We start from the raw sequence: 288,358 nt of genomic DNA, 5'->3' as shown, positions 1-288,358 counted from the left end.
AGAATGGAGTTGCTTTGTACTTTGGTTCCAATTCCAATTGTTCTGTTCTGGCTTCCCAAGTAACCAAATGCACACTTCTAATGTGAGGGCCATTCTTTTAAAAGGATCAGAAATTGTTCTCAGTTAGATTCCTCCATTGAATGCATGATAATGGCTTTGCCACAGCTTTGTGGAAAGTCTGAGACAGTTCAAGTATTGAGATGATGGCCCATACTTCAACTCAGTCTGCTCAGCTCACTTGGTGCCTTCCCTTGCAGGTGGCCCAATGCCAACTGGACAAGGTTTTCCTGGAGATTAGTGAGCTGTGACATCTCTCACTGGGCAGGGCAGTGTTTCAAGTGCAGCCTCTCATTCTTGCACAGTGAGTGACTCAGAGATCGTTCTAGTCAGAAACTGTGTGAGTGAGGAAAGCATTGGTTAGCAATTATATGGGACTTTAGGATACATGGGACTTCACATCTGTGTATGCTTGTTACCATTTCCACCACCCCTGTTCAGCACCCTTTCACCTGCAAGTCCCTCTGTCCATCCTTTCTCTTAGTAGTGGGTCAAGTGTTTATTGTCTTGAATTCTTTTTTATCTTACAGTTGGTTCTGGAATTCATACTCCAAAAAGAAACATCTAATAATACTGAGCTTCACTTCCCCACCTGCACACTTGGCAGAGTCACTTCAGCTCCTTCCATTTTGTTGCAAGTATACAAGAGAACCATTTCCTAACATCAGATTGGCATTTCTCTGAGCACCTGGACCACATCATCTTCAATCATCTATTGATGGGACTTAGGTTGATACAAAGACATGGGTCAAATACCATGCAAATTGGGTTTTCATACCCTTAGGAAATGCTAGGAGTGATGTCTGTGGAATTTTCATTTGTAATTTTGGCAAAAGTTTTTGGACCATTTCTACAGTCTGCACATTTATACTTCCTACCTACAGATGAACCACATCCTCACAATCTTCATCACCTTCAATCTTGACATAGGCCTGTGCCATCAGATGAGATGAAGGTAGGAGACAGGTGAGATCTGACTTTTTGTGGTAATTTTAAATTATATTTTTCCCAATAATAAGTGATATCAAGCCTGTTTTATGTACTTGTGAGTCAACTATATGTCTTCTTTAGAGAAGTGTTCATAATGTAGTTTGTCTAGGGAATTGCTTGTCCTTTTGTTGTAAATTGTATCATATATATACATATATATTTTTATTTATTTGAATGCTAATTCCTTCTCAGATGTCTGACATATAAACATCTATAGGTTGCATTTTATATAGTGGTTTCCTTTGTTGTATTAATTTTTAAAATTAATTTTATGTGGTTCTATTGATTAATTTTTACTTTTGTTTCACTTGCCATTGGGGTTGAATCTTCAAATGCTTTTTTGGTGTTGTATCTTGTAGTGCTCTAACCATTGTTTGTTCTCAGATTTTTATCATTTGGGAACTTATATCTAAAAATCTAGTCCAGTTTTAGTTATTTTAATTTGTGGCTTGGACCACTTCCAGCAGTGCTCAGGAATTACTCCTGTTGGCACTTGGAGGACAATATGTGGTACCTAGGATCAGACTGGGATTGGGTATATGCAAGTAAGTGTATAATGACTGCATTCCTTCTCTATCCCATAGTTGTTTTTATGTTTGATATTTAATAGTGATATCATTTTATTTTTTTGCATACAAAAGTCTAGTTTCTCCTGCACCATTTGTTAAAATGCTTTTATTTCTATTTTATATGGACTTGGTCCCTTTAGCATAAATTTTATGTTTCCGTATGTATGAATTTATTTCTGCACTCTGATCTCTTCCAGTTGTCTGTGGATATGTTTTTATTCTATATCATGATGTTTTAGTTTTGATCATATTTCTCCACCTTTCTTTTCTCAGAATTGCCTTGGCTATATGTGATTATTTACAACCTCCCCATGTGTCAGTAGTCAGTTGTGGCATCAGCTGCTTTTCTCTAGGGAAGAAAATGAACTTTAATCTCTGTCTAAACTGGCTTAGAACCCAACAGATCATGAGAATCCATCTCAGAATGGCAGCCAAAGAATCCAAAGCCATGTTCCTCAAAACAAAGATTTACATAGTTATCATTTTCTTTTTTTATTTTTATTTAAACATTGTGATTATAAACATGACTATAATTGGATTCCAGTCACAAAAAGAACACTCCTCTTCACCAGGGCAACATTTCTACCACCAATGCACCCCATATCCCTCCACCCACACCCACTGCCAGTATTCAAGACAGGTTCACCTACCATGTTGTCATTTTCTTAAGATGAAATAACTGAATCAAAAATGAGATGATTCAGATGTAATAATTAGTTTTAAACAACTCAATTGTTTCAGATAAGTTCTTAATTTTAAATAAAAAAAATCCAACCCACTTTCTGAAAGACATAGGGAATTAGTCCTGGTCACAATCGGCACCAGCCTGCTGTCTGTGCCTTCATGATATGAGGATTCAGCTCTGGTTCTTGTCCCTGCTCTCTCCCAGATGGCTCCTGATTTTAGCATTCTCAGGGCCAAATCTGGCCACTTAATGTCTCTCTTATTGCTTCCCTTGCTCCTTTGAACAATTGTCATAATCATGTATAATCATAAATATTTAGTTTTCTCATTGAAGGCAAGTAGAAACTGAAGTGAATATTCTACAACATTAGATTTGCCCACAATTTCTTCTGATATATATATGAGGTTTTAATCCCATGATAAAATGGTTTCAAGCACAGGCTGTGTTCAGATTTCACAAATTTTCAATCTGTATTTATTGAATACATAGCCACTGAAAGAGATCCTTGTGGTTATTTCCAATTGGAGAATTTCCAAGAATCTCCATAATGCGCAGAAACCATTTTGCTGCACTGATTCATTTTCAGAGACATTAAAAATACATACAAATTTTCACAGAAAATTTGCAAAGTGGTATTTCCTTCAGCTTTCAAAATCAAGCCAGTTCTCATGACTTCAGACTCTGCTCTGAAGAGTCTTGTTACATGGACCTGAAAAGGAAGGGAAAAGATGGAGATGAAAGAAAATGAAAGAAGCTTTATCTTTTAAAAATAAATCGTAAAAGTGTTCTGGGCCAATCTCTTCTCTGGAAAATACAGAGAAGATGCCTTTTTCTCTTTACAACTGAGGGATAAAATATGTATCTGAAGACCAGATGTGTTTTCGTATTTCATACATGCCCTTAAGTAGCATCCTTTTTTCAAATTTTTCTCAGTTGGCTTTAATAAAGTTTAGAATAGTGTATTTAGACACTAAAAAAAATAAATGCAAATCAAATATCTATCTTGGCCACAAATTGCATTATTTCCCTCCAATGGTAACCTATTCTCAAGGTGCTCATGAAAATATTATACTAATCAAGTTGTGCTGATTGATCACACATTGCTGGCATAAGATTTGACCCTATGCTCTGAGTAGTGGGCTTCAAGAGTCAAGCTTTCATCAGGTGACTAGACCAAAAGCTCTGTTGCTTGTCTTCTCACTGTTTGTTGTTGTTGTTGTTGTTGTTGTTGGTGGTGGTGGTGGTGGTGTGTGTGTGTGTGTGTGTGTGTGTGTGTGTGTGTGTGTGTGTGTTTTGGGGGAGGATAAAAACACCTGGCAGTGCTCAGGTGTTACTCCTGGCATTGCACTCAGAAATCACTCCTGACAGGCTCAGGGACCATAGGGGATGCCAGAGATCAAACCCTGTTCCTCCCCAGGTTGGCCACATGAAACGCAAATGACCTAATGGTATGCTATTGCTCTGCCTCCCCACCCAACAAATAACTGTTTTTAAAGAAACGTGCTTCCTCTTCTCACATCCTTTCTTTCTGGATACCCTTTTATACCCAATTGTTTGCCCCTGCTTTTTCTTTGGAAAAGATTCCCACCTATTTTCCTACCTTGCTAGTGAGACTATGTTTAGTAACTTGATATTGTTCTAACCTGGGAATCTCTGAGAGTCACATCCAAATGGAGGAGCTCTTATTCCTCCTTCCATGACCCCCATTCTTCAATTTCATCAATCAAGTCAGCCTGTAAAAGGGGCACTTTGATGAACAAGTCCTTCTTACAAGTTGACTCTGAACTTTTTGTTTTGTTTTGTTTTGTTTTTTTGTTTTTTGTTTTTGGGTCACACCCGGCGGTGCACAGGGATTACTCCTGGCTGTATGCTCAGAAATAGCTCCTGGCAGGCACGGGGGACCATATGGGACACCGGGATTCGAACCAACCACCTTTGGTCCTGAATCGGCTGCTTGCAAGGCAAACGCCGCTGTGCTATCTCTCCGGGCCCCGACTCTGAACTTTTAAGACAAATTGTTATTCAGAGTTAAACAGACCTGAAAAGGTGCATGTCCCATCCCCTATTAGAGTACCAAAGAATCTGGGAGCCTGGATAGAAAGGGAATTATTTCCTTATAGTAATGTGTCTGATTTTATTTGCTATTCTTAGAAGATCTTGAAATGATTCCAATTTGCTGTTGGTCTCTTTTGGGATTGTCTGAAATTTTTTATTTTTATTTTTGTTTATTTATTTATTTGGGTTTTTTGGCCACACCTGGTGATGCTCAGAGGTTACTCCTGGCTATGCATTCAGAAATCGCTCCTAGCTTGGGGAACACCAAGGGATCAAACTTCGGTTAATCCTAGGTCAGCCATGTGTAAGGCAAATGTCCTACCACTGTGCTACTGCTCTGGCCTCTGATGATGACATTATTTTAATGAATTAAAGTGAACCAGTTGGATTTAGGTGCCTGCTGGCTCCTGGTGCTCCAACACCTGCTTTTATGTGCTGTAGAATCTCTTGGAGATAGGACTGTTATATCCTTCCTTTCACAGCCAGGCCTACGGTTTTACTGCCACACTTGGGGACTGGCAGGGTGGCCAACAGGACCCAGAGTATTCTGAGTCAGACAAGAGAGGGAGCATGAGAGAGGCCACAGCTTCTTCAGCTTTTGTGCTATCAGATTTGTGGGAAATTCTGCCCAGTACCAACTCTGGAATACAACTCAGTCAATGACTCATTCCCTGGCTTCATGAGCAGCCTGTCACACCTGCTCTCTGGGGCCTGTGTCGTGCCTGAGAACACCAGAAATATCTGTGCTTTGGAGTCACTAATGTGAGGCCTTAGATACCCAGAGAAATATAAAACCACTCACACAGCACCTACAACTGGTGCTGACAGAAATGAAGGGCTTCAGAGAAGGATCCTATTTGACTTGCTGAATTTCTTATTTAGATTCTCCATGGCTGATGAGAAGGTGGAACCAGTGTAGTCAACCTGTTCTTTCCTTCCAGGCTCAGATTTACACATTATAGTTCAATTCTCAAACATAGTCTCTTTTTTTCCATGACTGAGCAGGAGGATGTAGAAGAATCAACATAAGGAAGACTTTGTTCTGGATGATCATTCAGAGAACAGCTCATAAGAGCTGTGACAGTCATAGCCTGATCCTGGCTCCCTTTCAGCCACCACCAGGCCAACCAGCTCAGAGCTTAGAGCATTCAATTATCATGGCAGTACTTCTGGTCATTTCCTTTAAGGAAATTTACTTGGACATTCAGTATCTTTCTGGTTTCTTGCAGAAGACTTGGAACAATGAGTAGGCTTGTGCATCTGGTTTCAGCTCTGATTAATATCTATGTCCTTAGCACAGAGCAGTGATGTGCTCCTGTCCCAGGTTGGCACAGAAGTCTGGGTGCATAGAGTAGAGTGATGGGAAAATCCTAATTTACTAAAGTTCACAAACACTTCTAAACAAATTCTGAAGAAAAATGAAAACAGAAGAAAATAGCTTTGATTTTTACCCACAGACAGAAGCTGATGTGAAATGCATTAAGTGGGAATTTGGACTCTTGAAAACAAGATTAAATGAGAAGGACAACAAGTTTAACTGGAAGTCTTCCATGAATCTTTAAGTAAAAGCCAGCAGGATGAGGTGGAGCTTTCCAATGAACCAACATAGTTAGTTAATGTTTACTCACTAATCATAGGAAATGCTGATACTTAGAAGAATTGTATATGTTAAATTAAGTCTTACTTGTCCAGAGATGGATAGTAGGAAGGAGGGGGAAAGGGAAGAGAAAGAGAACAGGGAAGAAGGAAGAAGAGAAGTAGAGAGGAAGGAGGAAGGAAGCTGGTTTCACCTGTCCGCAGTTAGCTCAGAATGAATGGGGGACAGTTTTCTGGGTGGGAACAGGATGCCTTAAGCAGTGCAGGGGGGCCTCTGATTCTTTCAGGGACACTCACTGCAGTGTGCAGATTTTATGCTCTGGCTGTGGCTCCAGTTTCTTTGGCTGCTGGTTGTGATACAGTTGCTTCAGAAGCCAGACTGGCCAGAGTGTGCCTACATACAAGGCATGACCACTTGGTGCTGGCCAGTAGGAGGGTCTGCCCTCTCCCCCAGACAACCTAGTCTACTCATTTTTGCACACAGAAGTGAGGGGGCAAGAGAGTGTCATAGTGAAGAGCAGAGGTCAGCAACGTTTCAAAGAACACAGCATGAGGTTGAAGGCCAGAACAGTTGGGGATTTGACCACGTGTTGGTCATTTTAAGGGGGGATTTAGGGCAGGAGAATTTCCTCCCCAAAACTACTTCCTGGCTCTGCTTCTACCCTTATTGTCTATATTGTCTGAGTTTGTGTGGATGCTGGGAGTGGGGCTCCATGGGGCTGGCCCCTGACTGCAATCGAAGACCTGAGCCTTCTGGGCACCTCTTGCTTGAGACTTGAATATGGGAGTTGGAGTAAGGCTTTGACCAGGACTGTGTTAACTGTGCACAGCAGGGCAGCCAGCACAACTCTTCCAGACTCCTCTCAGCTAAACATCGGCCAACTGACCATCTGGTTACTGCTTCTCACTTTCTGTGGCCTTCTCCTAGCTCATTACACTGCATGTAAGAAGACCAAGCTGCACTCCTTGTTCCAATCACAGCAGCCTCCATCTGTCTGCTTGCAACCACCTGACCAAGCCCCAAACCTCTCTGCAACTTTGTCCATTGAACCTAGTGAGCTTCCCCTTTGTCTTAGGTGAGCTATGTTGCATTCAACCCTCCTGGCTTCTCAGCCTGAAAAGACAGTGTAAAGATGAAGGAAGACTATGGAGGTTTCTGATTTGACAGCTTGGTCCTGGGTCTGGAACTCTCTCTGTCTACTCTGGATCTACTGCAGATGTCATATCAAAGAGTGCTTGGTGGTGCCAATGGCAAGTGCAAGCAGGAAGATGGAGGGCCTAATATCACAGGGTTCAGATCTCTACTTTGTGTTACCTGCTTTGCTTACATGTTCTCCAATTAGCAAGTGACAGTCAATCTGCTACTAGGACTGTCCTGACACAGTGATGGCCCAAACCTACATCTACACTGATTCTGCATAGTTGTTCTTCAATGCCACATTCTAAATAAAGTAAGGGCCATGGCTTTGTGACTCACCACAATCTGTGTCCTGTGCCAGTCACTAATCATGGTCATTAGAGTTGTGCACTGGTGGTTCCTGTAATGTTGGCTCCATATCTCTGTCTGATGTCACTGTTGTATGTCACTGCGATGTCACTGCCTGATGTCATAGTGATGATGGCACTATATGATGGTAATGATGCCACAATGTCACTGTCACTAAAGTTACTGCTATGCTGAATTGTGTGATAATGTCATTGCCTATATGTCCCTGCCAGAAGCCACAGCTCTGTTCCTGCTTAGTGTCACCGTGTGATATCACCACATCACTGGTGTCTCTGATGTGACAGCTACCCTGTGCTGTCAGTTGTGTTGTCTGTGCTGCATGCCCAAACAGCAGCTCTAGAATCTGTTAGGTGCCCAGGGATTTGGTGATTTATTTTTATTTAAACAACTTTATTACATACATGATTGTGTTTGGGTTTCAGTCATGTAAACACCACCCATCACCAGTGCAACATTCCCATCACCAATGTCCCAAATCTCCCTTCTCCCCACCCAACCCCCAACTGTACTCTAGACAGGCTTTCTATTTCCCTCATAAATTCTCATTATTATGATAGTTCAAAACGTAGTTATTTCTCTAACTAAACTCATCCCTGTTTGTGGTGAGCTTCATGAGGTGACCTGTTACTTCCAGCTCTTTTCCTATCGTGTCTGAAAGTTGTTATTGCAATAATGTCTTTCATTTTTCTTAAAACACATAGATGAGTGAGACCATTCTGTGTCTTTCTCTCTCTCTCTCTCTCTGACTTATTTCACTCAGTATAATAGATTCCATGTACATCCATATAGGAAAATTTAATGACTTCATCTCTCCTGACAGCTGCATAATATTCCATTGTGTATATGTACCATATTTTCTTTAGCCATTCATCTGTTGAAGGGCATCTTGGTTGTTTCCAGAGTCTTGCTATGGTAAATAGCACTGCAATGAATATAGGTGTAAGGAAGGGATTTTTGTATTGTAGTTTTGTGTTCCTAGGGTATATTCCTAGGAGTGGTATAGCTGGGTCGTATGGGAGCTCGATTTCCATATTGCTTTCCATAAAGGTTGAATTAGACAGCATTCCCACCAGCAGTGGATAAGAGTTCCTTTCTCTCCACATCCCCGCCAACACTGCTTGTTCTGATGTGTGCCAATCTGTGGAGTGTGAGGTGGTACCTCATAGTTGTTTTGATTTGCATCTCCCTGATGATTAGTGATATGGAGCATATTTTCATGTGCCTTCTGGCCATTTGTATTTATTCTTTGTCAAAGTGTCTGTCCATATCGTCTCCCCATTTTGTGATGGGAATAGATGTTTTTCTCTTGTAAATTTCTGTCAGTGCCTTGTATATTTTGGAGACTAGCCCCTTGTCTGATGGGTATTGGGTGAATAGTTTCTCCCACTCAGTGGGGGGCTCTTGTATCCTGGGCACTATTTCTTTTGAGGTGCAGAAGCTTCTCAGCTTAATATATTCCCATCTGTTAATCTCTGCTTTCACTTATTGGAGAGTGCAGTTTCCTCTTTAAAGATGCCTTTAGTCTCAATTTCCTGGACTGTTTTACCTACTTATTGTTCTATATATTTTATGGTTTTGGGTCTGATATCAAGGTCTTTCATCCATTTGGATTTAAACTTCATACATGATGTTCGCTGGGGGTCTAAGTTCAATTTTTACAAGTGGCTAGCCAGTTGTGCCAATACCACTTGTTGAAGAGGCTTTCTTGGCTCCATTTAGGATTTCTTGCTCCTTTATCAAAATTAAGTGATTGTAAGTCTGCAGAACATTCTCTGAGTATTCAAGCCTATTCCACTGATCTGAGGGTCTGTCTTTATTTCAATACCATGCTGTTTTGATAACTATTGCTTTGTAGTACAGTTTAAAGTTGGGGAAAGTAATTCCTCCCATATTCTTTTTCCCAATGATTGCTTTAGCTATTCTAGTGTGTTTATTGTTTCATATGAATTTCAAAAGAGCCTGATCCACTTCTTTGAAGAATGTCAGGGTATCTTTAGAGGGATCGCACTAAATTTGTACAATGCTTTGGGGAGTATTGCCATTTTAATGATGTTAATCCTGCCAATCCATGAGCAGGGTATGTGCTTCCATTTCCGTGTGTCCTCTCCTATTTCTGGAGCAGAGTTTTATAGTTTCCTTTGTATAGGTCCTTCACATTTTTAGTCAAGTTGATTCCAAGATATTTGAGTTTGTGTGGCACTATTGTGAATGGGGTTATTTTCTTAATGTCCATTTCTTCCCTATTACTATTGGTGTATAGAAAGGCCATTGATTTTTGTGTGTTAATTTTGTAGCCTGCCAGCTTGCTATATGAGTTTATTATTTCTACAAGCTTTTTGGTAGAGACTTTAGATTTTCTAAGTAGAGCATCATGTCATCTGCAAACAGTGAGAGCTTGACTTCTTTCTTTCCTATCTGGATTCCCTTGATATCTTTTTCTTGCCTAATCGCTATAGCAAGTACTTCCAGTGCTATGTTGAATAGGAGTGTTGAGAGAGGACAGCCTTGTCTTGTGCCAGAATTTAGAGGAAAGGCTTTCATTTTTTTCCATTGAGGATAATATTTACCTCTGGCTGTGGTTGATGGCCTTAACTATATTGAGAAAGGTTCCTTCCATTCCCATCTTGCTGAGAGTTTTGATCAAGAATGGGTGTTGGACCTTATCAAATGCTTTCTCTGTGTCTATTAATATGATCATGTGATTTCTATTTTTCTTTTTGTTAATGCTGTGTATTATGTTGATAGATTTACGGATGTTAAACCATCCTTGCATTCCTGGGATGAAACCTACTTGATCGTAGTGGATGATCTTCTTAATGAGGCATTGAATCCTATTTGCCAGGATTTTGTTGAGGATTTTTGCATCTATATTCATCAGTGATATTGGTCTGTAATTTTTTTTGGTAGCATCTCTGTCTGGTTTAGGTATCAAGGTGATGTTGGCTTCATAAAAGCTATTTCGAAGTGTTCCTGTTTTTTCGATTTCATGAAAGAGTCTTGCCAGGATTGGTAGAAGTTCCTCTTGAAAGGTTTGAAAGAATTCATTACAAAATCCATCTGGGCCTGGACTTTTGTTTTTGGGGATACATTTGATTACTGTCTTGATTGCCTCAATAGTGATGGGTGTGTTCAGATATGCTACATCCTCTTCATTCAACCTTGGAAGATTATAAGAGTCCAAAAATTTATCCATTTCTTCCAGGTTTTCATTTTTAGTGGCATAGAGTTTCTCAAAGTACTTTCTGATTACCCTTTGAATCTCTGCCATACCAGTAGTGATCTCTCCTTTTTCATTCCTAATACGAGTTATCAAGTTTCTCTCTCTCTCTCTCTTTCTTTGTTAGTTTTGCCAGTGGTCTATCAATCTTGTTTCTTTTTTCAAAGAACCAACTTCTGCTTTCGTTGATCTTTTGGATTGTTTTTCGGTTTCCACTTCATTGATTTCTGCTCTCAGCTTTGTTATTTCCTTCTGTCTCCCTATTTTTGGGTCCTTTTGTTGAGCACTTCCTAATTCTATGAGCTGCGTCATTAATTTATTCAGGTATGCCCCTTCTTCTTTCCTGATGTGTGCTTGCAAAGCTATAAATTTTCCTCTCAGTACCGCTTTTGCTGTGCCCCATAGGTTCTGATAGTTTGTGTCTCCATTGTCATTTGTTTCTAGGAAGGTTTTGATTTCCTCTTTGATTTTCTCTCAGACCCACTAGTTATTTAATATTAGGCTGTTTAACTTCCAGGTATTAAAGTTTTTCTTCTGTGTCCCTTTGTATTTCACATATAATTTCATGGCCTTTGGTCAACGAAGGTAGCCTGCAAAATTTCTGTCCTCTTGATATTATGGAGGTATGTTTTATGTGCTAGCATGTAGTCTATCCTGGAGAATGTCCCATGTACATTAGAGAAGAATGTGTATCTAGGCTTCTGGGGGTGGAGTGTCCTGTATATATCTATTAGGCCTCTTTCTTTCATTTCTCTTTTCAGGTCTAGTATATGCTTGTTGGGTTTCAGTCTGCTTGACCTGTCAAGTGTTGACAATGCCATGTTGAGGTCTCCCACAATTATTGTGTTGTTATTGATATTATTTTTCAGAATTGTCAATAATTTTATTAAATATTTTGCTGGCCCCTCATTCGTTGCATATATGTTTAGGAGAGTGATTTCTTCCTGCTGTACATACCCCTTGATTAATACAAAATGTCCATCTTTGTCCCTTACAACTTTCCTAAGTATAAAGTTTGCATCATCTGATATTAGTATGGCCACTCAAGCTTTTTTATGGGTGTTGTTTGCTTCAATAATTTTACTCCAGCCTTTTATTTTGAGTCTATGTTTGCTCTGAGTATTCAGGTGCATTTCTTGTAGGCAGCAGAAGGTTGGATTGAGTTTTTTGATCCATTTAGCCACTCTGTGTCTCTTAACTGGTGCATTTAGTCCATTGACATTGATAGAAAGAATTGTCTTGGGAGTTGGTGCCATCTTTATATCAAAGTTTGGTGTGTCTGTTGGTCAGTCTTGTCTTAAAGTAGGCTGTTCAGTTTTTCTTTTAAGAATTCATTTGTGTCCGTAAAGTTTCTGAGCTGTTGTTTGTCTGTGAAACAATGTATTGTTCCTTCAAACCTGAAAGTGAGTTTTGCTGGGTGCAGTATTCTAGGCGAAGCATTTATTTCATTGAGCTTTGTCACTATGTCCCACCACTGCCTTCTGGCTTTGAGTGTTTCCGGTGACAGGTCTGCAGTAAATCTCAAGGATGTTCCCTTAAATGTAATTTCTCTTTTTGATCTTGCTGCTTTCAGAATTCTGTCTCTATCTGTGGGATTCGTCATTGTGACTAGGATGTGTCTTGAGGTGTTTTTTCTGGGGTCTTTTTTAGTTGGTACTCTTCGAGCATGCAGGATTTGATCTCTTGTATTCATTAGCTCTGGTAGTTTCTCTTTAATGATGTTTTGAGTGTTGATTCTTCCTGGAGATTTTCTTCCTGGGTCTCTGGACTCCAATGATTCTTAAGTTGTTTCTGTTGAGCTTATCATAGACTTCTATTTTCATCTGTTCCCATTATTTGAGTAATTTTTCCATTGTTTGATCATTTGCTTTAAGGCTTTTTTCCAATTTCTTCTGCTGTATGGAGTTGTTATTCTTCTCATTTTCCAGAGTACTAATTCTATCCTCAGCTGCTGTTAACCCGTGGGAAAGCTCACCCATATTTTTCTTCAATTCATCTACTGAATTTTTCGGACCTGTTATTTGACCTGAAATTTCAGTTTGGAGTTTTCTGATTTCTATCTTTATATTCTCTTGATTTTATTAGTGTTCTCTTCTATAATTTCTTTGAGTTCTTTGAACATCTTCCATATTGCAACTCTAAACTCCTTATCTGAGAGACTGACTAGTTGGTTGGTCATGTTCAAGTCATCAGAGTTGACATCGTCATTCTCTATGTCTGGTGCTGGCCTGTGTTGTTTCCCCATTGTCACACTTGTATTGTTGGTTTTTCTACATGTTGTGGTTGTATTTTTTGACTAAATGATATGCACAGACGGGAAGTGACGTGGAGTGGCCGTGCTCCTCTGGCTCTACCCTTTCTGGGCTTGTAAACTCACCTCCAGGGTAAGGAGAGCCATCTTCAGATGAGCCACACACAGGATGAAATCAGGCCGAAAATGGAGCACAGCACATAAGACAGGCAGATGGGGTGCTGACATCTGAGTTCCAGCAGAGTTCAGTGGTTTCCCCTTTCTGGGCATGTAAGCTCAACTCCAGGGAAAGCTCCAGGGAAGATGAGCCATCAGCAGATGGGCCACACACAGGATGAAATCAGGCTGAAGTTGGAGCACAGCACAGAAGACAGGCAGATAGGGGTGTTGGCATCTGAGTTCTAGCAGAGTTCAGCGGCTTCCCCTTTTTGGGCTTGTAAACTCACCTCCAGGGAAGGCGAGCTGTCCACAGATGAGCCACACATAGGATGAAATCAGGCCAAAAATGGAGCACAGCACAAAAGACAGGCAGATAGGGGTGCTGGCATCTGAATTCCAGCAGAGTTCAGTCTCCAGCCCAGTTCTTAGTGTGATTTTTTCTTCTTTTTTCAATGGCATTCTTTCCTTAGAAAGAGCACATGGCCGCGTAGCAAAGCAGAGCTGCTCTTCTGGAGCCTCCTTTCGGCCCACTCCCAAGAGGGTCAAGCGACTGGACAGGAGACAGACACACACAGGCAGAAGTCACAATTTCTCACAGTCAGGCCCCACTGGGCAGGCGTAGTTTCATAGATTTTCCCAGCCTGACGTCACAAACAGGGGACCTGACTTCTACAAAGTACAGCTTATAGATGGTTTTCACATTGTGAAGCAGTTTCTTGGTTTGCCCGCCCTTGAATAAGCCTCTGGGAGAGCGAGTTTTCTGGAGCCTCTTTTCGGCCCACTCCCAAGAGGTTCAGGTGACAGGAGAGGAGACAGACACACACAGGCAGCACTCTCAATTTCTCACCGTCAGGCCCCCGGATTTGGTGATTTTGAAAATATTTTCTATTTCCAGATCAGCAAGATGGGAGGGTATGGCTTAGTTTTTTTCCAGTGATTTCTGAGATAAACTGACTCATGAAAACAATGGGGAACATGCAAACTTGTGTCCAGAAGGTATGTGTTTGATTTCCAGGTCACCTTTGTTCTCCTTGGATATTTTTCTCTAAGATTCTTGGATTCTTTCTCTCTCTCTGCGCATTAAGATTGGCCTGCAGGGTTCTGCAGCAGTGAACAGCTGGTGCTTCTCATATTCCACACCTGTGTAGTGCTTCCTACATAGGTCTGAAAGACTTGATTCCACCTGGAGGCATGTGTCCATGGCAACAGGGCAGCTCCCTTTGTTGCACTCTGGTTCCTGTGCTCAGCACTCTTCATGCCTTTTACTGTGGATAGTAAAGATTAGAACAATAGCTGCCATGGTTACCAGCACTTTTTCTTCGAAGAGATCCCAGAATAAAGTCATTTCTCTAATTCCAACAGGACTTCTAAATAATAAGCAGTGAAAGTGAAAGGAAAATTTGTGACAGCATCCTCCTCTCTGAGATAGTATAGCACTTCTTATTTTGGAAGATTTATGGGGGTGGGCTTGGAAGGAAAAAGTGAAAAAGGGTAAAGAATATGGAGAAAGAAACCAGAACATAAAACAATCATTTGCCACATTTTTTAAATTTATAAATAATTTAATTGAATCACTGTGAGATACAGTTATAATGTTGTTCATGATTGAGTTTCAGTCATAAAACATCCTTTACCAGTGCACATTTCTCAGCACCAATGTCCCCAGTTTCCCTTTCCTCCCTCCCATTCCCCCTACTGCTTCTATGGCAGACATTTTTCTTCTCTCATTTTTCTTTTAGACACTGTGGTTTGCAATAATACTGTTACTGAATGGGTATTATGCATATCACTTTATCTCCTTTCAGAACTTGGTTCTTGTCCAGAGTGATCTTTTCCAACTATCATTGTCATGAGGGTCCCTTATCTTCCCTCACTATACACCTGTCTATTTATAGTAAACTTTCTACTATTCACAACAGCCAGAATCTGGAAGCAACCCAAGTGCCTGAGAACAGAAGAATACATAAAGAAACTGTGGTGCATCTAAACAGTGGACTAATACACAGTTTAGGAAAAATTGAAGTCATGAAATTTGTTTACACATGGATGTTTATGGAGAGTGTCATGCTGAGAAAAATGAGCTGGAGGGAGAAAGATAGACATAGAATGATCATTTGCCATATTATATAAAGAGTCCTAGGAATGAAATGGCTCACAGTGCTCCTGCTTATGCTTACAAGGTGGCTAAGCACTCCACACACACACTACATTCAGCTTTCTCTTTTCTCTGCCCTGCAAAGACTGCCACTCCATCCCTCCTGGCACACACACACTTAAGGGCATGGCACGGCTGCAGAACACTTCTGCCTTTTAATACTACTCCCAGTCCTGCAGGTTCCACAAGTGATGCTGTTGTTTTATCCTGAGGTCAGCAACTTGACATTTTCCTAATAGCACCTAGGAAAGCAATGACAGGGGAACTCTACTGAGACATGCTGGCTCCAAACATCTAGCCTGAAGCTGAGTTTGCTCCAAGTGGAATGAGCAGAATCTACAGTGTAATGTCACCTCTGGACATCCTCAGTGTCACTTAGCTGAGGGTCTCCAACTGGTACAAAGCCACATTCTGGAAATTGCCTGCTGTCCCAGTTATGTCCCATTCTCTGATGCTGGTCAGGCTCTCAGAACATAAACTGCTGTGTTCTCAGTGCTGTCCCAGTTATGTCCCATTCTCTGATGCTGGCCAGGCTCTCAGAACATAAGCTGCTATGTGCTCAGTATCAAATTAGGATTGGGGCATATGGTCTTGCAAGTTAATGTCACTGGAAGTTTGGGGACCACGTTGTTATTTATGCCACAATTTGCTGTCTCTTGAAATTTGAAACATTTGAAATCAGGTGTGGAGTTTACTACTAGTTCTTTTCACAGACAGCCTTCTAATCCTTTCCAAGCAGAGTAACTTGTTTGCACAATCTTATTATCTTCTGTGCCTGGGTCCCCTCAAGTTTATCAAAAAGTGGCTGATGCTAGAACTGATGTTTAAATGTATGTGAGTGGAATGGTTTCTTATTTGGGTTGTGGATGCAGACAAGCCTTTGATGTGTGGATAGCTGTAATGCATTCATTCCATCCTGGCAAACATGTAATGAGCAAGCAGCTGGCTCTTCTGTATTCAACTCTCCAGTAGGCTATGAATATAAATGACACATTCTTTCTTGGAAAATTCTTTGGGGAGATAGCATAAGATACTGAATGTATATTTAATATTTTACATAAATACAGGATGAATAGAGCCAGAGTAACAGGGCATGGAGAGTTGGAGAGGGAGATTGCTCCACCTAAGCTGTGTGGAGGACAAGCTGTTCCCCATGGAAAGGCCATTTGCACATTCTCCAGATGCTTCTCTGTAAGTTGTGCCACTTCATTGCAATGCTGAGATGAGGCCAAATGGGTATGGAGGAAACATGCTTCCTCTTTTTCCTGAATTTTGGTCCTGTTTTAGGGAGAAGTGCTTTCTCTCCTATAAATGTTCAATTTTATTTCCTCTGTATGTACACATATGTATATGTGAGAGATGTGTGTGAACCTTGAAAATAACTTAGATAAAATATAAGGGCATTTAAAAGATTGGTTGAGGACAGAACTGTCAGCACTATGAGCACCAATGGGCTCACCTTTCATCTTATCCATCTGTCTACACACCATTCATCTACTCATTCATCACACACATCCACCCATCTATCCATTCATCCACCCACCCTCCCATCCATTAATCCATCTATCCATTCACCTACCAACTCTTCCACCCATTCATTCATTCATTCATTCATTCATAATCCATCCATTAATCCATCTATCCATTCACCTACCAACTCTTCCACCCATTCATTCATTCATTCATTCATTCATAATCCATCCATCTATCCATCTATCCACCCACCCAACAACCCATCCACCCATCCATTCACCCATCCACCCACCCACCCACCCATCCATCCATCCATCCATCTATCCAATCACCCACCCACCCATCTATCCATCCATCCATTAATTGATCCATCATATTCCATCCATCCATCTACCCATTCAAACATCCATCCCATTTATTTAAACATCCAGCCAATAGGTATTTTTCAACTGTTCTGTATATTAAAAATTATTTTAGGGGCCGAAGAGATAACATGGAGGTAAGGCGTTTGCCTTTCATGCAAAAGGTCATTGGTTCAAATCTTGGTGTCTCATATGATCCCCCGTGTCTGCCAGGAGCAATTTCTGAGCATGGAGCCAGGAGTAACCCCTGAGCACTAAACCACAAAAAAGAGTTAAATTATTATTATTATTATTATTATTATTATTATATATTTTTTGGTTTTGGGGCCACACCTGGCGGTGCTCAGGGGTGACTCCTGGCTGTCTGCTCAGAAATAGCTCCTGACAGGCACGGGGAACCATATGGGACACTGGGATTCGAACCAACCACCTTTGGTCCTGGATCAGCTGCTTGCAAGGCAAACGCCGCTGTGCTATCTCTCCGGGCCCAAAAAATTATTTTATAAGAAATATTATTCTATGATAAGTTAGAAATATTATTCTATAGAAATATATACAAATAGACAAAATATAGAAATATTTTATAATATTATGCTATGAAAATATTCAATGAAAAGTTATCAAGGTCTTTATTTTATTTATTTATTTATTTATTTATTTAATTTTTTTTTTTTTTGGCCACACCTGGTGTGCTCAGGCTTTACTCCTGGCTATGTGCTCAGAAATAGCGCCTGGCTTGGGGAACCATATGGGATGCTGGGAATTGAACCCAAGTCCCAGATCCATCCTGGGTCAGTTGCATGCAAGGCAAAAAGCCCAAGGTCTTATGTGTGTGTGTCTGAGAGAGGGGGGGAGATAGAGAGAGAGAGAGAGAGAGAGAGAGAGAGACAGAGAGACAGAGAGACAGAGAGAGAGACAGAGAGAGAGACAGAGAGAGAGACACACAGAGAGACAGAGAGAGACAGAGAGAGAATAGTAAAGGTTTTTGGCCAATTTCTCCTTTTTTAAAAAATTATTTTGACAAAGTGGATTACAGATCTTTTATAGTAATTTTTAAGTTCATAGTGACATTGAATCAGGGGCATTCCCACCACCAATATTATCTTTCCTCCACCCCTGTTCCCAGCATGCATACCATATCCCTCTCCTTTACCCCCCAGGTTTCTAGTATAAGTGTGTCAAGTATGTTATAGATTTGGGTGTTGAATCTGTTGTCATTGGCTTTGGATTTGGCGTTTAAGTCTGATCATTTTTTTATTTCTACTTAGAGTTCATACGACTGTCTGGTCTTGGTATCCTCCATTATATCTCCCTCAATTTGTGAGGTGGAACAAGATGGTTCAAATTATGTGGTTCTGTTTGAAGATGAGAAAAAGATAAAATAAAATGGGGCAAAAATCAAACAAGCAAAAAAAATGGGAGAAGTCTTTCTAGAGGCTATAAATACCAGTTTAAGAGAAGAAAGAGAAAAAGGAAGAAAAACACAACAACAATACTAAAAAAAATGTTTTTTAATTAAAACAAAAAACTTGAAAAGCACCACAGCAATAAAGACACCAACCACACAAGGTCCTTATTTTGAAAGCTAAACAATTTGAAAACTATGATGATTAAAACTAAAGCCAACTGTGCGTATTAACAGCCTTCAGTGCCAGACTAGGTGTTTGAGACCAAAGATGAGATGTGAAAGAGAAGGAGTACAGGACAGAGCAACAGATCCTTAGACAGGTGAGTCTTAGACCCACAGGATTTTTGGAAGAGTCAGGCCCAGAGGTAATTGTGGAGAAGTTTGTGGTATCTGACAAGAGTGACATTGAAGAATCCCACAAGCCAAAGGACCATTGTCTACTGACTCGGGTGAAAGATGTTTGTGAAAAGATCAGGATGGGAAAATGACCATCCCTCTGGCCCTTGTTCTGGGGCTCAGTCATAAGCAAACAGTTATAGACACCATTTTTAGGAGTTCTGTCCCAGTCCATATTTCTCTGCCTGAGCACCTGAGCGTGGGTTTAGGGGTAGAGGAAGAGTGGTGGAGCTTCATACATTGGGACGTGGGAAGGTGGAAAGGTGAAGCAGACACTGTAGAAAATAGACTATTTGGGACCTGGTGGGATTTAGTGGAGAGACCTGTGTGTGGAGAGACCTGTGTGAGGCCTGTGTTCTAGCTTCTGTACTGTGAACTCACATGTGCACACACAAAAGGGAAGTAGACTGTTATCTTAATGTTTATGCTTAAAAAGGGAATCCTAGAAACCAGATGTTCACCCAGTAGAGAAAAAACAACCCCAGCCTAATTATAGAAGAGAAATCAGGGGCTGGGAGGTAACTCAGCAGTTGGGGGAGATCCATGTTTGAACTTGGCACTTCATGGCCCTGAGTGGGACCAGATTTACAGCACCACTGGGAGGAGGAGGCTCTGGACCCTACCAGCAAAGCAGCTCCATGTCACTGGTTCTCACATTGAATCATGCATAAGTTATGCAAACAACATAGGGTCTCCTGAGCACTTCTTGGGCACTCCCTCCCCCCAATCAGTGAGAGAAGTGCAGGGGAAGCTGTGCTCAGGGCAGTCAGAAAAGATTTGCTTGTGCAGCTTTGGGCTCAGAAAAGGTTTGACACTGCCTTTCTGTCTAAAGACGCTGTACCTGGAGGGCACAATCTGCCATCCTGCTGATGCAGAACATGTAGTTGCATGTCAGACTAATTTATGCCAGAGTTCAGCCATAGGGATGCCTGCGAAGCTTCTGCTCCCTGCTGCTCCCCAGACCACCCCCTGCCAGGGTGGTCAGTGTAGTCTCAACCACATTCCTGAGCTTTACAAACTACCCTTTATATAAGGCTTCTCTGTCCTGTGAAAGATATAACTAAGTGCAGAGGTGAGGGCAGGAGTTGATTGATGGCCTTAGAGCATCCATAAGGGTGGGGGTAAGGTCATCTGTGCTATGAGTAAAGGCTGCAGTCTTTGAATTACCTTCATTGAAGAATGTGTTTATGTCTATCATATCATACCTTCATTACAGAAATCAGTTCAGAACTCTAAGAATGGATGGTCCTCTGTCAGTCCTCAGACATGCACTAAGTAAGCGTCATTTCAGAGAAGGCAGATAGAAGCCTGGAGGGTAGAACTTTCTATAACTTAAATGGATCCCAGCCAAGGAAAATTCCCAGAAAATCCAAATAGATCTATGAGTGCTTTGGTTTGCTTAGTCATTGTCCTGTTGAAGGGCATCTGGGCTCTGTCCACCATTTGACCATTTGGGATAAAGCTGCTATAGACATGCATACACCAGGCATGGTGTGGTATCTATTTTCAGTTCTCTGGAATGAATGCCCAAGTGTGTCAGTGCTGGGTCAATTGGTGGCTGTGTGCTTCACTAGTTAAAAACATGGCAGCTCATTTTCCAGATTGACGGTGTCCTTTTGCATTCCTGTTTGCAGTTCCTGAACAATAAAGTCTGTCTCTATTCCCCTCCATTCTCACAGTGGACACAGCTTATTTTTACTTCAGTCATTATGACATATAAAAAAGAAGACAGACTATCCTAACACAATGTGAGAATTTCTAATGTGGACTTAAAGTTAGAGTTCAAAGAAAACACATAGCAGAAGTCCCTATTCCCATTCTAAGTGAAAATGTAAAGGAGTCTTCTGAGAGAAGCAGCTAATTAAGAATGGAATAATAAAAAGTGAAGCCAAGCTATCCCAGAGAAAAGATTAAAGGACATCTTGCAGTGGAAAATGTCATATGTGCCAAGCTCAGAGATAAGAGGGAAGAGGGAGCACTGGAAAATTGGAAAAATGCAAATTTTGAGGGCTGGTATGAAGCAGTTTGAGAGAAGATGGAAAGGTGGGCAGAGAGGTGATAGAAAGGAGGGGGTGGCCTGCAAGCACCAGGGCTTCAGAGAGGGGTTACATTTAGGAGCCTCTAAACAATCGACTCCTTTCACCAGCTTGTATATCCACATTTTACATATGAGCAGAAGAACTGGAATGGAGGAGCAGAAATCAATGATTAGATGTGGCTTCTTTGTGACAAAAGAGCTCAAGGGTGCCAGCTGAAATGGGCTTCAGAGATGAAACTCATAGCCCACTCCTGGGCCAGTCAAGTTGATCTCCAGCTTGCTGCTGGCAACCAAGTATCATTGACCCAGTCCCTTTAATAACTCAGTTATCACTCTCAGAAGAATGGCAGAACTGAAGAATTGAAGCAGAACCCATTTATCTCTCAGAATGAAGCCTCTGTGCTCCCTGGATCTTTTCAGAAAGGCATTTGTTGTTTGAAGCAAGTAAACAGCCAGTCAGGAAGATAGCTGGTGTGCTTGCACTGTGCTGCTAAATGAGTTTGGGGATTGTATAAACAGTTCTTGTTTATTTGGTGATGGTGTTGCTAAACACAGAGAACAGATGGAAGAAAACCTAAAGAGCAAATGCAGTTACACTGTTCAACATGTCTTTTCTTTTTTATCTTTGAACCACACCCAGTGGTGCTCATGTGGTGCTGTCCCCTAAAAAATTACTCCTGGCAGGCTTGGGGCACCATGTGTAATATAGGGGATCAAACCCAGGTTGGCCACATGTAAGGCAAGTGTCCTACCCCCTCTACTATCATATCAGACTTGTAATCAACATGTTTCTTTGACCACCTCTTCCCCACCACATACCAACAATAAATTTCATCTCCTCTCCAGCTGAGGAAACAGTTTCTGAGGGATTCAGAGATGTGCAGCAGCTTCCCAAACGCTGCACAGGAAGAGGTGTCAGTCACAATGGAGATCCAATTCTAATCCAAGAAAATGCAGCTAGATCTTGTTTTTACCTTATAAAAATTCCTTTGTGATCTAAATGTCTGAATTTAAAAGACAAAGAATTTTTGCAGAGAAGCAGCATCTATAGCATCTCCTATCCCTGTCACTGAGGAAACACTAATACCTAAGACCTACATTAAATTAATCCAAAGCATTCTCTCTTCATATAAATGATTCTCACTGATTGAGTCCTCCAATGCCACACAATCTGCATACTCAGAGCAACTTGAACAGACTATAATCATGGAACTCAGTCACAAAAGCAGTATTAGGAAATATTTTGCACAGGAGGAAATGAATAAACACCATTTTCCAAGCAAGCAACTTCTCAGAAATGTTGGGGCCTTCAGCAGCCATGACAAAAAAGGGGGGGGCATTTCTCATAAGTACCAGGACAGGTGCCTGGAAGGCAGAATTTCACTTCCTGCAGATCTCTGTCCAAAAGCCCAGGATTTTGTTTTCATACAGCTGTGAGAAGAGTTCAAAGGAAAGCAGTGGCTATCACTCATCTTGGGCAAATATGGAAAATGGTGCATCTGCATTGCAGGCAGGAGCTAGAGGCATTGAGTTGAAGTGACAGAGTTGCCATGGCACCCAGTTCTCCTACATCTGAGCATCCACCAAATATTCTGAACATGGATACCAATGGATCCACTCACCAGGTATGCTACAGTGTTTTCCCCTGTTGTACCTATTTATAGTAGCTGAAATGCAGCAGTCTCCAAGGTACCTGCTAGCAGGACACTGATAATAAAGATGTGATTGTTTTTACTGTGAAAATAAAAGTTAACTACCAAAAATAAGATGAATTATTGCCATTTAAAGCAATAAGGGGGGACTTGCAGATAAACAATGTCTAAACAATGACTCATGCAAAGCAAGTGAAGCAAGAAAAAAGAGAAAATTTTTAGTGGATTCTACACACATGATGTCTGGACATAGGCAAAACAAGGAGACAAATTGTGGCATGGTTAATCATACTGTTGTCCCTGAGAAGTTATAGGAAGGATAAATGAGCAAGAATATAAACATGTGTCCCCAACATATATTTTATTTCTGCCCACGGTCCTGCCCACAGTCAGTGGTGCAGTGCAACATTCCAGCGTCACTTGCTTTACTTGTCTAAGTCACATGAACAGGTAGGGACTATGGCATCACTTTCTCAGAATCTCCTGAGCATCGCTCTGGGCATATTTTAGTTAAGAGAAAATACAGGGCCTGGAAGACAGTTGCCAACAATTCAAATGTCCCATGGCATTGTTACTTCTGTTCCAGTCCAGAGTATTCTGCCAAATGTTGTCAGAACCTGGATTAGGATTAGTCACTTACAGGGACCACTAGGACAGGGCTGAGGGGCCTTCAAGGCATGTCCAGGCAGGGAGGAACTCTGGGGGTCCCAGCATCCTGATCCTACTCTATGTCAATGTCTTTAAGAAGAGAATAGAGTGCCAGAGAGACATGTACCTTGGAAAGTTCTGTGTCCATCAAGATGACTCTAGGCAAAGTCAGCCACCTTGTCCCACAAGGGGCCACCTGTGCACAGGCACAGATCTTTGAGGCGGACAGTCCCTAGAATAGATGGAGCCAATTGTCCCTAGGGGGCCAGCCAGAGTTTGCAATGTACCTCCAGACTTGCCTGAATAGTGTGAGGATAACTGTGTCCCTCAGGGGTAAGCCGAGGGCTACATCTCTAGTCACCACGAGATCTAAACAATGTCAGGACAGGGAAGGGCTTCTGGAAAGAACATTGCTATTTCCTCTGGTCTTTTCTAGAAGAATCAACAGTCAGTGGTTCCCCTATATCCTACCCATACCTGCAGAACTAAGAGGAGGGAATGGGATGTGTCAAGAAGGAACAGCTAGTGGCCCTGTCTGGTCCTCCTCTGCCCGTTCTTCCTCCCTCCTCCTCTTCCACTTCCTCCACTTCCTGCTCCTCTTCTTTTTGCTCCTCCTCCTCCTTCTCCACTTCCTCCTCCTCCTCCTTTTCCTCTCAGCCAAGTTTCAATGTCACTTCCATAGGACAGTCCTGCATTTTGGTGCTACCAATGCAAATTCTAAAGATAGGAACTGGAGATATTTCCCAATACTCAGCTGTTCTGTAAAGTACAGAGGAAGAACTTATTAAGGAAGAAAACAGTCCTAAGAGCATATGCAAAACACTGCATGTCCTTGTGCATAATTATAGTTTATGAAATACCAACATAACATAAAATTAACATTTCTAATATAAAACAACATAGTCATGTTTTACCTACAGAACACAATAGTTTATCAAGTCAAACTAAATGTATTACCTGAGCCTAATGTGAAATATAAAAATTTCTAAGACTTTCTTGACTTGGCATAAACATGTCCAAGTATAGTTTCATAAGTAAGACATGGGAGAACTAGGATGATGAGGAGTAGCATGGATTGTTCTAGCACAAGTCTCTGTGGCACAGTGCAGCATGTCCTGTGCTAGAGAAAAGCCTGTGTTTATGCTTCACCATTGTCTGCAATGTGGCAAACTTTGCTGAAATGGTGTCAGCTAATGTGATGCTAATTGATGTGTGACTAGTTCCTTCTGGGTTGCTTATCTACCACCTACACTGTGAACCAGAATATTCTACTTCTATATCTTGATGTGTGATGTCTCATTTGCAATAATGTGGAAAACTCAAAGAGGCCCAGATAGGATCAAGCTATCCAAGACTCTCATGGGACCATGGTACTCTCTATAACTTGCTTTCTGAGGTCACATAATTTGTCCTATGACTGCTGGTATCACCTCGGGCATCTAATTTCAGCAGGACCCAGGCATATGAGGGGTTAGTATAGGAATTTACCAGCATCCCTCAGTTGTGTACACTAGACTTCTACTCTGAAGGATATTTCAAACATTTACTCACACACATGCAAATCAATGTGGTTCATTCACATAAAAATTTAAGTGCACACACATGCAAACTCATGTGAACACACACAAGTACATACCCAGCTGTTACACACACATCCACACATGCACACATGCAAACACACACATGAGTAAGCTTGTATGTCAGCCCCAGGTGCTATCTTTCATCAAGCTTCTCCAGGCTGTTCTGTTCCTTCTGTCCTGTCACAACCCCTGTACTAGCTGGTCTTAGTTCTATTTGCAAGAAACTGGGACTCACTCCCATGGGCACTTGTGTGTGAGAGGCCTGTAGAGGTCACTGGTGTGGACAGGCCTTGAACATCGTTTGGGTAATTGATTTTTATGTCTTCCAAAATACTAGCAATCCAAAACTTATGTAGTACATCAGCACCATATATGTGCAAGTATGTGATGCATACATACTTTCCTTCCCTGGATCTCCACTGTCACAGTGGCCAGCAGATAGATGCCTCTTTAGTCAGGCCAACCCATAGTGATCAAACCTGAATGTGAAGCTCCTGAATGTGGACAATTCCACATAGTGGGCAATTCTTTCTAGACTGGAGGTGGATGCCAGATCCTTCTGGCATTGGCCCCAGCTGGTGCCCTCTCAGCCATTTAAGCTGTCCAGGCCTAGATCTGAGTCCTGAACTGAACTTAACAGTTCAATTCAACCTGAAATAGTGCTGAACAGTTTCCTAGCCTGGCACTGTCCACATTGCCACCAAGAGCAGCCCAGGTAGCTGTGGCCCCAGTTCTTTTGCACTGAAAGTGGGAAAGAAAAGTTCCATTGGTCCCTCTGCAGCCAGGTCTGGCCAAAGAGCACATGCATGTCTGTGTTTGGACCTTGGGCTCCCCATGTAGCAGCCCACACAGAGAACTCTTGTCACTGTGTGATGTCTGGAAGAATCAGAGGAGGGGCAGAAAGAAGAGGTGATGGGGATTGGGAGGAAACACAAGCAGAGGAGAAATTGGAGGGAAGATGATGGGGTGGAGAGGAAGCAGAGTGAAGGGCACCTGCTTTTCTGCTCTTGGCTACAATGGCTGAGTGAAAGGAGATCAACAGTTGTGGAGCTATTATTCTATATAGATCTCAAACTAAAGCCCCAAAAGAAAAATTTCTCCCCATTTTCAGCCACAGTACTACATACTTTCAAAGTTGGATCCTACTAATACCTCATGGATCAGAACTTCCCAAATCCCCCACAGATCTCCTCATGACCTTTCTCTGCAGGAACAGGACCTATAGAGTTCACTCACCACAGCATGTGTACCTTATCTAGTTAACTTGATTGCAAAAGAGAACACGGCACTATTTTATATTTCCTGTCACTATTTTGAATCTGAAAGCCTGTACCCATAGTATATAAATAAGTCACAAAATTCACAACAAAAAACCAGACCCATATAAAAAAAAAAGGGAGAATAGCTAAAAAGACACTTCTCTAAAAAAGGTTGCAGATGGCCAACAGAAGCATGAAAAATGCTCATTATCAATGGAATGTAAATGAAAATGATAACTGGGCCATTGCTTCACATCTGGGAGATGTGAAGATCAAAAGGCTAGAAACAACTAATATTGGCAGGGATGATGATGAGTGGAACCTGAATACTGCTGGGAAAATAAACTCACCCAGTTTTTATGGAGAACAAGTTAACACAGAAATTCCACATATTGGCATCTATTCTAAAAGCATGAAAACATTCATTTGAACATCTTCATGTTCTGTTTCTGTACCACTTTGTTCTATACTACCTTTGTTCCCTGTATCACTGCTTATGATAGCCAAGACCTGGAAAAGCCCCAAATGCCCAACAGCAAAAGAGTGGATCATTAAAGAGTGGCATATATGCAATAGAATACTACTCAGTGTAAGAAAAGCTGGAATCTCCCCAATCACAACATGAATGGTACTGAAGGGATCCATGCTAAATTAATAAAAAAGAGGATTGAGTGAGAGCACAGCAGATAGGACATTTGTCTTGCATTTGATCAAACTGAATTTGACCTCAGGCATTCCATATAATCCCTGGAATCTGTCAGGAGTAATTTCTGAGTAATTTTGAGCAGAGCCAGGAGTATCTCCTAAGCACTACTGGTTGTGGCCCCAAAACAAAGAAAAGAAAAGGGAAGGGAAAGGCAAGTACCAGATTGTTTCATTGTTATATGGGATGTAAATAAACAAAATGAGTTAAGAGACAAAGTTTAATTTATAAGATAAATTTAAATTTTGAAAAAATATGTACTTACCAGAGAAGGAGAAGAGTTTGAAATAAGGAAGGGTTCAGTGGATAATATTGTGGATGATACTGGCACTTGGATGGTAGGTATGATGTGATAAACTGAAGATGTGATAAACAATAGTCCAAAAACATACAGCCTTGAAGGCAAATAGTACCACAAATGAAGTTTAAAAATGTGGGTCACAGCTGTCATATTTTCTTTAAATATGATTTTACTTGTTTGCCAATTAAATTTGTTTTTTCTGTAAAATATAATTAAAATTGAAATTATTTTCCCCAGAAAAATATACTCATGAACGAATCTATAAAAGTCCTAGAATTCTAAGAATAATTATTCTTAGAATAATTGATTTTGGAAGACAAATGCCTAGATGTGTACAACTACTTAGTTAACGTACCCTCCTCACTGGCGTTTTATCAGTTACAAGGTGCTTGTTCCCATTGAAATGATTGGGTGGAACATTCTAACAAAACTGGAATTGGACAACAATTTGGGAAGTGGTGGTTTGTGAGTGAATGTCAGTCACAAATGAGCTAATATTTCTTTTACACAGGGATTTACTATATATGCTATTTATGACTCATTGCCAACATGTAAGTGCCAGTCCTGCCACCACAAAGATCAGTGAGTTGGAGTGATCGAGGATCTCCTGGCCACCAGCTGTAGTGTGGGCAGGATATCTACACATTGGCCTGAATTCTGCAGGAGAGCAGCTAACAGAGGAGGAGTACTGAACTCAGACTCTTGGCAGGGGACCGGTCCTCCTGGCCTTGGTTGCAGGTGGGAAGAGAAGAAACATTTGCTCTCTCAGGCAGAGGTGAGCATGTGGCTTTATCCTGAGAGGAACCTGGTTCAAACAAACATAGAAAACAGGGCCAACCATATGCCAGAGATCCTGTGTTGCAGTGGGGATGGTAGTCTAAAGTGGCTGTTTGCCTCTGGTTTTCTCCTGCCTTTACCAACCTTTCCATAAAGCTTAAATTTCATTCAAAAACAACACAGAAAAGCTAGAGAAACTTTCATTACTATGAACTCCATGGAAGACTCCAAAAGAGTCTTGCTTGGGAAGTTGCTCCTTGAGCATTAGGAAATGTTTGCCCTGTGGTCCAGCATTCTACTCTTCATGGCTTCTTAGCTCATGCTGCCAGTTTCCTATGTATTATTTCTACTTGTTCTGCCCATTGTGGGGGACACTTTAGTTTCCCAACTACAAGCTCTGCTCCTCTGTCTCAGTGGCCCATTGCTCCTTCCATACTTGAGGATTTACCAAGTTCTTTGTGTTGTGATTGGTGCCACTGTTGATTGTGTCAAGTGTGTGCATGAGTGCATGAAAGCACATGCGCTTGTAAGAATAATAGAATCCCAAAATAGCACCTTCCAAAGGATTTGGTTTGATGGGTTTAGATAAAATCTTCCTCTGTCTGATTGTTATCCACAGCTAGATGATATGGCTAAATTCTATTCCTTAGTAATCTTGTTTGCCCTGTTGCTTCTATACTGCCACCTCCACCTAATAATGTGGTCTAGACTTCTGGTTTCAATGTCCTGGCCTGGGACTTTACTCCAGAACCTGAATCCCAGAAGCCTTTAACTTCCTGGTGTAGTTCTGCATCCTTGTCTTTTTTTTTTTTTTCCTTTTTTTAAATTTTTTAAATTTATTTTTATTTTGACCAAAGTGGATTACAAATCTTTCACAGTAATTTTTTAGGTACATAGTGACATTGAATCAGGGGCATTCCCACCACCAATGTTGTCCTCCCTCCACCCCTGTTCCCAGCGTGCATCCCATATCCACCTCCTTTACCACTCAGGTTGCTAGTATAAGTGGTCCCCTCTGTGTCTAGCATGTTGTAGGTTGGGTGTCGAATCTGTTGTCATTGGTTTTGGATTTGGCATTTAAGTCTGATCATTTTTTATTTCAACTTAATGTTCATATGACTGGTCTGGTCTTTGTACCCTCCATTATTTCCCCCTCAATTTGTGAGGTGAAATAAGATGGTTCAAATTATGTGGTTCTGTTTGAAGAAAAGAAAAAAAGTAAAATAAAATGGGGCAAAAATCAAACAAGCAAAAAATGGGAGGAGTCCTTCTAGAAGCTATAAATATCAATTTAAGAGAAGAAAAGGAAAAAGGAAGAAACAACAGCAATACTAAAAAATTTTTTAAAGAAAATCAAACAAAAAACTCAAAAAGCAACAAGCACCATAGCAATAAAGACACCAACCACACAATAACCACGGTCCTGGGGTGGGGGGAAGGGAAAGCACACACACAAAAAGAAGACCCACGGGAAAAAATAAGCAACCCTGCAGGATGTCTCATGCTGTGGTGACTGCTCCTTCCAGCAAGAGACTTGTCACTCATCCTCTAGTTTAAGTGTCATTTGAGAGAAATAACACCTCATCACAAACTCAACACTTGAGTGAGATTGGTGAACCCTTGTAATTTATAAGTTCCTGGTTGTTTATGTGCTCTGCAGGTTGTCATGAATTATGTAAGCATTCACAGGGAATTTTCTCCAGAGTAGCCACACTTGCACACAGCTGTTTATGGGCAGGCCTCCAACATATGCCTGTGGCTGACTGTGAGCACACATCAGGCCTTTTCCCAATGTGTCCACAGATATCCATGAATATGCATCAGGTTCCTTCCCACACATGCACACAGATGTCCACAGACATGTACTGGTCTATTTCCCATGCACAGCACAGCTGCCCTTGAATGGCCATCTCTTCACTGGTGGCTCTAAATTGGCAGGAAGCTGATGTGACATGGCCTGCTCATGACTCCTGTTCACCCACTATTCATGTGGTATCTTCCCTCTGTGCCTGCAGTTTTTCCCTGGCAGGGGGAGCTATGCCACAGGCTCTTGGGATGAGCCCCACATGTAGGACAATTCATTCCAGCTCTGCTCATGAATGACTCTTGAGCCACTTTCACAGAAGCTTCTGGGAAGATCTGTTGGAAGTGAGGAGAATAGTCCCAACTCTCTGGTCACTTCTGTGCTCACCAAAGGGTGTTGCCTTCTGGAGTTCAATGAATTCCAATGTTCAAACCTGATCACTCCAGACTGCTGGCTGATGTTTCTGACCTTCTATTTCACCCATTTTCCACCTGCAATAGGACAATCCTAATATTAGATATCTTGTCTGAGTGAAAAATAAGTGGGACAAAGGCATATTTTGAAAACAAAAATGGCCATAACCCAATCTCTGGAGGAAAGGGCAGGCCAAGCCTCTGCCCTGCTAAAGTCACACCTGCTGCATCCACAAACTATAACAGCCACTTTGCCCATGGTCCTCCTTCACCACTCCTCTATGACTCTGTGCAGAGACATCAATCTGACTAAACCAACCAGGGCTTTTTTGGACCTAGTATGGGACCCTCCCTATATTTTCTCATACTTTCTAGAGACCCGACAGCCTAAAACATGCACCATAAAAGCTGCAGTATCAGTAATAATGCTTTGAATTCCTTGATACACAGCTCAAATGTAGTTGTACAGAACTTCGTTTTCATAATATTGTCATCCTCATAAGAATACACCAATTTAGAAGCCAATGTGTAGCAAAAGTCACATAATGTTCAGAAATAAACAAAATAACCAAATGGTCAGCTAGAAATAAGTGGCTACTAAAACTTTTGTCAATGATTTAATGACCTCCTCCTCCTCCTCCTCCTTCTCTTCTTCCTCCTCCTCCTTCTTTTCCTTCTTCTTCTTCTTCTTCTTACTCCTCCTCCTCCTTCTTCTTCTTGCTTCTGCATTTTATTCTCTATCTTTTTCTTTTCTTCTTACTCTTCTTTTCATCAATTTTTCTTGTCTTCTTTCCTTCTTCTGATGTTCTGTTTTTCTTCTCCATCTTCTTCTCTCCTACTTTTTCTCTGTTGTTTTAATATAAATTAATGAGTCCTAATGTTGGTAGAAAGTTGGTGAGGCCTTTCTTGGCTTGGCCAGGCTCCTGCTGCCCTTATGCCTGGTAGGTCTGAAGGTTGCAGGGTGGGGATGAAGAGAGTCACAAAGCAGTCAGATGAAGTTTCAGGAGTCAGCCATCTTTATTTCACAGTCCTATCTGCCATGTACATTTCTTCACATGGCTTCTATGCTAAGCCTTTTCCTAGCAGCTACTTCTCTAATCCTTCTGGCTCTCTTGGCCTCTGTCTCCCTGTCAGCTGCTTTTTTAGGCTTTCTTGCTGACTAATTCCCCTTGCTGATTTTACTGCTGATGCTTCTTTGCTGATACTTAACTGCTGAATCTGAATCTGATGCTGAATCTCTTTGTTGAATCTTGCTGTTGATTCTTGTTTCTGCTTATTCTTCTCTCTCTAACTCTCCTTTTTAAAATAATTTTATTTATACAATTTGATTACATATATGACTGTAGTTGGGTTTCAGTCCTATAAAGAATGAGACATTCTCATCACCAATGCCGCAAATCTCCCACCTCCCTATCCTCCCCCCACCACACCTGTAGTTGAGACAGTCTTTCTACTTCCCTCATTTATTCACATTGTTATGATAGTTGTCAGTGTAGTTATTTATCTAACGGCACTCACCACACTTTGTGGTGAGCTTCATATCGTAAGCTGGACTTTCCAGCGTTTATCTCTATTGTCTCTGAGAATTATTAAAAAATGGCTTTTATTTCTCTTAAAACCCAGAGATGAGTGAGACTATTCTGTGTCTATCTCCCTCCTTCTGACTTATTTCACTCAGCATAATAGATTCCATGTACATCCATGTATAGGGAAATATCATGACTTCATCTCTCCTGATGGCTGCATGATATTCCATTGTGTATATGTACCACAGTTTCTTTAGACATTCATCTGTTGAAGGGCATCTTGGTTGTTTCCAGAGTTTTGCTATTGTAAATAGCACTGCAATAAATATTGGTGTGAGGAAAAGGTTTTTGAATTGTATTTTTGTGTTCCTAGGGTGTATCCCTAGGAGTGGTATAGTTGGATCATATGGGAGCTCAATTTCCAGTTTTTTGAGGAATCTCCATATCATTTTCCATAAAGTCTGGACTAGACAGTATTCCGATGAGCCATGAATGAGAGTTTCTTTCTCTCCACATTCCCTCCAGCACTAATTAGTCTTGTTCTTTGTGATATGTGCCAGTTTCTGTGGTGTGAGATGATACCTTATTGTTGTTTTTTTCATCCATCTCTACCCCCTAGACAGCCTCCTTTACCTGCCCATTCTAGGTGTGGGCACTTCTGATCATTCAGGTGAGAAAATAAAAAGTTGGGCGAGGGGATATTCACACTTCTTCATCATTTCTTATTATCAATGTCCTTCTCCATCTTTTCTTTTTCCTCTTTTTTCCTTCTCAATTTGTGTCTTCTCAATCTTCTTGACCTATCAATCTCTTTCTCCTTCTTCTCCTACGTTTTCTTTTCTCAATATGATTCTTTTTCTTTTTTCATCTTCTCTCCATTTCTTACTAATTTTATTTTATCTTCATTTTCTTCTTTTCTTCTCCCTCTTCTGCATTTTTCTTTTCTTTTTCTTCATCTCAACTTCTCTACTTCCCCTTATTTTTATTTTCTTCTTATCAATTTTCTTCTTTATCTTACTTTTCTTCTCCATCTTCTTCATCTATTCTTTTTTCTTCTCTTACTACTTCTTTTTCTACTTTTTTACTTCTCCTATGCTTCTGCTTCTTCTCCATTTTCTTATCCTCTCTGCCTTTTCTTTTTTACTTCTTATCAATTTCATTTTCTTATCCATTTTCTTCTTCTCCATCTGCTGCTTAATTTTCATCTTTTTTTTCTTCTATAAAAAGTCACACTAAACAAAGCCAGCCTTAAGCTCTATTTTAGAATGTTTACCTCCATGATGGAGTGGCCATAGCTTCTTGATCTCTGTGGAGTGTGGGGTCCTCTCTCAATATGCTTTCAGGATACTCACAACACCTGTGCTGGTTCATATATACATACATTTCTGAACAGGAGTCAGACACAGAAGGAAGGTGGACATGTGAACCATCATTCTCAGCAGACAGGGTACTCAGCATAGATCATTTTATGTGAAGAACCTATTTGTTATCCCATTATGTGTTACAGCTGATGTCCCTGTAGTCTCTGATAAGAATCTTCTGTCTACATTCTATACCTTTTCTGTAATTATGGCAGCTGTACTCTGTCCAACAATGTTACCTGTGAGTATGGAGGACTCTTTCTGAATGGAAACAGCATCCATTGTGTGGCGTGGGACAGACAAAGCGGAATGGGGTGTATCAACACTCAAGCGTCCCATCAGAAGAAACCCAGGAACTAGCAGAGTTTCCAAATGTTCATAAGTCCCTGGTGTAAGCTGACCACAACAGGGATGTAATGTGGTATCTGACCTAAACATCACAGAGAGCCCTCCAATGGTGGTCCTGGCTGGCAGATCTCAAAACCTCACTTCCCTGTGGTCTAGGCTTGTACCCAGTTGCTAATAGACAAACTCACTCAAGCCTGGAGGCACACTTTACACCACTGTGCAGATTCTTGTGTGATATGTCCTTGTTAAGCTATGGTCCTCTCTGACCCTGACACCTCACACAAGAGCACAGCTATAATTAGCTGCAGATTCCAGAGAGGAAATGTGCACATACATACATGCACAAATATACATAGAGAAGCCACACACAAACACTCATGTGCACAGACATGTGCAATATACACACTAGCACACTCACACATATGCCCTCAGGAATACATACACAAGAAGGATCAGTGCATATGATCATTCAGGAAAGCCAGTGACTATTATACAAAAAAGAACCAGTTTTCTCGGTTCACACCAGCTGAGTCCTACTTTGTAACTGGGGCATGGACAGCAGTTTGAATCTGTGAGCAAGTAAAGAAGCTGCAGCACACATGCCTCTGCCATCTTTCTCAAGACCCAGCAATGGACAGAAATGCTGGCATCACACTTGGCAGTGACACTAGTGTTAAGGAGTTCATCGTTCCCATTTTGGAAGGAATCTGCAATGGCCTTCCACTCTGCTCCTCCTAAAAGCAGGAGTAGGGCCACCCATTCTTTGATGACTAGCTACTACAGTCACCTCCTCGCACTTCAGCAGCTGGTCCCACATCAATGTATGGTGTGGGTATGTGCAAGCTACAGCTCAGATCTCCACAAAGTCTCCAAGGAAAGAACTTTGTGTGCCCTGACAGATGGTGAGTGGTACAAATGCCCAGAGCCAAGCTGCTGGCAGCTGGGTACATGGGGCTCTCCTCACTTGAATACAATTGCCTCTGGTCAGAAAGTAGGCAGAAACTACAGGAAGGATAATAAATGCAGAGGGGTATTTAGATGGAAAACCACCATATTTCTGTACCAGAGCTCAAATATTTGCAAGCTCCAGTGCCAGTGTATGTATATCTGCCATGAACTCAATTTACAAAGCCAAGACTTTCAAGAATTAATTTGGCAAAACCTGTTCCAGGACTTTACACTGTAACTGCAAAATACTAATTGAGGATAATGAAAGAGGATGAGGACAGAGACTTAAATAAATGGAAAATCAAACCAAGTTCACAGACCAGATGACTAGTGTTTGAGATTGCAATTCTTTCCATAATATACTATAGATTCAATATTAAGTCAATCAGAATCTCTGCAAGATTTTTATTGTGTTTGAAAAGCTGGCTCTAAATGCTATGGAAATGTTAAAACCTAGTGCAAAGGCAAAATCCTTATTACTGTCCTAAATGTTTCATCACAATGTGTCTATGAAAAGCACCCTGTCATATGAAACAGTTAGGGGCTATTATAAAAGACTTCTGAAAGCAGACTTTTTACTTTGCCAGGGTACTGTATCAAACTAGAAATTAAAATATGTAATTATTAGATAAATCTTTCAGATCCAAATGTATCTTAACTTTTATACATTGAATGTTCCCAAAATTTCAAAATATGAGAGAATAAAGAATTTTTATCATGAATGTGTTCTTTTTATTCTTATAACGTTGTGATCCTATTATAAAAAAGAATAAATATTCTCTCAGAGGTGTATTTTCAAATGTAACCTAGTTCCCAGATCACTCATCTTTTGTTCAAGCTATTTCAGCTGTAAGTCATTTCTGATCCTACAGTGAATTGAGCATAATGGGATAGAAATATACTGTAAATGGATTCAACATGAAATGGTGCCTGCAGGTAGATGGGCAACAGGTCCAGAGATGATAGATACATTGATAGAATCTATATAATTTAGCTCCACATAAAAGCTCTCCTAATAGTTAACATGTAATAGTAACTTTTCCTTAGAAACCAGAACTATCAGAGAAACCAACTCTGTTTGGAAAAGTAAAGAAGTTTCTTGTCTGACATGCTTAGTCCCTATAGGCAGCAGAGATTGTGGAAAGTGGGACGTCCTTTCATTGGAAGCAGTATTTAGGTTCCCTACCAAGTAGACATGGCTGGAGGTCCCTTGGGGAACCCATCTTCTCCAGGTTCTTACTGGAGTGCGGAGGGACAGTTCCAGCTATGAGGCCAGGCCAGGGCTCAAAATATGCTTCTTTGCAACTGTCATTCCATGAAGGCCATGACAGATCATAATGGCCAGACTCATTGACCTTATGCTGGGTGGCACCATGTGCGGGCTAAAAATATAGTAAAGGTATAAAGTGTACATCTCTGTGTTCATGTGCATAAGAAACAGAAAACTTCAATCATCATTTTCTTTATAAATACAAAGATTAAAATATAATAACATTTATAGAAATAGTACCTCTGATGAAGGGATGGGTGTTGAACATTGTATGACTAAAATGGTGATTTAATTAAAAATGTATTAAAAATTAAAAATAAATAAAAATAATAAAAAGAAATTTAGTGTCTGCTTGGTGGCATTAAAATTTGACAAAGGCCAAACAAGGACCAGAGTACAGTGGGTAGGTATTTGCCTTACATGTGGCCCACCTGTTCCCCTGAGCCCTCCTGGAGTAAGTAATTTCTGAGCACATAGCCAGGAGTACGGCCTGAGCACCACCTAGTATGCTCCCTAAACAAATATCACTTTAAAAAGTGGCAACAATTAGAAAAATGTACAAAAAACAAATCTGGGACATATTGCTTCTTCCCATTCAGCCATTCGTACAGTGAAACTGGTGCCTCCCTGAAGACCATGTGGCTGGAGTCTTTTACTGAGCTGATGCATCCATGCCCTTAGTCTTAGATCATGTCTTCTCCCAGAGTGACGTGTCACCAAAATATTTTAGCATGTGAGTCTAATGACAAGACTAATGACAAGTGAATCTAATTCACAAGAACATATGCCTTTCTTCTGAATATGCATTTGTTTAAATTACTCTGTTCTACAGGGCTATCATTATGAATGCTCTCTTTATCTCTCCGTAATACCATTGTGTACCAGTTAAATTTTCCATGACAATGATAGTTGGAATTAGTCACTCTGGACAAGAGCTAGGTACTGAAGGGGGATAAAGTAACATACATGACATCTCTTCATTAAAAATATGCAAACAACAGTGTCAAAATGGAGAGATAAGAGAGAAGTAAAATGTCTGCTCCAGGAGATGCCATCTCGGCACCTAGGTCCTGGCAACATTGGGGAGAGAATGAGGGCAAAACCAGGGAAGAGAGGGGAAACAAATTTGCCTGGGAAGGCAGGCTGGAAGTGCGCAGGAGAAGCCATCTCAATGCCTCAGTTCCCAAAGCTCTGGGGACACAGTGAGTCCAGAAACCAGGGAACAGACAGAAAAAAATCAAACCTAGCCAGGACAGGCACAAGAAGGAACACTTGTATGATACCATCACTATGCCTCTCCCACCACTGGGCTGCATATATACACCCTGGTCATAATGTGTCTGTCTGCCCTACAAACCCCACTGAAATTTAAGATTACACCAGACAGTCCTAGGCAGAGCCGGCCCAACTCGTTCCTTGCTTTGAAAATATAAACCCCCCCAAACCTAACTAATTAGAGTCTAACACCTCTACCAAACTTGGGTAAATACCCTAAAATAGACCTAACTCTAACCACCTCCTAAACAACCCAAATGGGCCATTTAAAAAATTCTGAAAACCGAGTACCCTAACCCACCCTTTGTTGTTGGTATCATGTTTCTGTATTAAAGATCCTGGAATCTGCATATCTTACATTGCAGTCAGGATGGTGCAGAGCATCCTCTCATGTCACCTCACAATTAAAGGGCAATGCAGAGAACCCTGTCCTGTAAGCAGGTCGTTGTTGTTGTCAAGTCTTCTTAGTGTTAAGGGAAGTCTCTTTTGAGCAGTTCGATGTTAAAGCAGTGGTAGGGTCCTCCCTGGTAGAGGATTGCTACCAGGTGTTGTTATAAAAAAACCTTGGATGTTTCGTAGATAGCTTCCCTGGTTCAGGGATGAATGGAGGATGCCCATTCTTCTGAGGCCTGTGCTTGGTCATTATATCAATGGTCAGGGTGTGAAGTCCCATTGTACTACAAGATTTGTGTGTTCCAATCTCTATTAGATAAGAACTTATTTGTATGTATAGTATTTTCCCATTTTAATGTGCCTATGCAAACAAGGAATAACGCTACATGGCGTTATCGGCACATATGGGGGCCATAAGAACAAGTCCAACAATCCCCATGACATGGTCAAATCATAAACATTTAACTGAGGGACTCTTTCATCAAAATTCCTTATTGAACAGCTCATAAAGAGAATAAAAGATAAAAAGTGAGTAGAATCGTCACTGTAAAAGAATACTTAGTAAGAGTTATAGCTGTCAAAGAAAATACACATAAAATATTCAAAAGACATATGTGTCGATTTTATGTCTTTTGAAATAGTTGGGGGTTGTTAAATCCAATGCATGACTTTGGTCTGTGAGACAAAATCAACAGTTTAAAGGGATACCTTAACGATCTGGAAAAACAGCAGCAAAGAAGCCCAAACACAATGAGAAGACAAGAAATAATAAAAACCAGAGCAGAAATAACATTTAGAAACTAAGAAAACAATACAGAAAATCAATGAGACCAAGAGTTGGTTTTTCAAAAGAGTAAACAAGATAGACAAACCCCTGGCAAGACTCACCAAAAAACATGGGAAAACTCCCAAATAAATAGGATCACAAATGAAAGCAGAGAGATTACAACAGAAACCCAAGAAATTGAGCACATCATGAGGACCTATTATAAACAACTGTACTCAATTAGGTTAGAGAACCTAGAGGAAACCAACAGATTTCTGGAAAATTACTATCTTCCAAGACTTGATAAGGAGCACATAGAAAGCCTAAGCCACATAACTTGAACTATCAAGTTCTGCCTCTCAAACAGAGGGGGAAGTAAGGGAGAGTACCAAAACCAAACAGATGTATGTTTACTAAGTAGTAAGTTAGACACAGAGGGGACCACTTATTTTAGAAGACCCGGGGGTGAGGGTGGGGGATATGAGATGCAGGGTGGGAACTGGGGTGGAGGGAGGAAAAATTTGGTGATGGGAATTCTCCTGATTCTATGTTAATATGTACCTAAAATAGTACTGTCAAACATATGTAAGCCAATATGATCAAAATAAAAATTTATAATTAAAAAAAGATACACAATCCACTGTGAAAAAAAAAGAAAGCCTAAGTAGGCCATCACATCTGAGGAAATTGAAACAGTAATTAAAAAACTCCCCAAGAACAAAAGTCCAGGTCCAGATGGTTTTACAGGTGAATTCTATCAAACATTTCAAGGAAAATTACTACCATTGAGCCTCAGGTCTTCCAAAACACTGAAAAGACAGGAACCCTTCCTAACTCCTTTTATGAGGCTAATATCACACTCATTACCAAAGATGACAAAGACAAAGCCAAGAAAGAAACTACAGACAAATCTCACTAATGAACATTGATGCAAAAATCCTCAATAAAACCTTAGCAAACCAAATCCAATAAGACATCAAAAAGATTATACACCATTACCAAGTGAATTTCATTCCAGGCATGCAAGGATGTTTCAACATAAGCAAATCAGTGAACATCATGCACCACATCAACAAGAAAAACAAAAATCACATGATTATATAAATCGATTCAAAGAAGATGTTTGACAAAATCCAACACATTCATGATGAAAATATTCAGCAAAATAGGAATGGAGGGAACCTTTCTCAAGATATTTACAGCTTTCTATAAAAAGCCCACAGTCAATGTTATCCTAAATGATAAAAGCTAAGATCAGGAACTATGCAAGGATGTTCACTGTCTCCACTCTTATTCAACATAGTTTTAGAAGTTCTAGCAATAGCAATCAGACAAGAGAAGGGAATCAAAGAAATCCAAATATGGAAAAAGGAACTCAAACTATCTCTTTTTGTAGATGACATCACGATATACATGGAAAACCCTAAGGAGTCCACAGTAAAACTCCTAGAAACAATTAACTAATACAGCAAAGTGGCCAGCTACAACGTCAATACACAAAAGACAGTAGAGTTCCTCTACACAAATAACAAAGTAGAGAATAAAGAGATTAAGGACCAATTCCATTTAAAATAATATCCAAAAATATCAAGTACCTAGGAATTAACCTTACAAGAGAAATGAAGGACATATACCATGAAAACTTCAAGACACTTCAGAAACAAATTTGAAGAGGACATAAGGAAATAGATGAACATCTCATGCTCATGGGTAGGTAGAATCAACATCATCAAAATGTCTATCTTATCTAAACTTCTATATAGAGTCAATAAAATCCCTATTTAAATTCAAACATCAATTTTAAGTACTTAGAACAATTAATTATAAAATTTATATGGAACAACAAAAAACCCAGACTAGCCAAATACATACTGAAAAACAAGAAGCTGGGTGGCATCTCTACTTAACCTGAAGCTTTACTGTAAAGCCATGGTGATCAAAACAGCATGGTACTGGAACAAAGACAGAGTCTCAGACCAGTGGGGAATATCCAGAGGCTGGAGCAGTGGTGCAAGTGGTAAAGTATCTGTCTTGAACACGCTAGCCTAGGATGGACCACAGTTCAATACCCCAGCATCCCATATGATCCTATAAGCCAGGAGCAATTTCTGAGTGCATAACCAGGAGTAACCCCTGAGAGTCACCACATGTGGCCCAAAAACAACAATAATTACCAAAAAAATATAATAGAAATTTTTACACTCAATACATCAGATAAAGTACTGATATCTAGAATATACAAAGCACTCAGAAAAGTGAGCTCTAAAAATCTAATAAAGCCATAGAGAAATGAGGGTCAGGACTCTAAGAACTTAAGAATGATCACTAATGTCTGTATTTATGTGGGCATGAGTTTATAAACAGTGGACTCTCCTCTGAGTGCCAAACCTAAATTGTAAACAATCCATACCTAAAGCCCCTCCTATATACTATCCGTCCTTCCCCCTTCAGAAAGCCCCTCAATCATGATTCAATATTACTACTTATTTAACTCTCTTCACCCTCAATTTTTAACACTTTAGCTACCGAGACTGACCTTCTGCCCCAATAAGCCATCACCCAGCTCCCAAAGCAAAAGGACACCCTCTCAGTTCTACATCTTGTGACTCAGCAAGAAACTACAGCAAACATTCCTACTGACTCATGCTGTGTGGTACTTTTTCTTGACCCTCTCAAATGTGGACTGTTGCATAATCCTGGATTCAACTCCAGAAGGACCCCAGTGCAAGGACTCTACCTGATCCCTTTCTGCTGCAAATCATTTATCAAACTCAACAAAATCAGGGTGTGTGATGAAAATGTGCCCTGGATTTCACCCCCCACAAGAATATCTAAAAAGACAATGGGTAAGTATATATTTTCTTTATATGTTTAATACCTCTATAATAATACCTCTGAGTCTGCTTATCCCCAAATGTAAGGTAGCCTCTTACATCCCTGTATTTTCTCCAATTACTTTTTATTTATTCTATTATATATATATATATCTTTTTCTCTTTAACTCCACCTGTTTTGGTTCTGCTTAGTATGAAAACCTACAAGAAAAAGTCTTGTCTGGGATAAAAGCTGAGGTCAAAACCAAGGCACAGAGATTGTGTAGCCTGTCATTCTTACCCCCAAATGCACCAGCAATATAACATGGCACCAAAAAAATGGGGGAAATTTTATGTATAGAAATAAGCTCTTATCTACTACATACTACCCAGACATTTAATAATACAGGGGCTCCTCCCACCCTGAACATGTGTCATGTGGACCCAACTTAGACTATGTGATCAAACAGTGACTGTCCAATCCTGAGCCCTAGAGCTCAGACATAGAACAAACACAGTTCCCTGCAACAGCATCAGGACCCAAACTATCCCTGGGAAATTCCTAATATTGCACTAGCACCAACATGCACCAGTTTTGATATGACATTTTGACAAAGAGGAAATGACAACAACTTGATCTAAGAGCAGGTTATCCTATCTAGTCACCTAATGGTAAGATGAAATCAGAAGACACAGCATTCTTTGATCTGTGCAAAACAAAGATCAGAAGACTGGCCTTGACAACCATGACTGTGCAGAACTTATCTTGGACCAATAAGAAAGACCCTAGCCTAGGCTTCAGCCCAGGATTTGTACAATAAGCAAGATCTCTAATTCCAGAGGTCTGACTTTGATGACTGCAACAGAACAGATCTTCTGAAAACATAATGAGGCCTCTATCCTAGGCTTGTCCTAGAATCTGTGCAAAAACCAAGACCACCAATCACAGAAGACTGATTACAGCAACAGTGATGTAACAATTGCTAGAACCCTAAAGAAAGATGCCATCCTAGGCTTTATCCTATGACTTGTGCAAATACCAAGATCTCTAATTAGAGGCCTGATTCTATCAGCCACAACTGAGTAGGAAGCATCCTGGCACCATAAAAAAAAATTTTTTTTTTTGGTTTTTTTTTGTTTTTGTTTTTGTTTTTGGGCCACACCTGGCGGTGCTCAGGGATTACTCCTGGCTGTCTGCTCAGAAATAGCTCCTGGCAGGCACGGGGGACCATATTGGACACCGGGATTCGAACCAACCACCTTTGGTCGGGATTCGAACCAACCACCTTTGGTCCTGGATCGGCTGCTTGCAAGGCAAACGCCGCTGTGCTATCTCTCCGGGCCCCATAAAAATTTCTTGAGGTGTGAAAAGGAGCGTGTATGGAACCTGTAGTTATTCCCATGACAGTATGCTTCAAGTGCAGAGAAACCCTGTATCATTTAGACCAAGGGAATTCCTTTTTTTTTTTCTTTCTTTCTTTTTTTTTTTTTGTTTTTTTGTTTTTTTGGGTCACACCAGGCAGTGCTCAGGGGTTACTCCTGGCTCTAGGCTCAGAAATTGCCCCTGGCAGGCACAGGGGACCATATGGGATGCCGGGATTCGAACCACCATTCTTCTGCATGAAAGGCTAACGCTTTACCTCCATGCTATCTCTCCAGACCGGGACTTCCTTTCTAATTCCCCCAATATTTAGTGTGCCTATGTAAAAAACAAAACAAAACAAAACCCCCCCCCCAAAAAAAAGCCATGCCACATCAGCCCTCCTTCCTTTTCTTTTTCTTTCTTTCTTTCTTTCTTTCTTTCTTTCTTTCTTTCTTTCTTTCTTTCTTTCTTTCTTTCTTTCTTTCTTTCTTTCTTTCTTTCTTTCTTTCTTTCTTTCTTTCTTTCTTTCTTTCTTTCTTTCTTTCTTTCTTTCTTTCTTTCTTTCTTTCTTTCTTTCTTTCTTTCTTTTCTTTCTTTCTTTCTTTCTTTCTTTTTCTTTCTCTTTCTTTCTTTCTTTTTATTTATTTATTGTGGTTATTGTTTGGTTGTTTTATTTGTTGCTGTGGTGTTTTTTATAATTGTTTGTTTTGGTATTTGGTTTGATTTTTGTTTCTTTGTTTTGTTTTTGTTGTTGTTTGTTTTTTGTCTTTTCTGTTATGCTTTTCTTTTTTTCCCTTTCTTCTTTTTAAATTGATATTTATAACCTCTAGACGAACTCCTCCTGATTTTTTGTTTGTTAGTTTTGTTTTTTTATATTTGTTTTTGTTTTTCTTTTTTCATTTTCTTCTTTTCTTTTTTTCAAACAGAACCACATAATTTGAATCATCTTGTTCTTCCTCATAAATTGAGGGGGAAAATGTATGGTACCAGAATCAAACAGTTGTATAAATATTGAGTAGAAATAAAAAAATGATCAAACTTAAACAACAAACCCAGGGTCAAAGACAACAGAATTGATAACCAATCTTTAGCAAGCTATACATAGAGGGGACCAGTTATACTAGCAGTCTGGGGGGCAAAGGAGGGGGATGCTTGGAACAGAATTGGAGGGAGGACCACACTGGTGGTAGGAATACCCCTGATTCAATGTCACTATGTACCTTAAATATTACTGAGAAAGACTTGTAATACATGTTGGTTACTTATATAAAGAAAATAAACAAAAATAAAATGAATAATTAATTTTTTAAATATTTATTTCTGTATCAGTGTAAATTTCTAAAAAAATTAAGATTGCATCTGTTTGTATAGTAAAGCAAAATAAATCTTTATATGCTGTTTAAGTGCATCTAGTATTTGATATGTATTATGCATATGTGTCTGTGTGTATATGTATACCTGAGTAGCAGCTAAAGTTCTTAAATATGAACAGCTTGACAGAACTGGTGCTCTGGTAAGTCCCCGAGAATTCCTCCATGACACTATCTTCCTGTGGAAACAGTAATCCCTGGTTAAAAAAAAAAGTGCTTATTGCTGGGGCTGGAGTGGTGGCACAAGCGGTAGGGTGTCTGCCTTGCACGCGCTAATCTAGGACAGACCACAGTTCGATCCCCCAGCGTCCCATGTGGTTCCCCCAAGCCGGGAGCAATTTCTGAGCACATATCCAGGAGTAACCCTTGAGCTCTACCGGGTGTGAACCAAAAACAAACAAAAATGCTGATTGCAATAATTGCAACTGTGGAGTGAAGCAGAAAAATAGGTCCTCCTGTCTGTGAGAACATAGCAGAGAGTAAGATTTAAGACACTCAGTGATGAGAACTGTGTTGTGTATAGGTGGCACACAGACACACGGCTGCTGCTTATAGAGCTGTGGGGAAAAAGAAAAAGGAAAGAGTGAAGAAAATGTTAGAATCGGATTCTCTGCAGAAGATTAGTAACTTGATCGGCTATAAATCTGAGCTGTAGAATTCTGTAGTGAGCAGAAAATGAAACATAGGGAAGGTGAGAATAAGAGCAGGGTTTGGGGCTTCCATTACTTCTTTTTTGTATTTACTCATTTTTTCAACAAATGTATAGGAATTCCTGTGCAGAATGTAAAGAGGGGGCTAGATAGAAAGTGACATTAAGAGCAGAACAGAGCATGCCAGCCTGGGCCTGTACATGTACAACTGTACAATAATACAGTTGGTGATGAGGGCAGATAAATATGACTTTGAATGAATCTCAGAATATCCATAAATCTAAGTAAGCAGCTGTCACAAAGGAACAGCAGATGAACTGCCTATCCCTGTGATTATGGGATGAAGCAGCAGGTAGGGGCAAAGGGACAGAGTTTCATGGCTCTCTTGAGACCAGGGTGAAGCTAGGAAGGGCTGGGACTTACTGGGGTGGGCTTCGTGTGCTGTTTGAGGCTGGGGTGCAGTGGGTAGAGGCAGTGTATCACTGGGAAAGTATTCAGATCTTATTCCAAGTTCTGTATTCAGAAATAACTTTGGATAGGGTTTGGTGGACCATATTAAATGCTGGAAATCGAACCCAGGTCAGAAGCATACAAAGCCAGTATTACCCTGTCTTCTGTAATATTTCCCTACCCCTCTCATCTGTCCTTTGTCCTTTTTCTCTATCTTTATTTAAGCACCATGATTACAAATATGTAGAAATAACATCTCCCTTTCACCAGAGCAAATTCTCACCACAAATGCCCCTACTTCTTTCCCTGCATGTATTCTAGACTGGCATTCAGCTTCTCTCACTCACTAAAATTGTCATGGTAGTTCTTAGTGTAGTTATTTCTCTAATGCACTTCATTATATGTGAAGCCAGTCCTTCTGGTCCTCATCTCTATCGTCTCTGGGCATTAATTTGATAATATCTCTTATTTTTATTTTCTGTTTTTAGCCATTTCTTTTAGGATCTCATCTTTCATAGCATAGTTTCTCAAAGTAGTCGCTGATCTCCCCCTTTTCATTTCTAATCCAGTTTGTCAAGTTTCTCTCTCTCCATTTCTTTGTGAGTTTTGCTAGTGGTATATCAATCTTGTTTATTTTTTTGAAGAACCAATTTTTGCTTTTGTTGATCTTTTGGATTGTTTTTTGGGTTTGCACTTCATTAATTTCTGCTCTAAGCTTTATTATTTCCGGTTCATTTTGTTAATTATTTTCTAACTTTATAAGCTGTGTCATTAAGCTACTTATGTAGGCCCCTTCTTCCTTCCTGATGTGTGCTTGCAACTTTGATTTTGAGTTTGTATTTTTTCTAACTATTCAGATGTGTTTCTTGTAGGCAGCAGATGTTGGATTCAGCTTTGTATGTGTGTGTGTGTGTGTGTGTGTGTGTGTGTGTGTGTAACAAATTCTTTTTTTGTTATAATTTTCTTTTTTCCTTAATAATATCTTTATTTAAACATCTTGATTACAAATATGATTGTGATTAGGTTTCAGTCATGTAAAGAACACACCTCTTCACCAGTGCAACATTCCCACAACCAATGTCAGCTTTTTGATTTATTTTGCCACTCTGTGTCTCTTAACAGGTGCATTTTAACCCATTGACATTAAGAGAGGTAATTGTCATCGGATTTAGAGCCAACTTTGTGTAGAAGGGAGGTACCAAGACCAAACAGGTGTAAGACCACTAAATAATAAGCTAGGTACAGAGGGGACCACTTATTCTAGCAGCCCCGAGGGTGAGAGAAAAATATATGGAAGGTAGGACAAGAACGGAGGTGGAGGGAGGACAATTCGGTGATGGGAATTCCCCTGATTTTATGTTAATATGTACCTAAAATATTACTGTGAACGATATGTAAGCCACTATGATCAAAATAAAAATTATATTAAAAAAAGAAGTTTAGAATAGTGCTCGCTTCGGCAGCACATATACTAAAATTGGAATGATACAGAGATTAGCATGGCCCCTACGCAAGGATGACATACAAATTCGTGAAGTGTTCCATATTTTTTTGAAAAAAAAAAAAAGAAGTTTAGAATAGAAATATGGAGAATCCTCATGAAAATCAAAGAAAACAGAGCTCTGGCTGAACAAAACACAAAAACAGAAATAAAAAAACTCCAAACTGAAATAACAGATCTAAAAAACATGGTAACTGAACTAAAAACTCTCCAACAGGGTAACAGACCGAGGGCAGAATCAGTCAACTGGAAGACAAAATGCACAGCAACTCCTTGCAGCAGAAGAGATTGGAAAAGAACCTGAAGGCAAACGATCAGACAATAAAAAAGTACTCAAGAAATGTGAACATATGAAAATAGAAGTCTTTGATAAACTCAACAGAAACAACTCACTGGAGTCCCATAGGCCCAGGAAGGAGATCCCCAGGAAAAAATCAACAGTCAAAGACATCATCACAAAGAAACTCCCAGAGTTAAAGACTGCATGCAATTATAGCAATGTGCATGAATGAGGTAAGTGGAAAGCCTGTTTAGAGTACAGGTGGGGGTGGGTTGGGGAGGAGGGAGATTGGGACACTGGTGTTGGGAATGTTGCACCGGTGAAGGAGGGTGTTCTTTACATGACTGAAACCCAACTACAATAATATTTGTAATTAAGTGTTTAAATAAAAATATTAATAAAAAAAACACTGCATGCAATCAAATCCTGCATGCCCGAAGAGTACCAGTTAAAACAGACCCGAAGAAAAACACCTCAAGACACATCCTAATCACAATGATGTATCCCACAAATAGAGATAGAATAGAATATTCAAAGCAGCAAGATCAAAAAGGGAAATTACATTCAAAGGAGCATCCTTTGTAACAGACATGTTACAAGAAACTCTCAAGGCCAGAAGAAGACAGTGGCGGGATACTGTGACAAGATTGAATGAAATGGAGGCTTCACCTAGACTACTACACACAGCCTGACTCACATTCAGGTTTTAAGAAAGGATACATACCTTCACGGATAAGCAACCGCTCAGAAACTTTATACATGCAAAACCAGCCTTAAAGGAAAAACTGAAAAGTCTACTTAAAGATAAGACAGCCCAACAGACACACCAAATTTATACACAAAGATCACATTAAATCCCATGGCAATCATCTCCCTCAATGTCAATGTACTAAATGCACCAATTAAGAGACACAGAGTGGCTAAATGGATCAAAAAGATGAACCCAACCTTCTGCTGCCTTCAAGAAATATGTCTGAATAGTCAGAACAAACATAAACTCAAAATGAAAGGCTGGAAGAAAATCATCCAAGCAAAAAATACCCTTAAAAAATTGGGGTGGCCATATTAATATCAGACAACACTAACTTTAGACTCAGAAAAGTTGTAAGGGACAAAGATGGACACTTCATTCTAATCAAGGGAACCAAATCAGCAGGAACCAAAAGTAGGGAGACAGAAGGAAAAATAAAGCTTAGAGTGGAAATCAATGAAGTGGAAACCCAAGAAACAATCCAAGAGATCAACAAAAGCAGAAGTTGGTTTTTTGAAAAAATAAACAAGATCGATGGATCATTAGCAAAACTCACAGAGAGAGAAACTTGATAATTATATTGGAAATAAAAAGGTGGCGATCACTACAGATATTGCAGAGATTCAAAGGGTAATAAGAGACAACTTTGAGAAACTCTATGCCACTAAACATGAGAACCTAGAAAAAATGGATAAATTATTTTTTTTTAATTTTTTTTGCTTTTTTGGCCACACCCATTTGATGCTCAGGGGTTACTCCTGGATAAGTGCTCAGAAATTGCCCCTGGCTTGGGGGAACCATATGGGACACTGGGGGATTGAACCATGGTCCTTCCTTGGCCAGCACTTGCAAGGCAGACACATTACCTCTAGCGCCACCTCATTGGCCCCTGGATAAATTCTTATAATCTTACACGGCTAAATAAGGAGGACATAGCATATCTAAACATTCCCATCATTATCGAAGAAATAAAAGTGATAATCAAATGTATGCCTCAAAAGAAAAGCCCAGGCTCAGATGGATTCACTAATGAATTCTTTCAAACCTTTCAAGAGGAATTACTACCAATCCTGGCCAGGCTCTTTCATGTAATTGAAAAAAATGGGTACACTTCCAAAGAGCTTTTAAAAAGCCAACATCACCTTGATACCAAAACCAGACAGAGATGCTGCCAAAAAGGTAATTACAGACCAATATCGCTGATAAACACAGACGCAAAGATTCTCAACAAAATCCTGGCATTAGGATCCAACACCTCATCAAGATCACTAACTACGATCAAGTAGATTTTATCCCAGGAATGCAAGGATGCTTTAACATCCATAAATCTATCAACATAATACACAACATCCACAACAAGAAAATTAAAATCACATGATCATATCAATAGACACAGAAAAAGCTTTTGATATGGTCCAACACCCATTCTTGATAAAAAAAAAAAAAAAGCCCTCAGCAAGATGGGAATGAAAGGAACCTTTCTCAATATAGTTAAGGCCATCTGCTACAAGCCAATGGCAAATATTATGCTTAATGAAGAAAAACTAAAAGCCTTCACTCTAAATTCTTGTACAGGACAAGGCTGTTCCTTCTCACCACCCCTATTCAACATAGTACTTGCTGTAGCGATTAGGCAAGAGAAAGATATCAAGGGAATCTAGATAGGAAAGGAAGAATTCAAGCTCTCACTGTTTGCAGATGACATAAAAAACCCTAAAGATTCTACTAAAAAGCCTCTAGAAACAACAGATTCATGTAGCAATGTGGCAGGCTACAAAATTAACAGACAAAAATCAATGGCATTTTTATAATGATAGGAAAGAAATGGACATTAAGAACACAACCCTATTCACATTAGTGTCACACAAACTCAAATATTTTGAAGTCAACTTGACTAAAGACATGAAGGACCTACCCAAAGAAAACTATAAAACCCTGCTCCAAGAAATAAGAGAGAACATGTAGAAATAGAAACATATACCTTGCTCATGGATTGGCAGAATGAACATCAGTAAAATGGCAATACTTACCAAAGCATTGTACAAATTTAATAAGATCCCTCTAAAAATTCCCATGACTTTCTTCAAAGAAATGCATCAAACACTTCTGAAATTCATTTGGAAAGTAAACTCCCTCGAATAGCTAAAGCAATCCTTGGAAAAAGGAATATGGGAAGCAGTACTTTCCCCAACGTTAAACTTATTACAAAGCAATAGTTATCAAAACAGAATAGTATTGGAATAAAGACAGACTCTCAGATCAGTGAAATAGGCTTGAATACTCAGAGAATGTTCCCCAGACATACAATCACCTAATTTTTGATAAAGGAGCAAGAAATCCTAAACGGAGCAAGGAAAGCCTCTTCAACAAGGTGTGTTGGCACAACTGGTCAACCACTTGCAAAAATGCGAATTCAGACCTCCAGCTAATGCCATGTATGAAGGTAAAATATAAATGGATTAAAGACCTTGATATCAGACCTGTAACCATACGGTATATAGAACAACATGTAGATAAAACATTCCATGACATTGAGACTAAAGGCATCTTTAGGGAGGAAGCAGCACTCTCCAAACAAGTGGAAGCAGAGATAAACAGGTGGGACTATATTAAGTTGAGAAGTTTCTAAACCTCAAATGAAATAGAGGCCAGAATACAAAAGCCACCTACTCAGTGGGAGAAATTATTCACCCAATACCCATCAGATAAGTGGCTTATATACAAAATATACAAGGCACTGATGGAACTTGACTAGAAAAAATCTAATCTCATCAAAAATGGAGAGAGAAATGAACAGACACTTTGACAAAGAAGAAATACAAATGCCCAAAAGGCACATGAAAAAAATGCTCCACATTCATCAGGGAGATGAAAATCAAAACAACTATGAGGTACCACCTCACACCACTGAGATTGGCACACATCACAAAATATGATGCCATTTTGTAAGAACCACATGATATAAAGCCACATGCTAGGTCCTCACAAGCCTATTTCTATTGGCCCAGCCCAAGGCTACCTGGCCATACCATGTAGCCTATCAGGGAAGGACGAGGGATTAGTTGGAATGTACCCCTAGACAAAAGCCAATCATTTTTAGGATTATCAGAAAGTTGGAACCTCCCTTTATCCCTTCTCTATATAATCTTCATCATATCCTTGGGCGGGACTCATCTCCTTTCGGGGGATGGCCCTGGCTGGCCAGGCTGGGGGATCTTGTTGGCAGATGGATTAAGGTATTAAACTTTATTCCAGTTGTGTGGTCTTGTCCTACTCTGGAACCCTACAGTTTTCACACATTGAGCTTACTGTGCTTTTATACAACTTTTTCATTCAATTTGTTCTGCTCCTACTGAGCTGTTAGAGCTGTGACATTTAGAGCTATCTCCTGAAACTAGGACTGAGATGATGCAGCATCTTGGCATTTATTTGAAATTAGTTGTGGAGCTGGACCCTTTTATACCAAAGGAACTTGGGGGTAGGGTGGGGGGAGATGCTGGGCCTCCAGGCAGGGCAGTGTCTCAAACTTCTGCCCCATAGCCTGACTGATCCTGATATTTAATTCTGGATACTGGGCCTACCTTGGACAAAGTTTAGTCACGGAACTCAATTTTTTTTTTACGCCACAGGAAATTGGGATGAGTAAGCTGCCTGATTAGTGCAATACTTCCCAGGGTAGAGCAACAAAGCTGAGGCTGACACTAAGGAGTGTGATTCCAGATCCTTACCTAACCATACATCTTCAGAGCCATAACAACCTCCCCTGTATCTTGTGCTTGAGAAATGTGTTGCTTCCCAACCCAGCAGGAGCAATCACTGGAGCAGGGCAGAGTTCAGTCCTGACACATATTTTTACTTTGTTGACACAAACAGGGATTTCAGAAAGAGATCTTCATAGTGTGTCCATGAGGGAATGAGTGTCTCTGATTGTGTGCGTACTCAGCTGTTCTGGATGCAGGGAGTGAGACATGCACCAGGAGGAATCAGCTCAAGTTGTTGCTCTGAAGGAGAATATTATAAGGTGCATGAGCCAACCTGGTAGAACTGGAGCTCACAGACTTCACAATTCTAGTTCTGCTGAATACTCATATTAAAAATGCCAAGACAGCAGAGTGTTAAACCTATTAGAGAGAAAGAAAATCCCAAGTATTTTGAAAAAATGGGGCTGGAGAGATAGCACAGCAGTATTTGCCTTGCAAGCAGCCGATCCAGGACCTAAGGTGGTTGGTTCAAATCCGGGCGTCCAATATCATCCCCTGTGCCTGCCAGGAGCTATTTCTGAGCAGATAGTCAAGAGTAACCCCTGAACTCCTCTGGGTGTGGCCCAAAAACCCTCATTTAGCAAGGCCAACCCCATCACTGATGAAGTTCCTAGAAATTGTGAAAACCTCCCAACTCCAGCACACCGGCCCAATCTCTTTTATTTTACTTAATTTTTTAAAATCTATTTTTACTCTATTTACTTATTTTTTTCTCCTCTTTCTTACCTTTTGTTCTCCATCTCTTTCCTAAGCTATACCTATGTTAATTATTTATCTTAATTAAACCATTCCTTAAGAGCTCAGACTCATCTTATTAACATCAAACCTCTAACAACAATTTAAGAATAGATCACTAATGTATGTCTTTATGTGGGCATGAGTACATAGACAGAGGACTTCTCTCTGAGAGCCAAACCTAAGTTGTAAAACAACCCATGCCTAAAGTGTATATAGCCCCTTCTATATATTATGCCTCCTCCCCCCTTCAGAAATCCTACTATCCCTTCACACCACCAATCTTGATCCAATATCCCTCCTTATTTAACGTTCTTTACCCTCAGTTCTTAACTCGTTAGGTATTGAGACCTACCTCTACCCCAATAAACAACCACCCAGCTCCCAAGTGAAAGGACACCCTCTCAGCCCCACATCTCATCCCCTGGCAAGAAACTACAACCAGTACTCCTGCTGACTCATGCCCTGTGGCCCTCCTTCTCATCCCCTCCCAATGTGACTGTTGCTTGATACCAGATTTAGCTCCAGAAGGACCCCTAGTGCAAGAACTCTACCTAACCCCTTCCTGCAGCAAATTATTTCTCAAACTCAGCAAAACCAGGGTGTGTGATGAAAATGTGCCCTGGATTCCACCCCCCACAATAATATCTTAAAAGATAATGGGGAAGCCTACATTTCCTTTGAATGTTTAATACTTCTATAATACTACTTCTTAACCTATTTATTCCCAAATGTAAGGTAGTCTTCTACATCACTTTTTTCCTTAATTACCTTTTAAATTCATTTTATTTATTTCTTCTATTTTATACACACACATTTTTTTCTCTTCCTTCACCTGTTTTGGTTCTGCTTCATACAAAAATCTACAAGAAAAAGTCTTGCCTGGAATAAAGCTCAGGTCAAAACCAGGGCAGAGAGATGATGTAGCCTGACATTCTCACTCCCAAATACACAAGCAATATAATAAAGCACCATTTCTTTTTGTAAAGACATACTAAAAAGAGGTTAATTTTTATTTATAAAGCAAGTCTTATCTAGGGATAAGAACTCATACATTTTACAATACAAGGCTGCCTCCCACCCTGAACACATGTCATGTGGACCCAACTTAGACTCCATGTGGTTAGACAGTGACCATCCAATCCCAAAACCTAGATCTCAGACATAGAACCAACACCCTTCTCCACAGCAGCTCCAGAAATCAAACTCCCTCTGGGACATTCTTGATACTACTCTGACACCAACATATGCCAGTTTTGATATAACATCCTGACAATGAGGAAATGGCAACAACTTGATTTAGGAGCAGGTTGTCTTATCACCTAACGATATGATGAAATCAGAAGACACGTCATCTTTGATCTGTGCAAAATACAAGATCGCTAACTACAGAAGACTGACCTTGACAACCATGACTGGGCAAAACTTATACTGGGACCAATACTTAGCTTATGACTTGTACAACAAACAAGATCTCTAATTCCAGAGGTCAGACTGAGACAACTGCAACTGAGCAGAACTTCTGGAAATATAATGAAAGACTCTATCCTAGGCTTCATCCTAAGATCAGTGCAAAAACCAATATCACCAATTTCAGAAGACTAATCAAAACAACAGTGATGGAACAAAACTTCTAAAACTGTAAAAAAAGACTCTATCCCTGGCTTCATTCTATGACCTGTGCAAATAACAAGATCTCTAGTTACTGAGGCCTGATTTTATTATCCACAACTGAGCAGAAAGTTTGCTGGCACCATAAAAAGACCTTGGGGAGTGAAAAAGAACATGTACAGAGCCTGTAATTATTCCCATGACAGTGTGCTTCAAGGGCGGAGAAACCCTGTATTTCTTAGGCCAAGGGAACTCCCTTTCTAATCTCCCCAATATTTACTATGCCTATGCCAAATAAAAGCAAGCAAACAAAAAAGAAAACAAAGAAGAAGCACAATTTATTTTTCTTTTCATTTCAGGATCATGGTTATTGTTTGGTTGTTGTTTTTATTGCTGTGGTGCTTTTTGTTTTTTTTTTTGTTTGATTTTTTTGTCATTATAGTTTTGTTTTATTTTCTTTTCTTGTTTGTCTGTATTTTTTGTATTTTTTGTCTTTTTGTTATGTTTCTCTTCCTTCTTCCCTTTTCTCTCTCTCTCTCTCTCTCTCTCTTTTTTTTTTTTTTTTTTTGATTTTTGGGCCACACCAAGTGGCGCTCAGGGGTTACTCCTGACTATCTGCTCAGAAATAGCTCCTGGCAGGCATGGGGGACCATATGGGACACCGGAATTCGAACCAACCACCTTAGGTCCTGGATCGGCTGCTTGCAAGGCAAACACCGCTGTGCTATCTCTCCGGACCCTCCCTTTCTTCTCTTAAATTGATATTTATAAACTCTATATTGACTCCTCCCTTTTTTATTTTTATTTTTTTTGCCTTTTTTCCCCTTCAAACAGAACCACATAACTTGAATTATCTTGTTCTGACTCATAAATTGAGAGGAAAAATGGATGGTACCAAGACCAAATCCAAAGTCAACATTAACAGAATCAATACCCAATCTATAATAAACTAGACACAGAGGGGACCACTTACATTAGAAGCCTTGGGGGCAAAGGAGGGGAATATGGGATGCATGCTCACAACAGGGGTGGAGGGAGGACAACACTGGTGGTGGGAATTCCCCTGATTCAATGTCACTATGAACCTAAAATATTACTGTGAAAGATTTGTAATTCACTTTGGTCACAATAAAAATTATTTAAAAAACACTTATAAAATATAAAATTCTTATAAATTATCCTTGTTCTTTTCTACCTATCTACAGACTGGTACAATTTATGACTCAGTAAAAGGTAAGATAAATATATCATGAATAAAGATAATAAAACTGCAAAAAATGAAAAAGAATTGGTTTATGACATGGAAATAAATTTACTCCATCCAACAATCAACTTTATCAATAATATTTTCAGAATTAAATATATGACAAGTGGAATAGTTTTGGCAACAGACCATCTATTTCAGTGTTTGGATGCAGAAACACACAAGGGACTATCAAGAATCTGTACAGTTCAGACAAGTTCAGAATCTTACCAGACAGCGTAGGGTTCTGGTGAACTTTCCAGGCTCTTCTATTAGGCAGATAGGCTGAATATAATCTTTACTTAATTAGCTGACATAAATATATGACAAAAAAGTAAAAATAATGATTCAGTATAATAAATCCTTCAGCCATTCTCTAACATGTCAAGAGCTTTCAGTATAATAAATTCTTCATGTCATTCTCTAACATGTCAACTCCTGAGAATCAGGGCTCAGTTGGACAACTGTCACTTCAATCTAGCTATGTGTGCTCAGGATGTTTATTGTATTGGAGTTAATCCATATCCTGTGCCAGAAGTTTTGATGAAACTAATTCTGTGTGTTCTTGTAAATGAGTCTCACATACTTACCTGGAATAAGTACCTAATAAAAAGCTTTTTATAAGTATTTAAGCCATATATATATACAATTTGGCCAGTACTTTGAGTATTACGTTTTTGTGCGAAATAAATCAGTCACTGAGATGTAGGCAGCTCTCACAATGATATCTGGGGCAGTCAGGCATGGTTGGACATTCATTCATTCATAAGGATGTACCATCTGCTCATGCCAGTGTGATCTTGGAGTCAGCCAAAGGGCAAAGAGCACATAGGATGGAGGAGCTGCACTGTTTGAGGAAGACTGGCAGTTATGAGAAGAACCTTTCTAGACACACACACAGATGAACACACTTGCTTGTGCACACACACATACATAAAAATACTGCTGAGATGCACCTGCTGGGGGCTGGTGCTAGCCTGCAGCCTATAACTGAGGTACTTTCTGCCCTGCTCCTGCCATCTATCACCTGGCTGTCTCTGATGTCTCAGTATATCTGTGAAAAGAGCAACAGTGGCCACAGCTCAACGTGAAGTCTTGAGACAATGAAGCCTCTACGGCCCCTGCTCAGCCTGGGGCCACTACAATAGGCTAAGGGGTCCTCAAACTTTTTAAACAGGGGGCCAGTTCACTGTTCCTCAGACCATTGGAGGGTCTGACTATAGTAAAAACAAAACTTATGAACAAATTCTTTTTTTTAATTAATTTTAATTTTGATCATAGTTGTTTACATATTGTTGACAATAATATTTTAGGTACATATTTACATAAAATCAGGGGGAATTTCCATCACCAATTTGTCCTCCCTACACCTCCGTTTTTGTCCTGCCTCCCATATGCTCTTCCCTCACCCTTAGGGCTGCCTGAATATGTTGTTCCCTCTGTATCTAGCCTAATACTTAGTAGTCTTGCACCTGTTTGGTCCTGGTGCCTCCCTTATTTCCCCCTCTAACTGAGGGGCAGGAGTAGCTAGTTCAATTTACATGGTTTTGTTTGAAGTAGGGAATAGTAGTAAACAGGGGTAAAGGTCTAATATGCAGAATATGAGCGGAATTCTTCTAGAGGGTCTCCTCCTCAGAGAGACGATGGAGAAAAAGGTGAAACACTCCACCAGTACAAAAAGAAGTGTCATATATCCAGTGAGGACTCCAACAATAACGCTAAGCACCACAAAAAAAGAAAGAAAAAAAACCCGCCATGGTCTTGAGATAAGAAACATGGCAGAGCATATAATGAAAGAAAGGAAAAGAAAAGAAAAGAAAAGAAAAGAAAAGAAAAGAAAAGAAAAGAAAAGAAAAGAAAAGAAAAAAGTGTAAATGAGGGCAATAGTTTCAATAACCACATCAGAGCAAAGAAGTCAACCAAAAATAGGTAGGTAAATACAATAATAATGATAATAAATGAAGATAAAAATAATATATATAAAGAGATAAATAATATTTTGTGTTTTGTTTCTTTCCCTCCTGCCTTGGCACAGTAAATATTGAGGTCATTCCAAAAGGAATTCACTTGGCCTAAGAGATATGGGGTTTTTCCGCCCTTGGAGCACATTGCCACGGGATCAACTATAGCCTCTGTTCAGGATCCTTTACTCTCTCGGTGGTGTTTTTGAGTTGTTTGGAAGACTTCTGTTCCATCCTAGGTGATACAATCAGACCTCTGTATCTATCGATCTCAGTATCTGCATAGTTCCAGGGATGTGGCTTATGATGAAGTCAGTCTTTGTGGTTCTAGAAGTTTCGTTCTCTCAGTGTCATTTTAATCCATCTTCTGTGGTTGGTGGTCTTGGTCTTGGCACCTAGGATAATGCCTTTCCTTGTGTTTCCAGAAGCCCCATTCCGTTACAGTTGTCTCTGCCAGACCTTTGGGACTGGGGATCATGGTTGTTGTGCAGGTCGTAGTTCAAACCCTAGACTAGGGCTTTTTTATTGGTCCCAAGATGTATACAGTCTGGTCATAGTTCTAGTAGCCAGTCATCTGTAAATCGCGATCTTGGTTTTTGGACCTAACAACGGGTTGGTTTTTCGAAAAAATAAACAAGATAGACAAACCACTGGCAAAACTCATCAAAAAAAAGAGAGAAAACACCCAAATCAGTAGGATCACAAATGAAAGGGGAGAGATTACATCAGAACCCCAAGAAATACAACATATCATGAGATCATATTATGAACAACTATACTCAATTAGGCTAGAGAACCCAGCAAAAATCGACAGATTCCTAAAAAAAATACCATCTTCCAAGACTGGAAAAGGAAGAACTAGAAAGCCTAAATAGACCAATCACCTCAGAGGAAATTGAAGATGTAATTAAGAAGCTCCCTAAGAACAAAAGTCCAGGCCCAGATGGATTTACAGGTGAATTCTACCAAACATTTCGAGAAGACCTACTACCACTTTTCCATAGGCTCTTCCAAACCATAGAGAAAACAGGAATTCTCCCCAACTCCTTTTATGAGGCCAATATCACACTCATTCCCAAAGATGGCAAAGACATCACCAAAAAAGAAAACTACAGACCAATCTCACTAATGAACATAGATGCAAAGATACTCAACAAAATCTTAGCAAACCGAATCCAGCATTTCATCAAAAAGATCATATATCATGACCAAGTGGGATTTATACCAGGAATGCAAGGTTGGTTCAACATACGCAAATCAGTCAACATTATACATCACATCAACAACAAGAAAGACAAAAACCACATGATCATATCAATCGATGCAGAGAAGGCATTTGACAAAATCCAACACCCCTTCATGTTAAAGACACTCAGCAAAATAGGGTTAGAAGGAACCTTCCTCAAGATAGTTACAGCTATCTATGAAAAACCGACAGCCAACATTATACTTAACGGCGAGAAACTAGAAGCATTCCCACTAAGATCAGGAACTAGGCAAGGCTGTCCACTCTCTCCACTCTTATTCAATATAACCTTAGAAGTCCTAGCAATAGCAATCCGACAAGAGAAAGGAATCAAAGGAATCCAAATTAGAAAAGAGGAACACAAACTATCTCTAATTGCGGATGATACGATGATATACATTGAAAACCCTAAAGAGTCCAAAGTAAAACTCCTAGAAATAATTAGCCAATACAGCAAAGTGGCTGGATACAAAGTCAATACACAAAAGACAGTAGCGTTTCTATATACAAACAACGAGGTTGAGGAGAGAGAGATTAAAAATACAATTCCATTTAAAATAGTATAAAAAATATCAGGAATCAACCTTACAAGGGAAGTGAAAGACCTATACCAGGGAAACTTCAAAACGCTTCAGAAAGAAATTGAAGAGGATCTAAAGAAATGGAAGAATATCCCATGCTCATGGATAGGTAGAATTAACATAGTCAAAATGACTATCCTACGCAAACTACTATATAGATTTAATGCAATCCCTATCCAAATTCAAACACCATTCTTTAAAGAAATAGAACAATCATAAAATTCATCTGGAATAACAAAAAACCCAGGATAGCCAAACACATATTGAAAAACAAGAAGATGGGTGGCATCTCCTTACCTAACTTGAAACTATACTATAAAGCCATAGTAATCAAAACAGCATGGTACTGGAACAGAGACAGGACCTCAGACCAGTGGGTCAGAACAGAATTCCCAGACATAAACCCCCAGATATACAGCCAACTAATATTTGATAAAAGAGGCAGGAACTTGAAATGGAACAAAGATAGCCTATTCAACAAATGGTGTTGGTACAACTGGAAAACCACATGTACGAAAGTAAAAATTGACCCATACCTCACTCCTTATGCAAAAGTCAACTCAAAATGGATCAAAGACCTTGAAATCAGACCCGAATCTATAAAGTTAATCGAGAACAAAATAGGCAGAACACTCGAAGACATATATATCAAAAAGGTCTTCGAGAATGGAGCACCAATGGCAAGAACTTTAGCATCAAACATAAACAAATGGGACTACATCAAACTAAAAAGCTTCTGCATGGCGAAAGTAACCTTACTTAAAGCAAGAAGACAGTTAACAGAATGGGAAAAAATCTTTTCACTCGACATACCAGATAAAGGGCTGATATTTAGAACATACAAAGCACTCAGAAAGCTGAGCCCCCCAAAACCAAATAAAGCCATAAAAAATGGGGAGATGAAATGAATAGACACTTCTCTGAGGAAGACAGAAGGATGGCCAACAAATACATGAAAACATGCTCACCTTCACTCATGAATGAATTCTTATGCACACTGCATATATGTTATTTTGCAATGAAGAAACAAAACAGATACAAATACAATATGTGGCCCGTGGGCCATAGTTTGAGGACCACTGCATGCTCAGGGTCCACACTAGTGTCTCACCTATTTCTCTTGCCCATCCGCAAGAGGAGCTCTAGGAAGAAACTTCTGTGTAGGCTCTGCCTTTGAGAAATCTCATGGGAAAGTCCCAGGCTCTGATTGGTGATATGTGAGCTAGGCAGAGGCAGCCACTGTGGCAATGGACTTAACATGAGGAGGGATCATGAGGGGAGAAGCAGCTCAATTGGTTCCTGAGGTCATAAAACTACTCCTGACACTCATGTTGTGTTGACCCCCTGTCCCACTATGAAGAACCTAGCAGTTAACTTCCCTGACCAGTGTGGAGTCAGACAAGGAGTGATGGTGTGAGCCCATCCCTGGCTAGCCGAGCAGAAGACCCACTTGGCCAGGTCAAGTGGCATTGGTCATTGGCATCCAGGAATCCTGTCCACAGGTGGTCCTTGCTCTTATCCCCATGAGGACCTCACACAGGTGCAAGAACTGTAGGACTTGTAAGAAGGCATGGGCATTCCCACCTACTGTGCTGAGTCCCTTACATTTTACTTTCTCCAATGTCAAAGCAGACAGATGACAACAACCAAGTCTACAAATATTTCCAGTCTCTAAATACCAAGGTGGTTGTAATTTATATTCCAAAGACTAAACCATTTAGAGGCACCTTTTAGCTTTGTCATTGAAAGATAGAAAGTGCATATAATTGTGTTTGTAAAGATACTTTTGTCCAATAAAGAAACATTGACTAAATAAATTATTTTGCAATCGAGAGATAAATGTTTACAATATTGGTTTGTCTGTGACAGCCAGAGCTGAGGGCCAACAGGTCTCTTCCAGAACAAGGGGGCTTCTCAACTCTCTCCCTCTCCAGGAGAGTCTTCAGAATCATGACGTTAGTGCCTGAACCTGTGCCCAAACAGACCAGATTACAATGAACATAAGGAAAACTGATTATTCAGAAATATTGTTATTAAACATTTGCAGAAGAAATCAGGTGACAGTGACTCTGAGCTACAGTGGCATTAGATAAGAGCCCAGCAGGGGGCCCATTGCATCCTCTTTCAGAGCAAGAAAAGTTGAGTCTTTAGTCTTAACCGTCCTTCTAGTGCACACTGGGACTCAGACACCAGGAGTTCCTCCTAGGGGCCAGGCACAGAACCTGCTGGCACCAGTGTGATGAATGGTGAATGCAAACTGGCTGACTGGACATAAGTCATCCCGACATCCAGAACTGATGGACAGGACACAGAAAGCATCAAATCCATTGGCCAAGGAAACATTCTGCACCACAAAGAAAATGATGGCTAGAATAAGAAAGATTGCCTACAAATTGGGAGAAGCTATTTGGTACATGGTCACACTCATCAGATAAATGATTGATCTCCAAGATATATAAAGCACTGGTAGAATTTTGAAAACCACTTAAACCAAACCCATTAAAATGTGGGAGAGGATAAAAGATGAAATGAACAGGAGCCAGAAAGATAGCAAAGCAGTAGGCCATTTGCCTTGCAAACAGCTGATCCATGACGGACAGTGGTTCTGTGGTACGAATCTCGGTATCCCATATGGTCCCCCGTGGCTGCCAGTAGCAATTTCTGAGTGCAGAGCCAGGAATAAACCCTAAACGACACCATATGTGACTCCCCCCCCCCAAATGAGGGGCTGAACACTAGCGCAGTGGTATAGCTCTTGCCTTGCACGCGGCTAACCCAGGACGGACCTGGGTTCAATCCCTGGCATCCCATATAGTCCCCCAAGCCAGGAGCGATTTCTGCTCACATAGCCAGGAGTAACCCGAGTGTGACTGGTGTGGCCCAAACGCCTGCTCAAATAAAGCATAAAGATGACCAAGGGGTAGGTGAAAATATGTTCTGTACCAGTATCAGGAAATGCAATCTAAACAATGAGATATGAAATATCACACTGAGACTGGCAAAACCACAAAGAACAAAAACAGTCCTGGTGTTGATGTGGGGAAACAAGAACTCATTCACTGCTGGTGGAAAAGCGATGGTCTAGTCTTTTTGTAAACAATGTAGACACTCTTCAAAAAACTAGTAATTAAACTTCCATATGACTTTTACAATTCTGAACATCCATTCCAAATGCCCAAGAAATCTATTCATAAGATATATATATGAAAAAAAAATATCCAAATGTTCAAGAACAGATAACTGGATAAAAGAAGTATAGTACATATGTGCAAAATGGAATACTACTCAGATATAAGGAAAAATGAAATCATGCAATTTGGGGCCAGAGAGATAGCACAGTGGTAAGGCGTTTGCCTTGCATGCGGGACATTGGTTCAAATCCCGGCATCCCATATGGTCCCCTGAGCCTGCCGGGGGCGATTTCTGAGTGTAGAGCCAGGAGTAACTCCTGAGCACTGCAGGGTGTGATCCAAAAACTAAAGGAAAAGAAAAAAAGAAAAAAAAAAAGAAATCATGGGGCCGGAGAGATAGCATGGAGGTAAGGCGTTTGCCTCTCATGCAAAAGGTCATCGGTTCGAATCCCGGCGTCCCATATGGTCCCCCGTGCTCGCCAGGAGCGACTTCTGAGCATGGAGCCAGGAGTAACTCCTGAGCACTGCCGGGTGAGACCCAAAAACCAAAAAAAAAAAAAAAAAAAAAAAAGGAAATCATGCAATTTGCTGCTATATGGGTAGAGCTGGAGTATCATGCTGAGTGCAGAGAAAGGTAGAGGGACAGAAAGAATGACCACATGTGGGATGTTGAGAATATATGTTAGAAATAAATTATCCAAGTCAGCAGAAATTGGCTTAAAGGAGGAAAGTTAGCACAGGGATTGTGAGGGGTGAGATAAAGTGATGGAGGAAATTGGATATGTGGGTAGAGGTAGTGGTGCTGGCATGAGCTCATATAAGCTCATATATCCTACTAATATCAAAACACTATGTCTTAAAAAATATTTCCGAAGGAGTTGAAGAGCAATATACACAGGGAGAAGCTATGCCATTCATTAGCATCCTGAGATCTCCGGGTATCTCAGAGAAGAATGGCTTAACTTGCTTGATCTTGCACAAAGATCCAGGAGGGCAACAAATACAGTCTTAATTGGGAAAACTCTGAATATTGTTTCAACAAAGTAAGATTACATTTCTTTCTTTCTTTCTTTCTTTCTTTCTTTCTTTCTTTCTTTCTTTCTTTCTTTCTTTCTTTCTTTCTTTCTTTCTTTCTTTCTTTCTTTCTCTCTCTCTCTCTTTCTTTCTCTCTCTCTCTTTCTTTCTTTCTTTCTTTCTTTCTCTTCTTTCTTTCTTTCTCTTCTTTCTTTCTTTCATCTTCTTTCTTTTTTCTTTCTGTCTTTTCTTTCTTTCCTTCCTTCCTTCCTCCATCCCTCCCTCTCCCTCTCCCTTCAAACTAACAGAAACCTGTACACTGGGAGAGGAAGTGGAATGAACAAGATTTTCATTAGAGAATTTAGGTGGAGGAGCAAATCTCACACTTTTCTCTAGGACTAAGCCCACCCTTAGTTCTATTGCTGCAGAGACACATTTACCAGACACACATTTAATAAAATGAGTGCATTATTCTCCAGCGAAACTTAGCTTGTATAAGAATTCAGGGCTTTGTAGGCTGTGCTGACCCTCTACTCTGCTCTTGAGGGGTGTAACTTGGAATCATAACATTGGAGAGGGCAAAAGAATTAATCCCACAAAATCAGCATTGTCCTCCCACCTCCACCTCTTGCCTGCCTGTGTTATAGTAAGTGAACCACAAGTACAGAAATCTCCATAGATCTCATATAGCTGTAGCTGGTATGACTACAAATGTTCCAGAGGATTTTGGTTTCTGTCTCTACCAATTTATGCAGCTTAATTTTACTCTGTGATTTATATATTGTCATAATCCAAGTCTTGTGTAACAGAAATAGAAATGAGTTTTGACTTAATTTTGTTGTTTTTTTTGTTTTTGTTTTTGTTTTTTGTTTTTTTTTTGGTTTTGGGTCACACCCAGCAACACTCAGGGGTTACTCCTGGCTCTATGCTCAGAAATTGCTCCTGGCAGCCTCAGGGGACCATATGGAATGTCGGGATTCAAACCATTGTCCTTATGCATGCAAGGCAAATGCCCTACCTCCATGCTATCTCTCAGGCCCCTTGACTTAATTTTTTTTAATATTAAAATTCAAACACAATAATTTACCAGATTGTTCATAAAACATGTTTCAGGCATTAAATATTCCAACACCAATTTCACCACCAGTGTAACCTATCCTCCATCAATATCCTAAATTCCACCCACCCTTCAAGCCTGCCTCCTTAACAGACACAAAGAAAATTGTGTCTTTAAAGAAAAGAGGGCTGGAAGATTCAGTTTATGACATGAAGCTCACCACAAGAGTGGTGAGTACAGTTAGAGAAATAAGTACACTGAGAACTATCATAACAATGTGAATGAATGAGGGAAGTGGAAAGCCTGTCTAGAGTACAGGTGAGGGTGGGGTGGGGAGGAGGGAGAAGGGACATTGTTGATGGAAATGTTGTACCGGTGAAAGGGATGTTCTTTATATGACTGAAACCCAACTACAATCATGTTTGTAATCAAGCTGTTTAAATAAAGATATTAGAAAATAAAAATAAATAAATTTTGAAATAAAGACTTAAAAAAAGAAAATTGTGTTTTAACAGACACAAAGAAAATATTGATTTAACATCAAGATGGCAAATGGTATTTTTATCAAAAATATACCAAAAAGAAAAATGTGTGATAATTGTTATATCTCATAATGGTGCTACTAAAGTCATTGCCTAAGGACTTCCTGTGATGTTTGGTGCTAGTGAGCTTCTCTACAACTTTCTAATAAAATTTGCAATACTCTTACTGGTAGGTCAGTACTTTGAAATTCGGTGACATATGCAACTGTATAATCCAGGAACTTTGAAACTGGGATTATTTGGTGGATTGCCAATTTAAAGAGGTTCACTTGTGGAGCTGTGGAGACAATTTTAGAGACTATTAGATGTGAATCTATGCTGCTGGGCCTTCTGGCAGGGAAGGAATTGGCCCTCCCTATTCCAAGAAGGTCTCAGAGTTCTCAGCTTGAGAAACAGTCTACCTGGGTCTGCTTAAATGGCTTGGTGTTTGTTCAAGATTAGTTGTAGAGCTGGGCTATTTCTATGCTGGAGAATTCCTGGTATGGGTGGAGCTGCTGGCAAAAAGGGGAACCTACCTTCTCTTATTCCAAAAAGGCCCCATATTTCTTACCTCAGATACCAGTATCTGATATCTGAGGTAACAGTATCTCAAATACTGTTTTAAAAATCTTATGGGTCCAGAGAAATAGTAAGTGGGGATGGCACTTGATTTACATTTATCTATACTGGATTTGATCCCTAGCATTCTAGATAGTCCTCTGAGCCTGCTAGGAGTAATTCCTCAATGTAGTTATGAATAAGCCCTGAGCACCAACAGGTTGACCCCCAACCCCAAAAGTTTAAAGGTATATTATAGTCCATTGTTTCTTAAAGAAGAATTTTAATGTTTTCCTTATATTCCAATGTTAGGAATAGAACTAGAGAACAATTACCATTCATAAAAACATTCCATGGAAAGTATTATATTTAAATATTAAGTATACTTATTCCATTTTATGATAAAATATTTTGTTTTAGAGGCTGGAGTGATAGCATAGCGGTGGACTTGCATGCAGCTGACCCAGAACGGACCTGGGTTGGATTCCCTGGTATCCCATATGGTCCCCTGAGCTTGCCAGGAGCAACTTCTGAGCACAGAGCCAGGAGTAACCCTGAGCGCTACCAGGGTGACTCAAAAACCAAAAGAAATTTTTTTTGTTTTAGGTATTTAGCTTTTAATTTTCACAAAAAAACATATTACTGTGATAACACAAATAAATCTATATGTTAAAATGTGTTATTATGTCTGTTTCCTGATTCCCATAAGAGAAAAAAAAACTCTGAGTATATTTTCATGGTGAGGAATGATGAAATTGGGTGATAGAATGGGGAGTCACAGTCCGATCTAAGATGAATCCTGTTACAGGAAGAATTGGAGTGGCATGGTATTATAGAAAAGTGTACAGGAGGAATAGCCCAGGGACAGAAAAGTAGAACTCAGCCTTGCTTCCACTCAAAGATGTGGTTTCTACATGCTGAGGATTTCCTGTGTTTGTGAAGAAGGCAGGAGAAGCAGATCACATTTAGACAGAAGTTCACAGCATTTCTTTAAAGAAGAAAAACTACACCTACACCTATCGTGCAAGTGCTACCTTTGATCCCTCTTAATCTAGGGTATTAAAGACCAATTTTGCATCATTAGATGAAACTATAGCTGCCGAGATAAATTTTTCCCCAGTAAAGAAAAGACAATGACTTGTGTTCTAATAGTAGGGTGTAAGAGACTACAATTGGAAGAATCATGTTCACCCTAGTCAGTGTGCCTGAAAGAAAGAGAAGCACCACAAGAGGAAGGGTCTTCCAGTCATGGCAGCTGGGCTCTACCCATTCACACAGACTCAAGAAACTGAGGCAGAGAGAAAGACCTTTAATATACTCCTCTTTGACTCAGAAGAGCCATGTTCACTCCAGGCAGTTTGCCCTGAGGGAAAGAGAAGTAACATAATGAGAGGAGATTCTTCTAATCATCCCTGCCAAGCAGTCCCAAGAATTTACTTCACTCCATGGATGTACATTTATTCTAGTCAATGAGTCCCACCACAACACATTAAAAAAAAAAAACAACACCTCACTGCAAATGTCAAAATAAGAAAGCATCGCAGAACCCCACCATGCTTAGTACATAAAGATGATAGCTATGAAGACAACTAGTATCAGACACACACACACACACACACACACACACACATCCCCCTGAAACATCCCCCGTGTTAACACATCCTGAGGACTAGGAAGGCACCAAGTTTATAAAGGCTCTAATTGTCAAATTGCCAAAGAGGGTTTTTTTTTTTTAAAGCTGTCTGCGATCAGAGGAACTTTTTCTTTTTCTTTTTTCTTTTTTTTTCTTTTTTTTATTTTTTGGCTTTTGGGTCACACCTGGCAGCGCTCAGGGGTTACTCCTTGCTCTATGCTCAGAAATCTCTCCTGGCAGGCCCAGGGGACCATATGGGATGCCAGGATTTGAACCACCATTTTTCTGCATGCAAGGCAAATGCCCTATCTCCATGCTATCTCTCCGGCCCCACAGGAACTTTTTTAAAGCAGTCTGTACTCACACAAAGGACGTTTGAAGAAAGTAGCACCTGTAAGAAAAGATGCTTGAAAAAATAACCTGTACTCACAGGCATTAGGATCCTGAAAAAAACCTTGATTGCCTGTCTATGAGACATTAGGAAACAAAGGGATGTAGCAGAAATATTAGTTGAGACATACCTTCAGCTGACATTCTAAAATTACTCAGGTTTAATATTTACATGGATTCAAATATTCTTTATCTAGTAATTATTACTCACTTTTCTTAGCGGTTCTTTTAAAAAATACTCATTTATATAAACACACCTTAGAAGAAACATTTGCATAGATTCTAGTATTTTTATTTAGTCTTACAGAATAATTACTCACCTTCAAATATAACTTTGCTCTTAACCTACATGAAGCCATAATAGGACTTCACATTTCAGGCCCCAGTTCAGTATGCATAAAACCAAAACAATTCTTAAGTGACCTTGTTACTAAGAAAATACTGATAGCAAGAAGCAGCCTCAAAAGTAAAACTATCCTACATCAGAAATATACTTTGAACAATTTACCTCTAGGCCTTTTTTTTGGGCAAATTAGCCTAATGAGCTGTCAAGAAATTGAGTATAAATATTCCATCTTGTTCCTTGAATAAACAGAACAGAACTTGGTCTGTGAATCCCCCTTTGATAAGAACTTTGGAGAGAAAATGTTGAGAATGTTCAAAAAACTCAAAGAAACCATGAAATAGACAACCAAAATAAGACTCAAGAACTTTGAGAGTAGAAATTAGAAAACTTCCATTTAAAATTACAAAACTGAAAAACATGGTAGGTAGAACTAAAAACTCACTAGAAGGCCTCACCAGCAGAGTAATAGCTCCTTAGGACAGAATCAGTGAGCTGGAAGATAAGCTGAGTAACACTTTCAGTCAACAGCAGAGGTTGGAAAAGAGTCTGAAACAAAAATATAGAAAAATCTTCAAAGTAAATTAACATATTACAAGAGAACTTTGAGATAAATTCAACAGAAACAATAAAAGAGCCAGAAGAAAACTCCTATGAAGAGGCAATAGTCAAAGACATTATTGCTGAGAAGTTGTCAAATTACATGCACCCACATCCTGAACATATCCTGAACCACACCCTGCATGCCAAAAGTGTACCAGATAAAAGTGATCAAATAAAAGCACCTAAAGGCAATCGTATTCACAATGATGAAAATTATAGATTGAGATAGACTATTGAAAGCAGCAAGATCATAAAAGTAGATTACATACAAATAAATATCCTTTAGATTCACAACAGTTTTATTACAAGCAACCCTCCTGGCCCAAAGGTAATGGTATGATATAGTGAAAAAATCAGTGAAATGAATTGCTCACCAAGAACACTTCACCCATAATTCAGGTTTGAAGGAAGGACACACAGCTTCAAGGAGTAACAATAGTTTAGGAACTTCACAGATTCAAAACCAACTTTAAAAAAGAAGTGAAGGAGATATGTTAAGGCAAGGAGACCTTACAAATATACCAAACTTCTACAAAATGATGGAACCAAATTCCATAACAGTCATGTCTCTCAATGTCAATAGATTAAATTTACCAATTAAACAACACAGGGTGGCAAAATTGATCAGAAAACTAAACTCAACATTTTGCTGCCGCAATAATACCCATTTAAATAGAAAAATCAGATTCAAAGCCAAAGGTTGGAGAACAGTTCTTCAAGCACTAGTGAAGAGTGTGGTACATTTTATGTCTGCAAATCATGAGAAACTTTATAATTGTTACTGTTCCCACAGTGTTAAGGAAAGTTAAAATCAGAAGACCCTTTGGGCTCCTCCAGCAGGGATGGCTGAGAAAAGATCTCAAAGAGAGGTTGGTTCCTTGAAAACTATGGGTGGTATTTTCAAGCTTAGTAATAGTTGCAAACGTTTATTTGGAATCTCCCTGCTGCTGTGCTAAGTATGTATATAGTTGAGCATTTATCTCCAAATGACAAAATTAGTACACTCAAATATGGCCTTGATTAAATATCACTTTACCTGGGAAAATCAGTATAAAGAAAAACATAAAAATAACTTTGCAATCTTCAAAGTGTATTTAATCTTTTAAAAAATATTCTGTAGGGGCCGGAGAGGTGGAACTAGAGGTAAGGTGTCTGCCTTGCAAGCGCTAGCCAAGGAAGGACCAACAGTAGTTTGATCCCTCCATGTCCCATATGGTCCCCACCCACCCAAGCCAGGGGCAATTTCTGAGCGATTAGCTAGGAGTAACCTCTGATCATCAAACAGGTGTGACCCAAAAAACAAACAAACAAACAAAAGATGTTCTGTATCTTTAAGCATTCTGCTCACTCTGATGAAAGGAATCCTTCATAGGAACACCTGGCAAACTTGCTAATCTTTTAATTTATATAAGAATTGACATCCAAGGTCCAGCCTGGGAGTAAATATTTTTGAGATGATAAAATTTGCTCTTTTTTTTCCAGGGAAGCCACTGGCTCAACTCCCCTCTGTCTTTTAATTGGAGCTTATCATTCAAGATGTTTGTAACCCACACTAAAGGTCTGTGAATTGCCTTTTGTGAAGAAACTTACTGATCAAACAGTATATACTGATAAGATTTTTGCTAACCAGAAAATACAACTTTTAACCTTGCAGAAAAACAGATGTAGGGAGTCTCTATACTTAAAAGTCATGTTTATGGAAAAAAAAAAGAAACACACCCCCTTTTTAAGAAGTTGCTGGTCTGGGTATTTTTTCCTTTTTTTTTCTTCTTGTTTTTGCTTTTGTTTTTGTTTTTTTGGGGTTTTTTTTTTTTGTTTGTTTCCTCGTAGCTGATGGTTTGAGGTTTTGGTTATTTTTTTTTTAATTTTTTATTTTTAATTATGAGAACAAGGATGCAAAGAAAGAGGACAAGGTAAAGTTACAGTGGAAGGACAATCAACCATAACATTATTCTCAGAAGTCCCCTTGCTAATATCTTAACTTTGAAATTTCAGCCAAAGAACATTAAGATAAATAAGACAGAATCCATGTACAATTACTTTGTCCCTCAAGTCCCCAAATTGTAACACATTATAATATTTCTTAACAGCATACAAGGCAATCTAAAGCCATAAAACTTACATAACTCCTTAAACATTACAGGCATAGTATTTTTTTACATTTCCATATACATGCATATTAGCTTAAGTTAACCTCAAATTTTAAGTGGGTTCTTTTTAAAGAATAGAGTCAAAGGAGCACAGTAAAATGGTGTTAGAGTGGCAATTGTTGTTTGCATAGGCCCATCAAAATATGAGGGACATGGAAAGAAATAACCTTGGCCTAAATACAAAGAGACCCGACCCCTGTAGTTTCCTGGCACAAGACCAACTCTCTAAGCTCCAGGCAAGCTAGATCGTCCAATCCAAGACATTGTCTGTAGTGCCAACACACTTTTATTTTTCACACAGTCTCTGTTGTTGGTATCATGTTTCTGTATTAAAGATCCTGGAATCTGCATATCCTACATTGAAGTCAGGATGTGGAGCGTCCTCTAGTTTCACCTCACAATCAAAGGGCAATGCAGGGAGCCCTGTCCTGTAAGCAGGTCATTGTGGTTGTTAAGTCTTCTCAGTGTTAAGGAAGTCTCTTTTGAGCAGGTCGATGTCTGGGCAGTGTAGGGTCTTCCGTGGTAGAGGATTACTTCCAGGTGATGTTATAGACAAGCCTGGATGTTTTGCGGATGGCTTCCCTGGTTCAGGGTGAATGGAAAATGCCCTTTCTTCTGAGGTCTGTGCCAGGTCAATGTTCAGGGTGTAAGGTCCCCTTGCACTACAAGATTTGTGTGTTCCAATCTATATTAGATAGGATCTTATTTGTATGTATAGTATTTTCCCATTTTAATGTACCTATGCAAAAAAGGAGCAATGCCACATGGTGTTATTGGCGCATATGGGTGCCATAGGAACAATTCCAACAATTCCCATGATATGATTCAATCATAAGCATTAAACTGGGGGACTCTTTCACCAAAATTTCTTGTTAAACAGCTCAAAAAGATAAGATAAAAAGTGGTTAGAATCGTCATTGTATAAGACAACATTTAGTAAGAATTATAGTTGTCAGAGAAAAAACACAAAATATTCTAAAGAAATACGTGTCCATATTATGTGTCTTGAAACAGTTTGGGGTTGTTACACACAATGCACGGCTTTGGTCTGTGATTAGGATTGTACACTACTGAAGTAAAAAAGAGTAATGTAGGTTAGTGACGTTTGGGGTGGGGTTAGAGAGTTGAGTAAAAAAGAGCTTTGTAGGGGTGTGTGAAAGGGCAGAATAAAAAATGAACATTCTAGATATGCAAAACATACTCTCAATAAATGAAGTATGCGCGGGGGCATGAGCCCCCATGCGGTTTTGTAGTTTTTGGATGCATAGGGAGGAATTTCTCACCCCCTGCCCCCAGAGCCCAATTAACCAGGCGTGGCCCTAAAGACCCGCTTGGTGTGGGGGGATCTTGTTCCCCTGGACTAAGTGGTCAGCCCAGGGGGCCTATGGCTAGCTGTCCTGCCCAGAGCCCCCAACATACCAGTCAAAGGCACCAGAAATCCTTTTTTATTATTTTTGTACTTTTGTTTTTATTCTCTTATTGGTTTCTTATATAGCTGATGGTTTTTGTTTTTGTTTTTATTCTTTTTGTACTTTTGTTGTAACTCCCTTATTGGTTTCTTGTTTCGTTTCATTTTGTTTTGTTTTTGCCTTGTCTCATTTTGTTTTGTTACCTTTTTCTTCTTTTTTCTTCCCCTTTTTCTTTCCCCTTTCTTCTTCTAAATGGATATTTACAGCACCTAGACAGACTCTTCCCATATCCTTTCTTATATCTCCAAAAGAACCACATTACTGGAATTACCTTGATCAGCATCATAATTGGAGGGATAAAAATGAGTGGTACCAAGACCAGACAGTCGTATTTTCATTTGGTGGAAATAAAAATGATCAGACTTGAATATGAAATCCAAAGTCAACGATAACAGAAACAATACCCAATCTACATCAAGCTGTACAAGGTGGGAACAGTTGCACTAGCATTACGGGGCAGGGGTTAAAGAAGGGGGAAAGGTGATGCATGCTGGGAACAGGGGTGGAGGGAGGACAATTCTGGTGGTGGGAATGTCCCTCATTCATTATTACTATATGCCTTAAATATTACTGTGAAAGATTTGTAATTTATTTTGCCCACAAAAAAAATAATAAAAATAAAATAAAATTTATGTTTAAATACATCACTGTAGCATTCAACAAACAATTCAATTCAGATTCACCCCCACAACTGAGTGTCTCTGTCATTTGCCGAATCCTGCACTCACTTTCCTGGGAACCCTAAGAGTTCCATGAAGTGTCTGGACTAAGAAGGCCTTGACAAATTGTGAAACATGGTTTTTAAAGAAAGTAATTTTAACAAATGATAAAAGAAAGAAATCACTCTTTGCCATTATGCTATTCTTTTAGGGGGAAGAGGCACACCTAGTGATGCTCAGGTCACACCCCTGGTGGGCTCAGGGAACAACATGGGTTACTGGGAATCAAACCCAGGCCAGCTATATGCAAGTCAAATAAATGGTCATTTTATTGTACAGCCCCAATGTGCTTAAAGCTCTTAAAGCCAAATCAGTCTTTTTCCATTAATAGAAATATGTTTCTGTTTACAATAAAGGGTAAATCATTTCCTGCAAGTCTTTTGCTGGATTCAAAACACACAAAAAATGTGTGTGCAAGGTTGATTATATCTAGAGCACACTAACCCCATTAGCAAGCTTATTGCAGAAGCAGTTGTGAAAGCCCTCCTTTCCTCACTGCCATCTGCATCATGTTGGGATACTATTGACTTCATATTTTCTCCTTCTGAGCTGAATCATCTGTGATTCACACTTTTTAACATTTTAAATCATTTTTATTGTGACCAAAAGTGAATAACAAATCTTTCACAGTAATATTTAAGGTACATTGTGACAGTGAATCAGGGCCATTCCACCACCAGGGTTGTCCCCTTTCCACCCCTTTTCCCAGCATGTGTCCCATATATCCCTCCTTTGACTCCCAGAGTGCTAGTGTAACTGTTTCCTGCTGCAGACGTCTTGCGTCCCAAAGCAAAACCTTAGTGAGGTCAGAAAACCTTCACGGGAAGAAAGCGGGTACATGATGGACAAATATGAAATATGAAATAATTGAGACCATACAGAATGCATTGTATGGGGACCCACGTTTGTGAGACGAGAGACAAACTTTACTTTTCAACTGATGACATTTTAAGCACAACTCTGGTATGCAAGGTATTTCCAGGGGAACAAAGGGCAGAGGATAAAAGAAAGGATAATTTCTTACATATCAAAGTAGTACCTGGCCCTAGGAGTCATTACTGATGTATATTAAGGAATAGCAGGAAATTCTGGTTTTCTCCTGATAACAATATTCTTAACCTGAGGGAAATACTAATCTAGCTAGGGGCTAAGACCCATTTCCTATGATCTGGTAATAGAAAGAGATAAAACTAAAGAAAGGAGTACAGAATTAAACCTAATAAAATAGCCTAATTTTACACTGGCCAAACCTGTTTGTAAGCAGGTATTCAAAGTGACAGGGAAAGTCCCTGGGCAAAATCATTCTGATGTGGTGCTCAAAGGCAGGGAGAGAAGACCATTGTCTTGAAGATGCTATGTTTGACTTGGCCTTAGAAAGCAAATAGGCTGACATAAAGAGAGGTATCTGGCTTGTCTTTGAGATGCAAATATACTTAGCCAGCAGAGAACTTCTAGCAATTTTCTTTGGTACTGAAATTTCTTTATGACAGCAGGATAACTAACGCCGAATTTCTGTAGTTAGCAAAGGAGACAAAGTCAAATAAATAAAAGTAAAGAGATAAATAATGTCACAGCCATGTCAGAAATATAGCCAGTAATCCACGCAGGGGTTATGATTGACTTCTGCAATGGGCCTTCTGGCTGAAATATTTCTTGAAGGAAATCAGGCACTGCACCAGGAAAGCCAAAAGACACATCTGGAGTGTGCCTCCCTTGATAATGGAGACATGCATGCTGCATGCCTCTACAGTCCCCCTTGTTGTAGATAGGGTATCGATTATTGTTGACTTTGGGTTTGGTGTTTAAGTCTGATCATTTATTGTTTTCACTCAATGTTTATATGGCTGTTTGGTCCTGGTACCATTCACTTTTATTTTCCCCCTCAATTCAGGAAGCAGAACAAGGTGATTTAAGTTGTGTGGTTCTGCTGGAAGAAGCAAGAAAAAAAGAGAAGAAAAACATAACCAAAAGACCAACAAACAATAAAAAACAAAAACAAAACAAAAAACAGTAACTACCAAGAAAAGAAAAAGTACCCTGCAACAAAAAATAATCACCAAATAATAATAACTACAAGAGTGAAAAAGAAAGAAAAGAAAGAAAAAGGAGAAAATAAAAATAAATAAAAAGGAAGGAGTGCTGGTGTGGCAGGCAAGGTTTTGTGCTTCCTTTAGAAAATGTGTAGCCTGCCGTTCTTACCCCCAAATGTACCAGCAATATAATGTGACACCATATGCTTTTGTATAGGCACAGTAAAAAAGGGGAAAACTTATGCACAAAAACAAGATCTTATCTTCTAGGGATAAGAACCCATATAGTTTTTTTGTTTGTTTGTTTGTTTGTTTTTGGGGTCACACCCGGCAGCGCTCAGGGGTTACTCCTAGCTCTAAGCTCAGAAATAGCTCCCAACAGGCCCAGGAGACCATATGGGATGCCGAGATTCGAACCACCTTCCTTCTGCATGCAAGGCAAATGCCTTACCTCCATGCTATCTCTCCAGCCCAAGAACCAATATTTTTATAATAAAGGGGTGCCTCAGGGAAGCCATTCAAGAAACATCCAAGTTTCTCTATAACATCACCTGGAAGCAATCCTATACCATGGAAGACCTTCCACTGCTCAGACATCGACCTGCTGAAAAGAGACTTCCCTTAACACTGAGAAGACTTAACAACAACGACCTGCTTACAGGACAGAGTTCTCTGCATTGCCCTTTAATTGTGAGGTGAAATGAGAGGACACTCCGCACCATTCTGACTGAAATGTAGGATATGCAGATTCCAGGATCTTTAATACAGAAACATGATACCAACAACAGAGACTGTTAAAAATAAAAGTGGTTGGCACTACAGAGAATGTCTTGGATTGGACAATGAAGCTTGCTTGGAGCCTAGAGTTGGTCTTATGCCAGGAAACTTCAAGGGTAGGGTCTCTTTGTATTTAGGGTAAGGTTATTCCTTTCCATGCCCATCATATTTTGGTGGGCCTGTGCAAACAACAATTGCCACTCTAACACAGTTTTACTGTGCTCCTTTGACTCTAATCCTTAAAAAAAAAACCACTTAAATTTTTGAGGTTTACTTAAACTAATATGCATGTACATGGAAATGTAAAAAAATACTATGCCTCTAATGTTTAAGGAGTTACATAAGTTTTATGGGTTTAGATTGCCTTGTGTGCTGCTAAGAAATATTATAATGTATTACAATCTGGGGACTTAAGGGACAAAGTAATTGTACATGGATTCTGTTTTATTTATCTTAATGTTCTTTGGCTGAAAGTTCAAAGTTAAGATATCAGCAAGGGGACTTCTTCTGAGAATTATGTTATGGGTGATTGTCCTTCCACTGTAACTTTACCTTGTCCTCTTTCTCTGCATCTTTGTTCTCATATTAAAAATAAAAAATTAAAAAAATAAAAATAAAGGGGTGCCTCCCACCCTGGATATGTGTCATGTGGACCCAACTTAGACTCCATGAGTTTGAACAGTGATCATCCAACTCCGAACCCCAGATTCCAGGCTTAGAATCAATATAGTTCCTGGCAACAACACCAAGAACTAAACTCCCCCGGGGAAATTCCTAATACTGCTCTGGCACCAACTTGCGCCAGTATTGATATGACATCTTGACAACGAGGAATGGCAACAACTTGATTAAGAACAGATTGACTTTTTGCACTCCAGCATGGTTTGATTTCAGAACCAAGACTATTGTGTGGTGCTTGTCTTAATTGCTGTAGTGCTCACTGGATGTGTAATTCGATATTTCTTTCTGTATTGATGTGGTGTTTCAATTACCTTTTTCATGTCCTCACTCAAAATGAGGTTGAAAGCCTCTAGAAGGACTCTGCTCATTTGCACCTTATTTGATTTATTTTTCTTTTTTCTTACTTTTTACTCCATTCTATTGCTTTTCTTTCCTTCAAACAAAACCACATAACTAGAATTATCTAGCTCCACCTCTCAAATAGAGGGGGAAACAAGGGAGGGTATCAGGACCAAACAGATATATGATCACTAATAGTAAGCTAGACAAAGAAGAAACCACCTACTCTAACATCCCAGGGGATGATGGTGGGAGATATGGGTTGTAGGAAGGGAACAGGGATTGGGGGAGAACAAATTTGGTGATGGGTATTCCCCGATTCAATGTTAATATGTACCTAAAATACTACTGTGAAAGATATGTAATCCAAAATGATCAAAATAAAAATAAAAAATAAATAAAAAGAACAGATTGTCCTATCTGATTCAGTTTTTGGAGTAGTTCTGGCCTGGAGATGAGCTTGGGAGCTATCCATCAGCTAGTGCTGAATCTATCCCAAACTGAGCCCTCAGGCTCTGGGCTCTTTCAGTCCAAGGAAGGAAGATGATCCTCTCTCTGTTTCCAGGCCCAGTTCTGCTGCCTTGGGGGTGTTCCACAAATTCCTCTGCATAACATATGGTTTTCCTGTGTTCTGAAGAGTGATTGTCCTGGGTCCTGTGGGAGTCACCCCAGGGAGCTATGATGGGAGGTTCCAGCTCCCAAAGTTGGCACCTAGTATTCAGGAGGGGGGGGGGGTCTCTTTATGTTGATAATGCAAATGAGAACCAATGTGCTGAGTTATCCAGTGAAATTTGCACTGGAAGGACCTGGCCAGTAATTTAGAAAATTCCTGGGTGGCCATTATGGACAGAATCAACTAATATTCGTCACTCAGAAAAACATGATCCCAGGTAGTTGGTGATGAGAAAAGCAGCATGATCCTGGACTACAGAGATGCATGGGTGCACAGATATGTTTTGTCCCAAAATTATTCCCCCCAGGACCCTGGGAATGGATGTCTACAGAACTGTCCAGCTTTTCTGTCCAATAATATAGGTGGAATTGTCCCTTTTATTAACAGACATGTACTGTGGGGTCAACAGAGAGCCAAGAAGAATAACATTAAACACAAACACAGAGAAGGATGTCAGAAAACACAGAGAAGGATGTCATCAAACTTGGTCATGTAGATAGACATCAAACACAGACAAGGGAAGTATTTTAGCCAACATAGACATTGTGAAGGATATCCACAAACATGGACACAAGACACATGAACATCAATAAACATAGACACAGAAAGGACATCAGCAAACATGGAGATGAGGAAAGATATTAGTGAACACAGACACAGGGAAGGATGTCAACAAACACAAACATGGGAAAGACATCAGTAAATATGAACACAGAGAAGGACATTATCTAATACAGACAGGAGCTGTGGGACCTCTTCAGGGGAGCTGTTCTTTTTTTTCTTTTTTTTTTTTTTTGCTTCCACCCAACCAAAGGACAACACTCCTGGGGGCATAACTGAACATACTGTCCTATGTCCGGGACTGAGGCCAAAAGGGCTCTCACTGGGAAATGACGTTAGTCTATGATAAGTTGGTCCCTAGCCATCCAGAAGCTCAGCTGCTGGGCAGTTCAGTGAGACCCTTTTGAACTTGGTCCTGCAATATGGTTTGTTATGTTTACTTCTGTAAGATTATATTTTATATTACATAAGATTCCAAATTCTGAAAGTCTGGAGATAACACTTACTTGTTCTGCACCACACAACTAATATTCTGCAAAGCCTGTGATGGAGTTCACCGGTATCTGCTCTTCTCGAGACATTGGGTTCAAGTTCTTACAGTTTTTCTCACTGTTACTCATATTATATCACTCCTTTTGATTGATCTTAAAGGTCATTGATTATGATCTCTCATATAAATCTAGTTTTTATATTAATCTCTGAGATTTCTATTCTGCTTTTGTGTCTACAGGATAAATTGTAAAACATGTTGTTCCATCTCTAATTTATGATATTTTATCCTGCCTCTTCATTTCTTATCTTGCTAAAACTTTTCATTTACTTTTATTTTCTTGGAAAAAAATTTTTATTTAAAGAAAATGCATCACATACTGACATAACTGATCATAATACATTTGTTTCAAAATAAGCAAGAGCAAAGTTATTGAAAAATAGAAAGAAAATAGAAAGCAAAACTAAAAATAAAATGGAAGCAAAGAAAAAAGAAGAAAAAGTTTAGTAGCAAGTATATTTGTGAAAATTATTGGATCTCCAATAAAGTCTTTAATACAATAGCAGAAGGTTTAGTAAGCTCTTTTTTTTTTAAAGATAACAGAAGGGACCAGAGTGGTGGAACAAGCAGTAAGGCGTCTGTCTGCCTTGCCTGGGCTAGCCTAGGATGGACTGTGGTTAGACTCCCTCACGTCTCATATGGTCCCTTAAGCCAGGAGTGGTTTCTGAGTGTATAGCCAGGAGTAAACCCTGAGCATCACCAGGTGTGGCCCAAAAAAACAGTTATTTTTTTTTTGACCACTTCATTTACTTTTTAAGTGCAGCAGAGCTAGCTAAACTATAGGATTTGTATGATAGTTGATTTTAATGTCTTCTTACCCTGCAATGTTGCCATTAGTACTTATTACTTTTATTTTCCAAAATGAGTTGATAACTTTTTAATCTAAATGCCAAATCAGATTAAAACATTTTGGGTGTGAAATTGGCATCAACCCTGTAAGAAACTCAGTATTTTTAGGGATATACCTGATGAGGCAATACCTGTGAATGCCCATGTTCCAACCATTACTGCTGTATGGAGACTCTGCACAGATAAAGTGTGGGTTGACATTGTGGATTAATATTTGCCTGGTAGTGGGAGTTATATCTAGTCTACACAAACAATTATGAGAGATACTGTCTCATTTCCCCTTTTTCTCTGCACTTCCTTCAACCTGAGAATCCTTTCAGCCTTCCCACCAAACTACCTCTCAGCAGCCAATTCTGCTCCATATTCACACAGCTGTGCTAAGACCCCAGAAGAAAAGGAGCTCTTGCTGGGTATCTGGACAGGATGGAGGGGGCCCCAGGAAGGACGGGGCAAGAAGAGAACTGGGTAACTGAAGTTTCTCTCTGAAATAGCCCTGCACTTTTTGGTACCTGGTTTTCAGCTCCATTGCTGTCACCATGTGTCCAGGCCAGATGGGGAGAAGACAAGGCAGGGAAGGGACACAGAAACTTAGACAGTGTCTGACGTCTGACTAAATTTCCCTATTCTGCACTCCAACTGATGAGGACTTCTCCTGGGGCTCATCCAGACCCTGTTAGCACCTGACCTTGCTTATGTGTCTGCTCTGGTCTGGCAGATCCTGTAAAAGCCAGCTCAGAAGCCAGATAATGTTTGTAGTCATCAATGGCAAGACTCCATAGAAGGGGCCAGCTATGAAACTGTAGCACTGGGCTTAAAATGCCTCATCCTACAGATTCCCCTTCCACCACCGTATAGTAGCACATTCAATATTTTCCCCCTGAAGCCCTGTTTGCAGAGGCAGCTATCTCAAGATGCAGCATGCATTTTCAATAGATTATAAAACATGGATCTTAGTAAAAATTTTATTTACTGTTTTTTCTTTAGGATTAGCTGCAAAGGAGGACATCAGAATGAATAACTCATGTTCCCTTTACTCACCACTTGCACATCTCTGCAAACAAGATGTTCTACTTGTTTATTTTATTTGAGATGGTAACACAGGACAACATAAAAATGTTTGGGAGGGGTATTTCTACTAACCAGCCATCTTGATCCTATTCATTGTGCCAGACTTGGGAGTGTTTTCTTTCTTTTGGACCTTCTTTAAACCCATCTCTGATATTACCCTTGAAAGATGAAAGTCCTCCTGGCCTTCTGCCCCTGACACCCTCAGGTGTGGAACTGGTGAGGTCTTCATCTCATCATCTGGACTTCAAAGTATAAACAGGGCCTCCCCAAACTATCCTAACTCAGCACAATTTCCATCTTTAACAGGAAAATTGGCACTGATTTAAAAGGACAGACCATGATTAGTTTTATTTTCCTAAAAAATGTCATTTTGGGGGCTGCATAGATAGCATGGAGGTAGGGCATTTGTCTTGTATGCAGAAGGACAGTGGTTTGAACCCAGGCATCCCATATGGTCCCCCGGAGCAATTTCTGAGCATAGAGACAGGAGTAACCCCTGAGCGCTGCCGAGTGTGACCCAAAAACTAAAAAAAATTTTAAATTTTTGGAACAAGAGTAATTTTCCAAAGGATGACTAATGAAGCAGTTGGAGTACCCCCTCCCCCAGTGCTCAAATCTACTCTCTCTTGTCAAACAAAATTGAAAACAGACAGTCCTTTCTCTTTGCTTAATTTCTGTACTCCAGATTGTTCCACTGTGTTAGGATTCTATTAAAAATTTGTAAAGAAATGATTAATACCGTGTCTCCTTATTAGCATCAACCTACTAATTCACCTTAAAAACTCCCTGCATACATTATCTTTCTATGCTGAACCCCAGGAGTTGTCTAAGACTGCACTCATTATCAAGTTAATTTGCAGAGAACTAGTGTCTTACCCTCCCCTTTGTTCAGGAGAACCCTCCAAACAGATGTTCTTTTGCATTTATATACAAGAATAGCATTCACACTGGACTTGCCTGCTGAGAGGGCATGAAAGGAGGAGTGAGGCAAGTATGTGATCAGGTGAGTGGGGGAATTACTTATCCGATCCTTCTTACCTTTTCACATTGGAACAGGAGAGTCTTACCAATAGTTGTGTCGAACCAAATCTCAAGAAAATCCTGAATTTACTCCACAAGTGAAGTGTGGCATTGGAGTTGAACATTTCCTCTCACTTAATAACTAACATTCCTCTTCTCCATTAGCAAATATGATTCCTAATAAAGTGATCAATATTTTATTTTTGAATCAAAAATGATTCAAAAATTTGCTTGGAAAAATGTTGTTCTATTGGTTTACTTTAGGTGAAAATGTTTACTTATCTATATTTATTTATTTACTTATCTATATTTATTTAAAAGGCAGAGCTAGCTTTGTGGCCATTGTCACAGGACTGAAGAAAATGAAGCAGTGGCATTGCAGCAGCTACTGAGCAGTTGGCTCAGCAGAAACCAGAGTTCCCCCACAGCCTGTGAAGCCTCCTTTCCCTTGAGCTCAGAGAATGAAGACTTTCCACCCTCAACTTTATAAAAATTTGCTATTGGTCTTCTGTGAATAAACATTATATATTGTTTGTTTAGATTTTTCTGAAGTATTCTTCAGAATACTCATTTATGCAATGAAATTGTGAAGAGTGCAACTGTACAAAACTAAAACCACAGGACTATACATAGGACATTTAACTTGCACACAGCTGACCCAGGTACAGTACTTAGCAGCACAGTCCCCTGAGCCTTTCCAGGTGTTGGGGTTGGGATTAGTCCCCCTCTCTCGAGCGGCGTCTCGAGCGTTTTAAGGAGAGCTGAAAACCATGCAAATTTGCAACACTGATTTATTTCTGGTGCCAGGGTGGCACCAGGGTCAGTGCCGAGGGATGAACCTCAGAGCAAAGACTCTGAACCATTACTTAAGCAGTGTTTTTATAGAGCACTTTTCCAAAGGGACAGTATATCTCATGGACGTAGTTGTGCATTTCATTTGTTACATATTACTGAGGAAAACAGTACAACTCAGTTAAAAGAAAGAGATATTTAGCAAACAAAGAAACAATCATTTAAAACTGAACAGACCACCACTAGAAGTTACACAAAGAGACAACTGCTAAAACTTAACAAACCACCACAAAACTTACATTTTTATCCTATAGGAACATATTAAATTTAAGGTTTTATTTCTACTTTAACAGATGGAGGGGGAGGTGGTCACCTTTACTGAAAGTTTTGCAAGCAAAGATAACAGAAAGCATGAGCAAATTAGGTGTACACTGAGTAGAGCCAGCCTGTGGCTTTGAAGGTCAGGAAACAGAACACCTTGAAAACTTAGGGAAACTCAAACTTAAACTATACGCATTTATAAAAAGCAAAAACTTCTTGTCCCTTTCACAGGTAAGTTCTCCCAAAATAGAACCATTAGTATGCCCTAAGCACCATAAGGTATGCCCCCCCAAATCTGAAACCCCTTTTAAACCTGATTCCTCCTTACACACAAAAAGGCCCAAGGTGGCTCTTTCCAATCGGGCTGTTCTGTGATTTTCCAGAGACCTGTTTGCTCCCTTACCTCAGCAGTAATCTGGATTCATTTAGTTGTTGGGATCTGACAGAAGCGGAGTTGCCACAGGTCTGTGTCCACACTCTGCTCATCCCTCACTTTCATCCCTTCTTACCCTGGAAGCTTCCATGAGGTCCCCCTTACCATTCCCTACTAGCTTCTGGTCAGCCAAATGACAAGAACTGGTCCATATCAATGCACTGATTTTAGTTGGGTACTCACCTTTGACCCATGAGGGCCTCAAAGGAAAAGAAGATGGAGATGGAGAACTGGAAGGAGAGAAAGCATCTGTGAGGATCGAACCCTTGCAGCTCTGTAAGGTATTCCTTCCCCCAACACATTTATCTAAGATTCCTTTTGAGATGTTAATCCCACTTGGAGAATCAGTCCTACCCTGACCTGAGATGGGGCGGGCTATTTTGAATAAAGCATAAAAGAATGTCTGGGAAAGGCAGAGGAGGAGCAGCAGCAAGGGAGATAGACAGAGCTCCTGAGAAAAAGACATGAGTTAGGCAGACATGGCACAGAGGCTCATGGTGAAGAAAAACTGTGAGAGAATAAGGCAAGCTGACTCTGATAAAACTTTAACTGACTGCTTGTGAATTATATCTCTGCCATTATCCTGCAGCATCAGACCTGTCCTCCTGACAGGGCAAGAGGCACCATGCTGGGGACAGCCTCACCCACCATGTGGACTTTAGACTTTATATTTTATATTTAAATCAACACAGCTCTTCTACCTTCATGGATGTTCCTCTCCACCATCCCAATCCTCCCAACTATACACAACAAGCCATCCAGCCATGCCTGAACTCCCTAGCCATGTCAGTGTACCCCCAGAGATGCCTATTCTCCAAACAGTGTTTCAACCCTTCACCCTGTACCTCCTTGTGCCTTGCTGTAGGGGAGGTACAGAGGAAGATCCCTGACCCTCATCCCTCATCCCATTTGTGCTCCCACCCCTTACAAATCCCAACATGCCTATTCCTACCTTACAGCTGGTGGGAACATCTATTCTGACCCTGGAGAAGGACTCATTCTCCAGCAGAATCTATTTTGATCAATTTATTTATCTTTGAAGGAACCCCACAGATTAAAAGTGGATTGGATTGTAGGTTGAACAATGACTGATTCCATAGTGTTCATAAAAAGCTATTCATGTTTTAATGACAGCTGCAGATTACAGAAACTGAGTCACTTAAGCCCATCAATCACACCTTATTTAAGTGCTTGCACTGGTATCTGAGAATTACCTTGTCTTTTTTTTTTTTTTTTTTTTTTTTTTTGAAATTTAGGTCTCAGCTTCAGGAAAACATCTAGTGAAAGAAACTTAAAATTTTTGTCAGTATGTGATTTTTTCCATAATAATAGCAAACATAGTTGAAGTTAGACTGAAGTTGCTAAATTTACATATCCAAATTTTTAAATAAAGTGCATTTTATTTTTAAAGTTGCAGATTTATAGTACTAGAAAAATCTTGAGAGTTACAAGGCCATCCCACTACCATGAAAACTCACTCCCCTGTATCTTCCCTATGGCCTCTAATAACAGTCATTTTAACTGATTTTCTTTCTTTCTTTTTCTTTTTGGGTGACACCCAGATGCTCAGGGGTTACTACTGGCTATGCATTTAAAAATCGCTCCTGGCTTGGGGGACCATATGGGATGCCATCCTAGGTTAGTGCGTGCAAGGCAAATACCCTAGCACTTGTGCCACTGCTCCAGCCCCATGATTTTCTTTTTTTATTAATTTATTTAAAATAATTTCAAAATTACAAACATGTTTGCACTTGGACCTCAGTCATAAAATGAACAGCCATCTTCATCTGTGTGATAGTCCCACCACCAATGCCCCCCATCTCCTTCCTCCCTCACCCCCTTTCAGTATTTGAGACAGGTATTTTACTTCTCTGACTCATTACCATCGTTATAATAGTTTTTAGTGTAATTATTTCTCTAACTGCACTCACCACCCTTTGTGGTAAGCTTCATATGATGAGTCCATCCTTTCAGCCCTCAGTTTGATTGTGTCTGGCTATTATTAAAATAATGTCTTTTATTTTTCTTAAAAATTATAAATGAGTGAGACTATTCTATGTCTATCTCTCTCCGTCTGACTTATTTCACTCAGCATAATAGTTTGCATGTCCATCCATGTATAGGAAAAATTCATGACTTCATTTCTTATGATGGCTGCATAGTATTGTGTATATGTATCACAGTTTCTTTAGCCAATCATCTGTTGTTGGGCATCTGGGTTGTTTTAAGATTCTGGCTATTGTAAATAGAACTGTTGTGAATATAGGTGTGCAGAAGGCATTATAGTATTGTGTTTTGTGTTCCTAGGGGAACCACCCTAGGAGTGGTATAGCTGGATCATATGGGAGCTCAATGTACAGGGCTTTTGTTTTTGGGCCATACCCAGAGACATTCAGTGGTTACTCCTGCTATGTGCTCAGAAATAGGTCCTGGCTTGGGGGACCATATGGGAGGCCGGGATTCGAGTCACTGTCCTTGGATCAACCGAGTGCAAGGCAAACATCCTACCACTGTGTTATTTCTCCGGCCCCCTCAATGTCAAATTTTTTGAGAAATCTTCTTATTGTTTCCCTTAAAGACTAGGCTAAATAGAATGTCATGGGTATCCTTAGAGGAACTGAATTAAATCTGTAGAATTGATGTTTTTATATCTTCAGATCCACAGTGAGACTGAGATCAGATCCATACTGAATTGATTATGCATTATTTCCATTTTATTTCATACAGGGACCTTCCCATCATGTTATATGCAGGATTTCCTTTTCCCCCAAACTCCATGAAAAACAAAAAGTGGTTTCATATAATGTAATTTCCTGCCAGAATTAGCAAATTTTAATGAGCATCTACATTTTTATTGCATTCTCTTTTTTGAGACCTTAAAATTTCTACATATATATGTATTTATATACAAATATATATACACACATATATATATTAAGCTGCAGAAAGGCTGGGCCTTTGTAGTCATACTCTCAGTTTGCAAGGCCTTAGGTTATATAGAGGCACAGTCTGTTACAGTCTGATCCCTGCATAGAGACAGGACAACAGCAGCCAAAAGTAACAAGTCCCCAAATGTCTCTGTATTAGCCAGCGTAGATGCTGATAACTTCTTAAAACTTTATCAAAAACTTTGATATAAAGCTAACTTATCTAATTTTACTTTAGTTCAGTTAAATATCAATTTAGCAAATATATTAATCAACAGACTTAGGCCCCTGATCTAGAGAGAGTGCAGGGTTTAAGGCAATTATCTTGGTAGCAGTCAAGTCAGGGTAGAACCTGGCACTTTATATTGTCCCCCAAGACCTACAAAGTGTGGTCCCTGAGTGCAGAGTCAGGAGTAGGCCTGGAGAATTGTTGGATGCCACTCCCATAATGGACTTATGGAAACATATTTTTACCTTATTTTTAAGATATAAGAATAAATTAAATTATTGTTTCCATGTTATAAAATAACTACTAATCAGAGCCACTTACGTATGCTGATCTGAGGGCCTGTCCTTATTCCAATACCATGCTGTTTTGATAACTATTGCTTTGTAGTAAAGTTTAAAGTTGGGGAAAGTAATTCCTCCCATATTCTTTTTCCCAATGATTGCTTTAGCTATTCTAGGGTGTTTATTGTTCCAAATGAATTTCAAAAGTGCCTGATCCACTTCTTTGAAGAATGTCATGGGTATCTTTAGAGGGATCGCATTAAATCTGTATAATGCCTTGGGGAGTATTGCCATTTTGATAATGTTAATCCTGCCAATCTATGAGCAGGGTACGCATTTCCATTTCCGCGTGTCCTCTCTTATTTCTTGGAGCAGAGTTTTATAGTTTTCTTTGTATAGGTCCTTCACATTTTTAGTCAAGTTGATTCCAAGATACTTGAGTTTGTGTGGCACTATTGTGAATGGGGTTGTTTTCTTAATGTCCATTTCTTCCTTATTACTATTGGTATATAGAAAGGCCATTGATTTTTGTGTGTTAATTTTGTAGCCTGCCACCTTGCTATATAAGCCTATTGTTTCTAGAAGCCTTTTGGTAGAGTCTTTAGGGTTTTCTAAGTAGAGTATCATGTCATCTGCAAACAGTGAGAGCTTGACTTCTTCCTTTCCTATGTGGATTCCCTTGATATCTTTTTCTTGCCTAATCACTATAGCGAGTAATTCCAGTGCTATGTTGAATAGAAGTGGTGAGAGAGGACAGCCTTGTCTTGTACCAGAATTTAGAGGGAAGGCTTTTAGCTTTTCTCCATTGAGGATATTTGCCACTGGCTTGTGGTAGATGGCCTTAACTATATTGAGAAAGGTTCCTTCCATTCCCATCTTGCTGAGAGTTTTGATCAAGAATGGGTGTTGGACCTTATCAAATGCTTTCTCTGCATCTATTGATATGATCATGAGGTTTATATTTTTCTTGTTGTTGATGTTGTGTATTATGTTGATAGATTTATGGATGTTAAACCATCCTTGCATTCCTGGGATGAAACGTACTTGATCATAGTGGCTGACCTTCTTAATGAGGCATTGAATCCTATTTGCCAGGATTTTGTTGAGAATCTTTGCATCTGCATTCATCAGCGATATTGGTCTGTAATTTTCTTTTTTCGTAGCATCTCTGTCTGGTTTAGGTATCAAGGTGATGTTGGCTTCATAAAAGCTATTTGGAAGTGTTTCCGTTTTTTTGATTTCATGAAATAGTCTTGCCAGGATTGGTAGTAGTTCCTCTTGGAAAGTTTGAAAGAATTCATTAGTGAATCCATCTGGGCCTGGGCTTTTGTTTTGCGGCAGACATTTGATTACCATTTTAATTTCATCAATGGTGATGGGGGTATTTAGATACGCTACATCCTCTTCCTTCAACCGTGGAAGAGTATAAGAGTCCAAGAATTTATCCATTTCTTCCAGGTTCTCATTTTTAGTGGTGTAGAGTTTCTCAAAGTAGTTTCTGATTACCCTTTGAATCTCTGTCATATCAGTAGTGTTCTCTCCTTTTTCATTCCTAATACGAGTTATCAAGTTTCTCTCTCTCTCTTTCTTTGTTAGGTTTGACAGTGGTCTATCAATCTTGTTTATTTTTTCAAAGAACCAACTTCTCCTTTCGTTGATCTTTCGGATTGTTTTTTGGGTTTCCACTTCATTGATTTCTGCTCTCAGCTTTGTTATTTCCTTCTGTCTTCCTATTTTTGGGTCCTTTTGTTGAGCACTTTCTAGTTCTATTAGCTGTGTCATTAAGCTACTCAGGTAAGCTCCTTCTTCCTTCCTGATGTGTGCTTGCAAAGCTATAAATTTTCCTCTCAGTACTGCTTTTGCTGTGTCCCATAAGTTCTGATAGTTTGTGTCTTTATTGTCATTTGTTTCCAGGAACATTTTGATTTCCTCCTTGATTTCATCTCGGACCCACTGGTTATTGAGTATGAGGCTGTTTAACTTCCAGGTGTTAAAGTTTTTCTTCTGAGTCCCTTTGGAATTCACAAATAATTTCAGAGCCTTGTGGTCAGTGAAGGTAGTCTGCAAATTTTCTATTCTCTTGATATTATGGAGGTATTTTTTATGTGCCAGCATGTATTGTATCCTGGAGAATGTCCCATGGACATTGGAGAAGAATGTGTATCCAGGTTTCTGGGGATGGAGTGTCCTATATATATCCACTAGGCCTCTTTCTTCCATTTCTCTTTTCAGGTCTAGTATATTCTTGTTGGGTTTCAGTCTGGTTGACCTATCCAGTGTTGACAAAGCCGTGTTGAGGTCCCCCACAATTATTGTGTTGTTATTGATATTATTTTTCAGATTTGTCAACAGTTGTATTAAATATTTTGCTGGCCCCTCATTCGGTGCATATATGTTTAGGAGAGTTATTTCTTCCTGCTCTACATACCCCTTGATTAATATAAAATGTCCATCTTTGTCCCTTACAACCTTCCTGAGTATAAAGTTTGCATATTATCTGATATTAGTATGACTACCCCAGCTTTTTTATGGATGTTGTTTGCTTGGATAATTTTTCTCCAGGCTTTTATTTTGAGTCTATGTTTGTTCTGACTATTCAGGTGCGTTTCTTGTAGGCAGCAGAAGGTTGGATTGAGTCTTTTGATCCATTTAGCCACTCTGTGTCTCTTAACTGGTGCATTTAGTCCATTGACGTTGAGAGAAAAAATTGTCCTGGGATTTAATGCCATCTTTATATCAAAATTTGGTGTGTCTTTTGGTTAGTCTTGTCTTAAATTAGGTCTTTCAGTTTTTCTCTTAAGACTCGTTTTGAGTCTGTAAAGTTTCTGAGCAGTTTTTTGTCTGTGAAACCATGTATTCTTCCGTCAAACCTGAAAGTGAGTTTTGCTGGGTACAGTATTCTAGGTGAAGCTTTCATTTCATTCAGTCTTGTCACAATATCCCACCACTGCTTTCTGGCATTGAGTGTTTCTGGTGACAGGTCTGCTGTAAATCTCAAGGATGCTTGCTTGAATGTAATTTCCCCTTTTGATCTTGCTGTTTTCAGAATTCTGTCTCTATCTATGGGATTCATCATTGTGACTAGGATGTGTCTTGGGGTAGTTTTTCTGGGGTCTCTTTTGGTTGGTACTCTTCAAGCATGCAGGATTTGATCACATATATTCTTTAGCTCTGGAAGTTTCTCTTTAATGATGTTCTTGACCGTTGATTCTTCCTGGAAATTTTCTTCCTGGGTCTCTGGGACTCCAATGATTCTTAAGTTGTTTCTGTTGATCTTATCATAGACTTCTATTTTCATCTGTTTCCATTCTTTGACTAATTTTTCCATTGTCTGTTCATTTGCTTTAAGGTTTTTTTTCCAATCTCTCCTGCTGTATGGAATTGTTATTTATCTCATCTTCCACAGCACCACATCTATTCCCAGATTCTGATGATACCCTGTCCCAGAGCTTATCCATTTTGTCATTCACTTCGTTTACTGAGTTTTTCAGTCCTGTTAGTTGACATGTTATTTCAGTTTGCAATTTTGTGATTTCTGTCTTCATATTTTCTTGGTTCTTATTAGTATTCTGTTGAACTCGATCCATGGTTTCTTTGAGTTCGTTGAGCATCTTCCATATTGTTAGTCAAAAGTCCTTATCTGAGAGGTTGATCAGTGGGTTGGTCATTATCTGGTCATCAGAATTGTCATCTTCATTCTCTATGTCTGATGCTGGCCTGTGTTGTTTCCTCATTGTCACACTTGTATTGTGGGTTTTTCTACGTGTTGTGCTGATATTCATTGGCTAAGTGATGCAGGTAGCACATTCCTCTGGCTCCACCCTTTCTGGATGGGTCAACTTACCTCCAAGAGAGGGTGGTCCTCTATGGATGAAGCCTCACACAGGATCAAGTCTTAGGCCCGAGCATGCAGCAGAGAAGACAGTCCAGAGAGAAATGCTGGGCTTCAGTGATCCAGCACAGTTCTTAGTGTGATTTTTTCTTCTTCTTGTTACGATGGTGTTCTTTTCTTAGAAAGAGCGCACAGCTGTGTAGCAAAGCGGCCGTGCTCTGCTGGAGCCTCTTTTCGGCCCACTCCCAAGAGGTTCATGCAACAGGATAGTAGACAGACACACACAGCTCTATGATGTTTTATTGTGTATCTTATGTAGCAATTTATTTTCAAACTGTATTATCTGCTGAAATGTTCTTGTGTTTTGTTTAGAGAAGTTTATGAAAAGAAACTTAGATTTCTAAATTTATTAATAGCACTTGCTGTAATAATGCTAAGAATTTTCAAACTATATGTGTATCTTCAGAAAAGTTCTAATGTTTATTTATGCTTAGAGAAGTCTAGAAAAAAGTTTTGTGATATGTGTAAGATATGGAAAAGACTGATTATTTTTTGAGAATTGTATACAATTTAAACTTTGATACTTTAAGTTCTTATACAAAGTTCCCAGAGGTGGAAGCTGAACAAAAGTTTTGTAACTTCTCTTTTTTTTTTTTTTTTGTAAAGTAAAAACGGTGGAAAATGTAAGGTATCCCTCCCCCAACACCCTACACTGTCTGTTGAAATGTTAGTCACACCAGGATTATAGGGTCGTCCCATCCCACCCTAACCCAACCCTAGGTGGGGATCTAGAGGATAAAGAAAGGGGTCTGGCTTGAGGGAAGGGAGAAGAGAAAGGCAGAGAGCCTGAGGAGAAGCATCAGAGAGAAAGCTGCTTGGAATAAGCGTAGCATAGAAGCCTTGTGGGAAAAGCATTTGGCAGGTAGGGCCTTGGAATAAAGCTGGCTAAATTTCTGATAAAGTTTCCAATGAAACTTTAACTGAGTGCTCTGAATTATTTCTCGCTGCTAGTGCCTTGTGTCTTCAGACCCCTCCGCTGAAGGGGCTAAAGGTGCTGTGCTGTGCTGTGCTGAGAAAGGCCTCACCCAGACACGGGGACATTAGCCGTTATATTTTATATCAAGTTAATAACTGAACATGGACAGAGGACCCGAGAACTCAAGAAGACCTCAACAGGACTGTGTACAGGGGACTGTTAAGGGTTGAGTACAGAGGTCTCCGGAGTTGTCTGAAAGACAGAGCAGATGAGACAGAGCAGAGCTGTCCTGAATTCCTTTCAGTTAAGGATGAGACTCACCTCATTTGATCCCTGAGGGATCACGACATATTGTGTCATCGTGGCCCATGGCAAAAAGGGTCCCAGCCACTGAATCAGGCCCAGCATCAGGGCCAGGCTAGGGGGCTCCCTTTCATGGCCCAGACCCTCCAGCCCGAGGCTCTGGCCACCTGTGGGGGCAAGTGCACTTCCTCCGCCCCTGCAGGAGCCTAGCCCAGCCGGGAAGCACGTGGCATGGGCAAAAAGTCTGATCTTGTATTTGATATATTCTAGAAAAATACAAAATAAAAAATAGATGTGTGGTGCTGAAGAAAAGACATGTGTGGTGATGATGAAGGTCTCATAGTGGTAGAGTCTGCCTACCACAGGGCACAAGAGTATATTCTAAATCGTGAGAAATGTTACACGAATACATTCCCAAACTCACAAAATTCACCCAGATGAAAGATTTGAGAGAGCCTCCTGAGCAGCACTGGGGGCTGGGGGGTGGGGGGGCGGGACCCTGGGTTGGCTGCGCCGCTGGCCTTCCCCACGGAGGTTTGTCTCGCCGCCTCCACCCGCGCAGGTCCCCGCCGAGCTGGGCGGAGCCGAGCTGGAGGCAGCAGCGCCGGATCCCAGCGGAGCCTGAGCCAAGAGGAGCCCAGGTCCAGAGCGGCGGGGACGCGCGCCCGTGGCCTGGGCCACCTCGAGAGCAGGCGGCGTCGGCGGGGCCAGGTACGTGAGCGGGTTTCCGTTCGGCGCGCCTCGAGTCGCAGCGGGGCCGCCGTCACTGGGCTCCAGGCCCCGAGCTCCGAAGTTAGTTTGTGGCCCCGCTGGTGTGCGGGCGCCGGGCGGGCGCAAGCGGTGCGCGGGACTCGGCGGCGAGAACTGGGGAGGGTCAGCTGGGGAGGCGGCGGGGTGGGGGAGAGCCCGGAGCCGGCTCGGGGCTGGCTTGAGCCGAAGCTTGCCTGGCCAGGGGAGGACGAGTTGGGCGTCTGGTGTCGCCGCGGCGGCCTTTCCAGTCCGCCCCAGCGCCGCAGCGTTGGCCGAGGTCTGGGTGCCCCGTCCTGGCTCTGCGTCCTCCTGGAGCCGGACTCGGTTGCGTCCGCTTGCTTCCCGGCCCCGCAGAGCCAGGCCCTAGGTCTGGGATGCTGCAAAAGCGTGAGGAGCTCCCGTTCTTGCTGCAAAAGAAGCTGCGCCACGCGGGCACAGGTGCCCTGACCCATTTCCATTCGTTTCTTGATTGACACGGAGAGGCACTCAGACACGATTTCGTTCCAGTCGTGCCGGCTCCTAAGAGGAGTGCTTTTCTGAGTGGGTGGGCACTCCTAAGCCATTGAGTGATGTGTGGAAGTGTCATACGAGAAAGGGGTGCAGGACTCGGCCTGAATGGGAGGAGGTAAGAGCACACCTGATTTCAAACTAAGGAGCTGAACCAGCAGGTAGCATTGCCCTGCTGCCCCCACCCTCCGGACTCCCCTCAGCAGTGAGGATTCCTGTAAATAGATGTAACCAGGAGTTAATCAGAATGACTCAGAACCCTTCTGAGCCTTCAGAACACTCTGCTGCATGGCTGATTGCTGAGGATGCTGAGCCCTGGCTGCCTGTCCCCAGGCTGTGCATCAGGTCCCAGGCCACTGTGCCCTCCGACAGCACATGTGAATGTTAACTAGAGTTCATGAGGTGAACAGGGCTTGCATGACTGTCTCTGAAAAGTCCAAAGGGTCTGTGCAGTGTTAATGTGTGCCTTCCAGAGTCCCTGTTCCCCACCTGCTTACCTCATCGTGTGTGTGTGTGTGTGTGTGTGTGTGTGTGTGTGTGTTTGTGTGTGACTTAGGGTCTATTGCCTGGTGGCATAGGTTACTCTGAAGGCGGCATCATTTTCTCTTTCTGAGCGTCGCGCTCAGAGCACAGTCCTCCTCCTGAAAGGCCTTTTGCTGGCTGCCTGATGCCTGGCAAGCAGCCTATTTCATCCTTTCCCACCTTCAACTTGAATCTTTCCTCTTATCCCTTTCCAGCTCTCAGCTCAGTTTATATGACCAGCACTCCCATAAACTCACTGGGGCTCTGTGCTAAAGCCTGTCTCCTGAGGATGCAAGCATGGATCCATCTCTTCCATCTGGCAAGTTTTCAGCAGAGGAACTGCCCCCAGTGAGGTGGGAGATTCACTTTGGCTGAGGTGTTTGCTGTCCTTTTCTGCTGCAGTCTACAAGTCCTGTGAGCCTCTCCTACAGGGCCTTCTTGGAGTTCTGTGGATGTGTCAGGATAGATCAGGCAATTACCCTGACCCGGGAGAGCTCAGGTGCTCAGAGTCTTGTGCAGAGCTGATTGGCGCCAGACACGGAGTGCTAGGGCATTCCAGAATGGTTTTAGGGAACCTTGTGCCATAGGGGAGCTGAAATTTCTGGAGTCAGAGCTGAGTGATGCAGAAGTTCAGGTGTGGGTTGGGATGAGTCTCCCTCTTCCCTGCCTGTATCGCGACATGCATTCTACTCTCATTTTTTAACATTGGCATGCTAATTGTTAGTGTAGTTGTTTCCCTAATAGCATTCACAACACCGTGCAGTGCTAAGGGGTTATTCCTGGTTATGTACTCAGGGATTATTCCTGGTGGTGCTTGTAAGTTTATATAGGGTGCTGTGGATGGAATTTGGGTCACCCTCACCCATGGTAAACACCCTCCACACTGTCTTTTCACTCCCACCCCTACCCAGTATCTTTGAGACAGGCTCTGTACTAGATCAAGGCCAAGAACCTCTTGCAGCCTTCAAGCCAGGTAAGCTTCCCTGTGGGTCTTGGGAGAAATCATTCCTGAGGTGTCAGACCCTGGACCTCGACTCTGGTGTCGGGAGCCGAGGAGAGAAGGACATTGTATCCCACAAAATGGAATATTTTGCCCTTTACTTGGGATACGTTCCACATTCTTTCTTGTGCCCCTTAGACTCTGCTGTTGAGCCATCTCCACCCTCTGACACTTCCCATCACTACCTGCTCTCCAGGGGGAAAATAATTGACAAGAAATTTAGCCCAGTCTGCTGGTCTGGTTCAGCTCTGCAAGCCTCTCCCAACCACTGGGCTTTGCCACTGCTCTTGGTATCCAGCACATACCCTGACACCCTGAAGTCTCAGGGAACATCACTGGGGCCACTCCCTAGCCTGTCTTCACTGGCCCTTCTGGCGTAGACCCATATCCTATGCTCAGGTACTTTAAGCAGCCTTGCTTAGCCAAGCTTCCTGCACGACTTCTGCCTGGTCCCTGCTTTTCTGTTCAGGCCTGACCAGCCCTTGTCGCTTGGGGTTTGTACTCTCTAGAGAACCAAGCATTTGTGGGGTCTGGTTTACAATAGCTGAAGCACACTTTGGGTCAGCTATATCCACCTTGCTTAACCTGGTCATTCCAGGCACAGTGCCCCAGCTGCCAGAGCCTGGATATCTGATCACACACCCTGCTGAGCTGTTCTGTCCCTTTCACAGTCTTGGAAGAAACCATGAGCATATCAATTAGTCCTACTTCTGTCCTACTTCTGCCCTGAGTCAGGTCAGGTCCCGAAGACACTTGCAAACACTCACAGACACTTAACCCTGCCCTTACTCCCTTATAACCCACTCAGAGCTTCAGGAAAATGAAGTTCTGCCCTGTTCAGCCCTGGTTGGCAATGCAGTATTCAATTCTTTCTTAGAAGCCTCTGCTCTACCAGGTGTTGGATTACGGGTCCCATCTAATCAATATTCATATGCCACCCTAGGGTGTGATCTGGTGATGGGATTATTGGATTATTCCCTACTTGGTATTCCTCACCCACCCTAGGGTGTGGCCTGGATCTTGCAAATATAAGCATGGGTTTCAGAAAGAATGGGGCTCATTTTCCAGTCTTCCTCCACTAAGTTGCTTTCTTTCTTAGGAGAAAGAAGGCTTTTGTGATGGGATTCCTGGCTTGAGTGATGGATTTCCTGAACCCGTTCTTTTCACTAGATTATTTCCTGTGTCAGCATTTGCTTCCAAACCTGGAGCTCCATTTACAGTCAGGTATAAATGAGAGTGGTGCTGCCATGTCATTGCACTCATGGCCATGGCACTCATGGAGCATCTGGCCTCTCCTTATCCTTGCCAGCACCTGGCATCAGCTCAGGTTATGCTCTCGTGGTACTTATGTTGTCCCCTACTGCCCTCTGCTGGCAGAGGTTGAAGGAAAGGAGCATGTAGTTTCAGAGGTTGGTGGGGCTACCCTATTCCTCAGGCCTTTCCTTAACCTCAGGAGGGGACCTGACCAGTGACTTCAGGAACCACCAGCCAGAAGCAGCTACAGTAATGGAGATTCTGCACAGAAACTTTCTGTCAGATAAGTGCAGTCTGATCTGAAAACCAAGGTCACTTGATCAGGAGAAAGATGGGACCTTCTGAGAACTGGGGTCTACTGTGGGATTCACCTGGCTGTCAGAGCATCCACCTGTGAGCTCACCTGACATTCCCCTGCATGGAGCATCTGTTGGGCTGTGTGGATCTCAAGCACAGGGCTGCAGCACACCAGGACCAGGGTAGTGATAGTTTTGGTGGCAGTGGGGTGTCCCTGTCACTTCCTATTTGTTACCTCACTGAGTCAATAAAGTGATCACCATCCCAGGTATGACAGGGAGCCCCAATCTTATTTGGGCTTAGCAACCTCTAGGTGGGTGGTGGCCCAGTTGGTGGGTCCTGCCCCCAGGTGTCTATGGTGCTTGGAGACAGCAACAGAAGACCCCTGACCATGATCCTTGCAGAAGCCGTCCTCCGGGGGCACTCCTGCTTCCTCCTACCATCTTCCATTATCCCTGCACCTATCAAGGGATTGAAGTCCTTTGTGTAAGGTGACATTTTGATGCATGGACACTGGCCTGACTAGAACTTGACATTCCTTGTCAAGTTGTATTGTGTCTTTGGTTTTTTCTTCAATATTTATTGCTAAAGAAAAACTGTAAACTAGCAGCACTAACTTTAAAACTTTAAACAAAGTTCAGAAAATCATAGCTTAGCAGGTAATCAAGCTAAATCACAAAGGTTAAAATCTTTCAAAACTGGATTCCTCCTCCTCATCTGTATGTCCAAACAGAGCTTCAGCTGTATCTGATGTGAGAGTCTAAGCATAGACATTGCCATCATTACTTAGTTCACAGATATCATCACTGTTGTTGGTCTCATACAAAGTGCAGAATATTGTGGGTTAAATAGTTCAGTGGTATACAGTTCAGATCAGCAACTTACCTCTTCAGCTCAGCCATGATTGTGGACTGAGCAGAAGCACTGTCCCCTCCAGGAGATGGTAGAAGACTGGAGACTATGTGCATTTGATTTGGTTGTGCGCTGATTCAAATAACCTGTATGCCCTGAATACAAATTTCATGCCAAAAGAACTCAGCTTATACTCGAGTATACATGGTATTTAGCTTTACTCCAGTTATGTGGTCTCATTCTTTGACTCTGGACTCTAACATTTGGGGGCTCATCTGGGATCGAATGATGATACTTCAGCCACCAAAAAGGCTGCCTAGGTCCTGTGAACATACAATGGACACCCTCAAGGTATGTGAAGGCCTAAGGGGACTGAACTCTGGTGGGGCAAAGGGAGAGAATGTATGCATTAGAGGCTGCAGGGATGCCCTAGTCTCCCAGGGGGTCAGCACTGGGGTAACATATAGATGGGTTCAAGTCCCATAAGGTGGAAATGTGCTAGCACCACCACTGAAAGTGATATATAGATTTGAGTCTGATATGGGATTTCATGGGCTCAAGTGCCACTAGGTGTTCCAGTGTCTCTCTTTGTGTCCAGCACAGAAAGTGATGTGTAGTTTTGAATCTCATTTGGGACCTTATGGGTTTAACTCCCACCAGGAGTTCCAAATACTCTGTGTCTCTGTTTTTTTTTTTGTTTCTGTTTGTTTTTTATCTTTATTTAAACACCATGATTATAAATATGATTGTAGTTTATTGATTTCATTCATGTACAGAACACCACCTTTCACCAGTGCAACATTCCCACCAACAATGTCCCAAATTTCCCTCTTCCCCACTTCACCCCTGCCTGTACTCAAGACAGACTTTCTACTTCCCTCATTCATTCACATTGTTAGGATAGTTCTCAATGTAGTTATTTCTCTAAAAGCACTCTTGTATTCTGGGCACTATCTCCTTTGAGGTGCAGAAACTTCTCAGCTTAATATAGTCCCATCTGTTTATCTCTGCTTCCACCTGTTTTGAGAGTGCTGTTTCCTCCTTAAAGATGCCTTTAGTCTCAATGTCATGGAGTGTTTTACCTATGTGTTGTTCTATATACCTTATGGTTTTAGATCTGATATCAAGGTCTTTAATCTTTGGATTTTTGGATTTTACCTTCATACATGGGGTTAGCTGGTGGTCTGAGTTCACTTTTTTGCAAGTGGCTAACCAGTTCTACCAAAAGCACTTGTTGAAGAGGCTTTCCTGCTCCATTCAGGATTTCTTGCTCCTTTATCAAAAATGAGGTGGTTGTATGTCGAAGGAAAATTCTCTGAGTACTCAAGCCTATTTCACTGACCTGAGGGTCTGTCTTTATTCCAATCCCATACTGTTTTCATAAGTATTGCTTTGTAATACAGCTTAAAATTGGGGAAAGTAATGCCTCCCATATTCCTTTTCCCAAGGATTGCTTTAGCTATTCGAGGGTGTTTATTGTTCCACATGAATTTCAGAAGTGTTTGATTCACTTCTTTGAAGAATGTCATGGGTATCTTTAGAGGAATCGCATTAAATCTGTACAATGCTTTGGGGAATATTGCCATTTTAATGATGCTAATCCTGCAATCTATGAGCAGGGTATGTGCTTCCTTTTACATGTGTCTTCTCATTTTTTGGAGCAGGGTTTTATAGTTTTCCTTGTATAGGTCCGTCACATCTTTAGTCAGGTTGACACCAAGATATTTGAATTTGTGTGACTCTAATGTGGATGGGGTTGTTTTCTTAATGACCATCTCTTCCATATTATTATTGGTGTATAAAAAGGCCATTGATTTTTGTGTGTTAATTTTGTAGCCTGCCACATTGCTATATGAGTCTATTGTTTCTAGAAGCTTTTTTAGTAGAGTCTTTAGGGTTTTCTAAGTAGAGTATTATGTCATCTGCAAACAGTGAGAGCTTGACTTCTTCCTTTCCTATCTGGATTCCCTTGATATCTTTTTCTTGCCTAATTACTATAGCAAGTACTTCCAGTGCAATGTTGAATAAGAGTGGTGAGAGAGGACAGCCTTGTCTTGTAACAGAATTTAGAGAAAAGGCTTTTAGTTTTTCTCCATTGAGGATAATATTTGCAACTGGCTTGTGGTAGATGGTCTTAACTATATTGAGAAAGGCTCCTTTCATTCCCATCTTGCTAAGAGTTTTGATGAAGAATGGGTGTTGGACCTTATCATTCTCTGTGTCTATTGATATGTTCATGTGATTTTTATTTTTCTTGTTGTTGATGTTGTGTATGATGTTGATAGATTTACGGATGTTAAACCATCCTTGCATTCCTGGGATTAAACCAACTAGACCATAGTAAAAGATCTTCATGATGAGGCATTGGATGCTGTTTGCCAGGATTTTGTTGAGGATCTTTTTTTGTTGTTGAGGATCTTTACATCTGTGATCATCAGGGATATTGGTCTGTAATTTTCTTTTTTGGCAGCATCTCTATCTGGGTTTAGTATCAAGGTGATGTTGGCTTCATAAAAGCTATTTGGAAGAGTTCCCGTTCTTTTAATTTTATGAAAGAGCCTGGCTAGGATTGGTAGTCGTTCCTCTTGAAAGGTTTGAAAGGATTCATTCATGAATCCATCTGGGTTTTGTTTTTGGGCAAGATTTTGATTATGGTTTTAATTTTCTCAATAGTGATAAGGGTGTTTAGATATGCTACATCCTCTTTATTCAACCGTGGAAGGTTATAAGATTTCAAGAATTTGTCCATATCTTCCAGATTCTCATATTTTGTGGCATAGAGTTTCTCAAAGTAGTCTCCGAATACCCTTTGAATCTTTGCAGTATCTGTAGTGATCTCCCCCTTTTCAAGTTTCTCTCCTCTTTCTTTGTGAGTTTTGCCAATGGTCTATCAATCTTTTTTATTTTTTCGAAGAACCAACTTCTGCTTTATTGATATTTTGGGGTTTGGGTTTCCACTTCATTGATTTCTGCTCTTAGCTTTGTTATTTCCTTCTGTCTTTCTATTTTTGGTTCCTTTTGTTGATCATTTTCTAATTTTATAAGCTGCATCATTAAGCTGTTCAGGTATGCCCTTTCTTTTTTTCTGATGTGTGCTTCAAAGCTACAAATTTTCCTCTCATGACTGCTTTTGCTGTGTCCCAATGATTCTGGTAGTTTGTGTCTTCATTGTCATTTGTTTTCAGAAAGATTTGATTTCCTCTTTGGTTTCATCTCGGACCCACTGGTTGTTAAGTAGTAAGCTGTTTAATTTCCAGTTGTTAAAGTATTTCTTCTGTGTCCTTTTGTAGTTCACATCTAATTTTAGAGCTTTGTGGTCAGCATAGGTAGAATGCAAAATTTCTATCCTCTTGATTTTTTGGAGGTATGTTTTATGTGCCAGCATGTGGTCTATCCTGGAGAATGACCCATGTACTTTGGAAAAGAATATGTATCCAGGTTTCTGAGGATGGAATGTCCTATATATGTCTACTAGGCTTCTTTCTTCCATTTCTCTTTTCAGATCTAGTATATTTTTTGGGTTTTTAATCTGGTTGACCTATCAAGTGTTGACAGGCCTCCCTTTAATTATTGTGCTGTTCTTGATATCCTTTTTCAGATTTGTCAACAATTGTATTAAATACTTTGCTGGTTTCTCATTGGGTACATATATGTTTAGGAGAGTGATTTCTTTGTGCTGTACATATTCCTTGATTAGTAAAAAATGTCCTCTTTGTCCTTTATAACTTTTCTGAGTATAAAGTTTGTGTCATCTGATATTAGTATGGCCACTCCAGCTTTTTTAAGGGTGTTGTTTGCTTGGATGATTTTCTTCAGCCTTTGATTTTGAGTCTATGCTAGTTCTGACTATTCAGGTATGTTTCTTGTAGGCAGCAGAAGGTTGGGTTCAGTTTTTTTTATCCATTTATCCACTCTGTGTCTCTTAACGGGTGCATTTAGTCCATTGACATTGAGAGAGATGATTGTCGTGGAATTTAGTGCCATCTTTGTGTAGAAGTTTGGTGTGTTTATTGGTCTGTCTTGTCTTAAATTAGACCTTTCAAAATTTCTTTTAAGGCTGGTTTTGAGTTTGTAAAGTTTCTTAGCTGTTGCTTATCTGTGAAGCTATGTATATGCCCTTTAAACCTGAAAGTAAGTTTGGCTGGGTGCAGTATTCTAGGTGAAGCATTTATTTCATTGAGTTTTGTCACTATGTCCCACCACTGCCTTCTATCCTCGAGTGTTTCTTGTGACAGGTCTGCTGTAAATTTTAAGGATGCTCCCTTGAATGTAATTTTCCTTTTTGATCTTGCTGCTGCGCTGTCTCTATCTGTGGGATTCATCATTGTGACTAGGATGTGTCTTGGGGTGTTTTTCCTGGGGTCTCTTTTAGCTGGTTCTCTTTGGGCATGCAGGATTTGGTGACATGTAGTCATTATCTCTGGTAGTTTCTCTGTGATGATATTTTTGACTGTTGATTCTTCCTGGAAAGTTTCTTCCTGGGTCTCTGGGACTCCAATGATTCTTAAGATGTTTCTATTGAGCTTATCAAAGACTTCTATTTGCTTATTCTTTGCATAATTTTTCATTGTCTGATCATTTGCTTTAAGGCTGTTTTCCAATCTCTTCTGCTCTATGGAGTTGATATGCATCTCATCTTCCAGCTCACTAATTCTGTCCTCAGCTGCTGTTGCCCTTTTGGAGAGTTTTTCCATAGTTTTGTTTATTTTTTTTTTTTTTGGTTTTTGGGCCACACCCAGCGATGCTCAAGGGTTACTCCTGGCTGTCTGCTCAGAAATAGCTCCTGGCAGGCACAGAGGACCATATGGGACACCAGGATTCGAACCAACCACCTTTGGTCCTGGATTGGCTGCTTGCAAGGCAAACGCCACTGCACTATCTCACCGGGGAGTTTTTCCATAGTTTTTTAATTCATCTACTGAATTTCTCAGACCTATTATTTGACCTGATATTTTAGTTTGGAGTTTTCTGATTCCTATCTTCATATTCTCTTGATTCTTATTAGTGTTGTTTCTATACTTCTTTGAGTTCTATGAACACCCTCCATATTTCTTCTCTAAACTCCATATCTGAAAGACTAACTAGGTGGTTGACCGTTATTCAGCCATCAGAGTTGCCATATTCATTCTCAATGCCTGATGTTGGTCTGCGTAGTTTCCCCATTGTCATGCTTGTATTGTGGGGTTTTCTACGTGTTGTGGTGGTATTCATTGGCTAGGTGGAGCTTGCGTGCTTTTCTGGTTCCACCCCTTGTGGAGTGAAGTCTCAGGTCAGGACAAGTGAGTCCTCAGGGGATAGATGACAGAGAAGATCAAAGTTCCCAGGCTGAAGCAAGCAGAGGAAAGCCTCAAAATGTCTGCCATGCTTAAGAGGCCCAGCAGAGTCAGCTGTATCCACTGTCTCCAGGCAAAAAGACTCACCTCAGGAGAAGTGAGCCCTCAGAGGATAATGCCAAAGAGGATCAAAGTTCCCAGGCTGAAGCAAGCAGGGGAAAGCCTCAAAATGTCTGCCATGCGTAAGAAGCCCAGCAGAGTCAGCTTTATCCACAGTCTCCGGGCAGGAAAGACTCACCTCAGGAGAGTCTTAAACCAAAACCCTCATTACTGCTTGCCTTAGCATAGCCTTAGTTACCTAATTTCTTTTTTTGGGGGGGGGTCACACCCGGCAGTACTTAGGGGGTACTTCTGGCTCTATGCTTAGAAATCGCCCCCGGCAGGCTCGGTGGACCATATGGGATGCCTGGGTTTGAACCACTGACCTTCTGCATTCAAGGCAAACAACTTACCTTCATGCTATCTCTTTGGCCCATGTTACCTAATTTCTATGATTAAAAACAATAAACAAATTAATCTTAATGAGAGTGGGGATGATCATGTGCTCACAGAATGACATACAGACACATACACACAGATACACAAATATGTGAACATTTGCTCCCACAGTCATATACACAGTGATAAGAAACATGTGAAAAATACCACATATGCAGATATAGTCATATGCACAAACTGATAACACATGCACACATGCATGAACATGTGAAGACAGTCACATGTACACAGTGATACTTTGAGACATGTACATGCAATGCATGTTCACATGTGCATGCAAATATATGCACAGACACAGGCAATGCACACATGTACACATAATCTACAGTTTCTACAGACATGCACACACATAGATATACAGATGTATATCTATGTATATGCTCCAGTCATGTGAACATATACAGATACAGATATGAGCACACATGCTTACACATACAAACACATGTACATGTGCACACAAATCCCATGAACACACTAATACATACATGTGGAACATGGAGAATCCATTCCTACACGTACACTCACTCAGGCCTACACATATTCACACATTCACACACATACTCTGCATGGGTGCACCCACAATCACACATGCATTATATACTTCATATTTTTCATGGGTACTTTTAGGCTAACATACAAACTCATGCAAATATTTGCATATATACCCATGCACACATATACGCATACACACATGCACAATGCACTCATAAAAATTTCACAAACAGCCCCCAAACCTAGTCATTTTCAGAATCCACACCTGAAAAAATATAAAAAAATATATCAAACACATGTACTCATGTCTGTATACCTACACTCAGATCATATCTTACATACACATACATGAACGCACACCTCCACACCTGGTTGCTTATACTCATGCCACATTTATATCCTCTGTAGTCTTCACACATGAACACACACGCTCATTTTGACATTACTGCTGCTGTCTAGGGTGACTTGGATTTGAGGCTTTAGGCACTTCCTACACATCCAGTGAGAACTTCATATGCAAGACTGAACTCTCTCTCATCCCCTTGTTACCTGCTACCTGAGGTGTGCATGTTCACATCTGATGCCCATTTTTGTCAGGCTTCTTTATTTCAGAACATAAAGCAGTATTTTCCTAGTTTAACTTACCTATTTTCTTAGTGATAGATATTATTGCGAAAAAGAAAATTTTAATTTGAGAAATTCAGTTTCCTGTTCCTTTGAGAATGACTCACCTTAATGTGTCTTACCACACACATAGAAATTCGCTGCATTTTTCTATAAGCTTCTTAATATGCTAGTTGAGCCACATTAAGTGGCCATATTAAGTGGTTCATATATTAAGTGCCAAATTAAGGAAGTGTTTTTTGGGTAAGGTCAAGGGGGGATGGAGGTGCTCTTACATACAGTTATCATGAAAATATTTTTATTTTAGGGCCCGGAGAGATAGCACAGTGGTGTTTGCCTTGCAAGCAACTGATCCAGGACCAAAGGTGGTTGGTTCAAATCCCGGTGTCCCATATGGTCCCCTGTGCCTGCCAGGAGCTATTTCTGAGCAGACAGCCAGGAGTAACCCCTGAGCATCGCCGGGTGTGGCCCAAAAACCAAAAAAAAAAAAAAAAAATTTATTTTAGGGCCACACATAGTGGCTTACTTCTGGATCAGGGATCATTCCTGGTAGGATTTTGGGGACCATATAGTGTGCCAGGAATTAAACGCAGGTCTGGTGTATGCAAGGCAAAAGCCCTTTTTACTTAGGACCCTGTGAAAACATTTACTAAATCCCCTGCCCCACACTGTTTTGGTGCCTGGATCTTACAAGTGCAAAATGAAGCCAATTTTGGGGTTCTTTCTGAATGTTTTATTCTCTTTAATCAATTCATCTGTGCCACTCAGTTGTGAGTGGACTTCAGCTCTCCGAGTTCTGGGTTCTGTTGGCAGGTCAGTCCCTGCCAACCTTCTGTAGAACTGACCTGGTGCTTTCTTCCTGGGCATTCCCACATGGGTGCCCCAAGTGTGGAGGAGCATTTGATGCTGCTAGAGTTTTTAGCATAAAGCAGCCCCCAATATTCTTTATTTTTGAACCACACCTGCTGCATTCTGCCCACATGTCTCCTTACATATGTTTACGTGTTTAATTGATTTATTTTTCTCTCTGATTTCCTTGTTCTTTGTGGCAGTTTAGTTGGTTTTAGAGTACCTATTTTGTCATCTGCAACCTGGCCAAATCACAGTCTTATTCTGTCACTGCTTTGATGCCAAGACCATCACCTGATAGGTGAGCAGTGTCCATGGCTTTTCTTCCTCTGCCTTATATAGCTTCCTTCCCATGCCACCCAGCTGAGGTGTGGCGCAGTACATAGGGACTGGGTTATGGAGGTCATGGCTTCTTTCCAGGATGAGAGCCACTATGTGATTCTCTCTCCTGGTGACCCTGACTGTGGCTAAAGGAAGCATGACATCCAGTTGAGCAGCTCAGTTCCTGTCTGTTGAGAACTTGGCCATGGCTCCCATTCTGTGACTCCCATTTGTTTCTAGGGCCTGTTACTCAAGGAAATATTGACCTTTGTCGTGCTTGGTCAACTCTTCAAGTAGCTTCTATTGGTAGGGAAGGTCTCTCAATCTGTTCTGGGCAGTGTGTGGGTTGGTGGTTGGTGGCAGCTGCCTCAGGAGAGGAGGCTTATAGTGTGTTGTCAGAAATGTCATTATTGAGTGTTTCTTATCTGTTCCTTTTCCTGCTTTGCTTTGTAGTTGAAGCTATATCTGAGCCAGGCCTGCATGTCCCGGGGCCTCCCCTGCCTGGTGCTCACTGGCCCTGGGAGCCCATTATCTGTTCTCAATGTTGTTCTCCCATTGTTGTTTGGAATGTCTCCCACAGCTCATTTATTTGCTGGGCTCATGTGAAACCTTCCTTTTTTGGGCTTGGCTTTGGCATGTTCTTCTGACCTGACCTTTTGCAAAGGAGAGCACCTGCCTCTCACTCAGGCTGCCACTGTTCCACTATTGTGGGTGTAGAGAGGGTTGTATGCAAGTCACACACTGGTCCCAGGGTCCCTCAGTCCTTTGACTGGGGAAAGACTTCCATGGCTGTCATTTCAACCTGACGTAAGAGTAACTGGATCAGATTTTAAATCTGAAACAATTTGAGACTTTAAGTCTTTTACAGCTAGTGATGAGAATCTGGGAATTTGTGTGTGCCCTAATCCTGCAGAACTCCTAGAAAATCCAGAGTTCCTCTTTGTCACTAATCTTTTCTGGAACATTCCACCTTAGCTGACTCCCACTGCTCAGTGATTATTGAGTCCTCTACATATTCTATTGAGGCCAGTGTTGTGAGTGAACTTGTGGGCTGGTGTGCAGGGAGGAGGTCTAAGTCCCACTCTGACATCCATTACCTCACCTGTGCTCCTCACCCATGCTTCTCTCTACTGTACTCCCCTGTGCCCGGTCTTCTATACCCACTCTGTGCTCCCTCTCATGTTCCCTCCTCTTTATCCCCTTCTGTGCCTCCTCTTCTCCTGGACAGAGGAGACTACATGTGCTCTCCAGTGCCCAAGGCAGCTGTAGGGGAATCCTTTGCATTTGATGGGTGGGTTTGTTTTTACATTGATGTCCTAGGTTACCAGATGTATTTTTATCCATGGCTCTTTGTTGTAAAAGCTTTTGCGTTGTCTTTCAGTACCAGAGTGTGTAAACTCTCTTTAGTAGTCCACCTCTGTGATAATTGCTGAACACAAATGCATATTAAACATGGAAGATATTTAGTCACTTAGATCTTCTTCACAGGGACCTAATAAACAAAAAATCTCATAAGGGAATTGGTATTTACAGTGTTTAATTTGCAAGTTGGTCAGGGTGGTTCAGAAACATTGTAATGAAAATATAAAGCATTAACAGTAGGTAGATTTTTAAGTATGAAGCTTCCATCAGTTAGATATTTGTTTGTTCATTCAGTGCTTTTGCTGGAATGCCTGGTGGACACAATGCAGATATCTTTTTGGGGCAGCAAAATACATCTGATTTAGGGAGATAGTTAATTAAAACTCTCTAATTATATGTGTTCATCAGCATGTCCTTGGTGGGTGCTGAGAACACTTGACTGATTTCTATTCTTGATATCCCCAGCATTGATTCATTTTTCCAGTGGTGGTGATAGGTTGATAGTGCTTATATTCAGGCATGCAAATAGCTTTTCTCTTTCAGGTAAGTGAGAGAATGTGGCTATGTTGCAGGAGAGATTGTGTGTAATTTAGCTGTGGTGCAGGTGCTAGTCAAAATGAAATATGCATGGTTACATGACAAAGACTGTTCCTTGGGTTTGAGGACATTCCAGTGACATGCATAGACTGATCCCTGCTTGCCACTCTGAGGCACATAATAAAATAAGTGGGGTGCAGCAGTGGTTATGGGCCAAGCCACTCACTATCTCTGCTGTGGTTAGGGAAGTATTTTCTGCTGGGGACCAAGGCCTCAGATGGAAATGCATTCAGGGTCTATTATTGAAACTCTTCTTCTCTTCAGATTGTGTGGAAGCTTCCTATTCCACACCAAATGCCCATCCAACTGCAAATTCTCCTTAGCTTCCTGAAGGGCTAGGTTAGACTGACTCTGATTTGGAAGGGGGTCTACTTCTAGGGGCTTCAAGAAGAACCCTGGGGTCATTTTTCTGCTCAGAGTTATGGTGCAAGGGAGCATATGTCCTGGGCATGGGCCATGCAGAGACCCAACAGAATCCTAGTGCATCTTCAAGTTCACTCAAATAAAAGGTGGTTTGTAACCCTACCCTGCATTATTCGTGTAACCTTACCTACAAGTAAGACCCTCCCACTTCTGGGAGGGGTTTTGGGGAGATTACAAAAGGTTTGGCCTCAGGGGCAAAAAGGGACTTGCATGGATGGAGAAGGAGCAGGAGAAGAGCTGGCTGAAAGACAAGTTAGGATGCAGGGCTGAATAAGGATCCAGCGTAAATGGTTATGATAGGCCACACCTGTTGGCTAGGGCATGAATAAAGCTAATATTTCCTGGAACATGTCTGTGGATGATTTCCTCGCCTCAACTGAACCTGCTGACTTAAGGGAGTTGGAGAAACACGTGTCCTGGGCTGGAAGAGAAAGGCCTCCATCTACATCCATCACCATCCAGCTCCATCCAAAGGGCCTCTTTATTATTTAATTCAACAGTAGTTGGAGAACAGAAAATTCTTGCTGTTTCCAGGGAATCAGGGACTAAGCCTTGATGAAACGTTTTTGTTGTTGCTAAAAACACACTTCTTTAAAATAAAATAAAAATTTAGAAAGATCTTTTCTTTCCTAACATCCACATATGTAATTTCCCCCTTTTCTTAGTATAGACAATAGAAACAAGTGGTCCCAACAATGAATACAATTTAAGGGTATTTTAAATAGAATACTTTGTGATCACATTAAAAACCATGGTCATAAAATAACTGCTGTTCTTATTTATATATAAATTATTAATGTGATTTCACTTTTATTGATTTGTGAAGTTGTTTTTTCTTGCTTGTAGCTAGGTTAAGAGCTGTTCTCTGCTCAAGAAACTGGAAAATGTGAACTGGTTTGGAAACTGAATTTCTCTTTATCATTTTAAATGGAGATGTTTCACATATAGAATATTGTCTCTTTTCCTGTTGATGTTTGTTGTCATGGAGAGGTGTGTTAAGGTATGCTTGCTAGTCAGTGGAGGTGGCCTGTGTACTTAATGTCCCATAGGCACAGGTTGTGCAGCCTGGAACTAGAGACCCATGTGAGCTTGAAGCTAGATATCTGTATGAGGGTAGAGCCTGAAGCTAGAGACTTGTATGACTTTCCTGCTGATTCACTGGGCTTTCTCCCAAGAAAAAGGGAGAAGAGGCATGCAAGAGGCATGCCTCATTGCATAAGACAAGGTGGGTCAGTAGCTCTGCACACAGTCCAGGGTTGGTTGGATGGTCTCTTTCTATATTCAACAATGGCACCCTGGCTCTGTTACTCAGAGCCAATGCTCAGGGCATATTGCTGGCCTGTGACCAGGGCAGTGAGATCCTCTAGCTCAGTGGTCAGCAACCTGCGACACTTGAGCCACATGTGGCTCTTTACACTTTTAATTTGGCTCTTCTGTGTGCTGGGCGGCAGCTCCAGGAGTCAGGACTCTGCTCCTAGCTTCTGTCAGTGCCCACCCTGTGTGCAGCCCCTGCGGTCAGCTCCACACAGCTCCCGTTGGATCATGTGGTATGGAGGTGTGTGACTTTCTGTATGGCACCGTGGCGTTGAGGCAGCATCCTCTCTGCACTACAGACTGAGGAGCAACAGGAGAGAGCCATGTGTGGGTCAGTGGCTGCATCGTGGTGCCTGGTGAGTCACTGTCCAGCCTTGATCCCGTCCCATCCCCTCCTCTGTGGGATAATATTTGTATTGGGGCCCTGTGAGACAGAGCTTCATGCATTTTTTTTAATCTAAGAGCCAGCAAAATAAGTTAGTGGCCAGGTTCTTAGGTCAATATATAACAGTAACTGTGAGGAGTATTTGAGTGAAGTCTGCTTAAAATATCCATGATGAGCCCCACTAATTTTATAATACTATTTACACACATAAGATGCCATATATGTGTCATCCACAAATCCCCCCTTATGCACGTCATCCTCAGTTCCCCCATAAAAGGGCATCATCTACAGATCCCCCATAACAGTGCGTCATCCACTGATAAATACCAGTGTGTCTTCCACAGATAAATAACAGTGCATCATCCACAAAGGTCCCATAACAGTGTGTCATCAAATTATTACTTGTTTTATGTGATTAAGAATCCTGGTTTGGTGTTGGTGGCTTTATTTTAAAATGAAACATTTTTATAGGTGCCCTGTTTGACATGGCTACAAAGAAAAAAACAACAAAAAATGGAAGATGAAAACCGTGAATTTAAAGTGGAATGGTATACCACTCCTAGGACTATACCCTAGGAACACAAAAATACAATACAAAAACCCCTTCCTTACACCTATATTCATTGCAGCACTATTTACCATAGCAAGACTCTGGAAACAACCAAGATGCCCTTCAACAGACGAATGGCTAAAGAAACTGTGGTACATATACACAATGGAATATTATGCAGCTGTCAGGAGAGATGAAGTCATGAAATTTTCCTATACATATATGTACACGGAATCTATTATGCTGAGTGAAATAAGTCAGAGAGAGAGAGAAAAACTCAGAATTGTCTCACTCATCTATGGATTTTAAGAAAAATGAAAGACATTCTTGCAATAATAATTTTCAGACACAAAAGAGAAAAGAGCTAGAAGTTCCAGCTCACCTCAGGAAGCTCACCACAAAGAGTGATGAGTTTAGTTAGAGAAATAACTACATTTTGAACTGTCCTAATAATGAGAATGTATGAGGGAAATGAAGAGCCTGTTTAGAGTACAGGCGGGGGTTGGGTGGGGAGGAGGGAGACTTGGGACATTGGTGATGGGAATGTTGCACTGGTGATGGGTGGTGTTCTTTACATGACTGAAATCCAAACACAATCATGTATGTAACCAAGGTGTTTAAATAAAAAAAAAATAAAAAAAAATAAAGTGGAATGGACTGAGTCTTTCATGTTTCAGAACATAAATGGCTTTCCAACCTGTCTTATTTGTAAAGAAAAATTGGCGCATAACAAAAAAAAATCTAATTTGGAGAAACACTTTACAGCAAAACACTTGTTCTTTAGTAATAAATATCCTGTTGGTGATGCAAGGAAGAAAGCAGTTGAGGAACTTCTGAAGAGTCAATAAAAATCAAGTTCTGTGTTTAATCACTGTGTGCAATCTTTAAACTGTTAATTTTGCAAGTTTTGTGGTTAGTCAAGAGATTGCTTAAGAGAGGCAAACCATATACAGATGGCGAATACATAAAACAATGTTTTATAAGTGCATCAGAAGAGTTATTCAGGGATTTTAAGAACAAAGAAGAAATTCCAAAAAAAATTAAAGACTTGCCATTGTCTGCTAAAAAGTGAAGGACAGAACAGCCAAAATGTCTTCCAATATAACCAACCAACAACTTGATGATATTAAAGTGGTTTCAGCTTTATCAATAGCAGTTGACTAGTCTTGTGACTTAAATGATACAGCTCAAGTTTCACTTGATTTATGTCAGCTATAGGTCCTAAAGAAGAACTTTTAGGATTATTGCCACTGAAAGGTCAAACACGTGGAGAGGATATAGCAAACGTTGTAATTGGTTGCATTGAAAAATATCATATTCCACTTGATAAAATTGTCTCAATTTCAACAGATGGGGCAAAAAGTATGACCGCTGTAAGAAATGGATATGTTTCTATTATGAAAGAAAAAATTAGTCATGAGATACTTACATACCATTGCATCATACATCAAGAAGCACTTTGTGCGCAGATATTTCCAGAAGAAATATGCAAAGTTATGGAATTAGTGATTAAGGTGATCAACTCCATTGTAGCTAAAGCTCTTCATCATCGCCAGTTTAAAGAATTTTTAGTTAAAATGGAGAGTGAGTATGTGGATCTTCTGCTGCATAACATGGTATGTTGGTTATCAAGAGGAAACACTTTGAAACATTTTGCTTCCTTATTATCAGAAATCAAAGCATTTTTTCTCTAGAAGGGTGTTCACTATCCAGAATTAACAATCAGTGGATTCAAAAACTGTATTTCATGGATGATGTTACTGTATATCTAAATCAGCTTAATAATAAACTACAGGGAAAAGGAAACACAGTTTTTTCAATGTTAGAAGAAGTTATTTTGTTTGAAAACAAATTATGTGTTTTTGCTCAAGATTTTGACAGAGAAACTTTGATTCACTTTTCAAGCCTGTTAAAACATTGCCAAGAAAATAATTCTGATATTGACATTGCCTATTTTAAAACTTTTAAATATGAGGGAAGCTTTTCTCAAGAGGTTTCAGGATTTCAGAAACAGCAAAGAGACATTGGCTTTTGTTAAAAAACCTCTGGATGTCACTGTAACGGAATTAAATTTTTCTTCCTTTAATATCTACATTGGCAACTTTGAAATGCAATTTCTGGATTTAAAAAACAAAGAACTGTGGAGCTCAAAACTTGAATGTCTTTGTGCTAATTTAGAAAGATTAGAGAAACACAAATGAGAACTTAGTTCACAGCACAAGTGGTCTGCTTTGTAAGACCTGGAGAAGGAAGATATGTTGATTTTTAACACCTGGAATAGTATTCCTGACTCATATAATCAACTAAAAAAGCTAACATTTGCTGTTCTTTTCTTGATAAGGTCTACATATTTATGCGAACAATCATTTTCAAACATGAATCTTATCAAGAGTAAATTGAGAAATTGTCTCATCAATGAGAACCTGGAATCGTGCCTAAAATTAAAGACAACATACAAACCTGACTTACTCAAACTATCCAAGGAAATGCAAGGCCAATGTTCACATTAGTGCTTGTGACTTTGTCATTGTCAGAATGTAATTTTCTATACATTGTAAGGCAAATTTTATGGAATTTAACATTATCAATAAATAATATCGTTCTAAAGTTTTTGTTTTATTTGTTGTGTTATTTGTATTTGTGTCCTCCCGACCTATGTGGATACTTGCGTGTAGGTTATTCTCAATAAAAACTTATTGAAACTAAAAACAATGTACCATCCTATGTATTTTCTGTTTTAAAAATGTGGCTTTCAGGCCGGAGAGATAGCATGGAGGTAAGGCGTTTACCTCTCTTGCAGAAGGTCAGTGGTTCGAATCCCAGCATCTCAGGCATCCCCTGAGCCTGCCAGGAGCGATTTCTGAGCATAGAGCCAAGAGTAACCCCTGAGCATTGACGGGTGTGACCCAAAAACCAAAAAAAAAAATGTGGTTCTCAAAATAAATTTCAATTGTGGTTTTGGCGAGATTTGGATCAGTTAAAAAAAAAAAAAAGGTAGCCAACCATTGCTCTAGCTCATCCCTAGCATGTACAGGTGCTAAAGTGATAGTAGTAGTAGTAGGGTGAGCCCAGTGAAAAGTCCTATGTACACACTCTAGAAGAAACTTGGAAACATCCTGAGGCCTGTTCATGGCTTATTAAGTGACACAAAGATACAACCCAAAGACAGATTACCACCTTCAGAGGATCTAGGGCAGTGCTTGCAGTGTCTGTGCAGCTGGTGACACCCACTCAGCTGCTGTATCAAGTCCTGGATGTGCCAAGATGAACTTATTGCAGACGAGTGGTTTGGAATACCAGCGAACAACTTTATTTCAGTTTCCTTTCATGTTTGCTTCTGGAAGTGCACGAACACACACACATGCACAAACACCACAAAAGCAATAACACCATCCACCAATTCCCTGAATGTCAGTATCCTTCATATTATAAAGTGATGAAGGTTTCAGGCCATTCAGTTGATAGTAAACATCATCTATTAAGATCAATGTGCTCTGCAAAGACAAGCAGCTCTAACATGAAAGGGAGATTCCTACTCCAAATAAACTAACACCCCATTTTTGTTTTGCCTTTTTTTGTTTGTTTTGTTTTTGTGACTATATTTGTCTAGTGAAATGATGCCTGTCTGGTTCTGCACTTATCTGAGTTCAGGAGAAATACAGGGGCAGAATTTTAGCTCAAGTGCCATTATTCTTAGCTTAATTAGCACCAGATAAAAACCTTAATCACTCTGCTTTCAAACTGTAAAATTAGTAGATTATATAACCCAAATAAGGTACATTCTTGTTGGCCCTTCAAAGTAGTTCACAAACACTTGCTAATTAATCTGCTCACAACTCTTTCAAGTGACACTCAGCACAGAATTATTGCTAGGTTCAGGCTAGATTTGTGAGAAGCTACCCAGTGCTCTGCATCCTTTTGCTCTCTTCTGAAGGCAGATCCTCACTCTGTACCCCAGAGTCCTGTTTTCCAGCTGGGCCCTTGGGGTACTAAAGGGTAAACTTGGGGGCCTCTGCCTTTCTTGCCATTTATCTCTAATCTTTCTTCCAGGCAGCAGGAAATTTCTCCTCTGCTTCCTGTACTGAAGCCTTCATAATCTTTTGTTCTGTGTACTTTCAGAACAGGAGTGACTGACTGTTCTTATTTGACCCAGGGTACGGGAGTAATCTCAAGGTGCTGAGAGATTCTGGGGGACCTTGCAGAGATGTTTTCATGCTGGTGGTTCAAACAGTCACTGAAGCAAGATGCCTCCTTGCTAGGGTCAGAGGTTGCCAAAGTGTTGCAGACAACAAGCCCATTCACACCTCAGACAAGTCTTCTGGGAGCCTGGAGAATGTTCTGGGCCAGGATCTAGCATATATGCCTCAGGGGAGTCTGAGGAGTGCCTTGAAGAATCAGGGGGCATCCCTGTACCTAGGATTAGACTGCAGCTGGGCAGCAGCTTCTTCTGAAAGCTGAAATTTCTTGACTCTCACACACCAGTACCTCCCATGAACTGGGCAGAACAGGAAGAATCCAGTGTGGTCTGATGTGAAGCTACATCTCACCAGCTTTGTGTCCTTGGTTTTTAGATGTGTGTCCAAGCACATTGGAGAACCAGCCCCTCGACAGAGGAGAAGATTCTATTGTGTCTTCTCTCTCCCCACATCACCAGTCCTATTCTCTCCCCAAAGGCATAGATGAAGCAAAGGGCTTTTCAGAAATCTTCCTCCAGACTGGATTGGCCATAGCTCTACTGTCCTACCCTGGTCTTCATGTTTCCCAGCTGCACTCATAGTTCAGAACAGAAAATACATTGTGTCAGGGGCTCCTAGATGGACTATGTGAATTGTGGATAATTTTTTCCTCCAACTTTGGAGAATCGAGGTTTCTATTCATTGCTCGCTGAGAGTTGAAGTGAGGCAATCACAGGTAAGACTCCATTTAGGGTCTATACACTGTTTGCAGTGACCACTGGATGAGGAGATGCCCTCACACTGTTCCATGGGCCACCATAGACTCCTGCCTATATGCACTTCTGGTGAGTCTGAGAATTCTGGGATGCTCCAAAATTTCTAGTAAATTCTAGTTACTTACCTGTATGGAACAAGTTGAGCTGGGATGAAGCTCATGTCCTGTTTTTAGTGAAAGCAGGTACTTGGAGTAAATTCAAACTACAGTCACCAGTTTGCCTTCATTTAGACACAGCTTCTGTGTTGATAATGTGTGTTTCATACACCTACTCTGATTCTCACATACTATAAATAGCAGAGAGCTATTCATAGCTACAATTAGGATCTTCAAAAGATATCAAACTGCGACATTGCTTAGAATAAAACAGGCTTATAGATCAGCAGACATTTGATTTTAAAAGGCAGATGCAGTCTTCATTGTGGGAAGTCTACAGTGAGTATGAACATGTATTCTGGAACTTTGCTTTCTCTCCAGACTAGGACTAATGTTTTTGATTTCTTGGAGATGATATCTGCTCCTCATACCGGGAGTGGGCTGGGACACCTCAGTGCACAGCCAGGGGCTTCCTTGATATATAATAAAGTGATCATAACATTCTAACAAACCCCAAATTTAGAGATAACATTTAAGGACCAAAGCAATGCAAGCTTCATGACATAGATTTATGGGTGCATGTATACATGCATGTAAGCTGCATATTCATGTTCAAACTGCAGCTAATTGTTTTTTTAATTCTTTATTTAAACACCATGATTACAAATATGATTGTAGTTGTATGATTACAGTCATGTAAAGAACACCCCCCTTCACCAGTGCACGATTCTCACCACCAATTTCCCAGATCTCCCTCCTCCCCACCACACCCACACCTGTACTTAAGACAGGCTTTCTATTTCCCTCATTCATTCACATTGTTATGATAGTTTTCAGTGTAGTTATTTCTCTAATTGCACTCATCTTTCTATCTGGTGAGCTTTATGTCATGAGCTGCACCTACATAGGAAGATGGGGGAAATAAGGGTTGGGACTGATGCAGTAAAAGATTAGAAATGAGCTTTGTAGGGCAGTATCAAGGTCACAATACAAGATGGATATTATGCATATATAAACTATATGCATACAATACTATCAATAGGAGACCAAGGAGAAAAATTTCCAGTGACTGTCACAACATAAACCAGTGCTAGAACGGCCTGCCCTCCTCCCAAAGTGCATTCTTTAGGGAGAGGTAGGGGGAAAGCCTGATGTCCCTTATAGAGTCCACCTGGACTGGCACCCAGGGAAGGCCTGGAGTCAGGGGAGAAAGAAGGGGATGGCTGGGAACCTGCCAAGCCTCCCAGCACTCCCAAGGCTAGGGAGAAGACTTCCAGCATGGGGACTCCCCAAACCCCATACCTGGCAGGAGCTGGCCTCAAAAATCAAAGGGGAAACTGGAAGCCAGATATGCCCTCCCTCCTCCCCATGCACCTCCCCCCTGGAGAACGGAGGGAGGGGGAAGGCTGAGGGCCCTTAAGAGTCCATCTGAACCCACTTCTGGCCATCTGAGCTGGCACCCAGGGAAGGCCTGGAGTCAGGGGAGAAAGAGGGGGACAGCTAGGGGCCTGCCAAGCCTCCCAGCACTCCCCAGGCTAGGAAAAAGGCCTCCGGCATGGGACCTCCCCAAACCCCATACCTGGTAAGAGCTTGTCTCCAGAATCAAAGAGGAAACTGGAAGCCAGATATCTGCCCACCCTCCTCCTCATGCACCTCCCCCCTGGAGTACAGAGGGAGGGGAAAAGCCTGAGGACCCCTAAGAGTCCACCTGAACCCACTTCTGGCCATCTAAGCTGGCACTCATGGAAGGCCTAGAAACTGCAGCTAATTGTACTCCTCAAACATTTTTAGACAATTTTAGGTTACTTATAGTGATAAATATTTGAAATAGGAGACTAGAGTATTTGCCTAACATGCAGCTGACCTGGATTCTGTCCCTAGCACTATATATGGTCCTCCAAGTTCATCATGAGTAATCTTTGAAATGCAGAGTTAGGAATAAGGCCTATACACTGCTGGATGTGAAACAATGTGCTCAAAAAGCGTGACAGAAATATTAATTATTCTGCTTGGGTCTGGAGTAGAAGGACAAGGCCACACCACTGGAAGAAATTTAAATACTTTAATCTGTTTGCCAACAAGGGCCCCATACTGGAGTCAGGGCCATCCCCTGAAGGAGATGAGCCCTGCCTAAGATCATGAGGAATATTGTATAGATAAAGGATATAGGGAAGTTCCAGCTTTCTGATTATCTTTAAAATGATTGGCTATTGTCTAGGAGTACCTTCCTTTGTTTGTTTGTGTGTTTTCTGTTTTTTGGGTCACACCTGGCAGCGCTCAGGGGTTATTCCTGGCTCTATGCTCAGAAATTGCTCCTGGCTGGCTCGGGGGGCCATATGGGATGCCAGGATTTGAACCACCATTGTTTTGTGTCTAAGGCAAACACCTTACCGCTGTGCTATCTCTCTGGCAAGAGTATCTTCCTACTACTCCTTTGTCCTTCCCAGATAGGCTCTCTAGTATGGCCAAGTAGGTTGTGACGGTGTTAAAGGAAATAGACTTGTGAAGGCCTAGCAAGTGGTTTACACTACGTGGTTTTTACAAAATGGCATCTCTCCCTGTTCAGAACCTGAGAAGAATCCTGCCTTGTGACCTTTAAAAATGGCATCCCTCCTTGTTTAGAATTCAGGTTCCAGCAATTCCAGGTAGTATTTGCATTTCCCGTGTTTTTCTTGGCCCACTGTGAATTCTGCTTAAATTCCAATATTTTGGTAGATTCTGTTTCACCCCATTTTGCTTCTTTACCTCTCAAACAAGCAGAGACCCTTTTTAGATTCCTTGGTTATACCTGAATTTTGGAAACCTTTAAGGAAGCAATGAACTCCCATGCAACCTGATGTTGGGGGCAGGGAGGGTGAAGGATACCTGCCACTGTAAGGCCTCAGGACAAAGAGACCTGCATGGAAGAATTTGGATATGCCTTTGGTATTTATAACTTACCTCAGAACTCAACTTGCTTTATTTCACAATAAAATGAAATTTTCTAAATTCAGAGTTGTAGGTTAAGAATTGTATATTTAACACATGCAGATGATACTCAAATGACTTGAACACCATTTTTGAGTGAAGGTGGGTGGGAAGAAGGGGATCAGTTTAGTGTTAGGGTGTGTGTTGAGGTGGGTCTGTGTACATTCTCAGTCTCTTGATCTTGAGCAGTTGCACTTTATTTTTTACAGTATCAGAAAGCCCCATTCTCAGGCTGTTTTCTTCATAGGTTCTGCTCTTTTACTGCAGACCAAGGAGGAGCAAAGTTTCTTTCTGAAACACTGCATGGATGCAGGACAGAGGTTGGATGGAAGCTGAGCAAAAGCAGAAGTTAATCTGGTGGAGTCTGTGTGGAACTGTCTTCAGTTCAGTATTTGCTGTCTCCATGCAGTTGGCTTTGGACATGGCCATTTCTGTGCTATTTCCATCGCTTGACCAGTCTGCCTGAAAGGCTCAGCTTTCTGTGCTTCCACTTACCACATGTAGAATGACCTCCATCTACATGGACAAATATTCCTAAGATGCCAAAAAAAAAAAAAAAGAAAAGAAAAAGAAAAAAACAAAGAAGTAAATGGGGCTGGAGCAATAGCACAGTGGTAGGGTATTTGCCTTGCATGTGGCTGACCCAGGATGGACCTGCGTTCAATCCCCAGCATCCCATACCATCCCTCGAGCCAGGAGTGATTTCTGAGTGCATAGCTAAGAGCAACCCCTGATCATCACCAGGTGTGGCCCAAAAACGAACCCGCCCCCCCAAAAAAAGAGTTGGCCAGGAAAATCACTGCCCAGGAGTCAGATGCACTCTGTGCCCCAGTCCTTCCTCATTATGCAGGACACAGGAAGGACAAAGCTTTTATTTTCCTCTGGACAGTCTGTATCTGCTTCATTCTCATACTTGCCATGCAAACTGGAGCATGTACAAATTGCAGTGAGCAGGAGGTCCACCGTCCTTGCTCCAGTCTTGTTGAGACCACTCTGCACCTCATGTCTTTGAAGTAACCATATACCCCTCCACACATGGTCTCATCCCTCTGGAACTCAGAGGTTTCGGTGCATGTACACATTCCTCATCCCAAGCTTAGGGATGCTGTGCACCCCTCCATACACATTCTCACTGGAAGAGGCTGGTTTTGAGCAGTTGGCATGTGTGTAGGTGATTAGAATATTTGTGGGACAGTTTCTCTTGGACTTGAAAAAGCTGCTGACATCTATCCTGATATTAGAGGAGGTGCAAAACTGGGAACAGAGATGCAGCATTGAGATCAGGGGTGCAAGCTGAGTGAGAACAGGGAGTGCAGGGTATAGGGTTGAGATCCACAATGTAGGGATTAGATCAGGAGTGCAAGGCTGAGCGCAGCGATGTAGTGATGAGGGATAGTGAAACAGAGTTGAGGCAAGGTTTTGGAGTAGAGGGCAGCCATTCTTGGCATGTGCCATCCCTCCAACTCTGCCATGGATCTTGGGTGGTGCAGGTACCTGTGTGAGCAGGAATCTTGCTCATGGCTGCTGGTTGCTGAAGACAGCCTTGGAGACACTGGGTGATATGTCAAGCTTCCTCCCCTCATCTATGCTCCACAAGATTTGCTGCTGTGGTTCTTCAGGACAGTGACTGTCACCAGCCCATTTCTGCTCTTCTACAAGTGTCATTTGATATTGAATTTCATTTGGGAAAGTTTCTGTTCATTTCAGCATTAAGAAACAATCCAGAAATCTTCTAAGAAATATACAATCACATGCATTTAGATGGGCATGATTGTTGCAATGCATTCACAATGACATGCACAAGTGTAGGTGGGGACATATATAAAATGACAACACATATGGTAGATGTGCACATATGTACAGAGAAGTCCTGAGGAAAAGCAAGTAAATATGTAAATATGGTGCATTGTGCAGGCATGTGCACATGCATGTACAGAACTGATATATGTGGGCAGGTATGTACCTACAGGTACATGTGAGGTCTTGTGCAGGTGTGTGAACACATGTACAGATGGTGCCTGTGGGCAGGCTTGTGCATACAGATGGGACGTGAGGGCAAGTATGTGCATGTGTGTACAGATAGGAACTGTGGACAATTGTGTACATATGTATACAGATGGGCCAGTGGGCAGGCATATGCATAAACATGTGTAGATGGTGCCTGTGAGCAGGCATGTGTGTACAGGTGGGTCCTTGGGGCAGGTGTATGCATGCATTTATTCAGTCATTCCAGCAGATATGCAGCTTCTCAGCCTCACAGAGGCATTGTGGAGAGACCTTATTAGCCCAAGTCTTTCTTGCATGTTAGGACTGAAAGGGTACCCTGGGAGAAGCCCTTCAAGTGGCCTGAAAACCCTTTTGTTGTGCATAGGGCCTAGTCAGAGAGGTGTGGTCAGTATCAAGGAGTGAGTGGGATTAGGACTGGGAGAGGGCTCTGTGAATGTCATATGGGAACCCTCTATTTGTCACAATCCCAGGAAAGGTTTAGGGGGAGACCAGTGAGGGTCAGGGACCAGGAAGGGGGCATGTAGGGGAGGAGGTTAAGGGGCCAGTGGGGGTCAGGGGCCAGGCAGTGGCAGAAGAGTGTGGGGGTGAGAAGTGTGGGGTGTGGTTCACTCACCACCCATTCTGCTGCAGGTCAGAGTGTCTGTTCTTCATCACTGGGTTAGGATACTTGTGTATGCTGTGAGTGTCCAGTAAAGTATCACAGTGCTTTCCTATGCTATACTGGGACAGAATAGAGAGAGACCCCTGGAACCCTTTGCTCATGTGTCTGAAGATTCCACTGGTCTGTGCTTATCCATATATTGTTTGGTGATTGCCAGGTTGTGTTGAGTGGACAGACACCATCCTCATGCTGTTATCTCCTGTCACTGGCCTCTGTGGGTGAGATGCTGTGAGTGATTCTGCAGGTTCATCATTGGTAGGTGGCTGGCATTTCTGCAGAGGGAGTAATTCCATCACCCACAAGCTTCATGTAAACCTGTCAACTCTACTTTCTCATGCCCCCTCTTTATATCCTCCTGTTCCCTGTTGCTGAGCAAATTGCAGGCATTTCAACTCGATTTTAAGTGTCTGATTTTATGAAGCCAGTGTAAGTAATTAGTAAGAAAAAAATCGCATTAAACATTCGCATACCCTGAGCAGTTCCATTCGGGGTATGCAGATGTTTAATGCAATTTTTTGCGATTTTTTTTTATTGAGAATATTCGGTAAGCGAAATCCCTTATGCGGCCCTGCCTCACCCCGACTTTGCCTCCTGCGGCCCCCAGGGAAATTGAGTTTGAGACCCCTGAGTTAGAGGGAGAGGGACAGACCTAGAATGATAGTACTCGTTTGTAGTATAAAAAAGTTTGATAATAATACCCAAAGACAATAGAAGCAAGGGCTAGGAAAATTGGTCTATGGTATGAAGCTTGCCACAGGACTTTTAATGGGGTGGAGGATTGCCCTTAGGAAAGAGTGGGCACCATTATGACAGTGATAATTGGGAATGGGCATGCTTGACAAGAAATAGGTACTAAAAAAAGGTAAAGTGATATACATAATAAACTTTAGTAATAATCTTTTAGTAACAACATTACAAATCACAGTGCCTAAAAGGAAAAAAAGGAGGGGTGAGAGAGATAGGAAGAGAGATCTGTCAGAGGCAGAGAATGTGCACTGATGAAAGGATGGGTGTTGGAATGATGTGTTCCAACTGAATCTCAATCATGAGCAACTTTGTAACTGTGTATCTCTTGTGGATTAAATTGAAAAAAAATTAAAAGGAAGTACTGGGTCAGAGCTATTAGCACAGTGGGAAAGATGTTTGCCTTGCACACGGCTTACCCAAGTTCTATCCTCTGCACATCATATGGTCCCCTGAACCTTCCAGGAATGACTTTTTAGCACAGAGCAAGGAACAATGCCTGAGTACCACTGGGTGTTGCCCAAAAAACAAAAAAAAGAAAGAAAAAGAAAAGAAAGTACAAAGTACTTCTCTCCTCCTCCGCCGCCTCTTCTCCTTCCTTCTCCCTTTTCCTCCTCTTCTCCCTTCTCCTTTTCTCTCCTCCTCCTCTTCTCCCTTCTCCTCCTCCTCTTCTTCTTCTTTTCTTCTTCCTTCTCTCTTCCTCCTTCTTTCTTCCCCCTCCTCTTCTCCTCCCTTCTCCTCCTCCTCTTTTCCCTTCTCTCTTCCTCCTCTTCTCCCTTCTTCCTTACCACCTCCTCCTCCTCTTCCTCCTCCTCCTCTTCTTCTTCTTCTTCTTCTTCTTCTTCTCCTCCTCCTCCACCTTCCTCCTCCTCACTCCTCCTCCTTCTCTTCCTCTTCTTCCTCTTCTCCCTTTTCTTCTCCCTTCTTCTCCTCCTCCTTCCACCTCCCCCCTCTTCCTCTTCTTTTCTTCTCCTCCTTCTCCTCCTCTTCCTCTTCTTCTTCTTCCTCCTCCTCAAAAAAAAAAAAAGAAAGTACAAAGTAAGGTAGATTTGGGAGATACTCAGAAGGCATAATTTCAACCATTTAAACCATTATTTATTTGTTTGTTTATTTATTGCTTTTGAGCCACACCTGGCAGTGCTCAGGGGTTAGTCCTGGCTCTGTGCTCAGAAATCTCTCCCGGCAGGTTCAGGGGGCTATATGGGATGCTGGGAATTAAACCTGGGTCCATCTCAGGTTGACTGCATACAAGGCAAACTCCTTACTGCTGTGCTATCACTCTGTTCCTAGCATTTTTAAAATATGTTTTTGGTGACATATGTAATTGGGTATTTCTTCAACTTTGTCTGAAGAAGAGTGTTAATAAGACTATTATTTTACACTCATCCAAAATGATATATGCACACCTCTATCCATTGCTGCATCCAGTACAATAGCTAAGAATTAGAATCAAGCTAGCTGTCCCAACAACAGACGAGTAGATCATGAAGACATGATATGTATATATATATATATATACACATACATATACATACATACACACAATGTGATATTACATAGATGTAAGGAATGATGTAATCATGCAATTTACTGCAATATGGATGGATATGAAAGACATGTTAAATGCAGTAAGCAAGAAAAGGAATATACAGGATGATATTACTTATATGTGGTATTTAGAACTGGACAAAGAAATGCAATGGCTTAAATGATGACTGTCAAGAACACTCTAGGCCCCAGAATATAGTGAGGAGAATGAAAGAAATTGAGTGGAGGAGTAGAAAGACACATATGAAATGATAGGAGACAAGGACGTAGGGGTCTCAGGTACATTGGTAGTGTTAAAAAAGGACAGAACAGAGTCAACAATGAAATCATGAGTCCCAAATTTTAACAACCAAACTTAAAATGTCTGTCTGTAATGGTGACAAACTGGGGCAGGAGTGGTGGCATGGGATGGACTCTCGGAATCAAGGGAGACTGACACTGGTGGTGGTAATTGGTGCTTAAATATTGTATGTCTAAAACCCAACAATGAAAAACTTTGTTAATGACAATTGTTCAAATAAAAAGATAAAAAACACTATCATTTTACAGGGGTTTTCTGAGACCTCAGAAAGCAGAACTTCCAGATACCTGTTTATCTAGCTTCTTTTTTTCTTTATTTAAACATCTTGATTACACATATGATTGTGATTAGGTTTCAGTCATGTAAAGAACACCCCCTTCACCAGTGCAACATTCCCACCACCAATGTCCCAAATCTCCCTCCATTCCACCCCACTTCATCTGTACTCCAGACAGACTTTCCAGTTCCCTAATTTATTCACATGATTATGGTAGTTCTCTGTGTAGTTATTTCTATAACTGTACTCACCACTCTTTGTGGTGAGCTTCATGAAGTGAGCTGGAAATTCCAGACCTCCTCTCATTGTCTTTGAGGATTGTTGCAAAAATGATTTTTATTTTTTTTTAAACCCATAGATGAGTGAGACTATTCTGCGTCTCTCTCTCTCTATCCCTCTGACTTATTTCATTCAGCATGATAGATTCCATGTACATCCATGTATAGGAAAATGTCATGACTTCATCTCTCCTGATGGCTGCATGATATTTCATTGTGTATATGTATCACAGTTTCTTCAGCCATTTGTCTGTTGAAGGGCATCTTGGTTGTTTCCAGAGCCTGGCTATTATGAATAGTGCTGCAATAAATATAGGTGTGAGGAAGGGGTTTTTGTATTGTATTCTTGTGTTCTTAGGGTATATCCCTAGGAGTGGAATAGCTGGGTCGAATGGGAGCTCAATTTCCAGATTTTGGAGGAATCTCCATATCGCTTTTCATAGAGGTTGAACTAGATAGCATTTCCACCAGCAGTGGATAAGAGATCCTTTCTCTCCACATCCCTGCCAGCACTGATTGTTTTCACTCTTTGTGATGTATACCAATCTCTGTGGTGTGAGATGGTATCTCATAGTTGTTTTGATTTGCATCTTCCTGATGATTAGTGACCAGGAGCATTTTTCATGCGCCTTTTGGCCATTTGTATTTCTTTTTTTTTTTTTAATCAAAGCGTCTGTTCATTTCTTCTCCCCATTTTTTGATGGGATTAGATGTATTTTTCTTGTAAAGTTCTGTCAGTGCTCTGTATATTTTGGATATTAACCCCTTATCTGATGGGTGTTGGGTGAATAGTTTCTCCCACTCAGTGGGTGGCTCTTGTATACTGGACACTATTTCTTTTGAGGTGCAGAAGCTTCTCAGCTTAATGTATTCCCATCTGTTGATCTCTGCTTCCATTTGTTTGGAAAGTGCAGTTTCCTCCTTGAAGATGACTTTAGTCTCAATGTCATGGAATGTTTTACCGACGTGTTGTTCTATATACCTTATGGTATCAGGTCTGAATCAAGGTCTTTAATCCATTTGGACTTTACCTTCGTACATGATATTAACTGTGGGTCTATGTTCGCTTTTTTGCAAGTGGCTAACCAGTTCTGCCAGCACCAATTGTTGAAGAGGTTTTCCCTGCTCCACTTAGGATTTCTTGCTCCTTTGTCAAAAATTAGGTGATTGTATGTCTGAGGAACATTGTCTGAGAACTCAAGCCTATTCCACTGATCTGAGGATCGGCCTTTATTCCAATACCCATGCTGTTTTGATAACTATTGCTTTGTAATACAGTGTAAAGTTGGGGAAATTAATGCCTCCCATTTTCCTTATCTCTAGGAGTGCTTTAGCTATTCGAGGGTGTTTATTGTTCCAGATGAACTTCATAAGTGTTTGAGCCACTTCTTTGAAGAATGTCATGGGTATTTTTAAGGGGATTGCATTAAATCTGTATAATGCTTTGGGGAGTATTGCCATTTTAATTATGTTAATCCTGCCAATCCATGAGCAGAGTATGTGTTTTCATTTCTGTGTGTCCTCTCTTATTTCTTGGAGCAGGACTTTGTAGTTTTCTTTGTATAGGTCCTTCATGTCTTTCGTCAAGTTGACTCCAAGATATTTGAGTTTGTGTGGCACTAATGTGAATGGGATTGCCTTCTTGACATCCTTCTCTTCCCTATCATTATTGGTGTATAAAAAGGCCATTGATTTCTGTGTGTTAATTTTGTAGCCTGCCACCTTGCTATATGAGTCTATTGTTTCTAGAAGCTTTTTGGTAGAGTCTTTAGGGTTTTCTAAGTAGAGTATCATGTCATCTGCAAACAGTGAGAGCTTGACTTCTTCCTTTCCTAATTGGATTCACTTGATATCTTTTTCTTGCCTGATCACTATAGCAAGCACTTCTAGTACTGTGTTGAAGAGGAGTGGTGAGAGCGGACATCCTTGTCTTGTACCAGAGTTTAGAGGAAAGGCTTTTAGTTTTTCTCCATTGAGGATAACATTTGCCATTGGCTTGTGGTAGATGGCTTCAACTAAATTGAGAAAGGTTCCTTTGATTCCCATCTTGCTGAGAGTTTTTATCAAGAATTGGTGCTGGACCTTATCAAATGCTTTCTCTGCGTCTATTGATATGATTGAGTGATTTTTATTTTTCTTCTTGTTGATTTTGTGTATGATGTTGATAGATTCATGGATGTTAAACCACCCTTGCATTCCTGGGATGAAACCTACTTGGTCATAGTGTATGATCTTCTTATGATGAATTGGATCCTATTTGCCAGGATTTTGTTGAAGACCTTTGCATCTGTATTCATTAGGGATATTGGTCTGCAATTTTCTATTTGGGCAGCATCTCTGTCTGGTTTTGATATCAAGGTGATGTTGGCTTCATAAAAGCTGTTTGGGAGTGTTCCCATTTTTTCAATTTCATGGAAGAGCCTTGCTAGGATTGGTAGTAGCTCCTATTGAAAGATTTGAAAAAATTCATTAGGAAATCCACCTGGGCCTGGGCTTTTCTTTTTAGGCAGATGTTTGATTACAGTTTCAATTTCCTCAGTAGTGATAGGGGTGTTTAGATATGCTACATACTCCTTACTTAACTGTGAAGGTTATAAGTGTCCAAGAATTTTTCCATTTCCTCTAGGTTCTCATGTTTAGTAGCATAAAGTTTCTCTAAGTAGTCTCTGATTACCCTTTGGATCTCTGCAATATCTGTCATGATCTCCCCCTTTTAATTTTTTTTTTTTTTGGTTTTTGGGCCATACTCTTTTGATGCTCAGGGGTTACTCCTGGCTATGCACTCAGAAATCGCCCCTGGCTTGGGGGGACCATATGAGACGCCAGGGGATTGAACTGCTGTCCGTCCTATGCTAGTGCTTGCAAGGCAGACACCTTACCTCTAATGCCACCTTCCCGGCCCCCCCCCCCATTTTCATTTGTAATATGGGCTATCAGATTTTTCTCTCTCTCTTTGTGAGTTTTGCCAATGATCTATCAATCTTGTTTATTTTTTCAAAGAACCAACTTCTGCTTTCGTTGATCTTTCGGATTGTTTTTTGGTTTTCCACTTCATTGATTTCTGCTTTCAGCTTTGTTATTTCCTTTTGTCTCCCTATTTTTGGTTACTTTGGTTGGTCATTTTCTAATTTTTTGGGCTGCGTCATTAAGTTATTCAGGTATGCCCATTCTTCCTTCCTGATGTGTGCTTGTAGAGCTATAAATATTCCTCTCAGAATCGCTTTTGCTGTGTCCCATAGATTCTGTTAGTTTGTGTCATCATTATCATTTGTTTCCAGGAAAATTTTGATTTCCTTTTTGATTTTATCTTGGACCCACTGGTTGTTCTGTAGTAGGGTGTTTAATTTCCAATTGTTAAACTTTTTCTTCTTTGTGCCTTTGTAGTTTACATCTAATTTCAGAGCCTTGTGGTCAGCAAAGGTAGCCTGCAAGATTTCTATCCTCTTGATTTTATGGAGGTATGTTTTATGTGTCAGCCTGTAGTCTATCCTGGAGAATGACCCATGTACATTGGAGAAGAATGTGTATCCAGGTTTTGTGGGATGGAGTGTCTTATATATATCTACTAGTCCTCTTTCTTCCATTACTCTTTTCAGGGCTAGTAAGTTTTTGTTGGGTTTCAGTCTGGTTGACCTATCAAGTGTTGACAGGGCTGTGTTGAGTTCTCCCACAATTATTGTGTTATTATTGATGTCTTCTTTCAGATTTGCAATAACTGTATTACATAATTTGCTGGTCTCTCATTGGGTGCATATATGTTTAATAGTCTGATTTCTTCCTGTTGCACATATCTCTTGATTAGTACATAGTGTCCATCTTTGTCCCTTACCACTTTTCTGAGTATAAAGTTGGTATCATCAGATATTAATATGGCCACCCCAGCTTTTTTGAGGGTGTTGTTTGCTTGGATGATTTTCCTTTAGCCTTTGATTTTGAGTCTATGTTTTTTTCTGACTATTCATATGTGTTTCTTGTAGGCAGTAGATGGTTGGATCCATCATTTTGACCCATTTGCCACTCTGTGTCTTTTAATTGGTGAATTTAGTCCATTGACATTGAGGGAGATGATTATCATAGGATCTAATGTCATCTTTGTAGATACATCTGCTGCGTTTGTTGGTCTCTCTTGTCTTAAAGTAGACCTGTCAGTTTTTCCTTTAAGGCTGGTTTTTCATTTGTGAAGTTTCTGAGGTGTTGTTTATCATGAAACTATGTATTCTTCCTTCAAACCTAACGTGAGTCGGGCTGGGTGCAGTATTCTCGGTGAGGCATTCATTTCATTCAGTCTTGTCACAATATCCCACCACTGTCTTCTGGCCTTGAGAGTTTCTTGTGACATGTCTGCTATAAATCTTAAGGATGTTCCTTTGAATGTAATTTCCCGTTTTGATCTTGCTGCTTTCAGTAATCTCTCTCTCTGCGATTTGTCATTGTAACGAGGATGTGTCTTGGGGTGCTTTTCTTTGGATCTCTTTTAGCTGGTACTCTTCAGGCATGCAGGATTTGATTGCATGTAGTCTTTAACTCTGGGAGTATCTATTTGATTATGTCTTTGAAAGTTGATTCTTCCTGGAGATCTCCTACCTGGGTCTCTGGGACTCCAATGATTCTTACGTTGTTTCTGTTGAGTTTATCAAAGACTTCTATTTTCATCTGTTTACATTCCTTGAGTACTTTTTTCCATTGCTGGTTCGTTTGTCTTAAGGTTCTTTTCCAATTTCTTCTGCATCTCATCTTCCAGTACTCCGATTCTCTCCTCAGCTGTCGTTACCCTGCTGGCGACACCATCCATGGAGGTTTTCAGTTGAGCTACCATGTTTTTCAGATCTGTTATTTCAGTTTGGAGTTTTCTGATTTCTGTCTTTGTGTTTTGTTCAGATCGATCTATGCTTTCTTTAAGTTCTACAAACATCTTCCATATCGCTTTTTTAAGTTTCTTATCTGAGAGGTTAATCAGATGGTTGGAATTTTTTAGGTCGTCATTCTCTGTGCATGGTGTTTGCCTGCGAGGTTTCCCCATGGTCACACTTGTAGTGTGGTTTTTCCTGCGTGTTGTGGTGGGTTCATTGGTAAGAAAGATTGCGCAGCCGTGAAGCAAAGTGGAGCGGCTGTGCTCTTCTGTTGCCTCTAGTTGACAGTTTTTTGGGGATGCGCTCTCTAGGCCTCTGAGACCTTCAGGTATTCAAGAAACACAGACAGGCACAGCAGAAATTTCCCTTGAAGTCCTCAGAGTCTATCTAGCTTCTATTTGACCAAATCATTATTATTATAGAAGATAAGAAAGTTAAAAATTTCAGGGTCATATTCATTTGAGTCTCACTGAGTCTCACTTGTTTAATTTGGGAAGTTGTTTACTCCTTTGCCTCACTTATATAATTTATCATTTTCTACTTTTGTCCACTTTTTTATAGCAGAAAAGTTCTTTTCAGAGAAGAATACTAAGTTTCTAAATGTTTGAAGGCCTCTTTTCCGAGTCTTTCTTGCTTGTATGTTGCTGGTGGCTTCTGTCTGGCAACACCAGCTGGACTTCAATGAATTCGCTTCAGAGAGTGGGTAAAACACGGGCAGGTGTACAGTGACATATGAAATATGACGAAATGAGAGACCACACAAATGAAATATATGGGGACCCACATTCTGGCAAGGGAGTGACAATCTCCAAGCTAGGAGTATGAGAAGAATGCTCACATTTTGTTTTTTTGCAAAGTACAGAAACTTATTAGTGTACATATTTAGATCTTTTAAACAATACACATAGCTCTAGGTGATTTGTAGTCTTAGAATAGAATACAGTTCGGTAAGAAGCCGAGAGGCTAAAAGAAAGGCAAATCTTTACATTTCAAAGCAATTCCTCTCTGGCCTGGCACTAGTTGTCATACTGCTGTAAATTAAAAGATTAGCAGGAAACTAGGTTTCCTAAAACAAATTCCCTTTACCTAAGGGAACAGGTTTCTAGCTTAGGGACTAAGACTAACTTCCTAAATTCTGGTTTTGAAAGAGAAAAAAGCTTATATGAAAGTGGTACAGAATTATACCTAGTAAAATTCTATAGCCCAATGCTATTCTGGCCAAACCTTATTTGGAGTGTAAATTAGTTAGCAAGTATTCAAAGTGACTAAGGGAAGTTCCTGAAGCAAGGCAAATCCTTTCTGTCACAAACTGCTATGTGTTTAAAGACTAGGAGAGAAGAATTTGGGTTTTTGTTTTTGTTTTTGATGCTGAGTATTCCAGGAAAAGATAAATTTAATCAGAGCTATATTGCCTGTAAAAATCCTTATTTTAGGATGAGAAAGGTTTTAATATGTACACAGCAGAAGAGAGCATATATATTTATCAATTAAATATAATAAAGAAAGCAGAATGTCAGTTTCATTAACAAAACATCTCATTCAATTATCCACACTGAGAGGGAAGATTCAGTTGGCCTATTGGTAAGAGATATCAGGAATCTTCCAGCCATCCACACTTGAGGGAAATACTTCTCAGTGGCCCTGCTGGTAATATTTCCTCAGGAATTTTTAATCAGCTACCCACGCTTAGGGTATGAACCTCCTAGTGGGTCTTCCAACTGACTTCTTCTAGAAATATTAAGATTCTTATTATGTTAATGCTGTGACACTTGCTCTTATATTTTTCAGATTAACAGCTTTACATGGACACAAAACGCTGCATCCATTAGGATTGGACAAGCCTTCCTGTTGCTCTTGGCAATTAAAGATGTTGTTGCCGTGGCGACCATGGATGCTGCTTCCCCTATTTGGTTGCCTTGGAGGTAAAATCCTCTGTTTCTGCTAAGTTGAGGTCATAGCTCTCCTGGAGTCAGATGTTAACTAATTTAAAAAAAAAAGAAATAATTTTCCACTTGTAGCAAAGACAAATTCTTTTATTCCAGTAGAAATTTTTAATTCTGTCTTTTTCATAATTAAATTCTCATTCACTCCTGGGTTTTGCTGATATCCAGAGCAAAAGCAAAGAAACCTAGATAGAAACATGAAGTGAGCAATTTACCACAGTCATTCAGAGACAGAAATCACTTCCCTTCTGTTAGAGACAGCAGTAGGACAGCAGGTGACACCCAGGCTTCTCAGCTTTCTCCAATGAAGTTGTTCTTTCTCATCTTCATCTGTGTTCTGTTATTCAAAGAATTTGCAACTTTTTAAGAAAATTCACTTAATAGAATAGACTGCTGGCTTGTTTTGCTTTAGAAAGGAATTAAGAAAACACGTGAGCAGTTCTTATTAAGAATGTTGTAGTCTGTTTTAAGATTCACTGCTTGGGGCCCATAAATGGCTCAGTGATAGTGTCTGGCAAATGTGAGGCCACGAGCTCAGTCTCCAACACTAACCTTAGAGCTGAGTACAATCCCAGTGATGGCACTGCCATTTGGACACCTGGAACCCCAGCAAGCACCAAAGTGTGTGACCTTGTCAATGAGGCAAGATGCAGAAAGGGAAAGGAAGAGATGTGTCTTTACAGATTACTTGGTCTAGCCTTTACTGTTTCCTGCAAAATGAAGGAGATCATTCTCGAATGGTTAGTGTGGAAGCAGTATGCTGCTCTCTGCGAGTTGGCATAGGTGTATGGAAGAGGGGAGGACTGCAGAATCAGCTGATGGTGAAGCTGGTGCCTAGACTCTAGGTGCCAGTTCCACAGTATGGCAGATGTTAGTTTGGCATCTCTGGGTATGAGGTGCTGTGTTAGGATAGGTTCTTTTCCTGGAGTGCCCAGATGATACGAGTTCAGATCTGGGAAGGTTAGTGCCCTCTTCCCTCTTGAAGATTCTATCTCCCCCACCACACAGTTTTTTCCTGAGCCCTGGGTGTGGGAAAGGGACAAACCACCCTAACCTAGGGCCTCCCTTCAGCTCAGGTCACGTTTTGTTATAGTACAGCAGAGTTACCATTGCCTATGAGAGTGTGAGTATATGTTTTCTGCAGTGTTAGCACTGAGGTTGTGCTCCTGAAAGTGTTAGTATGGATGTATGTCTGTGAGTGTTTGTATGGGTATTTGAGTGTATGAGAGTAAAAGTGTGTTGGTGTGAGATTGTGTGTTTGAGTGTAACTGTGTGTGGTTATGTATGAGACTGTATGTCTGTGGACATGAGTGTGTGTGAGTGGATTAGTGTTTAAATGTGTATGTGCATTTGTGACTGAAAATAAGTGTGTGATTTTTAGTATTATGAGAGTGATTAAATGTGAATGTGTGTAAGTGTTGTGCATTTGTGAGAGTGTTGTGAGAATGTGTGAGTGTAAATGTGTGTCCCAGGCATTATGGGTATGTGTGAGGGTGTGCTTGTGTATCCAGGCACTGGAAAAGGTGTCCCTGAGAGTGCTTGTCCATCAAGGTGGGTGTACTGGCCACTGGCTGAGTTGTGACACCATCATCTCATCCCTGCTCAAATGCCAAGTTCAGGAGAGGAGATTTGACCATTTGTGTCCTGGGAAGTCCCCAGGTGTGGCATGGTCTCACAGCCCCCATAGGAAGCTACACAAAGTCTTGTTCCATGCTGTGCCCTTTGCAGGTGGCCATGAAACCATAATGCCCTGCAGAATGTTGGTCTCCTTTAAAAAGGTGCAGCTTCTGTGCTTCCCTTCAGGGAATCCGAGACACAACACTGTTCCACCTTTAGCTGGAATTTGCCCTGCTTTGGTTTGCCATGAAGGCTTAAGATTTTCCCGTGATTGGTATTTTGTCACTGAGTTCAGTGTATTTTATGAGCAAAAGCAAGAGCTCTGCTCCAGGAAGACAATAGCCAAGGTGAATTGTGGTTTTATGCTGAGCATGAGCTTTGCAAAGATGCTAACTCTCTCCCTGTCAGTGGCATTAGATGGGCCGCTTTGGTCTCCCTTCTTTTGGTGCTGGTTTTGACTTGTGCTTGTCTCTCTTGCAGGTGACCTGCTCTTTCAAGGGCCGGTGTTCACCCATGAGCCTGGCAACAATATGGTCCCCGTGGGCTCAGAAGACAAGACCATCACGCTGAGCTGTAAAGCCAGAGGCAGCCCTTCCCCACAATACAGGTACAGGGAACAGTGTGTACCTCACAATACTCTGTGCTTCATAGATTCATGCTGTCAGGGCTCAGTGGATGGCAGGTGCATGTGGAGACCCCCCAGAGCTGAAAAGCTGCCTAGAGTGTTATAAAAAGCAACAAAAGAAAGAGAAGAGGTGCTAGAGACCAACCTTGCCTTCCTACATTGAACACCATTAGCATAGAGCAGCTTCCACCTCTTGGATACTCTGTGATGATGCATGGAGGCAGAGGCTAAGGGATGGGGCCAAAGTGGGTTCCAGGCAGTTCTGCAGCTCCATGGAAGCTTCTCTTAGGATCATTCAGGGATGTGTGGACCCTGAGTCCCTCTTCCTGGGCTCATGCTACCTAGGAAATTAGCTTTTACCAAAGCTACTTTGTGGGGTACTTTTTTCCTGCTCCCTCAATGCCATTTTCAGTGATGTATAAAGCTGTACTTATGTGTTGTGGGGCAGACAGGAATTGTGGGTACTGTGTCTGTTCAAAACCAGTTTGGCTGCTTCTCTGTTTTCCAGTGAAATTATGACTTAAGGGAAACCTGTAGATTGCCTTTAGTAGGCAACTTCTTTTCATTGTTTGTGAAATGTGTGTGTAATTTACTACATAAATTTGGATTTGTATGTAATTCTTGATAACATACCTATTGTGGGCATGAAATTAAATATTCTATGAAAGTATTTAGAAACCCGAGCTTCAGAACAAGATACTTAGATGGTCTTCCATTTCATTGTCTGTGTTTCTAGAGTTATTAAGTGTAGAAGTACATCCAACTAAAGACACCTTTATTATTCTTGAAGAGATGGACACATTACATTGATTAGAATTTTCTGTAGGTTCATATTTTTATATCAGGAATAAGTAGCCATTCACTGAAAGCCTCGAATGGTAGAGAATAGCCAGGAGAGATAGGGAAGGCTTGTCTTCAAGTGTAGGCTCTTTCTTGGATACATATCTCATTTGCTTCTCTCTGTCTCTGCCTTTTTTTTCCAGTCTGGAGAAGCCCATGTTCTCTCTTGAACAGGTACTTCTGTTTCTTACATCTTCCTCAGGAAGTTTCAAAATTGTCTTGCTTCATTAAAATAAAGGAAGGATTTTAAACTCCATTGTCCACAATATTAATACTAACATGGTGGCATGGGAATAAGATAGATTGTTTTGAGTGATGTTTGGGAATTGATATAGATCATTTTAGATGCTTTGTATTGTTTGGGTGATATGTAATATATGGAGTTTTGTGGATTGTTTGACAGTAATAAAGATAACTTTGGGTTATATGGATTATTTGGGGGTGATGTAGATCATTGGGGTGGTATGAATTATTTGTAGCAATGTGGACATTTTTTGGGGGGTGCAAATTATTTGGAGTAATGTGGAATATTTAGTAGATTGGGTGATATGGATTGGATGATGTAGCTTGTCTCAATGGACATATGTTGACTTTGCCTATAAACCAGCTTTTCTCTGAGATGTAGTAGATTATGAATGAGCAGCATCAGACACTCTCCTGGAAGTGCTTAGCTCAGACATAGGCCTGCCAAGCAGTTACCTTTCCATTGTCTGCATGTTGCTTGAGTCAGTCCTTGCTAAAATCACAGAGACTTGGTTGCCTCTCATGCCTGTTCTCATGCCCATGTGGGAACAAACTGCATGAGAGTATATCTCTTCCTTTTCAGAAAGCCTTAGAGACCAGGTTCTCTGAGTCTCTAAGACCCTCCTGCTAGTCCCAGGACTGTGTCCTGGTGCTGCTAAACATTAGCAGATATGTTCAAGTGGTTCCTGCAGTTTTCTTTTTCACTGAAATCCTATAAAGTCAGCCATGATCAGACCCACAATTCTGTTTACAAACTGCTAGCTGGAAGGATGCACAATCATGAGGTGAGGGGTGTGATCTCCCAGGAGAAACAAGGAACAAACAGTGAGTGAGACTCCTGCTCTCTCACTGCCCTGGCATTTTTATGACTGAGGCAGTTTTTACCCCCTTGGAGTCAGGTGGCAAACAAGAGAGTCTTTGGGCTGGACTTGGGGTCTTGGAGAGATTGTAAAGGCTGTTGGGAGTTCTTAGGGGTCTTAGGAGAACTCAGGGACTATGAGGATGGCTTGGGGTTGTGAGAGGACTCAAAGGCTGTGGTAGACTTAGGGAACTATGGGGATGATTTGGAAACTTTGGGCAGAATTTAAGGACTGTAGGAGTACTTGGGTACAGTGGAGAGGAGTTGGTGACTGGGAAGACTTGGAGTCCTTGGGGAGGACTCTGGAGGACTTCAAAGACCTGTGGGGAGGATTTTAGTACTGTGAGGAAATTTGGGGACTATGGGGAAGACTTGGAGCAGTGGAGAAGACTCAGGGCCTTTTTGTCACCAGGAAGCCATATTTGTACATGAGCAGTTGTCAATATGCAGGGTTTAGCCAGGTGGGAGTATATTTCTGAATTACAGGTTAACAAAGGAGCAGGAAGTGAGGTTAAATATCCAACAGTAGTCATGGGTGTCTTATTTCTTTATAGCTCAAAAATGAACTATGTTGCTTGGGGCTGATGTCAGCAGGATTAGAAGTATCTATTTTCCCTGAGACCCAGACCAGGTTCAGTGACCTGGGATGCATTTCCCACTGCCACATAAACTTAGCCTCTGTGTAGCCCCTGTGTAGTCAAAGCAATCTTTGCGGGAAGCACCTGATCTCAGAATGGCCCCACACTTCCTACTAGCCAGACAGTTTATTTAGGCCATCTGGAGAAGCACTGGGCCCTTGTTTCATTCATTGTGTAGACCTTAGGCTCTTGCTGTCACTCTGTAGGCCAGCTCCACCAGTGCAATGTAGGGTAAGTGGCTCCTGGGGCTGTGCCTGCCACTGGAATTGGCCAGGCAGTCAAGTGTCCACAATACTCTTGAAATTTTTAGAAGAAACTATACTAACTTGCCTTTCATTTTGATCATGCTTCAAAAATCATAGATAAATGGGAAAACTATGTAATGACACTAAGAACAGAGTGAAGGAAAAGTTGTGTTTTGAGAAATTTTAAAATATAAGCAGCAATATAAGTAATTTTGTAAGTAGCTTGTGGATATAGGTAGATCAATGACAGGTGGTAATATAGATGGATGAATGGAAAGGTGGGTAGGTTGGCAGATGGCTGAGGAGGAAAATTAGGTTATCATTGGAAACTACAAGTTAAAACTAATCTAAACATACTTCCCTAGGGGAAGCTCTGATGCCCTCAAGGAGGTGAAGGCTCTTCTCTGACTTCTGGCTTCAGGAATTCTGCCCTTCACAGAGAGACAAGACACCCCAGCTGGAATGTCCCTATTGCTTCTTTCAGTACCATCTACAGCTAAAGGAACATTGCCCTGGGCCCGCAGAGCTCAAAGTAATATCACTCTGAGTAGGCGTAGAGCATGCCTGGCATAGACACATAGTGTACATGCCATCTCAGAAGGATCCAGCTCAGCTCTAGCTACAACCAATCATCTGGGTTCCCTAAGACATAGTGACTTAGCTCTCTCAGAGAATTTGTCACCCTTTATAGTGGATTTTGCTTAGTCTGTTAAACACGACTAAGACTCCAGGAAAGGCATTGTGTGTGGGGTCCAGCCACCATAGAAATAATAAAGTACATGGAATCTATTATACTGAGTGAAGTAAGTAAGAAGCAAAGAGATAGACACAGAATAGTATTAGTCATCTATGGGTTTTAAGAAAAATAAAAGACTTTTTTATAATAATTTTCAGAGACAATAGAGTTGAGGGCTGGAAGATAGGAGCTCAAGATAGGAAGCATACCCCAGAGAGTAGTGAGTGCAGTAAGAGAAATAACTACACTAACAACTAACATAACAATGTGAATGAATGAGTAAAGTTGAAAGCCTGTTTCAAATACAGGTGGGGGGAGTAGGGAGGTGGGAGATTTGGGGCATTGGTTAGGGGAAGGATGCACTGGTGAAGGGGGCTGTTCTTTATATGACTGAAACCCAACTACAACCATGTTTGTAATCAAATTATATAAATAAAGATGTAAAAAAAAAGAAATAATAAAGTTGTGTGATACAATAAGTTTAGTTTGCTAGTTGTTTGTAATCTTGTATTCACCAAGAGTAAGAAAGAAAGATTTGTGATATAAAGCATTAACAAATCTCCATTACAAAACAAAACAAAACACTGCCTCACACTTTGACTTTGTCTTCAGCAATTAAAACCTAACTAGTGATTTGGGGATGAATATGCAGATTTAGGCACCCTTTCTTTAAGGATGGCAATTACTCTCATCAATTCAGTCAACATATATTAACAAATACTGCATCTAGCCACACATGCATTTGCTTATTAAACTGAAAGCCACACCTGGAATCACAAATTGCTCCAGTGATTAAATTCCTAATTTTCCTGTCAACCCCCAAATCATGCATTGCCTAATGATAGGTTTAGTGGGGATGACACCTCATCAACTGCAGCTCTGAAAGGTGCACATATTAGTCTGTTATTTTTATTTGAGGCTGAAGACTAATGAGTGACTCCTGTTCTTTCCTCTCTTCATGTTGAAGATCAGGGTGAGAGTGTGGGAACCCCAAGAAAGTTTTGATAGGCTGAGAGGTGAGTCCTCTCCTGGGACTATCTGGGATTTTCTTTGGCCATTAGGTGTAGTGAACTTTTTTTTTTTTGTTTGTTTTTGTTTTGGGGCCACACCCAGTGACACTCAGGAGTTACTCTTGGCTGTGCACCTAGAAATCGCTCCTGGCTTTGGGACGCTGGGGATCAAACCAGGTCCATCCTAGATTGGCCGCGTGCAAGGCAAAAGCACTACTGCTGTGCTATTGCTCCGGTCCCTAGGTGTAGTGAAATTCTGCTTGTGGATTCAAGCCTCCTCAAGACCAAGGTGCTTGCCACCCCCAGGACTATGGCCATCTATGTCCTCAGGCATTCAAACATCAGGTAAATGGTATGTGAACTCCAACTGGAGGCATACAGCAGAGACACAGATGGGCTGAACATTGTGTGGGAGACAGGAATGGACTAAGCCATGTAAGAGATACATAAGTGGGCTGAGCCACATGAGGAATACATAGGTGGGCTGAGCTGTATGAGAGAGACACGGATGGACTGAGCCACATGGGGGAGATTTGGTTGTACTGTGCCACATGAAGGAAATGCAGATGGACTGAGCCAAGGGAGAAAGATGAAGATAGACTGAACCATGTGAGGGAGATGCAGATGGGCTTCAAACAGCAGACTGAGCCTACAATGGTACCTCTCCTGTGGTCCTGCTCTCAATGGGGTCTATTTGTTATTCAGATGTGGCTACAAGCAAGCCTCACTGTGGACAACTCTAACCATTGCTTTGTGTAGGACACAAAGATCCAGCCTCTTGTTCACTTAAAGACACCCCACTTCCTACTGGAGAGCCCCATCTTCCAGTCTGAGGCAGATCAATCTCAGGGCACAGCTGCACCTACAGAGCCCTTAAAGGACTATGCCTAAGGCTGCATTTGTGTAGATCTACTCTCATTGCTCTTTTTCCTTGAATGCTTCCACATTGTTGGTGCCTCCTGTTCACTGCAGGAGTCTAGGGACACTCACAGTAGCAAGTGACCTACAGACCTGCTGGACCAGGGCAGGTCCCAAGCTTGCTGCTGTGGGCCCATGATACAGGAACTCATGGGTGTCACTCCTGGAAATGTGGGGGTTTCTGGGATATACCTAGAGTTACTCAGTGGCTATATGGTGCTAAGGATAGAAACCATGCATTCCTGGCAATAGAGCCCTTCTAGGATGGAGTCCTGCCCGTTTTTCTCCAGGCACAGATGATAACAACGAAAGAACACCTGCACTCACCTTCACATGCCAGGTACATATGCATAGCTCAGCTCAACAGAGTGTGATAAAGAAGGAGTGGGTATGTGTGAGTATGTGAGGATATATTCACATATAGTTATGTGTGAATAAGTACATGTGAATGTGAGTGCACATATGTGTGCGTTCACACATATAAACATGGGTGTGTATATAAGTGCACATGTGACTGCACACATGTGAGTGTATGAGCATGTAGATGAGTATGTCTCCATATGTATGTCCACATACAAGCATGCACAAGTGTGCACATTCATGTAATTTCACATGCATGCATGTATAAGCACACACATGACTTGCCTATATGTGTGTACATTTGAGAATATGTATGAATTATTGTGAAGTTATGTGCATGTGTATATATATGAATTCATGTTATAGTATGCGATCATGTTTTAGTGTACATGCATATGAGACCATGTGTATGAATGTGCATATAAGGGTGCATGCACCAATGTTCATGTATGCCTGCATATGTGTGTATTGTGCCTGCACATGTGTATACATGTTTGATGACTGTGTGTATAATAGTGCATATGTGTTTGCATGTTTATGAGTACACATGTGTGAATGTGCATGTGGGTAGGATGTATGAGTGCATGATGCATATTTGAACATTAGGTGTGCATTATATGCATGAAAGTATGCATGTACATATAAACACGTACATTTGAATGAGCTTACTGCATGCATGTGTTCAAGTGTGTATGGATACATATATGTATACAGGTAATTGTGCATGTGTGTACATTATACATGTTTCATATATGTGTGAGCATGGTTTTGTGCTCATAAGAGTATGCGAGTGTGTGTATGGCTGTGCCTCTACTATAAACAGCTCTGGTGGGAATTCAAGCAGCTTCTGCCTCTCCCACTGCCCATGACTCCTCCAAAGTCTGTGAGCTCAGGAGCCTCCTCTAAAGAGCAGTTCATGGGGTATAGGTTCTGCCTGAGTTTTAGCCTCTTCTTACAGGGTTAATCACTCATACAGTGAACATTTTCTGGAGGTACTGGAAGGTGGGTTAAATGCTAGTTCTTTATTTTCACTTCTTACAAGGACCACCTTAGTAGTTCTCATGGAGCCTCATGCTTGCAATGTCTACTCAACGCTGATGGTCTAAGCCAGGATCAAGGTAGGACTTGGGGTCTTACACTGGTTAGAGATGCTCTTCCTGGGCTCCATGTCCTGACATGAATACTGTTTTAAAAATTATTTTATTTTATATACATTTTTTTTGCTGCTTGCCAGCTCTGAATTTGCTGAGTCTCCTTCAATTCCTTCATTGAGTCTGGGCTACCGCAGACAGACAGATGGACAGAAAGTGTTGCCCATTGGATCTGCATTGCTGCAGATAAACACAAATGGACAGACTACCTGAACAAACTCTTTGCTCATATCTGCAGTAGAAATGCTGCTCCTAGCCCCTGGAGATGCTTCTATAGGTAGAATTTTATTGGGTATCTTTCTACTGGAAATTTGCCCAATTGCTGCTGTGTGCAGCAATTTTCTCCTTCCACAAGCTTTTACCTATTTTTTTAAATTTTATTTTATTGAAACCATTATGATCTACAAAGTTCTTCATAGTCGAATTTTAGATATACAGTAAATCAGGGCCATTTCCAGTGTTGGCGTCCCTCCATCAGTGATCCCAGAGTGCATCCTATACCACCATATTTTGTCCCCCTGGTCTGTCAGTGTAACAGGCCCATTTAAGTTTAGATTGTTAAAGTTTAGGTCTCTTGATTCTACTGTTGTTGACTTTGGTTTGGATATTTAGCATTGCCATTTTATCACCACTGAGTCCACTTTCCCCCTGGTCCCATCCTCTTTCTTTCCTTTCTTCTAAGTTTTATAGAAAAATGTAGAAACATGAGGTAAAACAAAGTAATCCATGTCCTAAGGTTCTATGAAAAAGTGGGAGCCCCTATTTAAAATATATAAAAGAAAAATTAAAAAAAAAGAGTAAACAAAAAAGGGGGATGCGTGGCATTTTTCGTTTTTTTGTTGTTTTGTTTCGTTTTTACATAGGCATAGCAAAAGTTGGATAAAATAGAAAGGAAAAACCTGGGTCCGGTGAGGTGGCGCTAGAGGCAAGGTGTCTGCCTTGCAAGCGCTAGCCAAGCATCCCCCAGCGTCCCATATGGTCCCCCCAAGCCAGGGGCAATTTCTGAGCCTTTAGCCAGGAGTAACCCCTGAACATTAAATGGGTGTGGCCCGAAAAACCATAAAAAAAAAAAAAAGAAAGGAAAAACCTTTAGCCTAAAAACAAAGACCCTATCCATAAAAGCATCCTGCCATAAGACCAAATACTGGTTCTGGGCATATTAAGTATAAAAGAATGCAACTGTCTTTTTGGTATTGACTTTGTAGATGGTCACTTTGCTGTATTTGTTAATTATTTCCAGGTGCTTTTTTGGTGGACTCTTAGGGTCTTCGATGTATATCACCATGTCATCTGCAAATAGAGATTGTTTGACTTTCTCTTTTCCAATTTGGAATACTTTGGTTTCTTACATTTGATTGCTATTGCTAGGTATTAGGGAGGATTCCCATCTTTTAGATATTCTGGAAGAGTCTAAGGATAAATGGCAGTAACTATTTTCTGAATGTTGAATCAAATTCACCTGCAAACCCATCTGATCCTGGACTTTATTCTTGGAGAGTTTCTTTCTTTCTTTCTTTCTTTCTTTCTTTCTTTCTTTCTTTCTTTCTTTCTTTCTTTCTTTCTTTCTTTCTTTCTTCTTTCTTTCTTTCTTTCTTTCTTTCTTTCTTTCTTTCTTTCCTTTCTTTCTTTCTTCTTTCTTTCTTTCTTTCTTTCTTTCTTTCTTTCTTTCTTTCTTTATTTCTTTCTTCTTTCTTTCTTTCTTTCTTTCTTTCTTTCTTTCTTTCCTTTCTTTCTTTCTTTCTTTTCTTTCTTTCCTTTCTTTCTTTCTTTCTTTCTTTCTTTCTTTCCTTTCTTTCTTTCTTTCTTTCTTTCTTTCTTTCTTTCTTTCTTTCTTTCTTTCTTCTTTCTTTCTTTCTTTCTTTCTTTCTTTCTTTCTTTCTTTCTTTCTTTCTTTCTTTCTTTCTTTCTCTCTCTCTTTCTTTCTTTCTTTCTTTCTTTCTTTCTTTCTTTCTTTCTTTCTTTCTTTCTTTCTTTCTTTCTTTCTTTCTTTCTTTCTTTCTTTCTTCTTTCTTTCTTCTTCTCTTCTTTCTTTCTTTCTTTCCTTCCTTCCTTTCCTTCCTTTCATCTTCCTTCCTTTCTTTCTTTCTTTCTTTCTTTCTTTCTTCTTTCTTTCTTTCTTTCTTTCTTTCTCTTTCTTTCTTTCTTTCTTTCTTCTCTCTCTTCCTTTCTTCTTTCTCTTCTTTCTTTCTTTCTTTCTTTCTTTCTTTCTTTCTTTCTTTCCTTTCTTTCTTTCTTTCTTTCTTTCTTTCTTTTTTCTTTCTTTTCTTTCTTTCTTTCTTTCTTTCTTTTCTTTCTTTCTTTCTTTCTTTCTTTCTTTCTTTCTTTCTTTCTTTCTTTCTTTCTTTCTTTCTTTCTTTCTTTCTTTCTTTCTTTCTTTCTTTCTTTCCTTTCTTTCTTTCTTCTTTCTTTCTTTCTTTCTTTCTTTCTTTCTTTCTTTCTTTCTTTCTTTCTTTCTTTCTTTCTTTCTTTCTTTCTTTCTTTCTTTCTTTCTTTCTTTCTCTCTCTCTCTCTTTCTTTCTTTCTTTCTTTCTTTCTTTCTTTCTTTCTTTCTTTCTTTCTTTCTTTCTTTCTTTCTTTCTTTCTTTCTTTCTTTCTTTCTTTTTTAATAATATCTTTAAGCACCATTACCATTGTGCAAACTACATGCACATGCAACTACAAAACGTGCAAACATGTTTTGTGGTTGGGTTTTAGTCATATCAATTTCCTTACTTGTGATTGGCCTTCTTAGGCCTTCCTCCTCATTATGTATTGGGAGACTATATATTTTCAGAAATATGTCCATTTCTTCTAGATTCTCTAGCTTTACTAAGTACATTTGTTCATAGAAATCTCTCATTATGCCTTGGATTTTTTTTGGGTTTTGTTGTAATCTCTTCCTTTTCATTTCTGATTCTATTTATTTGAGTATTTTTTTCTTTTTTTACCTTGTGATTCTTGACAGTGGTTTATCTATCTTGTTTATTCTTTCAAAAAACCAGCTCCTGGTCTCATTAATTATTTGTATTGTTTTTTATTTCTATATTGTTGATTCTGCTCCGGTTTTTATTATTTATTTTCTTCTGCTTGTGTTTGCGTTCTTTTGCTGTTGGTTTTCTAGATATTTAAGGTATGCTTTTAGGTTGTTGATTTTGTCTTTTTTCTTCTTTTCTAATGTAGGCCTGTACTACTATGTTTCCTCTTGTGTCCCATAGCAATTTGTTTCTTAATTATCATTGGTTTCAATAAATCTCTTCATTTCTTCCTTCATTTCCTCTTTGAACCAGCTGTTGTTGGGCAGCATGTTGTTTAGTTTCCAAGCATTAGACTTTCTTCAGATCTTCTTTTTATAGTCGCTCTTGATTTCTGTGGCATACTTGGTATAATTCTTATATTTGTGACTTTATGTAAGTTAGGCTTGTGTCCTAAAATGTGGTCTATCCTAGAGAAAGTTCCATGTGCACTTGAGAAGAATGTGTATTTAGTATTTTGAGTATGAAAGGCCCTGTATAGATCCATTAGTCCTAGTTCTAGTTTTCATTTAGGATTCTTATGTCTTTGTTAGTGTTCTGCCTAGTGGATCTGTCTAGTGGTGATAATGGTGTGCTGAAATCTCCCATTATTATCATGTTTCCATTCATATGCTTTTCTAAGTTTTTGAGCAAAAGCCTTACATATTGTCTACTCTATATTTGGTACAACAATGTTGATCAGAGTTAGTACTTCTTATTCTGATCAATAAGTAGTGTCCATCTTTGTCTCTAAGTACTTCCTTGAGGTTGAATGCAATTTGGTCTAATATGAGTATTACTTTGCTCCCAGTGGCTTGTATAATTTTCTTTCCTTTTAATTGTGAGCTGTGTCTATCCTGAATTTTAAGTGTGTTTCCTGCAAGCTACAGATAGACAGGTTTTCTTACCTGATCCAACCCATTACTCTGTGCCTTTTGATAGGAGACTTTAGTACATTTACATTTAAGAAAATTAAAGACAGAAAGGACTGTTGTGCCATTATGTTTTGAAGGATTGTTGTTATAATTGGGAATTTGGTTTATGTAAAGTTCATTTAGGTTCAGTTTGGTTAGCACAAATATTGCAAGGTTGTTTTTTGTTTGTTTGTTTGTTTGTTTGTTTTTGTCCAGGAATGTTTTTAATTCTCCCAACCATGTACATGAATTTTTTTAGTAGTTTGAATACGTCATTTTACTATTTTCTTGCCTGGATTATTTCAAAAGGATGATCTGGTTTGATTCTTGTGTTTTTTTCTTTATACTTGAGATTTTTCTTCTCCTTTATTGCTTTAAAGCAGGGGTCCTCAAACTTTTTAAACAGGGGGCCAGTTCACTGTCCCTCAGACCATTGGAGGGTCTGACTATAGTAAAAACAAAACTTATGAACGAATTCTTATGCACACTGCATATACCTTATTTTGCAATAAAGAAACAAAACAGATACAAATACAATATGTGGCCCGTGGGCCATAGTTTGAGGGCCACTGCTTTAAAGAGTCCATCTTTCTCTTTGTTTTTTTTGTTGTTTGTTTGTTTGTTTGTTTGTTTTTGTTTTTGCCATTTTGGATTACTAAATGTCTTGGTATTGTTCTTTTAAGGTCAATTTTGTTTGGCATTCTTTTTGCCTCTTGGATTTGTAAAGAAGCTCTTTCCAAAGGGTGGAAATGTTCTCTAATATTATCTCCCTCACTACTTGTTCTTCCCTTTTTCTTTCCCTTTTGGTATTCCTATAATTTGGAGATTATTTCTTTTGTCATTTTTCTTTTTTTGTTTTTGTTTTTTTTTTGTTTGTTTGTTTTTGGGTCACACCTAGCAGCGCTCAGGGATTACTCCTGGCTCTATGCTCAGAAATCGCTCCTGGCAGGCTTGGGGGACCATATGGGATGCCAGGATATGAACCACCAATCTTTGCATGCAAGGCAAATGCCTCACCTCCATGCTATCTCTCTGGCCCCTTTTTGTCATTTTTCATTAAGTACCTTACATTTCTCTTAATGTTTTGTCTCTCATTGTTTTGACTTCTTTGTCACAGCTGGCTGCAATTTGCTTCATGTTTCTTTATGCGATTCTCCATCTGTGTAATAATACTATTGTGGCTTGCTAAGACAATTTTTAGTTCCTTCAGTTTCATTTGTATGCATTTTCTGATCTTCTGAAATAGTTCTTCTTTGAGTTATTTTAATTGTTCATCTATAGATTCTTTTTGTTTGTTTTGGGGTCACACCCGGGAGCGCTCAGGGGTTACTCCTGGCTCTATACTCAGAAATTGCTCCTGGCACGCTTGGGGACCATATGGTATGCCTGGATTTGAACCACCATCCTTTTACATGCAAACACCTTACCTACATGCTATATCTCTGGCTCCATCTATAGATTTCTTAATTTCTCAGGCTAGTGACTCCTTGATTTCTATTGCTAAAACATTAAGTTTTGATTTTAGGTCCTCATCTATAAGGCTCAGGTGTTTTGGTGGAATTGGAAATTTGCCAGGATTTCTCTTTATATCCCCAACTGTAGGTGTCTTCCATAGTTTCACCACTGATCTTTTCATTTAGTGGTTTGGAATGCTGGAGTATCATAGTGCTTAAGAAAGTGATCTATTGAATTGTTCGTATAAAAGGTGGCTAGAGGTATATCTTTGTAGGGGTTATTGTTTTTAAACAAGCAAGGCTATCTAAGTATGATAAAAATATTGCAAAGTAGTTCATTGGTTTGTTCAGCTGGGTTTTGAGCTATATATTTTCTAAGAGAAAGAAGTGCTAGATGCATACTGCCAGGAAACATATGATATAAATTGAAATGTCTTTGCTAGAGCAACCACATGGTTAATAAAAAGGAGGGTTGATGGGAAGGACTGGAGGTTCCCTGTTCCTACCCAGACATAGACCTGATTGGTTACAGGAGGCAGTTGATCAGGACTGGCACTAAAACCCAATTTCAGGAAAGAGACTGAGGGAAGGCCCTACAGACAGCCCCTTTTGTGTTGCCTTTTCTTTTAGCTTCCCATTAACACAAAGGTGTCTGAGCTTCACACTTTATGTGGTGCATGCAGCTTTTAGCACCTGGTTTGTCTGAAAGGCCTATGGTGGATTAGTGAACTTGACACTGTGTCTAAGGGACAGGCCATCATGAGTTTGTGGAATGAAATGGAATGGAGGAATAGACCTGCCAGTTTGGGGGTGCCCTGGACATGTGCTCTACTCCCTGTTATGGGACAGACATGGGTCAAAAGGTGATGGGAAATTCTGTCCAAGGCTGCCTCCCTGCTGTGCAGCCCATTTGATTGCCTCTGAAAACTGTGTAATTTCTTTCCTGTCTCCATCCTCAACGGGTGTGGCAGGTTCTGGAGTCTGCCAAGGACAGAAAAGGTGCGAAGTACAGGTGAGAGCCAGCTGTCCTCTGCAGGAAATGAGATGTAAGTAAGAGCCAATAGTGGATCCACACTCACCTGTTCCTGTGCTTACAGATGGCAACTGAATGGCACTGATGTGGACCTTAGCCAGAAACACCGCTACCAACTGCTTGGAGGAAATCTCATCATTATCGGCCCCAACCACCACCGGGATACAGGCAGCTACCAGTGCTTTGCAACCAACTCACTGGGGACAGTAGCTAGCAGAGAGGCCAGACTGCAGTTTGCCTGTAAGTTTCTTTTTTTTGCAGTAGAAAACCCACATCTGTGAATTGATTCCTACCTGGAGTGAGTGCCTTGGACTTGGGATCTGTTCACAGTGGTAATAGTCCTGGCATGAGCCAAGGGCCAGCATGAGGTTTTATTTCCAGTGCCTGGAAGAGAATGAGATTATCTGTATGTATTCTGGTCAGGGATTTGCTTCAAGAATAAAAACATTAAGGGTCAGAGTTATAGTACAGAGTGCAAGACACTTGTTTTGCATGCCACTGATTCTGTTTCCATCTCTTAGTTCCCAAAGTATCCCTGAGCTCTGCCAACACTGGTCCCTAAACATAGAGCCAAGTGTAAGAACTGAGCACTATAGGTATTGCCTCCAAACCAAAACAATCAAAAATTAATGAAAACACTGAATATTAGAGTGAAGTAACAGCAGGCGTAGAAGTAACTCAGGCATAGAAACAGAAACAAATGTTCTATCGAGAAAAAGAACCTCCCCAAAGAGAGAAACTTAGCACAAGACTTTACTTAAATTTGATTCCTTTTGTGGTACTTATTGGGAAACTATGTTTCTCATGTAGGCTAGACCTGTTAGAAAGTTCCTATTGTCCAGAACCCTGGGGAGCTGAGGCTTTGGCACTTAGAGATGATGGTGGGACTCTCACTGCACTCCTGCTGTGAGGCTTCTACAGCTATAATCAGAGCCCTGGTGCCTGGGCATATATTTGTGTGTGAAGATGCATGCATGGGTGTGAATATTTCCTGAGTCCTACAACACTTTCCTCATGGCTCTAGGTCTGGTCTCTCCTGACCACCACCTCCTGCTGCTCCTGGGATCACAGTATGGACATAACTCCAGTCATGCAGGAGTTGGGGCTAAGTATAAATGCCCAGGCTTTGGTGATTCAGGAGAAAATGCCCACTGGTCTTGGGTTTTCCAAAGCAGTGGGTCATTGCCTGGTGGATGAAGCTTATAATGGGCATCATCAGGAACCCCAGTACCCTACATGAGGAAGTAAACAGACTGGAGGAGTAAACTGTGGGTAGGAGACTGTATAGATGTGATTGGACTAGAGAGGTGGGTAGATTAGCAGAGTGAAAGAGGTGAACAGACTGTGGGGAGGTGAGCAGACTGAAGGGAAGGAGAGCAGGTATAGAGTACCAGTGCATACTGTGAGGAAGTGAAAGAAACTATGAGGAGTTGAGAAAACTGGAAGAAGGGAAACAGACTGCAAAGGTGAGAAACTATGAGGAGGTGAGAAAACTGGAAGAAGGGAAACACTACAAAGGTGATCAGACTAGTTGGAGACATGGCAGTGAGGAACTGAGACTCTGGGGAGGTGAGCAAATTGGAGAGAAGGTGAAACTGTCGTAGGATGACCAGAGGTGAGATGAGAATACTGTGAGGGAATTGAGCAAACTGGAGGGGAGGTGTAGTACACTGCCACTCTTCAAAAGAAGTGGTAACCTCACCCCAGTGGCCTCTGAGGCTCTGGGATAAAGAGCAGCACAGAATTTAGGGAAACAACCACTTCAGTGTGTTCTAAATGCACCATGAGGCTCAATGGTTGATAGTTCCTTTGTAAGTTGTGTCTCATGGAGCACTGAAGATTCTGCTGTGATGTGTTTCATATTCAGAAAGCTGCTGTTCAGGGCACTGACTTTCTTTTTAAGGAAATTGTTCCTGAGGAGAAGGATTGGGATCACAAGAGACGACAGGTCTTACCTGTCATGGTTGGAATTTGGGTTCAGTAGTACATGACAAGGTATCCAGATTGAAGTCTTAGGTATGGGGTAGGACTGTGATATTTGAAAATATGGAGGTCAGCTAAATTATGAGGAAGAAGGGAGTACAGAGAGAAAGGTAATAGGAAGAGGCTTCATTGATTGCTGTGATAAACATGGTTTTAGCAGATACTCTATATCTACTGAAAGGATATCTGAATATGAGACCTAGCTTTGGGAGTTATCTAAAGGAAAATGTTGTGAGATATGTGGTATCCCAGGGGTTCAGGATGATTTTCTTTGAGCTGTCTACAGTCTATAGCCAATATTTTGGTTGTCATTGCCCTACGGGATAAAAAAACGTGGGCTACTGGGTTATACAGGGTGGCTCTTAGTGGTGCTCTCTCAGGTGTTCTAGAATATGACAAAGTGGAAGGCTCAGAATACAGACCAGTAAAGAAAGGCTACGTCTCAACACACATTATTATATGGGCCCTTGCACATATAAAGTTAAGTCAAGTAACAAGTGTTTCCTTAGTAAGAAAATATTACTGAATTGACTACTTATAAATGCTTTCACACTGAAATCTTCTCACAGCTTATATCACAGATTAATAATTTAAATATCCAATAATATGATGCAAATGAGATGTAAAATAATTTAAGCGTGGAGTTAGCATTTCACCAGAGTTCCAGGTTATTGGAGAGTAAATATGTCTAGTCTAAGAAACAGGCACTTATTCTTATTGACTAATTTAACATTCTCAGAATTAGGTATTCAGAATATAACTTGATTTAAATCTATAGAAATCATACAGTAGCACATATTATTAACAAAATCATAAATAGCATATTAATTCTAATAATGTCAATAGATCAGACTGCCAAATTAGGGACTTGAAGTTAATCTAAATCACCAAGATCTGGGTTCTCCAAGGAGTAGCTGCTTGAGCCTTTTAATGGCTGTCTACAAACAGGTCCATTAAACATTTACAATCAGAATATTTGGCATTCTATTCAGTACTTGGCTTTAATGCATTAAAATTGGTCATCAACCTGTGAGTTTAATTTTATTATAGAACTTTATAAAATAAAATATAGCATTTAATAATGCCTGATTAATATCTGTCTTTAGAAGATTGTAGAATATTGATTGGTAGAAGTTTCATAACTTTAATGATTACTGGCCCTTAGAATTATAGTGCTCAATTTTTATAATATACCAAGTGTATATAAAAGGCCTGGCAAGTAGAGTTTATTTTATCTAAAGAGTGTATACTCACCGTTTTGTTATTTTAACAGGAACAGGAACATTTTAGATTCTTAGAGGAATGAAGAGCTCATGTTTACAACTAAGCCCCTGTGAAATTTTTCATTCAGCTGTTGGCTTCCTTGTTGAAGAAACACTCACTTCTCTGACATCCCCAGTGTCATTTACACTTGAGTTTGTCCTCAAAACTGGCTGGACAGTTGTTCCTAGACATAGCCTGTGCTATATTCCAGCAGCTTTTCTCACTGAGTTCAGAGTGTCATTCTGTTTGCATCACTCAATGACCTCTAAACCTCTAGTGCTGAGCTTCCTCTGGATGACGCTGGCCGCCAGCTCTAAGGAAGCAGGACTGTTTCTTTCAGTATGAATATAAATGTCGTGGTCAGTGCTGACCCTCCTGCAGTCTCTCTGAGAATCTGGCAAAGTGGACGAAGACCCCAGAGCCCAGTGAAGTACCAGACCTAGTCTCGAGACTCGAGAGCATTCAGCCCACCCATGTCAGCACATGGGTCGGCTGTCACACATAGCCACAGATGTGAGAGGAGAACCACACTGATCGCTCTGCAACCTCTTCTCTGTCTTGGAGGTTCCTGGGTGGTGAATGTGGCTACCTCTCAGAGTCCTAGATGTGAGGTTGCACTTTGAGGGTGGTGAAGACTGAGGGAAGGATCTTGTGCCCACATTGGAATTCTGTGTTCTGACTTATCCAGTCAGTCCAACCTACTCACTCAGCACTGAACTGAGCTTAGGGGTACTTAGCAGTAGGAGTTTGTAGGAGTAACACGTGGAGGGTGTTTCACAGTTTATGATGCTGAGCTCCTTGTGTGCTCCAGAACAGAGCTGGTGTATCTGCACATCTTAAACTCTCAGTGACTTGTATAGTGAAAATGTTCCACATCCCCAGTACAGTTCTTATGGTTGCACAGCACATGACAAGTGTGACCTACAGAGTGGCTGAGACAAGCAACTTTGCTGTCTACAGGCTGCTTATTCAGAAGTTGGTATCATTGACTCTAGCCATGTCATGTTCATTTATCAGTGAAGGGCTACAGAGGATAGATTAGAAATGATTAATCTACTCAGTGAAGTGATGTGTAGCTACATACTTGATTGTACTCTTCTGAGGAATATGTATTTCACTTCTACATTTAGAATTTTAAGGCCCCCTTCTTCTTAAGAGATGGTTCCATGAACATGCTTAAGTGCTGGGAAAATGCGGTGGCTCAGTGCATACCAGTCTCCATTATCCTTCTGAGTATACCAGAGTCATTATTGCCAAATGATAAATGCCCAAATTGAAGAGACTTCTGTCACATGGGCTCCTATTCAAGAAAGTATTCAGAGTGTCAGATGGTTTCTGCCCAGCTGATTTCATTGCCAGAACATTGTGATGTTTTTCAGGCTTCATGTCTTTGCTATTTGACCTTATTTGCTATTTCACTATGTCAGCCTAATGCTATGGCTTTGTGTCTCACCTGTGTGCACTGCCTTGTCCATTATCCCCTGAAGGAGACCCTTCTCCCACCCATTGTTCTACCCTCATGCCCTCCCCACCACGTACTCTTTATCTGCTTCCAGAAGCTCAGGTGACACTGCCTTGTTCACAGCTCCTATTTCTTTTCCTCCTGCTCTGTGCACCCCCTGAAGCATCTCACAGATCTCATCTGGGTTGGGCATCATTATTTGAACCAACACTTTCCCAGAGAAAAATTGCAGGTGGTAGGAATGGTTTTGAACCTCTTCACTAACTAGTACAGATCACAACCACTGGAGTTTTACTTCTTACCTGTTAGGGTGGCTCTTTTCCTAAGGGCACAGACTACAGGTATAGCTAAAGAAGTGGAGAGAAGCAATCTCTTTATCCACATTTCTCATGGCTGGGAACCTAAGTGGGTGCAGATACAGGGTGAATCCTCTCAAAGTTAAAAGTTGAAATTCTTGTAATCTAAAACTCTCCATTCCCCTGAAGAACACAGACACACTAAGTAAGGGTAGGAGTGCTTGGCTGAATCTACTTAAGTTACAACATGGCAGGAACTCAGCGAGTACCCTGGCACAGGATTAGGAAGAGGGAGTGGGTGGACTTGGAGCATTTTGAGTTTTCAAGTAATTTTCTGAAAGTCCCTTTCTCACTTCATAATCAGAATTTTCATTGTGGGAGCCTGGGAATCCTCCCTGTAAATATACCTCCTGCTGATTATGCAAAACTAAGTGCATTTTATACTTCTCCCTATTAGAAATGACAGCTGGTTATCTTTTTAATTGAGCAAAGATGACTAAAGAGATTAGTGTTCCAAAAAAGGACATAAATAATTCAGATTTAAACTCTCTGCAATGGTGTAATTTACTTAAGACATAGCACCTCATCTAAGAGTGATTAATTTAAATTTTAGTTCTTTTCCTTCCCTTATCTTTCTTGTAATAGGATGCATGTTGGCAGTGAGATGGCTCCAGAGCAGATACAGTGAAAAATCACAGAGAAAATACATTTATTTTATTATTTAGCACCTATTATTTTCTCATAATTTATACTCAGTGACTTCTGGAGAGACTTGAGTTGGCTTGTAGGGGGAAATTAATTTAAAAGCACTGATAAAAATAGAAGAACATTAAAAAGGAAGAAAGGTACCTGGGAGATGCTAATCCTAAAGATGGGACGTTTCCTGTTAGCTAAGGCTCAACAAAGCATGTTGGCTTATGCATTTTTTATCTTGGTTACAGAGAACTTATGCAGTTGTCAAAGAAACTGATTTTTTCTACATCTCAGCGGGGATGAATGGGATGTTTGCTGATGAGTCCTGGGCAAACAAGGCATGTTGTATGTGTGTGTGTATGTGTGTGTGTATGAGAGAGAGAGAGAAGGAGAAAGAGGGAGAGAAGGAGAAAGAGAGAGAAAAAGAAGGAAAGAGGGAGAGAGAAGGAAAGAGAGAGAGAGAGGGGAGAATCATCATTAGGTGTGTTCCTTTGGGCATATTCTGAGAGCCAAACATTCAAAATCCACTAAAAGCTGTTTCAGAATAGTCAGAATGGGCCCTGAGAAAGTTTACTTACATTGATTAGTGTTACCTGCACTAGCTTCCTGTCTTATTTAATCTCCCTCACAACCCCAAAACATCCATGACACAGTCTTTGTTTTACATCTGGAACCATGGGTATAGAAGAGAACCAAAGATGAGATGTGTTGACTTTAGGCTGTCACTGCAGTCTACCTGGGGCACACTGGTCAGAGTCTTTCACAAGGTTAGATTCTTCCACATGGTCTGTTGCATATGCTAAAACAACAAATGATATTCTAGAGAGTAAGGGTGAATATTGTACAAGTATATCTTGACAATCTCATTTACTTTGAGATATCATAATTCTTTTATCCACTGCCATGGACTGGAATTGTAACTTATAGTTCTGTGATTATTCTGAACTCTTGGTTCAAGAAAACATGTTTACATGTGTCATATTAGGTGGTAGATATATTGTAAGAAAAATCAACAACAAGCAGATGAAATTGCTTTGTAGACAAGAAGGAACAAGGTTTTCCCACTGAGTGCAAGTGTGGACCTTTGTGTGCCTGGAGATACAAAACTAAGTTCTCTTTCCACACAACATGACTGCACTAAGTATGTTTGAAAGTAAGTAGATAAAATATAAGAGTCCTGCACCACTCCAAAGACAAAGCTATAGCCTGGAAAATCTTAAAGCAGATATTGTCATCCATAATATGACATCAGACAAAGGGCTGCCATAGATCATCTTAATCTAGTGGGCCATATCCTGGTGGACCTGCCAGGATAACATATTTCCCAGCCACTTAAAAAAGAATCAGTTAGGATTATTTTCATTATAAAATGCTTCGTGATTTTTCTGGAGATTTAAAACTTCTTGCTTCCAATGTTAGTAGTTGGAGCAGTGGTATTATATTCTAACATGTCTCTTGAGGGTGACTATCACAGGATCCTGAGAGAGGATGTTTTTTAATTATTAATGAGAGCAAGTCAAGTGTTCAATCCTCCTCAGAGAGAAACTCCAAGGATCACTCAAAAAAGACATTCCGTAGGTCACTCTTTTTCAGAAAAGGTTCAAGGATCACTTCACAGAGAGAAGGGCCAGATACCACTCTTCCTGAGAGATAAGCCTCAGGGGGCACTCCTGAGAGAGATAGTCCATGGGTCACTCCTCTGAGAGAAAGTCCAGGGATGACTACTTTTAAGAAAGAAACTCTAGGGAATCACTCCTCAGAGAGTAGCTCTGGAATCATTCCTCAGAGAGATGGTCCATCAGACACTCCTCAGAAGGTTCTGAGAAGGAAGCTCTAGGTATCAGTTCTTATGAGAGAGGAAAGAAGGTCTCAGGTATCACTTCAAGGAAATAAGTTTGTTAGTAAATCCCGAATATGAAAACAGGACAGAATAAGAATAATATGCCCCATTACTGGAAGCACATATGTCAGATCTTTCACCTAAAAGGAATACCTAAACTTTGGTATTTCTTCCTGGGTTTTATCTTCCTCAGAGTGACTGTTCCCTTCACTTACTGAAGTAAGGTTTTTCCAGAGCAACAACAAAGTCATACTGACTGATTGCCTTCTCTTTGTGAGTAGGGAACCAGGGGACCGCTTTAGAGGGCTTTTCTGAGACTGGGTATTAGTGGGGAGCTGGAGTTAGTCAGGGATGCTTGCTATCCGTTCCCACCTCCTAAGACTCATTGTGCTGACAAGGCATTATCCTCCTGGCATGCTCCATAGTGCCCCATCTATACAACTGCCCTCCCATCACAGTTCATACACAGATAACATCTACCAGCTCTTCACATCTTCCCACAAAGCTGGAGTATCTTTGCCACAAAGAATGTTTGCAAAAGATCCCACCTGTACTTGACATATTTTCTCACTCTATGTGCTGATTTCTGGAGTTGTTCATATCACATGTGGGAAAATTAAGTTAGAAAAAAAGCAGTTTGGGAAAAGTTCTAATGCTGTGATGCCCCAACTATCCTGTTTCAGCACTATCACTGTAGGTTATCATGGTATTTCCTTTTTAACCTGGATAGGATCAGACAGATGAAAAGAGTAAAATAAAATCCTGAGAATTAGTTGTACTTCAACTTTCACCACTTGTAGATTTTAATTAAGGCTGTTAATGTCCCTAAATTGAGCAGTTAAAAAATGGTCATGTTCAGCTAGCTCTTAACAGAATGGAGAGAATTATTATACCAAAGTACCTCAGTTAGAATGAGTCTGCTGAAAATCTCTAACATTTTAGTTAAAATAGTGATAAGTCTCCTGCCCAGAGACACAAAAGCAGCAAGAACCCCAGCATGGGCCCAGACTGACAGGAGCCCTGAGAAACAGAGACATGTGTGTCTCATCCCCAAAAGGACAAAATTAACCTGAGAGGCAATGCCCCTCCTAGGAAATGAATGCTTCACCAAAAATACTTTATCCAGCCAAACTTACATTCAGGTTTGAGGGAAAGATACACAGATTCACAGATATACAACAGCTGAGGAGCTTTACAGACTTAAACTTAAAAGAAGAACTGAAAAGTCTACTTTAAGACAGGGCATACCCAACAAACACACCAAATTTTTACAAAAAGAAGACATTAAATCCTCTGATAATCATTTCTCTCAATGGCAATGGATAAAGTGTATCATTTAAGAGACACAGGTTGACAAAATGCCTCCAAGAAACACATTCGAATAGTCAGAGCAAACATAAATTCAAATTCAAAGGTTGAAGAACAATCATTCAAGCAAACTCCCTTTTTAAAAAGGCAAAGTGATTATACTTATATCAAATGCCACAGATTTTATACTTAAAAGGGCCATAAGGGGCAGAGATGGACAATTCTTAATAATCAAGGGATATGTGTACAAGGAAGAAATCACCCTCAAAAAAATATATCCCCAATGAGGGACCAGCAAAATATTTAAAACAGTTGCTGACAGATCTGAAGTAAGACACACACACACACACACACACACACATATGTATATATATATACACACACACATACATACATATGAATAAATAATACATTCCCAGAAAACTGGATACACATTCTTCTCCTATATAAAATGGTCATTCTTTAAGATAGAACACATGCGACCAGCGGTGCCATGGCAGAAGGCAGATCCTTTGTCTGTGAAGGCAGGCGAGAGGAATCTGCACCTGCTGTGAGATTACAAACTGGGAGAGGCTGAGGGGGACGTGTCACCTGTGCATGTTTCTCTAATCTTCTGTCTCCTAAACCTCTCCTGAGAGGGCTGAGAAGGGCCCAGCAAAAACTCTCTCCTAAAGATGCCCAAGCTGAAAGGCTAAGAAAGACTGAATGAGTGAAAACTGACAATGAGCAGTGCCCCTGCAGAAAGGCAGATCCCTTGCCTGTGAAAGCAGGTGGGAGGAATCTGCCCCTGTTGTGAAACTATCAACTGGTAGAAACTGAGGGGTTCTGTCACCTGTGCATGTTTCTCTACTTTTCTCTCTCCTGAACATCTCTTGAGAGGGCCGAGAAGGGCCCAGCAAAACCTCTCTAGAGGTGGTCCAAGCTGAAAGGCTAAGAAAGACTTAGTGAGTGAAAAATGGCTACCAGCAGTGCCCCGGGGGAGAATGGTAGATCCCTTGTCTGTGAAAGGCAGGTGGGAGGAATATGCTCCTGCTATGAGATTACCAACTAGGAGAGACTGAGGGGGCCTGTCGCCTCTGTGTGTTCTCTACATTTCTGTGTCATGGACCTCTCCTGAAAGGGCTAAGAAGGGCCCAGCAAAAACTTTTCTAAAGGTGCCGAAGCTGAAAGGCCAAGAAAGACAGTGAAAACTGGCTACCAGTGGTGCCCAAGCAGAAAGGCAGATCCCTTGTCTTTGAAGGCAGGTGGGAGGAATCTGCCCCTGCTGTGAGATTATCAACTGGGAGAGACCAAGGGGGCCTGTCGCCTGTGCCTGTTTCTCTACTCTATGTCTCCTGAACCTCTCCTGAGAGAGCAGAGAAGGACCCAGAAAAAAACTCTCTCCTAGAGGCCTCCAGAAAGAGCAACTGTCACTCTGCGTTGGCTTTGTGGCCATGTGCTCTCTCTAATTAATGAACCCCACCATAATATGGAAAAAAAAATCACACTATGGGGCTGGTGAGATAGCATGAAGGTAGGGTGAATGGGGCGGGAGGAGATAGCATGAAGGTAGGGGTGATTGCCTTACATGCAGAAGGACAGTGGTTCAAATACCAGAATACCCATATGGTCCCCGTGAGCCTGCCAAAAGCGATTTCTGAGCATAGAGCCAGGAGTAACCCCTGGGCACTGCCAGGTGTGACCCAAAAACTGAAAAAAGAATCAGCACCACTATAAGCGGGGACAATGGGGGGAAACCTTGCAGGCAAACACCATGCACAGAGAATGAAGATGACATCTATGATGACCAAAAAAAATGCCAACCATCTGACTAATGTCTCAGATAAGGAGTTTAGAGTAGAAATATGGTGGATCCTCATGGAAACCAAAGAAAACATAGCTCTAGCTAAACAGAACACAAAACTAGAAATCATAAAACTCCAAACAGAAATAATAGATCTGAAAAACATGGTAGCTGAACTGAAAACCTCTGTGGAAAGCCTCTCCAACAGGGTAATAGCAGCCAAGGACAGAATTAGTGAACTGGAAGATGAAATGCAGAACAACTCCATACAGCAAAAGAGATTGGAAAAGAACCTTAAGGCAAACGATCAGACAATGGAAAAATTACTCAAGAAATGTGAACAGATGAAAATAGAAGTCTTTGATAAACTCAACAGAAGCAACATAAGAATCATTGGAGTCTCAGGAAGTCCCAGGAAGGCGATCCCCAGAAGAATCAACAGTCAAAAACATCAAAAGAGAGAAACTCCCAGAGCTATAGACCGCATGCAATCAAATCCTGCATGCCAGAAGATTACCAGCTAGAGAGACCCGAAGAAAAATACTCCAAGACACATCCTAGTCACAATGACGAATCCTACAGATAGAGATACGATACTCAGAGCAACAAGATCAAAAAGGGAAATTACATTCAAAGGAGCATCCTTAAGATTTATAGCAGACATGTCACAAACTCTCAAGGCCAGAAGACAGTGGTGGGATATTGTGACAAGACTGAATGAAACGGACGCTTCATCTATAATACTTCACCCAGCTCGACTCACGTTCAGATTTGAAGGAAGGATACATAGTTTCATGGAAAATCAACAGCTCAGAAACTTTACAGATGCAAAACCAGCCTTAAAGGAAAAACAGAAAAGTCTACTTTAAAACAAGACAGAACAACAGACACAACAAACGTATCCACAAAGATGACACTAAATCCCATGACAATCATCTTCCTCAATGTCTATGGACTAAATGCACCAGTTAAGAATCACAGAGTGGCTAAATGGATCAAAAAGATGAACCCAAACTTCTGCTGCCTACAAGAAGCACACCTGAATATTCAGAACAAATATAGACTCAAAATCAAAGGCTGAAGGAAAATCATCCAAGCAAACAACACCATTAAAAAGGCAGGCGTGGCCATATTAATATCAGAGAACACCAACTTTAGACTCATCTTTGTAAGTGACAAAGATGGACAGTTTGTACTAGTCACGGGATATGTACAACAGAAAGAAATCACAGTACTAAACATATATACACCCAATGAGAGACCAAAATTATATTATACAATTATTGACAAACTTCAAAGAGGACAATAATAATATCACAATAGTTGTGGGAGACCTCAATACGACCCTGTCAACACTTGATAGGTCCACCAGACTGAAATTCAACAAAAATATACGAGCCCTGAAAAAAGCAATATATAGAGAACACTTTATCCCCAGAAACCTGCATACACATTTTTCTCCAATGTACATGGGTCATTCTCCATAATAGACCACATACTGGCACATAAAACATACCTGCATAAAGTCAAGAGGAAAGAAATTTTGCAGAAAACCTTCACAGACCACAAGGATCTGAAATTATATTTGAACTAGAAAGGGATGCAGAAGAACAACGTTAACACATGGAAATTAAACAACCTACTATTGAACAACAAGTGGTTCCAAGATGAAAACAAAGCGGAAATCAAAACTTTCCTGGAAACAAAATACAATGAAGACAAAAACTATCAGAACCAATGGGGCACAGCAATAGCAGTACTGAGAGGAAAATTTGTAGCTTTGCAAGCACGCATCAGGAAGGAAGAAGGGGCATACCTGAATAACCTAATGATGCCAGTTATAAAATTAGAAAACGATCAACCAAAGGAACCAAATATAGGGTGACAGAAGGAAAAAACAAAGCTTAGAGCAGAAATCAATGAAGTGGAAATCCAAAAGCAATCTGAAAGATCAACAAAAGTAGAAGTTGTTCTTTGAAAAAATAGACAAAATTAATAGAGCATTGGCAAAACTCAAAAAGAAAAAGATAGAGAAACTTGATAACCAGTATCAGAAATGAAGAAGGGGAGATCACTACCTATATTGCAGAGATTCAAAAGGTAATTAGAGACTACTTTGAGAAACTCCTGCGACTAAACATGAGAACCTGGAAGAAATAGATAAATTTTTGGACTCCTATAACCTTCCACGGTTGAATAAGGAGAATGTAGCATATTGAAACACCCCCATCACTATTGAGAATATTAAAACAGTAATCAAATATCTGCCCCAAAACAATATCCCAGGCAAGATGGATTTACTAATAAATTCTTTCACACCTTTCAAGAAAAACTACTACCAATCCTGGCCAGGCTCTTTCATGAACTTGAAAAAACGGGTACACTTCCATATAGCTGTTTATGAAGCCAACATCACTTTGATACCAAAACCAGATAGAGATGCTGCCAAAAAAGGAAATTACAGACCAAAATTCTTGATGAGCACAGATGTAAAGATTCTCAACAAATTCCTGGAAAATAGGATCCAATGCCTCATCAAGAAGATCATTCACTAGGATTAAATAAATAGGTTTTATCCCAGGAATGTAAATCTATCAACGTAATACACAACATCAACAACAAGACAAATAAAAATCAAATGATTATATCATTCACTGCAGAGAAAGCATTTGATAAGGTCCAACACCCCTTCTTGATAAAAACTCTCAGCAAGATGGGAATGAAAGGAACCTTTCTCAATATAGTTAAGGCCATCTATCACAAGCTAATGGCAAATATTATCCTCAATTGAGAAAAACTAAAAGCCTTCCCTCTAAATTCTGTTAAAATACATGACTGCCCTCTCTCACCACTCCTAATCAGTATAGTACTGGAAGTACTTGCTACAGCAACTAGGCAAGAAAAAGATATCAAGGGAATCCAGATAGAAAAGAAAGAAATCAATCTCTCACTATTTGCAGATGACATGATACTCTACTTAGAAAACCCTAAAGACTCTACCTAAAAGCTTCTAGAAACAATATATTCATATAGCTCTGTGGCAGGCTACAAAATTAACTCACAAAAATTAATGGCCATCTTATACACCAATAATTATAGGGATAAAATGGACATTAAGAAAACAACCCCATTCACATTAGTGCCACACAAACTCAAATACCTTGGAGTCAACTTGACTAAAGACGTGAAGGACCTATTCTAACAAACTATAATTCCCTGCTCCAAGAAATAAGAGAGGACATGCAGAAATGAAAACACTTACCCTGCTCATGGATTGACAGGATGGACATCATTAAAATGGCAATACTCCCCACAGCATTGTACAGTTTTAATGTGATCCCTCTAAAGATATCCATGGCATTCTTCAAAGAAATTGATCAAACACTTCTGATATTCATTTGGAACAATAAAAACCCTCAGATAGCTAAAGCAATCCTTGAGAAAACGAATATGGGAGGCATTACTTTCCCCAACTTTAAGCTGTATTACAGAGCAATACTTATCGAAACAGCATGGTATTTAAATAAAGACAGATTGTCAGATCAGTGAAATAGAATTGAGTACTCAGAAAATGTTTCCCAGACATACAACCACCTAATTGATAAAGGAGTAAGAAATCCTAAATGGACCAAGGAATGCCTCTTCCACAAGTGGTGCTGGCACAATTGGCTAGCCACTTGCAAAAAATTGAACTCAAAACCCTAGCTAACACCATGTATGAAGGTAAAATCCAAAAGGATTAAAGACCTTCATATCAGACTTGAAACTATAAGGTATATTAGAACAATATGTAGGTAAAACACTCCATGACATTGAGACTAAAGTCATCTTTAAGGAGAAAACAGCACTCTCTAAAGAAGTAGAAGCAGAGATAAACATGGAGGAATATATTAAGCTGAGAAGCTTCTGCACCTCAAAGGACATAGTGCTTAGGAAACAAGAGCCACCCATTGAGTCAGAGAAACTGTTCACCCAATACCCATCAGATAAGGGGCTAATAAAAAGGCACTGACAGAATTTTAAAATAAAAAAATCTGATACCATCAAAAATGAGAAGAAGAAATGAACAGACACTTTGCCAAAGAAGAAATACAAATGGCACATGAAGAAATGTTCCACATCAGTAATCATCAAGGACATGCAAATCAAAACAACTATTTGGTACCATCTCAAGCCACAGAGATTGGTGCACATCATAAAGAACAAGAACAAGCAATGGTGGTGGGGATGTGGAGACACAGGCATTCTTATTTACCGCTGGTAGAATGCTGCCTAGTCCAACCTTTATGGAAAGCTATATGGGGATTCCTCCAAAAAATGGAAGTTTAGCTTCCATATGACCCAGCTATACCACTATTAGGGATATACCCTAGGAACACAAAAATACAGCACAAAAATTCCCTCCTCACACCTATATTCATTGCAACACTATTTACAATAGCCAGACTCTGGAAACAACCAAGATGCCTTACAAAAGATGAATGGTTAAAGAAACTGGTACATATACACAGTGGAATATCATGCAGCTGCCAGAAGAGACGAAGTTATGAAATTTTCCTATATATGGAAGTACTTGGAATCTATTATGCTGAGTGAAATAAGTCAAAGGGAGAGAGATAGATGCAGAATAGTCTCCCTCATCTATGGGCTTTAATAAAAATAATAAATATTTTTGCAATAGTTCTCAGACAAAGAGAGTAAGGTTCAGCTTATGGAATGAAGCTCACCACAAAGATTGGTGAGTGCAGTTAGAGAAATAACTACATATCATAGCAATATGAATGAATGAATGAGGAAAATAGAAAACCTGCCTAGAGTACAGGTGGGGATGGGGTGGGTAGGAGGGAGATTTGAGACATTGGTGATGGGAATGTTGCACTGGTGAAAGGGTTGTTCTTTACATGACTTAAATACAACGACAATCATATTTGTAATCAAGGTGTTTAAGCAAAGATATTAATAAAAAAAGATAGACCAAATGTTGGACTATAAAACATGCCTGCATAAAATCACGGGGATAGAAATGGAAGCAACTACCTGCTCTGATCATCGTACACTGAAATTAGAGGTAAATCACAGACACAGAGAAAAGACTTTAACACCTGGAAATTAAACAACTTAATACGAACTTCAGTGGGTAAGAGACAATATCAAAGAGAAAATATGGGCTGGAGTAGTGGCACAAGCGGTAGGGTGTTTGCCTTGCTGTGTTAACCTTAGGGTGGACTGTAGTTCGATATCCCAGCATAGCATATCGTCCCCCAAGCCAGGGGCCATTTCTCAGTGCAGTCAGGAGTAAACCTAGAGTGTCACTGTGTGTGACCCAGAAAGAAAAACAAAGAGAGAAAATAAAAAGATTTCTGGAAACAAATGAGTATGAGATACAAATTAGTGGGAGAGAACAAAATTGGCATTAAAAGGAAAAATTTGTGACTTTATAAGCATTCAGGAAGAATTTGTCTAGAGAAATAATTTAATGAGAAAGCTTAAAGTTACTTTAAAAAATTAAAATGAACCAAAAATACGCAGATGAGAATAAATAGTAAAGCTTAGAGCAGAAAAAAATGAACTGGAAATACAAAAACAAAATCCAAATGATTAATGAAAGCAAGTGTTGGTTCTTTGAAAAAAAATAACAAGATTGACAAACCATTAGTAAACTTAGTGCAACTAAATAAACCAACTTATATATTAGAGATTATTATAGACCTAAAGTAATTCAAAGGGTAACCAGAGATTACTTTTAGAAACTATGCCACAAAACATGAGTTCCTGGAAGATATGAATAAATTCTTGGACTCCTATAACTTCCCAAGTTTAAACCAAGATGATTTGGCCTTTCTGAATAGATGTAACACTATTGAGAAAATCAAAATGGTATTTGTCTTTCCAAAAATAAAAGCCCACGCCCAAAAGTATTTACTAGCAAACTCTTTCAAACATTTCAAGAGAATCCACTACAAATATTTTCAGACTTTTTCAGGAAATTGAAGAAACAGAAATACACCCAAATAGTTCTAATGAAGCTAACATCACCCTGATAATAAAAACTGAGCGAGATACTTAAAAAAAGAGCACTATAGACTAATATCATTGATAAATATATCTGCAAAAATCCTCACCAAAATCATAGCGAGCAGAATCTAATGTCTCATCAAGAGGTCATACACCATGCCCAAATGGGATTCATTCCAGAGGTGCAAGAATGCTTTAACATATGCAAAATAATATGATACGCTTTTATCAACAAAAGAAAAAAAAACCCATACAATTATATCAGTAGATGCAGAGAAAACATTTGGTTATATCCTACACTCACTCATGATAAACTCTCAACACGAAAGGTTTGGAAGAAATTTTTCTCAACATAGACAACACCATTTACCTTAAACCCATGGCAAATATTATACTCAGTGGGGAAAAAACTGAAAGCCTTTTCTCCAATATCTGGCACAAGACAAGGCTGCTCCTCTCGACACACTTATTCAACAGTACTGGAAGTACTTGCCATAGCAATTAGGCAAGAAAAAAGTATAAAGGGCATCCAGATAGGAAAGGAAGTAAAACTCTCACTGTAGATAACATGATACTATATTCAGAAAACCCTAAAGATTCTAAAAAAATATGGTCCTTATTTTACAAAATTAACACACAAAAATCAATGGCCTTTTTATATATAAATAACAATAGAGAATAAATAGACATAAAACCCATTCACAATAGTATCACATAAATTCAAATATCTTGGTGTCAATGTAACTAAAGAAGTGAAGGACCTATACAACAAAAACAAAAAACTTTGCTTCAAGAAATAAAAGAGGATAAAAAGAAATAGAGAAATATACCTTCTCATGAATTGGGAGAATCAACATTATTAAAATGGCAATACTCCACAAGCATTGTAAAGCTAATTTTCTTCTTTTTTTCTTTTTATAAAATTTTTTTATTGTGACCAAAGTGCATTACAAATCTTTCAGTGCATCATTTATGGTACATAGTGATAATGAATGAGGGGTATTTCCACCACAAGTGCTGTCCTCCCTCCGCCCCTGTTCCCAGTATGCATCCCATATCTCCCTCCTCTACCCCCCCAGAATGCTAGTACAACTGGTCTCCACTTTACAGCTTATTGTAGATTGAGCATCTATTCCACCGTCATTGGATATAAAAAGGATAATAAAAAGGGGAGAAAAAAAATTGGTGACAATTACCAAAAAAAGAAAAAAGAGAGAGAAAAAAAAGAAAAAAAAATGGAGGAAAAAAAGAAAAAATGGACCCGGCAAATAAAAACAAAAATAAATCTCTAAATAATACTACAAGAGTGAAAAAGAAAGAGAAAAGTGGAAGAAAAAAGAGAAGGAAAATAAAGTAAAAAACTAACAAATCAAAACAAAAGAAGAAAAAGTATGGGTGCTGGAGTGGTAGGGTTTGGCATTCCCCCCCCCCACTTTTTTTTCTTTTTTTGCATAGGCACTTTAAGCATTGGGGAAGAAAGGGAATTCTCATGGCCTAAGAGATTCAGGGTTTCTCCATCCTTAAAGATACCATAATGGGATCAACTCCTGGCTCCATATATAGTCATTACCCCATCCCAAAGGCTTTTTTGTGATGCCAGGAAAGTTTCCTCTCAGTTGTGTGTGAGAAAATCAAGCCACTGTAGCTAGCGATCTTGGTATTTGCACAGGTTATAGGTCAGGGTCTAGGATAGAGTCTTTAGGTTCTAGAGGTTCCTATCTGTCGTTGTTGTTGTGTTCAGTCTTCTGTAACACTTGCTCCCTGTTTTCTTTCATTCAGTCCTTAAGCCAAAGCCTAGGATATTATGGATCCAAAGTTTCTGCTCAGTGTCTGTTGTCCAAGTTGGACCTCTGCAATAAGACATCTTGTTGTTGTTGTTGTTTTTTATGTGTCCTGGGCTACAGCCTAGGGTAGGGTTTTCCTTATTAGTCCCAAGGTAGGCTCTGTTCAGTCATGGTTGTCAAAGTCAGTTTTCTGTTGTTGGTGCTCTTATTTTTCAGTTCCAAGGATGATACCCCTTCTGATTTCCATTTAGTGTTTGGTGATGTGATAGGACAGCATGGTCTTAGGTCAAGTTTTCCTTTCCTCGTTTTCATATCTGGCACAACTTGGTGCCAGAGTAGTGTTATAAATCTCTCAATGGAGCTTAGTTCCTGGTGGTGTTGCCCGGAGCTACGTCGGGGATCTGGGGTTTCGGATTGGAATAACACTGTCCAATCTCCCGTGGACTGGTTGTATCTACATGACACATGTTCAGGATGGGAGGCACCCTTCTGCTATAAAAAGTGAGTTCTTATCCCTAGAAGATAATATCTTGTTTCTGTATCTATGGTTTCCTTCTTTTTACTGTGCCCGTACAAAAACGTATGGTGTCATACTGTGTTGCTGATGCTATTCTGGGTAAGGATGACAGGCTGCACACACAGTCTCTGTCGTCTGGTTTTGTTCTGAGCTTTTATCCCAGTTAAGGCTTTTTTTTTACCAAGCAGCACCAAAAATGGTAAGGATAGAGAAAAAATGTATATATTAAAATAGAACAAATAAATAAAACTGAGTTAAAAGAAAAAGTATTCGAATAAAACAAGTGGTGGAGGAGGCTATATTTAGGAATACACATCTTAAGATGTATTGATATACAGGTATTGAGCTTCCATAGACAACCTAAGACTCTCAATTAAGTCTTTTGATATATTCTTGTGGGGGGTAAAAGTCAAGGTACTTTTTGATTCACAGGCCTTGGAATTGAGTTTGAGATATGCTTTGCTGAATTTCAAGACCATATAGTGTCTTTGAGCTGGGAGTTTTGCTGAGGCAGATTCCTGTATTGTACAATAGTCCACAATTTGTTAGGGGTGAGAGGGGCCATCAAGCATGAGTCAGCAGGCGTGCTGGTTGTAGTTCTTTGCCGAGGCATGAGAACAGGGACCCAGAGGATGTCTTTCACTGAGGAGCTGGAAAGTGGTCTGTTGGGGCAGGAGGTCAATCTTGGTGCCTACCAAGTTAGAAATTGAGGGTAAAGAGGGTTAAATTAGGGGAACATAATGGATCAGGATTGGGAGATGAGGGGATAGAAGAGACACAGGGGTAGGGGAGAGACAATACATGACAGGGGTTATATACAATATATATTTTTAGATAATGCTTAAAAATTATATTTGAAAGTGAGTATTAGTAAGAAAAGACACCGCTGCAGGGGGCCCAGTATGAATACGGGAGGAGTTTCCCTCCTTCCCCCTCGCCCCAGAGCCCAGTTGCCACACCTGGCCCTGAAGACCAGTTTGGCATGGGGGGGGATCTCTGTCTCCTGGACTAAGTGGTCAGCCCAGGAGGCCATTGGCAAGCTGTCTGCCCAGATTCCCAGCCATACCTGTAGGAGAGGAGCAGGAATCCTGGCATGTGGGATCATATGGGTCCAGCTGCAGCCTCCCTCTCCAGTATGAAAAAGCACGAGGGAGGAGTTTGCCTCCTCCCCATCCCCCCAAAGCTCAGATGACAGACCTGGCCTTGAAAGCCAGTCTGGCGTGGGGGGCTCTCGGTCTCCAGGACTAACTGGTCAGTCCTGGAGGTCTTTGGTCAGCTGTCTGTCCAGATTCCCAGCCATACCCGTAGGAGAAGAGCAGTAATCCTGGCATGTGGGATCTTCTGGGTCCAGCTGTAGCCTTTCTCTCCAGTTTGAAAAAGCCTGGGATTCGCATTATAAAGTTTTAATGCAATCCCTCTAAGGATACCTATGACATTCTTCAAATAAGTGGATCAAACATCCCTGAAATTTATTTGGAAGAATAGACACCCATGAATTACTAAAGCAATAAAGAAGATAGAAGCCATCATTTTTTTTTCAACTTTAAATTGTATTACAAAGCAATAGTCATCAAAAAGCATGGTATTGGAATAGACAACTCCCCAGATCAATGGAACAGACTTTAGTATTCAGAAAATGAACCCCAGAAATAATATCAATTAATCTTCAAAAAGGGGGCAATAAACAAAAAATGGAAAGCCTCTTCAACAAGTGGTGTTGAGAAAACTAGTCAGCCATATGCAAAAAACAACTTGAACCTCCATCTAACACCATGCACAAAGGTCAAATCCAAATGGATTAAACACCTTGGTATCATAGGCAAACATAGGCAAAGCACTCCATCACATTGAGACTAAAGACATCTTTAAGGAGGAAACACCACTATCCAAACAAGTGGAAGCAGAGATAAATAGAAGGAATTATATTAATCTGAGAAGCTTCTGCACCTCAAAAGAAACAGTGAGTAAGATACAAAAGCCACCATGGAATGGTAGAAACTATTTACCCAACCCCAACTGATAAGGGGCAAATATTCAAGATTTACAAGATATTAACATCTTGATAAGAAAAACTAACCCAAAGAAAAATAAAAATAAATAAAAAAAGAAAAACTCCCTATCAAAGAATGGGGAGAATAAATGAACAGATTTCCTTAGAAGAAATGCAGTATCCAAAAGGCACATGAAAAAATGCTCCACATCACTAATCATCAGGGAAATACAAATCAAAACAATAATGAGGTTTCATCTCACCACAGAGACTGGCACATATAACAAAGAATAAGAACAATCAGTATTAGCAGAGTTGCAGGGAGAAAGAAACTCTCACTGACTACCGGTGGGAATGCTGTCTAGTCCAACCTTTCTGGAAAACAATATGAATATTCCTCAAATATCTGGAATTTGAGCTTCCATATGATCCAGAAATACCACTCCTAGGAATATACTTTAGGAACATAAAAACACAATATAAAAATGCCCTCTGCCCCATTATGTCTATCACAGTACAATTTACAATAGCCAGGATCTGGAAACAGTTCAGCTGTCTAACAACAGAATAGTGGATAAAGAAACTGGAATACTATGGAATGCTATAAAGCTATTAGGAAAAATAAAGTCATAAAATTTACCTATATATTGATGGACATGGAGAATATACTGAGTGAAATACTGAGTGAAATGAGCTAGAGAGGGACAGACTTAGAATTGTTCTACTTATCTGTGATATATAAGAAAAATTAAAGACAGTACAGCAGTAATATCCAGAACCAATAAAGTCATACACCAGGAGGATTAGCTCGTGACATGAAGCTTGCCACAAAGAGAGGTGAAGGCAGTTAGAGCGCCAACCACAATGACAACTATCATGACAATGAGATAATGATAGTGAGGAAGAGCATGTGTTCCCCAGAATCACACTGTGTTTTGATGAGTACAAGACCAGAGACTTAGGGACTTAGGAGGTACCAGGGAACAAGGTTGTCCAGGGCTGCAGGACTGCAGACATACAATTGTGCAGTTCCAAATCAGACTCCTGTTTGGTTGCTTCTGTGCTCATTTAATGTTCCTAGTAGAGCAGACAAGAGTGTTTAGATTCATTCAACTCCTGAGAAGCACAGGCATATATGGAGAGGAGCTGAATGTGTGTTTATGGCAACAAGCTGGATATCATAATATTTATATCCACCAATTATATTTTAGAATATTGGGGGAGATGGTATGAAAATGACAGAGTGACTTATTATCTGAAATAATGATCTTAGTTGAGATTTATCTTTGCTTATGGTTTTCAGCATCACACAAAACTAGAGAGCCATATATATTTTTGTTTCCCTTGCCAGTGACAGAGCATTTGCCAATGTCACCAACTTCAGCAGTGAATCTGGGAGGCATGTGTTGGTTGATGGATATAGGTGCAGTCAGATGCTATGTCTTCCTGCTATGGTGCCCTCTTTGGTGGCAATAGACATTGTTCTGATGCAGGTACTCTGTCCTCATATTGTTTTTTCAGTGATGATAAAAACACCTGATTCTCCTCTTTCGAGATCCTATGTGAATGTCTTAGATTGCTTTAGCCCAGCACTTCAACCTAGTAGTCCCCATGATAGGAGAACCCCCTGGACCTTCTCGTGTCTCTGAGATACAGTCATGTATCAAGACCAAGATTGGTCATGAATGTTTTTTGAATATAGTTTTATCCAATTGATTATAGGGTTTGGCTTGTTACACTTTGCTGACTAAATTGAGATTTAGTTTGTTTGCAAGTGTTTGGGTGGCCAAAGGACTGGGAAGGGGCACTCTCAAAGCCAATTAGGCGGGGACTTTTTAGTGCCCTGCTGACTAAATTGAGATTTAGTTTGTTTGCAAGTGTTTGGGTGGCCAAAGGACTGGGAAGGGGCACTCTCAAAGCCAATTAGGCAGGGGACTTTTTAGTGCCCTGAGGAAAACCCAACATTTCATCTACCCCAGGTTAGAGAAGTAGGAGCTTTTCTTTTCTTCCCAGAGAAATTTCTTTATCTTGGCTCTAATTAATACTGGAGAATATGCATGAGAATATTTTCTTCTGGGAAGTGCCTGGTCAAAATAATATATTTTTATAAATATAATCAGAGGTGTTTGAAATAGAATTTACCTATGATTTCTTTTTGGGATAAATTTTCTGAAAAATTGGGGAAAATTTTCTTTGGATGATTATTGAAGCAAATTTTCCAGAGCTATAAAAATGAAAGTATGGGCTTTATTTTCTTTTTTTTATTTTTTTATTTTTTTTTTATTTTTTGGTTTTTGGGCCACACCCGGTAACGCTCAGGGGTTACTCCTGGCTATGCGCTCAGAAGTTGCTCCTGGCTTGGGGGACCATATGGGACACCGGGGGATCGAACCGCGGTCCGTCCAAGGCCAGCGCAGGCAAGGCAGGCTTTATTTTTTTTAATAATTTTTATTGAGACCCATGAGAATTACAAGCCTTTCTCAGTTACATTTAAGGTGCATAGTGATAGTAAATTAGGAAAATTCCCCACCCCCAGTAACAAATAAGTGGATTATGAAGATGTGGTACTTATACACAATGAAATACTATATAGCAGATAGAAACATTCAGTCATAGATTTTGAAGCAACAAGGATGGAACTAGAAAATATTATGGTGAATGAAGTAAGCCAGAAGAAAAGTATAAATACAGAATGATAACACTTATCTTAGATATTTACAGTATAAACCAAATATACATTAAATACTCCATAAAGAAACACAACTGTCTAAATGGTAGAATGATGATACTACATAGGGTAGACACCTCTTATAGTGCTCACAATCATATTGCTTAGTAAACTAACCATGAGCATTATACTTTTTCTAAAATACTCTAGCCACACTCTAACCCTGAAAGCTTCATTTAGCAAAGTTCACTCCTATCAATGATGAAGTACCTAGAAATTAGAAAACCTTCCCACTCTGAGGCACCAACCCTATTTTTTTCTTTTCCTTATTTTTTTCAATATTTTTTTTATTTAAACACCTTGATTTCATACATATTTGTGTATGTCATGTAAAGAACACCACCCATCACCAGTGCAACATTCCCATCACCAATGTCCCAAAACTCCCTCCTCCCCACCCGATCCCCCACCTGTACTCTAAACAGGCTCTCCATTTCCCTCATACATTCTCATTATTAGGACAGTTCAAAATGTAGTTATTTCTCTAACTAAACTCATCACTCTTGTGGTGAGCTTCCTGAGGTGAGCTGGAACTTCCAGCTCTTTTCTCTTCTGTGTCTGCAAATTATTATTGCAAGAATGTCTTTCATTTTTCTTAAAACCCATAGATGAGTGAGACCATTCTGCGTTTTTCTCTCTCTCTGACTTATTTCACTCAGCATAATAGATTCCGTGTACATCCATGTATAGGAAAATTTTATGACTTCATCTCTCCTGACAGCTGCATAATATTCCATTGTGTATATGTACCACAGTTTCTTTAGTCATTCATCTGTTGAAGGGCATCTTGGTTGTTTCCAAAGTCTTGCTATGGTAAATAGTGCTGCAATAAATATAGGTGTAAGGAAGGGGTTTTTGTATTGTATTTTTGTGTTCCTAGGGTATATTCCTAGGAGTGGTATAGCTGGATCGTATGGGAGCTCGATTTCCAGTTTTTGGAGGAATCTCCATATCGCTTTCCATAAAGGTTGAACTAGATGGCATTCCCACCAGCAGTGGATAAGAGTTCCTTTCTCTCCACATCCTCGCCAACACTGTTTATTCTCATTCTTTGTGATGTGTGCCATTCTCTGTGGTGTGAGGTGGTATCTCATCGTTGTTTTGATTTGCATCTACTTGATGATTAGTGATGTGGAGCACTTTTTCATGTGTCTTTTGGCCATCTGTATTTCTTCTTTGTCAAAGTGTCTGTTCATTTCTTCTCCCGATTTTTTGATTGGATTAGATGTTTTTTTCTTATAAAGTTCTGTCAGTGCCTTGTATATTTTGGAGATTAGCCCCTTATCTGATGGGTATTGGGTGAATAGTTTCTCCCACTCAGTGGGTGGCTCTTGTATCCTGGGCACTATTTCCTTTGAGGTGCAGAAGCTTCTCAGCTTAATATATTCCCATCTGTTAATCTCTGCTTTCACTTGCTTGGAGACTGCAGTTTCCTCCTTGAAGATGCCTGTAATGTCCTGGAGTGTTTTGCCTATGTGCTGTTCTAGATATCTTATGGTTTTGGGGCTGACATCGAGGTCTTTAATCCATTTGGATTTTACCTTCGTACATGATGTTAGCTGGGGGGTCTAAGTTCAAGTTTTTGCAAGTGGCTATCCAGTTGTGCCAACACAACTTGTTGAAGAGGCTTTCCCTGCTCCATTTAGGATTTCCTGCTCCTTTATAAAAAATTAGGTGATTGTATATCTGGGGAACATTTTCTGAGTGTTCAAGCCTATTCCACTGATCTGAGAGCCTGTCCTTATTCCAATACCATGCTGTTTTGATAACTATTGCTTTGTAGTACAGTTTAAAGTTGGGGAAAGTAATTCCTCCCATATTCTATTCCCAATGATTGCTTTAGCTATTCTAGGGTGTTTATTGTTCCAAATGAATTTCAAAAGTGCCTGATCCACTTCTTTGAAGAATGTCATGGGTATCTTTAGAGGGATAGCATTAAATCTGTATAATGCCTTGGGGAGTATTGCAATTTTGATGATGTTAATCCTGCCAATCCATGAGCAGGGTATGTGTTTCCATTTCCATGTGTCCTCTCTTATTTCTTGGAGCAGAGTTTTATAGTTTTCTTTGTATAGGTCCTTCACATTTTTAGTCAAGTTGATTCCAAGATATTTGAGTTTGTGTGGCACTATTGTGAATGGGGTTGTTTTCTTAATGTCCATTTCATCCTTATTACTATTGGTGTATAGAAAGGCCATTGATTTTTCTGTGTTAATTTTGTAGCCTGCCAACTTGCTATATGAGTCTATTGTTTCTAGAAGCTTTTTGGTAGAGTCTTTAGGGTTTTCTAAGTAGAGTATTATGTCATCTGCAAACAGTGAGAGCTTGACTTCTTCCTTTCCTATCTGGATTCCCTTGATATCTTTTTCTTGCCTAATCGCTATAGCAAGTACTTCCATTGCTATGTTGAATAGGAGTGGTGAGAGAGGACAGCCTTGTCTTGTGCCAGAATTTAGAGGGAAGGCTTTTAGCTTTTCTCCATTGAGGATAATAATTGCCTCTGGCTTGTGGTAGATGGCCTTAACTATATTGAGAAAGGTTCCTTCCATTCCCATCTTGCTGAGAGTTTTGATCAAGAATGGGTGTTGGCTGCCATTTGACCCAGCAATTGCTCTCCTAGGCATATACCCTCAAGATGGAAGGACATTCATTCCAAAATACGTATGCACCCCACTATTTATTGCAGCAATCAGTATAATAGCCAAATCTTGGAACCAACCTCGATGTCCAACAACAGATGAATGGATCATTAAGATGTGGTATATATATATAATGGAATATTACATGGCAGTTAGAAATGATACAATCACAGACTTTGCAGCAATGTGGATGGTTCTAGATCATGTTATGTTAAACGAAGTAAGTCAGAAGACAAAAGAAAAATACAGAATGGTAGCACTATTCTGAAACACCTAGAACACATATTTTATACACAACTAATACTTAACAATCAAATAACAGGGTTTAACATGGTAGAAACTCCGAACACTGTAATAGTCAACATATATGTGGGAGCAGTGTCCAAAATACATGAAAAAGGAATAATGCAAAATTTTGACTACACAATATACCATAAAGAAAACAATAACAACAGAAACGGCAGCATAGAGAGAACAAGTAGGTAATCAGACTTCTACAACAAAGGCCCACAATAATCCCTTGGAGTTCGTATACAGGAACACAAGTATAGAACACCAAGGGAAATCACGGACTGCAATGCAACATACCATAACACTACCTTCTAATGCCTTTATCTTACTATATTTTAAATAACCTCTCAGCTTTTCTGTCCACAGGCGCCCTTGGATACAAAGGGCGGACAAACTAAGGTGGCAATTCAGGATACCACACGGGATACCATACCTTGCATGCACTACGAGATGGCCACGAGAAAACTCTTTAACATACACTTTATCTCTAGGTAATACCTCCATTTAGGAATTGAAGCACGTGATCATTCAGATCATCGAAGCAGTACCTGAGACGTACAGACTTAAACCACAGGCTCGATTCTTCGAACACTTTTAATCAAACCAGCATTCCCTTGCTATTTTCTCCTCTCTTCTTACTACTTTTCTTTTCTTTTTTTTTCTCTATTCTGCTTATTACTTTTTTCCCTTTCTCTTCCCCTTTTCTCTCTAAGGTATTTTCTCTTTTCTCTTCCTTCATACCCTTCCCATATACCTACCCCTTTCTCCCCTCCGGAAATCCAACTATCCCTTTACCCCTCAATCCCATCCAGATTTTCCACCATATTAAAATTTTTCACCCTCAGTCCTTATTCTATTAGGCATCAAGATCGACCTCCTACTCAACGAACCAGTACCCTGTACCCAGGCGAGGGGACACCCAGATAAACCCACACCTCGTCTCCTGAAAGAAAAGACAGCCAACTCCCCTGTGGACTCATGCTGCGAGGCCCTCCCTACTAACTCTCCCTAACGCGGACTGTTCCTTGAAACTGGGCCTAGGTCCAAAAGTATCCCCAATGCAAGAACTCTTCCAAGACCTCCCTGCCACAAATTTTAATAATCTGAAGAAGGTCAGGGGATGTGTTAGGAAGATGCCTGGGAACCCACACACCACAAGAAAAACCCAAAAGACAATGGGAAAAACTGTACTTCCAACATAGGCATAAAACCTGTAATACACCACCTCTTACCTGCTCTCCCCCAAATGTAAGGTAGTCCTCTGCACCACTTTGGTTCCTTAAAAACTTCGCTAATTTATTTTATTTTTATTTATTTTTTTGTTTTGTTTTGTTTTTTTGTTTTTGTTTTGTTTTGTTTTTAATTTATTTCTTTATCTTTTTTAAAAATGATTGTCCTACATATATATTGAGTGAGCACATACTTTTTAATTCCCTTTATTTTCCCCCCTCGGTTTTTGGGTATGTGACCTGTTTCGGTTATCCCATCAATCCACCCACAAATATACAGACATTATAATGTAGCACCACTTCTCCCTGCAAAATGCACACTAAGTAAAGGGAAATCTTACATAAAAAAAAATAAACTAACAAGTTTAAGAAAACATCATTTAAGTTCAGTTTAAAAGTTGTAAACAATTGGCGATTGTTAATTATAAAATTTTTTTTGAATGCTGGAAGTCTTACAGAAGTCAGGAGGCATTCCCATCGGCATATCAAAAAATAACCATTTTACCTCCTGCCAAGCTGTTTTCTACAGACTATCCTGCAGCTTCCTAGGCAGTTCCTGTCCTCATTCATCTTTAAAACAGCTGTCACCACCTCCTGCTAGCCCACCATTCCTGCCGGTCCTGTTTCCTGACTGCTCTGGCAAGTGAATAACGGGATCGTAGGTGATCTCTGCCTGGCAGCACTTCTATAAAACCCTTCAGCATCCCCACTGCTACCACCAACCTCTGCTGACCTCCACTGTGTAGCTGCGCTGAGACCCTCATCAAGGCATACCTTTGACACAGGTCATGGGCGTGGGACCTTGCATACTCGGACCATATATGCGCCCCCCCTGTCCAACTATCAAACATTTTGCATTCAAACACATTGTGGTTAATAACACTTCCATCTTCATTGAAGCCCCCAGCTCCACTGGACCATTCTCCCCATATTGTTACTAAAATGTTTCTTGCTTATCATGACTATTAGCTTTGTTAATGCCTAGATTAACCATCAAACCTGTTGGTCCAGTTTCCACCTCGAACCTCATCCTGCAGATGGTCAACGCCTCCACCATCACTGACCCTGCCTATCTGCTATTCATCTCAACTGCCCTTCTGCTTTGGCGACCCCCTGCCTGTCTCTGACCCCCTCGCCCTGCAATCCAGCCCCAAGCCTCACTTCGGCATCACCTTGGAACAGGTGGTGGAACTTGAACTTTGCCTTTTGGTACCCAATATGATTCCCCCTAAAATTGTAATCAAATTCTTGGCGTTGATTTCTCCTTTCAGTTCATGATTGCCCCCAATTTAACGTTTTTTGCCTGTTTCACTAGCTTATCTCCCCCATTGTTTTACATTTGTTTCTTTAGTCCTAGTACCACTGTGTTTTGGTTGTTTTAATGTCTAAATTGACTGTTAGATCAAAAATTGCCTTATTACCTCTTAAATATAATCTTGTGTCTCTCCCCCGCTGCAGTACAAAAATCAAACAGTGCCATCACCCTAGCCTTATTAAAAGGCCTAGGTGTTATTGGTGTAAGCACAAATATTTATTCATTGGTTCGTACTCTAGAATCTGCTAATGCCTTATAACTGTTGCTAAAAATGTTTACAAACTTAAAGAAGTTTACACTACTGTTGATTTCCTAGCAAAGAGTGCAGAATAACCGCCGTGGTTCAAAATTAACATTTTTTTTGAGGGAATGGGGGAATTTGTGTCATCCTTAGAGTAAAATGTTGCTTTTTAAAATAAATTCGGCTTAGCTAGAGATAGCATTCAACACATAGATGATAATTTAGTAAATAGACAAAAAGATATAGAGCAGAGTGAGAGCTGGTACAAAAATTGGTTTTCTACCACTCCATGGATAACAACAGTGCTCCCAGCCTTTTTGGGGCCCTTCATTGGCTTTATGTTGCTAGTTTCCTTTGGTCCTTGGGCTTTTCGCAAACTCACCACCTTCGTAAAGAATCAAGTGGATGAAGCAACCAGAAAGGACTCAAATGCAAGGCAAACCAGAAAGGACTCAAAATGCAAGGCAAACCAGAAAGGACTCAAAGGTTCTGTACCAACAACTATGCACCTCAGAAGACCAGCTGACACCTGACATCTCCCCTCCTGCCAACTCTCCGCCACTTAAGTTTGAAGTTATTGAGGAGCTGGCGCATAGACCTCAATCTGTGCACTCGCGCCTTGCCAAGCTTTGGAAACGACTGACTCAAGGGTAGCAGATGCGGTGACTGGAAGCCCCACACCTCTTCACCCAGTGTGGCCAGTCCACCGAGGCACGTCTGTCCCTTCCATATTGTATATTATACAGGGGGAGATGTGGGAGATCGAGCACCCCACATATCAAAGGAACTCTGAATGAATTTTTCACCGCCTGCCTGATTCAAGCCACAAAAGTTTGCATAGCCCCGAACCAACAGAAAACTCTGCAAATAAATTTAGCTCAGCACAAAGAATCTGGCTTAACCAGATTCCTTAATTTCCATGGAACCTGTTTTTGTAATGCTCTCAAGCATGTAGTTATAGATATGTTTTTGTAAAGTTTAAATTATGATCCTTATTGCTTGCAAAAGATAGATCTAAATGGAAAATAGGCTAAACAAATAATTGTATTTGCATAAATATCAATTAGGTATTTGTTTAAGAATTTGCTTCCCCTCCCCCCATCCTGCCAGGTTCCTCTTTATCCTTCCCGCCATCAAAATGTGTTTATGCTCCCATTGGTTAAAATTGTTGTACTTGTATAAATAATGTTTTATTGAGAAAAAAAAAGATATAATCTCCTTTGATACTGCAAAAAAAAAAAAAAAAAAGAAATTTGAGGTGAAAGTGGTCAAGTAATTAGCCTAAGTTTTGTTAGGAGCAGGGTTGGAACCATTTTTCTATGAACCCATTGCTTTTTCTTTTTCTTTTTTTTTTTCTTTTTTTGGTTTTTGGGCCACACCCAGTAACGCTCAGGGGTTACTCCTGGCTATGCGCTCAGAAGTTGCTCCTGGCTTGGGGGACCATATGGGACACCGGGGGATCGAACCGCAGTCCGTCCAAGGCTAGCACAGGCAAGGCAGGCACCTTACCTTTAGCGCCACCGCCCGCCCCCCCCCCCCCATTGCTTTTTCATGCAAATACATCTCACTCTGGTTTTGTATTTATTACTTTCTGGAGGGATATGTCCAGCAAAGCTCAGGGGCTGTCCTGGCTCTGTTCTCAAAGGAAACACATGGTGGTGCTTGAGGGGACCATATGTGGTGTCAGAATTTGAAACATTGCCATGGTGGCAGACACATGCAAGACAAGTCCCTTAGCCTTTGTATTATCTCTCCAGCCTTGCTTCTCATTCTGGACTGCAAAGTGGATTTTATTTCCTTTTTAAAGAATTATTTTATTTTATCAAAGCACCATGATTTACAGTTATTCATAGGTGAGATTTAGATATACAATGTTCCAAAACAAACCATCAGTGTCAATTTCTTCTTTTTTTTAACAGTGTCAATTTCTATCCACCAGTATCCCCAGTTTTCCCTCATCCCCTATCCATAGCTTGACATTTTGACATGCATAATTGGGGGGGACACACCCAGTGATGCTCAGGGGTTACTTCTGGCTATGCACTCAGAAATTGCTCCTGGCTTGGGGGACTATATGTGATGACAGGGATTGAACCTGGGTTCGTCTCAAGTCAGCCACTTGGAAGGCAAATGCCCTACCACTGTGCTATTGTTTTGGCCCTTTGACATGTTTTTTTATGTTTCGCTGTTGAAGGTTTGATCTCTTGTTTTCAATATTATTGACTCTGTAGTTTGAATATATAGCTTTATAACTCCTTTATGCCACTGATTCACCAGAATAATCTTAATCCTTCACCTGTTGTTTCCCATCAGTCTCTTCTTACCCTCTGGAATTCTTTCTTCTGCTGTTCTTCTCTTTCCTCTACTCTGGGGCCAGAGTGTATAGGTGTGCTACCTTTAAAACATTATATTCTTTATAATAAAGAACAACTCATGCAATTTATAGTAACATAGATGGAACAAGAGGAAATCATGCTGAGTGAAATCAGTCAGAAGGAAAGAGATACAGTTATCTCTCACATGTGGGACAGCAGGAGAGACAAAAAAATAAACCCTATAGACAACATAATAAGGAAACTAACTCACACAATGGATTTGGGAGAAGGCAAGATGGAGGGATTCTGGGGTCTTTGGGGGAGGTAGATGGGTACACTGGTGATGGGTGTGGTGTTGGAAATTTAATTTATTAATAGTATTGTAAGACAAGTAATAATAAATTTAAAAGATGGGGACAAACATTAAAAAAAAAAGAATGGGTGTTGGACCTTATCAAATGCTTTCTCTGCATCTATTGATATGATCATGTGGTTTTTTATTTTTCTTGTTATTGATGTTAGTGTATTATGTTGATAGATTTACGGATGTTAAAACCATCCTTGCATTCCAGGATGGAACCTACTTGATCGTAGTGGATGATCTTCTTAATGAGGAATTGAATCCTATTTGCCAGGATTTAGTTGAGGATCTTTGCATCTGTATTCATCAGCGACTATTGGTCTGTAATTTTTTTTTTGTAGCGATCTCTGTCTGGTTTAGGTATCAAGGTGATGTTGGCTTCATAAAAGCTATTTGGAAGTGTTTCCGTTTGTTCAATTTCATGAAAGAGTCTTGCCAGGATTGGTAGTAGTTCCTCTTGGAAAGTTTGAAAGAATTTATTAGTGAATTCATCTGGGCCTGGGCTTTTGTTTTTCGGCAGACATTTGATTACCGTTTTAATTTCATCAATGGTGATGGGGGTGTTTAGATATGCTACATCCTCTTCCTTCAACCGTGGAAGATTATAAGAGTCCAAGAATTTATCCATTTCTTCCAGGTTCTCATTTTCAGTGGCGTAGAGTTTCTCAAAGTAGTTTCTGATTACCCTTTGAATCTCTGTCATATCAGTAGTGATCTCTCCTTTTTCATTCCTAATACGAGTTATCAAGTTTCTTTCTCTCTCTTTCTTTGTTAGGTTTGCCAGTGGTCTATCAATCTTGTTTATTTTTTCAAAGAACCAACTTCTGCTTTTGTTGACCTTTCGGATTGTTTTTTGGGTTTCCACTTTGTTGATTTCTGCTCTCAGCTTTGTTATTTCCTTCTGTCTTCCTATTTTTGGGTCCTTTTGTTGAGCACTTTCTAGTTTTATTAGCTGTGTCATTAAGCTACTCAGGTAAGTTCCTTCTTCCTTCCTGATGTATGCTTGCAAATCTATAAATTATTTTTTCTTTTTTCCTCTACTCTTTTTTCCCTTTTTTAAAATACTATCTTTATTTAAATACCTTGATTACAAACATGATTGTGGTTAGGTTTCAGTCATGTAAAGAACACCCCCCTTCACCAGTGCAACATTCCCACCACCAATGCCCCAAATCTCCGTCCATCCCATCCACCCCCACCTGGCTTGATTTATTATTATTCTTATATTCTATTGAAGAATCATTCTTAGGGAAATTGTCCAAAGTTCTCTTTAGTATTTAGGACATATGGCACTAAATCAGAAACAATCCAGTATGGTAGAGGGCTATACCCAGTGGTGCTCACAACTTACTCTTGGCTCTGTGCTCAAGGATCATACCTGGTGGTGCTGAGGGGAACTTTTGTGATACTAGGGATAAAAACCAAGGTCAGTAATGTTAGTAAACTTGTTTTATTTCTCTGATCCAATATCTATATCAAACCTTACTGTAAAGAGAAAAATAAGTAAAGAGAGAATAAACCAAAAATGGTATTACTTGTTGTGAAATATTTTGTAAAAGAAATTTTATGACTTGATTTAATATTTTGTTATCCTATTGGAGAAACAAAGAATTTCTTATTCTAAAAGCTAATGACAATTAGATATTAGCTTATTTAAACTCATTTACATGGAAAGAAAAAATGGTTTTTATATTATTTTTATTTCAAAACAGGTAACTTCTCAGGAAACCAATAACTCTATTTTATAGCTATCTATTCACAATCATTATTAGATTAATTCCTCATTTTAATACTATAATTCTTTTTATTAATAATTTTTATTGTGATCAAAGTGGATTATTTCACAATAATATTTTAAGTACATAGCAGCTTTAAATCTGGGGGGCAATTCCCACCACCAGTGATGTCCTCCCTCCACCCCCTGTTCCCAGCATGCAATCTCATATCTCCCTCCATTGCCCCCCAGACTGCTAGTATAGTGGTCCCCCTCTGTTTCTAGTTTGTAGATTGGGTATCGATTCTGTTGTCATTGGCTTGGATTTGGTGTTTAAATCTGATCATTTCTTTAGTTCATACAACAGTTTGGTCTTTGTACCATCCATTTTATCCCCCTCAATTTGTGAGGCCTGAAAAAGATGATTCAAACTTATGTGGTTCTGTTTGAAGAGAAAAGAAGAAAAAACTGGGAGGGGTGCATCTCGAGGGTTATAAAATAATCATTTTAAGAGAAGAAAGGGAAAAAGCTAGAAAAACGATCACAAAAAGAGAAAAAAGATACAGAAATAAAAATAAAACAGACAACAAGAAAACACAGAACAAAACCAAAACTACAATGACAATAAACAACAACAACTGAGAAGCACCACTGCAAAACAGACAACAACCAAACAAAAATAAGCCCTGAAATAAAAAGAGAAAAAATAGTGCTTCCTCTCCCCCTTCTGCATAGGGCACAGTAAATATTGGGGAGGTTAGAAAGGGAATTCCCTGGCCTAGAGGGATACAGGGTTTATCCGCCCTCAAAGCATTCTGTCATGGGAATAACTAGCTCTGTACATACTCTTTTACTCTCCTCTAGGTCTTTTTGTGGTGTCTGGAAACTTTCTGCTCAGTCGTGGATGATAAAATCAGGATTCTGTAGCTAGAGATCTTGGTATTTGCACAGGTTATAGGATAGAGCCGAAGAGTAGAGTCTTTTCTTTATTGTTCTAGAAGTTCTGTTCCAACACTGTTGTTTTAATCAGCTCTTCGTGGTAATTGTTGGTCTTGGGTGTTTGCACCAATGCTAGGATGAAGCCTAGATAGAGTCTTTCCATTATGTTTCCAGAAGTTCTGATCAGTTGCAGACTCTCTGGAAATAGAGATCCTGGTTGTTGTATAGATCAAGTAGGCTAAAGTCTAGGCTAGAACCTTTGCCTTATTGGTCCACGGATAAGTTCTGGCCCAGAGTCATGGTTGTCACAGTCAGGTCTACTAATTTTTTTATTGTAAGAATTTATTCAAGAGACAAAATTGATTAATATATTGAGGTAAACTGTCATAAAATAATATAGTAACATAACATAACATAACATAACATATAATATAATATAATAAATATAATATAATATAATATAATATAAATACATGTAAGTCAAAGAACTTTTCTAAATAAAAAACAATTTTTTACCATAATGACTTACATATCTTTCACAGTAGTATTTTAGGTACATATTAACAATGAATCAGGGGAATATCCATCATCCCCCAGTGGTTGTCCTCCCTTCATCCCTGCTCCCAAGCATATAACTTCTTTCTCCCTCCTTAATCCCCATAATGCTAGTTTAACTAAAAGCATATATGTTAACACTATGTAAACCATATTTATTGCAGGTTCCAGATATTTTTACTAGTGGTTTCTTAAATGTTTAGAGTCAAAGGAGCACTGTATAAACAATGTTAAAGTGGCAATTATCATCTGCATGGTTCCACTAAAGTATGGGGGTTATGAAAAGGAAAAACTTTTGGCCTAAGTACAAGGAGACCTTACCACTGAAGTTTCCTGACATAAGACCATTACTAGGATCCAGGCAAACTAGTTGTCCAATCCTAGTCATTGTCTGTAGTGCCCATACAGTTATATTTTTCACAGTCTTGGTTGCTGGTATCCTGTTTCTGTATTGAAGGTCCTGGAATCTGTATATCCTACATTGAAATCAGGATGGTGCGGAGCAGCGTCTAATTTCAACTCAAAATTAAAAGGCAATGCAGAAAGCCCTTTCCAGTACGCAGGTCGTTGTTGTTGTCTAAATCTTCTCAGTGTTAAGGGAAGACATTTTTGAGTAAATCAAAGTCAGAGCAGCAGTAGGGTCTTCCCTGGTAGAGAATTGCTTCCAGGTGATATCATAGACAACTTTGGATATTTCATAGATGGCTTCCCTGTTTCAGAGGTGACTGGAAAATGCCCAAACCTCTGAGGCCTGTGCCAGGTCATCATGTCAATGTTCAGGGTGTAAGGTTTCATTGCACCACTAAATTTGTGTGTTCCTATCTCTATTAGATAAGAACTTATTTGTATGTATAGTATTTTCCATTTTGATGTGCCCATGCAAACAAGGAATAATGCCAACTGGTGTTATCAGCACATAAAGGGGCCACAGGAACAAGTTCAACAATTTCCCCGTGACCTGGTTCAAATATAAGCATTAAACTGAGGGACTCTTTCACCAACATTCAATATTGAACAGCTCACAAAGAGAAAAAAAGATAAATGTGGGGAAAATAAACAATCTAACTTAGAGAGTGGACACAATTGTCACTATTTAAGAAAATTTATGTGTTCCCATCTCTATAAGAATGTGTTTCTATATAATTTCCCATTTTAATGTGCCTATGCAAAGGAAGAACAGTATCACATGGGGAAATTGGTGTCTATGGAAATGCTATAACAAGTCCAACAATTCCAATTGACTTGGTTCTATATGTAAACATTAAATGGAGGCGGTCAGTTCTACCAAACTTCCTTATTTAACAAATAACAAAGGGAAGGAAAGATGGAGAGGGATCTCTTTCACCCAAAATACCTTATTGAAGCAGTTCAGCAAAGAGGAGGAAAAGATAAAACAGTGGGGAAAACAAACAATCTAGCTTAAGACAGTGGACTCAATTGTCACCATTTATAGGAACTAATCAGAAACCTAGTATGGTAGCAACCACAGTTACAAAATAAAAGAAGGAAGAGGCCAAGAGGCTGTTGAGAGTAAACAAATAGGTAAAGAGTACTGGCCTCTTCCCAGCCTGAGAGTTCATCCTCTCATTTTTACTTTGAAAATATATGGTATCCCCACCCGAAACTAAAAGTCCTTCCTCCCATTTTATTTTAAATATATATGGTACCCACACGGTTTTGAAATGGAGACCAATGAGAAAAAAAATACCAGTGAATGTCATGACGTAATGTCCCGACATACACCAGTGCTGCATCGGCCCGCCATCCACCCCATGTGTCCCCCACTTAGTGTCAGGAGAGAAAGGGGAGAAAGCCTGAGGACCACAATAGAGTCCACCTGGGCCAACAACCAGGGAAGACCTGGAGTAGGGGAGGAAATAGGGGAAGGCTGGAGACCTGCCAAGCCTCTCAGCACCCCCAAGCTAGGGAAATGCTTGCGATCTGGGGTGTCCCCTAACCCCATACCTGGGAAGAGCTGGCCTCCAGGATCAAAGCACAGGAAGCCAGCTATCTGCCCAGCCCCTCCCTCTGCTCCTCCTCTCTAGAGTAGGGAGGGGGCAAAGCCTGGAGGCCCCTAATAGAGTCCACCTGGAACCCACAGCAGGCCACCCGAGGTGGCACTCAGGCCGGGCCTAGAGTCCAGGGGAAAATAGGGGAATGGCTGGAGGCCTGGTCAGTCTATAATTTTAAGTTGCTATATTCTTTTTTTTTTTTTTTTTTTTTTTTGGTAAAAGAACCCGCATTGTATGTTGAGTATTGAACTCATTGCATGGTGAGGCTAGATATCTTGGTGTGATAATTTGATGGTAAAATGTGAAATTAACTTAATGATCTCTGATACAGATGAGGCTTTAGTGAGGTCAGTGTTGTCATCCTCTGATATTTATAGCCTCAGGTTATAAATATCACTGTAAGATTCTTAAGGGTCTAAATCGGGCTGAGGAAAGCTGAGATAAGTCTACCTGCTTGGACTCGCTCCTACCAGTGTGAAACACACTTGAACAGTGTGATCAATCACAGCTGCTGTCAATGCTGTGACTCTGTGAGTCTTAGTGACTCCAAACAAGCTGTTTTTCTTTCTTAGAGAAACCCCTCCAGGGCTCTGAGGTGGGTGAGAGACCCCAGAAAGGGAATGTTTCTGAGCTGATTTGCTGCACTTTGTCTTCTTTTTTTGCCCTCAGACCTGGAAATATTTCCCAGCAAGGCACTGCGTGCAGTGTCAGTACGAGCAGGCCAAGGTGTTGTGCTGCTGTGTGGACCCCCACCACACTTGGGAGGTAAGAGCCTCTGATGTACACAGTAATCCAGCCAGACACAGGCTCACGTTGCTGCTTTGTGGTAGTCTCAAGGCTATCTCAAGGCAAGTTCCAGGGTTCTGTCCCCATGCCCTCTGCAGCATATGACACTCTTTCTACAGCATGGGCTGATTAGGATGAGATGACCCTTCAGTGTGACCCAGAGTTGTCCTGGGGTCTGCACAGTTGCATCTGAAGCCTTTTGTCAGGTGTGAGTGTACATTCAGACTCATGAGTATGTTATTTTGGGTAAACATTAAAATATAGAACTACAGGAGCTTTGCACAGCAGGAGGTTCTCTATAAGCAGAAAGCAGACTGGCTGGCTAACTCCTGCTTGTCTGGAATTTTATTCTTCTGCACAGATTCAATGACTGGTGTGAATGAAACGCATTGCTGTTGTTTCCATTTGGTTATTTATTTTGAGGGAACACCAATCATACCCAGGGTATGCTCCTCACTCAAGGCTCAGAGGACTCTGCTAGGAGTTTTTTTTTTTAATATCTTTAATTTAAACACCTTGATTACAAATATGAATGTAGTTGGATTTCAGTCATATGAAGAACACCCCCTTCACCAGGTGCAACATTCTCATCACCAATGTCCCAAATCTCCCTTCTCTCCCCACCTGTATTTGTGTCAGGGCTTTCTACTTCCCTTTCATTTCAGTTTACATTGTTATGATAATTGTCAGTGCAGTAATTTTTCGAACTGCAATCATCACTTTCTGGTGAGTTTTCATATCTTTTTTTCTTTTTTTTTTCTTTTTTGGTTTTTTTTGCGTCACACCCAAAGTGCTCAGGGGTTACTCTGGGTCTGGCACTCAGAAATCGCACGGGGGATGATATGGGATGCCTGGATTTGAACTACCATCCTTCTGCATACAAGGCAAATGTCCTATCTCCATGCTATCTCTCCAGCCCCTGAGATTCATATCTTGAGCTGGACTTTCTAACGCTCATCTCTTTTGTCTCTGGAAATTATTGTAAGAATGTTTTTTATTTTTTAAAAGCCATAGATGAGTGAGATTATTCTGTATCTATCTCCACCTGCGTAATAAATTTCATGTATATAGAAAATTTCATGATTTCATCTCTCCTGAAGCTGCATAATATTCCATTGTGTTTATGTAACACAGTTTCTTTAGTCATTCATCTGTTGAAGGGCACCTTGGTTGTTTCCAGAGTCTGGCTATTGTAAATAATGCTGCAAATGAATATAGGTGTGAGGAAGGAATTTTTGTATTGTATTTTTGTGTTCCTAGGATATCCCTAGGAGTGGTAGAGCTGGATCATATGGGAGATAAATTTCCAGTTCAGAACAATTATGAGGTAGCATCTCACACCACAGAGATTGGTGTACATCACAAAGAATGAGAACAAGCTGTGCTGGCAGGGATGTTGAGAGAAAGGAAATATTCACTTTTGGTGGGCATACCGTCTTTTTCAACCTTTATGCAAAACGATATGGAAACTCCTCAAAAAACTGGAAATTCTCTTGGGAGTTCTTGGAAATAGGATTGAGGTGGGACTCAGAGCTTCCAGCAGGGCATTTAGACACTGATGTTTTGGGCATTACTAGTGGAAGAAGAGCCACATTCCCTGATACCAGCCACACCAGCCATTAGCAGCACAGTGTATCTGTCCCTGAGTGAGGCCTTCTTTTATCTTAGAGAGCTTAGGCAGACAGGAACCCTAGCTAAAGTGGTCATGAGTCACTTACCATGTGGGTTTTGGGTGGAACAATGACCATGCTCAGACCATGCTTTATGGTCACTGGAGGATCTGGTTAAGTCCAACTGCAGTGGGCACTGAGCATATGTCTGAAGCTCAGTGTTCTGGTGTCTGTGGATACCTCTGTGACTCATATGTAGCAGAACTATGGGGTAATGTAGCCTACTATCAGCCTTGGCTGGGCCATTAGAAACCCAATACCCAGGTTTTTCTCTAAGGCCATCTGCCTGACTTCTCCCCCTGGTCAGAAGCCTTTATTTAGTCACCATCCCTATATCAAAATCATTGGGACATACCAGAGTCCTGAGTCCCCACCACAAACAGTTGGTAGCCACAGTCAATGACTTCTTGCTACTGGATGTGGGACAGGCTGTGATCCCCAGCCAGGCTTTCTGTAGATTTTCAGATCTGGGTTCCTCTGGTAATGGGAGGAACTGGCAGTTACATGTGATCACTTTCACTCTGGAGCTGAGTACCTACGCTGGTGCTTTTGTCTATCCAGACATCAGGGTCATCCCAAACAGGACATGGGATCTGGCTTTAAGAATGCAGTCAGTTCAACCCCTGCACAGAATCCCTGAAGAAAGCAGAGAGACTGAGGTGCCCTGGGCACCTGTGCAGGTTTCCACAGCCATTGCCAATACTGAGGGCTCTTGAGCACTGCAGGTCCTAAAACAACACCTAGGCAAGTGTGCGCACACATTTTAGTAAATGAACTCCACACAGCAAGCGTGTCAATGGGGAACCAATAGAAGCCAACCAATTCAAGCAAGAACTATTAAAGGAATATGGCATCTATAATGACCCAAAAAATGCTAACCATCAGACTAATATCTCAGATAAGGAGTTTAGAATAGAAATATGGAGGATTCTCATGGAAACCAAAGAAAACATAGCTCTAGCTAAACAAAACACAAAACTAGAAATCAGAAAACTCCAAATAGAAATAACAGATCTGAAAAACATGGTAGCTGAACTGAAAACCTTAATGGAAAGCCTATCCAATAGGGTAATAGCAGCCGAGTACAGAATCAGTGAACTGGAAGATGAAATGCAGAACAACTCCATACAGCAAAAGAGATTGGAAAAGAACCTTAAGGCAAACGATCAGACAAAGGAAAAAATACTCAAAGAATGTGAACAGATGAAAATAGAAATCTTTGATAAACTCAACAGAAGCAACATAAGAATCATTGGAGTCCCAGAGGCCCAGGAAGGCAATCCCCAGAAGAATCAACAGTCTAAAACATCATCAGAGGGGCTGGTGAGGTGGTACTAGAGGTAAGGTGTCTGCCTTGCAAGCGCAAGCCAAGAAAGCACTGTGGTTCAATCCCACGGCATCCCATATGGTCCCCCAAGCCAGGGGCAATTTCTGAGCACTTAGCCAGGAGTAACCCCTGAGCATCAAATGGGTATGGCTACCTCCCCCCCCCAAAAAAAGACCATCATCAGAGAGAAACTACCAGAGCTAAAGACTGCATGCAATCAAATCCTGCATGCCAGAAGAGTACCAGCTAAAGAGATCCAAAGAAAAACACTCCAAGACACATCCTAGTCACAATGACGAATCCTACAGATAGAGATACAATACTCAGAGCAACAAGATCAAAAAGGGAAATTACATTCAAAGGAGCATCCTTAAGATTTATAGCAGACATGTCACAAACTCTCAAGGCCAGAAGACAGTGGTGGGATATTGTGACAAGACTGAATGAAATGGATGCTTCACCTAGAATACTGCACCCAGCTCAACTCATGTTCAGGTTTGAAGGAAGGATACATAATTTCATGGAAAAGCAACAGCTCAGAAACTTCAGAGATGCAAAAACAGCCTTAAAGGAAAAACAGAAAAGTCTACTTTAAAACAAGACAGAACAACAGACACACCAAATGTATCCACAAAGATGATACTAAATCCTATGACAATCATCTCTCTCAATGTCAATGAACTAAATGAACCAGTTAAAAGACACAGAGTGGCTAAATGGATCAAAAAGATGAATCCAACCTTCTGCTGCCTACAAGAAACACACCTGAATAGTCAGAACAAACATAAACTCAAAATCAAAGGCTGAAGGAATATCATCCAAGCAAACAACACCCTTAAAAAGGCAGGCGTGGCCATATTAATATCAGAGAACACCAACTTTAGATTCAGAACAGTTGTAAGTGACAAAGATGGACAGTTTGTACTAGTCACGGGATATGTGCAACAGAAAGAAATCACATACTAAATATATATGCACCCAATGAGAGACTGACAAAATATTTAATGCAATTATTGAAAAATTTTAAAGAGAACATTAATAATAACACAATAATTGTGGGAGACGTCAATATGACCCTGTCAACACTTGATAGGTCCACCAGACTGAAATCCAACAAAAATATACTAGCCCTGAAAAAAACCAATGGAAGAAAGAGGCCTAATATATATATAATTATATAATTAGATTATATATACATATACACATACATAGGGACACCCATCCCCAGAAGCCTGCATACACATTCTTCTCCAAAGTACATGGTTAATTTTCCATGACAAACCACATGCTGGCACATAAAACATACCTGCATAAAATCAAGAGGAAAGAAATTTTGCTGAAAACCTTCACTAACCACAATCATCTGAAATTAGATTTGAACTAGAAAGGGACACAGAAGAACAACATTAACACCTGAAAATTAAACAACCTACTATTGAAAAATTAGTGGTTCCGAGATGAAAGAAGAGGTAATCAAAACTTTCCTAGATACAAATGACAATGTAAGACAAAAAACTATTAGAAGCCTATGGGACAGAAGGCAAAGCAGTAGCTAAGAGGAAAATTTGTAGCTTTGCAACACCGTATTAGGAAGGAAGAAGGTGCATACCTGAATAGCCTTAATACGCAGGTTATATAAATAAAAAATGATGAACAAATGAAAAGGTATATAGGACAGAAATAAACAAAGTTTAGAGCAGAAATTAATGAAGTGGAACCCAAAAAAACAATCTGAAAGATCAACAAAAGCAGAAGTTGATTCTTTGAAAAACAAATAAGATTGTTTGACCACTGGCAAATCTCACAGAGAGAGAGAGAGAGAGAGAGAGAGAGAGAGAGAGAGAGAGAGAGAGAGAGAGCGCCACTGGAAAATCTCACACAGACAGAGAGAGAGAGATTCAAAGGGTAATCAGAGACTACTTTGAGAAATTCGATGCCACTAAACATGAGAACCTGGAAGAATTGGATATATTCTTAGATTCTTCTATCCATCCACAGTTGAATAAGGAGAATGTAGCATGTCAAAACATCCCCATCACTATTGAGAAAATTTAAAACAGTAATCAAATGTCTTCCCAAAAAATAATGCCCAGAAGCCAGATGGATTCACTAATGAATTCTTTCACACCTTTCAAGAGAAACTAACAACCAAACCTTGCCATATTCTTTCATGAAATTGAAAAAAAAAAGGAACACTTCCAGTATAGCTTTTATGACGTCAACATAACTTTGATACCAAAACCAGATAGAGATGCTGCAAAAAGAAAAGTTACAGACCAATATCCTTGATGAACACAGATGCAAAGATCCTCAACAAAATCCTGGCAAATAGGATTCAAGGCCATCATCAAGAAGATCATTCACTTACAATCAAGTAGGTTTCATCCCAGGAATGCAAGGATGGTTTAACATCCAATAAATCTATCAACATAATATCTCAACATCAACTACAAGGCAAATAAAAATTCACATGATTATATCATTCGCTGCAGAGAAAGCATTTGATAAGGTCCAAGTATCTATTCTTGATCAAAACTCTCAGCAACATGGGAGTGAAACGAACCTTTCTCAATATAGTTTAAGGGCACCTAATAACAATGGCCAATGGCAAATATTATCCTCAATGGAGAAAAACTAAAAGGCCTTTCCTCTAAATTCTGGTACAAGACAAGACTGCCCTCTCTCACCACGTCCTATTCAACATAGTACTGGAAGTATTGCTGTAATGATTAGGCAAGAAAAAGATATCAAGGGAATCCACATAGAAAGGAAGAAGTCAAGCTTTCACTGTTTGGCAGATGACATAATACTCTACTTAGAAAACTCTAAAGACTACCAAAAATCTTTTAGAATAGATTCATTATAGCTATGTGGCAGTCTACAAATTTAACACACAGAAATCAATGGCCTTTTTAATACACCAATAATTGAAAGAGGAAGAAATGGATGTTAAGGTAAACAACCTCATTCACATTAGTGCCAAACAAACTCAAATATCTGTAGGAGTCAACTTGACTAAAGACGTGAATGACCTATCCAAAGAAAACTATAAAATCTCTGCTCCAAGAAATAGAGAGGACAGGCGAAATGGAAAGCACATACCCTGCTCATGGATTTTCCAGATGAACATCATCAAAATGGCAACACACCCTCAAATGCATTGTAGAGTTTTAATGTAATTTGTCTAAAGATACCTGTGACATTGTTCAACAGAAGTGAATCAAACACTTCTAAAATTCATTTGGAACAATAAATCAAAACCCTGAATAGCTAAAGGCAATCACTTGGGAAAAGAACATGGGATGCAATTACTTTTCTCAACTTTAAACTGCATTACAAATGCAATACTTAACAAAGTTAGCATGAGATTAGAATAAAGACAGTTCCTCAGATCAGTGGAATAGGCTTGAGTACTCAGAGAATGTTTCCCCAGACATGCAATCACCTAATTTTTGATAAAGGAGAATAAATCCTAAATGGAGCAAGGGAAAAGCTTCTTCAACAAGTGGTGTTGGCACAATTGGCTAGCCACTTGCAAAAAAAGTGAACTCAGACCTCCAGCTAACACCATGTACAAAAGTAAAATCCAAATGGATTAAAGACCTTGATATTATAACCTAAAACCATAGGTATATAGAACAACACATAGGTAAAAATTCCATGACATTGAGACTAAAGGCATCTTTAAGGAGGAAACAACACTCTCCAAACAAGTGGAAGCAGAGATGTAATAGATGTTAATATATCAAGCTGAGATTCTTCTGCCACCACAAAGGACATAGTGCCCAGGAAACAAGAGCCCACCCACTGAGTGGGAGAAACTATTTACCCAATACCCCATCAGATAAGGGGGCTAATATCCAAAATATACTAAGGCACTCACAGAACTTACAAGAAAAAAACATTAATCTCATTAAAAAACGGGGAGAATTAATGAACTTTACCTACGAAGAAATACAAATGGCCAAAATGCACATGAAAAAATGCTCCACAGCACTAATCATCAGGGAGAATGAAAATCAAAACAACTATGAAGGTACCATCTATGCCACAGTAGATCTATACACATCACAATGAATGAACACAAGCAGTGTTGGAGGGAATGTGGAGAGGGAAGGAACTCTTATTCACTGCTGGTGGGTATACTGTCTATTCCAACCTTTATGACAGCTTGAGCTTCTCGCCCACAGAGGTAGGAAGCAAGGAAAGCAGGGGGGAGGGCCAGGTCAGGCTGAACCTGCATTTTACTGCATTTCATCACACGTGAGAGGACCAGCTGCCTGCCAGAGGCTGAGAAGGCACAACTGACAAGAGATTTTTCTGGATAATTGGGCTTAGGTATGGGGATAGGCAGGGCAGAGAAGTCAGGCCCTTCAGCCAGCCCCGTAATGGGAGGGAAGAAGGGTTGGCTGAAGGTAAGGTGGGGGAGAGAGAGGGAAAGGGTGAAGGGAGAGAGAGAAAATGAGGAAGGTGGAGAGAGAAGGAGAGAGAGTAAAAGACAAAGAGCTGGGTTGAGATTGTGTCAAGGATTCAAATGGAGATAGGACAAGGGAAGAGGGAAAGGGCAGAAGTTACCAAGTAGCAGAAACAGCTAGTCCAGCCTACTTTTTCCATGAAATCATCTGAGAAATGCAGCTATCCTTTGGAAGAAACAGGATAAAAAGTAACCCCACACTTGGGTGAGAGGTTTTATAGTCGTCCCCCCCCCAACTACCCCTAATGAATAGTTACCAGGGAGTCCTTTTTAGCAGGCTTATCCACTCTTAAAGGGTGGATCCACCATTTTATGGCTGTACAAGGACCAGCCATATAGGTCTTAAGCCTAGAATTGAGCAAGCAAGAAGTATGAAATGCTGGGATCCACGTGTGATCCCCACAGAAGCTGAAATACCACAGACACATATGTGTACAGGAGAAATGTCCATTTTTCAAGTGGTCATGAGACTTGTGTGTGGTCAGTTGACAGTGCGTACTCACTGGAACCCCACAGGGAGCCAGGCAGTGAATTTGCTGGTGAATTAGGTCTTGACAGAGCAAAAATACTAACCTTGCTTCAAGAGATGTAGCTAGATTCATATTTTATGAGTGATCAGTGGTTATACCCACACCCATTCTTCGTGCTTTCTCCATACATAGTAGGGGCCCTACCATACCTGAATTTCCTGCATGCTTGGAGGAGCACAGTGAGGTCCACATTCAGGTGATGTGACTGCTGGACATTGCTGGACACTTATTCAGGCTCATAACTGGGATATAACTGTGTGCACATTTTGTTCTGTGCATGCTTGCGACACAGCTGTATTCTTATTATCTGGCCCCCTTGTATTATTTGGTCATAGAGATGGAACCATATTTGTGATCTCTGGATGCTCCAGACAGGGGCTGGACTACACAACCTGTTGTTTGTGCTTGTGACATAAAGGAATGGAAATTATGGCCTTATTTCGGACACTACCAACCACTGTGTCCCTGTCATATCTGTGCCACCTTCGCACCCTTGCATATCTTCTCACCTCCAGTGACATTGTGGCTTGGAAGCAATGTAGTAAGATATGTAGACTTTCAGACCACTAGATACTCATCAGCACTCAGATCACAGACACATAAGCAGACATATTGTCAGAATTCACACCTTCACTTATTACCAAGCACTCATCTCAGCAGATACTCAAGTCACCACTCAGGTCACCAAACCCTCAGATCACTAGACACATAACCAGATACTCATTAGCAGGCATTTAAGCCATCAGACATTCATCATCAGACATATTACCAGACACGAAAGCCCATCAACCAGACACCCATGACCAGACATGCGACTGCTGCTGAAGGAAAATAGAAGCTCTTGTCTGCTTCTTGGAATTCTGCCCTGATTGTTTACTCACAGACTTATGCCCAGGTGGCTAGAATGTAGAGTCCCATGTAGCATAAATAAATAAACACATCGCAAGTGTTAATTTGACCTTGATCTCATTTTTGAATGAGATCCCATCATATTTATGCAAGTCAGAACCTTAGTGACATTAGACAAATTTCTTCTGTAACAATTACCACATCCATATCAGCTGCCAGTAGATGGAGTGACAAGCAACTAGCTGTTCATATCTGGGATGACCTTTAAAGGGAAATCCTGATCAAATGGAATAGTTCTAATTGCAGCAAATCCGGGTTGCGAAAAGAAATTAAGATGAAGATACAAAAATTAGCAAAACTTTCCAAATAATTTGAATAAGGAAACTGAATCTAAAACATTGAGATTACTATTACTTTCCTTTTTTCCTTCCATACACTCACACAGCTTAACACAGCAAACAACATAGCACCGGGTTCAGTGCTTCTCAAATACTGGGGCATTGTGCCCCAGGGGGGGGCTCAAGGCTCCATAAAAGGGGGCATGTTTTACCTCAGCAAACACTGTCATAACAAGCTAAGTTTATTGTCTCTGTATGTCTCTGGAGCTGAGAGTTGTGTCTGCTTCAAGCCATCGCTTCGAAAAGCTATGCATTGCAAAAACGTGCTCATTGTAGCCATTAATTCAGACATCATCTCTGATTAAAAAATCAGCTCAAATTCGTTTATATATTTTTGTTTTGCAGGTTAAAGATTTTTTAATAAAGTTACTATTTACAGTCACATGGGGGGGCGGGAAAAATGTTTTCTTCTTTCTAGGAGGGCATAACAGAAAATAATTGAGAAGCACTGACTTAACCCACCACCTTTTCTTCACTCCCTTTTCTTCTTCCCTTCCTTCTTTCCTACCCTCACTTCATTTTTTCCCACCCCCTACTCTCTCTTCCCTCCCTCCCTTCCATCTTTTATTACTTCTTTCCTACTCTCTTCCCTCTCTTTTTCAAAGGTAGATAGAAGGGAAAAATAAAAGAGACCAAGGAAGGGTAGAAAGACAGTAAGGGAGAAGGAGATTGGAGAATAGAGAGAGAAAAAGTTTTCTTATTGGTGAGTTCCAAGTCCAAGTTACTGGACGGGCTGCTGTTCTTCAGGACTGTGGCATCCTCAGTATGTCAGGGCTAATTTCATCATTAGATAATTGCAAAATCTGGGGAGAATACTATGGAGTTTTGACTAGTGAATTACTCCTGGCATTTAATACAGTATAATCCTATATTTGATTTTGTGAACACATATGTTTCAGTGCCAGCAGAAGGCTGGTGGATTCTGGGGAGGAAATAGCTTATCAAACATCCATAACCATTGATCTCCAGTGCAGGCACAGAGGATAGCAATGTGCCAGTAATGGCCCCACAGGGCTCCTTTGCAAGCACTTTCTCTTCTGATGTCTCCCTTTTGATGCCTTCTGAGATTTGGGTGCTTGACCATGGTGCTGAACTGGTACCTCAGTTATGCACCCATGATCTGAGCTGGCCAGGCATACACTTTCCATGTGACTGTGTGTGCATGTATATGCTTGGGCATTCATGAGAGTGTGTCACATGTATGTGTTTGCTTATGTATGTGTAAACAGCTTAGTCTTATGTCCCTGACCTCAAGCATTGCTCTAGGTCATTGCAGTATCCCCCACTGTCAGGCAGGCTGGCATATGGGGAATCAGCTCTTTGCTGTGGAGGCTAGAAACAAGCTAAGAGTCACTCCGGCATCTCTGGAGATGAGTCCAAACAGCTCCTATAATGGTCACAGGTGTTCTCCGCTGTCTCACTTGCTTCTGCCTCTGAACCCCTGTGCAGGTCCAACAGCAGGAGAGGAAGCAGAGCAAGGAACTAAGGCATCTATGTAGTCAACACCTGGTCCTATATGGCTGAGGGTTAGCATATTCAGGTGACAGCACAGAAGGGTCTGTTGATCTTGATCCTAGGGAGACCCAGGGGACAACAGGTAGCTTTTGCTGAGGATTAGTCTCCCTGGCTAGGATGAATCTTCCTTCAAAGCTATGTCTGTAAGGTTGAACTTCACCAGGTACAAGGTGCAATCCTAGAGCAGCAGATCCAAGCACCATCTGTAAAGTGCTAGATGCTTCTGGATAATTTTGCATTGATGACAGAAAAAAAGGTTTTTTTTTTAGCAGAGAATGATATTTTATTATGCTATTTTAGTCTTGTAGAATTTTTTATAAAGTTTTGGGACATATGGAGTGATGCTCAGGAGTTACTCCTAGCTCTGAGCTCGGGAATTTCTCTGGATAGTGCCTGGGTTTAGGGTTCCTGAGATCAAACCTGGGTAAACTTCATGCAATGCAAGTACCCTACCTGCTGTACTATTGCTCTGGTCCAGTTTAATAAAAGTGTTTCTTAAGAGCCTGTAATTGGCTGACAAATTTTAACCCAAATTGAGGCATAGGGCAAGTTTGCCACAGACTTAGGAGCTGCGAGGTGAAATGCTTCAGCTGGGACTATAAAGCTGTGAACAAACATCACTGAGTCCACTATCTTGCTATACAGCAGCCGCTGAACCCCAACTGTTCTCCTGACAGAACCAGCTGTACCCTGATTTTTCTCCTGACAGAGCCTGCTTTATGTATCCGCTTATTCTCCTGAGAGAGACCACTGTGCCCGACTGTTCTCTTACAGCTGGCTGTACCCCAACTGTTCTGCAAAACCTTACTGTACCCTAACTGTTCTCTGACTCCTATTTGGTGCATGGTCCTAGAGGGGACTCTTAGCATCAGCCCTCAGAGATTAGGGGATTTAGCAGATTTGCATGACAAGGGAAATCTGAAACCTGGAAATCAAGAACCTGGAAATCTGGAACAAAAGAGTGATGTGACCTGCCTAGTGCCCCCTTGAAGCAGAACACTTCATAGTTTTCTTTGTGTTGAGCTCCACAGTGAGAAATGACAGACAGATGATGGCCCTCCACTGATTTCTAGCAGCAAACCTTATGCTTGTGCATTATGGGAAGACCATAGGGACAATTTCTTTGGGAAAATATGCAGAGCTTCAGTTAATACTTGACAAGCATGAGGCCTTTTAATTCATCAGGGGTAGAGAGTGAAGTAAGTCTTGACTAGCAAACTGCTCTTCTCTGGTATCATGTGTGTAAATGCTACACACATCTATGTGTACATGCTTTCTATACCATGAATGGATGCTGTGTGCATGTTGTATACCCATAATAACACATAGTGTGTCATTTCTGTGCATATATGTTATGTCATTTCAAGTATGTGCTGCCTATGAGCATTCTACATGCTGCATTCACGTGTGTTCACATAACATTCCCTTCGTGTCTACTTTTTTATCAGCATAAACTCTTAGAAGCATATGTCTACATGCTTATATACATGTTTGTACATGTAGTGTCTTTGTGTTTATATGCCTGTATCATGTGATCACCCTGTACACATGTGCTCTAGAGGTTGCAGCACATGTGCATGTTGTAAATATGTTTTTGTGCTGTTATATGTGAGCATTATTATAGATGCATATTCATATACCTGTAGGCATATCTATAAACATGGATAAAATTCTGAATTTTTCTGTGTCTATGCCTACATGTCCCAGTATAATATCTTAAATGTGATATCCAGCTTGATTCTATAACATTTATATAATTTTCTGGTACTTTTATACAACATATATTGTCCTAAAAGCAGTAATCACTATTTTTCAAATGCATTAATTCATTTAGATGTGCATTAGAATAATCACATTGAAAGTTTCAAAAATTTGCTGGGAATCATCTGATATTTATATATGGTATCGTCTCAATTTTGAGATTGCATTGTTAAAAATATATATAAGACATATAATAAACTAAGTAAACTATTACCCTCTTAAAATATTTTGTTTGTCCAGCCACTTACGTGACAAGAATACAGAGAGATAACTGACTTTTCCACACTTGTTGCAAATATACTGGCAGTTTATGTCAATGGATTCTTGGGTACCTTCAGTGCTGCAGTCGGCATAGTGACAAACTTTTGTCACATGGAGCCAGTTCCATCCTGTTGTCCCATGATCCCGTGGATGTTGCTAGCTTATTAGTGTGCCCTCTCCCAAGAAAGGAAGGTATTTTTCTTCCTTACCATCGCTGGCCATGGAGTTTATTGGTGCTCCACTGCTTCTGTGTGTGGGAACTCAGCTTCTTGTGTATGTGTGATTATGAGTGCAAGTGTGTATTATGTAAGCTCAGTCTGAGGTGTGTAGGGTGTATGTGCATGTTTATATGTGAATATGGGAATGTGAGCTCTCTTGGTGCATGGGAGGGTGTGTATGTGTGTATCTGAATATGACTGGATAATTATGTGGATGCATTAGTGTCTGTTATTGTGTGTATGTGCAAGTGAGTGTTTGATTCTGGGTATGTGTTTGAGTAGGCACCTGCATACAGGGGTGTGAATGTTGTTGTTGTTTTTTTTTATTGTGACTGAAGTTCATTTACACAGAATTATTTACCATACATAGTGACAATGAATGAAGGGCATTCCCACCACTAATGTTATCCTCCCTCCACTCTTGTTCCCAGCATGTCTCCCACATCTCCCTCCTTTACCCCCCAGAATCCTACTGCAAGTGGTCTCTGCCTTACAGCTTGTTATAGGTTGGGTATCTATTCTGTTTGGTGTTCCTGTCTGGTCATTTTTTTTATTTACACTACATGTTCATATAACTGGTCCTGGTATCATTCTTTTCCCCTCTCAATTTATGAGGCTGAAAGATTCAAATTATGCTATTCTGTTGGAGGTAAAAAGGTTAAGGAAAAGAGGAGAAAAAATTTGGTATCAACTACTAAAAAAATCACCAAATAATATCCACAAAAGTAAAAAAGAAAGAAAAAAGTGGAAGAAAAGGGAGAAGGAAAATAATATCAAAAAACAAACAAAAAATAAAACAAAACAACACCAGAAAAAGTGCTGCAGTGGCAGGGTTTGTGTTACTCCACCTTTTTTTTTTTTTTTTTTTTGTATAGGCACAGCAAATATTGGGGAAGGAAGGAAATTCCCGTGGCCTAAGAGATTCAGGCTTTCTCCACTCTTGAAGCATATTGTCATGGGAACAACCACTGGCTCCATACCTTCTCATTGCCATATCCCAGGGTTGTTTTTTGTGTGTTTTTTTTTTGTTTGTTTGTTTGTTTTTTGTGGTGTCAGGAACCTTTCTTCTCTGTTGTGGATGATAAAATAAGGCCACTATAGCAAGCAATCTTGGTATTTGCACAGGTCCTTGGACAGGGCCTAAGATAGACTCTTTAAGATTCTAGAGGTACTGTTCCACCATTGTTGGTGTATTCAGTTTTCTGTATTATGTGCTCCATGTTTTTGCTCATTCCCTAAGCTGAAGTCTAGGAAATTATGGTTCCAATGGTTCTGCTCAGTCTCTGTTGTCAGAATTGTGCCTCTGTACTAAGAAGTTTTGATTTTTGTAAAAGACCTGAGCTATAGCCTAGGGTAGGGTTTTCCTTATTGGTCTCAAGGTACGTTCTGTTCAGTCACAGTTGTCAAAGTCAGGTTTCTGTAGTTAGTGCTCTTATTTTTCATAGTTCAAAGGATGATACATCTTCTGATTTCCACTTAGTGTTAGGTGATGTGATAGGACCTCCTGGTCTTAGGTCAAGTTTTCATTTCCTCGCTGTGAATGTTTGAGTGTATGTGTGAGAGTCAGATTTCTCCAGAGCACAGATTGAGAATGATAATAGGATTTTTCTGGTGTTTTGTGTTTTTCTATATTTTTCTTTCCTTTTCAACTTCTCTGAGCATGCCTCTGCCTTCAAAATCTCCTGCTCTAAGAGAGTGACATATGCAATTGTATAAATGTGCTTATGGGCAGTAGTTTTTACTTTACAGAGGAGAAAGCAAGTAAAGTCATTTGTCTGTGGCCTGGCCACAGTTTTCAGGAAATAGCCTTTCTCCCCAAAAGTACTGACTCCTGAACTGTGTGAGAGCATTGCCCCCTATGGGTGGAAAAGACAAAGTGAACTCAGAGACCAGCAAGCAAAGCTTGAGGACTCAGTTAAAGAAGGCAACACCATTCTGGTGCTCCTGCAATCAATGGGATGGCTTCATCCAAATACTCGTGTAGTCAGTAGAAGGAGAATGGTGATAGAGGAGGCCCAAAAGTGCAGCTCAGGTCTCTCTTCTGTGTTTCACACCAGTAATCCTGTTTTGGGGGGTAAGCCTGCCCTTCACTGTGCAGTTGTTGGATGCCTTCGGAACCTTGCCTGTGTCACCTGCCCCACATCCTCTGAATAGAGCACTTGAGAACTCTGCCTTGATGGTAGTCATGCATGTAGTGTCAGCATCCAAGTGTGGCTCTTGGGACTTTTATTAATTCAAATCTGTGATTTTTTGATGCTAGTTTAGTGAGAGAATGTTCAGGTCTACCTCTTTATCAACTAAAACAGTGATAATTGCTGTGAAATGGGAATGTTATCCCATGTTGTGCCCAAATTTCCAGCATGAATAGCACTGGATTTGTCAAATTGTGGAGGCAGAATGGATCATGCCTTTGCTCAGTCTTCTTACAATGCTTTACAGCAGCAAGGTTTCATGAGGTGGCCACAGCACCTTTGCTGTGAGTTACTCTTGACCCCCTCAGTTGCTTCCCTTCTCTCACATATACCAATAAATCCTTTATGGAAGAACATAGACAGTTCCTATTGGGAAGCCCAAGATGACATATATGTTGCTTTGATTCAGACTAGTCTGAGAAGAGCTACAGGGTTCTCTTGGAGCTTTGAGCCTGGGGGACTTGCCTGTTTAGTCTTGCAAGCTTTGCTTCAGTTCTTGGATCCTTTGGTGAAGCAGTCTGTGCCATGCTCACTTTCTCTTCCTTACACTGGCCTCCCATTCTTTCTATACATAGATCCAGTGTGGCTTGGCTGCAGCTAGCAGGCACTTACACCTTTATTGTCCACTTCAAATGGGACATGGACTCCTTCCAAGAGGAGATCAAACATCCCAAATCTATTGCTACAAAATTTCTCTCTGGAGCTACAAAGCAGGATTTTCTTGAAGCAAATTAGAATGTGCTAATCATGAGGAAATAGATTTTATTGAAAAAGTAGAGGAAGCTACAAAACATCATACACCTCAACCCAGATAGCACTTTTATTGGGAAAGTAATTTCCCATGTAAGAACCAAGATCCCCCAACCCTAAATCCATGATAAGGAACCTAGACTAAGATGAGCCCAAACCCTAGTAAAGTGTACTTTTCCACCCCTAGCAGAAGGCAGAGAAAGAGTTAACTCAGAAATAAAACCAAAGTTGATGCCTTCCAGGAATAAGAAACTAGGGGTTGAGTGAGCTTGGAATGTTCTATCTGAAAAGGCTCCCTTAACAACCAAAGTTTGAATTAGAGTAACCCTTAACAGCCAGGGTCTGAAAGCCAGTGTTTGAGTCAGAGTATCCCTAGACAACCAAAGTTGAGCCAGAAAAATCAGTGAAATGATTGTACCATTGCTGTTTGTGATTTCTATATAAACTGCTTGAAGATTTGACTCAGGGTTTTTGCCAAGACTACCTGGTTGGATGAGTTTAGGATCTCGGTTAACCAATTAAACTCCCTTTTGCATCTTGCATTATCAGAGGTGGTCTTTGACTTGCAGCGTTAGGTGTCAACTTGAATCCTGACACCCAAAGACTCTGAACCCCACTCCCCATCTCTGGAGTAAGGAAGAAAAGGTCACCGAATGTTTGAAGAGAAGCAAATGAGAAAGTTAACAGCAAAAAAGATATTTAAAACTTTTAAAGCTTTAAAGCTGGGTGGGGGGAGATGAGAGAAGGGGAGCTTTGGTGGTGAGAATGTTGCACTGGTGTAGGGGTATTCTTTATATAACTGATACCCAACTACAATCGTGTCTGTAATCAAGGATCTTAATTACAAATATTATTTAAAAAAATAAAGGAGAGAAGCAGAGCTTAATGTTAATTTAAAAATATGTTGTGTAAAATGTATTGCCATTTTGGATGCACCATGCAGACATTTCTTTCTAAACGTTTGAAGAGCCAGTTTCAAATCTCTACCTTGAACATCTCCTGTGGTGTGTGATGATGGACACAGTAGGTACAAGGCTGAGGCAGCTCTTTCCTGTCCTCACAGCATGATGAGCATCCCCACTCCCACCACTCATTCTTACCCAACCTATGGGCCTTACAGTCTCACTGGGGAGAGACGGGCAAGTGGTCACCAGGAAGGTGCCCTCTGGACCTGAGTAGGAGTCAGGGTCATGAGTGAGCTTATGTACCCAAAAGCATGTACAGAACTGTGTGTATATATGTGTGAACATGTGTAAGTGTGCCTATACTGAGTGTAACCTGAAAGTGAGTGCCCATATGCATAAGTATGCATGTATGCATGAGTGTTTAAATGTATGGGAGTGCATGTGTGGTGCATGACTGTTCATGGTGTACATATTAAATATATAGAAGCTCATGCTTGTATCTATACATGTATGGATAGAGATGTATGGTTATTACTCATATGTGTACACCTTCACACCCATGTGCATTGTACAACTGTATGTACATATGTATGTTTGAGTGTGCTTGCATGGTTGTGTATGTGTGTAGATGCATATGTGCATGGCATGATTGTACATGGATGTATGTGTCCATGCTTGCATTATGTAATTGAATACATGAATACTTGCATGCGTGAACATGCATGTGCATGAGTGTTGCCATTATGCGATTGCTAACAAGAGGCTGTTTGTGTATTGAAGAATATATTGCATGTGTGTATGTGCATGAATATGTTGATGGACATGTATGTATCTGTATGTGTAGCATGCATGTAAGCATGTGTGCACACCAAGGTTACCTTGTGAATCTCCACTCCTAGAGCTTTTTCTTGTTCCTCAGATAATCCCCTCACACTCGTGCTTGGCATAGTCTGAGGTAAAAGAAAGTGAGGAGGGTTACAATAGGAGCAACCATTCCTACAGCAGGAAAAATAATCATTTTGAGCCCCAAATTCCAGTTTCAGAGTGAATACACTCTTCCTTCAGAGGTGCCTCAGAGTCTATTTTAAGTACCTTATAGTCAGAGCTCAAGGCTTTGTGTGTGTGTGTGTGTGTGTGTGTGTGTGCGCGTGCATGCATGTGTAAGAGCATGATATCTCCAAAACCCCAGAACAACATTGTCTGAGCAGCATATGCACAATGTTCCCTCAAGGATTCACATTCTCAATCACATCAGCAAACTCCTTTTTCTTCCCCTTTATGTAGGAAGCTTCAAAGCCTTCACAGCAAGCAAGCTGAAGCTCAGCTAATATAATTAATTCAATAAGGATGGAAAAAAAGACATGACCAGAATATTCTAGAAGGCCTGTTGCTGAAATGAAATGAACTACAGCCTTAGAAGAAGCTGATTTAGTAATTCCCAGAGCCGAGGGTAACGAATGGTCTCAGATGGACTGAGGAAGCATCTGGAATCAGAGCACAGGCACACAGTGACTGGCACGGACTAGGAGCTACTGTGTGTGTGTGTGTGTGTGTGTGTGTGTGTGTGTGTGTGTGTGTGTAGCAGAAGTTACTCTAGTGAAGAAAACACTGCTTCACAGATAGCAAGGGTCACTTCCCGCCTTACCAGCAGTATTAAAAACTCTTTGTTGCCCTTGGCTAACCTCAGTTCTGGAATCAGACTCCAGGGTCTTTTCCTTGCACACTCAGTCTTTTTCTGCTTCTTTATATCCCACATCAGAGATGGACATCTGTCTTTTTCTTCTGACATATCTGGCCCTCTGCCAGGCTATAAGGAAAGGCAAGGATCCATCTAACTGAGAGAGTCCATCCATGTATATGTATATATATATATACGTATATGTACATGCATATATGTATATACATATATGTACAAGTATATATGTGTCACCATTCTGTCACCAGGCATAGTGTTCATGAGCAGCATGCAGTGTACTGTGGGTCTTCCCAACCCTGCTTATGTTCTTGGAGCAGGTGCATGCCAGAGCTAGAATTAGTTCTCAGTAAAAGTTTTGCTTTGAGGGGCCTGATCAGCTCCACAGTTTTTCAGAGAAGCTGAACTGCTGCCAGCCCGAGCTACAATAAATGTGGCTCTACTTGCCTTCTCTCCACAGCACTGGTGGCTGCAATCTTTAGTACTGGCCATTCTCACCATGGGAAGTAAAGCTCATAGTTCTTTGATTTGTATTTTGCTGATATAGGGGATAAGGAGCATTTCAACTATGTGTTTCTTGACCCTTGTATCTGTTTTAGGGAGCTATACTAAGTGTTCAGGGCTTACTCCTAGTTCTGTACTCAGGGATCATACCTAGCAGGACTCAAGGGACCATCATATAATGTGCCGGGGATTGAACCCAGGTTAACCACATGCAATGCAAGTGTCCTGCTCATTGTAATGTCTAATTTTACCTTCTTTAGGGTCTTTTTTGATCTTGTTCCTATTTTCTAGAAAGTAGTTTGTAACTTGGCTTTATTGTATAGATTCTTTGTGTATTTAGAGTGTAATCTCCTTCTGGATGTCTTGTCTCAATGAAGTCTTTGGTTGTTCCTTATGGTGACATGTTCTCTCCTGTTCTGTCCCCAGAGCTTTCTTACTCATGGATCTTCAATGAATACCCAGTGTTTGTGCAGGAAGATAAGCGAAGGTTCATCTCACAGAAGACTGGCCACTTGTACATCGCCAAGGTGGAGCCAGGGGATGTGGGTAGCTACACATGTGTGGTGACAAGTGTGGTGACTGGCGGCCATGTGCTGGGTCCACCCACCTCACTGATACTCCGTGCTGATGGTAGGTGGAGCCCTGCTGAAGGGTTGGGCCACAGCCTGACTAAGGCTGAGTGGAGGTCAGGAGAATTGTGTACAGCCCGGGATGAGGGTCAGACCCCAGCCTGACCTCTCTCGCCAAACAGACCAGCATGGGTGTGGGGGTGGCGGTGTGTGAGTTCACAGCAGGGCAAAAGTAGAAATGAAGCTTGTGGAACTGGGTGTCCCAGCAAGCCTGACTCAAAGAAAAGCTCTGTGACCCTGGTGCTTGAGACCCAACTTCTGGTAGCTGGACCTTCTCACCAACTAATAGTATCTCTCATTGTTCACACACCCCCAACTCCAGCACCATGATTCTGGTTGACAAGCCTGAGTTGTGTGTGAAACATCTGCTTAAAGCAGGTGATGAGTATTGTGGCCTACATTGTATGAGGGATTTCATAGTGGACAAGGTTACCACCTAAGTGCCCATTCACAGGAGTTGGACTCTCTGTACCCTGAGCACCACATGGCACATTCTATGCCCTTCAAGTCACTGTCAGAAAAAGTGTAGGGTGTGTCCCTGCAACCTTCTTAACTAGAAACTGTGGAGTGCTTCTCAGATGCTACACAGCTGAGCTAGAATTCACATGCCCCATCCCAACAGCAGATCTCCCTGAACCATGTGATTTCACCCCACTATGGAGGTGCTGGTGCTTGTAGCCAGGGCAGTAAGAAGCAGTGTGGGCTCTGCACCTTACAAGTGAGGATAGGGTTCCTGTAATCTTGCTCTCAGAGGTTTTGGAGATGCCCATGTAGATCTTCAGTTAGGCTAGATTTAATCAGCTGGTACAAAAGGGAGCACTACCTGCTCTAGTCTGGATTAAGGCAAGTTGTGTGCATGGTGGTAAAAAAATCAGATTGAGTCCTCAAAGGGAAAGTGCCACTCCCCTATGTGGACACAGGACAGGAGGACTCACAGTCCTTATCACACACCTATGAGAGATTTACTGCCTATGCTGGGCTGACCTGGCCTTGTTCCTTCCAGGCGTGATGGGGCAATATGAACCGAAGATTGAGGTGCAGTTTCCAGAGACACTGCTGGCAGCAAAGGGCTCCACTGTGAAGCTGGAGTGCTTCGCCCTCGGAAAGTAGGTTCAGAGCTTGTCTCAAAGTGCAGGGCACCAGGGGTCTGAAAAACCCAGAAAGCTGAAATAGCCCTCTGTTTTGTTAAACAAGAAACAGAAAGTACAGGGGCCACAGACACAGATAATGAAGCTGAAACTTTAAAGGCTGCTTGCAGAAGCAGATTCCGCCAGCATAATATCACAAAGAAACACTGCCTATATTCTCTCCCACACACCTTGCACTGATGATGCAGGAGATATGCATGAGAATGCTTGGTCCAAATGAAGATTTAACTCAAAATCACAAAGTTTAGCTCAGTGAAGTAACAGCTGAAAGTAAATTTTGATGTCGGGGGAACCGAGTTGAGAACTGAGGTGTGTTCTGCACCCGAGACTCTTCCTTTCTGTAGGGTTTAAACAAAAACTTTATTTACTATTTATTTATGATGCAAAGTATAGAAAAGCATAGTAAAGAAGTTTCCAGACACTGATTTGAAAGAGCACTAATATAACTATTCTCTTCTCAGTCCTGTTCCTCAGATTAGTTGGAGAAGAAGTGATGGACTCCCCTTATCCAGTAAAACCAAACTGCATAAGTTCAGTGGAGTTCTGGAGATCCCCAGCTTCGAACAGGAAGATGCAGGTTTCTACGAGTGCATGGCTGATAATGCACGGGGCCACAATGTGGCACGTGGGCGCCTCATTTACTATGGTGAGTTGTATGGCCCATGATACCTTTTTCAGTAGACTGGGGACATGAGCAAGCAGAGATTAGAGGTAGCAGAATCCCAGCATGGTGCTTCTGTTCTCCATACTGTTTACTGAGCACAATTGTTTGCCCGGATTCATCACTGAGAGAATTATGAACCTTTGCCAGTTTCAGACATACTGTGTTTCTATGGCATACTCTCACCTTTTTTTCCCTAAAATAATCTTCCAAAAGCATTGTTATCAGGGAGAAAGTTTTCGTCTTTCCCTTCCTTTGAACTGTGGGTTTGCATCTTTATTGTCAAACTAAGTGAGAAAGAACTGTATTGAGAGAGCCATGAGTACCACAATAAGGCAGTTTATTAGAATCTTGAGATTCTGGGGCTGGTGTGATGGCGCTAGAGGTCCGCCTTGTCAGTGCTAGCCTAGGATGGACCGTGGTTCGATACCCTGGCGTCCCATATGGTCTCCCAAGCCAGGAGCAACTTCTGAGTGCATAGCCAGGAGTAACCCCTGAGCGTCGCCAAGTGTGGCCCAAAAGAACCTTGGGATTCTAATGCTTTGCTAGTGGTACTGCTCTAATTTGTAATCACATTTCCTTGGCAGGAGCATTGACAACCTGTTGGTGAATGCAAGAACAATATTTCCTTTACTTTGAGTCTGTTTAATCGCTTCTCAGCCTTTTGGCTAAGATCAAGAGTGATACTTTGAGCCTGTTTGTAGCAAAACTAGATTTTCTTTTTGCCAAAACTTATCTTCCAATCCTTTTATTAAGGAGTTAGAGGTTTTTTCCATGAAGGCATAATTTAGAAAGATAAACACAACCTCTCACGGCACATGTTCTGAAATGTATGAACGTAGTACGCTCCATGGGTCTTGAGCTGCAGTAATACTCAGGAAGGAAAGGAAAGATGGGAACCAACCACTTTCAGAATGACATAAATATTGGGTTCTGGTTTAGAAGCTGAAATAGGAGTTGTTTGCACACAGACATGGGCCACTCTAAATTTCCTGGGGTTGGGAGAAGGGGTTTCTACAGAGACCAGCACGTGATCAAGGCAGCTGTGCCCTCCAGACTGGGTCATCCGGGTATGTGTCCTGGACAGACAGATCTGGTCCAAGCTTATTGGTCTAAGATTATAGGGCAGAAATTCCTTTCCCATCTGCTTCAGGATGACTGTGGATTTCCCACATAGTTCTTCAGTGCTAAGGACACAGTCTGAAGGTGGCCAGGGCTCCTTCAGAAAGCCCTCTTTCTCCATGTAACTCTCTGATGTCTTCCTCACCCTGCACATTTGCTCCACCTCACCCAACCCGGTCAATGCAGGGTTAAAGATGTGATATTTTGGCCAGCAGGTCAGCAATTTAGGATTCTAGTCTGACAAGAAACACAAAGCTGGTCTGAGACGGATCCTGGGATAATCAGTCTGCTCCTTTCCTTCTTTCCTTCTCTGTTTTGGTCACCACAGGGACCAGAAGGACATAGTCCTTTCCTTTCTCATGCTAACTTCTTGTCCTAGCTGGACCTCAGCGAGGGTAGAGCAGCCATCTCTGTTTACACAGACCCTGAACTTCAGGAAAGAAAGCTGGTGAGCGGAGGAAGAGAAGAGAAGGAGAGGAAAGGAGAAAGGGGAAGGGGGAGGAGAGACAGAAGGACTGAAGGAAGGAGAGGAGAAAAGAGAGGAAGAAGGAAAGAGAGGAGAGAAGAGAGGAAGAAGGAAAGAGAGGAGAGGGGATAAGGAGGAGACAAAGAAGGGAGGAGAGGAAAAGAAGGAAAGGGGAGGGGAAAAGAGGAGAGAATAAGAGAAAGATAGAAACAGAAGGAAAAAAGAGTAGAAGGAGAAGGAGAAAGATGGAGATGTCTCACCCCAGGAGGAAAGCAGAAAAAGGAAGATTTGGTATGTAACAGTCCTCTCCTGGTGAGCCAAAGAAGAGAGGTAGCCTTTTCTCTGTAGTGAGTCCACAGAAATGATATAGCCAGACTGCCTATAGGGAGAACCAGTTTGGATCCTAATCAAGCAGCAAAGGACTCATGTGAATCTCTGAATCTGTGCTCAATTCGCGCTTATGTTTTTTCCCAAGATAGACTTGTATTTCCACATAAAACAGAGAGAAATGGTTATGGACTGAAGTACATTCAGAGTACACATGTAATTTATATAAGAAATTGTCATGGACTATTAGTCCTGACATTAAGGAATCTTCTGGGATCCCTTGGAAAGGTGGGTGCACAGAATTTGGCAAAAGGAGACAGGCCAAAGACTTAAGTTGGGTTCAAGCTCTCTTCAGTTTATTCAAAGGAAAAGGTGAAATACTTATACTCAATTTCTTGGCAAGGTATATTTTCAGAAAAAATATTTTAACAATCAAAAACCAGCGAAAAATTATTTAGGGTATATTGTATGTTTATAATTGTTTGACTTAGATCACTTTTACACTCTTGAGGTGCTTTTGTTATCTGAAGTTTTAGCTAGCAACATCTGTCCCCAGAGATTGGTATTATTTATTATTTTGGTCTTATTCCGGTTATGCATTCTGAACTGGGGCCTGAAATATTAACCCTTGATATGACTGCACATAGTCTAACAGCAAAGCTAGATTTGAGAGTAATGAGTATTCTGTAAAATTAAATAAAAAAATTTAAATCTATACAAGTGTTCCTATTAGGGTGTGTTTACATAAATCTGAGTAATCTTTAAGAGAAGCTCTAAGAAAAGTCTTTAAAATGTTAGCTGAAGTTATGTCTTAAATAATATTTATGCTACATCCTCTTTTTTTTCCTGAGTGCCTCATGGACAGGCAACCAAGGTTTTTCAAGGCCTTACTGCCTGTGAATACAGATTACTCTTCAAACGTCCTCCCCTACAGGTGCTACTTGTCAAGCACTCTCTCTCTCTCTATCTCTCTGAATATAGGCAGCTTTGAAAAGATCCTACAATAGTAGACAGATTTGAAAAGACGCTCTCTAAGGCAGCTAGGGCCTTTTCAAACTTGGTGCCCTCTTAGGTCTCAGGATCAGTTTATACAGGGGATGATGTAGCAAGAAATAATTAGATGATTGTGGGGCAAGGCCCGCCCCGAGGTGCTGTTGCTTGTGCTGGAAGAAGTGGAAGAAGATGGCGCTCACCAGCTCTTCTGAGAGAAGAGGCCACAAGGACTTAATACATCAGATGTAACAGAGCAAATTATAAAAGCCATGGAACTCCCTAAAGGTCTTCAAGTTTTGACTCCTGCCCCTGCACTCAGAAATCACTCCTGGCAGGAGACCTTATGGATTGGTGGGTGTTGAACCCAGGAGTTGGTCCCAGTAATAATGACAAAACAATTTTATCTGCTGTTTCCAGTGCTTTGCACACAGCTCTACACCAATCACAGGGTAAGTCTCCGATGCTGTGGAAAAGAACCCAGCTGTTTGGCTTAACATCTCTCAAACCCTCAGCAAAGCTTTCGTTGTCACGGATGACAACATTAGCATTCCAGATGGTCTTCACCAGGAGTGATCCCTGAATACAGAGCCAGGAGTAAGCTCTGAACACCTTCAAGAATGGACCAACTTCCTTGTTCAAATTCCCACTCCCCAAAAAATAAATCCCGTGCATTCACTTGTGCCTTTTGTGATAGCTTCCTGCATTTTTTGTCTGCATTCCAGTCTCTTTCTAAAGCAGATTCTAGAACGCTATGTTAAGTTATAATGTACTCTTCAAGGTTTAAATTACTTGTCTTGAAAACTTTTTACCTCATTTAAGTTGCACAATTAGAGATGTATTTATCTCCTTTAGAACTGGTTTTAAACCATCAAGATGGGAATGAAAGGAACTTTTCTCAGTATAGTCAAGGCCATCTACCACAAGCCAATGGCAAATATTATTATTAATGAAGATAAACTAAAAGCATTTCCCCTAAAGTTTGTTACAAGACAAGGCTGCCCTCTCTCACCATTCCTATTCAACATAGTACTGGAAGTACTTGCCATAGTGATTGACAAGAAAAAGATTGAGGTTGGTAAGGAAGAAGTCGAGCTCTCACTGTTTGCAGATGACATGATAATATACTTAGAAAACCCTAAAGGTCCTATCAAAATCCATATCTAGAAACCATAGATTCATATAGCAAAGTGGCAGGCTACAAAATTAACACACAAAAGTCAATGGCCTTCTTATACACTAATAATGATAGAGAAGAAATGGACATTAAGAAAACAATTCCATTCATATTAGTGCCCCACAAACTCAAATATCTTGGGTCAACTTAACTAAAGAGGTAAACGGTCTGTACAAAGAAAACTACAAAACCCTACTTAAATAAATAAGAGAGGACACAAGGAAATGGAGACACATACCCTGCTCATGGATTGGCAAGATTAATGTTATTAAGATACAATACTCCCCAAAACATTGTACAGATTTAATGCATTCCCTCTAAATGTAACCATGACATTTTTCAAAGAAGTGGATCAAACACTCCCGAAGTTAATTTGGAACAATAAACAACCATAAATAGCTAAAGCAATTCTTGGAAAAAAGAATATAGGAGGCATTACTTTCCCCAATTTTAAACTGTATTACAAAGCAGTAGTTATCACGACAGTATGGAATTGGAATAAATACAGATCCTCAGATCAGTGGAATAGACTTGAGTATTCAGAGAATATTCCCCAGACATACAATCAACTAATCTTTGATAAAGAGGCAAGAAATCCAAAATGGAGCAAGGAACGCCCCTTCAACAAGTGGTGTTGGCAAAACTGGTTAGCCACTTGCAAAAAGGCAAATTCTGACCCCCAGCTAACACCATGAACAAAGATCAAATCTAAATGGATTAAAGACCTTGATATCAGGCCTGAAACCATAAGGTATATAGAACAACACATAGGTAAAACACTCTATGACATTGAGACTAACTAAAGGCATCTTCAAGGAGGAAAATGCACTCTCTAAACAAGTGGAAACAGAGACAAACTGATGGGACTATGTTAAGCTGAGAACCTTCTGCACCTCAAAGAAATAGTGCCTAAGATACAAAACCCAACTACAGTTTGGGAGAAACTGTTCATCCAATACCCATCAAACAAGGGGCTAATATCCAAGATATACAAGGTACTGACAGAACTTAACAAGAGAAAAACATAACCCCATCAAAAAACTGGGAGAAGAAATGAATAGATACTTCCTCAAAGAAGAAATACACATGGCCAAAAGACACGTGAAAAATGTTCCACATCACTAATCATCAGAGAGATGAAAATCAAAACTACAATGAGGTACCATCTTACACCACAGAGACTGGCACACATCACAAAGGACACAAAAATCAGTGCTGGTGGGGATGTGGAGAGAAAGGAACTCTTTCACTCTTATTCACTGCTGGTGGGAATGCTGCCTAGTCCAGCTTTTATGGAAAACAATGGAGATTCCTCAAAAAACCTGGAAATTGAACTCCCATATGATCCCGCTAAACCATGACTTCATCTCTTCTGAGGGCTGCATAGAATTCCATTGTGTATATGTACCACAGTTTCTTTAGCCATTCGTCTGTTGAAGGGCATCTTGGTTGTTTCCAGAGTCTGGGTATGGTAAATAGTGCTGCAATAAATATAGGTATAAGGAAGGGATTTTTGTATCGTATTTTTGTGTTCTTAGGGTATATTCCTAGGAGTGGTATAACTGGATCATATGGGAACTCAATTTCCAGTTTTTGGAGGAATCTCCATATCGCTTTCCATAAAGGTTGGACTAGATGGCATTCCCACCAGCAGTGGATAAGAGTTCCTTTCTCTCCAAAGCCCTACCAACACTGCTTGTTCTCATTCTTTGTGATGTGTGCCAATCTCTGGAGTGTGAGGTGGTACCTCATAGTTGTTTTGATTTGCATCTCCCTGATGATTAGTGCTGTGGAGCATTTTTTATGTGATTTTGGTCATGTGTATTTCTTCTTTATCAAAATGTCTGTCCATTTCTTCTCCCCATTTTTTGATTAGATTAGATTTTTGTTTTCTTGCAAGTTCTGTCAGTGCCTTGTATACTTTGGAGATTAGCCCCTTATCTGATGGGTATTGGGTGAATAGTTTCTCTCACTCAGTGGGTGGCTCTTGTATCCTGGTGTATGTACATTTCTGAGTGCATAGCCAGGAGTAACTCCTGAGCATCACCAAGTATGTCCCAAAAAATTAAAAGAAAAGAAAAGGAAAGAAAAGAAGGGAGGGAGGGAGGAAAGAAAGAAAGGGGGAGTTTCTGCCAGCATGGGGTTTGGCAGCCTTCTGCCTTGCCAAAGGCCTCTTTAACCAGGTTTAGGAAGGGGTGCGGGACATGGGTCACCCCAGCACCCCTCTACCTCCTTCCTCCGGAACTCCAGGGCTTCCCTTGGGCCACATGCCTGGGCAAGTCAGTGAGGTGGGTCCCTTAGAGGAGCTTATTGGTTACCCTAGGCTTTCCCCATTTCCCTCTCAGCTCCAGAGGAAGGGTTTGGGTGGTGGCTTTGACCTTCCGGCCTTCCAGCTCTGGAAAGATCTTCTTCCTTCCTGGGACCGGGAGGTTCTGCCAGCATGGGGTTTGGCAGCCCTCCGCCATGCCATGGACCTCTTTAACCAGGCCTAGGAAGGGGTGCGGAACATGGTCACCCCAGCACATCTCTACCTCCTTCCGCTGGAGCTCCAGGGCTTCCTCTGGGCCACATGCCTGGGCAAGTCAGCGAGGTAGGAATAGTAGCACAATAGGTTCTGGCTTCAGGAATTTCCAGGGAAGTTTCCTTACTAAACCTGTGCATTGTGAACATATTGACAGATATTTGGATATCATTGTGTTTAATCTGTTTGTCATAATCTGAAAGCCACCCAGGAGCTCGTTTTATTCCTCCACTCCCTCACTCCCATCTAATAACCCACATTTAACCATTTTTCTATACTAATGATTTTTGTTTTGGCCAAGGTGGATTACATATTTTTCAGAGTAATTTTTTGGGTGGAGTCTGAAGCTCCAGCAGGCAATATGTTGATGGCATGGCTCCACCCTGTAGGCTTTTTGGTCAATTTAAGGGGAAGAGGCTGTATCAGCTGCCCCCCACAGCCTCTTCCCCTTAAATTGACCAAAAAGCCTCCAGGTCCCCAGGGTAATTCCTGGACACCTGCTCAGGGTCCCAGAAAGTGGGTTCCAGCGAGGAGCATTTAATTTAAAGGAGACCCCAGACTTCCTCGTTCCTGCAAGGGGCTGGAAGGGGACTGGTGAACTTCCTACTTCTAGCAATTAGTAAGCAAATGCCTCTCCGGGAGTCAGAAGCTTCAGCAGGCAACACAGCGAGGACATGGCTCTATGTGCTCTTCGCTTGTCTAAATCACAAACCAAAGGTGTATCTTGGAAACAACACCCTCCCTCTTGACTATTTCTAAAACATAAAAAGACACGTGTATATCCTTTGTATATCTCAGATGTATTCCCTACATCTATAACTCTTTTTGAACATCCTCATATAGTGACAATTTTGTCCACTGGTTTTGTTATTTGATTGTTTGATTTTCGCCCTTTGAGATCTGTTTTATAAGCAATACTGGTAGAAGAATGTAGGGAATCTGTGCTGTTAAATCCTTTGTTAGGTGTCTGTGAATCCATGAATAATCCCCAGAATGAGAAATTACTTCCCATCCCCTTGTCCCCTTTCGGGGGGGAGATCTTGATAATATTTATCCACAGCAAATAATAATCCACACAGACAAGAAGGTTAGTGTGTAAAAGATTGGGCAAAGAGAGAGAGTCCTCTTGCAGCCTGCAACCAGCTCTCAAAAAAAGACCCCTCTTCCCTGTCCATCAAGCTATTTATTGCCAATTCCACAGTGCCCCACCTGGAAGGTCTAGATGGGGCAATAGTCACAGGACAATCCTAAGGAAATATTTTTATATACAACAATTCCAAGAATAATCTTATGGAAACTTTTTCATATATACAGAAGAGTATCTCTGTATAGATTTCATGTTTGAGCCAAGTTACGGGGAATGTTGGACTTTATTCATTGGCTCCCAGATGCACCAACAATATCTTGTGGCATTGCTTCTCTTTTGCATAGACACATTAAAATAGGAAAATAATACATATGTAAACAAGTTCTTATCTAATAGAGATGGGAACACAAATTTGGTAATGCAATTAGGCCTTATACCCTGAACATTGGCATAATGCTTTAACTTAGGCCTCAGAAGAATGGGCATCAACCACACACACCTGAACAATGGATACCATCTATGAAAACAAACGCAATTGTCTACAACATTACCAGGATCAAAGCCTCTACCAGGGAAGACCTACCACTGCTTTGGCAATGACTTACTCCAAAGAGTGCTCTCAACACCCAGACGACTCAGCAACAGCCTGCTTGCAGGGCAGATTGCTCCACATTTCATGGTATGTTGAAACTAGAGGGTGTTCCACATCAGCCTGATATCAATGAAAGAAATGCACAGAATCTTTAAATATAAAAACCTGATACCAACAATAGATAAAGTGTGAAAAAGTTTCACTGGGACCATAGAGAATGACTCAGGTTGGACAAACTGGTATGCCTGGAACCCAGATTTAATCTTATGCCAATAAACTTCTGAGATGAGGCCTTTTTGTAATCAGACCAAGGATTTTTTCCATTTTCCCCATATTTTTCTGGACCTATGCAAACATTGGCAATTGCCACTATCACACCTTTACTATATTCTTTTACTCTTATCCTTTAAAGAAAAAAAATACAATTTACTGAACTTAAAAACAAATAACTGTAGTAGAATGCCTGTCTTGAATACAGGCAGGGGATGGGAAGGGGGTAGAGGGGAATGTTACACTGGTGAAGGGGGGTGTTCTGTTTGTGACTGTAACCCAACTATGATTATGTTACTTAAATAAAAATATATTAAAAGAAAAAAGGAAAGAAGAGAAAGCAAGGAAGAAAGGAAGGAAAGGAAAATAAAGAAGATAGAAAGAATGAAAAAGAATGAAAATGGAAGGAAGGGAAGAAGAAAGAAAGAAAAAGAAGAAAGAAGAAAGAAAGAAAGAAAGAAAGAAAGAAAGAAAGAAAGAAAGAAAAGAAAGAAGAAAGAAAGAAAGAAAGAAAGAAAAAAGAAAGAAAAGAAAGAAAGAAAAAAGAAAGAAAAGAGAAAGAAGAAAGAAAGAAAGAAGGAAGGAAGGAAGGAAGAAAGGAAAGAAAGAAAGAAGAAAGAAAGAAAGAAAGAAAGAAAGAAAGAGAAAAAGAAAGAGAAAGAAAGAAAGAAGAAAGAAAGAAAGAAAGAAAGAAAGAAAGAAAGAAAGAAGAAAGAGAAGAAAGAAAGAAAGAAAAGAGAGAGTGGAGAGAGGGAGGAGGAAGGAAGAAAGGAAGGGAGGGAGGGGGAGGTATGGAGGGGAGATGAAGGAGGGAGGGAGGGAGGGAGGGAGGGAGGGAAGAAGGGGGAAGGAGGAAAGGTAGAAGGAAGAGAGGGAGGAAGAAAGGAAAGAAGGAAGAAAGGAAGGATGGATGGAAGGAAGGATAAATTTGGCTTTTTCTTTCTAGGAGGAGACTGCCCACATTCCATGTAAAACACAAAGAGCCAGAAACTTGCATGCTCCTGGATTGGTGCCCTAGTTCACGCTGAGTTGGCTGACATGCTACACATTTAGAGTAGCTGATATTACCAAAGAGTTTTGCATATATTCATAAAAGAAATATTTCAGATACCTCTTAAAATATGAATGAGACAAGGAACCAATTGCTGACATTTGCATTCATAATTTAGAGATTCACAAGTTAATTCATTTTCATCCCAAATCCTATGATTCAAATCAAATCCAAATTTTTGTCTTTATGCACTTTCACTTGATTTATATAGAGGTTCATAAGATCTCCCTGATTCATATTTAATTAAAGTTACTCCTAACTAGAAGGAAATATTTTTTCCTGAACTGAAGATATTTTTCTTCTACAGATTTAATTCCTAGTACATAAAGAACATAAATTAAGAGTGAGACAGCTGCCATTTACACAGCAAACTATACCAGTTTGGAGTCCTATTTCAATCCCCCTGAAGAGATGCTATCTCGAACACTTGTCTCCTACCCACTCTCCAAGTCCTGTTTTCAGAATTTAGAGGGTGGCAGAGGAAAGGGGTATAATATCAGAACTATAGGTTTTAGCTCTGTCTTAGATACAGGAGGATTCGTGACCATAGTCTTAGACATATCACAGTGATGCCTGATTTCGTGATGCACATGTCTGCACAGTGATGTGAGTTGTATTCTCCATGCAGCCAAGCCACACTGGGTTCAGTCAATCCACAATGTGGAGGCGGCCATTGAGGACAGTCTGCACTGGGAGTGCCATGCCAACGGGAAGCCCAGGCCCTCATACCGCTGGTGGAAGGACGGGGCAGCTCTGGCACTGGAGGTGAGACATGTGGCAGGCTATGAGGCCAAAGTCATGAGGCTAAGGTGATATAATCAGAGCATGCACCAGGGTCAGTGGTGAATGTGCATAGGAGATGAGGGTCAAGTCTATATCTAAGTGCTGCAAGTTGAAGTTCATGGGGAAGGTGATTTTGTGAACTGGCCTGTCAAATTCTGCCTCCTGTTTAGGGGTTTGGAGTAGATCCAAAGGTTGCAAGAGATAAAATGCCATTTTCTCTTTCTTGTTTGATTCCCAGAGAATTTGTGATTTTTTTATGATTTCATTTTGATTTGTTTTGTGAATTCTTTTCTTAGTTCTTTATTATAAAATGTACCATTTTTGCTCTTATTAAAAGTATATGCAGGGTCAGTTATTACCATCAACTTTTAGATGTAACCTCTCTTATGGTGTCAAAGTCCTCAGCCATCCTGTTTCCTAGAATATGACATACCATGGCACATCTTCTAGCAGTGTGGGTTTTAAACTAGTGGCTCCATTCCCAGTGGTGGGGTGTTGGGTTTGGACCTTATCCTAGTTAGGTCTGCATTCTACTCCTTTTACTAAGGGTGTGACATGCCTTCCTGCTCAATAAGTCAACCTCATGTTTTAAAAGAACCATTTCATCAAATTGTGAAGAAAATGAAGGCACTCGTGTAGGCTGAAAATAGTGATCAAGGTCCATATCTTTTTTCACCCAGGAGAGAATTCAGATTCAAAACGGTGCCCTGACCATCTCCAACCTGAGCATGGCTGACTCTGGAATGTTCCAGTGCATTGCAGAGAACAAGCATGGCCGTGTCTATTCCAGTGCCCAGCTCAGGGTTGTGGGTGAGTGTTCTGTGAGCATGCTGCATCCACAGGCAAGACCTTAGTGAGGTCCGTAAATCCTCACTGGGAATAAGTGGAAACATGACGTGGACGAATATGAAATATGAAATAATGATACCACATGCAGTATGTGTGGGGTCAACACATCTCTGGCAGGAGTGTGACAAATTTAATCTTCAGGCAAGGGAGTATATAAAGGGAATAAAGAGGCAGTCATAACATGAAAGGAATATGCAATGTACTTTGTTTGATTTTAGAACAAATACACATAGCTTTAGGTGGTTTGTAACCTTAGAATAGAATAGGTTTCAGTTAGGAGTTAGAGGATAAAAGGAAGACTGAATTATTACATATCAAAGAAGTTCCTGGCCCTAGGTGTCATTACTGATGTAAAGTAAGGGATAGCAGGAAATCCTGGTTTACTCCTGATAACAAATATGCTTAACCTGAGGGAAATAGTATTCTAGCTAGAGGCTAAGACCCACTTCCTATGATCTGGTAATAGAAAGAGAATAACACTAAAGAAAGGGGTACAATAATTATACCTAGTAAAATAGTCTAATTCTACACTGACCAAAGCTGTTTGTAAGAAGATATTCAAAGTGACAGAGAAAGTCCCCAAGCCAGAAATCATTCTGCTGTTGATGCTCAAAGGCAGGGAGAGAAGACCATTGTCTTGAAGATGCTATGTTTTGATTGGCCTTCGGAAGTAAAACGCCTGACAGAAAGAGAGGTAGCTGGCTGGGCTTTGAGTTGCAAATATACTAAGCCAGCAGGGAACTTTTAGCAGTTTGCTTTGGTACTGAAATTCTTTTAATGACTGCATGATACTTAAGGTTGAATTTCTGTAGTATAGCAGAAACAAATTAAAAGGAAAATGTTAAGTCACTACCAAAGTAAGAAGTATGACAGAAATATCGCCAGTGATCCATGCAAGAGGCAATGATTGAGTTCTCCAAACAGGCCTTCTGGCAGATATTTCTTGGGAGAAAAATTAGGCACTGCACCAGGAAAGCCAAAAGCCATGGTTGGTGCATGCTTCCTTTTGTGGGTAGTGATATGAATGCCCTTTCCTTCATCTGCATCTCTCTGCAGATCTCTTATTGTGAGCATTTCAGAGTCACTTCTGTCCTGGCACTCATCTGATTTAACCTCAGTATCCACAATGCTCTGTAGCTTCTCTGTCAGCCTATGTTTTGTGAGCTCCCCCTGCCCAGCAAAAAAAATGGCCAGGGTAGTGAAGCCTAGGCAGCATGCCACCAGGTATTAGGGTGCTAGAGGAGTAGCTATCTAACATATCCTGACCAGTCTCATCAGTATGTCTATTCATTTAACAGTTAACTCTTTGACAAGGGTGCTGCTCCACAGGCTGGGCCCTCAGGAAGCCTCAAAGCAAGTCTTCTCATAGATGGAGACAGAGGAGACACCAAATTGTCTTGCTCTGTGAGGCAGCAGGCTTGGTGAGAGCAGGTGAGACTTGCTGAAGGCTCTATATTCTCCCAGTGGATGAAGAAAAGAAAGAAGGCATTGGGATCCAGAATGCACATTCATTGAAAAAATACTGAGAGTCCAGCCTAGATGGTCTGGTGTGGTGTGGCATAAAGGAAAAATAAAAATAAAGGGAGTGAAGGAGGGAAGAAAGAAAGTGTACAATATGAGCCACTGAGTAAACTCTGGTTCTCACTGTATAGATGCTCTCTTGGACCATATACATACACCACACACAAATGCCCACATATACTCACGCACACATACCCTTCATACAAATGCGCATATATACATATGCACATATATATTCATACATACCGAAATTTCATCATTGGGGTACTCTCAGCCAGTCCCTGATTGGTTCACCTGTGCAGGAAGAAGAAGGAGCTCTGAAATGCATTTATGATTATGCATAGCTTGTAAATGGAATGAGCTGGTTGACACCCCTAGCACATTCATAGCAGCCTCAATTTTATGCAGGTCTTCACCCTTCAATTGACATTGTAACTCAGTATAAAGAATGCAAATCTCATTTCACCAGCTTGGAAGCTGAAACCTGGACTCCCTGCCTTTCCCACAAATGAAAATTGCATTGCATTTGTGGAACCTCTCATGAGACTGTAGGGAAAACAACATACAAAGGAAGAGGGTCCAGCATAGAAAAAGGGGGTACCAACCCGAAAAGGAAGGGCCCCAGCACATATAAAGGGCACACTACAGCCCTCTATAGAGGCTGGCCTATAGGAATGCTCTGAAATATGTTTGTCCTTTATTTTGGAGTTTGGGCCAAACTCAGTGATTCTCAGGGATCAATCCTGGAGATTCTTTGAGGTCCATAGAGATGTCAGGAATCAAACCCAGGAATGCAAGTGCATTCACTCACTGTACTAGGTCTCTGGCCATGGTATTTTTTTCCTATTTTGTTTTGGACCCATTCTCAGAAAAATACATCAGCGATTATGTTATACTGGATGAAACTGAACCTCTTGTATGCAGAGCCTGTACTTACCTGTAGAGCTATCCTTGGTGCTATTTCAAAACTTCATCATAAGTGCATGAAAGACTCCTGTAAAGTCATTGCTCAGGACATAGAACTTGCAGGAAAATGTGAAGGAAAAAAAAGCCCAGCCAATAATCTTAGTATAGACTTCATAAAGCAGCAATATTCCTTGTTGAGAACATCAATCCTGGGCATGAAATCAAGTACTCAGTGGCAAACACTATAACTGTGTCATAACACTCAACCCCCTTCTCATTCCTCCTCAGCCTCTGCTCCCAACTTTTCTGAGACACCGATGAAGAAGCTGGTGCAGGTGCAGGCAGGCAGTGAGGTCACCATGTTATGCCAGCCTAGGGCTGCCCCACAGGCACACACCTCCTGGAGCAAGGGGCCCCGGAGACTGCGTGAGAACCACAGGTAGGGTAAATGAGACTGTCCCTTCGCATCATTCCCATCACCCAGTGTCATTACCACCTGGTGTCTCCCTGACTCCTCCCAATCTCACCAGGTCACCTTGTTTCTTTTGTCACTCAGCATCTCAATCTTCCCTCCCAATATCACCTTTCCCTTCCAGTGTTACCTGGTCATGCCCTGTGCTATCCACATTTCCTATGAGTGTCATTCTTATCATTTCCTAGTGTCATTTTTATCACATAGGTCATGTTTCACCTAGTGTCTCTTAGTCATCTCTCAGTATTATTATGTCCTCTCCAATATCACTCTTTCAGTGCCTCCCCTATAATCACTCCAGTTCCTCCCCTGACCACAATTGTAGGTAGATCTATGTTTGCTGCTGGCCTGAGTCTGTGTTCAGAGGGGACATTGCCACCCCACTAGCTCACCTCAGTGTCTGTCTCCCAGTCCTTCCTGCCACCCCAGGGGCTCAACTCTGTCTCTATGCCACCTCCCTAAGTCTGCATATGAGACATTTCTTGTATGGAGGCATATATGTCCCTGCAGGGAGTGGTCCTTCAAGAGGATACTGACCTGTACCCCCAGATGCCCTCTTAGCTTCTGTAACAAACCCTCTTATCTAAGACACAGGAGCTAGGTCACAGAGTTCTGGGGATTTAGTGTCAGAGCAGGTGATGGACCTCCCACATCCCTGCCTGAATCTTGAAGGCAAAGGTCCAATGGGACCTGTGAGTGGGGTACAAGAGACTGGGCTGAGCTTTTCTTCGTGGGAGGGGAGTCACAGCAGGCAAGGAATCTTTTAAGACAATGATGAATCAATAGTAGGTTTGACCATTCTCCAGCTCTATTGCGGTCCAAAACATGCTCAGCCATCACATGCTCCAAGTGCCCCTCACCTCCCCCAATCCCAGCTTCAGGCTTCATGGCCTATGGACACACTTGGGTATATGGGATAGGCAGCTCTTTGACCTGGGTGCTCAGCTTAAACCACCAGATTCATGCCCTATTCTGGAAACAAGTGAATGTATTACACTATTGGGATCTAGAAGACAAGACCATATTTGTTGTGGGGATCTGTGGCAAGATTCTGAAATCTTTCCCAGTGACTTTGTTCAGTATGGCTCATGCACCTGAGATCGTTAGCAGAACCTCAGGTGTATAGCAAGCTTCTGACTGGGCCTTGCTCTGCATGGCCAGCACATCTGCTTCTTATGCAGAGCCTATGTGAGGTAACCTCTAAGGACTCTTTCTCTTCTTTAAAAATGTGACAATAGCTACGTGTGATTACTATTTAAGTTAAACCATCTATGTGAATATTTATTTGAAGCTTCACATCATAATAGCAGCTTTGTTGAAAGAGGAAAATAACAAAACAAACTCATGGACTCAGTGAAATACAGAGGGAACTTGGGAGGACAGTTATAAGAAAAGAGTAAGAAAGGTCTTTGTTGAGGACCCAGAATTTTGGTGCCGTGAGATCTCCCCATTCCTGGACCATTTTCCTGAGTGTGCTTATGTGTGTAGGGTCACTGAGCTATGCCCCTGAGCAAACAACCTGAGCCCATTTTCTATTTACCATGTTCTGTGTGTTTTCTTCATTCTACTTATAACATAGAACATGTTTTAAAACACAGAAATAGGGGCCAGAGTGGTGGCGTAAGCAGTAGGGCGTTTGCCTTGTATGCGTTAACCTAGGATGGACTGCGGTTTGATCCCCAGCGTCTCATATGGTCCCCCAAGCCAGAAGCAATTTCTGAGTGCATAGCCAGGAGTAACCCCTGAGTGTCACTGGGTATGGCCCCAAAAGCAAAAAACAAAACAAAACAAAAACACAAAAATAATGAAGCCAGAGAGATAAGGGTGGGTCCTTGCTTCTGTCTCTTCTTTAAAAGAAAGGTTTTGTACAAAACCTATCTGGGCTCAATCCCCAGCACCATATATGATTCCCTGAGCATCACCAGGAGTAAACCTGAGCACTTCTGGGTGTGTCCCAAATCAAGAAAGGCAAATTCAATGCACAAAGGGTCAGTGTTTCCTTTAAGTAGAATGGGGTGGAAAAAAGTTCTTCCCAGAGGAAGGAAGGGCCATGTATGAGGAAAGGGCAGCTGGTGGGTAGAACGGATCCTTGGATTTTCTGTATCACTTAATGCTACTTAAAAATTGCCATTTGGTTTTTAATAATTTTTTACTTGACTCACCATGAGATACATAATTACAAAATTGTTCATAATTGAGTTTCAGTCATACGCTGGGCCTCACAGAATTTCTGAAGTACGGAAGCATACAAAAAAAGAGCCAATTTGTTGTGCATTTTCCCATGAACAGGGTTTACATTCCTTGAGTGATGATGTGCATTTTCCCTATTTTTACTTTTTGAATTTTGTGTTAGGGCATCATGATTTGTAATGAAAATCCTAATAGAGTTTCAGCACTGATCTTGCAACAGGGTGACCGTTCCCCTTACCAGTGTTCCCAGCCTGCCCTCTTGCAGGCCTATTGTTGCTTAGTTTCTGTAGTTTGGGTCTCCTGTTTGCAATGTTGTGGGTTAGGTGGCTTAAATAACACATTTACCTCACTTCCACCCCTTCAGTGTGCCCAGACTCTTTACCTGCTGCTGTCTTTGTCATCTCCCTTCCAATTCTTCTTTTTTTTTAATTTCTTCTTACTCCTCACAATTTCCTTTCTTTCTGGACCACATTGTAATAGTCCAGGATCTGTGGTCTCAAGTGTCTCCTTATGGTAGCTCAGCCACTCATTTGGGAAAAACTTTCATTCTTCACACATCCTCAGCTCTCTGCAATTGGCAGGGACAATCTGGTGCAGGCTCTGTAGCTCTAGAAGTGCAGCTGCCCTTATGCTCTTTGTAGCCCAATCCAAAGCACAGAATGGAAGTCGAGAATATCAGACCTTTGTCCTAGCCTTGCTTCCTGGAGAGACTAGGTTCCCTGCTTCCTTATAGATGTTCACAGGGAGCATGTAGCCACCAGTCACATGAGGCTTTCTGACTCCTGCTCTATTCCTGCTTGTCCAACCCTAGGATGCCTGCTCTCTCTGTTATGACATGGTTTGGAGAGCAGCTCTGTACAGGCACTCTCCAGACTCTCCCAGGCCTGTACCAGAATCTGGGTCAGATATTTACTCGCTCTGTTTGCAGTCTCCCAGGACAACCACTGAGGTATTGGTAACAGATATAACAGTGTACCATGATCTTGAGTACCTTCAGTGCTGAATGCAGGGCTAGAACTAGAGTTTATGTACTGAATACTGTGTTGCCTAGTATCTGAAACCTGCCCTGCCTTTCCCTTTTACAGTTCTCAGGCTTCTGAATGGCACATTCTCATCCACCACAGTTTTTTCAGCATCTCCCATCTCAACATTTGATCAGTTCAGGCTTCTCTCTGGTGAACCCACTCATGGATTCTCCTTGGGTAGTTTTTGAGACTCGGCATCATTTGCTTACTGACCAGGGTGCATAGAAAAGACAGCCAGCCCCTTTATAGATGCCTTGCAGAAAGCACATTATTTTTACTTTCTCTATACCTTGATGCTGCAGACGACTTCTGTCCTAATGCCAGTGAAATTTCAATGACTCCACTTTAGGGAGAGTGGGGTTGTACGGGCAGTGAGATGAGAAATAAATGATAACCACATACAAATACTGTATATATGGACCCTCATCTTCTGGTAGATATAAGACAAAATTTAATCTCCAGGCTGGGAGTAAAGGGACAGTCATATCATGAGAGAAATATTTACATTTGTTTCTTTGCAAAGTACAGAAACTATCAGTGTATATTGTTTGATCATAAAACAAATACACATGACTTTAGGTGGTTTGTAATCTTAGAATAGAATAGGGTTCAGTTAAGAGCCAGAGAATAAAAGGAAGGCTAATTTCGCTAACTTCTTGCATATCAAAGTAGTTCCTGGCCCTATGTGTCATTACTGATGTTAATTAAGGGATTAATAAGAAGTCTGGTTTCCTAATAAGAAAAATCCTTAACCCAAGGGAGTAGTTTTCTGGCTAGGGACTAAAACCAACTTCCTATGGTCTGATTATAGAAAGAGATAAAACTTATATGAAAGGGGTACAGAATTATACCTTGTAAATTCAATAGCCTAATTCTACACTGGCCAAACTTGTTTGTTAGCAGGTATTCAAAGTGATAGGGAAAGTTCCTCAGGCAAAGCCATCCTATTATGGTATTCAAAGTGATAGTGAAAGTCCCCCCAGGCAAAGCCATCCTGTTATGTTGTGAAGACATTGTCTTTAAGATGCTGTGTTTTGACTTGGCCTTTAGATGTAAGTAGGCTGACAGAAAGAGACCAAACTTGTCTCTATTATTTGGTGCAGAAATTTCTCTGGGGAAAGAAATTTGATAGAGGTCCAATTTTGGCCTGTAAATTTACAAGGGAGAAATAATATTAAAACCAAATAAATGAAGGGACATGTAATGCCAGTACCAAGACATGAATTTCAGAAATATCTCTTCAGGAATTCCTCATCTCTCCACGTAGGTCAAGAGCTCTCTCAGCAGGCCTTTTGAAGAAACCCGTGGGGGTGATTCTAGCCATTAGCTCTAGGAAAATCTGAGGATTGCATCTAGTGGGTCTGCTGAATTCCCCTTAAATGGAAGTGCCTTAAGTTATGGCGTGGCACCTTGAATCAAATAACTATGTGTTCTTTGATCCACTCTCTAAGTCATTGTTATCAGAGCCTCATTTTAAACTCTCCTTGTATATTCAAATAGAATCACCTGAGCAGCATTCATGGAAGATCTTTCAGGACTTCACATGGGGCCCCAGTTCATGCTCTGGGTTCACCACAGTGTTCCCTTAAGTAGCAAGAAACCAGGTGTAGTGCAAGTGAGGAAGAAACTACTAAAGTTAGGGGCCAGAGTGATAGTGCAGTGGTACGGCATTTTCCTTGCATGTGGCTGAACCAGGACGGACCTGGTTTAATACCCAGTCCCATATGGTTCCCCAAGCCAGGAGCAATTTCTGAACACATAGCCAGGAGTAAACTCTGAGCATCACTGGGTGTGGCCTCAAAAAACAAAAGCGAAAACAAAGACTACTAAAGTATTTGAGAGATGTACTACTTTCTCACATTTAAACACCACACATGTATGCATAGCATGCATGTAACCAAACATGTATAGGTATGTGCACCACTTATATGCACAGAAATGAAGAACATGTGTATACACCATAAACACAAAGATCACATGCACATGTACACACATTAATACATACCACATGGAGGCTGGGAATATCTACGCCTGCCAAGTGGTTCCCGACTGTGAGAAACTGTAAGTGTTGCCTGTGCATGTTTTTCCACTGTCCTGTCCCCTGAACCTCTTGGAAGTGGGCCAAAAAGGGCCCCAAAAAATAGCTCTCCCAGAGGCTCATCCAAAGGCCTGAATGCCAAGGAACTGTAACCGACCATGAAAACCGGCTATCCGCAGTATTCTGCAGAAAGGAAAGCCCCTTGTTTGTGACATCAGGCTGGGAATATCTACATCTGCCCAGTGGTTCCTGACTGTGAGAAACTGTAAGTGTTCCCTGTGCATGTTTTTCCACTGTCCTGTCTCCTGAACCTCTTGGGAGTGGGCTGAAAAGAGCCCAGAAAAATAGCTCTCCCAGAGGCTCCAGAAGAGCATGGCTGCTCCACTTCACTTCACGGCTGCGCACACATTCTAACCAATGAACCCCACCACAATACGCAGAAAAAAATCACACTACAAGTGTGATAATGAGGAAACCTCACAGGCAAACAGCATGCACAGAGAATGAAGATGATAGTGCGGATGACCTAAAAAATTCCAACCATCTGATTAACCTCTTGGATAAGGAGTTTAGAATAAAAATAAGGAAGATGTTTGTAGAACTCAAAGAAAGCATAGATCGATCTGAACAAAACACAAAGACAGAAATCAGAAAATGCCGGCTCCTGCCAGGTGGCAAAGGGCACTATCCCTCCGCTGTGGCTGGGGTTCGCCAGAGCCAAGGCAAGACTGGAACAGTGCTAGGGATCAAACCCAGGGCCACACAGATGCAAGGCTCTATCACTGAGCCATACCCCTAAACCTGGTTTCAGACAACTTTGAGGTGTATGTTCAGCTGTCTGATTTTCCTGAGCAGACAAATATAAAGTAGTTTATGATTAAGTTTCAGTCATACATGTACAACAACTTTTACCAGTGAAAAATTTCCAGCCACCAATGTCTACAGTTTCTCTTCCACCTTATACCCTGCTTGCCCTAGGCCCTTTGCAAGCAATACAAAAGGAAAAGATGCTGAGATAGAAATATAAATACATAGAAACCATCTTGGGCCACATGATTTCCAGTTGCCAGAGACTGAATTTCATCAGCGTTCCTGCTGGTGATCCTGCCTGCTTCAGAGCTGCCTGAGACTGGATTTCATCTGTGTTCCTGCCGCGATACTGCCTGCTTCAGAGGTGGGTCAGGACATACACACACTGATTCTTGCTGGTTTCTGCCAGGAGTCAGAAGGGTGCAGAAGTCATCTTGGGTCATGCTGTTTTCAGCTGCCTGATACTGAATTTCATTAGCGTTCCTGATGGTGATTCTGCCTGCTTCAGAGGTAAATGTCAATTTTCTGGGTGACCCTGGAGACCACCGTGAAGGTTTTGGAGGCTTCAAGCTCTTTCACCTTTGTCAGTAAGAGGATGTGAAGCCCCAACCATCTGAAAGGATTACCCATTTCAGATTAGGATTAAAGTTCTAAAGGGTTTATGGGAACTCAGATGCCAGCACCCCTATCTGCCTGTCTTCTGTGCTGTACTCCATTTTCGGCCTGATTTTATCCTGTGTGTGGCTCATTTGCGGATGGCTCGCCTTCCCTGGAGCCTTCCTTGGAGGTGACTTTACACGCCCAGAAAGGGGAAGCCGCTGAACTCTGCTGGAACTCAGATGCCAGCACAACTATCTGCCTGTCTTCTGTGCTGTGCTGCATTTTTGGCCTGATTTCATCCTGTGCATGGCTCATCTGCTGACGGCTCGCCTTCCCTGGAGCCTTCCCTGAAGGTGAGTTTACAAGACCAGAAAGGGAGAAGCGAGAGGAGTGTGGCCGTTCTGCTTTGCAGCCATGAACATCATTTAGCCAATGAATACAACCACAACACGTAGAAAAACCCACAATACAAGTGTGACAATGGGGAAACAACACAGGCCAGCGCCAGACATAGAGAATAATGATGGCAACTCTGATGACTTGAATATGACCAACCAACTAGTCAGTCTCTCAGATAAGGAGTTTAGAATCACAATATGGAAGAGGTTCAAAGATCTCAAAGAAAGTATAGAAGAGAACACTAATAAAATCAAGAGAATATGAAGATAGAAATCAGAAAACTCCAAACTGATATTTCAGGTCAAATAAGAGGTCTAAAAAACTCAGTAGATGAACTGAAGAAAAACATGGTTGAGCTTTCCCACAGGTTAACAGAAGCTGAGGATAGAATTAGTACACTGGAAGATGAGATGAACAACAACTACATACAGCAGAAGAAATTGGAAAAAAGCCTTAAAGCAAATGATCAAACAATGGAAAAATTACTCAAAAAATGGGAACAGAGGAAAATAGAAGTCTATGATAAGCTCAATAGAAACAACTTAAGAATCATTGGAGTCCAAGATTCCCAGGGAAAAAATCTTCAGGAAGAATCCACGGTCAAGAATATCGCTAAAGAGAAACTACCAGAGCTAATGAATACATGCGATCAAATCCTGCATGCCCGAAGAGTACCAACTAAAGGAGACCCCAGGAAAAACACCCCAAGACACATCCTAGTCACAATGATGAATCCCACAGATAGAGACAGAATTCTGAAAGCAGCATAATAGAAAAGAGAAATTACATTCAAGGGAATATACTTGAGATTTACTGCAGACCTGTCACCAGAGACACTCAAGGCCAGAAGGCAGTGGTGGGACATAGTGACAAAACTCAATGAAATAAATGCTTTGCCTAGAATACTGCACCCACAAAACTCACTTTCAGGTTTGAAGGAACAATACATGGTTTCACAGACAAACAACAGCTCAGAAACTTTACAGACTCAAACACCATTCTTAAAAGAAACTGAACGGCCTACTTTAAGAAAAGACTGACCAACAGACACATCAAACTTCGATATAACGATGGCACTAACTCCCAGGACAATTCTTTCTCTCAATATCAATGGACTAAAAGAACCAGTTAAGAGACAGAGAGTGGCTAACTGGATCAAAAAACTCAATCCAACCTTCTGCTGCCTACAAGAAACGCACCTGAATAGTCAGAACAAACATAGACTCAAAATTAAAGGCTGGAGGAAAATCATCCAAGCAAACAATACCCATAAAAAAGCTTGAGTGGCCATACTAATATCAGATGATGCATACTTTATACTTAGGAAAGTTGTAAGGGACAAAAATGCTACAGGTCACTAATCATCAGGGAGATGCAAATCAAAACAACTATGAGATACCACCTCACACCCCAGGATTGGCACACAACACAAAGAATGAGAACAAGCAGTGTTGGTGGGGATGTGGAGAGAAAGGAACTCCTATACACAGCTGGTGGAAAACACCCCAAGACACATCCTCATTACAATGACAATTCCCACAGATAGAGATAGAATACTGAAAGCAGCAAGATCAAAAAAGGAAATTACATTCAAAGGAGTATCCCTAAGACTTACAGCTGTCTAGTTCAACCTTTATGGAAAGCAATATAAAGATTCCTCCCAAAACTGGAAATTGAGCTCCCATATGACCCAGCTATATCACTCCTAGGAATATACCCTACGAACACAAAATTACAATACAAAAATCCCTTCCTCACACCTATATTCATTGCAGCACTATTTACCATATTAAGACTCTGGAAACAGCCAAGATACCCTTCAGCAGATGAATGGCTAAAGAAACTGTGGTACATATACACAATGGAATATTATGCAGCTGTCAGGAAAGATGAAGTCATGAAATTTTTCTATACATGGGTGTACATGGAGTCTATTATGCTGAGTGAAATAAGTCAGAGAGAGAGAGAAAGACACAGAATGGTCTCACTCATCTATGGGTTTAAGAAAAATGAAAGACATTCTTGCAATAATAACTTTCAGACACAAAAGAGAAAAGAGCTGGAAGTTACAGCTCACCTCAGGAAGCTCACCACAAAGAGTGATGAGTTTAGTTAGAGAAATAACAACGTTTTGAACTATACTAATAATGAGAATGTACGAGGGAAATAAAAAGCCTATCTAGAGTTCAAGCGGGGGTTTGTTGGGGAAGAGGGAGATTTGGGACATTGGTGATGGGAATTTTGCACTGGTGATGTGTGGTGTTCTTTACATGACTGAAACCCAAACACAATCATGTATGTAATAAAGTTGTTTAAATAATAAAAAAAAAGAAATCAGGAAACTCCAAACTGAAATAACAGATCTGAAAAGCACGGTAGGCCCACTGAAAACCTCAGTATATGGCCTCGCCAGCAGGTAACAGCAGCTGAGGACCAAATTGGCGTTCTAGTAGATGAGATGCAGGAAAAGTCAACGCAACAGAAAAAATTGGAAAAGAACATTAAGACAATGAGGCAATAGAAAATGTACTCAAGGAATGTGAACAGATGAAAATAGAAGTCTTTGATAAACTCAACAAGAACAACGTAAGAAACATTGGAGTTCCAGAAGCCCAGGTAGAAGACCTCCAGGACGAATCAACTGTCAAAGACATCATCAAAGACATACTGCCAGAGTTACAAACTACATGTAATCAAATCCTGCATGCCCGAAGAATACCAGCTAAAAGAGACCCAAAGAAAAACACCCCAAGACACATCCTCGTTACAATGAAAATTCCCACAGATAGAGATAGAATACTGAAAGCAGCAAGATCAAAAAAGGAAATTACATTCAAAGGAGTATCCCTAAGACTTACAGCAGACATGTCACAAGAAACTCTCAAGGCCAGAAGACAGTGGCGGGATATTGTGACAAGACTGAATGAAATGGGTGCCTCACCGAGAATACTATACCCAGCCTGACTCACGTTCATGTTTGATGGAAAGATACATAGTTTCATGCGTAAACAACAGCTCAGAAACTTCACAGATGTAAAACCAGCCTTAAAGGAAAAACTGACAGGTCTACTTTAAGACAAGAGAGACCAACAAACACAGAAAACTTATCTACAAAGATGACATTAAATCCTATTACAATCAGCACCGTCAATGTCAATGGACTAAATTCACCAATTAAGAGAAACAGAGTGGCAAAACGGGTCAAAAACATGATTTCTTTGTTTTGGGGCGGATATTGCAATAGTGGTTTATTTTTTTATATTTACTTTTTCTTTCTTTTTTTCTCTTCTTCCTTTTTGTGATTTGTCATGTTTTCTATCTCATGACTGTGGCAATTATGTGGTGCATACCTTTATTGCGGCAGTGCTCACTGGATATCTTATTTGATACCTACTTTTTAAATGTTGTGGTGTTTCCCCTTTTCCCCCTTCATCTCTCAAACTAAGGAAGAAAGCCTCTAGAATGATTCTGCTCGGTGTAGTTGATTTTTACCCCATTTTATTACTTTACTCTTCCCCAAACAAAACCACATAATTTGAACTATCTAGTCCCGCCTCCCAATTAGAGGGGGCAGTAATGGAGGTACCAAGACCAAATAGTTACAAGACCACTAAGTAATCACTAGACACAGAGGGGACCACACATTCTAGCAGCCCCTGGGAAGAGAGTGGAGGATATGGGAGGCAGGATGGGAGCGGATGTGGGAGGAAAACAATTCGGTGGTGGGAACTCCCCTGATTCAATATGAATATGTACCTGGGATATTACTGTGAATGATATGTAAGCCACTATGATTAAGATAAAAATTATATTTAAAAGAAATGAATCCAACCTTCTGCTGCCTACAAGAAACACACCTGAATAGTCAGAACAAACATAGACTCAAAATCAAAGGCTGAAGGAAAATCATCCAATCAAATAACACCCTTAAAAAAGCTGGGGTGGCCATATTAATATTTGATGACACAAACTTTATACTCAGAAAAGTTGTAAGGGACAAAGATAGACACTATGTACTAATCAAGGGATATGTGCAACAGGAAGAAATCAGACTATTAAACATATATGCACCCAATGAGAGACCAGTAAATTAATTAATACTGACAAATCTGAAAGAAGACATCAATAATAACACAATAATTGTCGGAGATCTCAACCAACACTTGATAGGTCAACCAGACTGAAACCCAACAAAAAAATACTAGCCCTGAAAAGAGTAATGGAAGAAAGAGGACTAATAGATATATATAGCACACTCCACCCGAAAAAAACCTGGATAAACATTCTTCTCCAAGGTACATGGGTCGTTCTCCAGGATAGACTACATGCTGACACATAAAGCATACCTCCATAAAATCAAGAGGATAGAAATCTTGCAGGCTACCTTTGCTGACCACAAGGCTCTGAAGTTAGATGTGAATTACAAAGACACACAGAAGAAAAACTTTAACAATTGGAAATTAAACAGCCTGCTACTGAACAATCAGTGGGTCCGAGATAAAATCAAAAAGGAAATAAAAACTTTCCTGAAAACAAATGATAATGAAGACACAAACTGCCAGAATCTATGGAACACAGCAAAAGTGGTCCTGAGAGGAAAATTTATAGCTTTGCAAGCACACATCAGGAAGGAAGAATGGGGCTACCTGAATAGCTTAATGATGCAGCTCATATAATTAGAAAGTGCTAAACAAAAAGACCCAAATATAGAGAGACAGAAGGAAATAACAAAACTGAAAGCAGAAATCAACAAAGTGGAAACCCAAAAAACAGTCCAAAAGATCAACGAAAGCAGAAGTTGGTTCTTTGAAAAATAATCAAGATTAATAGACCATTTGCAAAACTCACAAAGAAAGAGAGAAAATTGATAACCCATATTAGAAATGAAAAGGGGAGATTACGACAGATATTTCAGAGATCCAAAGTGTAATCAGAGACTACTTTGAGAAACTTTATTCCACTAAACATGAGAACCTAGAAGAAATGAAAAAAAAATTTGGATGCTTATAACCTTACACAGTTAAGTAAGGAGGATGTAGCATATCTAAACAACCCCATCACTATTCAGGAAATTGAAACTGTAATCAAACATCTGCCCAAAAAGGAAAGCCAAGACCCAGATGGATTTACTAATGAATTCTTCAAACCTTTCAAGAGGAACTACTACCAATCCTAGCCAGGCTCTTCCATGAAATTGAAAAAATGGGGACAATTCCAAACAGCTTTTATGAAGCCAACATCGCCTTGACATCAAAACCAGACAGAGATGCTGCCTAAAAAGAAAATTACAGAACAATATCCCTGATAAATGCAGATGCAAAGATCTTCAACAAAATCCTGGCAAATAGGATCCAATGCATCATCAAGATGATCATAAACTACGACCAAGTAGGTTGCATCCCAGAAATGAAACATCCGTAAATTTAACATCCGTAAATCTATCAAGAATAATAAAAATAAAAATCACATGATCATATCAATAGATGTAGAGAAAGCATTTGATAAGGTCCAACACCCATTCTTGATAAAAACTCTCAGTAAGATGGGAATCAAAGGAACCTTTCTCAACCTAGTTTAAGCCATCTACCACAAGCCAATGCAAATATTATCCTCAATGGAGAAAAACTAAAAGCCTTTCCTCTAATTTCTGGTACAAGACAGACTATCCGCTCTCACCACTCCTCTTCAACATAGAACTAGAAGTGCTTGCTATAGCGATAAGGCAAGAAAAATATTCAAGGAAATCCAGATAGGAAAGGGAAAAGTCAAGCTCTCATTGTTTGCAGATGACATGATACTCTACTTAGAAAACCCTAAAGACTCTACCAAAAAGCTTCTAGAAAAAATAGACTCATATAGCAAGGTGGCAGGCTACAAAATTAACTCACAGAAATCAATGGCCTTTTTATACACCAATAATGATAAAGAAGAGATGGACATCAAGATGGCATTCCCATTCACATTAGTGCCACACAAACTCAAATATTTTGGTGTCAACTTGACCAAACACGTGAAGGACTTATACAAAAAAAACTATAAAGCCCTACTTCAAGAAATAAGAGAGGACACACATAATTGAAACACATACCCTGCTCTTGGATTGGCAGTATTAACATCATTAAAATGGCAATACTCCTCAAAGCATTATACAGATTTAATGCCATCCCTCTAAAGATACCCATGAAATTCTTCAAAGAAGGGGATCAAACACTTATGAAGTTCATCTGGAACAATAAACACCCTCGAATAGCTAAAGCACTCCTAGGGCAAAGGAAAATGGGAGGCATTACTTTCCCCAACTTTAAACTGTACTACAAAGCAATATTTATAAAAACAGCATGGTATTGGAATAAAGACCGACCCTCAGATCAGTGGAATAGGCTTGAGTTCTCAGACAATGTTCCCCAGACATACAATCACCTAATTTTTGACAAAGGAGCAAGGAATCCTAAGTTGAGCAGGGAAAACCTCTTCAAGAAGTGGTGCTGGCAGAACTGTTTAGCCATTTGCAAAAAAGCAAACATAGCCCCCACTTAACATCATGTAAGAAGGTAAAATCCAAATGGATTAAAGACCTAGATATTAGACCTGATACCATAAGGTATATAGAACAAAACGTAGGTAAAACACTCCATGACATTGAGACTAAACGCATCTTCAAGGAGGAAACTGCACTTTCCAAACAAGTGGAAACAGAGATAAACAAGTGGGTATACATTAAGCTGAGAAGCTTCTGCACCTCAAAAGAAATAGTATCCAGGATACAAGAACCACCCACCTTGTGTGAGAAATTATTCACCCAATACTCATCAGATAAGGGGCTACTATCAAAAATATACAGGGCACTGACAGACTTTACAAGAAAAAATATCTAATCCCATCAAAAAATGAAGAGAAGAAATGAACAAATACTTTGATCAAAAAGAAATACAAATGGCCAAACGGCACATGAAAAAATGCTCCTCATCACTAATCATCAGAGAGATGCAAATCAAAACAACGATGAGATTCCATCTCACTCATCTCACACCACAGAGATTGGCACACATCACAAAGAATGAGAACAGTCAGTGCTGGCGGGGATATGGACCGAAAGGAACTCTTATCCACTGCTGGTGGGAATGCCGTCTAGTCCAACCTCTATGGAAAGCGATATGGAGATTCCTCCAAAATCTGGAAATTGAGCTCCCATTCGACCCAGCTATTCCACTCCTAGGGATATACCCTAAGAACACAAGAATACAACACAAAAATCCCTTCCTCACACCTATATTTATTACAGCACTATTCACAATAGCCAGGGTCTGGAAACAACCAAGATGCCCTTCACCAGACGAATGGCTAAAGAAACTGTGGTACATATACACAATGGAATATTATGCAGCCGTCAGGAAAGATGAAGTCATAAAATCTTCCTATACATGGATGTACATGGAATCTATCATGCTGAGTGAAATAAGTCAGAGGGAGAGAGAGAGAGACGCAGAATAGTCTCACTCATCTATGGGTTTTAAGAAAAATAAAAGTCATTTTTGCAACAATCCTTAGGGACAATGAGAGGAGGTCTGGAACTTCCAGCTCACTTCATGAAGCTCACCACAAAGAGTGATGAGTGCGTTTATAGAAATAACTACACTGAGAACTACCATAATCATATGAATAAATGAATGAATGAATGAATGAATGAACGAGAGAACTGAAAAGCCTGTCTGGAGTACAGGTGGGTTGGTGTGGGATGGAGGGAGATTTGGGACATTGGTGTTGGGAATGTTGCACTGGTGAAGAGGGGTGTTCTTTACATGACTGAAATGTAATCACAATCATATTTATAATCAAGATGTTTAAATAAAGAATAAAAAGAAAATTACATACCACATGAATATATACAGTATGCATATCACTCCACATATACAATGCATGTAAAGCCATAAGTCACATCACTCAGCTGTATATACCATGTATGAACACCACAGATAACACATGTGCAGGTTATACATGTATGTTTATAATGCACTTATATGTTGTACATATAGAGAATGTGTGTGAATGGGTATACACATAATGCCATTCATAAGTGTTACATTCATTTACACAACACCAACATGTGTGCACATAGCACCTCACAATCACACACAGATAAGACACCAAACCTGTGTGCACATCATTAACACCACACATGTATATATAACACAGTACATCACAATCACATACACAAACATAATGTTACATCAAGCACCTTCCTAGCACAAATGCTACACTCAATACAAAGCATGCCATTCATATGTACATATCACACAACATGCACAGCACACATGTACACACATAGACAATGCATACCACACATAAATCATAGTCTGCATACTACATATATACCATGTACAACACAAACTACACATAGGGCAAGATTACTTACTACATACATGCATACACATGACATACATATACCACATGCACTCTGCACACACTCTCACGTGACACATCATAGGGAGGCACAGGACACAGTCTGCATCATATAGTTACTCACTTGTCTCATGGCCATGTGGATGCAAGGTCCTTTTTCAGGACTGAGTTGTGGTGTGCTTTCTGGGTCCTGGCCACTCCTTTCCCTCCTCTGTCCCCTGGCTAAGGCTCCCTGTCCCTGCAACCAGCCAACACTAAGTTGAGTAGAGAGGTGCTCGTCTACGGTATGAGAAAAGGTGTCTTCAAGTGAAATACAAGTATGGGTAATAATAATTTTAGGATTTCAGAAAGGGAAATGAGGAGCTCATCAGTATACACAAAAATCACGCACTCCACTGATATGGGGGCTTCCTTGTACCTGGTCATGGGCCTTCCTGATAGCTCAGGCAGTGAACCCCCAGGCCTCACACCATCTTCTCTCATCTCCCTGCAAGTCTCACCATCAACTCTCTTAGCTTACCTCTGCCACACTGACTGACATGTGTCATCACAGATTCTGTTCCAGAATCTCTCCTAGGGCTGGCACTTGATCACAGCCTCTCAAGTTCACCTACCATCAGCTGCTCAAGCATTGGGACTGGAAACACATCATTATATAGGCTCTGGCTGTCTGACCAGGGCAGTGCTGATTCTTTGTTGGGGGCTCAGAGTCCTATTGAGTTTTTTTAATCAATTGAGGATATATTTCAGTTCAGAGGTGAACTGCCCTTTATTATCTGCAATACAATCTCGATATCTCACAAGCAACCTGTTGGATTAACCAGGTCCCTCCCTATTCTCCAACCTAGGTCCCACCCTATTCTCCATTCTAGGGTGTTGTTCTGATTCTTCTTAATAAAAATCCCGGGTCTCAGGAAAATGCTCTTGCATTTCTGGCTTTCCTCCACTGAGCTATCTGCTTTTTAGAAGCAGAAGACTTGCATATTGGAATTCCTGAACCCATTTCACTCTCCTTTTGTGTGGATTATTTCCTATATCAGTATTTGCTTCAGACCTAATTTTATTGATCCCCCAGAAGACTAAGGGCTGAAATATCTAAACTTTTGAAAATTAACTGAGCAGAGGACTTTTGTAGTAATTACTGTTGGCTTGGAGGAACCATGGTACAGTTACATTTTTCTCATCTTTAATTCTCAGAGTTGTTTTCCTAAAGAATGGAGGACTCAGAATAGCCAACGTGACTCAGTCGGACACTGGCACTTACACCTGCATAGCAGAAAATCAATTTGGGAATGCAAATGGCACGACTCAGCTAGTAGTCACAGGTAGGTTCCCTACATGCTCTGTACAGAAAGCATCACTTAGGGGGCTGAAGGCAGTGGACAGGGTGGTAACCAACACTGGTACTAGATCATCGCTGACAAGCAGCACTAAGAGACCATAATCAGAGCATGTCAGTTGGTGCAGGGCTGTGCTGTATCCCAGGTGACAGGTACCAGAGACAAACCTGTACTCCTGCCATCACTCCTCATCAGATACTTAGCACCCCCTCTCCTAGGCACTGCATTTTCTAGGCTCAGAGATCTTTTTAGCTTCTGGTAAGGTCCTTGATGCCAGCAAGGCACTTTCACTTGTTCTGATTCTTGTTCACTGGGGAAACTCAAAGCAACTGCCAAAGACTGTGCTAGACTTACACAAGAAATAGCCTTATCCACATATACAGAAATCAGGGTTGGGCGAGTAAGGGGTATAAAGGATAGTTAGTGGGATGGCCAGGATCCAATACTGTTCTCAGACATGGAGTGATTGGAACTTTGAGGGTACCTGGAGGCCTCAGAGCACGTTAGTGGGACCTTCTAGTTTAGTGGTGTGAACAAGACCTTGAGGACCAAGCTGTGGTATAATGCAGGTTGGAAAATCATTGGTGCTCTGTCTCCCCCTGAGAAATCCAGGTAGAGGCTAGAATAAGCCCCCATTACAGTGGCCAGGACTGAGACCAGTCCCCTTATTACTGTGTTGAGCTTTGATTAAATCCAAATAATGATGGAGCTGTGAGGATAGGGGTTGCTCCTGTAAAGGAGGGGTGGCAGACAAGAGCAGGTATTGGAGGGGTTTGGCTCAGGAAGGCAGATCAAACAGACATTAGAGTAATGACTAAGTAGCAAAATGTCCTGTGGCTTCTGTGCCCCACCTCTTTTCCCTTAGGAGCCTCAGACCCTGCATCTCATGAGCCTATCTTACCAGAAAAATACAGAAGGCAGTTATGCTGGCCCATCTCTATTGTAAACTCCTGTGGCCAGTGACCTCCTGCTCCTGGTACCTTACGGCCAAAACCCACACCAAGGAAGACCATTGGTCTGGCCTTGCTGTAGGCCTAGAGTGACCAGCACTGCCAGTTCCCTGCCAGTGACCCAGTAGGCCATAAGCCAGTGCCTAGATCTTGGAGTATCTGAGATGAGACACATCATTTTGTAAGAAAAATAGGAAAACTAAGCTTTAATGACTAGTACTGAGAGCTGAGGAGAGGGGGCCACTAGGGGATGAGAGAGAGGGAAAGTAGCTCCAATACATAGCCCTTTTGTCCATAGAGCAGGCAGCAAAGAGCTGAAAAGGATGCAGGCTCCCCCCAGCATGACACCCTTTAAGGCTGGTGAACTAGAGCCAGAGTCTGATGGGAAGGTCCTTGAGGAAGGACCTGTTGCCGAAAGGAGCCTCAGGAAAAGTTGATGCAGTGAAGAATGCCTGGCAAGTTGCAATGCAAGGAGTGTAGGGAAAGCAAGAAGCCATGGTGCAAAGAAGAGTAGAAACAGGCGGCTATGATGCAGGCAGATGAGGCTGTTGGAGCAGGTAACCATAGTGTAAGGGGGATGTGGGGAGAATAGAGAAACCAAACAGGTGTACGAACATTGAGTAGAAATATAAAATGATCATACTTAAGCACCAAATGCAAAGTTAATGATAACAGAATCAAAACCCAATCTACAACAAGCTAGACACAGAGGGGACCACTTTTCCTAGCAGCCTTGGGTCAAAGGAGGGGGACATGGAATGCATGCTGGGAACAGGGATGGAGGAAGGACAACACTGGTGGTATGAATGCTCCTGATTCAATGTCACTATGTATCTAAAATATTACTGTGAAAGGTTTGTAATCCACTTTGGTCAAAATAAAGTTTATTTAAATACAAAAGGAAAACCTCTTCAACAAGTGGTGCTGGCAGAACTGGTTAGCCACTTGCAAAAAAAACGAACATAGACCCCCAGTTAACATCATGTACGAAGGTAAAATCCAAATGAATTAAAGACCTTGATATCAGACCTGATACCATAAGGTATCTAGAACAACACATCGGTAAAACACTCAATGACATTGAGACTAAAGGCATCTTCAAGGAAGAAACTGCACTTTCCAAACAAGTGGAAGCAGAGATCAACAGATGGGAATATATTAAGCTGAGATGCTTCTGCACCTCAAAAGAAATAGTGCCCAGGATACAAGAGCCACCCACCATGTGGGAGAAATTATTCACCCAACACCCATCAGATAAGGGGCTAATATCCAAAATATACAGGCACTGACAGAACTTTACAAGAAAACAACATCTAATCCCATCAAAAAAATGGGGAGAAGAAATAAATAGACACTTTGATAAAAAAAGAAATACAAATGGCCAAAAGGCACATGAAAAAAATGCTCCTCATCACTAATCATGAGGGAGATGCAAATCAAAACAATGATGAGATACCATCTCACACCACAGAGATTGGCATACATCACAAAGAATGAGAACAATCAGTGCTGGCAGGGATGTGGAGAGAAAGAAACTCTTATCCACTGCTGGTGGGAATGCCATCTAGTCCAACCTCTATGGAAAGTGATATGGAGATTCCTCCAAAATCTGGAAATTGAGCTCCCATTCGACCCAGCTATTCCACTCCTAGGGATATACCCTAAGAACACAAGAATACAACACAAAAACCCCTTCCTCACACCTATATTTATTACAGCACTATTCACAATAGCCAGGGTCTGGAAACAACCAAGATGCCCTTCACCAGACGAATGGCTAAAGAAACTGTGGTACATATACACAATGGAATATTATGCAGCCGTCAGGAAAGATGAAGTCATAAAATTTTCCTATACATGGATATACATGGAGTCTATCATGCTTAGTGAAATAAGTTAGAGAAAGAGAGAGACGCAGAATAGTCTCACTCATCTATGGGTTTTAAGAAAAATAAAAGTCATTTTTGCAACAATCCTCAGAGACATTGAGAGGAGGTCTGGAACTTCCAGCTCACTTCATGAAGCTCACCACAAAGAGTGGTGAGTGCAGTTATAGAAATAACTACACAGAGAACTACCATAATCATATGAATGAATGAATGAATGAATGAATGAGGGAACTGGAAAGCCTGTCTGGAGTACAGATAGGGGTGGGGTGGGATGGAGGAAGATTTGGGACATTGGTGTTGGGAATGTTGCACTGGTGAAGAGGGGTGTTCTTTACATGACTGAAACGTAATCACAATTATATTTGTAATCAAGATGTTTAAATAAAGAAATAAATATAAAAAATAAAATAAAATAAATACAAAAAAAGATGGTGCAGGGGAGTATGGGGTGAGCAGACAGCCATGTTATAGAGGGTGGGGGTTGAGCAGGCAGCCATGGTGAAGGGTATAGTGGGTTGATCAGGCAGCCATTTGGTGGGAGCAGGTAGCCATGGTGCAGGGAGCATAGGGGGCAGGCATTTAGACACAAGTTTAGCTGGCACCCTGGTGACTCAGAAGATTCCTACACAGAGTATTTGTCCAGACCTTCTGTTTCTCTGACCTGCTCCTTCACATATTCCAAGTCCTCTTTGAAGCTGTTTGAATTTTAGTGTCCTAAAAATACCCATTTTTTTATCCTACATGTGTTTTTGGAGGCAAGAAAGGTATTCTAACCTGGTTATTGCTCAACCCTTTATCTTGCCTCTATACTTCTTTAACTTGTCGATTAGCAGCTTAATGGTAGAGGTAAGAATTTGTGGATCCCATTTTAATGATGTTAATACTCCCAATCCATGAACAGTGTATGTGTCTCCATTTCCTTGTGTCCTCTTTTATTTCTTGAATCAGGTTTTTTGTAGTTTTCCTTGTATAGGTCCTTCATCTCTTTAAGTTAACTCCAAGGTATTTGAGTTTGTGTGGCACTAATATGAATTGGATCATTTTTATAATGTCCATTTCTTCTCTCATTATTTGTATATAAGGCCATTGAGTTTTGCATGTTAATTATGTAGCCTGCCACTTTGCTACATAAATCTTTGTTTCTAGAACGGTTTTTTGTTTTTGTTTTTGGGTCACACCCAGCAGTCCTCAGGGGTTACTCCTGGCTCTATACTCAGAAATCTCTCCTGGCAGGCTCGGGGGACCATGTGGGATACCGGGATTCAAAGCACCATCCTTCTGCATGCTAGGCAAACGCTTTACCTCCAGGATATCTCTCCAAACCTTCTAGAAGCTTTTTGGTAGTCGTTAGAGTTTTCTAAATATAATAGCATTTTATTTGAAAACAGTGAGAGCTTGACTCCTTTCCTCTCTGGATGCTTTCTGTTTTGTTTTGTTTTGTTTTTGTGCCTAATTGCTATGGCAAGAACTTTCAGCACTATAAAGCAGTGTATAGATGTAATGCAATTTTTCTAAGGATACCCATGACATTCTTCAAAGAAGTGGATCAAACACTCCTGAAATTCATTTGGAACAATAAACACCCACAAATATCTAGAGCAGCCCTTAGGAAAAAGAATATGGGAGGCATCACTTTTCCCAACTTTAAATTGTATTACAAAACAATAATTATTAAAACAGCATGGTAATGGAATAAAGACACCCTCAGATCAACGGAATAGACTTGAGTATTCAGAGAATATTCCCCAGATATACAATCAATTAATCTTCATTAAAGGGGCAAGAAATGCCAACTACAAATATGTTTGTTATTAGTGTCTTAAATAAAGATATTATTTTTTAAAAAGAATATTTTGTATCTTCTTTAAGTGCTTATTGAAATTGCTAACAAAAATATAAAGATGATTTAGGGGCTGGAGAGATAGCACAGTGGTAATGTGTTTGCCTTAGATGCAGAAGGATGGTGTCTTATTTTGTTTGGAAAATATGGTTACTCTAAATTAAGATTTTTCATGTTTAAAATAAATAGAATTTGTGGATCCCATGAACTAGGAAGATGCCAGTTCAACCTGTAAAGCTCAAGTTGGTTTAAGGCCATAGAACCAGAGGAACTGTCTCCATAAACATGACACTTCCCAGCAATCTTTTCTCCACAGAACCAACAGCGCATCACTGTGGGCTCCGTCCAACCTAGATTGTGTCAGTGGGTGAGAAAGTGTGGTCCTGGCCCTGCCAGGTACAGTCATGATCCCCAGCTGCACCTTGTCTTCTCCTGGTACTTTAATGGGAACTTGCAGATCTCCAGAAGCAATTCTATGCACTTTGAGAGAATTGGAAGGGGTGAGTGCCACTATGAGAAGTTGGGAAGGGTACAGGGGAGAAGCGGGTGCTCTCTAGAACAGCGAGTGTACTGTGATGACCAGCATATGCTTCAGAATGCATGTTTGTCATAAAGTTGAGTATCACACAAATGGTACCTTTTGTCACATGGCATCTGTTTGTCACATAGTGGACCCCTTTATCAAATGTGGTTCTTTTTCATGTTCAGACATGGCCCCTTTGTCATGTGTGTTATTCTGTTTTTAAATAAAATCACACCACATTTTTTTAGAAAACAGTTTCTTGAAGGTAAGAGTTAACTATTTTTGTTAATTTTTATCTTCTATTTTTTTATATTTAGTCTCTACAGAAATAGTTATTTATAATTGGGTTTGAGGTGTTCAACGCCATATCCCTTACTAGTGTTCCACTTCCACAGCTTCCTTCCACCAGTCCCTCTCACTCACATTTGCCTCCTACCTACCTGTTTTCCCTTTAATAGAAGTGGTGATATATATGCATATATGTGTGTAAACATATATATGTATGACAAAGAGGCCATCTATATGGATTATACTACTGTCGATCATAGGTGCTCATACAAAGCTATCTTTCAACATCAACTCCTCTTCCTTGTTGAACACTTCTCTCCCTGTTTTATTCCCACTGCCTGAAGTGATATTTCTTACCTAATACCAATTCCCATGTTTTTGTTTCCATTCCTTGAAACATTTGTTATTCCACCATTGTCCCTTTATATCCTATTTTTTTTTAGAAAAATTTTTAATTTTATTTTGGCAGTTCTCCTACAAACGGAGACCATCTATCTATCAGGGGATAGTTCCACTCAAACATGGATCTGATTGTCAACATTACTTTTTATTCATGATATTTTTTTTTCATTTTTTTAATAATTTAGAAAATTTTTTACTTAAGAACAAATAAGCTTAAAGTTGAATTTCAGTCATAGAAAATGTACACTCCCTTCACAAGTGCAACCTTCCACCACTAATGCCTCCCCCACGACTACATCCACCACTCCCTGCCTGTCTTTGAAACAGACATTTTGTTTCACTTTTTCTTTTTTTTCAACTAATTTATTTATTTTTAATATCTTTATTTAAACACCTTGATTACAAACATGATTATGGTTGGGTTTCAGTCATGTAAAGAACACCCCACTTACCAGTGCAACATTCCCATCCCCAATGTCCCAAATATTCCTACTACCCAACCCACCTCTGCCTCTAGACAGGCTTTTCACTACCCTCATTCAGTCTCATTGTCAGTAAAGTTCTCAATGTGGTTATTTCTCTAACTACACTGATTACTCTTTGTGGTGAGCTTCATGAAGTGAGCTGTAACTTCCAGCCCTCCTCTCTTTTATCTCTGAAAATTATTGCAAGAATGTCTTTCATTTTTGTTAAAATCCATAAATGAGTGAGACTATTCTGCATCTTTCTCGCTCTGAATTATTTCACTCAGCATAAAATACTCCATGTATCCATGAATGGGAAAATTTCATGACTTCATCTCTCCTGACGGCTGCATAATATTCCATTGTGTATCTGAACCACAGTTTCTTTAGCCATTCATCTGTTGAAGGGCATCTTGGTTGTTTCCAGAGTCTGGCTATGTGAATAGTGCTGCAATGAATATAGGTATAAGGAAGGGATTTTTATATGTATTTTTGTGTTCTTATGGTACATCCCTAGGAGTGGTATAGCTGGATCATATGGGAGCTCAATTTCCGGTTTTGGAGGAATCTCCATATCGCTTTCCATAAAGGTTGGACTAGATGGCATTCCCACCAGCAGTGGATAAGAGTTCCTTTTTCTCCACAGCCCCGCCAACACTGCTTTTACTCATTCTTTGTGGTGCGTGCCAATCTCTGTGGTGTGAGGTGGTACCTCATAGTTGTTTTGATTTGCATCTTCCTGATGATTAGTGATGTGGAGCATTTTTTTTCATGTGCCTTTTGGTCATTTGTATTTTTCTTCTTTTCTTTTCTTTTCTTTTCTTTTCTTTTCTTTTCTTTTCTTTCTTTCTTTCTTTCTTTATTTGGTTTTTGTTTTTTGTTTTTGGGCCATACCCAGTGATGCTCAGGGGTTTCTCCTGGCTATGCACTCAGAAGTCGCTCCTGGCTTGGGGGACCATATGGGATGCCAGGGGATCAAACCGCAGTCCATCCTAGGCTAGCACTGGCAGACACCTTACCTCTAGCGCCACTGTGCCGGTCCCCATTTGTATTTCTTCTTTATCAAAATGTCTGTCCATTTTTTTTCCCAATTTTTGATGGGATTAGATGTTTTTTCTTGTAAAGTTCTGTCAGTCCCTTGTATATTTTGGATATTAGCCCCTTATCTGATGGGTATTGGGTGATTAATTACTCCTATTCAATTGGTGGCTCTTGTATCCTGCGCACTATGTTGTTGGAGGTGCAGAAGCTTCTCATTGTAATATATTCCCATCTGTTAATCTCTGCTTTCACTTGTTTGGACAGTGCACTTTCCACCTTGAAGATGCCTTAAGTCTCAATGTCATGGAGTGTTTTACCTATGAGTTGTTCTATATTTCTTATGGTATCGGGTCTGATATCGAGGTCTTTAATTCATTTAGATTTTACCTTGGTACATGATGTTAGCTGGGGGTCTAATTTCAATTTTTTGCAAGTGGCTAGCCAGTTGTGCCAACACCACTTGTTGAAGAGGCTTTCTTTGCTCCATTTAGGATTTCTTGCTTCTTTATAAAAAATAAGGTGATGGGGAACATTCTCTGAGTATTCAAGCCTATTTAACTGATACAAGGGTCTGTCTTTATTCCAATACCATGCTGTTTTGATAAATATTGCTTTGTAATAGAGTTTAAAGTTGGGAAAAGCAATACCTCCCATATTCTTTTTCCCAATGATTGCTTTAGCGATTCGAGGTTTTTATTGTTCCAAATAAATTTCAAAAGGATTTATCTACTCCTTTGAAGAATGTCATGTGTATCTTTAGAGGGATTGCATTAAGTCTGTACAATGCTTTGGGGAGTATTGCATTTTAATTATTTTAATCCTGCCAATCCATGAACAGGGTATGTGTTTCCATTTCTGTGTGTCCTTTCTTATTTCTTGGAGCAGGGTTTTATAGTTTTCTTTGAAAAGGTCCTTCACGTCTTTGGTCAAATTGACTCCAAGCTATTTGAGTTTGTGTAGAACTAATATGAATGGGGTTGTTTTCTTTTTTTGTTTGTTTGTTTTTTGGGTCACACCTGGCAGCACTCAGGGGTTACTCCTGGCTCTATGCTTAGATATCGCCACTGGTAGGCACATGGGAACCATATGGGATGCCGGAACTCAAACAATCGTCCTTCTGCATGAAAGGCAAATGCCTTACCTACATGCTATCTCTCCAGCCCCATGGGGTTGTTTCTTAATGTTCATTTCTTCTCTGTCATTATTGGTGCATAAAAAGGACATTGATTTCTGCATGTTAAATTTGTAGCCTGCCACATTTTTATGTGAATCTATTGTTTCTAGAAGCTTTTTGATAGTCTTTAGGGTTTTTCTAAATAGAGTATCATGTCATCTGCAAACAGTGAGAGCTTGAATTCTTTTTTTCCTATCTGGATGCCCTTGATATCTTTTTCTTGCCTAATCACTGTAGCAAGTACTTCCAGAACTATCTTGAAGAGAAGTGGTGAGAGTGGACAGCCTGTCTTGTACCAGAATTTACAGGGAAGGCTTTTAGTTTTTTTCCATTGAGGATAATATTTGCCATTGGTTTATGGTAGATGGCCTTGGCTATATTGAGAGAGGTTCCTTTTATTCCCATCTTGCTAAGAGTTTTGATCAAGAATGGGTGTTCGATCTTATCAAATGCGTTCTCTGCTTCTATTGATATGATCATTTTTTGATTTTTATTTTTCTTGTTGTTGTTGTTTTTGGGGGGGCCACACCCGGCGGTGCTCAGGAGTTACTCCTGGCTGTCTGCTCAGAAATAGCTCCTGGCAGGCACGGGGGACCATATGGGACACTGGGATTTGAACCAACCACCTTTGGTCCTGGATCAGCGGCTTGCAAGGCAAACGCCGCTGTGCTATCTCTCCAGGCCTGTCATGAAGTATTTTAACTACGTGTTTTATATATCCCTTATAGTTTCAGGTAAGATATCAAGATCTTTAATCCATTTAGATTTGACTCTTGTGCATGGCATTAGGTAGAGGTCTGAGTCCACTTTTTTGCATGTGGCCGACTGGTTGTCTTAACACCACTTGTTGAAGATGCTTTTCTTGATTCATTTTGTGTTTCTCAAAAAACAAATGTCCAGGTTTAGGTAGATTCACTAACAAACTCTTTCAAACATTCCAAGAGGACCCATTCCTATACTTTACAGACTCTTCCAGGAAAATGAAGAAACACTTCCAAATAGTTTTTATGAACCTAACATCACCCTGATAACAAAAGCAGACAGAAATGCCACACAAAAAAAGAGAGCTACAGTCCTATATCCCTGATGAACACAGATGCAAAGATTCTCATCAAAATTCTAGCAAATAGGATCAAACTCCTCATTGATATAGTCATTATACCATGACCAAGTAGGATTCATTCCAGAGATTCAAGGATGATTCAACATACACAAGTCAATCAATGTAATACACCACATTAACAAAATGGAAAATAGAAACCACATGATTTTATCAATAGTTGCAGAGAAAGCATTTGATAAGCTACATGATAAAAACTCACAACAAGATGGGAATGAAAGAACATTTTCTCAGTAAAGTCAAATCCATTTACCACAAGCCCATGGAAAATATTACAGACATTGTAGATATCAAGTGCATCCAGATAAGAAAAGAAGAAGTCAAGTTCTCTACTGTTTGTAGAAGATATGGTACTACACTAAGAAAAACCTAAAGATTCTACCAAAATGCTCATAGAAACAATAGATTTTTATAGCAAAGTGGCAGACTACAAAATTAACACACAAAAATTAATGGCCTTCTTATACACAAATAATGATAGAGTGGACATAAGCATTAAAAAACAATTTTATTCACAATAGTACCACAGAAATTCAAATATCTTAGAGTCATCTTAACTAACAAAGTAAAGGATGTATAGAAAGAAACTGTAAAACAGGGCTCCTCAAACTTTTTAAACAGGGGCCAGTTCACTGTCCTTCAGACTGTTGGAGGGCCAGATTATAGTAAAAAACAAAAATTATGAACAAATTTCTATGCACACTGCATATATCTTATTTAGAAGTGAAGAAACAAAATGGGAATAAATACAATATGTGGCCCGCGGGCTGTAGTTTGAAGACCCCTGCAGTGTAAAACATTCCTTCAAGAAATAAAAGAGGACACAAGGAATGAAAACATATACCCTGCTCATAGATTGGGAAGATTAACGTCATTAAAATGGTAATAATACCCAAAGCATTATACAGATTTAATGAAATCCCTCTAAGGATACGCATGACATTCTTTAACAAAGTAGATCAAACACTCCTGAAATTTATTTGGAGCAATAAACACCCAAGAAAAGCTAAAGAAACCCTTAATAAAAATAGAGAAGCGCACAGCAGACATCTTGTGTCTTTGCTGTTGCCAGCAGCCCGAGATTGGATTCTTGTAGCATTCCTACCAGCAGACGTGCCTCCTTCAGGTGAGTCAAATTGCCCACACACTGATTCCTGCTGATTTCTGCTGGGTGTCAGAAACCCGCAGCAGTCATCTTGGGCCTTGCTGTTCCCAGCGGCCTGAGACTGGATTTCTTTAATATTCCTGCCAGTGGACATGCCTGCTTTGGAGGTGAGTTGAACCAACCGCAAACTGATTCCAGCAGACTTCTACTGGGTGTCAGAAACGTGGCAGTCATCTTGGGTCTTGCTGTTACCAGCGGCCTGAGATTGGATTTCTTCAGCATTACTACTAGCGAACGTGCCAATGTTACAACACATAGAAAAATACACAATACAAGTGTGACATGGAGAAACAATGCAGGCCAACACCAGGCAAAAAGAATGAAGATGGCAACTTTGATGACCCAAAAATGGCCAACTACCTAGTTAGTCTCTCAGATATGGAGTTTAAAGAAGAAATATGGAGGATGTTCACAGAGCTCAAAGAAAGTATAGAACAAAACACTAATAAAAATCAAGAGAATGGGGCCGGAAAGATAGCATGGAGGGAAGGCCCTTGCCTTTCATGCAGAAGGACGGTGGTTTGAATCCCGTCATCCCATATGGTCCCCCATGCATGCCAGGAGCAATTTCTGAGTGTAGAGCCCAGTGTGACTCCCACCCATAAAAGAATTAAGAGAATATGAAGATAGAAGTCAGAAAACTCCAAACTGAAATATCAGGTCAAATATCAGGTCTGAAAAACTCAGTAGATAAATTGAAGGATTTATTGGATAAGCTCTTCAAAAGGGTAACAGCAGCTGAGGATAGAATTAGTGAGCTGGAAGATGCGATGCATAACAACTCCATACAGCAGAAGAGATTGGAAAAAAGCCTTAAAGCAAATGATCAGACAATGGAAAAATTACTCAAATAATGTGAACAGATGAAAATAAAAGTCTTTGATAAGGTAAACAGCAACAATTTAAGAATCATTAGAGTCCCAAAAACTCAGGAAGAAAATCTCCAGGAAGAATCAATGGTCAAGAACATCATTAAAGAGACACTAAAGAATACATGTGACCAAATTCTCCATGCCCGAAGAGTACCAACTAGAGACCCCAGAAAAAACACTCCAAGACACATCCTAGTCACAATGACGAAACCCACATATAGAGACAGAATTCTAAAAGCAGCAAGGTCAAAAAGGGAACTTACATTCAAGGGAGCATCCTTGAAATTAACAGCAGACCTGTCACAAGAAACACTCAAGGCCAGAAGGCAGTGGTGGGACACAGTGACAATACTCAATAAAATAAATGCTTCGCCTAGAATACTGCACCCAGCAAAACTCACATTCAGGTTTGAAGGAAGAATACATGGCTTCACAGATAAAAAACAGCTAAGAAAATCTACAGACTCAAAACCAGCCTTAAAAGAAAAACTGAAAGATCTACTTTAAGACAAGACTGACTAACAGACACAACAAACTTCTACACAAAGATGGGACTAAATCCCAAGACAATTCTTTCTCTCAATGTCAAAGGACTAAATGCGCCAGTTAAGAGACACAGAATAGCTACAAGGATCTAAACACTCAATCCAAATTCTGCTGCCTACAAGAAACAAACCTGACTAGTCAGTACAAACATAGACTCAAAATAAAAGGCTGGAGAAAAATCATACAAGCAAACAACACCTATAAAAAAAGTTGGAGTGGCCAAATAATATCAGATGATGAAAACTTTATACTTAGAAAAGTTGTAAGGGACAAAGATGGACATTTTGTATTAATCAAGGGATATATAGAGCAGGAAAAAATCACTCACCTACACATATATGCTCTGAATACGAACCAGCAAAGTATTTAATACAATTGTTGACAAATCTGAAAAAGGATATCAATAACAACACAATAATTGTGGGAAAATTAAACACTGCTTTGTCAACAATTATAGGTCAACCAGACTGAAACCCAACAAAACTATACTAGACCTAAAAGGAGAAATGGAAGAAAGAGGCATAGTAGATATATATAGGACACTCTGCCCCTAGAAACCTGGATACACATTCTTCTCCAATGTACATGGGTCATTCTCCAGGATAGACTACATGCTGGCACATATAACATACCTTTATAATATCAAGAGGATAAACATTTTGCCTATTACCTTCACTGATCACAAGGCTCTGAAATTTTATGTGATCTGCAAAGGGACACAGAAGAAAAATATTAACACTTGGAAATTAAACAGCCTAATACTGAACAATCAGTGGGTTCAAGAGGAAATGAAAACTTTTCTAGAAACAAAAAAAAACAAAGACATAAACTATCAAAACCTATAGGACGCAGCTAAAGTGGTACTGAGAGGAAATTTCATAGCTTTGTAAGCACACATCAGGAAGGAAGAGGGGGCATACCTGAATAGCTTAATGACGCAGCTCATAGAATTAGAAAGTGCTTAACGAAAGGAACCAAAAATAGGGAGACAGAAGAAACTAACAAAACTGAGAGCAGAAATTAATGAAGTGGAAACCCAGAAAACAATCTGAAAGATCAAAGAAAGCAGAAGTTGGTTCCTTGAAAAAATAAACAAGATTGATAGACCTTTGGCAAAACTACAAAAAGAAAGAGAGAAACTTGATAACTCATATCATAAATAAAAAAGGAGATTACTACCAATATTACAGAGATTCAAACAGTAATCAGAAACTACTCTGAGAAACTTTATGCCATTAAAAATGACAACCTGGAAGAAATGGATATATTCTTGGACTATTATAACCTTCCATGGTTGAATAAAGAGGAGGTAGCATATCTAAACACCCCATCACTATTGAGGAAATTAAAACAGTAATCAAATGTCTGCCCAAAAACAAAATCTCAGGCCCAGATGGATTCACTAATGAATTCTTTCAAACATTTCAAGAGGAATTACTACCAATCCTGGCCAGACTCTCAGAAAATCAAAAAACGGGAACACTTCCAAATAGTTATTATGAAGTCAACATCACCTTGATGCCTAAACCAGAGAGAGATGCTACCAAAAAAGAAAATTACAGACCAATATCCCTGATGAACAAAGATGCAAAGATCATCAACAAAATCCTAGCAAACAGGATCCAATGCCTCATCAAGAAGATCATTCACTTTGATCAAGTAGGTTTCATCCCAGGAATGCAAGTATGTCTAACACTCGTTAATCTTTGAACATAATACACAACATCAACAATAATAAAAATAAAAATCACATGATCATATCAATAGAAGCAGAGAACGCATTTGATAAGGTCTAACATCCATTCTTGATAAAAACTCAGCAAGATGGGAATGGAAGGAACCTTTCTCAATATAGTTAAGGCCATCTACCACAAGCCAGTGGCAAATATTATCCTCAATGGAGAAAAAATAAAAGCCTTTTCTTTAAATTCTGGCACAAGACAAGGCTGTTCTCTCTCACCACTCCTATTCAACATAGCACTGAAAATCCTTGCTATAACGATTAGGCAAGGAAAAGATATCAAGGAAACACAGATAGGGAAAAAAGAAGTCAAGTTCTCACTGTTTGCAGATGACTTGATACTCTAATTAGAACCCTAAAGACTCTACCAAAAAGCTTCTAGAAACAATCGACTCATAAAACAATGTGGCAGGCTACAAAATTAGCACACAAAAATCAATGGCTTTTCTATACACCAATAATAATAGGGAAGAAATGAACATTAAGAAAACAACCCCATTTACATTAGAGCCACACAAACTCAAATATCTTGGAGTCAACTTCACTAAAGATGTGAAGGACCTATACAAAGAAAACTATAATACACTGCTTCAAGAAATAAGAGAGGACAGACGGAAATGGAAACACATACCCTGCTCATGGATTGGCAAGATTAACATCATGAAAATTGCAATACTCCCCAAGGCATTATACAGATTTAATGTGATACCTCTAAAAATACCCATGACATTCTTCAAAGAAGTGGATCAAACACTGTTGAAATTCATTTGAAACAATAGCACCCTTGAATAGCTAAAGAAATCCTTGGGAAAAAGAATATGGGAGGCAATACTTTACTCAACTTCAAACTATATTACAAAACAATAGTTATCAAAATAGCATGGTATTGGAGTAAAGATCAGTGGAATAGGCTTGAATACTCAAAGAATGTTCCCCAGACATACAACCACCTAATTTTTTAAAAATTTTTTATTATGATTGAAGTGCCTTACGCAGAATTATTTACGGTACATAGTGACAATTAATTAAGGGCATTCCCACCACCAATGTTGTCCTCCCTCCACTCTTGTTCCCAGCATGTCTTCCATATCTCACTCCTTTACACCCCCCAGAATACTAGTGTAACTGGTCTCCACTTCACAGCTTGTTGTAGATTGTGTATCTATTCTGTTGTTATTGACTTTGGGTTTGGTGTTCCAGTCTGATCATTTTTATTTTCACTGTATGTTAATATGACTGGTCCTGGTGTCATCATTTTCTCCCCTTAACTTATGAGGATAAATGATTCAAGTTATGTGATTCTGTTGTAGTTAAAAAAGGTTAAGGAAAAGAGAAGAAAAATGGTATTTTTGATAAAGGCCATATTTCTAAGCTGTCTTGGTAGCCATCTAGACTTGAAACCCTACAGTGAATGTTTTATTCCCCTACATTGGCACCAAGAAAGTGGGGCACTATTGTATATGCCCAGATATTAGATATTGGATATATTCAGACACACAGGCTCAGAAACACCAGGGAGATGCTTACCAGTTAGGACATGAGCATGTTGTAGAGTTCAGCAACTGTGTTCATTACAGCAGGACATGGGAGTAGCTCACCTTATCTTATCCAAGATATGGACTCAAGGGCGTCATCACCAATCCCTGCACACTAGTGGATATATAGAAGATACCCAGTTTGACAAGTCATCACAGAGCCACAAACTCACAGCTGTCTATCATACCTGGACAATCCTGTGTAACCACACCTGTTCCTGACCTTTGTCCTCCACTTCTACCTTCCACACCTCTCCCCATTATAACCATCAGTGTTTCTGAGACATTAGGAAACCTTTCTGTCTTCCTTATTCTCTGAATATTTTATACTGCCAAAAAATAGGTTTGTTTCTTTTTTAAATATTTTTATTGTGATCAATGTGAATTACAAGTTTTTCACAGTAATATTTAAGGTACATAGTTACATTAAATCAGGTTTATTTCTAAGTACATCAAAATGATAGATACTATTTTATATAATTATGTTGATAAATAATTTGTTGCTTTACACATCTCACTTAATTATATTGTATATACTTGGCACTCCTTCCTTTTATTACAATCAATTATTAATTATTTTAACGTCTAATAGTGGAAATTTGTTGAGACAATAATCACTTGGAAAAGTGACACCTCCCTTAGGAATTTTATCTTCCTTTTCCAACTTCGTATTTAGGGAACCGTATTTAGCAATGTTTAGTGATCACACCTCTGCACTCTGGAATTATTCCTAGAAGGTATAGAGAACCATATTAAGGGTTGAAAATCAATCCATCTTGGCTGCATGTAAGGAACATGCTTTACTTGATCTACTGTTACTCTGGCCTCTTCCTTTTCCAATTCTTAAAATGCTTTTTATTTATGAATGTATTAGTTTTCAATCATAGAAACATTTATGTTTCAAGGTTATAGGGTCATCAGATCCTTCACCAAGTTGCCCACCTATCTTTTCAGTGTCCACTAGAGACTTTCCTTCCACCACTCCTGCGTGTGGCAAACAGTGTGGGATCAGAGTTAGGTCCATTTCCTGATTTACATCTTAATTTAACATAAAGGTGAAACCATTGGTATTTGTCCTCCCTCTGACTTATGTTGCTTATCATGATCCCTCCAGTTCCACCCAAGTTGCAGCAAAAGGCAATATTTCATCATAAAGTTGAGAGTAGCCCATCATGAATGTACATGCACCACATCTTCTTCACCACCCATTGTTATCAGGCTCTTAGGTTATTTTCAGATCTTGACTCTTCAAAGTGGAGATGTGAATGAATTACTGCTTTTTTCTATCTATCATCTATCTATCATCTATCTATCATCTATCTATCTATCTATCTATCTATCTATCATCTATATCTCTGTCTGTCTGTCTATCTATCTATAATCTATCTATCTCTATCTCTCTACCTATCTATCTACCTACCTACCTATCTATCTACCTATCTTAACTTTCTATACCATCATACTGATTTTTAAAACAGCTGGGATGACTAAGTTGCATTTTGAAAAGAAACTAAAGGTAAGCTGGGGCTCTATAGCTCAGGGGTTAGAGCACTGGTCTTGTAAGAAACTAAAGGTTGTTCTGATTATCAGCACTTTAGTCAAATTAATGCAAATGTTTTTGTGAAGTAAAATTGTTTTATTTAGAAAAGAATAGAGGAGAGGAGGGGACACCTGGAATAAAAGAAAGGAGTGACATATCCCAAGTTATGATGTTTTCCAGATTTGAAAGCACCAAGTGCTTCATTCTTGGAAAAGAAATGAGACTTTAGAATAAGTCATATTAATGTATTACTTCAGTTATGGTCCTGGGTGAGTATTGTTGTGTCTAATAATAGCTACATTTTGAGAGCCATCAGAAACTAATATCCTAAATGGTGTGCAAATATTTTTGTGAATATAATACATGTTCACCAAAAGTGTCCATCCACAGAATCTATATTAAGTGAAGCTGTGTTTCAACTAACTTCTGCTGTGCCAGCAACCCCTGACTTTCTCTCTTGCTCATGGGGTAGCAACCTAAGCAACTTAAGACAGTTACAGGAGAACCCAGAGAGATGCTGTCCCTTCATTAACAGAGTGAGCCCACCTGTACCTTTATTGGAGACTCTTCACACCTTGATGAGTCAAGATGCCCCAGTAAAAGACGGTGGCTCACTTAGCTGCAGAATCTAGCATGTGCTGGTAGAGATTTCTAATGTACTTTGTTTTTTCCATTGCCTAGGAGCACTCTTCTGCCTGGAACTCTTTGGTGTCTCTCTGCAGTAGATTCACCATGGCAGTGAATCTTTAGATAACCCCTAGAGATTCATATCTTCTCCTATATTTTGCAGCAGAGTTCATCAGGTGATGTGCTGATCAGGAATGCACAGCTGAAACATAGCGGGCAGTATATGTGCATGGTGCAGACAGAAGTGGACAGTGTCTCGTCTACTGCCAACATCATAGTGAGAGGTAAACATCAATGCCTAAACACATCTTCAGATCTTGTATGACTGAAACTTCCCTCCTGGCAGAGGGGCCATAATGAGACTTCACCTGAGCCTGAAACAATCATGCGGAGTTTCTTCTGCCCCTAGTAGGCCAAAATTGTATTATGATAAAAATCAGAAGTAAAACCCTCTCACTTCCTATCAGATATAGCATTGCATATAGCATTGCATACCTTCTGCCAGAAAATTGCAGGATTTTCAGTGACTGTGGGTTCATGAATGATAGTATATGCATGAGTGTACATGAGTGCAGGGGGCATGCACATAAATGTGCTTGCCGATGCATGTCTGCACACTCATGTGTTCATGTACAAAGGTGCATGTATGTGCAAGTGTATGTCTGTAACTACTTCCACAATGTTGAGGTATGTCTGAAAAATCAGAGAAAACTGGATAGATGACTGCTGTCTGAGATTCTGATCTAATGTTGGGCTATGGATTATGTGAAGGATAAACTGTAGTTTATGCAGGATTGCCAGGATTCACAGCACATGGCAGGAAAAGGCAACATCTCACCAAATGAAGGGACTGAGTCTGAACAGAGCAGTAGTCCTGCTAAGCAAAGGCATCTGTCATAGAGTATCATTCTCAATTCTGAAGCTTAGGGTTCAGAATTACTTCTTCATATCTGTCTAACCTTCTGTGTAGGAACTGAAATGGAGAGGGAGTCAGGATTAGCCATTTTAATCTTTGGTAAGTGACCTTTTCTCTAAGAGACCTTAATGTTGGGGTCACTGGAGAGACTGCAGTCATCACATGTCTTTCATAGAACATCACAAATTCCCCACTATTGTCTACATTCTTCTTAGGTTCCCCGGGGCCCCCTGAAAATGTGACTGTTGAAGAGATCACAGATACCACAGCACAGCTCTCCTGGAAAGAAGGTGCAGACAACCACAGCCCCATCCTATTCTATGTTGTGCAGGCACGCACTCCCTTCTCTGTGGGCTGGCACGCCACCACCACAGGTAAGGTAGGCAGCAGACACCTGGGAATTCAAGACTGGGATTCAGTTTACTACTCAGACCCAGATGCTCACCCTCTGCTATGTTCCTATGTAGTGCCTGATCTCATTGACGGGAACACACACACAGCCACTGTAGTGGAGTTAGACCCATGGATAAAATACGAGTTTCGAGTGGTAGCCAGTAACAAACTCGGAGATGGAGAGCCCAGTTTGCCCTCAGAAAAAGTAAGAACTGAAGCGGCAGGTTAGTGTTTTGTTTTCTGAGTAATGGGCTTGGAGGTTTCCCTAGATGTCCACTCCCATACCTTGGGTTTGTCTGTACCTATGTCCTCACTTTCCAACTTATAGCAGAAACCATATCCAGGCATTGCCAAGACCCATTAAAGGGCACTTTGTGACATGTCCAGAAAACTGTTTCCACTTTTTACTGCATTGAGCAATTTTGATGTTATCACTCAAGATCTAATTGCTCTCTGACAATGGTCCTGTTACATGGGATGACTTTTATCATTTGTCAAAAGCACAAACATAGCAGTAAGTCAATTACAAATGGGAGTTCTGCAAATGGAAAGTAACAGACTGCACTGAGGCTACAAAAGAACCTCTTCAGTAGCTGGAGGCAGAGCTCAGGTCCAAGCTATATGCTATGAGAGCAGCATGGCTTGAAGTTTCCATATAGAGCCACTATGGATATTGGATATTAATCACAAGGATTCTTTTATAATTTAAAAAAGTTTTTAGGTTGAAAACAGAAGAGCATATCCTGAGGCATTGAGATATTGAACTCTCCTATTCAGAATCTGGGGTTTTGAGTAGTACTGAGTCAAGAGACTGCAACAGTGTCTGGGTTATAGCTCAGAGGTTGGTTGATGGAACTTGGGGTCTTGATGGCTGTAGGTGCTCACTTACTACACTTAGAAGCTCATATTTCTCAAAATCAGCTGGATTGGGGTTGGCTTGGATTCTGACCCAGTGGGCTGAGCCTGGGGTGCTGCCAAATGCATAATGGCACTTTGTAGATGTGTTAGACATAATGATGACAATGAAGACCCACTTTCTAGGACCCTGAATTCTCATTGTCCTGGAGTTGCATGGCCATTGGACCATGGTTTTGGGGAGACCTATTGCCCTTTGTGGAGCATTTAGTGCTGTGACTTCCTCCTGGGAATTTACTGTTGCTCTGAGAGTGACTGCTGTCTGGTAATACACACAAGCTGAATGTTCATGCCCCAGTCCTTTGCATTGCCTCTGGACAGTCACTTATCCTCATTTGGGGGGGGCAGCACTTATGGGTTACTCTTGGCTCTGCACTCAGCAATTACTTCTGAAAGGCTGGGGCGGGGGTTATGGGATGCCGGAGATTGAACCCAGGTCTGTCCCTGGTAGGCAGAGTGCAAGGCAAATGCCTTACTGCTGTGATATCACTCTAGCCCCACTTATCCTCATTTTAATTTATAGAAACATTTTATTTTTACTGGTTGGGAGAGTTGACTATCAGATAATTATATGTAGATACAACTGATGATCTCTAAAAGGTAGATCTGTACCTGTATACATACTTATCAACAATTGTGCCAGAGGCCAGACTTTTTCAAGTGTTCAGAAACAACCTTGAGGTCTCTTTCTTTACAAACACTGCCACATGTAAACAGTATTTTCTTCCTATTTCCCTGGCCTCTGCAGCTCCTGAAGTGCCTCCTTCTGAAGTCAAGGGAGGTGGTGGGAGTCGGTCAGAGCTGGTGATAACCTGGGACGTAAGTGTCTGCAGCAGCCACAGGAGGATCCCAATGTCCCCACAGCCTCTGCAGCTGCCATGTAATAGTGGAAGGGAAGCAAGGTTTGAAGGACTCACTGGAAGCAGTCGCTATTCTAGGCACCTTTCATGTTCCCCATTTCATTCTTGCAGGTTTCCAGGAGAAACACCAGTGTACAGAGATACTGAACACTGTATCCAAGCTACTCTGGTTTAAATGCTGCATGAGTGAACCCACCTGAGGCTTATCTAGACAACTCAACCTAAAGACCCTCATTGATCACTCGCATCACTCACCATGTACCTCACTGGTCATTCATCCCACTAAACACCTAACTGGCCACAACCCCAGCTGATCACAGACTCACTAACCACAAACTTCAGGGGCCCCATACACAATAACTACTCACCCAACTGACTACAACTCCATTTATCACTCCCCCATGCATCTCACTGACCACTCATCCCACGGACCACACATCCCACTGACCAAGAACCTGCTGATCACAAACTCACTGATAGCAGATCTCAGCAGATCATGCAACCCAACCCACTACCACTGATCATGAATACCCTGACCATAAATCCCACTGATAATACCCAACTTATAGGCCAAGGGACTAGATTTCAGTCCATTCCTATGTTTTTTGCCATGTATTATAGTTAAGAACAAATTGAATGAACAATTCCAAAGCAGAAGGCAGTAGAATTTTTTTAATAAAAATATAGAAATGATAAAACATCACCACCTTAAAATGGAAGTTTCTCATAATTCAGTCATAGCATCTCATACCTTTTACTTCCTATATATTTTTATTCTTTTTTTACTAAATTACTGTGTTAATGTCTGAAATCCTTTTGACAGTTTTGATCATAGATTAGATTTGATTAGATTACTTTGATTTAGGAAATGAGGGTGACTTAGCAGAAAGAGAACATCTTTCAATTAAGAGCTGGGATTGTATTGATGTTTCAATACTCATGGGTCAGCAGCACTCCACATTGGCCCTGGACCCAGGGTGCTGCTCCCTTAGTTAGGATCAGCTCATCATTCATGCCCAGGGCTTTGGATTGACCCTGGCCTCCATTTGCAGCCTGTCCCTGAGGAGTTGCATAATGGGGAAGGCTTTGGCTATGTCGTGGCTTTTCGCCCCTTGGGTGTCTCCACCTGGATCCAGACTGTGGTCACCTCTCCTGACACCTCACGCTACATCTTCAGGAATGAGAGCATCCTGCCCTTCTCGCTGTATGAGGTGAAAGTGGGTGTTTACAATCACAGAGGGGAAGGCCCCTTCAGCCCTGTGGCGACCGTGTTCTCTGCAGAAGAAGGTAGGGGCCAGGGCCGTTCCTGCCCAGGCCACATACAATCCAGCCAGACTGGGGTTGTGTGTGTCTGTGCAAGCCAGATGCAAAGACTAATATTGAGATTTCCATATCCAGTACAGTGATAATGAAGCTTTGTGGAGAGGGTGGGCTTTGGCTCACAAAAAGTTTCTGCACATAGAATGAACTGGCACAGGGAAGGTTCCATTGCACATAGAGAGTCATCATGCAGAGAGATCTAGAACATGGAGATCCAACACATGGATGGACATGACACACATAGGGATTAAATATCTGGCAAATTCTAACACACAGAGGGATCCAGCACACAGTGGGACATGGAGAGATCCAACACACAGAGAGATCAAACAAATAGAAGGTTCTAACAGAGAAACACATCACACAGAACACTCACATTGCAGGTTCTAACACAGGGAGGGATCCAGTGCATAGCTATTTGGCCTGGAAAGAGATCTAAAACGTGGGGAATTTGGCACATGGAGGTACAGAATGCAAGCATCTGACAGATGGGTATCAGCTCATGGAGAGATGTGCCACATGTTCAGCATAAAGGCATTAGGCACATAGGGATCCAGCACATGGCAGGATCTTTCACACAGGAATCTGGCACATAGAGGGAACTGGCCTAAGGAAGAGATCTGCCATAAGGTATGAAACAGATCTGAAATGCAGGGATTTGGCCCAGGGGAATCTATTCCACAGGAATCCAGCAAAGGGGATCCAGAAGGCTCCACTTCTCTGAGCTTCATAGCACATGGGTAGTTTGAAAGGCCAGCAGAGTTCATTTCCAGAATTTCCTGTTGGCCTGTAGTTGCCCATGTGGCCAGAGGCTGGACTGCTAACAAAAGACAAAATGGGGCCAAGTGGGCTTGCCATGGGGCCTAGAACTTGAGGCTGTGCAAATCCCTGTTGGGGCCTAGGACGAAGCTTCCACTTCCACAGCCCCACAAAAAAGGCTCTGCGTAAAAAGAAGTGAAAGCTGGCCTGAGGACATTTCTCTGGTCAAAGCTGCTCCATCTCTAGGAGTTGCCCCCAAGATGTTCATGGGGTAATAAAGAATAGCAAATGCTGCCTGTCTATGTGCCTCATCTCTTATGCCCCTTCTCCCACAGATACATGAGGCACACGCTTGCAGCAACCCAAGTACCTTTCCTGAAGCCCTGTGAACAGTGAGGGTTCACACAGACATCATAATCTGTCCCTGGAGGCCCAGGGCTGTTCTAGAAACAAAGTTACCAGGGGCTACCTGGGAGCTCTTGGCAAATAACCAGAGCTGCAGCAACCAGGTATCACCTAAACATACAAAGCTAACAGAATCGGGCTTAGGACTTGGGGCATGGGGCTTAGAGTTACAGAATGAGACATGGGGGCAGGGTGAGGGCAGGGTGGTGGAGCATGTGTGGGCTTTATTGGAATCCATACCCCCAGAAGTTGCTCCTTGTTATAAAAGTGAAAGCCATGGGCTGAGTTGGTTGAGTGTATCTTTCATATAGGAGCTTCTGTGTTTGGTAGGACAGAAACATGGAAGAGTGTGGGCTACAGGGACAGGAGTTTCCTGCCACTTATTAGAAAATCAAAAATCATTGGGAGAAAGGAGGAAGAGGGGAGCAAGGGGAGGTGCCAGAGGAGAACAGACCTTTGGGCACTGGGACATAGGACAGCTCCCAGACCTGTACCTCACTGATGGGTACTCTATATGTGCTCAGACTTTTGGAAGCACCAGCTAGATGGACATGACCACAGTACTCACCCCGGTGATGCCTGGTTCCTCATTCCTGTTTGTCCTTAGAACCTGCATTAGCTCCAAGCCATGTCTCTGCCCACAGCCTGTCTTCCTCAGAAATCCAGGTGACCTGGAGTGGAGCCCCCTGGCAGTCGAGCAACGGGCATCTTTTGGGCTACGAGGTAATTTTTATGACTTTCCATGTATGATTCCCAAGTATGTGATTTGCTGGGTATTCTTGTGATCTCCAGGTATGTGTATTCCCCATGGGTGTGTATGATTTTTGTGCGATTCCCTAAATATCTGATTGGTCAGGTGTATGTGATTCCTTATGTGTGTGCATGATTCTCTGGATGTATGTATGATTTTCTATGTGTGATTCCCCAGATTTATGATTCCCTGAGTGTTTGTGATTTTCTTTTTTTTTTTTTTTTTTTTTTGGTTTTTGGGCCATACCCGGCGGAGCTCAGGGGTGACTCCTGGCTGTCTGCTCAGAAATAGCTCCTGGCAGGCACGGGGGACCATATGGGACACCGGGATTCGAACCAACCACCTTTGGTCCTGGATCGGCTGCTTGCAAGGCAAACGCCACTGTGCTATCTCTCCGGGCTCCGTGATTTTCCATATATGATTTCCCAAGTGTGTCTATGATTCCCTGAGAGTATGTGTTATTTCTCAGGTGCACATGATCCCCAGATGTGAATGAGACCCTGCTTCCATATTTGCTCCCTTGAGTGTGTGATTAGGGTCAGTGCCTCTCCCCTCTGGACTTTCTCACAGTTTCTTTGCTTATGTTATCTATGGTTATGTTATCTATGGTACATAGTCTTGACTAAATCAGCAAAGTGGATGACATGCTTTTCAGGTAGACAAGTTGTCAGGACAGCACAGAAGGACTCAATAATGTGAGGCCCAACCTCTAGGACATGAAGATATGGGTAAAGTTTTAGGGTGGCTGTGCCATGAGCAGATTCTGCCTCTGCTCTTCATTTCTCTCTGGGGCACCTGGGCTGGGAAGGGGGCTCACTGAAGAAGATAGAATGAACTTCCAGCTTGCAGTTTCTCCTCCAACAGCTGGGAGAAGGAGCCAAAGTCAGAAACTGGGTGGGGATGATAGCAAGCATGGAAGGAGGGAAAGTCTTGGGAACTGTCAGTGGTGAGGATTCTGCTATTGTGTGGTGCATGGAAAGCCTTGGCACCTGGTGGCTTAATCACAGACAGGCTGGGCTCCCTGAAGAGGGACAGGGCAGGAATAAGTCAGACTGAGCATAGGGAGAGGGTCTCACAGGCCAAGATCAGGTAGACTAGCCTATCTCGACCCAGTCTCTGACAGCTAGAGTAAAGCAGGGATCCAGATACATGGTGGGATGCAGAGGGACTACCTTCTTGCAGTCCTGCCTCTAACTCTTGTGCCCTGAATTTGTGTGGTCCCACTCAGTGGTGACACAGATGATGCTCTGGTTACTATCTTGGTTGCTTCTATGGCAGCTACTCCCTCCAGATGGGTTCTCCAAGGCCCCTTATGGATACTTCCTTCTTACCTGTTCCTGCCAGCCACATCTACAATGAAGGAGTCCTGAATGCTTATCAGGCAACTGAGCTTTGCTTGTCTCTGACTTTAAGACAGTGATCCTGTTATTCCATTCTTTTTTTTAAGTATCTTTATTTAAACACCTTGATTACAAATATGATTGTAGTTAGATTTCAGTCATGTAAAGAACATACTCCTTCACCAGTGCAACATCCCATCACCAATGTCCCAAATCTCCCTCCTCCCCAACCCACCCCTGCCTGAACTCTAGATAGGCTTTCCACTTCCCTCATTCATTTACATTGCTATGATAGTTCTCAATGTAGTTATTTCTCTAACTGAACTCATGTGGTGAGCTTATGTCATGAGCTGGATCTTCCAACCCTCCTCTCTTTTGTCTTTGAGAATTATTGCAAAAATATCTTTTATTTTTCTTAAAAGCCATAGATGAGTGAGACTATTCTGCATCTATCTCTTTCCCTCTGGCTTATTTCACTCAGCATAATAGATTCCATGTGCATCCATGTATAGGAAAATGCCATGACTTCATCTCTCCATTGTGTATATGTACCACAGTTTCTTTAGCCATTCATCTGTATCCACTCTTTTTAATAAATAAAAGACACTTCTGTTTTGTCCTGGCCAAAGGGGTCTCTCAGAAATATGTTTTCTGTTTGGGTGTGATTATTGAAATCGTTGTCCCCAATTATACTTATTTTTTTCTCTTCTTTTCTTTTCCTTTGTTATGTGCTATGCCATGTTTCTTATTTCAAGACCATGGCATGTTTTTGGTTTGTTTGTTTGTTTTTGTTTTTTGTTTGTTTGTTTTGCTTTGTTTTTCGTCTGTTTTTTGTGGTGCTTATCGATATAGCTGGAGTCCTCACTGGATAATTGGCACTTTTTTTTGGTGCTGGTGGAGTGTTTCACCTTCTTTCTCTCCTTCATCTCCCAAATCGATGATGAGAGCCTCTAGAAGGATTCCACCCATTTTGGGAGTATTAGACTCTTACCCCAGTTTATTTATCTTCTCCTTTTCAGACAAAACCATGCAACTTGAACTAGCTAGTCCTGCCTACAGTTAGAGGGGGAGATAAGGGAGGCATCAAGACCAAACAGGTGCAAGACTACTAAGTAGTGGGTTGGATACAGAGGGGACCACATATTCTAGCCGCCCTGGGGGTGAGGGAAGAGGAAATGGGAGGTAGGACAAAAACGGAGGGGTAGGGAGGACAATTTGGTGATGGGAATCCCCCCTGATTTTATGTAAATATGTACCTAAAATATTATTGTCAACAATATGTAAGACACTATGATCAAAATAAAAATTATATTAAAAAAATAAATATGTTTTCTTTTTTTACTAAATTATCATCAAAATTTCAGTGTTAATTTCACACATTAAAGTTACAAAGCCTGTGCCCAACTTAGTTCAAATTAGATTTGAGCCCAATTTATGAAACTCGTATTAAACATTATCTTCCAGGACAGATAGTATTACAGTTAAGATTCTTGCCTTGCATGTGGCCAACCTGACTTTGATCTTTGGCACCACATATGTTCACCTGGCCCCTAAAGAAGTGATTCCTGAGCACAGAACCTTGTATAAGTTCTGAGCTATGTGTTGCCCAAACAGAAAGAGAACAACAAAAAAAAGTGTTTTCCATGAGAAATGTATACAGATACGCTTCCAAGTAGCATTTTCTATGAATTTCAGAGGACCCAAAGAAATGAAAACATGCACAGATGCATGTGAATGCATATATAGATGCATGTGTGCACACATATGTATGTAGCCATGTATGCATCCTCACATGTGGAACATCACAAATAAAAATAGCGCTCAGCATAGTATCAGCACGCTCAATGGGGTCATCATTTAAAAGACTAAGGATTATATGTTCTACTACTATTTGTTTGGGGGCTACACTTAACTGTGCTGCACACTTATTCCTGGCATTGCACTCAGGGATCACTCTAAGTGGACATCTGGGACCATATGAATTGCTGGTGATTGAATTTGGGTCAGCTGCCTACAAGGCAAAGTGCCCTAAATGCTAGATTATCTCTCTGGCTTCTGCTACTTTTTATGTTATCTTATTCTTTTTATTACATTAACTTTACAGAGCTTTTTAAATTATTTTTTTAATTTTTTTTATAAAATCTTTATTTTAGCACCATGATTATAGTTGGGTTTCAGTCATAAACAGAACACCCCCCTTCACCAGTGCAACTTTTTAAAGAAACATTTCTAACACACTTAGCTGAGACTTTTTTTTCTTAAGGGCACAGTAATTTTGCTGTATTTTTCTCAGAGGACTGAAACTGCTTACTCTGATTAGCCCATAGCACATCCTGCTTGGTCCAACTCCAAATGTGGACTCTTTCCTAGTAAAGCATCTTTTTTCTATGGGGCCTGCATCCTAGCACCAGAGCCCCATGTGGGTTCTTCCTCTAAGGAGCAGAAGATCTGACCAACCACAGGGTCTGCTAGGCTCAAGGAGCTTCACACCATTGTGTTCTGGATGCATCCCTGGCCTACAGATTTGGGATATATAGGGAAGATGGCTGGGGAAAGGAAAAAAGGAAGACACATTTCTCCTTCATGTGCTCATGGCCATATCCAGTCATGGGTGAGTGTTTGCGGCCCCCTCAACTTTTAACCCTCCAAGATAGGTCCTTCAACAACACAGTCCTGCTTTCTAGAGAGTCTCTCAGCTCAAGCACAGAAATCTGTCTCTGCATTCTGTCCAGTACACCAGCACAAAAACCCCAGTCACCTGTATGTTTCTGCATTCTGTCCCAGGTGCAATACTGGATTCCTGGAGATGAGGCCACTGCCAGTCATATGATAGTGGCTGGGAACAAAACCTCTGCCATTCTCCATGGCCTGAAGAGCCATACACCCCACCATGTGGCTATCCGTGCCTACAACAGTGCTGGAGCTGGGCCCTTCAGTGCTGTAGCTAATGCCACCACGAAGAAGACCCGTAAGTGCCCTGTTGTGAGAAAGGACCATATGGTTTGAGGGGGCCATGTGATATGTAAAGCTGCCTGGAAACAAAGCCAGTAGCCTGTTTCGGGGGTGGGGGAAGGCAAGACACCACTGTTTCCCTACACACAACCACCATTCCATTCTGGTGCCCTCCCAGGAGCCTGAGATTATCCGGGTCCCTGAACAATACCCAATAGTAGGCTAGGGCATACTTGCAGAATCATGGGGTAAGATAGAAGGCAAAAATGCCACTGAGTCAAGAGAAAGTATAGTCAGCCTCCAGGGGTCCATATTAAAATATAAGCCACTACCTACACACCCTGCAGATAAGGATAAGGCCATTAGTCAGAGTGCGCATAGGTCTCGACCTACTGGCCATATGGGCTCTTCTGCTAGGGTCAACATCTAGCATCTGTGATCAACATCACAGACAGCATCCAGATCTCCTGCCCAGATCAGCCACATACACAAGTTGGAAATTGTGTGTGGGAGCACTGCAGAGAATCCCTGACATGAGCCAGATACCTGGTGTGAGGGTCCCAGATGGAGATCTGAGTATGGGGATTCTGACAGGGGACCCTGGGGGTCCTGACTAAGGCTTTGCATGTTGGGTTCTGGCTGAACATTTTACTCATCTTATCACGTGTCTCTCTCAGCCCCTTTACTATGATAGCTATGTGACATACTATGCCAGCAACATGCATTTGGATGTAGCTTTATTTCTTATTAAATAGGTTCTTGAACTGGAAACTACAGCTATCTAACACTTATTCTCAATATTTAGAGTTTAATGATTCCCCAGGGCATTAAAAATTGAAGCTTGGTCGTTTACACTGATATTAAGATCACAGATACATAATTGCAGGATTATGGCACCAGAGCCTTCACCCATTGCCCCAGAGTCCTTCTATCTATCTACAACTACACTTTTTCTTGGAATTTTTTTAACCATTCAGGAAGCTTTATAGTTCCATATAAAGTTAAATATGTTATGTGTTCTTAAAGAAAGACATGGGATCTTGAGGGGATCACAATGCATCTGTAGGTTGTTTTACATAAGGCAGTCATTTTAGGGAGCCATACAAACAGAACATAAAGCATGACCTTGCCTTGCACATGGCAGACCTGAGTGTGATATCCAGTACTCTCCCTGAGAACTAGCAAAAGTGATCCGTCAGAACAAAATCAGGAGTAAACTCTAAGCACCACTGGACATAGCTCAAAAACCCAAACAAGTAAAAGGCATTGTCATTTCAGTTATGTTGATCCATCCAATCTATGAACAAAGAAAATGTTTTTAATTTATATGTGTCTTTTCTCTTGGAACTTCACCTTGTTTTTTTTATTTTTTATTTTTGATTGGTACTTGAATTTTGGATATTTTAAATTTTTGCAATCATGTATGGAGTAGTTTTTTAATTTCCTTATCTTCTACATTGCTGTTTACATGTAAGAATGAAATAGATTTCCGTGCATGGATTTAGTAACTGCTAATTTACTATATAGGTTTATTGTTTGTAGATCTTTGATGGAGTTCTTGAGTTTTCTCTATAGCTTGTTAAGTCACCTGCAAACATGGTAGTTTGACTTCTTCACCAATTTGTAATTATTTAGTACTTCTTTCATGTAACAATATTTTCAGATTAGACCACCTTTAAGTAAACTTGGATTTTCTGTGCCTAAAAAATAAGGTAGACTCTCTGGAGCTCCCTTCTATCCTGTGTAGAAGGGCTGCAGGTGTTCCTACAGTATTTGTAGAGTGCAGAAGACTGTGGCACTTTGTGTGTCTAGAACAGCAAGGACTGTCTATAGCTGCTGACCCATGACTCCCTGGGGGACACTCCCATACTGCTCTCTGGATTCAGTTGTGTCTGTGAGTTCCCTAGGCCTCATCTGAATGTCTCCTCACTCTCCTTTCCCTACCACCATCACCTATACACAGAGTGTCGCATGCATCATTCTGGGCCCAATGGGAGCATCTTAAGGACCAGCCATAGCCCTTCCTGTTTGCTCATAGGCACCATCTCACTTACACAGTCACTGCTTCCACACCCAGACTATAGAAAACCTGGCAGTGCCCATCCAGCATTGTCCCCTTGCCAGGACTTACTCCTATCCCTCTGCTCCATGTCCCCCTCATTCATTTGCCATGTGTTCCTCTGGAAAGTGTACTCAGAGATTCTCTGGGTTTAGCACTGTTTGGTAATACTCTGGCCAAAGCTCTTCTGTTATTCATGAATGACAGGAACCAGGTTTTCAGCAACAATTTGGATTCTTGTTGACAAAGGCCCTGAGAAGAAGCTCTTGGTACCCTTCATCCAGGTGGAGGTGGGGACTATATTGTGTGTCCAGGTCTTCAGATTTCAGCCCCATCCATTATCTGAGTAATCCCTCACTAGCTGCTGCATTTGTTCTGTCATTCTCAGTAACTTGTATGATGTGGGTCAGGGGAGAGACTGAAGTACTGAGCTGTGTTGGCTTGGCCTTAGGCACCTGGCATCTATCAACCCTCACCACTGGACTGTCAACCATCCCTGGGCTCAATTTGCTCACTCAGTTGTGTATCCCCCTGGCCTGATTCAGTCATTTCCTAGGGCATTGGAGGGTCTCTATCAACATTTTTTTTGAAGCCACAAGAGAGGCCCCACACCCCCCAACCCCCTGAGATTCAGAACCTAAGATTCAGAGGGGAGCTGAGTGACCTTTCTGGAACTTTTAAAGCCCTCCCAGGACAGGAATTTGTCTTCTATCTGTGCTGGAAATTGCCCCTCAGTTCTCACATCTCTCTGTCCTCAGCCCCCAATCAGCCCCCCAGAAACATGGTCTGGAACAGTACTGGATCTTCTGTTCTGCTGAACTGGGAGAGGGTACAAGCAGCAGAGAATGAGTCCGAGGTCATAGGCTACAAGGTTAGTCCTGTGGAGAGTTATGTGGGGTACAGGTCATGTGATAAGGCCACCAGGTGGTCACCACGTGGGAACTTGTATGCTGGAAGCTGCTGTTTGGCATCAGGACAATCTTCTCTCACAACAGGACTCCTGAAAACATGACTCCTGACCTTTATTTGGGAAAATGTTCCCTGGAGGGCTGTGAGCCACAATGCCTGAGTCTATTACTTAAGGGCAGCTATTCCATTTGAGGGGCTTGGAAGAGCTTTTCTTTGGCTGTGGCTTGAGGAAAACGATTTGGGAAGGGTTGGGACACAGTGCCTAAGGCTTGAGTGTTTTGCTCTACTGGTGGATGTGTCTGTTCTCTCCTGGATGTACTGTCAGGTTTGTCCCCACTGCTGCACTCTTTGGAGAAGTTGAGGGTTCCTAGACACACTATCCAGAGGACAGAGCTATGGAGGTTCCTTAAAATAAAAGTCTATGAGTTGTTAAAGCACCTCAGGCACTATATTTATAAACCTCCTGCAGGTGGGTTTGAAGAAGCAGGGTAATTGCAAAGACATAATAAGCCAAACCAAACAGGAAAGTCAAGGAGTCTGGCTTCTTGTGGCTTCTTCCTAGTGCTGTCTTCAAACACCAAGCCAAAACTGAGATTTCTTTATTATACCAGTACCCACCCACCAGAGGAGGAAGGTCAAGAGTGAGACAAAAGTAACTATCCAAAAAAAAATACCTATCCAGTGGGCTTTTACATATCAAAGGAAGAAGTTTCAGGGAAGAGGAAATTGGGGGAATGCCTTTGTCTTGGGCTGATAGCTGGGTGTCATCCTACCATTCCTTGGGTCCATTAAGGACTATGGGATTGACTAGATCAGTAAGGGGACACTGGATGGGTATTGGAGGGGCCCCTGGGCTACTGTGGGAGATGGGCATTCTGGGTGCTAGGCAGGGGGCATCTTGTGCTGAGAAGGGCCTCACTTATGCTGTGGGTGCTATCCAGGTGTTCTACAGGACGAGCAGTCAGACTACAGCACAGGTGCTCAGCACCAACCAAACCTCAGCAGAGCTGCAACTGCCCAGTATGGAGGATTATATCATCCAGGTCAAGGCCATGACAGCTGGGGGTGATGGGGTCAGCAGCGAGCAGATCCGAGTACCAGGAATCAGTCGTAAGTCAGGGGAGGGAGAACAGTTTCATTTCTACTTTTCCCAGGCCCTCTGCCAGCTAAGAAGGCCTGGAGAATAGGCCGTACATGTAGAAGCATTTGGTCCTGATGGTACATATTGGGAAAAGAAAGCAAAAACAGAAAAACTATCAACATTCGTTAATAAAACTCTGGGTTTGCATTTTTATTGTTAGTGGGGGAGGGAGTTGTGCCACACCAGTTGTGATCAGGGCTTACACCTGGCTCTCTCTATGTTCAAAAATAATTTCTGAGGGGTCTCAGGGGACCATGTAGGGTTCTGGAGATGGAACCCAGGTCAACTGCAGGCAAATCAAGCATCCTACTCATTGTCCAGTCTTTCTGGCCTCTGGGTTTACATTTATTTATTCTGAGCATTGCCTACCTGTGCCTCTCTGCCTTGTCTACACAAAAAAGTCCCTTGATTTTTTTTGAGCAATGTTGAACTTACAAACTCTATAGATCTTAAATTCCATCCTCCAAATTATAAATGAAGTTTATCAGTTCTTTAGAAAGTGAAAAGTGATTTTGTCAAACCAATTTTTTTAAGCTGCTGATTTCAGAGGAATTTCATTATAAATTTTTTCCTTTTATAATCTAATGAAACCTCTTTTTCTGTAGAAAGAACATCTGAGCTCAGAAAACAGGCTTACTAGCTAACATACTTATTAGTGGTGGTGGCAGAGGCAGAAGAAATATCCTCTTTCTTCTAAAATTACAACTTCACTACTGTGTGATCCTTACTAATGCATGTCCAGCCCTTTTCCTTGGAGTCATAGATATGTAACCTCAAATTTAAACCTCAGATTTAAAGGACAGGGAAGTCTGATCTCATTTGTATAAACTCTGTAAGCATTAAGGAAACATCTGCCAGATGATAACTGCCCCAGAAATGGGAAATACATTCCATGCCACAGACATGCCTTAGCACACAGAGGTGCCTAAGCAGTCCCTCAAATCCAGGGAGGCTGTTAACATCAGAGGGTGAAGATAATCCAGGGTCCTATGGCCCCCAGAGTAGAGGAGTAGAGCTAGCCTACCTTTGGCCAGACTTTCCATCTGCCTTGCTGCTGCAGAGTCCTCCAATAAAGCATCCCTAGAAGAGTGCAGCATTTATCATTGGCTTATCTCAGCTCTATTATGTATAATAATTTCTCTAAAAATGCAGAAAAAAAGCAAATTTTCCGAATTCATCAGCAAAGAAGGTTCTTTTAATTAAACTACTCAGTTATTGCAAAATTGGCTTTAACAATGGAATTATTTTCAACATGACTAAGTTGTTTTTCTAATTTAAATTAAAGTTTAATAGAGGTTGATCTGATTGGAGGGAGCAAGCCTCCTCTTTGCGGTTATTGGAGGAAATAGTTCTACTGTGATTTGATTTTAAGGAACAAGCTCAGTTGATCTGATTGAAGGGAGTAGGTATCCCGTGTAATATGATTGGAGAAAGTGTGTGCTCTCAGTGATATGATTGGCGGGAGCATGTTAACTGTGATCTGATTGGAGGGATCCTGCCCTTGCACCTGCTTAGTCATGGCCCCTTGTTCTCCTACAGGTCCTTCTGTGCAAGGCTCTACTTCAGCCATGGCGGACGCCTGCCCTGTGAGCCACTGCGTGCCACTGCTACTCTGTATCCTGCTCAACACTGTGGGGCACTAGGTAGCTCTCACAATGATGGGAAAGACAGCTGGATTGCAAAAACAGTACTTTCATGAAATGCAGTAATGATGCATGCTTTTCCAACTATATCTTCAACTTTCTATATAGTTAAATTGTGAATACGATTTGAAGTCCTTTTAGGGGAATCTGAAACGCCTTAATATTTTACTTGATAAACCAAAGGAATTTACATAAGTCAGACTTTAATAGGTTCTTTGGCTATGATTTAAGCTATAAAAATTTGTGGTTCCAAACAAAATGTGTGCGCATACATATGCACACAGACCACAAACAGCACACATATACCGCATGCCATGTGAGTCACTGACATATATACTCACTTGAACATTACTCCCACAAACACATGCCACACACATGCATATGCACATAAACACACATGCATACAAGCAACATACATTGTTACAATTTTTTTATTTAGGAAAACTCATCCAGATGTTACCCCCCCCATCTAAGTACTAACCAGGCCCCACCCTGCTTAGCTTCTGAGATCAGACGAGATCCGGTATGTTCAGGGTAGTATGGCCGTAGACCAAATGTTATTTTCAATTCTAATATCATCAGCATTACTTGTGATAGTCATTTGAAAAGCCTGAAGATTAATGAAAGACACTGAAAACCCATCTGGCTCTGGATATCAAGGCATGCCTGGCTCCCAGAGACCCTGGCTGAGCTCACCAGAAGCCCCTGTTTGTGAATTGGTCCCTGTACTGCCAGAGGACAGGTTTAGACATGTAGCCATAGCAACCACCAAGGGCCCTGTGCCAGGGAAGCTCTGAATTATTGGATGTACTGCAGTCTTCCTGCTCTTCCTTCTTTTTTTATCTGTAAACTCAGAGATTGGCCGAGGCCCTATGGCTGATGCAAGGAAGCACGTTGCGCCTCCTGTTGTCCTGGCACAGCCCTGTTTGTGTCAGATTGGCTGATTTTCCACCAACTCCCTACTGATGCAGGCCTCACCCCACAAAGTCCTCTCATGTGACTGGTGATGCCATGACAGTGCAGCAATAGTCCAACTTTCAGAGAATTCTTGAAAGTGAAGAATTTTCTCTCACTTCATGAATTGGCCTTTACCTTTCTTCAAATGCTGTTGAGAAAATAGGGAAGAGTCACCTGGATCTCAAGCCAGATATGAACTCAAGTTTGCATATTTCCCTTCCCTTTTCTGATGCCTCTTTAGACCCTTCACTTTATGCTGTGAAGTTTTGTACTAGAAGGACATACAGTCCTTGATGACAAACCATCACAGGCTTCCCATGCTGAGTCCCACTAAGTTCTACCTACAATGCCTCTTACCCACAGTACATCTGCCACACACCCCACCCATCCATGCCCTGCCCCTGCTTTTATCTCAGGGACTGTCTTTGTCCCTGGTTCCCGGGTAGCAGCATGTGAGGTCCTCATAGCTAAATGTAAAGCCAGCAGGGAATCTGGCCACTGGCAGAGTGGGGAGTGTTCCTTATCCCCACCACCTTCCTGCCCAGAAGAACTTGCTTCACAAAAAAATTCAGTATCTTAAACCAACAGTGAGTATAGCAAAAAAGAGGAACAGTAAAAAATATTCCACTACCATCATCAAGTTTTACTTTACATTTAGAGATTACTTGTAAGATAAATTCCATACACAAGATAAAATGTCTGCAAGCTTCCTCTGTAAATACTGTACATATCTGGGAAGTGTTCAGGACTTACATGGCAGGTGCTTCTCTAGCACCTGTTAGATAACTTATGCACTAGGTTGTACCTTTGATACAGTGATTCCTAACCAAGCCTCCTGTTGTCATTGTCAAGAATTATTGACTCCTGACTGTAGCAATATATCTCAAGGAGATATATCCATTGTTTCATATTGAAAAGCACAAAGTATATCTTTAAACTCCTGTGTGTATCCTATGGTTATATGTCATATTATTTTATATAATAAAATTCAGAGCACTGATATATCTGTGTACAATGCCCAGTTTGTGGTTAAGAAAGGGTTTTTTTTTTTTTGATTTTTTAAATTTATTTAAACACCTTAATTACATACATGATTGTGTTTGGGTTTCAGTCATGTAAAGAACACCACCCATCACCAGTGCAACATTCCCATCACCAATGTCCCAAGTCTCCCTTCGCCCCACCCGACCCCAGCCTGTACTCTAGACAGGCTCTCCATTTTCCTCATACATTCTCATTATTAGGACAGTTCAAAATGTAGTTATTTCCCTAACTAAACTCATCACTCTTTGTGGTGAGCTTCCTGAGGTGAGCTGGAACTTCCAGCTCTTTTCTCTTTTGTGTCTGAAAATTATTATTACAAGGGTGTCTTTCATTTTTCTTAAAACCCATAGATGAGTGAGACCATTCTGCGTTTTTCTCTCTCTCTCTGACTTATTTCACTCAGCATAATAGATTCCATGTACATCCATGTATAGGAAAATTTCATGACTTCATCTCTCCTGACAGCTGCATAATATTCCATTGTGTATATGTACCACAGTTTCTTTAGCCATTCGTCTGTTGAAGGGCATCTTGGTTGTTTCCAGAGTCTTGCTATGGTAAATAGAGCTGCAATGAATATAGGTGTAAGGAAGGGGTTTTTGTATTGTATTTTTGTGTTCCTAGGGTATATTCCTAGGAGTGGTATAGCTGGATCGTATGGGAGCTCGATTTCCAGTTTTTGGAGGAATCTCCATATCGCTTTCCATAAAGGTTGAACTAGACAGCATTCCCACCAGCAGTGGATAAGAGTTTCTTTCTCTCCACATCCCCGCCAACACTGTTTATTCTCATTCTTTGTGATGTGTGCCATTCTCTAGGGTGTGAGGTGGTATCTCATCGTTGTTTTAATTTGCATCTCCCTGATGATCAGTGATGTGGAACATTTTTTCATGTGTCTTTTGGCCATGTGTATTTCTTCTTTGTCAAAGTGTCTGTTCATTTCTTTTCCCCATTTTTTGATGGGGTTAGATGTTTTTTTCTTGTAAAGTTCTGTCAGTGCCTTGTATATTTTGGAGATTAGCCCCTTATCTGATGGGTATTGGGTGAATAGTTTCTCCCACTCAGTGGGTGGCTCTTGTATCCTGGGCACTATTTCCTTTGAGGTGCAGAAGCTTCTCAGCTTAATATATTCCCATCTGTTAATCTCTGCTTTCACTTGCTTGGAGAGTGCAGTTTCCTCCTTGAAGATGCCTGTAATGTCCTGCAGTGTTTTGCCTATGTGCTGTTCTATATATCTTATGGTTTTGGGGCTGATATCGAGGTCTTTAATCCATTTGGATTTTACCTTTGTACATGATGTTAGCTGGGGGTCTAAGTTTAATTTTTTGCAAGTGGCTATCCAATTGTGCCAACACCACTTGTTGAAGAGGCTTTCCCTGCTCCATTTAGGATTTCCTGCTCCTTTATCAAAAATTAGGTGGTTGTATCTCTGGGGAACATTTTCTGAGTATTCAAGCCTATTCCACTGATCTGAGGACCTATCCTTATTCCAATACCATGCTGTTTTGATAACTGTTGCTTTGTAGTACAGTTTAAAGTTGGGGAAAGTAATTCCTCCCATATTCTTTTTCCCAATGATTGCTTTAGCTATTCGAGGGTGTTTATTGTTCCAAATGAATTTCAAAAGTGTCTGATCCACTTCTTTGAAGAATGTCATGGGTATCTTTAGAGGGATGGCATTAAATCTGTATAATGCCTTGGGGAGTATTGACATTTTGATGATGTTAATCCTGCCAATCCATGAGCAGGGTATGGATTTCCATTTCCGTGTGTCCTCTCTTATTTCTTGGAGCAGAGTTTTATAGTTTTCTTTGTATAGGTCCTTCACATATTTAGTCAAGTTGATTCCAAGATACTTGAGTTTGTGTGGCACTATTGTGAATGGGGTTGTTTTCTTAATGTCCATTTCTTCCTTATTACTATTGGTATATAGAAAGGCCATTGATTTTTGTGTGTTAATTTTGTAGCCTGCCACCTTGCTATATGAGTCTATTGTTTCTAGAAGCTTTTTGATAGAGTCTTTAGGGTTTTCTAAGTAGAGTATCATGTCATCTGCAAACAGTGAGAGCTTGACTTCTTCCTTTCCTATCTGGATTCCCTTGATATCCTTTTCTTGCCTAATTGCTATAGCAAGTACTTCCAGTGCTATGTTGAATAGGAGTGGTGAGAGAGGACAGCCTTGTCTTGTGCCAGAATTTCGAGGGAAGGCTTTTAGTTTTTCTCCATTGAGGATAATATTTGCCACTGGCTTGTGGTAGATGGCCTTCACTATATTGAGAAAGGTTCCCTCCATTCCCATCTTGCTGAGAGTTTTGATCAAGAATGGGTGTTGGACCTTATCAAATGCTTTCTCTGCATCTATTGATATGATCATGTGGTTTTTATTTTTCTTGTTATTGATGTTGTGTATTATGTTGATAGATTTACGGATGTTAAACCATCCTTGCATTCCTGGGATGAAACCTACTTGATCGTAGTGGATGATCTTCTTAACGAGGCATTGAATCCTATTTGCCAGGATTTTGTTGAGGATCTTTGCATCTGCATTCATCAGTGATATTGGTCTGAATTTTCTTTTTTGGTAGCGTCTCTGTCTGGTTTAGGTATCAAGGTGATGTTGGCTTCATAAAAGCTATTTGGAAGTGTTTCTGTTTGTTCAATTTCATGAAAGAGTCTTGCCAAGATTGGCAGTAGTTCTTCTTGGAAAGTTTGATAGAATTCATTAGTGAATCCATCTGGACCTGGGCTTTTGTTTTTCGGCAGACATTTGATTACTGTTTTAATTTCATCAATGGTGATGGGGGTGTTTAGATATGCTACATCCTCTTTCTTCAACCGTGGAAGATTATAAGAGTCCAAGAATTTATCCATTTCTTCCAGGTTCTCATTTTTAGTGGCGTAGAGTTTTTCAAAGTAGTTTCTGATTACCCTTTGAATCTCTGTCATATCAGTAGTAATCTCTCCTTTTTCATTCCTAATACGAGTTATCAAGTTTCTCTCTCTCTCTTTCTTTGTTAGGTTTGCCAGTGGTCTATCAATCTTGTTTATTTTTTCAAAGAACCAACTTCTGCTTTCATTGATCTTTCGGATTGTTTTTTGAGTTTCCACTTCGTTGATTTCTGCTCTCAGCTTTGTTATTTCCTTCTGTCTTCCTATTCTTGGGTCCTTTTGTTGAGCATTTTCTAGTTCTATTAGCTGTGTCATTAAGCTACTCAGGTAAGCTCCTTCTTCCTTCCTGATGTGTGCTTGCAAAGCTATAAATTTTCCTCTCAGTACTGCTTTTGCTGTGTCCCATAAGTTCTGAGAGTTTGTGTCTTGATTGTCATTTGTTTCCAGGAACCTTTTGATTTCCTCCTTGATTTCATCTCGGACCCACTGGTTATTGAGCATGAGGCTGTTTAACTTCCAGGTGTTAAAGTGTTTCTTCTGAGTCCCTTTGGAGTTCACAAATAATTTCAGAGCCTTGTGGTCAGCGAAGGTAGTCTGCAAAATTTCTATCCTCTTGATCTTATGGAGGTATGTTTTATGTGCCAGCATGTAGTCTATCCTGGAGAATGTCCCATGTACATTGGAGAAGAATGTGTATCCAGGTTTCTGGGGATGGAGTGTCCTATATATATCCACTAGGCCTCTTTCTTCCATTTCTCTCCTCAGGTCTAGTATATTCTTGTTGGGTTTCAGTCTCGTTGACCTGTCCAGTGTTGACAAAGCCGTGTTAAGGTCCCCCACAATTATTGTGTTGTTGTTGATATTATTTTTCAGATTTGTCAACAGTTGTATTAAATATTTTGCTGGCCCCTCATTTGGTGCATATATGTTTAGGAGAGTGAATTCTTCCTGCTCTATGTACCCCTTGATTAATATAAAATGTCCGTCTTTGTCCCTTACAACCTTCCTGAGTATAAAGTTTGCATTATCTGATATTAGTATGGCCACTCCAGCTTTTTTATGGGTGTTGTTTGCTTGGATAATTTTTTCTCCAGCCTTTTATTTTGAGTCTATGTTTGTTCTGACTATTCAGGTGCGTTTCTTGTAGGCAGCAGAAGGTTGGATTGAGTTTTTTGATCCATTTAGCCACTCTTTGTCTCCTAACTGGTGCATTTAGTCCATTGACGTTGAGAGAAAGAATTGTCCTGGGATTTAACGCCATCTTTATTTCAAAATTTGGTGTGTCTTTTGGTTAGTCTTGTCTTAGAATAGGTCTTTCAGTTTTTCTCTTAAGACTGGTTTTGTGTCTGTGAAGTTTCTGAGCTGTTTTTTGTCTGTGAAACCATGTATTCTTCCATCAAACCGGAAAGTGAGTTTTGCTGGGTATAGTATTCTGGGTGAAGCATTCATTTCATTCAGTCTTGTCACAATATCCCACCACTGCTTTCTGGCATTGAGTGTTTCTGGTGACAGGTCTGCTGTAAATCTCAGGGAAGCTTGCTTGAACGTGATTTCCCCTTTTGATCTTGCTGTTTTCAGAATTCTGTCTCTATCTGTGGGATTTGTCATTGTGACTAGGATGTGTCTTGGGGTGGTTTTTCTGGGGTCTCTTTTGGTTGGTACTCTTCGGGCATGCAAGATTTGATCACATATATTCTTTAGCTCTGGAAGTTTCTCTTTAATGATGTTCTTGACCATTGATTCTTCCTGAAATTTTCTTCCTGGGTCTCTGGGACTCCAATGATTCTTAAGTTGTTTCTGTTGATCTTATCATAGACTTCTATTTTCGTCTGTTCCCATTCTTTGACTAATTTTTCCATTGTCTGCTCATTTGCTTTAAGTTTTTTGTCCAATCTCTCCTGCTGTATGGAATTGTTATGTATCTCATCTTCCACAGCACCAAGTCTATTCTCAGCTTCTGATACCCTGTCCCAGAGCTTATCCATTTTGTCATTCACTTCATTTACTGACTTTTTCAGTCCTGTTAGTTGACATGTTATTTCAGTTTGGAGTTTTGTGATTTCTGCCTTCATATTTTCTTGGTTCTTATTAGTGTTCTGTTCAACTCGATCCATGGTTTCTTGGAGTCTGTTGAGTATCTTCCATATTGCTAGTCTAAAGTCCTTATCTGAGAGGTTGATTAGTTGGTCAGTCATTATCTGGTCCTCAGAATTGTCATCTTCATTCTCTATGTCTGATGCTGGCCTGCGTTGTTTCCCCATTGTCACACTTGTATTGTGGGTTTTTCTACGTGTTGTGGTGGTATTCATTGTCTATATGATGTAGGCAGCACACTCCTCTGGCTCCTCCCTTTCTGGATGGGCTGACTTGCCTCTAAGGGAGGGGAGTCCTCCGTGGATGAAGCCTCACACTGGGTCAAATCTTAGGCCCGAGCATGCAACAGAGAAGACAGTCCAGAGAGAAATGTTTGCTTCTGTGATATAGCACCGTTCTTAGTGTGATTTTTCCTTCTTGTTGCAATGGAGTTCTTTCCTTAGAAAGAGTGCATGGCCGCGTAGCGAAGCGGAGCGGCCGTGCTCCTCTGGAGCCTCTTTTTGCCCCACTCGCAAGAGTTTCACGCAAGAAGACAGTAGACAGACATAGACAGGTCACACTCACAGTCTTTCACAGTTGAGCCCCACTGGGCCGGTGTACTTTCGCGGATTTTCCCCGCCTGGTGTCACACACAGGGAGCCGGCTTTTGCAAAGCTTAGCCGGTTTTTATGCTCTGAAGTCCCTCCCTGAAAATGGCGTCTGGGCGAGCGAGGTTTCTGGAGCCTCTCCTTGCCCCACTCGCAAGCGTTTCACCAATAAAGGGATTTTATAGGAGGGTCAATGCCCTTGCAGTTTTTATTGCTACCATCACTGATATTGCCTGGACAAGTCATAGTTTCTGGTTTTGTCTGGTTTCCCCAATGGCACAGAGAATGAGTATGTAATACGTGGTATGCAGGTGGACTGGATGTGAATGGGTGGTCTACATGCACATCTAACAGATATGTTCAATGGATCCCATACCTGAAATGTTGAACTGCCCTCTTTGCAGGCTGATGCAGGCATATAGTCCACCGATGCTGCATTGTAAAGGCCTAAGGCTGCCAAGATTGCAAGGCTACCAGGGCCTGGTGCTACAAGGCTCAACTGCTGCAGGGTGGGGGGGAGAAAGAAGGGGAGGAAGGGGATAGAAAGAGAGAGAGGAGAGAGAGATAAAGGAGGGAGAGAGAGAGATAATTCAGTGTCCTCGAGGTAAAAGGGTTTATTCTGAGGAACTGACTGGATCAGCTGAACTCAGATACCCTGAACAAGAGTCCCACATAGGTCTTTGTCCGTACAGCAACTGACAAGATAGGCCTGTGGGTCACTGTCACACTGTCAGGGGACAGCCTACATTTCCTATTTGCTAGGGCAGGGGGTGGTGAACATGCAGCTTCTCAAACCGCATGTGGCTCCCGGCCAAAATGAATGCATCTCTTTGCTTCTTATGTGTTTAATATATTATTGTTAAAATTATATGCTTTTGTGTGAGTGTTTATCTGTTTTGGCAGGTCACTGCTTGGTGTGGCTCTCTGACTCTCACAGTTTAAAATTTTGGCTCTTTGTGTAGAGATTGTTCGCCACCCCTGTGCTAGGGACTCAACTAGTGTTGCTTCTCACCTTCCTTTCATGCTTTTCACTTCCTAGTTCTGGTTTCCCTGATACTGGCCTCATCCACTGGCCCTATTTTTTTTTTTACCTCAACTCCTGCTTCTCACTTGCTAATTCGTCCTCTGATCGCCTGATGCTGGTGCTCAACTCCTACCCTAGGTTCTCCCCTCCAGATCCTGGTTTTGACCTTCAGTGCTGGTTTACATCTCTGCAGTTCATGGTCCACCCTGATTTGAGGGAAATGGGCCTCCCAGGTGACTGCTCTATGTGCATCTCACTGAAGAGCTTGGAACTGGGGCTGGGGCCAAGCACACTCCAAATTACAGACGGCATCATGCTTTATGTTGAAGGAAAAAGGAAGCTTTCCCATTCTGTCTGGGAACAGGACACTTTGATCTCTCTCCCTGACTTTGCTTCCACCCCATCAACCTCATTACCTCTCAAAATTTTCACATGTAGCTAAACACATAGAGCCTTGACAGAGCACACATCCTGTGATTACATGGTTTTATTTTTTCGGTTTTTGGGTCACACCTGGCAACGCTCAGGGGTTACTCCTGGCTCTATGCTCAGAAATCTCTCCTGTCAGATTCGGGGGACCATATGGAATGCCAGAATTAGGATCACCATCCTTTTGCATGAAAGGCAAATGCCTTACATCCATGCTATTACATCCATGCTATCTCTCTGGTCCTCATGCTTTTTTTCTTGTAAAGCTTCGTTGGTGCCTTGTATATTTCAGACATTAATCCCTTATCTGATGGATATTGGGTGAATAGTTCTCGCACTCAGTAGGTGGCTGTTGTATCCTGGGCACTATTTCTTTTGAGGTGCAGAAGCTTCTCAGCTTAATATATTCCCATCTGTTTATCTGTTTTCACTTGTTTGGAAAGTTCAGTTTCCTCTTTGGAGATGCCTTTTGTCTCAATGCCATGAAGTGTTTTACCTATGTGCTATTCTATATAGGTCTGATATTATGATACCTTTTTTTTTGATATCAAGATATCTTTAGTCCATTTGTATTTTACCTTGTTAGCTGGGGTCTAAGTTCGCTTTTTTGCAAGTGGGTAACCAGTTCTCCCAACTCTACTTTCCTTGCTCCATTTAGGACTTCTTGCTCCTTTATAAAAAAAAATTGGTGATTGTATGTCTGGGTAACATTCTCTGAGTACTCAAGTCTATTCCACTGATCTACAGGTCTGTCTTTATTCCAATTACCATGCTGTTTTGATAACTATTGCTTTGTAATACAGTTTAAAGTTGGGGAAAGTAATGCCTCCCATATTCCTTTCCCCAAGGATTGCTTTAGCTATTTGAGGGAGTTTTTTTTTTATTCCAAATGAATTTCAGAAGTGTTTGATCCACTTCTTTGAAGAATGTCATGGATACCTTTAGAGGGATCACATTAAATCTGTACAATGCTTTGGGGGAGTATTGCCTTTCTAATGATTTTAAACCTGCCAATCCATGAGCAGAGTGTGAATTTTCATTTCCGCAAGTCCTCTCTTATGTCTTGGAACAGGGTTTTATAGTTTTCATTGGATAGGTCCTTCACGTCTTTAGTCAAGTTGACTCCAAGAAATTTGAGTTAGTGTGACACTAGTGTGAATGGGGATGTTTTCTTTCTTTCTTTCTTTTTAAATGCCAACCACATAATTAACCTATCAGATAAGGAGTTTATTTTTTATATATATTTTATTTAAACATCTTGATTACATACATGATTCTGTTTGGGTTTCAGTCATGTAAAGAACATCATCCATCACCAATGCAATGTTCCCATCAACAGTGTCCCAAATCTCCTTCCTCTCCACCCGACCTCTGCCTGTACTCTAGACAGGCTTTTCATTTCCCTCATACATTATCATTATTAGGACAGTTCAAAATGTAGTTATTTCTCTAACTAAACTCATCACTCATTGTGGTGAGCTTCCTAAGGTAAGCTGGAACTTCCAGCTCTTTTCACATTTGTGTCTGAAAATTATTATTGCAAGAATGTCTTTCATTTTTCTTAAAAACCCATAGATGAGTGAGACCATTCTGCATTTTCCTCTCTCTCTCTCTCTCTCTCTCTCTGACTTATTTCACTCAGCATAATAGATTCCGTGTACATCCATGTATAGGAAAATTTCATGATTCATCTCTCCTGACAGCTACATAATATTCCATTGTGTATATGTACCACAGTTTCTTTAGCCATTCGTCTGTTGAAGGGCATCTTGGTTGTTTCCAGAGTCTTGCTATGGTAAATATTGCTGCGATGAATATAGGTGTAAGGAAGGGATTTTTGTATTGTGTTTTTGTGTTCCTAGGGTATATTCCTAGGAGTGGTATAGCTGGATCGTATGGGAGCTCGATTTCCAGTTTTTGGAGGGATCTCCATATCGCTTTCCATAAAGTTTGAAACTAGACGGCATTCCATCAGCAGTGGATAAGAGTTCCCTTCTCTCCAATCCCTGGCCAACAACTGTTCTATACTCTATTTCTTTGTGATGTGTGCCATCTCATTGGTGTGAGGTGGTACGTCATAGTTGTTTTGATTTGCATATCCCTGATGATTAGTGATGTGAAGCATTTTTCATGTGTCTCTTGGCCATTTGTATTTCTTCTTTGTCAAAGTGTCTGTCCATTTTTCTCCCCATATTTTGATGGGATTAGATGTTTTTTTCTTGTAAATTTCTGTCAGTGCCTTGTATATTTTGGAGATTAGCCCCTTATCTGATAGGTATTGGGTGAATAGTTTCTCCCACTCAGTGGGTGGCTCTTGTATCCTGGGCACTATTTCCTTTGAGGTGCAGAAGCTTCTCAGCTTAATATATTCCCATCTGTTAATCTCTGCTTTCACTTGCTTGGAGACTGCACTTTCCTCCTTGAATATGCCTGTAGTCTCAATGTCCTAGAGTGTTTTGCCTATGTGTTGTTCTATATATCATATATTTTGGGTTTGATATCAAGGTCTTTAATCCATTTGAATTTTACCTTCATACATGATGTTAGTTGGGGGTCTAAGTTCAATTTTTTGCAACTAGCTAGCCAGTTGTGCCAACACCACTTGTTGATGAGGCTTTCATTGCTCCATTTAGGATTTCTTGCTCCTTTATCAAAGACTAGGTGATAGTATGTCTGGGGAACATTTTCTGAGTATTCAAGCCTATTCCACTGATCTGAGGGTCTGTCCTTATTCCAATACCATGCTGTTTTGATAACTATTGCTTTGTAGTAAAGTTTAAAGAAATTCCTCCCATATTCTTTTTCCCAATGATTGCTTTAGCTATTCTACGGTGTTTATTGTTCCAAACAAATTTCAAAAGTTCCTGATCCACTTCTTTGAAGAATGTCATTAGAGGGATTGCATTAAATCTGTATAATGCTTTGGGGAATATTGCCATTTTAATTATGTTAATCCTGCCAATCCATGAGCAGGGTAAGTGTTTCCATTTCCGTGTGTCCTCTCTTATTTCTTTGAGCAGAGTTTTATAGTTTTCTTTGTATAGGTCCTTCACATTTTCAGTCAAGTTATTCCAAGATATTTGTGTTTCTGTGGCACTATTGTAAATGGGGTTGTTTTCTTAATGTCCATTTCTTCCTTATTATTATTGCTGTATAAAAAGGCCATTAATTTCTGTAGGTTAATTTTGTAGCCTGCCACCTTGCTATATGAGTCTATTGTTTCTAGAAGCTTTTTGGTAGAGCCTTTAGGGTTTTATACGTAGAGTATCATGTCATCTGCAAACAGTGAGAGGTTGACTTCTTCCTTTCCTATCTGGGTTCACTTGATATCTTTTTCTTGCCTAATAGCTATAGCGAGTACTTCCAGTGCTATGTTGAATAGGAGTGGTGAGAGAGGACAGCCTTGTCTTGTGCCAGAATTTAGAGGGAAGGCTTTTAGTTTTTCTCCATTGAGGAAAATATTTGCCATTGGCTTGTGCTAGATGGCCTCAACTATATTGAGAAAGTTTCTTCCATTCCTATCTTGCTGAGAGTTTTGATCAAGAATGGGTATTGGACCTTATCGAATGCTTTCTCTGCATCTATTTATATGATCGTGTGGTTTTTATATTTCTTGTTGTTGATGTTGTGAATTATGTTGATAGATTTACAGATGTTAAACCTGCCTTGCATTCCTGGGATGAAACCTACTTGATCGTAGTGGATGATCTTCTTAAAGAGGCATTGAGTCCTATTTCCAGGAACCTTTTGATTTCCTCCTTGATTTCATCTCTGACCCACTGGTTATTCAGTATGAGACTGTTTAACTTCCAGGTGTTAAAGTTTTTCTTCAGTGTCCCTTTGGAATTCACATATAAATTTAGAGCATTGTGGTCAGTGAAGAAAGTCTGCAAAATTTTTATCCTCTTGATATTATGGAGGTATGTTTTATGTGCCAGCATGTAGTCTATCCTGGAGAATGTCCCATGTACATTGGAGAAGAATGTGTATCCAGGTTTCTGGGGATGGAGTGTCCTATATATATCAACTAGGTCTTTCTTCCATTTCTCTCCTCAGGTCTAGTATATTCTTGTTGGGTTTCAGTCTAGTTGACCTATCCAGTGTTGACAAAGCCGTGTTGAGCTCCCCCACAATTATTATGCTGTTATTGATATTATTTTTCAGATTTGTCAACAATTGTATTAAATATTTTGCTGGCCCCTCATTTGGTGCATATATGTTTAGGAGAGTTATTTCTTCCTGCTCTACATACCCCTTGATTAATATAAAATGTCCATCTTTGTCCCTTACAACATTTCTGAGTATAAAGTTTGCATTATCTGATATTAGTATGGCCACTCCAGCTTTTTTATGGGTGTTGTTTGCTTGGATAATTTTTCTCCAGCCTTTTATTTTGAGTTTATGTTTGTTCTGACTATTCAGGTGAGTTTCTTGTAGGCAGCAGAAGGTTGGATTAAGTTTTTTGATCCATTTAGCCACTCTGTGTCTCTTAACCGGTGCATTTAGTCCATTGACGTTGAGAGAAAAAATTGTCCTGGGATTTGATGCCATCTTTATATCGAAATTTGGTGTGTCTTTTGGTTAGTCTTGTCTTAAATTAGGTCTTTCAGTTTTCTCTTAAGACTGGTTTTGAGTCTGTAAAGTTTCTGAGCTTTTTTTTTTTTGTCTGTGAAACCATGTATTCTTACGTCAAACCTGAAAGTGAGTTTTGCTCAGTACAGTATTCTAGGTGAAGCATTCATTTTATTCAGTCTTGTCACAATATCTCACCACTGCTTTCTGGCCTTGAGTGTTTCTGGTAACAGGTCTGCTGTAAATCTCAAGGATGATCCCTTGAATGTAATTTCCCTTTTTGATCTTGCTGTTTTCAGAATTCTGTCTCTATCTGTGGGATTCGTCATTGTGACTAGGATGTGTCTTGGGGTATTTTTTCTGGGGTCTCTTTTGGTTGGTACTCTTTGAGCATGCAGGATTTGATCACATATATTCTTTAGCTCTGGAAGTTTCCTTTAATGATGTTCTTGACCATTGATTCTTCCTGGAAATTTTCTTCCTGGGTCTCTGGGACTCCAATGATTCTTAAATTGTTTCTGCTGATCTTATCATAGACTTCTATTTTCATCTGTTCCCGTTCTTTGACTAATTTTTCCATTGTCTGTTCATTTGCTTTAAGTTTTTTTCCAATCTCTCCTGCTGTATGGAATTGTTATTTATCTCATCTTCCACAGCACCAAGTCTATTCTCAGCTTCTGATACCCTGTCCCAGAGCTTATCCATTTTGTCATTCACTTCGTTTACTGAGTTTTTCAGGCCGGTTAGTTGACATTTTATTTCAGTTTGCAATTTTGTGATTTCTGTCTTCATATTTTCTTGGTTCTTATTAGTGTTCCATTCAATTCGATCCATGGTTTCTTTAAGTTCGTTGAGCATCTTCCATATTGTTAGTCTAAAGTCCTTATCTGAGAGGTTGATTAGTTGGTTGGTCATTATCTGGTCATCAGAATTGTCATCTTCATTCTCTATGTCTGATGCTGGCTTGCGTTGTTTCTCCATTGTCACACTTGTATTGTGGGTTTTTCTACATGTTGTGGTGGTATTAATTGGCTAAATGGTGTATGCAGCCACACTCCTCTGGCTCTGCCCTTTCTGGATGGGTCGAATTGTGTTAAGGGAGGGGAGTCCTCCGTGGAAGAAGCCTAACACAGGATCAAATTTTAGGCCCGAGCACGCAACAGAGAAACAGTCCAGAGAGAAATGCTGGACTTCAGTTATCCAGCACAGTTCTTAGTGTGATTTTTTATTTTTGTTGCCATGGTGTTCTTTTCTTAGAAAGAGCGCACGGCCGCATAGCAAAGCGGAGTTAGGTGCTCTTCTGGAGCCTCTTTTCGGCCCACTCCCAAGAGGTTCACGCAACAGGACAGTAGATAGACACACACAGGTAGCACTCACAGTTTTTCACATTCAGGCCCCACTGGGCAGGAGTAGTTTCGTGGGGTTGTTTTCTTAATTTTTATTTTTACCTATCATTATTGGTGTATAAAAATACATTTCTTTGTGATAATTTTATAGCCTGCCACATAGCTATATTAATCTATTGTTTCTACAAGCTTTTTCCTAGTCTTTAGGGTTTTCTAAGTAGAGTGTCATGTCATCTGCAAACAGTGAGAGCTTGATTCTTCCTTTCCTATCTGGATGCCCTTGACATTTTTTTCCTTACCTTATCACTATAGCAAGTTCTTCCAGTATTATGTTGAATAGGAGTGGCTAGAGATGACATCGTTGTCTTGTATAAGAATTTACAGGGAAGGCTTTCGTTTTTCTCCATTGAGGATAATATTTGCCATTGGCTTGTGGTAGATGGCCTTAACTATATTGAGAAAGGTTCCTTTCATTCCCATCTTGCTGAGAGTTTCTTTTTGTATCAAGAATGGGTGTTGGACCTTATCAAATGCTTTCTCTGCTTCTATTGATATGATCATGTGTTTTTTTATTTTTTCTTGTTTATATTGTGTATGATGTTGATTAATTTACAGATGTTAAACCATCCTTGCATTCCTGGGATGAATCCTATTTGATCATAGTGAATGATGAGGCCAGGATTTTGTTATGATCTTTGCATCTGTGTTTGTCTGGGATATTCGTCTGTAATTTCCTTTCTTTCTTTTCTTTCTTTTTTTTTTTTTTTGGCAGCATTCTTGTCTGGTTTAGGTATCAAGGTGATGTTGGCTATTTGGAAATGTTCCCTTTTTTTTCAATTTCATGAAAGAGCATGGCCATAATTGGTAGTAGTTCCTCTTGAAAGTTTTGAAAGAATTTATTAGTGAATCCATCTGGGGCAGTGCTTTTGTTTTTGGGTACACATTTGATTACCATGTTAATTTACTCATATTTATGGGGGTGTTTCAATATGCTATGTTCTCTTATTAAACTCTCACATTTAGTGGCATAGATTTTCTCAAAGTAGTCTCTGATTACCCTTTGAATCTCTGCAATATCTGTAGTGAACTCCCCCTTTTCATTTCTAAGACAGGTTATCAAGTTTCTCTCTCTCTCTTTCTTTCTGAGCTTTGCCAATGGTCTATCAATCTTGTTTTTTTTTTTAAAGAACCAACTTCTGCTTTAGTTGATCTTCTGATTGTTTTATGGGTTTCCACTTAATTGATTTCTGATCTCAGCTTTGTTATTTCTTTCTGTCTCCCTATTTTTGGTTCCTTTTGTTGATCATTTTTTAATTTTATAAGCTGCATCATTAAGCTATTCAGGTATGCCCCCTCATTCTTCCTGATGTGTGCTTGCAAAGCTATAAATTTTCCTCTCAGTATTGCTTTTGCTGTCCCCTAGATTTGATACTTTGTGTCTTCATTGTCATTTGTTTTCAGGAAAGTTTTGATTTCCTCTCGGATCCACTGGTTGTTCAGTAATAGGCTGTTTAATTTCCAGTTGTTAAAGTATTTCTTCTGTGTTCCTTTGTAGTTCACATCTAATTTCAGAACCTGTGGTCAGCGAAAGTAGCCTGCAAAATTTCTAGCCTCTTGATTTTATGGAAGTATGTTTTATATGCCAGCATGTTGTCTATTTTGGAGAATGACCCATGTTCACTGGAGAAGAATGTGTATCTAGCTTTCTGGGGACGAAATGTCCTATATATATATACTAGGCCTCTTATATTTCTCTTTTTAGGTCTAGTATATTTTGTTAGGTTTCAGTCTGGTTGACCTATCAAGTGTTGACAGGGCCGTGTTGAGGTTTCCCACAATTATTTTGTTATTATTGAAGTTCTCTTTCAAATTTGTCAATAATTGTATTAGATATTTTGTTGGTCTCATTGGTTGTGTATGTTTAGTAGTTCAACTTCTTTCTGTTGCTTATATCCCTTGATTAAAATGAAGTGTCCATATTTGTCCCTTCCAGCTTTTCTAAATCTAAAGTTTGTGTCGTCTGATATTAATATGGCCACCCTAGCTTTTTTTAGGATGTTGTTTGCTTGGATAATTTACCTACAGCCTTTGATTTTAAATGTATGTTTGTTCTGACTATTCAGGTATGTTTCCTGTAGGCAGCAGAAGGCTGGATTCATCTTTTTGATCTATTTTGCCACTCTTTGTCTCTTAATTGGTGCATTTAGTCCACTGACATTGCGGAAGATGATTATTATGGGACTTAATGTCATCTTTGCATATAAGTTTTGTGTCTCTGTTGGTCTGTCTTTTCTTAAAGTAGACCTTTCTGTTTTTCTTTTAAGGCTGGTATTGCATCTGTAAAGTTTCTGAGCTGTTACTTATCCGTGAAGCTAATGTATCCTTCCTTTAAACCTGAACGTGAGTCAGACTGGTGCAGTGTTCTAGGTGAAGCATCCATTTTATTCAGTCTTGTCACAACATCCCATCATTGTTTTCTGGCCTTGATAGTTTTTTTGTGCCATGTCTGCTGTAAATATTAATATGCTCCTTTGAATGTAATTTCCCTTTTGGATCTTACTGCTTTCAGTATTCTATTCCTATCTGTGGGATTTGTTATTGTGACTAGTATGTGTCTTGTGGTGCTTTTCTTTGGGTCTCTTTTAGGTGATACTTTTCTGGCATGTAGGATTTGGTTGCATGCAGTATTTATCTCTGGGAATTTCTCTGTAATGATACTCTTGACTTTTGATTCTTCCTGGATTTTCTTTCTGGGTTTCTGGGACTCCAATGATTCTTATGTTGTTTCTGTTGAACTTATTAAACATTTCTATTTTATCTGTTCAAAATCTTTTAGTATTTTTATTGTCTTATTATTTGCTTTGAGGTTCTTTTCCAATATCTTCTGATGTATGGAGTTATTATGTATCTCATCTTCCAGCTCACTAGTTCTGTCTTCAGCTGCTGTTACTCTATTGGAGAGGCTTTCCACAGAGTTTTTTTATTTCTTCTACTGCAGTTTTCAGTCGCTTTATTTCAGTTTGGAGTTTTCTGATTTCTGTATTTGTGGTCTGTTCAGATTGATCTATGCTTTCTTTGAGTTCTATGAACATCTTCCATATATCTATTCTAAACTCCTTATCTGAGAGATTAAGTAGGTTGTTGACATTTTTGTCATCAGAGCTGCCATCTTTATTCTCTATGCATGCTGTTGCCCTGCGTTGTTTTCCCATTGTCACACTTGAAGTGTGATTCTTACTTCATGCTGTGATGGGATTTATATTCTATAAGAAGTGTGCGGCTGCAGAGTGATTGTCACCGGGGATCAGGAAGTAGCCCCAGGTGTCGCTTTTAAAAGAGTCACTGTAGCCCAAAGCCAAAAAAGCTTTATAGCCCAAAGGCAGAAATTATCCCCCGTTGTTGTGGTGGAGGCACTCCTACCTGAAGTTAGGTGCTGGAGAGCTGATTTTGCTGTGTTCTTCTTTGATTATCACTGGGGATCAGGTGCCTTAAATTTTAAGATATCTCTAGTGGACTCTGTCTTGATCTAAACAAGTGTTGCTTTTGGACAAAGTTATTAAATTTTCCTGGCACAAAGTTTTATCTTAACTTCTTTTTGCCTGCAATAGGACTCTATATGCATTATATGTTGGGGCACAGTTTAAGACCTGTATGCAAACAGGCTAGTGCTATAGCCAATTTAACCTTCTTTGCACAATTCCTCAATAAGCCTGTAATCTACCAAGATTTGGCTAATTGAAGTCCAATTTCTTATTCTGTTTCCTGATGGGTGGTAAATTGTTTATTCCTTCCATAATTATTGCTAGTCAAAGTACTTGTGTGAAATGGTTAATCATTCAGGGTACAATTGTAAATCTTTAGGATCCATAACTTGTTCTAATTTTGTGGAAGTTATCTCTAATTATGGTCGTGTTCATCTTTCCTTAGGATGGTTCTTTACTTGAGGGGAATATACTTATAATTATAGTCCAGGAAATTTCTCTGGGAAGTTCTATCTGTCCCAACTGATTGCTTTCTTGCCAGATAAGTATCAATATGAAACATAGAGGGACTCACTGGATGCCTCTATCTGAAGAATGCTCGGATCGGGTGTCTTTCCTATCAGATACAGAAGCTATTGCTATGATTTTGTCCCTTGTGAGTTTTTTTTATTTGGACCTATTAATCAGAGGCAGTAACAGCA

The 288,358-nt window shown here is 40.6% G+C and overlaps 1 protein-coding gene and 1 non-coding gene across 2 annotated transcripts; both read left to right on the top strand.

Moving 5' to 3' along the window:
* Positions 1-46,035: 46,035 nt before the first annotated feature.
* On the top strand, positions 46,036-46,139 carry LOC126015224 (U6 spliceosomal RNA). Its single transcript, XR_007498111.1, has one exon. It is a non-coding gene; the product is annotated as a U6 spliceosomal RNA (small nuclear RNA).
* An 82,749-nt stretch (positions 46,140-128,888) lies between these two features.
* Positions 128,889-269,371, top strand: LOC126013809 (contactin-3-like). The gene is given in 24 exon segments (XM_049777010.1): positions 128,889-129,019; positions 131,138-131,264; positions 144,738-144,913; positions 182,616-182,711; positions 202,206-202,409; positions 203,412-203,514; positions 204,018-204,202; positions 214,449-214,585; positions 215,284-215,413; positions 218,168-218,318; positions 235,011-235,138; positions 236,473-236,479; positions 240,158-240,218; positions 240,221-240,336; positions 253,039-253,154; positions 254,002-254,160; positions 254,254-254,403; positions 255,843-255,913; positions 257,007-257,241; positions 259,046-259,161; positions 263,314-263,497; positions 266,299-266,411; positions 267,391-267,559; positions 269,130-269,371. Coding segments are annotated over 24 exon segments (3,093 nt in total). The 5' UTR covers positions 128,889-128,964; the 3' UTR covers positions 269,234-269,371.
* The last annotated feature ends 18,987 nt before the right edge of the window (positions 269,372-288,358 follow it).

The sequence above is a fragment of the Suncus etruscus genome, chromosome 7 (genome assembly GCF_024139225.1).
Source record: "Suncus etruscus isolate mSunEtr1 chromosome 7, mSunEtr1.pri.cur, whole genome shotgun sequence".
In the NCBI taxonomy this organism is placed as follows: domain Eukaryota; kingdom Metazoa; phylum Chordata; class Mammalia; order Eulipotyphla; family Soricidae; genus Suncus; species Suncus etruscus.
Note: the sequence above shows the minus strand (reverse complement) of the source record. Positions and strands in the feature narration are given on the sequence as shown.